A 288,358-nucleotide genomic window follows, 5' to 3' on the forward strand; every position below is an offset into this window, starting at 1 on the left:
ACAACAAGAAAAAGTTCAAAGGTTATACTATAATAGACTTCCTCTCTGACTCTGGCCAATCTGAGCGGGCTTTTGACAGTGTAGATTCGGGTCCAGAACATTGTCTAATTTGCATGCATAAAAAGCCTGCTTGGATTGGTTGAGTTAGAGAGGTGGTCCTAGCAACCTGGCAGTGATTGGTGCAGGATCAAGTTGGAAAATTCGTTTTGTGGCAATATTCAGACAATTTTCGTTTAGCAGAATATTGAAACATTTTTCAAGATATACTCGGCGTATAAGATGACCCCCGATTTTCGGTTGACTTTTTTTTGTTTCAAAAGTCATCTTATACGCCGGAAAATACAGTACTTTGCAATAACACACTCTTCAGTATTCATACAGCTGTATTTGTTTAAACTTATCTAAATTTCAGTCTATGAGATAGTTCCTAGTGTGTCGAATGCCGAAATAGTTTTTTATTTTCAAAATATTCCTAGTAAGCATACCAGCAATTCCTGTTTTGGCAGATATGCTTTGCTCATTTAATATTTATATATATGCATTTCACCTCTGATATGTGTAATGGTTCCACATGTCTGTGTATGGTAATATGCACAACCTAGATAATACAGACATTGAGCTTAATATTGAGAGTCTTGCACATTGTGGGTGTTTAAAGAAATGAATGAATCTTTAATGACCACACAAATGACTGACTCAAATTTTCCCTTGAGCATAAAACTCTTTTACTAAGCACTGCTTATTACAGAAAGCAATTCTCTGAAATTATTGTATTTTCAAAAAAAAAAAAAAAGCTGAGATTTGTTTGCTCTGAACAAAATGAATTGCTTCCCTCTGATTTGAGCATCTATTGGCAGGGTAATATTTACAAGGCCTTATAATAACCACTGAAAAAGATGATATTGATCTCTGAAATTGGCAGATACATGTTTTACAGATAGAATATTCGTTTAAGAAAATTACAAGGATCAATATCTCAAAGGTCATCCAGAGAAATGATAAGTTGTTATTTCAATATACAACCTGTCACCAACTAATGAAAAGAAAGAAACTCATTTGAGTGGTCTCACATTTGAATAATGAATCTTTTCTGTGTCTCTGTAGTGAGAGGAAAGCCAGACAAGCTGTAAGCAGCTGGGTCCTGGGTATCTTAGTTGGAGCAATGGGGAAGGCTTACCTAGTTTATTGAATAAGCTGTCCAAAAGGAAGTATGTGAAAGCAGAATTTGTGAAAAGCTTGAAACTCATGCCAATTATTTTTTTTTCCACAAACTTCACTTTCTCAAAAGCCACCAAATATACTCCCCATAACCTCCCAAGGCAAATAGTGCTATTGGCACTTTCCATATAGAACAGCTAAAATTCCCAGGAACTGTGGAACTTCATATTGATATGGGAGTAAAATTTGCCTTTGAAAATAGCTACTATATAAACTTAGTGGGCATAATATTAAGCCCAAAGTTTCTTACATTAACATACCTTAGAAAAGCAGTGGAATATCCCCAAAAAGATGACCTCAATTTCCACTTGACTCATCACTTACCTTCTTTATGACATTCAGCTTCTGGGCCTCAGTTACCTCATCTATGCAGTGGGAATGATTTAATTCAAAGGAAATAAATTCTGGGCCTCACTTGCCTTGTCTATGAATTGGGAATGAGATTATTAGAAAATAACAATTTATTAGAAGAAAATAAATTCTAGAGGATTCATGAAGCTTTTGCACATCATATTTTCAAATACTAGAGCATGTTACTTTTTCAGATAATAAATGCTTTCTTTTTTTACAAAGATGAGAATCAGGCCACATATTGGCAAGAGAGATTGTTTTTGGTTATTTATATATATAATTAATTTATTATACGATCAGTTCATTTACTTTAACACTAGTACTGGGAATATAATCCTTCCTCCATCTCACAAAAGCAACAAAATTCATTTTGAGTTGTCTAAAAAAAAATCAAGTTTCAAGGGTCCCTTACTTTCACTTACTATGAAACAATACCAGCAAACTGTTCATCATGACTCCTTTCCACCACACACACTTTTTAAGTTTTCCTAGAGGAAGAAAAGAATAAAGATTAGACTCAAGCAGAGCTAAACTCAAGCTCTCTCCTTCTAAAGACTTTGTGAAATAAAAATTATCAAGTTACTTCTTCTTTATGAGACTTTATGACCTCATCTCTTAAATGCCGACATAAAATTTCACAAGTTTGTTCTAAGTATTACTGGGTATGATGTATGTATAATCTCAGCTTTTAGCATGCAGTGATTACTGAATAAGTAGTTCTTAGGCAATTCACACAGGTCCTTAGGTATCTGAATGTACACAGGAAAAACACCTGGCTAATGTAGCATTGGGAGCCATCCAGAACATTTTAATCAGTACAGATACTGACTTCATCTAACCTAACCACTATCCAAAGAGCAGACATGAAGAATCCACAGAGCTGGCACATGCCATTTGGTGATAGAAATAGATCTTAATGTGTTCCTTTCTGGGCAGCGGGATAATTTTAAAAATGATGGAAGGATCACAGAAGTAGGAAGAATCATCTTATAAGCATGCAAATTGCACTGCACATTATAGCATTCCTTGCAAACACTGTTCTCTCCCTCGTGTTCTTTTCTTTAGTAAATAAGTTAGATCAGATCATCACGCCATTTAACTGTAATCAACCAAAGCAATTGAGAAATGCACTTTCTCCATACTAGTAGGCGAGATGACATTGATAATAACTAATGGCCCTACTCACTATAAGAAGAACAGGAACAGATGAGGGTTTGAAGGGTATTCGACCAGAAAACCCTTTCATAAAAGATGCCAGTATTGTTCCTGTTTTTTAGTCAAAGAAATAATATCACAGAGCCCCCTTGCACACAGATGCACAGCTGATTAGTGACCTCCCTGGGGCCAAACACAGTTCTGTCTTACAGCTGTGGAATCTGACTATGCCAAAAAAAATATTGAGGATAATAAATTTTAAAAAAGAAGTAAGTCTCCAAGGAAAATGTATGCAATAAAGACATGAGAGCCAGAAAGCTAGTACAGCTGGTAGTCACTTGCCTTGTACACGACTGACCAGGTTCAGTCTAAAGCACTCCATATGACCACTCCCCTGAGGTGTCATCAGGAATGATACCTGAGTAGAAAACTAGGAATGAGACATGATATCCACTGGCTGTGGCCCCAAAACAAAAGATAATTAAATACATACATGAAAAGGAATACTCTTCATCTCTCATTTAGTCAAAACTACAATGCAATGTCACTCACATCATTAGGATGGCTACAAAAAGGGATGAGACAGAGAGATACATGTATTAGTAATGATAGTGAATAACTGGAGCTCTTGCACACTGATTGTGGAAATTAAAAATGGTACATAGTTCAATAGGAAGTAATATGGCATTTCTCAAAAAATCAATTACCATAATATAATTATCCTGTGGTCCAGAAAATTTACTTTTGGTATCTACTAAAAAATTGAAAGCAGTGTTTTGAGGTACTTATATATCCAGATTCCTGTTACTATCTAAAGGCAACTCAAAATCTCATCAACAGTTGAATTGAGGAGAAAACTGATCTCTTCATACCATAGACTATTATCTCATATTTAAAAATAATAGTTCTGGGGGGCAGAGCCATAGCACAGCAGTAGGTTGCTATTTTCCTTGAATGAGGACAAGTCAGTACAGATTCCGGTTCAATCACTAACATCCCATATGATCCCCTGAGCCTGACAGGGGTGATATCTGAGTGCAGAGCCAGGAAAAACCCGAGTGTTGTGCCACAGGGTGTGACATAAAAACGAGAGAGAGAGAGAGAGAGAGAGAGAGAGAGAGAGAGAGAGAGAGAGATACAGAGAGAGACAGAGACAGAGACAGACAGAGAGACAGAGAGAGAAGTTCTAGCACCTGCTAAAACATGAATAAAACTTAAGGACATGATACTAAGTGAAATCATCCAATGACAGGACAAATGCAATATGATTACACTGATATGAAGAACCTATTGTAGTAGCAAGCAAGTTTATAGAGAAAGAAAGTACAGTAATCATTTCTGAGACAAGGGAAAAAACAGGCATGAAGTGTAAATGCTGAGTGAACACAGTGGTTCAATTCTCCTATAGGACAATAGTTATATGACACCACCATGTGAATGTGCTTAATGACACTGGTTTATGTATTAAAGTGATAAAAACTGATAGGACTGATGAAAAATTACAGGAGATAGGGTATTTACTTGGCACACTGCCAACCCAGATTCAATCCCTGAAATCTTATATGGTGCCCTGAGCTCTCTAGGAATAATTTCTGAGTTCAGAACTAGGAGTAACCCCTAACTGATGCCAGATGTGGCCTAATAAACAAACCAATATATACATATACAATATATATAAAGATGTTCAATTTTGTAAATAATATATTTTATTTTGACCAAATGCGAATAACGAATCTTTCACAGTAATATTGAAGAAACATAGTGACAATGAATCAGGGCCATTTCCATCACCAGGGTTGTCCTCCCTCCCCCTCTTTTCCCAGCATGTGTCCCATATCTCCCTTCTTTGCCCCCACCCCCAAGGAGTGCTAGTGTAACTGTTTCCCTCTGTGTATAGCTTGTTGTAGATAGGGTATCGATTCTGTTGTTGTTGACTTTGGGTTTGGTGTTTAAGTCTGTTCAAATACTCAAATACAGCTATTTGGTCCTGGTACAGTTCATTTTTATTTTTCCCCTCAATTTATGAGGCAGAAGATGTTCAATATTTTATTATATGTATTTATCACGATAAAATACATGGAACTAAAGGGAAGACTTGACTTTGATGACTTCTATTCTTTTCTCTCCATGAGAAGAGAGAGAACAAGTAATCTCACTGAAGATATATAATTTTTAAGAGGCTAAGCTGAGAGATTTTACTGGATGGCATATCTGTGTTGAGGAAAAGTAATATTCCAGATCAGTATCTCTCAAATCATCTGTGGGCTCTCCAAGATAATCTGAGGGGGCCTCAAATGAATATTGCATACATTTTGGAATATAACACCAGATTAGAGAGCAAAGCAATAGAATATTTTGTGGGGAAGCACTATTAGAAAAGGATCATAGTCTGGAAAACAGTCAAGGAACATTCTTCTAGAAGCTCAGGAGAAATGTATGCCATGGCCATAGTGTCTTTGTTGTCAACACAGCCATGATGCCGGTTGGGAGAAAGAGAGATTCTAAGTGCATGAAAAAGAAGGACATTGCTAAATTTAGAAGAAATATGAAGGAGATTTGAGAAAAGTATCAGTCTAACTGGAAGAGGCTAATAACCAGGTAAAATTGAAGAGAAGGAAACTGCCTCTGTGAATGAAGGTGATTAATCAATACATGGGCAAACAACTTGCAGTCAAGAAGCAATTCTTGGCACATCACAGTCATGTCAAGGGTTCCACTGTAGGTAATTTCAGTGTAGGCAACTTCAGTGGAGGATCCTATTGGCTAGGTAAGGCCAATAGTAATCGTGCTTCATAGAAAATAATAAACAGAAAGAGATACCTGCTTCCTTAGTACAAGACTGTTTTGATGCTACAGAAGCTGCAGAATAATCTAAAGGAGGAAAACCAAAAAGTACCTAGAGACTTATTGGAGAGAAAAACGAAAAGGAACATGTTGGGTGACTCCCCAGGATGGAAGGTCTGGTAGGAGTCACACTATTGCTGTGTCCAAACATCATTAGGCTAGATCTGATCATTATTGAGGATGCCAGTCAAGCAGAGAGAATAGGTGCTTCCCTGAGAGAGGGGCACCCTGAGAAGATGGCAACTCAAGATGTTTCCTGTCATGTATTTAATTATTGAGGCTTCCCCCTTTATGCCCTTCCCTACATTAGTGATGCCCTGCTCTCCAGATCTTGGTCAAAGCTCACTGTGTTATATTTTAGTTCTTTGGAGATTTGAAAAAGGGTTGAGATAACCCCCCCACCTTCACATTCTGCCTGATTAAATGAGAAGTAAATATGGATATGACTGATGTTATCAGGGATGCATTTCTGGGGTGCAAGCCAGGGAAGAGGTGGTTCAGCTAGAAACTAATGCTTTCATTGTTGACATCCTAACTGGTCTCTTGATCAGACTTTGTCCTGCTTTCCTGCTTCCTGGGACCTCTGCCTCAGACATTGCCCAGAGAGCAGGATGATGTGGAAAATAAAAGGCCTTCTCTTCTGATCTTCTCTGTTATTTCTGGATCCTTTACCACTTTTGATCTCTCTGGCCACGCTGGGAGGACCAGCTCCAGTAACAACTGATGAAGGTTATTACTCATCTTCCCTTGCCGACTCTGCCCTCTGTGCTAGCCCTCCTGCCTTTCCAAGATACTAAAATATTGTATGTCACAGCATTTTCTTTAAATAATAAATTTATGGTAGCGAAATTGGAACAGCCTTCGAAGCACATTTTTTTGAGATGAACCTTGACTTGATGTATTACAACATTTAAAGCCGAAATCCTGCACACAAAGGACTCATCGGGACCTGAAATGATTAGATACATATGAAAAAGAGAGGGAAGAGGAAAGGCAGCCCTTGCTCTGACCTTTGCTTGCCACCCTCAATACCAATTTGTTCTTCTTTTTTTTTTTCAAGAACACTCACAGTCCATGCCTAATGAAAAAAATCTCCTACTATAAGCTTCTCTCAGAAGTGAGCACCAGAATAATGCACAGAGACACATCTGGAACTAGATTGTGTTAGCAAAATATACCTCTAAGTTGGTAGATCGCCTGTCCTAGAGAAAGAACTATTGGGTCCAGAGAGATAGTACAGTGGGCAAGACAATTGCTTTGCATGTGGCTAATCTGTGTTCAATCCCAGGCACCCCTTGTAGTCCCTTGAGCACCGCTAGAATTGATTCCTGAGCACAGAGCTAGGAGATTTATCAAAACAAATAAGCAAAAAGAAAGAAAAAAATACTGATTGCCAGGGTTGACCATTGACTAATATTTGCATTCCTGTGAATGCTCTCCTTCCCTTTTAAAACTCTACCCAGCTACCCAGACCCACGCTCCAACCTATTCTGAGTTCAGGATGGCAGAAAGACCTCATTTACTGAAATGTGACAACCTCACATTTCAAGGGCTCCCATATAAACACACATTTAAATGTGTTTTTCTTCTGTTAATCTGATTTATGTCAATTTAATCAAATTAAAGAACCTAGAAAGAAGAAATGTTTTCCTTTCTGACACTGTGCACAAGTCACTATCTAAAATAAACTCTATCCAAACGACAATATTTTTGAAACAGCAGCTGAGTAAATGAATGAATAAAATTCAATGGAAAATGAAGACTAGGGTTAAAAATTAAAAACCCTAGTCACTTTTTCCTGGACTGACATATAATTCTATAAGAAGTCCATATTTAGACTTTGTGTAACTACATGGGCACCAGATCTTCACCTTAGGTCCCGAAATAGCACATAGCCATAATTTTGGGCAAATCATTTCAATACTTATTATTCATTTATTTAGTATTTTCTGTGTGTTTACAGCATCTTAGCGACTGAGCTGTTGCCTGTGGAACAGCTAATTAAAATAGCTTTTAGATGTTATATTTTTCAATTAAGATGTAATTCACTAAACCAATCAATTCTAACTTATTATAAAAATCCAAAGGTGACTTAAAATGCAACAGTGCAACATAAAGAAACCATAATTTGCTCAACAGGGCCACTTCTATTTTGAAGTATCAACCTGAACTGTGTTTCAGCTCCAAAAATGTGTGATAATTAAGTCCACTTCTTCCCAGGCCTGCCTCATCTATGAAAAATCAATTAAAAGGGCAATTTAGAAAGAAGCCACTGAAGTTACCCCACATTATTAAGTTAGGGATGAAGGATGATATTCTTTATGCCAACTGTCTTAATGTATACTGCCCTTGAGATAAACACAATTTGGAAAAAGCTAACATCAGCATTTGGGAAAGACAAGTGGGGCAACAGGAAGGTTCCTCCTTTTTTTTCAGTTTTGCTAAGTATTAACAGAGCTTGCTTCAAGGAGAAGTTTTCTATAGGATTTTGGAAGGAGAGTTTTGAAAATCTATAATATAGTGCTTCCAAAATCTACTTTTATAAACTAGGATTTTTGTGGTAATGATTTGAATAGTGGACACATTTTCCAGAAGTCCCTCAGACTACTTTCATATTTTGAGGTTATTATATGTAAATTATATTCAATTATGAATTATATTGCATGGCAGGGGAGAGATTAGTTTTATAGAATTCTGGACTGAAAATCTTTTTAAAAATGATATATTAAAAGAAAATAATTGCTGGCAACAAAGAAAACATAAAGTTGGCTGGCTTTTTGTTTTGCCTTATTTTGGTACTTTAAAAAATCATTTATACTCATGGCATTCGTTTTTAAATGAAGCAACAAAAAATTCTTAAAATTATCAATCAAGTCTTTTCAAAAGACCTAGCTCAGAGGAATGCCACAGAATTGCACAATTTTTAAGTCTGGAAGGAACAAGAAAGAAAGAAAAGATAGGGGTGGGTGCATAGAGTTGAGACTGTTTATAGTATATTTAACCAACCAATTACACTGTTAGCCCACAATGACAAATTTCTCTCTGAATACCGCTTAGCTGTTCCTTGTTCATGGCACTAATTTTCTTCCAATTTGCCACTGTTTCATAAAGTTTTGTCAATCATAAGCATTTTTAGAAGATTGAAATGGCAAGTTAATGGTTTACTCTACAAGAGACAAACACGGGGGAAAAACAGCTGCAGCATTTAAACATTGATGGAGAATGTCGACATAAGGAAGGAGCAAGCGGGCAATTAAAGGGAAGGAAATGCTCACGAATGAAGCTCTAATGTGGGGAGTTCTCTAATTTGTAAATCTATTGAGGATTGTTTAAACATGTTCCTTTTGATCAATAAAAAATCCCAGTGGCTATTTGCATTCCTTCTGAATGTCACCAACTGGCATCTGCAAGCTTAGCAAAGTTGAACACAATGAATGAAAATAGAGACAAACCTAGGCTGTGTCATGTGTGTGTCTGAGTGTGTGTGCGTGCATGCGCACCCGCTGTTCTGTTCCAAACTGAAAAGACAAACGGTATGAGTATTTAGTAGAGTGAACTGAGATTAGAGCAAAAAAAATAAAAAACCATCTTTGAAGAATTCCACTCTGGAATTTTCCTGCCCCATATTATCCCACCCTTATTGAATCTGCTGTAGAATATGGTGCAATATAAAAGTCAAACATCAATATCCAAGTATTTGCATTTTTAAGTTTGATATTTTATTGAGGAAGAAAGGAATGCCTAATGAAAAGCATTTGTCAAAAGAGCTCTAGGAGCTTCTTGTTTAGGAGCTCTTCTTGTTTAATCTGAATCCCTGAAGTGATCAAATTCGTTTCTGAGAGAATCAAACTTCCTCGAGGCACCTGCACACTTTCTTTTAAATTATTTCTTTGGGTTTAAAAAACATACATCATTTCCAAATATTCCATTTTGTCACATCAATTAGTGGTGTGTGTTTTGTGCAGGAGTGCCTGTATGCGTGTGAATGCATAGTCTCTGATTAACAGAGAGAATACATTTGTTTAATGATATTTTTAAACGTAGGAGGAAAGTAAATGCAGGGCTTTCTGTCCAAGGAACTAAAGTAGTAGAACTGAGTGGAACTCAAGCTTCAATACAAGTATTTATTGTAAAAAAACAGCAAGATGAAGAAAATTAAGCAAATTTAAGACTATGCATTCACATGCACATAGGCAATACTGCATGTATGTCCTTCTTGGCCATTCATAGGTAGTGTTAGATAAGTGATGTCCTTCTTGACCATTTGTATATCTTTGGTGGAAAAGTCTCTTCATCTCATTTCCCATTTTTTAAATAAAGTTGGTTGATTTTCTCCCCATTTTAATCTTTAACCATGCTTCAAATATCTTGAATAATAACACTGTTAGATAAGTGGTATGATAATATTTTCTCTCAATCTATGAAGTATATTTTAATTATAGTCATTAATTTTTTGTTGTGCAGAAGCATTATCGTTTAATGTAATATATATCAATGCTTCTATATAAAGCATATATCAATGCTTGGTTGATGACACTGAATCATCAAAAGATACCTCTGGATTCTATCTTACTAATTGTTATGCCTATGTTACTTCAATATAATTTATTAATCGGTGTCTGATATCAAGGATTTTTAAATTGACTTTTGTGAATGATGTAAGAAAGTGTCTGAGTTTAATTTTTGTACAAATGACCAAATGGTCTTTCCAACAATGTTACTCTACATTACTCTACTTTATACTCTGCTCAATTGTTAAAGATTAAATTCCATATTCCTGAGGATCTTTCTCTGGAACCTCAATTCTATTCCATTTGTCTGACAATTTGTCCTTAATTCCAGCACTATACTGCTTTGATTACTTTAATTTAATAGTTTTGTTTGAAGTTGGGAAAGAAGTTTTATATTCTTTTTCCTAGGATTATTTTGTAAATTCTGGATTATTTTTCTAGATCTATGTTTTTTAATTGTATTATGGGTAATCTGGAGCATTAGTACAGTGGATGGACACTTGCCTTGCCTTGCATGCAGCCAACCCAAGACTGATCCCAGCATTACTATGCCATACTTTAAGCACCAACAGAGAAGATATTTGAGAGTTAAGCCAGGAGTAAGCCCTGAGTCCTGCTTATAGAGGCCCTATACTCCCCAAATATTTTTATATTTTATATATTTATATTTTATATATTAAATATATTTATAGGGAATGAATTGAATCTATGGTGTGCTTTGGGCTGGATTGTCATTTTGACAGTATTAATCCTTTAGTTCATGAATAGTTGATGTTTTTATTTTCTTGTGTTTTCTTTTTATTTCTTTCAGTAGTGATTTATAGTTTTATTTACACCTGTCTAGTACCTCTTTGGTTAAGCTGATACTAGGTTTTTGATTTTTCTGAAGCACAAATGTGAATTGTTTAAATTTCTCACTCTTCTATTCTATTATTTACATATAAAAATGCCATGGACTTGGGTGCCCTGATTTATGGTCTGTTACTTTGCTGGGCATAATTATTGTTTATAGAGCTTTCTGGTAGTCTTTAAAATTTCTGCTTGTCTTTTATTCATATCATATCATCTTCAAATAGTGACAGTTTTATTTCTTTTTTAATCTGGATACTTCTAATATCTCTTTCTTGCCTAATTGCTATGGTGGGCCCTTCCAATACTATATTAAATAGTAGTAGTGAGAAGGATAACCTTGTCTTGTGTTTGATCTTAAAAGGAAAGTTTTTAGTTTTTCACAGTTGAATACAACACTGTGGGAACTATGCTTGTCTTAAAAGAAATGCAAAGCATTCACCTTTTCACCTAGTTAAGAAGAAAAGAAAATGGTTTACCAACTTTCCCAGGTTTTCTACTTCAGGAGAACACATATCTCAGCCTCCAAGTTATTCTAATGAATTTGATCAGAATTCTCTACTGAAATTTCCTCTCATATTCTTGGAAAAAACTAAGCACTGTAACAGTAGCACTAGACCACTGCTCTGGGATCTCACAGGTTAGTAGGAGAGACAGTCACTAACTGACTAACACAGGAGTTATTTTTTATTTGTTTTGGCCATATAAAACAAGGAATTTGACTTTCCAGATTAATAAAAATATTATTTTTCTGATTTGGGGAGCAATGTATGTTCATTAATAAGCATAACATTGCAACATACATGTTTCTCCATAAATTATTCCTTGCCCTCAGCAACACATGTGGTACATATTTTTCCAGTATCAAAAATCAGTCTTCCAATTGTATTTAAATGATTGTGTGGTGCATCACTGCACGAATAAGTCATTTTCTCAGGTTTTTCTGTTCTCTCTCTTTAAATCATATTATTTCTGTTTACAGCTGACTTGAATTATTCTTCTTTGTGACTTTACTATATCATTTGGAAGCACATTAGGCAAAATGCTTGAAAGTAACATAAGCTATAAAGGCAAGACAAGCCATTATATTTTCAGGTATTTTTTTCTGTTTCAAAAATAAACTGGTAATTTTACTTCAGTTAAACCATGATCAAATCCTAGCTCTTCCAATCAAAATTAATTTGTTTTATTTTGTCCTTATCTTTCTGAAATTTGGTCTCTTATTTTTCAGTACAGGAAGGCTTAGATCTCAGCATCCTCTCAAGGACAATGCAGGTGACATGCTATTCCTGATATGTGACCTACTAATATACATGAAGTGTTCTTATGCCTGTTATTGTTTTCATTTATATTCTCACAATATCTATGATATTTTACTCCTATTATAGCTACAATAATAACTTCTATTTGGAGTCCCACTATGTCCAGTTCTTTGTCACTGGAGATAGACGTAAATGTTGAGGAGCAAGGCATGCATCACATGCATTCAACCTGGGTTCATTCCAGGCTTAGAAAATGGTGTCCCAAGCTTGACCAGGAGTGATCCTTAAGCACAGAGACAGAAGTAAGTTCTAAGTATAGTTGGATGTTGTCCAAAAGAAAAACAACAACAACAACAACAAAGTGGTGCCAGAGCAGTGGTGCAGAGCAGTAAGGTGTCTGTCTTGCAGGTGCTAGCCTCGGATGGACCACGGTTTGATTCCCCCATTGTCCCATATGGTCCCCCAACCCAGGAGTGACTTCTGAGCACATAGCTAGGAGTAACCTCTGAGCGTCACTGGGTGTGTCCCCCAAAAAGCAAACAAAAAAAAAACCCATCAGTAAAGTAACAAAAATGCCCATCAACATTTTTCATGTATGAATTCAAAAAGTTTTCCAATAACCTTTATATTGAATATTGATGTTTAACATTCTAGAAGAATTGAGGAAGTTAATATAAGATTCTTTGTCTTTGTGTCCAAATTAGAAGGAAAAATTCATTGACTAAAGAGGTGGACAAGGACCACATAACATAAATCAATTTTGGTATTGCAACATGGAACATTTGTCAAAAAGCCAACTGCAATAGCAAATAACAGAATCCAAGTAGAAGAAATCATCAAATAGAGGCAAGTATATGAGTCAGGCTGCATATGAAATGGCTGAGATTCATGGTCATGTCACCAAGCCCTGTCATGACCTGACAACAGTGATAATATTGCTGATGATTTATTGAACATATTATAATCCTGTCACTGTTAGGACTGACAATAAAGTCAAGATTAAAAATCGGGATTGATCAGTATTGCAAAATTCTCAACTCTGAATAAATTCTATATAAATGCACCCACATTTGTGATTCTCAAGCAGAAAACTTCAATGTAGTCTTTTCTTAATTGAAAATTACAACAAAAGAAGCAAAGTTTTTATTGGCATTGGTTACCTATATTGCTCTTTGAAGTCGTAGATTTCTTATAATATAGAGGAAAAATAATGTTTTTCAAGTTATAGTTTATTTTAAAACTTTTTAAAAAGACAAGTGCTGATATATTGCAAATATATACATATATAAATAACTTGATATGTATAAGAGAAAGATTATATATTATGACAGATGGGAGCATTAAAAGGAAAATTCTTTGCCACATGATAAATTATGCTTTGATAATACATTAAAATCTAATGAGAAATCTCCAAGGGACATTGTCTGATGGGTTTGGTGAGAGGAAAGCCCATTATAAATAGTCTTTTGTATATGAGCTCATACACCAAAGAATTATTTTTTACTAAGATTGAAAAGGCTAACCACTAGCCTATCTGACAGCAGAATGGAGTAGATGCCTCATAATGCATCTACTTTGTATGTATGTGAATAGATAGAGGTCAATGTCCCAAGGGGATGCTCAAGAAAATGTTGATATAGTTTCCGAGAAAGACGATGCCACTTTATTCTGGAGAGAGTCTGATTTACAGAAACTCACTTGGTCCACCTTGCCCATACTCCTTATTATCAAGAAATGCTTTCCTCTTTGATTATGTTAAAAATGACTGGTGAGAGCCAAAATGAAAAATATTTTAAATATTCTGATTTCTTTTATGGTGTATGCAAGTTGGCTGAGAAGTATTTCATTGATTTAAAACAGTTTCCTGAAAAGATTCTACAAAAATAAATAAGTATATCAATAAATAAAAAGAACCATTGCACACACACTACTGTAGAAAGGTCAACCTATAATCCTGTTTTTGTTAACCAATATCATCCATATCTGGCACTAAAGAAGAGTCAAAGAGAAAGTCAACATTGATTTAGAAATCTATTCATTCATCAATTTGAATGCATCTCTTTGCAACCACTGTGGTAAGATGTGGAGGTACAAAGACCTTCTGTGCACTCTCAAGTAGTTAAACAATATGTGAACCAACAGATGATGCAAAATGATTAGGTCTACTATATATGTGTGTTCACTAATCTAATAAAAATAGTAGAGTTTATCATAAAAGTCAAATGATAAAATAACAGACTATGAAGTCACTAATGTTTTAGCTATAATGAACTAGAATCGAGTACATCAAAACAGAAAATTCTCAATGGAAATATAGTTGGACAAATCAAGGGAAGGCAAATGTTACAAACAACTAACAATTTTGATAAAATACTTTGTTCTAAAAATATAATGATTCTTGAAAAAATAAAAAGATTTTCAAAAAATAACTTTTACTTTGGTGTTGTAAAAAGGTAGAATGCATATAGAAGACCCAATAAAATGCCCAAATACATTTAAGGGCTTTTTCTTGTTCAGGACACCTCAAATTATTTGACCACTGGCTATATACTGAAATTAAACCTATTGATGGTTCTTAATCAAAAGAGCTTAGTTCTTCAGTGTCTTACAATGAATCTGACACTAAAATATTAAAAACTCAAATTTTATATCAAGAAATATATATATATATCAAGAAATATATCAAGAATACATAGAGAGGACTCCTCTATGAGAGCCAAACTTAAATTGTAAACAATCTATGCCTATAAACTATCCCTCCTTCCCACCTTCAGAAATCCTACTATCCCTTCACATTTCCAATATGACAACCCACCTTATTAATGCTTTTTACCCTCAGTTCCTAACCATTAGATATCAAGACCGACCTCCTGCCTCAATAAGCTATCACCGAGCTCCCAAGCGAATGGACACCTACCTCCACATCTCATTCCCCAGTGAGAATCTGCAGCCAACACCCCTGCTGACTTATGCTCTGTGACCCTCCTTCTCATGCCCCCAAAATGTGGACACTTTCTTGATACTGAATTCAGCTCCAGAAGGTTACCTAGTGCAAGAACTCTACCTGAGCCCTTTCTGCCACAAATCATTTCTCAATCTCAACAAGACCAGATGTGTGATGAAAATGTGAAAATGTGCTCTGATTTCCACCCCTCACAAGAAAATCTCAATAGACAATTGGGAAGCCTGTATTTCCTTTATAAGTTTAAAACCTATATAATACTACCTCTTAACCTGTTTATCACCAAATGTAAGATAGTCTCCTGCATCAGTTTGTTCCCTTAATATTTTTTAAACTTAATTTTATTTATTTTTTTCTTTATATATGTAGTATATATATACATAGTCTCATTTCTGTTTTCTCTTCTTCCTTAACTCTACCTGTTTTGATTCTACTTGATACAAAAACCTACAAGAAAAAGTCTTGCCGAGGTTATTAGGTCAGGTCAAAACCAGAGCACAGAGATGATGGAGCCTGACACTAAATACACCAGCAATATAATATACCACCATTTCTTCTTGCAAAGGCATACTAAAAAAGGGGGAAATTTTAAGTATAATATAATATCTACTATTTAATATATATACTATAATATATATAAATATATATAAAATATATAAATATAATAAATATATAATTTATTATATATAAATATATATATAATATATATTATATAATTATATATATTATATATTATATATAATTAAATATATAATTTATATATAATAAAAATAAAAATAAATATAATAAATATAAATATAAAATTATATATATTATATATAATATATATTGTATATAATTAAATATATAATTTATATATAATAAAAATAAAAATAATAAATATAAATATAAAATAAAAAATATATAAAATATATACTATTTAAGTATAATATAATATCTACTATGGATAGGAACTCATATACTTTACAATACAGGGGCACCTCCTACTTTGAACATATGTCATGTGGTCCTAATTTAGACTCCATGTGATTAGACAGTGACCGTTCAACCCTGAACCCTAGATCTCAGACATAGAACTGACACAGTTCTCCAAAAGAGCTCCAGGAACCAAACTCCCTCTGGGACATTCTTAATACTGCTTTGACACCAAAATGTGCCAGTTTTGATATGACATCCTCATAATGAGGAAATGACAACAACTTGGTCTAAGAATTCAGAAGACATGTCATTCTTTGATTGGTACAAAATCCAACTTCAATATCTACAGAAGACTGACTGTGATAACCATGAATAAGCAGAACTTATCCTGGAACCAATAAAAAAAAGACCCTAGTCTAGGCCTTGGCCTATGATCTGTACAACAACCAAGATCTCTAACTCCAGAGGTCTGACTGAGACAAGTGCAACTGAGCAGATCTTCTGGAAAAATGAGGAAAGACACTATCCTATGCTTCATCCTATGATCGAGGCAAAAAACAAGACCACCAACCAAGGAAAACTGATTAAAACAACAATGATGGAACAGAACTCCTAAAACCGTAAAGACTCCATCCTAGGCTCCATTATTTGACCTGTGCAAATACCAAGATCTCTAGCTACAGGGGAAGAATTTTATCATCCACAATGGAGTGGAAAGTTTCCAGACACCACTAAAGTACCAAGGGGAGAGTAAAAGGATATGTATGGAGCCTGTAGTTATTCCAAAGACAGTATACTTCAAGGGCAGAAAAACCCTGTATCTCTCAGGCCAAGGGAATTTCCTTTCTAATTTCCCCAATATTTATTGTACCTATGCAAGAAAAAAAAGAGAGAAACACAAATTAACTTTTTTTGATTTTGCTGTTGTTGTTTTGTTGCTTTTTTTTTCTGTTGGTTTTCTTTTTTTTGTGTGTGTGCTTTTTTTATTATTATTTTTACTTCAGGACTGTGGTTATTGTGTCATTGGTGTCTTTATTGCTGTGGTGCTTTTCGAGTTTTTTGTTTTATATTTTTTAAGTTTTTTTTTTTAGTATTGTTATGTTTCTCCCTTTTTACCTTTCTTCTCTTAAACTGATATTTCTAGCCTCTAGAAGGATTCCTTCAAGTTTTTGCTTGTTTGATTTTTGTCCCATTTTATTTTATTTTTTTTCTTTCCTTCAAACAAAACCACATAATTTGAACCATCTTATTTTGCTTCACAAATTGAGAGGAAAATAATGGAAGGTACCAAGACCAGACAGTCATATGAACATTGAGTAGAAATAAAAAAAAAAAAAAGATCAGACTTAAACACTAAATTCAAAGCCAACGACAACAGAATTGACACCCAATCTACAACATACTAGACACAGAGGGGATCACTTATACAAACTGGGTGGTAAAGCAGAGGGAAATGGGATGCATGCTTGGAACAGGGGTGGAGGAAGGACAACATTGGTGGTGGGAATGCCCCTGATTCAATGTCACTAAGTACCTAAAAAAAAAACTACTGTGAAATGTTTGTAATTTACTTTGGTCAAAATAAAAATTAAAAAAAATTTGAAGAAAGAAAAAAAAACATAGTTATGAGAACTGACAAAAAAATTTCTTTTGATCTTGCAATCTAGCCCCAATTATGTCACTAGTTCACCTCTGGCAATACTAAGACCCAAATCCTCTTTCTGAAAATGTGAGCCAATTCTACTTTTTTTATTTATGTCATTCCTTAAATTCACCTTGATGAAATAGTTCACTTCTTTATTTTACCATTAAAATAGTTTCAGTGATTTTTTTCTTTTTATGAGACATCTTAATCATCACAACCTACCTTATCTAAAGAATCTATTGTGATTACTGTAGGGACTATGATTAACCATTTGTTATCTGTAGAGGTAATGGCCATAATTATTTTTTTCTTACTAAGAAGATACTAGAAACATATTTATGAAAATTAAACCAAGAAACAAAATTTATCTTCAACAGATCTCAAAGCCTTTTTACTCTGTATAATGTTGCTTCTTTGGTTCTGAATCAAAATGTTTTACAAATAACTCGACTATTTTTTGCCTCTGATGAATTTTACCACCATCTTCTGTACTTTGTAAGACACTTAGGCCATCTCATTTGTATTGCATATTAGGATAAAAATCCAGTTTAATAGAACTAGAGTAAGAGAGATTACAGATGAAAATAAACTGTGAAATTAAGGTAAGAAGGGGAAGTTACCCTCCTATATTGGGATATTGGGCATCCTATCCTTTCTCTATATCAAACAACAACATTAATCAGAAAAAAGTTAGAGATCCACATAGTTTTATGAGAGGTTTATTGAACCTTGAAATGCATGATTTAGCAAGAAGAAAGGTTCTGAAGGAGTTGATACCAAAATGGAAAGTTTTTATTCTTGGAAAGAGGGTAGAAACTAAGAAAGGTTATTCCAGGCAAAGCCACCTTCCTTTAGGGGAAGACAGGAAATATTATCATACTGATTGCTTTACTAGTGCTGACCAGAACTCTCCAGATGATTAACTTAAATGTTCATTTAAAGAAATGTTAAAAGTGCAGCTAATTTAAGGATTTAGATTTAGTGAGGCTTGACATGAAGGACTCCATTTTTTAATATCCTTTACTCATTCCTTCCCTTTTTCCCTCCTTTCTTCTCTTCTTCCTTTTTTCTTTCTTCTCTTCTCCCATCATCCCTTCCTTCTTTCCTTCTCTCTTCCTGCTTTCCTTCCTTTTCTCTCTTCTATCAATCCTTCCTTCATTCCTTCCTTTTTTTCTTCTTCCATCATTCCTTCCTTCCTTTTTCTCTTATTTCATCATTACTTCTTTCCTTCCTTCCTTCACCCTTCCTTCCTTCCTTCCTTCCTTCTCTTTTCTTTCCTTTCTTCCTTTCCTTCTTTCTTTTTGTAAACACTCATTCTCTAAACAATTTTACCTCTCTGCTTAGAACAATAAAGAAACTAGTTTTCAAGTAACTTCTTAAATCCATTTAGAAACTGCGGAGATTAGGCATTTTAATGAGATATCTTGTTTCTACTTTTACACTTCATTACCATAAAGGAAAAAGAAAAAAATTCTACATTATTCTCACAATCCCTAAAAAAATCCTAATCAAGATTCTGTGATGAAACCATCTGCCATCTGTGTATGTTGGGGTGCAGAGGAAACTCCATCACCAAGTCCATCAAAGTTATTCTTTGACTGGATAATATACATATTAACATCAAACAGATAAGTAAGAAAAAAGAATGTAGTCACATGAGTATAGGGAACTTATAAAGCTGTAAATTCTAAAGCAAAATGTAGTATTCCCATGGAATTTCTTAACATCTAGAGTGCTGAGCAGATAAGAAGTACTATGTAAGGGTCAAATTGTAATTTTTGGTCTACCCATTGAATGAAGAAAAGTCTTATCTGGTGTATTGTTTTAATAGTGGGAAAGTTAGCAAAAGAAACAGGTTGCTAAACAAGTGGGTGAGAAGCAGAAACTCTTTGTAACCCATTCTGGAAACTAGGCAAAGATAAATTTATAAATAAATATAAATTTATTTTAATAAATAAATTGTAAGTTATGATTCAGAACAAAGCAGAAGGACCCAGACCAATGTGTTACTAGGAGGGAAGGGACACCCAAACAATTAGTAAATGAATTAATATTTATAGCGAATCTAAAACATAATGTACTAAACACAAAGAAATCCTAACAAATGAGACTCACTGCTACTCTCCTTTTATGTACCTCTCCTGTAAGGTGAATTGTGGCATAGTAACCAATTGTGAAACTCCATTCTTGTGCCTTTCTTTTAGTCTCACCAGTGCTATGATTGCCAGAACAAAAAACTCTACTAAAAAGTGTCCTAAACCACTATTTAGGGCCACAGTTTCTGATGACTGTCTAATTGAAGTCTGTAGTTGTACAGTAATTAATTAAATGCATTGCCTTCCCACCTAAGATATTCTCTGTGTGGTTGATTAGGTGAATTCTGTTACAACAAAGAGAGTAGACTCCAGAAGTTACATAGCTATAAGTTGACTGCATCTCTTACTCAGAATATAAAGATGGGTTTCTCTGATTGAGAGGACATGTTTACTGAATAAGACTGCACCTGGCTGATACCACTTCAAGATGCCTCTTTTTAGGTCAGAAAAAGGGAAGCAATGATTGCTTCTTTGGTTAGGAAAAAGGCAGAAAAATAAGACAAGTATGCTAGTTTCTTCGCCTCTAGGACAGAGTTCCCAAACTTACTAGACCTAGTGCCCACTTTTCAGAATAAAAAGAATTCTTCAGAGTCCTCCTGGAAATTTACTTTCCCTAAGTAAAAATATAGAACATATCCTCCCATTGCACCTAAGGCTACTATATGGCCCCTACTGGATCCTAACAGTACTCCCCTCTCCCAATACACATACAAAGAAGATCAATAATCACCTCTTTAGGAAACCCTGCTCTATGACCTTCACAGTTCTTAAAACAATCTTTGTCTTATACGTCCTGGGTACAGACTTTTTGAGGACCCTCGAGACCTTTATTAACCTTCTTTTTCCATAATACTAAGACATTTAGTGAAAAGGCTCATTCTATATAGAGCTGAGAAAAGTTTTCCTGGTTTAGTCATAAAAAATATGCAAATCTAGGAGACTTAAGTCTCAAATCCAGTGTATTAATCCTAAAGTGTTATGGAGGATTATCAAGAGACAAGAACAAACCCCTAGAAGCTACAGTTTTCAAGAGCCCTTGGTAATCACATTTTCCTTATATCCAACATATGAATTCACCATTGCTGTCAGACAAATGTCATACACTTCCTTGAAAACATGTAAAGGGTGTGGTATTAGAATTAAATGCACAAGAAACCATCATTAACAATACATAGAAACTCAATTATATTTTAAAAATCAACTGAAAAAAAAGAAAAGAATTATATTAAACTGGGGTCCAGCAGATAGCTGAAGGCTATCTCCCCTATTTTTTGTCTTTGGTTTTTGGGTCACACATGGTGGTGGTCAGGGGTTATTCCTGTCTCTGCATTCAGGTCTCACTTCTGGCAAACTCAGGGGACCATATGGGATGACCAGGATTGAACCCTGGTCAGCGACACACAAGGCATGTGCCCTGTTAGTTGTGGTATCATTCCTGAGTAAGGGCATCTCCTTTGTAGAGTATATGTATCTGTCTAGCTAGAGTACATCTAGTATACTAGTCTGTAGAAGACCCTGAGTTTACATACCCAAGCACTAAGATTTCAGGTTCATACCACTTGATAGAAAAAATATTTTTATATTTGAATATTCTAGTATTCTGTTGCATATTTTTACACTTATGTATTAAAATATTAGCCCATACTTTTCATTTTGTCTGTTTTCAGAATTAGGTTTGTGTTGATTTCATAAAATCTGTTTAGAAGATTTTTGAGAATCATTGGGGATTGTCCCTACCAAAAACAAAACCAACAAGCAAAAAATTACTACTATCATCACCACAAAACCCATATATAGGGAATCCCATTATTGAGCAAGACAATATATTGAGTTTGTTTGAACATAACAGAGTTTGAAATTTCTTGTTTCTGCAGAGATAAAGTTTTTCTCTCTAATTCCAAGCTCATCTAGAAAGAGTGTGTGGTTCTTGCTGATGGGGAAACACATTGTAGGGGAAAAGCTGGGTATTACCCCTTCTACTGGTTTTCCAATGGGAGAAGACATTCATTGGGAAATTAGGGTGAAGAAAAGTTGGGAAACAAACTAGAAAGGATAGTAGGCTCACTAATCCTAAAGATAGCAAGAAAGACCAAGTCTGTGCAATACGCAAATGTTTACTTGGAGAAACAGCTCCATTATTTCATCGGATCTGTCAACTCTTTGACTAATGTTCCTTGGAGGCTGCGTTTCCTTATAGGCTTCTAGTAATGAAAGACAGGGGTGTTGTTCAGAGGAGCCATGGTGCTGATATGGATAATGTTCCTCCAGCAAGCACATGCACTTAAACTCTTTCTTCCTGTGCCTTTCTGGCCGTCCACACATAAATGTTTAATCTCCATTTTGCCATTAATCAGCTCGTTGCTCTGGGAAGGGTCTGTGAATAAAAGCTGCCCAGTGCAGTCTGCCTAGACCTCCAGAAGCACTCAACGCTCCCAGGGAGCTTCTAAAGAGCTGATGTCAGGCGGGGGCCCTTGATTAATGATTCCCTGGGACATTCTGACACCCTGGAAAGGATGGGAGAGATAAGAGCCTGGCCAAGGCTGCCAGAAAGTCCTGCTTCAGAGGAGTGAGGCCAAGGTCAAAAACATCAGGGAAGTCCAGTGCTGCCAAGTACAGGGCTCAGTGTTTCCTGTGGGGCCGCATGTTGGCCTGCTCAGGCTAGGAGCAGGGTATAGGATTGTTCTGTCCTACTTGAAGAAAACCATGAGACAAGGCAGATGGTGCTAAAGGGGAGATTGGAGACAAGAGGAGGGACCCACTGATATTGAGACAGGGGCACTTTGGGGATGTGGTGTTGAAGGAAGCATTTTTTTTTTTGATTAAGGGAAGGGCTGTTCATTGTCACAGCCTTTAGGTCTGCACTTTGGGGACAGGGGTAAGCCAGACAGGGTGGGGAATCCCTCAAACTGCAGGGCCTTTTGAGAAAATGCAGCTGTACATTTTGAAAAGCTAGACATAATAGTCTACATGGCAGATGTCCTCACCAAGAAATGTCCCTCTGGTCTCTCACTTCCAGAGTGAGAGTCAGAAATAAATTTGCTGCCAACTCCCAAGAGTTGCTATATCTCACTTCCAGAATAGTTCCCCTCCCAGTCAGAGTCTCACTAAGACTAAAACTTGTCACTTACAGCTGGGATGACCACTATGGGACTCTGGGCAACAAAGCAAGTGATTGTGTATGTCATCGAGAGGGGGGTGGATAGAGAATGGATGTTAGGAAAACAGAAAACTAGTATCCAGTGAGAGAACCCTAAGAGGTGAGACAATTATTTGGAATTGAAAGAAATGAAAGCAAAAGATTCAAAAATGATGCCTTATTATTTTTGCCGTAATTATTTCTCCAAAACAAGAAATCATTTCTCTGGCAGTGGGAGGGTTCCAGGAGGGACAAGCACAGCTTTATTTCTCTAATCTAGAGCTCTCAGAGTCTGCTTTTGAGGCATTTGCACATTAACCTTGCATAATTTCTTTTTTCTTCCATTGGCAAAGATGTTGTTCTGCTGTTCTTTACTGAATGAATTTCCTGCCCATTTTGAAGAAGGTCACCTCTTGGGATGGGCTGTTAGTAGGTTTCTTTCTTTCATGTATTGTCTTTGGAGCATACTTCATTAAAGTTTGCTTTTTCTCTTGCTAATCTCTCTTGTGTCAATTTTTTTCTTAGCCAAACTGACCTAGAAAGATAAAATCAGAAATATCTAGAAAGCATCCCTTTCTCCCTTACATCTGTGCTCATACATACATACATACATACATACATACATACATACACACAAACATAGGTACAAACAATCATAAGTATGTATGGTTTTAGATGAATAGGGATATGCATATTGAAACTTATAAAGAAGACAGTGTTGACCTGGCTATTGTGTTAGTGTACCCTGTAATATTAGGCACTTTGCTCCATCTTCCTTCAACATCTTTAAAATAAAAGGTTCTGAAAGGTCTCTTCTTGCTGTAAACTGTTCAGCCTTTTCTTCTATTTGAGATTACATATTTGTCAAGGGAACTAAAATGTTGACATTATCCTTTAGTGTCAGAGGACTGGGACTCTAAGCAATGTCTCCTCATTCATTCATCATTTGATAGTTACTGGTTCAGAGCTGCATGAGATGCTAGAGTTACAATAATCAAAACAATTTTGTGTCTGCATGAAAGGCTCCCAGTGTATTGGAAGACAGAAACAAATACATGAGTGGATATATTTCAACACAATGATGATAATTTTTCATATATTTGCAAATAAAAACAAAACACCTGAGCATATGATCTTGCATATGCCACATGGGGTATGGAAAGATAGCAAATATTTTGAAGAGATGGTTTTGTTTAACAAAAACATGGACTTAGAAAAATAAGTTGTAGCTGCCAGTAACTTACTCAAATAACACAATGTCTCTTGATCTTGATTTTGGACAGTTTTATTATTTTATTATTTTGACAGTGTGGCCTCCATCCCACCTGAGTCTCCCTGCAAAAGACTTGTTGAAGGTTGTGAAGTTAGATACTCTTTGAGTGTTCCTGTTCAGAGACTCAAAGATCATCAGCAATTATTCTATCATAAGCTTGATTTTATAGCTTAAGTAGGACATGTGTATAAATGTACTGCTGAGTTGTCAATCCCTCCTCCCAGAGAAGGTTACTCCAGGCACAAATTATAGCCTATCACCAAAGATCATGTTTGAGTAGCATGAGAAGGATGTTGTCTCATATAGAAGAGGAAGGTACCCATGAATTGCTAGTGGATCCCTGATTCTTGAGAAGTTGAAAGGTAGGTAGCACGTTCAAGACCTGTAAGCAATTTCTGTAATGCACACCTTTGCTATTGGATATAAAGGTGAAGCAATATAAAATCAACTATAATAGACTGAAAATAAAATAGATATATGACAACATTTTTTTGCTCTCTCAGCTTTTACTCTATTCTGGCTTTTTATTTTGTTTTATTTTGGGGCCATATCCAGTACCAAGGGGTGTTCAGGGCTTGCTTCTAGATTTTGGCTCAAATATCATTCATGGCAGTACTCAGAAACCATATGTGGTACCATGGATCAAACCTGGGTCAGCCATACACAAGGCGAGGACTACTGGACTAGTGCTTCAGTGCCAGAGCTGGTGACTTTTTATAGCGTCTCTGGCTTAGCTATTCTTGAGCACTTTCTCTGAAACTTACCCGAATGAGTCCAAAGTCTTCAAATATTTGTACCAGTAATCAAGAAACTCCATACATCTTTCCATCTGAGCCTCTCCTGTGTCACAGGTGGACACTATGATTATGGGAAGAGACCTGAATTCCAAGGAGCTCTGAATAGAAGCCAAGAAATATCTAGCCACCAGGAAGCACAGCAGACAGATTTGCCTTCCCAGAGGAAGGCTGTTCTTTAGCAGTGGGAATTCCAAGACAAAAACTATAAAGGCAAAGATCAAACTCTGGGCAACTTCAAAATTCTTGACTTCCTGGCAGTGTACATAGACTGAACATTCCTAAGGGAAAAACAGAGCTTTTGTCTCTGGTTGTCATTGTGAATGCAGTGAGTGAAATTCTAGTGGCAACATAGCAATAGAAAAGAGAAATTGATGTTTCAAGAGGCAACATGGTATTTTTGGAAGAAGCACAGATACTTTGATCATTTTTATAGACTCATTGCCTCTAAGTCAGTCTTAGCTTCCCTGATAAAGAACTTCATGCAATGAAAATAAAAAATGTGAAATGACTGTTAGCTTGGTAATGAAGTATAATTATGAATGGAAGAATGAGTGAGTGAATGAAAGATTGAGTCAGGTTTGCTTGCACCAGTAAAAGGGAGATAGCTACTCTATAAAAGCCATCACCTTGCTTTCAGTGACATGTTAGCTGAGTTTAGTGTGCATCATGCCTATCCCCAACTAGGGATTTATTTATTTTATATAAAAATTGCTGGATAAATACATACTGAAGAGAGAGAAAACTTTCTGTATATTTTTCTGTTTTCCTTCAGACCACTTATGTGGCTTCAGGTCACATAATATGTGTGGGATTTCCCAAACAAAACAATTCTCAAATAGCAGCTGGGCACCCTAAAATTCTGCTTAATTCTGACTCTCTCTACTTAGGGATAGGCTCAGATCCCACAGTTCAGGGTTGCAGACTCACAAGACCTTCCCCACTACACAAACCAATTACATATGCTGGCTGTTGCTTGTTGCTGGTTGTTTCTTACTCACTGGCTCTAAATCAGAAGGCCCAGAGGGTAGATATAAAAGACCAAGCTTCTGACCATAAGAAACAAAAGCACCATGATCCCTCCCCAATTCTTGGGTTAAATATTATGCTAGCAGAGCTCAGAGAACTCAGCATATTTTTCAATAAGTGTTATATTCATAAGAAGTTATTTTATTTACACTTTAATGAGATGATTTATTTTAAGTTTAGCATTTCTCTCTATTATATACATAAATAGTATTTAAATTCTAAAATATACGAATTAACAGTTTTAAATAGCCATTATTCTCATTTTGTCATGCAGCTAAAATCTAATCCCTTAACCACTTTGAAATAGGGATTGCAATATTGTATACTATAATTAAAATACCATGCACTAGCCTGCTAAAATTTCAACATCATCTCTATCTCTTCATCTCTCCTTACCCCAAGCTTATCATTCTACTACCTTTCTGTAACTTTGATTTTTAACTATCTAAATGTAAGTGATTTCATACTGTGTTTGTCTTTCTCTGATTGTTTTTACCCCCAGAATAATGCTATGTATTCAAGGTCTATTTATGTCTCAGTTATATTTTTTTATCTTATTAGGTTAAATAATATTTCTGTATATGTGTAAATATGTGAAAATATATGTATGTTGTGTGTATACTTGAATATATAAATATATGTATGTTGTAGATGTATATATGCATGTCATGTGTGTATGTATGTATGTCATATTTGTATGCCATTTACATGTCTAAGTTTTTTATTGAATAATGTATTATTTCCATATTTTTACCATTGTGAATGATGCTAAAATAAACTTAGGAGTGAAAATATCTCTTCCAAACATTGATTTCATTGCTGTTTACCCACAAGTCAAATTGCTAGATCATGTTTTAATTTCTGTAATTTTTTGAGAAACAGCCATATTTACTTTGGTGAACAATCCAGTGTACATTGTCAGGTGGACCATTTGGTTTCTTCTCCAGTTTTTTCTGCAACCCTTATCATTATCCTCTTGACTATTGCCATTCGCATGTCTATATTTCATTGTGGTTTTATTTGTTTTTTTTTCTTGGTAGATTGTGAGTTTAGCAGCATTTCATCTATTATGACCATTTTAATGTGTTTAGAGAAGTACCCATTGAATTCTAATGCCCATTTTAATAAAATTGTTTTGTGTTTTTTTTAATTGAATTGTATGAGCTAACTATTATGAGCTTTCTGAGCATTATGAGTATTAACCCATGATCAAATATATGGATTGCTATTGAAGAAATTCTTTAATTTTCTAATAGTGATTCAAAAGGTTTGAATATTTTTATGGTCCTCAATATCTTATATGTTATTTTGTAAAATATTTCTATCAGTTTTCATTGTACATCATAATAATTTACTAATATGCCACACCAAAATACCAACTATTCTGCCTTTTGTTATACAGTAAATAAAAATTTTCCATCTTATTTCCCTTTTCTGATTGCAAAATATTCTTTGTTACATGAAAATTTGTTTTTACTAATATATTTATTATAATATTTAATAAAATTATATAAATAGTCATAATTCTTGAGGTACTTTAGAAATTATCACCTTTGCAGTTGATTTGAAGCACATTTTTATTGAAAATTTGTTTTATACACATACCCTGCTCATGGATTGGCAGGATTGACATAATTAAAATGGCAACACTCCCCACAGCATTGTACAGATTTAATGCAATCCCTCTAAAGATACCTATGACAGTCTTCAGAGAAGTGAATCAAACACTCCTGAAATTCATTTGGGACAATAAACACCCACGAATAGCTAAAGAAATCGTTAGGAAAAGGAATATGGGAGGCCTTACTTTCCCCAATTTTAAATTGTATTACAAAACAATAGTTGTCAAAACAGCATGGCATTGAAATAAAGACAGATTCTTGCCATGGCAAACAAAAACTTAGGGGAACTCAGGAGACACACAGATGTATCCCTGGATTTTCTTGGTGTGGAGAACTGAAATAACTCCCCACGGAGCTCATCAAAAGTCCTGCTGTGGACACCTTTTCCCTTTTGTGGAGAGTTGAGGAATTCCAGAAGAGATAAATCCATGGTTGGTTGAAGTGTCACGTTCTCTAGGAGATTGGTTAAGGTTTGATTCCCACTGAGCTCCCAGACAGGAAAGTCAGTTCCCATTCCCTTATCTAATTAGGACAGGGGGAACAGTTCTAGGTATAGAGATCCAGAGGAAATAATTCACACAGTGAAAAGGTACAAGAATGGGTTCAGGAAATCCAGTGCTCAAGCAAAAAATTCAAACCACAAAATCTTTCTGCTCCTAAGATGGAGTGCAGCTCAGTAGAAGAAGGTCAAAGAATGAGCCCCAGCCTTCCTCAAACCCTTGCTTTTATTGACAAGAATCAGGTACCACCCTAGGGTGGGAGTAGAATACCAAGTAAGGAACAGTCTAATATACTAACACCAGTTCACACTCTAGGGTGGGGTACAATAATTGATTAGGGTGGATCAGTAACACAACAGTTGGTATTACATTTTTCTTCACTATTTGGCTATCTCTCCTTTGTAAAATCTCAGGCAAAATTATGGCCTCAATCAAATAATTTGGCTCAGAAATTCCAGCACAAAAGATTACTAAGAGAATCACTTTTCTGGATAATATTTACCACCAAAATTAGACTCTGGAAACAACCAAGATGCTCTTCAACAGATGAATGGCTAAAGAAACTGTGGTACATATACTCAATGGAATATTATGCAGCCATCTGGAGAGATGAAGTCATAAAATTTTTCTATACATGGATGTACATGGAATATATTATGCTGAGTAAAATAAGTCAGAGGGAGATAGATAGACACAGAATAGTATCACTCATCTATGGTTTTTTTTTTTTAAAGTAAAGACATTATTTTAATAATCTATGAGACAAGAGAGTGAAGGGCTGGAAGGACTGGCCCACAATATGAAGCTCACCACAAAGAGTGGTGAATACTATTAGGGAAATAACTCCAATAACAACTATCATGACAAAGTTAGTAAATGAGATAAGTAGAATGCCTTTCTCAAATACAGATAGGGGTGGTTGAGGAGGACGATTGGGGGCATAGGTGGTGGGAATGTTGCACTGGTGAAAAGGGATGTTCTGTTTATGACTGAAACCCAACTATAATCATACTGTAATTATGGTACTTAAATAAAGATTTCATAATAAAAAAAAGAAAATTTGTTTCATTTTACTTTTGAAAAATGCTTATTTTAAGAAAGACAAGATTTGAAATGATCTTTTAAGCTCTTTTATATAAAATGTTGATTTTGCTTTATTTTTCTGTGCTTAGGTTATTAGAACATCTTCATTATTAGCAATTTTTGCTAATATAGAAATGCAAATGATTTATTGAAATCTTTTTCCCTCAAGATAAGGAAAGTTGGAAAAATATCTATATAGTTGTCTTTTCCCTCCAATTACACAACCATAGATTTTAGACACATGGATAAATGCACCTACAGTTTTGCTTTTCTGTCTCATTGATTCACTTACCTGATTTTATATAATTAACACGCTGTGTTAATTTTTGCTGCCACAGAATATATTTTTACATTTCAAAGATCTAATGCCACTTAATTCTTCAAACAATTATGGACTTCACATTTACACCTAGATATATTTTATAATAATTTTTTGTTGCCAGGTATTTGACTTTGATTTTTCTTTTTTGATTATTAGTTGAAATATATGTATTAATTTGTTGATAAAATGTGTTAAAATGAACAATAGTGAGACTGGAGTGATAGCACAATGGCAGGGAATTTGCCTTGCACACGGCTGATACAGGACAGATCTGGGGGTGGGTGAGAGGTCCATCCTCGGCATCCCATTTGGACCTCTGAAACTCTAGAAGTGTTTCTGAGTGCAGACCCAGAAGTAACCCCTAAGGGCCTCCATGTCTCGAAAAAATAATAAAATGAACAAAACTAACAGACTCTGAGAACAGGACAAGAGAAGATGGCCTTGAAGAGGAAGTGGTGTGGAGGAGGTAAGAGCATACCTTGAGGTATTGATGAAGAGACACTGACACTGGTGGTGGGTGGAGGGTTGGTACATCATATGCCTCAAGTTCTATTATTAACAGTATTGTAAATTTGTGGTGGGGAAGAGATAAAATTTTTTTCAAGTGGCCTGTTTAAATATTGAGTACTATTTCCACACAACACTTGAGGACTCAGGAAAGAATGAAGCCCCTTTATTGTAACTCAGAAGAATTTATACACTTTCTACTTTAGGAAAGAGTTTTTTTACCTGCCAGAAGTTTGGGGATGAGTGCTCTAGAGGGGGGAAAATAATCAGATGTTAAATTTTAAATTACTACTTACTGACAGTGACATTAAAACAGAAGCGAATGCAAATCAATGACTGTCATCGAATTTAGATTTGACCTGCAAACAAAGCCAGCTGTGCCATGCTGAGCTTGGGTAAAGAACCACATCTCCAGAACAAGGAAGAGGCCCGGGTGATTAAACAGGGCAATCAAGTTAGGGTGCCAGCTTTTTTCCCTTGCTTAGTTCAAATATTATTGCTTTTAAATGTCAGCACATCACCACTGTAAGCATGTGTACTTATTAAATCTACACTTTCCTGAGATATTTCAGGTGGACACCTTGAAGCACAATATATATATATTTAAATTTTAATTACAGTTCCCAGAAGAGTGCAGCTTTGGGGAGAGCTGAATTTATTTGTTAGGATAGAACTGACTTTAATTAAGGTCCTACCAACATAGTATGCTTGGTGAGACACTGCAGATTCAGTTTTGGAGAATTCAAATTCTTGTGGGCTCTGAGAGATTCAGAAAGTTTTCACATCTTCATTTCACAGGTAATCAAGTAAATTTTCTGATTCTGAAAAATCAAAAGTGTCTAAAAGGATTCCCTAGGAGATTAACTGACAAATTTCTAGCTCCCTGGTATCTTTAAGGTCTTGACAACATCACAGAGAAAACATGTTGGAATACTTGAAAGAATGAGGAAAAGAAATCAAGTCTTTCTCCATTTTTCCCATGATGGTCCAATCTCTTCTTGGATGACTCTGGTTTAACATTCCAAGACTAACCATCATCTACTCACCATGATCCAGCTCTTTACAGTTTCTGACCTTTTTTTTTTTTTTTTTTTTTTTGTTCCTATTGAGCTTCCTAAAGTGAAGAAGAGCTCAGAAACAACTCAGAGGGGCCAGTTTAGCAACTCCCACTAAGCAACAAGCTCAGCATTTCGTGAGATGGAGACATTGGCACCAGTCCCGGTATCGGCAGGAATCTGGGAGCTCAGAGTGATGTCGCCCTTCTTCAGAGAGCCTCAATCCCTCAAGCGCTGGCTTTGTCCCAAAACTCCACACTCTTGTCACCTAACAATCTATGGACCTCAGCCAGAGCCCCTGAGAGGAGGCTGTGTCCTCCACATCCTTTTGTCTCCAAGATCTATCCAAACTGCTGTGTTCCAGGACTGTCTCTCCCGCACTCTCGCTCACTCTGTCTCTCTTTTCCTGAAGGTGGGTGGAAGTCAGGATTTTAAGTCCTCATTGTTCTATTTCCTTTACACTCTCCCTGATATAGATTTTGAAATGTCATGTTTGATTCACCTTTGAGTTTCTTGGAAAATGAATGGATGATGTATCCCTTAACCAATCTTTCCAAAAGCTCATTGCTGTTGGCTCCACTTCAGAGAGGAGTGAAAGACCAGGCCATTCTGAATGCTGCCTGCTAATGAGGGTCTGGAGAACCTAGATTAGGGTAAGGGATTTGATGTCAGAAATGATCAGTATCTAATCGGTATGAAATTATTTTCAGACTCCTGCTGACCATGCTCTTTTCTTTGCACTTGCAACTTCATTAAATAGGGGAGTGAGTTCCCAACAAGAAAAGGTCAACATTTCCATGCACTCATTCAAACATCTCCAAGATGGGTTTGAGGCTTTAGTGTTCTATTGATTCAGCCATCCCCATGCTGAGCACAGAACTTTGCCCAAAATAGATGGGCTCTGTCAATCAAAGCTCACCAAAGGAGCTATTTATTTTTCCTCAGATTCACAGAGCTATCAAATACTGATGTTGAAGGGGAGTAAAATAATTCTGCTTTATTGTACATTTGCACATGAAAAAAATAGAACTCTAACAACTGATACACTACTGAAAGTGAATTTATGAGGAATGCTTTGAAATCACATGTTGTTCTTTTCTGAATTTATTGGACTTTTTGTCAAACACTCACTAAGCATAAACACACTAAATTGAGGATCATCATAAGAGACTGTGACTCCATCTAGAAGAAATTTGTAATTAGGTGACAAAGAAATATAAAACCCAGTGTTCAGGCAACAAGGCTCTTTGAGTTAAGAACAGAGATCGGTGGCATTTCCTATATGTAGAGACTAAAGAATATTTTAGGATTTGTTCTTCTAGTAGTAGTTTTTCTAAGTAATATTTGTAATGAGGGTAATTCCAATTACCATTTGTTTTTCTTTCCTAGCACTTAGTTATAGTTTAATAATATTTTGATTATATGTATTATATATATATATTTTACTCATGCAAGTTTTTTATTTCAATACTATAAGCTATTAAACAGATTATTATTTTAATTAATTTTGGGAGGCCCTATGTTTTTAGAACTCCACATTTCCTTCAGGTTTTCTTTTTCTTATCTCCACTGTGTCCACTTTTCCCTATTATGGCTCATACCTTCTTTATCAGCCCTTTTTTCTTGAAAGATCCAACATTGCTGATGGTCAGAACTATCTTTGATTCTTAAATTTGCTATGATTTTTCCATTCCAAGAGGATTTGCTTTAATTTAACATATTTAATTAGCAGTGATTTAATAAAGTTATTATTAAGTAAAATAATTCACTTACCTATCATTACAGTGTCTCAATGCAAAGGCAATTTATAAAACTTTGAATAAAATGACTTTCCTTTACTTTGATACTCTAGTTATCTCTGTTGCCCTTCCCCATCTTCTGATTCAAAATTCATAAGTTTTGTGCTTTACCTGTTGTTGTTATTTTTTGTATGCATGTATATGCACACATGGGAAAAGAAGCGCTTAAGAAGAATGAGTTTCTCCCTCTATAAGCTTTCTTATTCTTTTCTCTCCACTCTGTCTTATAAATGAACAGATTCTGACTTTTCTCTCTTAGACTTGAATATCTAAGTTTAATATAAATTATATATGTTAGACCATCACATGAAAAATGTAAGGCTATTTAGTGAATATATAAGGAAAATGTGAGAAATTACTTTTCACAAATGGACAGGCTTGTAGTAGCAAGAGGAGGAAGGAATAACTCATCTTGTCCCAGTTGTATCCCTAACAAAACATGAGTTACAGTGGAGCAGTTTCAACATTGTTTGGAAACTCACCAGACTTAACTCGATCACCAGCTATTCCTCGGAGTCCCATGCAGCCTCCTGACCTTCTCTGCAACTCTGATTGAGAGTTTGCCCTGGCCTACAGGGCAAAGCTGCATAGCTCTGGGTTACTTCACTTCTTCAAATCTGGGACAAAACTTTTCCCTCATTCTCCTGCTACCCTAGATCACAGAGGCAGAAGAGATTGAATTCACAAATTATGTGACTGTGCTAAAGATTTTGTTTTCACTGAGGTACATTCTATTTTATCTCCCCTGAACATAGGTCACACTGACTTGGCTCTATGTAAAAAAACATTTTCTCACTATGGTTCTTTTCTTTTTAAGAAGACTTCAATTTTGGGTGGTTAATAGCTATAGGACCCACTCAGTAGGAATGATTTTCTCATACTCATTTCCAGTCTTACCTATAGTACTCCATAAGACCCCAACTCAGTTCACAGATGTCAGTACATTTGCTCACCCCACATCAGTTCTCTGTAATCTTTTCTTCCTGATTTTCAGAAAATTCTGAAATTTATATATATGTATATATATATAATAAATATTATATATATAATAGTCTCCTCTCAGGGCTAAAGTGAGAGCCAGTCTTGCACAGGAAGTAGACTTAGTAGCTTCCTCTGAGTCCCCATAGTATTTCTTTACTGCTTCCTTGCCTTTCCAATCTCATGGTTTTTAGACATGCAAATTAAGTACACTAACCATTATTTAAGTACCTGTTCTGATTCAGGATTGTACCCACTTTAATAAGCAAGACCATAGATATGTTTCTACAAGGAAAAGTGTGAGTTATTGAGCTGGGTTATTTTGGGAAATTTTCATGGAGGTGTTATCATAGCAAATGGTTCTGGAATATTGTTAATTATTGAGAACAAATACCTGTAAATCACTTGGGTATTTTGCAGAAATATTACTGATTTGTGCATCATCTATGTGACTTTACTCTCCTTAATCCTTTGGGTGACGCTAAGCAGCACCTTTAATTCCTACCTAGACAATCTTTTCAAGTGTGTCTTAATATTTATCTTTCAAAAAATTCCCATACACTTCAAAGAAATGTAAATTGATGCAGAAGTCTTGCAAAGCAATTTGGCGTTAATGAATCAAGGGTATTAAAAATGTTCATATAAGGTTATTATGAGCCAGCAATTCCTCTTCCAGAAATCCATTTAAATGAAATAACTTAAGACATAGAGGAAAATAAATGTGCATAAAAACATTTGCAGAAATATGTTTATCACACCACAGCTTCCAATTCTGTTGATTCAATAAAATAACCTAACAATATAATGAAGGAGATTATTAAATGATAATACATATAGATGATGAACTGTTATGAATCCATTAAGCTTATGCAAAATTGGTAACATAAAAACACATATGACATATTGTTATGGAAAGATGAAAGGTGTAGAAAAAATATGTGTTAAATATGATCACATTCATAAAAATCTTGCTTATAAAATAGGCTAGATAAAAAATAATTATATTTAAATGTTGATAGCAGGATTGTATATGTATTTTTCTCACCATTTGTTTCTACTTTAATGAAAATTGTAGGTTTCTACTTTAATGCAAATTTTTGAATGGACAAGCATTTTTAATGTATGATATTTATTATCCATTTATCAAAGGCACCTTTAATCCATTTTTTGTCCCTTTGCCAGTATGATGCGTGTGCTTAGGCACACAGCCCAAATGTCTCTGTTTGCTTTCCTTCATTATCAGACTTGTGGCCTCAGAATTACTCACATGTTGGAAACTTCTCAGCCCACACATGCAACATCATACATAGATCCTGACTCCTCGCCATGAGGTCACTTCCACCAGCCCACCCACAGAGTGCAGTCTGGCTACTTAACATATACAATAAACATACATATTTCTGTAGCTTGTCTAGCTTTCTTAATGTTTGCATTATGCTCAAGAGCTTTACTTTGATCACTATGAATGTTCTTGGCCCAGCTGTTGTTCCTATCTGCCTCTTTCCCTGGGTATACTCCATGATTTAGATGTGCCAATATTATCTGCCTTTGAAAGATCTATACATTGTAGCCTGAACAATTTTTGTCATCCCTGCAAATTGTTGCTGCAGGAGTTTTACACAGTCTACAATCTGCTTAGCAGCACTTTTACATTCTTTCATGTTGGATGGCATATATTTAATAATGATTTGTTTGTTACCCCAGATGTCCCAGTGTCCATGTTTTTCCTGTATCCCTGATTATACTGTATGATCTTCACTCTGTATAATTGAGGTAGCCTGTTTCTCTCCTAGTGATTCACCCTGTTGTCTATTTTACTATATAAATCATGGGAAGTTGTTTTCTTTTAAAGCTGCTTTTTATCTACCTTTTCTCACCCAGAAAGGACTACATCATGGTCAGATCAACTTTGTATAATAAATTAATAGGTATATGTTGGGATCCTGTCATTATAGAATTAGCTCTAGAGATATTCAGAAAGAAAAAAGTGAGTATCTTTAGATTCAGAAATTAAATAGTTTAAACAAGAAAAGCAAGACATGAAAGGCTAATATCCACATCTAAGACATAGAAGTAATGAGTAATGCTGATAAAAAGAGAGAGGAGAGAAAGGAAAAATGGGAGGAAAGAAATAAGGAAGGAAGGAAGGAAGGAAGGAAGGAAGGAAGGAAGGAAGGAAGGAAGGAAGGAAGGAAGGAAGGAAGGAAGGAAGGAAGGAAGGAAGGATGGAAGGAAGAAAGAAAGGAAGAAAGAAAAAAGGAAGGGAAGGAGGGAGGGAGGTAACAATTATGTACCTCTTATCTTAAACATATTAAAAATGTACTTTTCAGAAATAAAGCCAAGAATTTTAAAGAATTTCATAAACACTCTCAGATCTATTTTTTATAAATAAAGAGTAGAAAGTTAACTAGAATTCAAACTAGGTCATTTTGAAGGATCAAGGATAAATTTGGAACAGAGATTCAAAATATAAGCTTAAAACATAGAAGTTTATAGAGAAAGTGTAAGAGTGAAAGGTAAACAATTTCAAATTAAGATCAAATTTGGAACAAATTCATCCCTAATTTCCCGATTTCATACACTATACTCTTGTGTTTGGAAAATATAATAATTCCAGGATTTCTAAAAACTGGAGTAGGGAGTTAGGTTAACTCTTTCTCACAGGAATATTTTATCTGGTAGAAATGACAACACATCAAAAAGGAGTCATCAAATAGATAGATTTTGTAGTAAAGACATAATCAAATGAAGAAATGCGTATCTAAAATTTTGTACACATTTTTTTTATGAAAGACAACAATAGGGGACATTGTATCAAAAGGAGCATCTACTTCCCAATCCTCCTTGCTTCGTGTTGTAAAACCATAGTCTCGCTAACAGTTGCTGCATAATACTGAGCACTACCTCATTTTCTTTTTTTTTTGGGGGGGGGGAGGTTGTGCCACACCCGGTGATGCTTAGGGGTTACTCTTGACTATGTGCTCAGAAATCACTCCTGGCTTGGGAGACCATATGGGACACCAGGGATCGAACAGCAGTCTGTCCTAGGCTAGTGGGCACAATCCCTGGGATCCTGTAGTTTGTCTTAAGGACAACCTGTTTTTTTAGGCCAAAAGTATTTCCTTCTAGTTACTCCAACGTTTGCTGTGCCTATGCAAAAAAAAAAAAAAAAGAAGAAAGAAAGAAAGAAAGAAAGAAGAAAGAAAGAAAGAAAGAAAGAAAGAAAGAAAGAAAGAAAGAAAGAAAGAAAGAAAGAAAGAAAGAAAGAAAGAAAGAAAGAAAGAAAGAAAGAGAAAGAAAGAAAGAAAGAAAGAAAGAAAGAAAGAAAGAAAGAAAGAAAGAAAGAAAGAAAGAAAGAAAGAAAGAAAGAAAGAAAGAAAGAAAGAAAGAAAGAAAGAAAGAAAGAAAGGCATAAAACAAACAAAAACCAAACTGCACCCCCACCTTTCTCATAGAACCTTGGGGCATGAATTGTCTAGGTTTTTTTTTTTGCCTCATAAATCTATATTTTCTACAAAATTGAGAAGGAAACATAAAAGAGAACGGGGCCCAGGATTAAGTGGTCTCAGGTGCATTGATGGAGATTAAAAAAAAAAAAAAAGGATTCCTCAGCACCATGAGATGAAAGTTCAGGATGACAAAGAACTCAGACAATGGGTAGTATAATCTAAGGGATTTCCCTTATCTTGATGAAAAGCAATTTAGCTAAGGCTAATAGCTCTCTAAGAGAATAAAAATGGTGGTGCAGCAGGAGTTCAGTAAAGAGAAGTAGACAGGTGAGATTGACCTGAGTTGTGAAAATCAGGATAGTTTTGCATAAGTCCTGGGTTCCACCATACTGGAGCAAGACACAATGGAGCAAGCTGTTTAGGAAGAATCACCAACTTTAAAGCATTTTCAAACCATTTTCAAACCCATCAACACAGTAAAAACTTCTGGAGCATCTCCAGAAAACTCTAGGATTTAAACACTACTTCTCAGTAGACATTCTGATGTAGAGGCAACAGGGAGGCAGCTCCACTTAGTAGTAAAATTATACTCACGGATCTCCCACTGAAAGGCTAAATATGGTACCTTCACAGGAGAAATCAGAGTTGAAACCTCTTGGCTACAAGTCAAATGAGGATGGGCAAAAAGATTAAATTCCTAAAGTATAATAATAGTCTCTAAGCCACATCTACATCCCAAGATAAAGGATAAAATTATATTTGGTCCTTGGGATTGGGGTTGAATTCAAGACTTTGTGTATGTGAGGCATTTGCTCTATATCTGACAAGCATTGCATCCCAATACTGTGCAAATATCTTTCCCTTTGTGACTGTTGGGATGACCAAGGTCATTCAATTGGTTGCAGTGTTCATGAACTGAGTAGAGTGCTCACAGGAATAGGTGGAATATTTTGTTGCTATCCTACCTTAGACTGACATACACTTTCTTGCCTTGCAAAGGAAATTGCATATTACCTGCTCTAGAAATCACATAGGGCAGTGCTACATGAATAACAATTTGCATGTGGTGGGACTGGATATCAAACTATGTGTCTTATGCTTGGAAGTTAGTTACTCTAGCACTGAGTTCTTCCTGCTGCCCCATGACATGTTATATTAAAGCATGTAACAATAACAAAAAGACACTGGGTTCCAGATCCCAAAGGAGCAGGTTTGTTATGCAGGCTCTGACTGCAGGGATGGGCCAGGCCAAAGATCCAAGCCAACATAAATATAATTTATTTATCTGGATTCAATATTTCAGTCATTTGTTTTATTAAGCAAGTGTCTGTCTTCAACCTTCTCCACTGTGCTACAGTCATTCAATATTGACAAAGCCCTAAAAGTTCTGTTGTGATCACAAAGCAAAGTTATTATCCCTACCATTGGTAAGAGAGATATAGCTAAGACATGAGTGTACAAGCCTTGATTCGAATTCTCCCTTTTCTCCCTATATCAGGACTTGTTCTTGTGATAAGTTAACTGGGGAAAAAGCATTTAGCTAGAGGTGGAAATGTACAAACATAACAGAAACTGATACCCATCAGTTGAGTTTCAGATGTACCTAATTTTCTGCATTTCCACAAAGGCCACAAGGGTGTTGACATTTCAAGAAATGGTACATCTCCCTCAGGTTGGAGAAGGCATACTTAGTCACTAGAACTTGGGCAGAACCTTCAGTGACTCTTCTTTTTTCCCTTTGAGTATTGAAGCACATCTCTCTCTGGGCAGTGCTGGCCTCTCAGCAGCTGAGACTTCAGAGCAGATGGAATAGAGTTTATAGTTCAATCAGAAATCCAAATTAAAGTCATTGGCTTGTTCTTAATGGGATTAATGGGAGTTGAAGAATATATCCTGGCAGCTTGAGGAGCTGCCTCTTGCCTTGGCGGTAAGCCCACTTTATGTTAAGTACACACAGAGCTGCGAGTGGCAAAGTCCCCACCTTCTGGGATTTCGGATCTGGACCAGGAAGCCTGCTGGGAGATTGGCACAGGACGGAAATGCTCTTGTTTTCTAAGGCCAGGAAGTTTTGTAACCTGATTTTTCCTCCAATTGTTATACTGAAGTGTGTATTACACACAATTCACAATTTCAAGAGAATATTATCAATCATCTGAACAAATATAGTTACACCATATTTGGAGCCATGGCTCCACTACTGTAATTAAGCCATTGAGTAAAATCCAGCCTCTATTTCTTGGCAGTCAACGTATCTTTACACCAAGCACCAGTCCCAAAGTTCTGTCTTCAGACGGAAGTTCTAACATTACTTATTTGCCCTCCATAACCCGATGATGCTGGCATCCTTCACCCAACACAATGGGTGTCCAAAATGCATCCGTGGATATTCCACATATATAGGTATATGTAACAGAAACTTTCTTTTCTTATTTTTTTTGGTTGTACCATAGTTGATTTATCTATTCCCAAACTGCTGAAAATTTCAGGCCACTTACACTTTCCAGTTATAGTGAATAAAACTACTCTATACATTTGCATATTGACTTTTGTATGCTTACTTTATATGATTACAATTTTTGTGGCTTAGAAAGACCACTCAGCCAGAGTTTGGGGCCATTCTTGGTGACACAGTAAACGTGACTATGTGGTTTAATGCTAAGGCCTAAATTTCTTGGACTCTGCAATTTAGGGGATCATTAACCATACTCAGTGGGACTTGGGGGCCTCCAAGTCTATATTACATGGTGCTGGGGAGCAAGTAAGTGATGTCAGGTTTCAAATTTGAGTCCCAAATTTGTATCACTGACTGTTGAACTACATTGAATATAAGGTTTTTTTTTGTGTGTGTGTTTTTCTGTTTGGTTAAATATCTGACGGGAAAAATATAACTTCATGAGATATTGCTTAGAGGTTTTTCTAAAGTTTTTATAGATTTTTTGATTGCAAATAGCAGAATATGAGCCTTCCTGCAAGCCCATTGCTTTCGCCAAATGTGTTTTTTGCCATTTATTTTTATATATGGCATATTCTATAGGTGTCTGTTATTTCCCCGTTAGATTTGTTTTGAATTTTCCTAAAGTTTCACCCTATTAAATTAATTTTAGAAATATATTTATTTGATGCCCATACATTTTTGGGGGGAGTAAGTATTATTTTTGCTTTCTTGCCCATTTTTAAAATCTTACTTGTTTTCTAACTATTGATTTTGAGGAGGAGTATAGGTTTTCATAAAACAAGTCCTTTATCAAAAAATATATGATTGTAAATATTCTCTCCTCACCTGGAATTGTCCTTTGCATCAAGAGTAGTTTATTTTATTATTTTATTTTGACTAAGTACAATATGCTAAGTTTCTTGGGCTAAAAAAATATTTTCCCCTGGGGCCGGTGAGATGGCCCTGGAGGTGAGGTGTCTGCCTTGCAAGCCCTAGCCAAGGAAGGACCACGGTTCGATCCCCTGCCGTCCCATGTAGTCCCCCCAAGCCAGGGGCAATTTCTGAGTGCTTAGCCAGGAGTAACTCCTGAGCATCAAACGGGTATGGTAGAAAAAAACAAAAAATCAAAAACAAAAAATCTTTTCCCGAGTCACATTGCAATTATCATTTCATATTTTTTATTAGGATTGTTTCAGATCTTATACACAGGTCTATTGTCATTTTGAGTTAATATTTCTATAAAAAATAAAGCTAGCTTGATTTTATTTTTATTTTTTATCTCCAAAATATGTGCTTTTTTTTCTTTTTTTGTGGTCACACCCAGTAGTGCTCAGGGGTTACTCCTGGCTCTATGCTCAGAAATCACTCCTGGCAGGTTTGGGGGATCATATGGGATGCTGGGATTTGAACCACCGTCCTTCTGCTTCTAAGGCAAACACCTTACCTCTGTGCTATCTTTCCAGCCTCCTATGTGCTTATTTTTAACAGGAAAAGATTTGATGGGATATTATTGAATTTATACTTTACTAATAAAGTTATCTTTAATTCATGGATAATATTTTTTATTCTGAACCTATGCTAAGTGTTTCCAGATAATCTGCATTTATTAATTTAGTTTTTATGATATAGCATTGGTTTATATTGAATTATAGTTATTTCCTTGATTTAGGTGTACATTTTTAACACACCACCAAGGTGTCCATATCCCTCCACCAAAGAGCACAGATTCTTTCATACCTCTTTTTCAAAATACATGTAACCTTAGGCTTGTGGTCAGAGTTAAAGGTTTAGGTTTTTCATTGGACATTTTCTCTTCCCTTGCTTTTTTTCATTATAAAACATATATCAGGAAGATCATTTAGCATTTGACTCTTTTTTTTTCACATTTTACTGATTTTGCTTAGCAGGACATCCTCCAGTGTTGTAGCAAAGGCAAGATTTTATTGTTTCTTATAGCTGAGAAATATCCCATTGTGTATCCACAAAGACTTCACTTTCTTTATCTACTAATCTGTTACGGGATAGTTTCCAAATCTTGGAGATTATAAATAGTGTAGGAATGAACATGAGTATGCATATATCTTTTCAAATTAGTGATTTGGGGTACTTTAAGTGATGGAAATCCCTGAGTGGAATTGCTGGTTCATTAGGTAATTCTATGTGAAACTTTTTGAGAAATCATAATACTGTTTTCCATGGAGTTTGAACCAAAGTTTATATTCCATCAATAAAGAAAGAATGATGATTCCTTTCCCTCCACCTCCACCAGCAATTTCTAGCCTCATTTGAAGATCACTATTCTCAGTGATATGAAATGATAGCTCATTGACAATTTTACTTTCATTTCCCTGAGAGCCAGCAGATGACAAGTATTTTTTCCATGTGTTTGTTGGCTAGGTGTGCATTTAATTTGTGGATATCTCCATTAAATATGATTTTTGATTTTACAGTTATTATTTTTATTAGTTTATATTTTAAAACATTTATGCTTGCATGTGTGAAGCTTGGGGTTTACCAAAAAATGGAGCTATCCAAAAACAATAAATTTAATTTTATAGTTATCATTATTCTCATGTTTTTCTTGTTTTCTTTTTTGTCCCTTTCCTCTTTCTCTGCTGCCTTTACTGAAAAATTCCAGTATCTTGCCATTTTGACTAATAAAACTAGAAAAATTTTCCCCAGCTCCAAAACTAGAAAACTTTAAGATAAGATTCCCTTCTATTAAAGAGAATTAGAGCATAAAAATTGTAGCTTGATTTTTTGATTTCTCTTTAAATTTTTTATTTTCTTTAGTTATATTCTAAAACAGAAAGGATTTTTGCACTTAATGAATGCTATCATTGAAAGCATGCATTTTGAAAGACTATACGAATTAGACCCATGAGAAACTATCATTAAGTTAGACTACACTATTAAATCACTGCAATCCATAAATCATTAGAAGATGAAGTCATTGAAGTCAGTCTGGCTGGGAAAAAAAACAGGTGAAATTATCTATCATTTCCCCATTCCTTCCTTTCAGCAATTTTTAGAAATTACCAATGTCTTCTGAAAATGCAAGCTTTAGTATCTAAGTATTTCTGCAAAAGAAACAAAATGATTCAATAATTTTACATATAAAATCTCATGTTTTAATTTGATATAGATCATGAAATAGACTTTCATAAAATGTGGCTATATAGCGATATATTTGTATTTACATTTATAAAATAGAGGCTTAGGAGCTGGTGAGATAGCACGGAGATAAAGTATTTGCCTTTCATGCAGAAGGATGGTGGTTCGAATTCTGGCATCCCATATGGTTCCCCGTACCTGCCAGGGGCAATTTCTGGGCATAGAGTCAGAAGTAATCCCTGAGTGCTGCGGGTGTGACCCCCACAAAAAAAATAAAATAGAGGCTTATGTCCATAATAGTCTTATCCATCCCTATTGTAGTTGAATTTTGCTGGACTCTCTCCTCTATGTATTAGAGGAGAATACATAGATTCTCCTCTTCTCCTGTAAACTGTGACAATCTGAATAGGCAGCATGCCTAACTAATGACCATGACATATCATTTAATAACATGACTAATGTAGAGCTTATGATTCCCCACATGCATAAATTCCACAGCTCTTCCTTCTACTTGAAATAATTTGGAGGGTTCTCCAGTTTTCTGGAGATAACTGATGATATTGAGATTGCTCCTAGCTTTTCTAATACATCTGGGTCATCTGTGCAATGTAAGAGCCACAAGAATATGGTTCTATTTGGGCTCTGTGGTGCTGGTTACTACCTGGGCCATACTGGCAGTTTAGTGAGTCTCCATGGCTAAACCTCTCATGCTAGGGTGTAACCAGGATTGAACATGTGTAGCAAAAATTAAACATGGAAGGCAGATCCTTTAATGCCTGTACTAGGTGTATATATCTATATATATATATATTTATATCTATCTATCTATCTATCTATCTATCTATCTATCTATCTATCTATCTATCTATCTATCTATCTATCTATCCATCCATCCATCCATCCATCCATCCATCCATCCATCCATCCATCCATCCATCTATCTATCTATCTATCTATCTATCTATCTATCTATCTATCTATCTATCTATCTATCTATCTATCTATCTATCTATCTATCTATCTATCTATCTATCTATCTATACTCCTCTCTGCTTCCTTCATCTTAAAAGACAGTCTTTGGAAATATTGTAAAACAAATCCCAAATACTATTTTCTTGTCTGAGACTCTAACTGAGGTCCATCTTTGTCTTTGTAAAATGATTTAAAAATATTTTACCACTTAGATGTTCATTTATTAGTGCTATTGGAAAACTGGGTTTGCTTATTTAGAATTAATTCTTCACTTGTGGTATGACCAGGACAAATAAAAATTTTTTACACTACCCTTCATTCTTTTAAAGAACAAGAATACTATACTTGGGGGTAAATCTTGTTTTTATTCTATTTATTTGGGGAGTTTGGGACCACACCTGGTAGTGCTTAGGGGCTCCCATGTCACTCCTGGCTCCAAAGATCATGTGGCCCTTGAGAGCAAGCTCAAGCCTCCCACATGCAAAATAATATGCTCAACTATCTCACTACTTCCCTATCCCAAGAGAAAAATATTTTTAAATAAAATATAAATATTAGATTGGAAGTTGTGCAATTAACAATGATGATGTGAAAACTGTCCAACATGCCTAGTTTTATTCTTGTTTCTCTTTTTTGTAGTTTTTTTTGTTTTTTGTGTGTTTTGTTTTTTTAGGCCATATCCGGTGACACTCAGGGTTTACTCCTGGTTATGACCTCAGAAATCGCTCCAGGCAGGCCTGGGGGACCATATTGAACTCCGGGGATGGAACCGCTGTCTGTCCTAGATCAGCCACTTGCAAGGCAAAAAGCCCTACTGCTGCACCACTGCTCTGGTCCCTGTTCTTGTTTTTCTTGATACAGGAATATTTTTATAGGAAATTCACTTCTATTTGTCATAAATTTATCCACTAGGTGGCCTCGTGCATACCCACTGGATTTGCTCATTGATTGCCATAGACACCAAACTACCTAACTTATGTTTTTGTGGGGGTTTTCCCAAGCTTAGGAGTCCTCAGGGCAGCCCTGAATGAGTTTACAAAAATGACCATTTATTCAATACAATATTGCTCCCCAACCCCAACCTATTGTTGACAGAGACATTAAGGACAGTGAGTAAGCACATCAAAATTCAATAGGTACAGGAAGCACAGAGTCTGTGATATTTTACAGAGGCAGTCAACAGACACCTTTAAAGTATAGAGGAAAGTTGGGACTCTTTCCTATTCTTATTTTTGTTTGTTTTTTGCCAGACCAGCAGTGCTCATGATTTACTCCTGGGATCATATGGGATAAAAAGGATTGAGCCAGGGCATAGGATTCCTGTAATGCAAACTTTGACCCCAAGTTCCTATTATCTTTCTGTTTATGTTTCCCATTACTTCTAAAAGATACTAAACTGTTTTTTTCTTTTCTTTCCTGAGTACACATTTGTATACCCTCAATATTCTAAAATACCTAAACTGTTTTGTCCATGGGACTATCCCAACATTGGGGTATTTTTGTTGTTGTTGTTTGTTTGTTAGGAGGAAGATTACTTATATCTAATCATAGCTCGGCTTTGCTGGTACTATTCTCTGAGTTAAGAATTTGGTACATCAGGCAAACCTGGAACTGTTATAGGCTGTTATGATTAATTCATTGGCTTTAACCTATATACTTGATAAACATTATCCTAGATATTACTATGAAAATAAATTTTAGGAATAAATTCATATTTAAAACTATAAAATTTAGATAAAAAAAGAGTAGATTTTCTTTCATAAAGTTGGTGCTCCAGAAGCAATGTGCTTAAAGCCTTTCTAGACACAGAAGACATCCTCAGAAGAAGAATATGATAGAAATATCACAGTAGTTTTCCTTGGGCATAAGACCTTCTCAGGGTCTTCTGCCTGCTGACCTACTCTATGAATTTGCTAATCTGGTACACTCAGGTCAATCAACAAGTATCTCTTTTTCTTTGTGTTAATATAAAATCCACACACATCCACATATCCTATTGATTTCTGTTTCTCTGGACAACTCTAACACATAAGCCATCATTTCCTTTTAATTGAGAAAAAAATGAAACCCATGCAGATATATGTATGCACATATCAAAAATTCAGAAACCATAATCAAGATCACATCTAGTACTCAGCATGGACTCCAGATACTCCCATTTAATAGATAACAATATTTAACATGGAGTCTTGCTACAAAATAAGTTAGGAACCACACTTTAAATAACTACCTATTAATAAATTGAAAAAAAGATGAAACAACTACTTAACATACATGGTGTGACTGAACAATAAATTAGTTTCTGATACTACTGACCTGTGTGTTTTCAAATTTTGAATGACATCCTTGAGTAGATCCTCAGGGGCAGAGTAATGCTGTCTTGATATTTTTTACTGGAAAATGTCAAATCAGGGCTAGAATGGTGGAGCAGAGCGGTAAGGCATCTGCCTTGCTGGCACTATCCTAGGACAGACCGCAGTTCAATCCCCCGACATCCCATATGGTCCCCCAAGCCAGGAGCGATTTCTGAGTGCATAGCTAGGAGTAACCCCTGAGTGTCACTGAGTGTGGACCCCCCAAAAAGAAAGAAAATGTGAAATCAATTTTCTAAAATGTATAGCAATTTATATTTCTGCTACCCAAATATCCAAATATGTTTCTCTGATGTCTTGCCAGCACTAATATTATGTTTAACTGCTTTTATTTATTTTTTATCTTGATTTCATTCAAATAGCAGTTTAATATATATTTAATATATGATATACTATTACAATAATATATATTTAACATAGTTTAATATATATTTGAGTATGGTTTTGCTGGCCATGGTTTTTCTAAGCTGCTTCTATTTTGTTTATAATCTTTGTTCCTTTAACTATTAGCATGAATTCAGCTGGGCATTTGGATGTTACAAATATTTCTTTTCATCTCTTTTTTCATTCAAATATCTTCTTTATTTTTTTTTTTTGACTTTTTGGTTCTGGTGCCTTTATGACACTGACTCTCCCACCTAAAATTTTTTGCACACATTTTTGCATTCATACTACCTTCTCATTGAAGTTTTCTCTGGTCAGACCACATAAAATGTAAGCACCTAGCTAGGGTCAGAGAAGTATATAATAGGTAAGTTGATTGTTTTGTCCGTAACCAAAACATATTTGATCTACAGCAACCTAAACGGTCTCTCAAGTATTACCAGAAGTGATACCTGCCCTCAGAACCAGGAGTAAGACCTGAGCACAGCTGGGTGTTCTCCCCAAAATAACAAAAGGACTGAAAAAATGTAAACATTTCTTTCTCAGCCTAAAAACCCTGTCCTTCCATGGATTATTTTATTTTCTCATAACAGTTTAGTACTACTCATATATGATACATTAGTTGTAATTACACACATGCAGTGACAAAGCTATATATATTTATTAATTTCTCAAACATTTATCTTACCCTATCATTGCCAAGATGATGAAACAATGATCCATATACATTATATTTTTCTTTATTAACGGAGGTTATCCTAAGTAGACCTGAGAGAACGTTGGTGTGATTCTAAATGACACTTGATCTGGCAGGACATGAGTCAGATGTTAGATGGTCAACTTCCTTGATATGGTATTGATTGGGACTGGTGACACCTCAGAGAGCTGTGGTGAATGTACATGTTTTACCAGGCTCAAACTCAGGGTATCATACATGCAGAGAATGTGCTTCATTTCTTTGAGCCGTCCCCATCCCTTCACTCTGTTTCAAAAGAGTTTTCAGAATGCTTTAAGCTTCTAGTCTCAAGGATATTTTTTTGCTAAAAAATAAAAGCAGGCACTGCCTGAAGTGAAATAGCTTTTCAAATTGTTTTATAAAATATTAAACCAATGAGGAAATGAAGCAGCAGAGAGAGGGGAGACATTTAATGCTTTGGTTCCATTCTCAACTAATACAAAAGGTGTGATATCCAACTGACTGAGCTGACCCCATGAGTTACTCTCAACAGAATCTAGACAATTAGGCAAAGTCCGAGGAGGTGGGTTTGAGAATGATAAAGGAAAGGAGACATGAGCTGTTTTATAACCCAAGACTCAGAAACTTCTCCCACACTTTGGCTGGCCAATGGCTAAATGTTTACTACAAAGGATAAAAATTAAATTGGAGTCCTGTTTCCCCTTTTCCAATAGGTTCCTAATTTCAGGTGCTTTATGACTTGGGTACAATTCTTCAGGATGTACCTCTGAATGATTAAACTCAAAAGAAATGAAATACTTTGAAAACCTTACAAATGAGCAGGGATTTGGGGGGGGGGGCGAAGAACCACTCTCAGGCTCTGATCTGTCACAGAAATCTGAATCTCCATTCTGTTCACAGTTGAGGGGCATCTCCACTAACTAGCCCCTGAGCTGACTGTTCCACAGTAGCCATGTGATGGGTGCAGGGCTTGGCTTCCACTCTGTAGCTGTGATACTCTTTCTGACAGCCCGTCCAAGGGGAACATTTTATCCCCCTGTGGCAGGCTTGACTGGGGACCTGAAAGAAATGTTTTAATGCTATGTCAAGTAAGTCAAGCTGCCAAAACCTATACCTGAGACTTCCTTCTGGCAGGGCTGATAGCAGGCCTAGGTCAGTGACTGCCAGACAAACTGTAGACAGGCAGCTGTTGGTTTTTCCACATTAAATTCACTTTCCCTCACAGGAAGTCCAGTGTGTCAAGCAGCAAGTAGTCTGGAACCATTTTGTTTCTCTGTCAATCACATCCTGGGGATAAAGATACTCAAGGACACCCCTCATATACATACCATCCACTTGGTTTTTGGGGAAGGGTGATATCTACTGTAACTACCAGTCACTAGGAGTTTCAACTCCTGCTTTTTAGACTGAAGCAAAATTTCAAGAACGTTTCATGATCAGAAATTGTCAATTTACCTGAACTCAATTTGCTTTTGTTACCTAAATGTTTTGATTCTGGGCCATAATTTCCTGTGCTCAGGCTTTCTCCTGGCTTTATATTCGTCAAGCACTTCTGGTGGGACTCAAGAGATATTATGGGAAGCTCGAAAACCTGGGTTGGTTTCATGCATATGGTCACCTTAGCTGCTGTTCTCCTTCCAGGCTCTCAGACTTCATTTCTAAACTGCCAGTGAGTTGGTTGTTCACAAGATCCCTTCTCGGATTCACTTATAGATTAAAATTATTTTTTTCTTAGTAAAACTGTGAGATACAGAGTCAAAAAGTTATTGATAGTTGAGCTTCGGTCATACAAGGTTCCAACACCTAGCCCTTCACTAATGTTTATTTCCTTCTGCCATTTTTCCCAGTTTCCCTCCAGGTTAAAATTTAAGAGAGGCTGAGAAAAAAAAGTTCTCACTTTGCATTAGAAGTGCAGATTGTTTCCTGATCCTGAGAAGAAGCTGCCACAGCCATTGCTGCTGATTTGCTCTCAGTGGGCCCCTTTTTCCCACCTCCCTTTGCTATAAACTGGTGCTCACCACCAGATTCTGTTTTTGAGAAACCCCAGCTTGAGGACATTTCCTAATATGTGACTACTGGGAGACATTTTTCAGACTTCACGAGACCGTGTCATAGGCAGAAGCTGTGCTCTGGAATTTTATATTCACCCCCATACTATTTCAAAAGACTTTAAAGGGGACATGTATATCTCCCTTGAATATTTCTTTAGATGTGTATTTCTTAATGATATAATTTATATTGTCTACTTTCTTATGTAGTGGCAGTTTTCCCCATTCTTTTTTTTAGATCTATTTAGTAGGAAATTCTAGCAGATAAGTTTCTCTTGGGTTCTGAGTTGAATCAGGTTTTCGTGGATTGTTTAGCTTGTTATTTTTACTCCCATATGCACCAGTAGTATTATATGAAATTGTTTATTTTTGTATAGGCATGTTAGAGAAATTTTCAATTGTGAAAACAAGTTCTTAACTAATAGGAATTCATAAATTTTGAATTTCACCCTTAACATTTGTCATAGTGACTTGACTTAGGCTTCAGATCAAATATTAGCCATTTACTCCCGAAACTTTGGATTCTATTTATGGAACCAGCATGGTTTTCTGCACCAGCACCAGGAATCAGACTTCTACCAGGGAAGGTCCTAATGCTGCCCCGGCAATGACTTTCTCCAGAGTGGGTTAATATAACATCCTGATGACTTGGTAATAGCAACAACTTTCTTTCAGGACAGAGTTTCCTGCATTGCTACCTATTAGTGAGATGAAACCAGAAGATGCTCAATGTCACCCTGATTTCAACATAGAATCTGTAAGAAAAAAACAAGATCTTTAACTATAGAAACCAGACTGCAACAACTGTGATTGAGAAGCACTTTTACTGGGACGACAAAGAAAGATTTTGGGGTTAGACAACTTAGTATGCCTGAGCCTGTAGTTAGGCTCATGGCAAATTTCTTTATGGGTAGGGTCTCTCTGTTTTTAAACCAAAGATTTTTCATTTCTATTTTCCCCATCTTTTGCTGTACCTATACAAAACCAAACAAACCAAATAAACAAATAAACAAAAACCAACCTGCCGCCCACAGACCCATTTTTCTTTTCTTTTCTAATTTCTCTAAGAAAAGCTGGGGGTTAGGGCCCAAGTGGTCTCAGAAGCACTAGTGGAGAAAAAAAAATAAGGACATAACTAAATATCCAAGCCAAAGTCAATGATAATAGAATCAACAGACCTAAACTTTAACAATTTAAACTTAAATGGGCCTGTTTTACTGGTAGGCAATAGGGCAAAGGGTGGTGTGTAGCATGTACTTTGGGTCCATGTACTTTGGGAGGGAGGTTGACACTTGTTGTGGGAATGGCCTTGATGCACTATATATCTAAAATTCAACTATGAAAAACTCTGTAGAACATAATTGTTTCAATACAATAAAATTAAAAGAATCTCAGCTTGTGAGGATTTGCCGCCATAGGGAAAAATTTAAGAAAACAATTCAAACTCAATGATCATACCATATAATGTATGAAAAAGGTAAAAATTAGGGGGCTAGAGAGACAGTATAAGGGTTACAGATTTTACCTTGCATGAGGCAATTCAAGTTCCACCTTGGACAGGAGTGATTTCCTAAGCACAGAGTCTGGAGTAAGCCTTGACTATCAATAAGATATACACCCCACCCTTAACTCCACCCAATAAAAGCAATAAAATATAATTAGCACAAAAATACAGACAATATTTATATTAGTGATATTTTCTCTGTTGCATGATAAAGCACTGCTTTAAAAATGCAGGTGTTGAGTTATAGAGAGATTAGTACAGATGATAGGTTACTTATCTTTCATGTAGGTCACCTGAAATACAATCCACAGAATCCCATGTGGCTTCCCAAATCCCATTGCAGTGATCCCTGAGCACAGAGCCAGAAGTAAGCCCTTAGCACTGCTAGTGTGGCCTCAAACTACAAGATATAATAAATATGCACTATAAAGATCGTTATATATTGTATTCCTACAACTCAATCATGAACAACTTTATCTGTAAAAAACATATAGTATTAACCTTGTAACCATGGTGTTTAAATAAAAAATAAAAATATATGTTTTTAAATCACACCTGTGTAAATACTATTCTTTTCTCAATCAAGAAGGAAGGCAAGACATTATCAAGAATAGTAACAACAGTAAAGTAAGACCAACATTTGATTTAATTACTTTTATTATGGAAATGTCAAATGAAAATAGAAATTATAATGAGCCCATATTTATCTATCAGACAACTTAAACAAATATCAATACAAGATCAATCTCTTTTTATCTATATCATTCACCAGAAAGAAAAAATGTATTAATAAAATAAAATAATAGCAAAATATTATTAAAAAGTATTAACTGTCGGGGCTGGAGCGACAGCGCAGCACTCGGCTGACCCAGGATGGACCTCAGTTCTCTCCCTGGCATCACATATGGTCCCCCAAGCCAAAAGCAATTTCTGAGTACATAGCCAGGAGTAACTCCTGAGCATCACCAGGTGTAACCCAGAAAACAAACAAGCAAACAGAAAAAGTATTAATTATCAGAGTAACTAATAAATGTTTGACTTTTCTTCTTTCCTACTTTAAAAATATTTTATTTGAGTGAAGATGGAAAAAAAAACTAAGTCTTTCTTTTAGATACTTTGGGTGACAGAGCCCATGTCGCTTCTAATTTCTTTTCTTTTCTTTTCTGTTTTGTTTTGTTTTGGGGCCACATCTGGTCGTTCTCAGGGGTTACTTCTGGCTCTGCACTAAGAAATCACTCTTGACAGTCTCTGGGGACCATATTGGATGCCCAGGATCCAATCTGTATCAGCTACCTGCTATCACTCTGGCCCATTTTCTAATTTCTATGTTTCTCCTAGATCACTTTTGTTGCTATTTGTTAGTTGGAGCCATAAAGTCATTTGTTTTACCCAGCTTCTTTTAAGTTATCTGCCTTAGTCAGTACCTTTCTATTATCTGAACATCCTCAGTAAAACTTAAAAGAAGACAAAAATTTGGTTTATTTTGCTGTGATTAATTTTCAAAGTGACCTGATAAATTTTGGCTTTTATAAGTTATAATATTGCTAATATATATGGGCTAATTTGGTCACTAAGTAATGATCCATTCACAGAATATGGTAATGGATAGCAACTCAAGTAAATTGGCCATTTTAAAATACTATTTATTATTCTTATTTTATTAAAATTATTTATTTTATTTTTTTAATTTATTTAGTTTTGGTTTGGAGGCCACACCTGATGATATTCAGTATTTACTTTTGGTTTTGCACTGAGGTATCACTCCTGGCTGGGCTCCACTGAATATAGGGAGGCTGGGGATCAAACTCAGGTCAGCTGAGTGCAAGAAAAATACCCTACTCCCTACAATCATTCCAGCCCCGTTCTTAATATTATATATCAACTGTTAAGTGAAACATTAAAATGCTAAAAATTGTGCCAACAATAGGAACCCAGTATTTTTCTCCACTGTATCTTAATTCTGGGGGAAAAATCTATATTTTTATTTTATGTATTTATTTTGTTTTGGACCATACCCAGCAATGCTCAGGGGTCACTCCTGGCTTTGTGCAAAGGAATTATTTCTGGCAAGTTTGGGGGAACATATGTGATATGGTAGATTTAGCTCATGTTGGCCATGTGCAAGACAAAAGCCCTTGCACTGTATTAGTTTTCTGACCACTCAGTCTATATTGTAAAAGAAGATATGTTCTAAAATGTAAGAATGCAGAGAGTGGAACTATTTGGATATGTTAGGATAGTCCTCTAAAATCAATAAGATTATGGTCTATGTCTCTTTCCCCTTCACAGAGCATCTTAATCAATTTCTATAGTAGTAGAGGAAATGTCCATGTGCCACTGAGAACCCATTACACTGGCAACACAATGTCTGATTATTCATAGGATAACAATGGAAATGACTTCTAATGGGTCCCTTTGGGAATTATAAGGAAACACTGGTGTTAAGAGTGTTATAGGTACTTCCGTGGTAGTAGGTTGCAGTAATTTTGTACATTGTTACCATAAACTTGAACACATTTGTAATCATGTTACCAAAACTATCACAAAAATATGTTTAAAATTTTGTTTTGGGTAGCAGAGAGATAATACAATGAATGTGGCACTAACTTTGCATATGTCAGGTCTGTTTTTAATCCCGACAATCCTGAGCACCACCAAGAGGGATCTTTGATTGCAAGAGCCAAGAGTAAAGAGTAGGTCCTGCATTTGGTTCCAAAGAAAACAACTGCAACAGCAATAATAATAATAATAATAATAATAATAATAATAATAATAATAACAGTACTAATAAATGACTCTAAAACCACAAACTCTGGGACTATTTCAGAGTACACTGGGACGTGTAGTCATCAAACTTACTGATAATACTGATTAAAAGTGCCCTGCTTTTATTTATTTTCATAATCTGACAAACAAATAAGTATGACAATGAGGTTTAAAAACCCACCTTTTTCATAGAACCTTGGGGCATGAATTACTTTGTTTTACCTCATATTCTTGTATTTTTTTCTATAAAATAAAGAAGAAAAACAAAAAGAAAGGATGGCCAGAAGCCAAGTGGTCTCAGGTGCATTGGTGGATAAAAAAAAAAAAGGACAGAATTAAATAGCCAAGCCAAAGTCAACAATAGTAGAATTAAAAGACTCAAATTATAACAATCTAAACTTAAAATGGGCTTATTAAATACAAGGGAGCAAAGGATGTACACTGGGGCCATTGGTGGAGAGAGATCAACAATGGTGGTAGGAATGGCCCTGATTCACTGTCCCTTTATGCCTAAAATCCAACTATGAAGGACTTTGGAAATCACAATGGTTTTAATAAAATTAAAAAAAATATTAAAGGCCTTTCAATTTCCTTCCCTTTTTGCCGTTGTGATTGAAGTGACTGGGATTTGCACACTCTAGGCTGCAGTGTTCACAATGTTGCTGCTGATGCTTTTCCACAGATGCTCGCTGAAGACTCACAACCACACTCCTAGCTGCAGTTACAGTATTGACACTCACTTGGTTATGGACAGCCTTGTTTGCTAACCCTGTGGACCCCAATATGCACTTTGTATTTGCTGGCTGACACTGTGGCTCCAATTCACAGCCTCACAGTTGCAAGTGAGGTGATTTTCCCCTGAGGTATCCGGACGTCCAGACCAATGTGACATTTGAATCTTCAGAAGTTAAATCATCTTGTAATAAAACAATGATCACATCAGCAATGGTATTTAGAAAGTATTCTTTTGTTCTTGAACAACTATTGAATTATAATGTGAATTGAACTTTCAGTGTGCAACATTATAATGGCATCTTTATTAAAATAATATTTTTCTTTTATATTTGTGTATACTCAAGGCTCACTCCTGTCTTTGCGCTCAATAATAATTCTTGATGGGAATCAGTATCTTGTAGTGGCAAAGATTAAACAATGATGGCTGCCACAAACAAAGCAAGACACTTACCCACTATACTATCTCTTCACCTTTAAAATATACTTATAAAAGTTGTATCCACTACTAGGGTTATACCCTAGCAACACAAAACACATTTAAAAAAAAAACACAATATGGGGCCGGGCGGTGGCGCTGGAGGTAAGGTGCCTGCCTTGCCTGCGCTAGCCTAGGACGGACCGCGGTTCGATCCCCTGGCGTCCCATATGGTCCCCCAAGAAGCCAGGAGCAACTTCTGAGCGCATAGCCAGGAGTAACCCCTGAGCGTCACAGGGTGTGGCCCAAAAAACAAAAAAAAAAAAAAATACAAAAATATCCTCTGCATTTCTATGTTCACTGCAGTGCTATTTACAATAGCCAGAATCTGGAAATGAACCAGGTGCCTGACAACAGGTGAGTGTCTAAAGAAACTATGGTTACATCTACACAGTAGAATACTACACATCTGTTGGGAAAAAATGAAGTCATAAAATCTGCCTATACATGAATGGACATAGAGAATATTATGTTGAGTGAAATGAGTCAGAGAGAGACACAAAATACCCTCACTCATCTGTGGGATATAAGAAAAATAAAAAAGACAATACAGTGATAGTACCCAGAGACCATAGAAATGAGGAGCTTCCCACAAAGAGTGGAGAGTGCAGTTAGAGAAATTACAGCATTAACAACTGGTATAATGATAGTAATAGAGAAAAATAGAATGTCTACACTGAAGAAAGGCAGGGGCGAGGAGGAGGGAAATGGGGACATTGTTCTCGGGAAAGTTGCACTAGTGATGGGGTGTACATTGTATGACTGAAACCCTACTATGAAAATTTTTGTAACTAAGTTTTGTAACCAAATTTTATTTGGGCCCAGTTTCTAGTACAGGACAAGCTACCTTATGAGCTTGGAGGTGAATCACGCATAGATAAGAGCTACCAGAAACAGGTACCATTTTTATCAACTATTATTTGTTTAATAATCCATTATTAAACATTATATTAATCCATTATAGTTTCAATAAAAATTGAATTCATTATCTACAAACTCACTTCAAAGTAAATTTCTCCATCTTCTGAGCCATTATAATGAAAATGTGAAGGTTTCTTTCATTTAAACTTTGAGGTTCATAACTAAATAACTTCTGCAACTCCTAGAGATGTGAATTTCCTTTAACTAGGTCTATGCTTTAGCTATGACTATACCTAGTTTCTTGGTGTTCAAGCTAATATACTGTTAACAGGAAAACACTAATAAAAGATTAACAGTTGCTAAACAATTAGGACACTTGACTATTTGAAAAAGTGTCAACTCATAAATGTAGAACCATCATATTTTTCTGATCTTCTTTTTGACCATGTCATTGCTATTAATGACTAACACAAAGAAAAAGTTGAATGAGAATTTACTCTCTAATGTACCGGTTCAAAGCACAGTTCTGATGATGCTTACTGTTATTTCATTCGTTTGTTCAATATAAGTGGAGCCCCAGGCTCCCAAATGAGGATGGTGATACACAGGTCTGGAAGAAAACATAGATACAGGGAATAATCCACACAGTGAAAGGTATAAGAACAAGTTCAGTAAATCCAGTACTCAAGCAAGGAATCCCACCACACAAGCTGTCTGCTCCTGAAAAGGAAAGCAGCTTAGTGGAGGAAGCCCAAAGGATGAGTACCTGCCTTCCTCAGGCCCCTACTTTTATTGACAAGAACCAGGCCATACCTTAGGGTGGGAGATGAATATCAAATAGTAAATAATCCAACAATCCCATCACCAGATCACACCCTAGGGTCGAGTAAGAATATTGATTAGGGTGGGATTTCATATTAGGTATTATGAAGGTTGATTAAGGTAATCCAACAGTTCAACACTTTATTTACTGAGTCTGACAAATATCAGTAACTACCAGAGACACTAAGCGTGTGGAAAGAAATAATGCAGTTCCTTTCTTTGTAGGATATTATTATGTGATGCAGGAAGATCCAGTGAACAAAAATGTAGACATCTGGGGATGGAGCTATATGGATTTTACCCTAAATACCATCTCCAACATCTCAGATAGGGATCTGGAGCATGCAAGTACCCATAGGAGTAATTCCTGATTGAATGGCCAGACATGTGAGCATTTCTGAGCATTGTCAGATATGTCCCCAAAATAAACAAATAAAAAATAGTTGACATCATGGGGCTGGAGAGCTAATACAGGATTTAAGTACTGGGTTTGCATGTATCTGACTCTGGTTTGGTCCATGGCATGACAAATGGTTTCTGGAGCATATTGCCAACTGTTTTCCACACTAGCCCCCAATATATTGATTTTATTGTTATGGGTTAGTTAGTGGAGTTTTCTAATAGGGTATTTAAGGAACTTTAGTGTACTTAAGGAACATCATCGTGAGAAAAAATAACAACTGTCATTTACCAATACTGAGAGTTCACAAACAGAAGATCCACATATATTTTTCAGAAGTTCTTCTTGATTTATTGATTCTGTAGGAAAGAGAATTTACCTTCTAGAACTATCATTCTCTTATTCTTACATGGCCGGACTGGATACCATTAATGTACAAACTCTCAGGGTGCTTTAGATCTTTATACTATCTTCCCAGATTTATTAACAGATGTTTAGTAAGAGGTACACTATATACATACTGTTACTGTCAAGGGCAATCAAAACGCCAATGAAAGAGTTTTAGAAACAGGGACCTTACAGCCAACTACCTAGGTCAAGAGAAGAAGAGAGGGCTAAGTTTGGAACCAGGGCAAGAAGTCAGCCAGGAAAAGGACCAGAGGCAGAGGCAGCAAAAGATCGCAGGAGCTGGGAGTCTGGAAAACCTTCTCCTCTGTAATTTGGCAGCAACCATCCAGTACCAGCAATCTGGCAGTGTTGGCAGAGGCAGATTCTTCTAGCGCCCCCTAGCACATCAGCGTGGGGGTGTTTTATATACACCCTGCCAACTGCCATCCTGTAGTAATTACAAGAGGTGGGTTTCTGGTAACTGCCATCTTCTCCATTAAAAAACAGTAGCAGCTCATGGCTAACCAGAAGCCATAAGAGTCTCTGTTTCCTTATACATAATATGGATTCATCTTTAAAATGTTTTTAGTTTGGGGCCAGAGCAATAGCACAGTGGTAGGCGTTTGCCTTGCAAGCGGCTGACCCAGGACAGACCTGGGTTTGATCCCCGGCGTCCCATATGGTCCCCCAAGCCAGGAGCGATTTCTGAGCACATAGACAGGAGTAACCCCTGAGCGTCACAGGGTGTGGACCAATATCACCCCCAATTAAAGTTGGAGAGATAGTACAGTAATTTCTTTGCATGCAGCTGACCAGGATTTCATCCTAGCACTGTATATAGTCCCTCAAATTTTTCCAGGAGTGATATCTGAGCAAAGATCCATAGTAATCTCTGAGCACCAGTGGGTGTCTTCCCCAAAACAAAAGCAAAAACTAACATAAACATCAAACAAAAAAATGAAAAAAATTGGAGCTCGAGAGATACCCCAACGGTAGGATGTTTGCTTTGCATGTGCCGACAAGGGAGGCACCCGGTTCAATTCCAACATCCCATATGGTCCCCCAGCCTGCCAGGGGCAATTTCTGAGTGCAGATCCAGGAGTAACCCCTGCTGGGTGTGGCCCAACAGCCAATCAATCAATCAATAAAGTTTAAAACATGAAAAATTAATGAAGTCAGAGTTTTGGGGCTAGAGAGAGAGAGAGCTCAGAAGCCTGAATGCATGTTTTGCATAATGGAGACCTCAATTTAACCCCTAATACTATATAGACCTTGGCCCAGAATGCCAAATAATAAAAATGTGTTTAACGGCTTGACTTTTTATGAGACTTCTGGTGGAAATGTGGTTATGGGCACAAAATGCTGTGGATCAAAATAAGATATTTGCATATATATGCTCAGTCATAGTCTCAGGACCAAGCTCAAATTGCTTCTTCTGTTTTGTTTTGGTTCATCTCAATTGTTTGTGAAGGTCTATGAAGCCAATAAATTGTATTCCTCCATGTATAGGAACATTTCATGACTTCATCTCTCCTGACAGCTGCATAATATTCCATTGTGTATATGTACCACAGTTTCTTTAGCCATTCATCTGTTGAAGTGCATCTTGGTTGTTTCCAGAGTCTTGCTATGGTAAATAGTGCTGCAATGAATATAGGTGTAAGGAAGGGGTTTTTATATTCTATTTTTGTGTTCCTAGGGTATATTCCTAGGAGTGGTATAGCTGGATCGTATGGGAGCTTGATTTCCAGGTTTTGGAAGTCAGAGAGAGAGAGAAAAACGCAGAATGGTCTCACTCATCTATGGGTTTTAAGAAAAATGAAAGACATTCTTGCAATAATAACTTTCAAACACAAAAGAGAAAAGAGGTGGAAGTTACAGCTCACCTCAGGAAGCTCACCACAAAGAGTGATGAGTTTAGTTAGAGAAATAACTACATTTTGAACTGTCCTAATAATGAGGATGTATGAGGGAAATGGAAAGCCTGTTTAGAGTACAGGCGGGGGTCGGGTGGGGAGGAGGGAGATTTGGGACATTGGTGATAGGAATGTTGCACTGGTGATGGGTGGTGTTCTTTACATGACTGAAACCCAAACACAATCATGCATGTAATCAAGGTGTTTAAATAAAATATAAAAAAAAAGAAAAAAAATTGTATTCCTCACTCTCCATTACTCCCTATTTACCTTACCCACCACCTTTTAGCAATTTTCAGAGAACTAGCAGGATTAAACTTAGTTCTATTCCTCCTCTGACCTGGCCAGAATAAGATTCTGCAAGGTGAAACTCAGTATTATTAGACTGATGCCCCCCTCCTATAATTTATGCTGGTGAAAACCACCATTGTCACATGTTTTTGACTGGCCAAATATAGGTGAGAGGTATCCATGACCCTCTCCTTTATTTGGTTAGTTTCTAGAAAAGCTCATAAAATTCAAATCAATACTTTATTTACTAGTTTACTAATTTTCTATATAATAATAGGACTCAAGATGGGCCAGATAAAAGTGATGTGGAAAACAAAATAAGGTAAAAGAGCACAGATTTCTGCCCCTTTTTAAAATCTAAGCACCCAACCACAATGTCCCCGCCAACAAAGTTTTAGAAACCTTTTGAACAGTTATGAAAGCCTTATCACAGTGGCACAAATTATTTAATCATTAGCCATTAGTAATAGATCCATTGTCTCATTCCTAACCCCTTCCTGGAAGCTGTCAATGGTCCTGGGGACAGCATATAATTAGAAACCTTAGTCTCTCACAACATAGAAAATTTTTTAGAAGATCTGTACCAAAAAGAGTTAGAAGAAATAAAGTATATATATACATATATATGCATAATATAAATCATCATTCATAAAGGAAACATTAGAGTACAATAAGAGTGGAAAATCACTATGGTCCTTAAATAAAGAAATTATATATATATATTAAATAATTACTATGGCATGCATGGAAGATAAATGTACAAATAAATACATAGCAACAAAGAATAAAACTATATTTTTTTGTTTTTCGGGCCACACCCATTTTGATGCTCAGGGGTTACTCCTGGCTAAGAACTTAGAAATCGCCCCTGGCTTGGGGGGACCATATGGGACGCCAGGGAATAGAATCGCAGTCCTTTCTTAGTTAGCGCTTGCAAGGCAGACACCTTACCTCTAGCGCCACCTTGCCGGCCCCAAAAATATTTTTAATAGATTCTCATCCATAAAGTTTTTGGAACACTTTAAACTCTAGAATCCATGTCTACTGCAGAGAGAAAATGAGGCCACAAAGAAAAACAAAGTTTTCAGGGCTCTTCAGTTGCACCAATTATTTAATGGCTCATCTATGATTTGCTTGATTTAATTTGATCTGAGCATATGTGGGGTGGGAAATGAACTTGCAGAATGAATATGCAGATTTGAAGTCTAAATCCAAGTCCTGACTGACTGGGTAAAAAGATTTTCAGGCAAGGCTGCATTTAAAACGAACAGCTTTACCACTGATAAGAAATGAAGATTTCTCCCTTAATTCTCCCTTCCTTCCCTTTTCCTTATCTTTCTTTTTTCTGTTGTTAGGTCACATCCAGAGGGTGCTGGTGGTTACTGCTGGCTCTGCACTTAGGAATTACCCTGGAGGACTCCAGGGAACCATTTAAGATGTCAGGGATCAAACCTCGGTCAGCCACATACAAGGCAAATTATCCTAACTGCTGTATTATGACTCCTATTAATTTCTCCTATATCTGTCTCTGGTGCTTAGTACTTATTTTATGCTAAGAATACAAAGTGAAAAACAGGTCTTGTCTGCTATATACTCCTCAGAATCATCACAGGTATTCCTCACCACCTCTTTACTACAAATTTATAAAAGAAACTAAGTTGAAAATTAAATTTCTAGAACTACCATATTTTTCATATATCAGTGTTTGAAAATAAAAAGAGGAAAATTACCTTATCATAAAATAACTTTCAATTTCTCAAATGCTAAATGAAGTAAAATCTGTGGTTAAATTAAACCGATTAGTCTTATTATTAAAAAGAATTATTCTAATAAATTATAGGTCTTTAAATCTAAATATTTTCATAGAGTTATGCCTATAAGAGATGATCACTATTGTTGAACAAATGAGCAAAACATATCAAATATGAAATTGTCTGTACTAGAAATGTCAAAGTGTGTGCTGTTCTTTTGGCAAGCTTATATAGATTTCAAATATGATTTGAGACGTGGTTTCTATAAAATTAAATGCAATTCATAATCATGTAAATTTGTCTTCTGATAAAATATTTAAAAGAGATTCTAGGGCTGGTAGATAGTAAGAAGGGTAAAGTGTTTGCCTTACATGCGGTGGATTCTGATTTAATCCTTGTACTGTGTATAGTCCTCCCACCACTGCCAGGAGTAATCCCTGACCACAGAACCTTGAGAAAGCTCTGAACACTTCTGGGCATAGCCTCCAAAACAATCCTTCCCTAGTAATATCAATTGCTGATTTGAAACATTGTGCTACATTTTTAGTCATACATAAGTGATTTAATTAAAAAAAAAAAGCTGCTAGGACTATTGATCAGTTTCTAGCATAAACTATGGTGCGCTTAATGTTTCACTGTGGGCTTAGGAGAAATGCCACAAATGATTTTGCAGACCAAAGGGGAAGCCAAGGTGGCATATTCTTCCCTTACATTGCTCTGCAACTTGAGATTATAAAAAGTGCTCATAACAATACTTGCTATCTTATATACAACACTGGTTATGGCAACAGTCATTATTGTCTCACTTTTCAAAGGGTACGTCTGTTGGCCAAAATTGGGTCTATCCTTTTCCAGTACTGACAAGCCTTTCCTTTGCTTTCAGTGAGGCAGAGGCTCCCAGGTTTGATTTCCTTCAGTAACTTTCTGAACCCATTGACTCCTCATGGGAATGAGACCAGTGAGAGCTACTTAGAATAGTGCTTCACATGACATATGCTCTAAAGTGCTCCACAAGGGGCCAGAAAGATAGCACAGCAGTTGGCCTTTTGCTTTGCACATGGCTGACTCAGGAAGACCTCTGTTAGATCCCTAGCATCCCACATGGTCCCCCAAGCCAGGAGCGATTTCTGAGCGCATAGCCAGGAGTGACTCCTGAGTATTACCAAGTGTGCCCCCCCCCCAAAAAAAAAGGTTCACAAATTGAACAAAAGCTTTAGTGAATTAACTAACATCCCCTTATTTGTCAAAGCATTGGGAATACAAGTATATGTATATGTACAAGTATATAATGCTTGCTAATTTTCTTTATTAATTAAACTAAAGTCAGCACCACTCTTCAACCCCAAAGAGACTGATCTCACCATCAGCATGCACCTATAAATTTGGGAGAGTGGAGAAATTCAGTTAGGAACACTGTCACACCTGAGATTCAACTACCAGTTGACAATTCCCCATCTTCATGTCTGGCCCTGTTCATGATGATAAGTGAAAGGTAAATCTGTCTCTTATTACTTGATACTTCCATCTAGCTGTCACACAAATACCTTCAGTGTACAAGCTCATGCCAAATCTAATTCAATTCTTTTATCCAAACACACATTTCCTTTTGAATGTACAATCCAAGTGATCAAAAATACAATTCATTTCATTTTTCAGGTAAGATTGCTGAAAGTCACACAGGCCATTTAGTCAGCCATCAAGCACTGATAACTCTGCCTATTCTGTGGTCCATCATTCTTTCAAGAAAGAGCAATTGTACATCTAAATGTTTCAAACACTAGGTGAAAGACAAGGCATATCAAAGTGTACTCAGAAAGATCTGTATCCTATTAGAACATAGATTTTGGGGGAAACCTCAGATCTACAAGCATAAAAAATTCAACAGACAAATAACTTTAAAAAGTATAATTAGAGATATAACTACATTTTGAACTATCCTAATAATGAGAATGTACGAGGGAAATAGAAAGCCTGTCTAGAGTACAGGCGGGGGTTGGGTGGGGAGGAGGGAGATTTTGGACATTGGTGATGGGAATGTTGCACTGGTGATGAGTGGTGTTCTCTACATGACTAAAACCTAAACACAATCATGTATGTAACAAAGTTGGTTAAATAAAAAAATTACAATTAAAAAATGATGATATGCAATTGGCTGCAAGCTGAATGGAAAAAAAGTATGATTAATATAAAAGGAATCAATACAGGATGACATGATTTAGAGGAAAAAGTTGCTACTTTGCTTTCTTTGAAGAATTAATAGACAGCCAATAAATTTGGAATGTAGCACAACTAAAAAGAAAATTGGGGGAGATAAAGTTGAAGTTTTGTCAAGAAGAGAGTGGTGTGTGGTGTGTTTTGAGTTTATACTAGACTCTGAGAAGTTAGGAAAGAAGTTGTGTTCGTAGAATCAATAGATCTGAGTTTTAATAGCATACAGTTTTCTTTATAGAGAAAATATAAGGTAGAAGAAAGACTTTTAGTCTTATGGGTCCAAGTTATCACAGTCTAGATTAGGCTGATGGTCTTGTAGAAGCAGCCCCTTCTCCTGGATTTCATTCCCCTTAGTGTATCTTGTTTGGTTTTTGAAAGATACTCTCTTGGTATGGACTCTTGGTTTATATCTTTTAGGTCTGTCTGGCACTCTATCTAACATAAATTTTTTGACACTTCTGCTCACATACTCCCCCCCCAAAAAAACCTTTACCTACCCATTATTTACTAAGGCTCCCCCAAAGAGATGGAGGGTGGGATTCACACATCAAGAATAACTTCAAATCCTCTTTCTAAGATTTCAAGAAACATACAGAATCACACTCTCTGGGCACCATGAATGTGTATTTTTAATGTTTCTCTAAGCAAGATAGAGAATTTGCTGTTTTATCTTCTACATCATCCCTGGGAACACACACTTATGAGGTATAATTTAGTAAATACAAGATCTCCCAGATTCCTCAACCCACATCCAATATTTCCCCCATCACTTCCATTATCTTTTATTAATTTTGTTCCATCAACTGCAAAGGACAGAAAATATTCTGTATCTTTGTGTAGGGAGGTGGGTGTGCAATAAAGTAGTGGGTGATATTAAGACAACAACACAGATATTTTGGAACATGTTTGGAGAGAATGAAAGATATTGCAGAATATAACATGATTCATTCTGTATCCTAAAGTTGCTAACTTCAACAGGGTAGAAAACATTCTAATGAATGAATGATGGGTGCATAAACAATATCTAGCATCAAGGACAAGAGCAGAGAAATGAATGTTCCTTCTTTCAACTGAATTGATGTCATAAAGCTGTGATTACTTTATGTAGAAATAAGGGAGGACCACTTAAACTAAGATTGCTTTTAAGGCAATATGTTCCAAATGAAAAGGACTCCACTATTGGGGAAAGACATTTTATTTCCAGGCTTCTAAGAAGATTCTACAAACAATAAAAGCTTAAAAAGAAAAAGAAAAAAAAAGAAACAGAGAAGATAAAAAAAAAGCCACAAGTACTTTTTTAACTATTGAAAAGTAGACAGTTAAAAAATTTAAACAGAAAAATGAAATGTCATCATCAAATCCAAATACATTCTTAGAAAAAAGGATTATCCATGGTGATGGGGTTACTTATAGCTCTATGCTTGTTTAAGTACTATTTGTGTTCCTTTTGAGTTACTTCTTCATTTCCAATTCAATTGGAGAGCTGTGCAAAACTAGCAAAATATTCTTTGGATTACAAAAACTATAAAAAAAATGAACCAAACCTGCAATTATGGAAGTATTGAGAATGTACAATCCGTCACTGAAATGAAAGATTCCAAAGTGACATTGTCCACAGAATTTATTCCATTGAAGTGTTCAGACAATTTGATTTTAAATGCAAAGTGAAATAGAAGTGAGCACTTCATAAAAACATTTCTCTTTGTATGCATTGTGACTAAGTCATAAAAATAGTCTGTAGCAGAATATTCAGAAATATTTAAAACAAACTTCACAATCAAGTAAAAATAAAAGACGATTTAACAATTCTCTGCAAGCCAGGGTGAAGCCTGTGCCCTGTGTCTATGGGGAAAGATGGGGACACTTGCAGCATGATTTTGTGTGGTCTTTCCCCGAGTATTGCTACGTTTTGACCTTTGGTCCAACTGAGCAGGTGAAATGACCTTCTAGGAAGTCCCAGTCCCCAAGCAGCTAGTCTGGACTGCAGGAGACAGGAGGCTTATTCATGGATCAAAGCACTTTGACCCTCCAAATCCACCATGGTCCCTGCCTTAATTCTGAGCTTATTGCCCAAGGCATAATTCCAAACAAAGATTTGGAAATGAATTCTCTCTCTTTCATCGAACTTTAAAAGTCATATTATATTAAGAGGAGTTAAAAGTACAGTAGGAAAAAAAAAGACTCTAACCAAGTAGTTTCAATTGTCAGAGTCATGATAGTCTGGCAAGATCAGAGTAAGGAAAATAGAAGAATAGGGGAGCTCTAATAGCCACATCTGACTAATTTATATGCTTGACAATTTGCTCCCCCCAAAAGCTTGGTAGGAGGCTTAAAATCGACATCTTTAACCTTCACGTTCTGACAGTTTCAGCGTCTCATGGAACTCTCTCTCATAACCATCAAATTGTTGATATACAAGATAAATACATATTATATAACAAATATTATAAAATCTTTGACTGACCTAGATCTTTTGCAGCCTTCTTATTTTTTTTTTAGATGTGTGTGAAGAGAAGCCAGGAAGTTAACACCAAGAATGTACAAAAAGTTTTACAGGATGTTACAGAATCTTGTCTGCAAAATAAACATTTGTAGAACATATTTGATTTTAAATAAACAATAAAAGCAGCGGACACAACAGATCATAAATAGGGTTATTAAAAGATCACAATTATCTTAAATTAGAAATATAAATGGGTCATTAGAAATAGGTAATTTTTTCAATGTTAAGAATCAAACCCAGAATTAAAAAAGAATCTTTTTTTTATTTCAAAGATTGCTTCATATATTGAAGCGCATATTAAAGCAACAGTACAATGTTCATAAAATATAAGTGTGATGCCGTAACATTTCTTACATGTCAGAATACTGATATTTGTATGTATACTAAAATAAGAACTTTAAAATTGTACAAATAGATACATTAAAAATGACATAGAAATAGGGCGCCTCTCACTGAAACAAGACAGTTATATCTGGCACGTATTAGTTTAAGATGAAAGTAGAAGCAAAAAGATTTACAAGAGTCAGCAGTAACAAGATTGATGCTCAAGAGACATAATTGTACATTGTATTGTACATACATCGTATGGGTTTAAGCTGGCTGAATAGTATATATTTCAAGTTTAAAAATGCACTACATATAGAGTGTCCATAGTTTAAGGCGAAATTACAGCTCAGAACTGTCGTCCTTTCTAATTTTGTGGAAGCTTCTTTGACAAATAAAAAAAAAAATAAGAAAAGAAAGACTTAGATGTTCATAACATATAAACAATTTCCCTTCATTGTACGTTCACCATGAGCCTTCTCCTTCTCTTAAATATTTTGTATGTCGAGTGGTTTTTGCTCTCCTGAAGTTGCTAAACAGCTTCAGCATTTGCTTTTTCTGTGTGAGAAAAGGTACTTCACAGTATTTACCACTTGGATGTCCTTGCAGTTTTATTAAATGTATCCTTTCTGTAAAACTTGGCTTGCTTTACACGAGTCTCTCCTTGATTTAAAAAAATACCTGTTTACCTATCTTCTAGATTCTTCAGCACACCAGAACACAGTTCTTAAGGCCAAATTTGTTTCGTTATTGTTAAGAGTCATCGTCAAAAGTGTCTTTGGAACCATACAAGTCTGCAAGTTTCTTAAAACGAGGCCCCCAGTTCTGTAGGTAGTCATAGTCCAAGTCTGAATCGGTAGTAGCCGACTCTAAGGAGCTCAGGGACCCGGCCACAGAGCCCCTGCCTTCGTAACCATAGATTTGGATGGAGTCGTAAGGTGGGGCGGTGGGATCATTATCCGCCTCCTGTATTCTCGTGTTGATGAAGTCGTCCACATCCACGCTGTTGGGTGCTGGCCTGAGCCCAGGTCTGGGCATGTATTGGTACTCAGGTTTTATGTCTTTGCGAGGAATAAATCCATTGATGCCATCAGGGTTCTGCAGGGTGGCTATATCAAAGGCTTCTGTGTCTTCCTCCCCACCCCCTTCATCATCATAGGTGATGATGTTCTCACGCACATCTTCCTCCTCAAAGACGATCAGCGGTTCTTTCTTTTGCCTTCTGAGTGTCACGAACAATACCACGATGACTACAGGAGAAGAAAAGCAAAGTGAGCACAGCTCAATCTCAGTACCTACTACTCCATGTTATTTTCTCAAGGGACCTCTGCTTACAATGAAACATGGCATGCCCAAGGGTGTTGTCATCTATCTGTTTGCTGGGCCACAATTGGCAGTGCTTAGGGCTTCCTCCCAGCTCTTCACTCCAGAATCATTTTTGCTTGGCTCAGGGGACCATATTGGAGAGCTAGAGATTATATCTGGTTGGCTGCATGCTAGGCAAGTGCCTTACCCATTCCAGTGCCATACCCACCCACTCCAGCCTCTTAAACAAAGACACATTTACCCAAAGCTATGTCAATATGGCCTCTAGTTGGCCTTTCTTGGGAAAATCATTGCCAGAAAACATTGTATCCCCAAACTGGCATGTGGGAACTATTTTGAACATTTTATTGGCACTTGAGGAACTACTGGGAAAACACTTAAGAATTAGAAATTTTCTATATACGTCAGACTTTAGCCTCTCCAAAGGGATTCACACCCATTTCTTTTTGTAAAGAAAACAGCTTCCAGGCCAACATTTCCTCAAAAAAGATGCCCACCAACAAGAGACCCAGCCCTTCCTCTTTATGAGAGACACTGCCTAGTTCCTTCCTAGAGCTCGTCATCGATTCTACTCAGCCTTAAAATAGAAATTTTAATGGTGATGGAGTCTTTTCAGACTGTTTTATGGACAAGGCCAAGTTTCTGGAAATCCCCAGGAAAAGGTCTTTTCCTATTTATTTGAACACAGGGAAATAAAACTCACAGGAAACTAAACTTCCTTTTCCCTGAGAGATGGGATTTTATTAAGCTCAGCCCATCCAGAACAAGTGAGCAGAGTTGGATAAGGTGATGTGTTAGATTCAGGTAAATTCTTAATTGATCCAAACTCCCACAGGACATCTTACAAAGTTCTTTTACAGTGTGCTCTTAACACTGATGGTAGAATTATGCAAGAAATCTAAGTCCTTGGGGGTCCATATCACACTGAGATGAAAAGTGGGGGTCTACACTTGGTCTATCCTTGCTCACCCAGCAGGATCCTTCCTCTGTCATTTGTTAACAACTCCCTCATCTGGAGTCCTCCTCTTGACTGGATTACTTGGCTGAGCCTGATTTCTCTTAGAAGTCATTCCTGCATTCCATTTTGACACCCATTAGGGCTACCTTCTTCTGTATATCCCCACTCTCTTCTTACATCATCTCAACACTTGTTCTACAGCCATGCCTGAGAAATCCCTCACTAGGTCAAGCATTTCTCAGAGCTGGTCTCCTGTCCCTGCTTCTTGGAATGACTATCCAGCCCAGATCCCTTTAATTAGCTGGAAAACCTTTCAGTATTAAAAAGTCTCTCACCTTCCCAATGTCAAATACTGTCTACTGTATCCCCCACCTCCACTTTAGTGTTGACATGTGGTTTGACATGTGCTTCTATTTCTGGAACATTTATATGTTTTCCATCAAGGTGAACCTTGATGGAGTCCCATTTAATCTCTATGGCTAAAACCCCTATGATGCACTACAATAGCCTTAAATCCTTGAGATGAACCCACTTGCTTTTGTTCCCTATGAAGTTATACCCTTTTAGTTTATTCTATGGAGAATTGGGTATTATAGGAAAATGCATGAATTTGGTGGGAGACACATTTGACTTAAAATCTTGATTTTGCTCACTGCTTCTGAGAGACTGGAACAACTGCTCTCATATTCCTGGTGAAGTGTGACGAGCAGTGATTAATATCCCACATTACAGTTATTAAGAAGGGAGGCATAACTGGGAAGAAATGCCCCCAAAATGTTGGGTTGGCGAGGCTAATTCTGTTGGCAAAAGCAGGAAGTCCTGCTTCAGGCAAATGTGCCCAGATATCACATATAATGATTAAACAAGGGGGCAAAAGATAGCTTCAGACTACCATGTGCTCAATAACTTGAGTCCTCTACAAACTGTTTCTCTCTCACCAGATAATATTTACTGTACAGGGGCCAGAGCAATAGCACAGTAGCAGGGCATTTGCCTTGCATGTGGCCAACCTGGGTTCAATCCCCAAAATCTCATATGGTTCCCTGAGCCTGCTAGGACAAATTTTGAGCCCAGAGCCAGGAAGAACCCCTGAGCACTGCAGGGTGTGGCCCAAAACCAAATAAATTTACTATGCACTCCTGGTACATCTGGTAACTCTCTCATTTTTTTTTAAAAATAAGTGTATAAATAGGGTCCTGGTACCACTACCAGGCTGCTTGGCCTGATGACATGGTCCTGAAAGTCTAGTGTTCCTACAGGCCATATGGTGGTGCTCAGGTTCCATAGTGCTAAGTGGGTAGTGATGCAAAAACATCAGGTCTGCACCGAGCTGTGAATGGGTATAATGTGCTACCAGACATGTGGTCCACTACCTTGGCTCTCACTGAGCTCTATTTACTTGTCTTAACCATCTCCTGACTTTGTGGTATGTTGTCATGCACCTGTAAAATCACTTTATTTTTCCTTTCACCTTTTCTGAGTTAATTAGCACAAGTATCCTTAATGCATCAATCCTGACCCGTAGGTGACTCTGGATAATAAAATTTTCAGGAAAAGCAGCAAAGAGAAAAAAAAGTACACTTCTGAAATATGCTTTTTTTCTAGTTACAGAGCTGAAACTGAAATTAAAATTTTCAATTACAGAACAAAATACTGGCCAAAATACACGTATTCCCATGACTCTGATTTCTTGTGTAAAATTGTAAGCTGACATCCCACCGTGGTAAGTGCTAGTTGAAATGCTTCTCCAACTTCTTAAGCTCTGGGGTCATCTAATTGAATGGGGGAGGGCAGGTAATGACAAAGTTGAAAAGAAGCTTCAGAATTGAATTTTAGAATCCACGCTAAATTTGGCAACAGAAAACGATTTCTGAACACACAAGGGTCAAAAATCAAAGGAAAATGAACCTCGCGGTGAATTCAGGATGTTCCTGGCTTTGTTTGGTGATGTATCTCTCTGTGCAAAGCGACAAGGCGGTGGAAAATGTTCCTAAGGCCCTGATCTGATGAGACCAGCTTAATTTCCTGTGTGCGATGGTGTGCATAGCACGGTGCCTGTCCTGAGGACACCTTGCCTTTCAATGACAGCAGTGGAGGGCCAGGGCATGCCACGGGTGAGTGGGGAACCTTACCCAGGAGAATGACGATGCAGGCGAGGATGGCAATCAGTGCCCCAGTGCTCAGGCCAGCGTTGAGGATGTAGGCCTCCGCGTTGCAGGACAGCAGCGCCCCATTTACGTCGCACCCGCAGACCTTAATAGTGAGGGTGTTGGTGCTGCTCATGGGCGGAATGCCCCCATCACTGATGACGATGGGCAGGAGGTACAAGTCCTGCTTCTGCCGGCTGAACCCTCCACGCCGGGCATACACCCCTGCGGTGTTATCTGTAGGGAAAGAGGAGAGAGATGTTCTCCTACATATGTTTCAATGACAGCTTCCCACTTCTGATTCCACCAAGGGTCATCTCCAGGTGCTCTGGAGATCACTCATCACTGTGAAAAACCCTAAGTATTTTCATTTCATTTCATTTCATTTTTCTTTAATTAAATTAAAAGGGGGAAAGTTTGGGGAGTCTCCCAAAAGTTGCTTGAAAAACCTATTCAAGACTTAAGGATATGGTGCTCTGGATCATGGTCTTGGAAACTATCCAGGCTACCTCAGTGGTGCTGAGAGGAACTCGAGGACCACTTCTAATTGTTCTATATGGCTATATCTCATGATGAACAGGGCTCATGTGGTGTTGAAGATCTACAAAATTAACAAGAGTTGGTAATATGTAAGGCATGCACCTTCATGCCTGTATTCTCTCTAACACAGTTGCCCCAAGTTCTATTTGAATGAAATTATAGAAATGGAAGTTATTTGGCAAAGGAAAATTACAGAACAAGCCCTTTGCACTTTGGAAGTCTTTTGGTACTCTGGAATTACTAGGTGGACACTAAAAGTTTTCATTTAGCAAGTGTTAAACACCCTCTTTTCTGTTTGGGTGTGGCTCTCTTTTATCAGCTACCATCAGAAAGCATGAGTCAAACATTGAATCTAGAGTCGCAAAAGAAAAAGTGAAAGAAAGTGAAAAGAAAAGTGAAAGAAAAAGAGAAAGTGAGGGAGAGAGAAAAGAAACCAAAAGCTTTTTCTGGTTTCTACTTTTCTTACTTCCTGAGCTTTGGGTCACTTTGGGAATTCTGTGTGTTCTCAGAGAAACCTAGTCCATGCTTCCAACTCTCCCAAACTATACAGTGACCCAAGTGTCTGTCCTCAGAGTAAAGATCATCTGTAAAGAGGGTGTATTTTATAAATCCAACAGCAAACATTTCATTTTACCTTTTGGGGGGGTAGGTTGACGAACATCACAAATCACCTACTTAAGCTTGCCACCCCTCCTGATGAAAACATTCCAAGTGTTCTTTCCTGTCTGCACCAAACAGCTCACTTCTGCATGGGGACATTTCCTTCCCCCAGCCTTGTTTTTAGCCAGGCTGGTCAGTAGTGTGTTTCTCAGCCCTAGCTCACTGCACACTAACATATTTCTGCCTTTTGGTGCAGTATTTGACTGCCCACCTCTTATAGCTTCATGTCACAGGTGAACTCCCTCAACACAGAATTCCAAACTCATCTTTTTTTAAACCTCTCTTTCCCCACCTCATCAGTGGTCATGCCTCAGTCTATTCCCTTATGCCAGGGTTGGTGAACAAGTTCAATACAAAGAGCCAACATTTTAAACTGTGAGAGTCAGAGAGCCACACCACCCAGTGACCTTCCAAAACAGACAACCATTCACACAAAAGCATCTAATTTTAATAATAATATATTAAACACATATTGCATTTTGCCATTTTGAGTGAGAGTAGAAACCCTGCAGTGATGGTGAGGGTGTGCTGCGTCCTCTACACTAAGAACTAACGACAAGATGTGACACAACATGTGACACACGGGTCCCCCAATCGCTGGCCCGTACAGTTGTTTCAGAGGGATGGGAGATGGGTTGATGCAGCCTGGGGGCGGGACTCTGCCCTCGAAGATCTCTCCTCGGAGGTTCCTTCTCAGAAGCAGCAGAACAAAATCCAACTTGGCAAAGAGCCACAGTATACAAAATGATGATAAGTGGCAAAGAGCCGCATTCATTTTGGCCTGGAGCCACAGGCAGCTCCAGAGCCGCCTGTTCGTGTTTGTCACTCCTGCCTTAGACCTTGGTCTTCTGTAATTCTGTCTGTTTGGCTGATATACTGACCTTGTCCCAGACTCTGAACTTGGGGATGGAGAGACACAGGACTAAGAAAATTCAGCTCAATGTCTCTAGTACTGGACATGCAGCATCAGTCACTCTGTTATTTGTTGAGCTGATGGCCTGACTGTGGTCTAGGAAAGGTAAACTTGAATTCCAGAGGTCAGCCTTTCTATATTTCTCATGTCACCTAGGTGCTCTCCACACCATGCTTCCTCATCCTTTTTTTTTTTCTGTTTAACTCAACCAGTCAAAAAAAAAAAGTGCTTCCCATCCAAAAATATATTCTCTGAGGGAAAATACTGGATTTGCAAGGGGTAAAAAGTATTCCATCAATTTACACAAACATATCCATACACTGACCTCTAGTATCTCTTGCTTCTGTCTGTGAAAGAAGGACTAAATCATGTACTATTAGAGAAATAATATAACTTTTTGATGGTCCAATAACCAATGGGCTATTAATAAAATCATGAATTGGATTTACCAGTTCAGGACCATGAATTTATTGACAGTATTATGAATTGATTTCTGTATAAAAGTAAAAACATTAGAAGAAAAAGAAAATTAAATGTATGTATTTTAGTTTAAAAACATGTACCAGTCTCTCTCTGAGAGAGACAAAATAAAAAAAAAGGAAGGAGAGAGGTCATCTATGGATATATAGCAAATCCACTACCAAACGGGATGAGCAGATATTCAAGTATTGCAGAAGGTACATTGCATATACACATTGGCTTTTGGTAAATCTTATAATTCCATTTTTTTGCCCTTCCCCAGCAATATCTCAGTCAAAACAAGGCAGAAAAGTGAGCCCTCATTTCTGTATCTTATGACTTAGTGGTGATTATCATACTTGGATATCATCACTAGAGAACATTTCCGTGTAGCCTGAAAAATTAGAAAAAACTTTTGTTTTTTTTGTTTTTGGTTTTTGGGTCACATCCGGCAGTGCTCAGAGGTTACTCCTGGCTCTGTGCTCAGAAATCACCCCTGGCAGGCACGGGGGACCATATGGGATGCCAAGGATTCGAACCACCATCCTTCTGGATGTAAGGCAAATGTTCTACCTCCAGGCTATCTCTCCGGCCCCCAGAAAACACTTTTTAAATGAAAAGTCAAAATGTTACTTGATGATTCTATTTTTACTATTTTATTCTGTTCCATGTGGTAGCTTAGTCCTGTGATTATCAATTACATCTTTATGATACATTATTTTACAATGGTATTTTTTCTCATAAATTTCTAAGTTTAAGTCTTTTACAAATTAAATGTTACAAATTAGGTATCTGCCCCCATTTTAATGATCTGAGATATCACGAGTGCTATCAGAAATAAATACCAATAGTAAACTTTAAGTAGAAATGCAAATTAAATTAACTGTGTGGTCTGATATTGGTGAGATATTGAGAGATGAATTACTAAGTTTGTCTTCAGGTTTTGCTCTGGGTTGGGTGTGAGGATTTAGTATCATTTTTATCTTTTTTTAAACCTGAGAAAGTGATGATTTAAGATTTATTCTTTAATAAACTCTTTAAGAACGACTAAACTTTCAGAGCCAGGGTGGTCGCACAGTGGTAGGGCATTTGCCTTGCATGCAGCTGACCCAGGACAGACATGGGTTTGAAAACCAGCATCCCATATGTCCCTGAGCCAGGAGCAGTTTCTGAGCAAAGAGCCAGGAGTAACACTGAGCGCCACTGGGTGTGCTTCCCCCCCCCCCCCCCGACTAAAGAAAAGAAATAAAAAGAAAGATTCAACTTCCAGATCACAGAGAGTTGATGTCTATATAAAGTTAACTGAACATCAAACACTAATGGAAAACATGGATCGGGACACATGCATATAAATTCAAGATGTTTCTTATTCTGAACCACAGAATCCTCTTAGACATACTCAAGTGCTTAGTTATAAGTACATCCAAGGACCCAGCAGAGGAAACCATGCACAAGGGGATAGATCAGCAGAATCTGGAGAACTTTTAAAAGTCTGTTTTGGAAAGCAACCTTCTTTCAGCTATATATTTTAAGAATACTTCTGGGGGTGAGAGAGGTATGGACAGAGGGTCTCTTCTTGAGCAACCCCAATTATCTTCCACTTTTAGAATGAGCAATGCTTCCCAAAGTGAGTGATACTGTGCCCTCCCCAGGATCTTTAGAAAGTTCTAGTTACCTCCTAGAACAATAGGAGGTTGGTATTTTGTGTTTATTTACTTAATGGAGGTAGATATCCAAATGGTAATGAGTAATTTTTTTAAGATAGTAAACAATAGGCCAAATTAGTTTAGGAACCTCAGATCCAGAGATTTATTTGGTCATTTTTAAAAAGAGGACACTGGCTGGTACCAAGCATTCCTCATAAGGTTGTTGCTGAAATGAAATAGCATTTATTGTAAAAGCCAAAGGTTGGCCTCTGGTATTTGGTTGTAGAGGACTCAAAGAAACCTTTTAGAAAATGTGAGTCCTAAAGATATACCCTAGGGACAGAAAAACAATGCAAATTTACCTCTGCACACCTATGTTTATTGTAGCTATATTTACAATAGCCAGACTTTGGAAACAACCCAGATGCCCAACAACAGATGAGTAGCTAAAGAAACCGGTGCATACATATACACAAAGGAATACTATGCATCTGTCAGGAAAAATGAAGTCAGAAAATTTTCCTATACATGGATTAACATGGAAACTATTATGCTGAGTGAAATGTGTCAGAGGAAGAGAGATAGAGACAGAATAGTTTCACTAATCTGTGTGTGGGTTTTAAGAAAAATAAAAGATAGTATGGTAATACCCAGAGACAATAGAGATGAGGTTTTAAAGGACCAGCCCATGATATGAAGCTTACCACAAGGCTGGTTAGTACAGTTAGAGAAATAACTACACCAACAACTATCATAATAACAATAGTGAGTGAGAGACAGACAGGGGATGGGGAAGAAGGGAGATTGGGGCATTGTTGATGGGGGAAGGTTGCACTGGTGAAGGAAGGTATACTTTTTATGATTGAAACCCAACTACAAACATGTTTGTAACCATGGTAATTAAATAAAGATAATAATAATAATAATAATAATAATAATAATAATAATAAAGAAAATATGATACTCAGGACTCAGATTTGCTAGGGCTGAGGGAAAATAGTAGTGTCTAACCAACCTGGCTTGACACTTAAATGGTAATTGTTATTTTAATGGATAAAATATTCCCTCTCAAGGCCAAGTGGCCTCAGCAAACAGGGGAGGGTGAGTTTTTTTTCTGGACAGGCATTTCAGGACACAGGCTGCAACCTGTGATGGTTTTTCTTGTAGTCTACTTTGATCACTGTATACCATCACCACCAACAAAACCTATGGACAAGGTTTTCAAAACCCCCAAATTTCAAGAAACAAATGGAAAAGAAAATAATAATAGTAAAAACTTCACACTAATCATTATTTTCATGTATTCTCAGATTCTCCTTTCTGCAGAAGAGTGCAGTGGGAAGGACATGCAGTTAAGCCATATTTGTTACTGGTACTCTTATGGTCTCCTAAGTCAACCTAAATTATTTAAACTAGTTAGTTTTTCTTTTTCTGTTCTTGAGATGATTTCCTTAATTTGCTCATATACATTCCTGATAATTATTGATAAAAAAATAAAGTTTAATTAAATAAATTTCAGTGACATGTCAAATTGGTGACAGATAATGAGGCAGAGAAACACAAGTTTTCTGTTAATTTTGAAATTCCCATCAAGAGAACTCTCAAACCTTTTCCTTTCAGAAAGCTTCCAATAAGCAATCTCTCAGAAATTTGGGTCCGATAGACCTTAGTTTCAGTCTTGAATTGTTTCCATACTAATTGCCAGTCTTTTCATATTAAGTGAATGCCATGAGTTTCAATAGTCTCATCTATGAAACTAATAATTTTTAGAGTGAAATTTGATTCTATCTTCAAAGGTACCATGGTGCCAGAATTTTGGAGATGCTCAGTAAATATTAATTATTTTCTGGAAGCTCTCCTACTGAAGTTATAAACTAATGAGGAAGAAAAATTAGCTGGCAAAGAGAGGAATTCTTGGAAATACCACTGTAGCATTGAATGCAGTTGCCTACCAGAAGAATTTAGTATCCCAAGGTAAGAAACAGTCTCGGAACCTCAGATGAGCAGCCTATTCCCATGGTCAGAAAATTCTATTTTCCTGTTTTATCCCAAGTACCTAAGTTTTTTTTTCCTGACACCCTCACCCCCACTTATGCAAAAAATGCAAACAGGGCTACTAATTACCAGTATATGTCATGAATGTTGCAGAGTTTCTATTAATGGAAAAAATAAATTCATTTCAATGTTTTATGTCTATAACCTGGATTCCTAATGATATGCCATTTTTGCCTGCACCTTGTCATTATACTAACAAAAAAATAGAGGTTTATGGTAATGACAGTCTCCACAGTACCAGTTTGCAGATGCAAAGTTAGGATTACGATGTTGCTCATTGGAAGGCTACATACACTGACATTGAGATGGAAAATTATGATGAGAATATATCCATAATGACAAGACTGCTTTAGCTGCCACTCTGACTTAGGCAAAAAGAAAACAAAACTTTAAGGACAGAGCAAACTAGGTAGTAGATGGGCAACACCCTGTGTGAGCGCATTAAGAGGAAGCACTGAGATCTGTACAAGATGCCTACACTATATTTCAGGAGATTCTGGAAATAAGTCATCACACTTGTTTTTACAAAGTTCTCATTTTCACTACTCATTTCCTCATCCTTCTCTGCTCTATAGCCAAAGACTCTCCAGATTTGGGAGTGGACAGAGACACTGTAAAGAAAGACCCTGGGTGGAAGCACCAAACAGGGTCCCCCCAGTTAAAGGGATGAAGAATCTTGGCTAAGTCTGGCTTTTCTTTTATGTTTGTGATCCAAAGTTATCCAGTGTACCTTTCCTGTTAAAATTTCTGTGACAGAGTAAATCTATTAATTGTATAATAAAATACACCCCCCACTGAATACTATGATATACCCTCACTCACAGAATTATCATTATAACTTTCTTTTTTTTTTTGTTTTTGTTTTTGTTTTTGTTTTTGGGCCACACCCAGCGTTGCTCAGGGGTTACTCCTGGCTGTCTGCTCAGAAATAGCTCCTGGCAGGCACGGGGGACCATGTGGGACACCGGGATTCGAACCAACCACCTTTGGTCCTGGATTGGCTGCTTGCAAGGCAAACACCGCTGTGCTATCTCTCCGGGCCCTCATTATAATTTTCTTTTCTTGAGGGTCCTCTCCACTTTACGAAAGGATGTGAAGTTCCATAGGGATAATGAAAAAGCATATATAAGTACAAGTATGAAATCAAGATATAGGTAAATATTATATATATTTATAAATATTTAGTATGTTTGTAGCAAAATCTTAGTAGAATTTCAGACTATGTAATATTTTAAAATTAATAATGCTATACAATAAAAAGGGACCATTTGAGTGGTTAATCATTTACAGTTGGTACTCATTTATATTTATAATTTCTTTGTTTATTTTTTCTTCTGTTTGTTTGCTTTTGGGCTACATGTGGTGGTGCTTCTGGGTTATTCCTGGCTCTGCATTCAGGAATCACACCTGGGAGACTCAGGGAACCATATGAACTACTGGAGACCAAACCAGGGTCAACTGCATACAAAACAAGTGTCCTGCACACTGTTATAGTTCTGACTCCAATATATTTATAATTTGTTTTAAATAATGCTTAATGCTATTATTTGCCATTTTCAATTTCAGAGTCTGAACTACCAGGAATGTTATATACCAAAAGCTTGTATCTATATTTCTAATATTGCTAATGTTTAAAATTTATCCTAAAATTTATATATCTTGATTTTCTTACCATTATAAATTTTATATAAACTATCTACATACCTGCAATTGTTAAACAATCAAAAACTTTACACTTGATTGTGATGACTGCCTTGAAGTCTATTCTTTCCATAAGAAAATAAATCCTTGAAGAACTGGACCCTGTCTCATATATTTTTCTTTTATCTTTTTAATTTTTTTCAGCCATATTTAGCAGTGATTAGGGATAATTCCTGGCAAAACTCAAGAGACCATCTGTGGTGCCAGAAATTGAACCTACATTGTTAGTGAGCAAGGAAAATGTCTTTTTATTTAAGGATACTTTTTCTTTGGTCCAGGATCATGTCTCTTTATCTCTGTGTATTCCAGTGTGTAGCTAATAGAGCAAAGAACTGAATACTCCTTTCCCTATCTTTCAGCATCAATCTGGCTTTGGCACACAATATATTTTCTGATTCATTATACTAAAGTCGAGTACCATTTATTCTTTTCCATGTACTGCTCCTCATATCTGAAACTAACCCAACCAACTCATCCTTTATCTATATAAATTGTTTTTGTTCAATACCTTACTTTGTACTATTATGTACTATTATGAATTAGATTTAACCAAGCAACACTTATTGTCCTGCTAATAGGTAAACAACTCATTCCTGGTTAATTTTGCTTATCTTATTTCAAAAGATTTTTAAAATTATATTTATAAAGTATAATTACCCTTATCATTTAAGAAATTAACCTGTAAAAACAGAAGCTATTGTTCATAGTAACATGGAAAATATAAACAAAACTCTCTAGGTTTCGAACTATACTTTGATTAGCACAGAGCTTACCCTTATAGACACTCTTGATACATATACATGACAGTGAATTTTTCCTTTTAACAATATAAGATCCCCCCCCCCATATAACATACAGCTTGATCCAGATGGACTGAGATCACAAAATAAAGATAGAAATGCTCATAGAAATCTAGAAATATAATGATAGAGAGACATAAAGAATTTGGGTATTTGTTTACCACCTCCCATCCCACAGCATTTCTGGAAATACACACCAAAAGTAAATCAAGATATAAAGGCAAAAATAAGGGGCCTGAGAGACAGCATGGAGGTAAGGCATTTGTCTTGCATGCAGAAGGTCTGTGGTTCAAATCCCGGCATCTTATATGGTTCCCCGAGCCTGCCAGGAGTGATTTCTGGGCATAGAGCCAGGAGTAACCCCTGAGCACTGCCAGGTGTGACCCAAAAACAAACAAAAATTTTTTTTAAAAGGCAAAAATAAATATTCTTTTTTTCAATATTTAAGAATGAAGTAAATGTGGCAAAGAAATAAATTCTAAGTGATAGAAGCCTTAAAATACTAATAATTATTGACCCAAATACCAGAAATAACTCCCAATGGGTAAAGGAGCTTGATCCATTGAGAGGCCAGTATACTAGATCTTTTAGTTCTTGGATACTAGGGAACAGAAAATAATGTGAAATTATAAATAAATAGGAATAAATGATTTACACATGTGTTTCTGATATATCTTGGTGTATATCATGTACTTGGTATTAATATGTATTTTATTGTTAAATTTATTGATCATATTATTTGGAACAAATTCTCCTTTCACCTTGGTTTAAGAATAATTTTTTTCCTTGTCAATAAGGCAATAGAAAAGAGAATACAGGCTAACTATTTCTTGGTTTAAGAGAAGAAAAACTGTAAAAGAATTCAGTGGGATATAGACATTTAGGGTCTTTAAATGAGTTGAGAAATTCCAGGAGTTAGTTAAGTTAATGACAGAGAGCATCTTGAAAGAATTATGTTGCCTTCATACTAAGAAGGTCTATTTCTTTTTTGTTTTGTTTTGTTTTGCTGGAGGATAGAGGGTTACCAGATAGAAAAACTGTGTTCTATTTTGAAAAAAAAATAAAAAAACTAAACTATAGCAATGGATTTCAGGCAGAAAAGGAACATAATTATTTACACAGTGAAAATGGCAGGGCATTAAGAGACATCTGCCATCTTGATCCGCCAACAGAGCATCTTCTGTATTGAAGCAATTAAGGAGGGGGGGAGAGTCCCACAGAAATCTGTTTGGTTACCTTTAAATTATAAAAAGTAAAAAAAACAAAAACACATTTGGATGTTTTTGATGCTACTCAGAAGGAAAGAAAGGAAAAAAATATCAGGGATGGGTAGAAGAAAGGAAAAATGTTTGAAAACTGTTCTACTGATGGTGACATACTTTCAAATATTTTTCTTTTATCAGTCAAACTTCTTTTGAAAAAATAAATTTCTTTTCTTTTTCTTTTTCTCTTAAGTTATTCCATCTTGGATTATATGAAACTGACAAAATAAACATATTTTAAGATTGTTTATTTCTTGTTGGCTATACACCCTATATTTGGATGTAACTGTGAAATAATAAATAATGAATGAATAAATGGTTTGGATGGAAGATTGAATCTTTCTGAACATTACAACAACATCAAAAGATGGGTTGTCATTTTAGCCTGAAGCTTGTCTCATAAATAAGCTTATCTCATAACATTTTCCATAATAATAAGTAATGCTTAATATTTCTGAAGCATATGTCTTTCCACTCACACTTTCCCTTTAATTCAGGCATCTAGTCAACCCACTTTTTCTTAAATGTTGGGATGTGCCCTATAGTGTTGATAGCCTCAAGGGAGACAGATGGAAAAATAAATGCTTAGAATTTAGAGTGATAAAAATTATTAGAGGTTAGAGCAGTGTTCCTGAAACATACTGGAAAAGCACAGAGATGAATTGGGATTGTCTTGCAAGACTTCGCCTAAAGTAGCATGAAAGGTAATACTTAAAAGAAATGAACTCAGTAGGAGAAGTAACATTCCTGGCAGGACAAAAACATGGAAAGTGAGAGTAGGGACTATGTAGGACATGGGAGGTACTGTGAGGCCCTAGGACTTTGATTTAATGTAGCAATAGAAAATAGATGATGCATAGCATTTATAGGAAGCCAACCCTATTTTTTTTGTTTGCCGAGTTATGAAATAATGAAATTTCATTTCATCAAAAGATGAAAAGCTAGAGAAAAATGTTAAGTGACAACATCATGTATGTTTAATAGTGAGAACTGAGTTTGAAGGTAGAACAGACATGCCGTTTAACCATGATAGTCCCAGAAATTGTGTGTATTCGTTAATACTCATAAAAATTAATTGTACTTTTATAGTAGAACTAAACTTATACTTTGAGGAATTACTGAACATCATAATCTATGTCATTCATTGTTAAAGTCCTAACCACAGGTGGTTTGTGACTGATATATATGAGTACAGCTCCTTTTTCTTGACTTTACAGATGAAGAGACAGTGGTAGTTGAATGGGGATTATCTAATTTTGGTGGATATTGTCATATAGACACAAAATTTGTATAAAACATTAAGGTCAAAGAAGGTCAAATAAAATAAGGAAGGCACCTCACGATGTCTAAAGGGCTATTCTTTACATTAGTTTATTGAAAATATTTTACAATTTTAATAAAAACTTTTAGAAACTCTCAGAATTGTAGTTTGTTGATTAGATGATTAAACTAACTTAATAACCAAGCAATTCCATGATAGGCTTCCAACTTTAGTAGAGTTGGGTCAGTGAAAAAATATGCAGCCCTAAGGCTGTTGAAGCTTGGGATATGTTCCTGTCATGCCCAGCTTTTGATGTTTCCAAGTTCTCATCTTTCAAAAATACCAGAGCAATCTACACATGGATAATGATGTAATAATATGATTTAAAAAATAAAACAATAATAAGACTGAATCACTTTGTAATAAAGGTTTAAATATTTAAAATATGAGACCAAGAACTGAACATTTCAATGAATTTAGTTTTTGAAACTATGAGTCTTAGGACAAAATCAAACTAACCTAGTAAAATATTAAATTGTGAGATGATTGCCATCTAATGAGAATAAGGGAAAGAACTAAATACATACACACATACATACAAACACACACACACACATATATATATATATATATATATATATATACTCTTCCACTACAAATATTGAAAATTTAATTTAATAACCAATATTATATTTAATGATGAACTTGAGAATATCTCTATTCAAGTAACAAGTAATCTAAGAATAAGCATTGCAATTTTCAACAATACTTTTTGTTTGTTTTTTGGGGCCACACCCAGAAATATCAGCAAGTGTTGAGTGTTTACTCCTGCCTCTGCACTCAGAAATTACTCCTAGCTGGTTTGGGGAGCTTAATGGGATATTGCATGCAAGGCAAATGCTCAACCCACTGTACTATCACTGTGGTCTCAATTTTCAACAATATTCTTATAGTATAAACCAACATATAATTAGATAAACTCACAAATATTATAACCAGATAAAATAAAATTGCCATTGTTTAATATTTATGCCATCATATCCCTAGAAAACTCTAGAACTGTCTATTCAAAATTACATCACTTTAGACTAATGTCCCATAGTAAATTTGCTAAATTAAAATGCTATTATTTATTTAAAAAAATGACTTAGAAGAGTAATGTAAATTTTAGTTTAGTTTATAAAAGCATTCAACATATAATTGTTGATAGCATATATTTAATAAGAGACACATAAAACAAAAATAAGACATTAAACAACCATAATAAATGTTAGTCAAAATGTAATATAAATACAATATAATTCAGTATTATATAAACAGTATGAAATATAAAGATATAATATAACATGGAATTCATGTAAAAAGAATCGATTTAATAGAAAGCCAGACCATAATTGAGTGGAAAAAATGTTTTCAATTTAAGTTTTTATATTAATTCATATGTTTTATGTAAGTATAGTAAAATTTAAAAATGTATTCACTAAGTACCTAGGAAACAATTCTAAGTTGTATTGGGAAGAAAAATAAACTAACATTTAAGAAATATAATAAAATGAAATTAATACAGAGAAGGTATTTGTCAGATTTTAACACACAGAAGTCAGAAACTGTTAAAGAAAAAATATAGTACTAGCAGTAGGGTAAATAGAATGAAAAAATTAAGAGTCAAAAGAATTCTAATGTTATGTAGTGTAGATTATAGTATTTAGAAAATTGACAGTAAATGGGAGTTGGGCGTTTATTTCACCTCAATAAGCAGCTGAAATGGGAAATGCATATAAGAAAGAAGATGAGATAGGTGAATATTAATATTAATTTTGCATGAAGAAAGTCTTGATAAGGAAAACATTAAACAGAAAATTGATACAAAAAGCTAGCATCTGTACTTAACAGAGCAAATCAGGATTGAAAGAATACTGAAATAGAAGAGAAGTTTTGCAATAAGTATGGTAGGTGACAGATTGATTGCATTACAAGAAGAAACTTTACAAACCAATTGTAAACTGATGAATATGCAATCCAAAAATTGGATAAAGGCACTTAAATACCTACTTATAAAGTCAAGAAATAAATGAAAAAGTATCAACACATTTAAAATAACAAGCAACTACAGTTTAACTAGTAAGAAAAAAGTAACAAAAAGGCTGTGGTTATACTTTATATATCAATTTGTCAATGCTTTAAAAGAAAAATAATGCCCATAGTTGGCTTGCATGTGAATAAAGGGGACCTCATCTAGTTTTTCTGATGGATTGTAAATTAGTATATTCTTTGATGAAAGGAATTTTTTTTAGTTAATTATCAAAACCATTTGAGTCAGAACTTTCAATCTAGTACTTAATCCTAAAAGAATATTTAGGTACTTAATAAAGATAAGGGAGATCAATGGACTTTCAGTCCAGTTATTTGACATCAAACTCCTTGGATGGAAGTCAGGAAAATATTTCAGAGAAAATGTTGGCATGAGCAAATTTATGCTAAATGTATACTACATGTATACTAAATGTTATGTAAAATAATATTATAAAAACTAGTTAAATTAATGACTGAAAGAAAAATAGATCTATATTTTGGGATTAGCTTTCTTTACAGCTCAACATTTAAACCAGGACAAAATTCTGAAAACATTTATATAGGGCCAGGGCTAAATCACAGAACCAAGAGTAAACTCTTAGCATCTCTGGATATGGTCCTAAATACTTCCTCTTCTCCACTTTGATTTAAAAAAGCATATAAAATATAGCAGTTATTATTATTATATTATAGTATTTTATAAAGACATTTCATTAACTCATTTACTCATTTTTGCAATTTTGGGTATGAAATCTAGCATCCCACTCACATATGTAACATATACACTCTACCATAAACCTCATCCCCAACAACTATTTTATCATTCTTAAATTTCTTGTTTATTTTTCTATAAGAATTGTGAATTACTTATTTATTAGAAAAAAAAATATTACTTTTCTTTGAAAATATTTTTCAATATAGTGAGTAGGACGATGATTAAAATGGAAGGTGGGGTCAGAGAGATAGCACAGGATTTGATATGCTTACCTTGCAAGTGGCAGAGCATGTTTTGATCCTTGGTATTGCCTATGGTATCCTGAGAATCACAAGGAGTGATTGATCCCTGAGCACATAGCAAGAGTACGCTCTGAATAAAACCAGATGTGGCCCCCAAAACCACAATAAATAAAAGAAAATTGGAAGTTGAAGTATATGTAGTGTGTCCCTCCAAGGGCATATTTTCTTTGTAACTCCATGATAAACTTAATTTTTTTCACATATAAGAATTCACTACAGCGTAAATATATATCATATGTCAAAATCTAAGATGATAACTGGACTTGACTAGTATAATACTAGCACCAGACTAGAATCTTCCAAATACTTTTTAGCTTAATTTTACTTATCGGCAGGTGTTCTTAGGCAAGTCTCTAAAACACCCAATTTTTACAAGTCCCATATTCCTTCTTTCTCTAGAAAATTAGGTTAAAAATAGCCACCAGGCTGACCTCATGGGGCTCCTGGAGGAATTAACTGAAACAATGACTAAGAGAAGGTTTTGTAGAGCAGACAAAGGCTAGATAGACAAGATTATTCCCAGTTTTTTCTTTTTCCTTTTTTGGCACTTTTCTCATCCATTACATGCTCCTTGTATTTTTAGAGATGCCGTAAGTCTGATATGTTCAAAGTAAATGCATCTCGAAATCTGGGAAGATTAGATCTTCCACTGCCTAAACAGCACCATTTTTGATATTAATAGCCCAAGATGGACTTAAATGTTGAAGAGTCATCCAGTGTTCTACTTTCTAGCTGCCTGCTGAGTTGTCTTTGAAGAGCCAGCTGTAGAATAGAGTAAGATAAAATGAAACAAAAGGCCTGTCAGGATTAAAATGGCCTCCCCTCTTCTAATTCTATGAGTGCCAAATGTTTATGCCAGGTTCAGGCAAACACAGTCCTGATTATTTACATGGCATCATGGAAGTAAACACTAAAGGAGAAAGAAACTTGATGCTTTTACTCAGCATGATATAAACCATTATCTCATGTTTTCTATGGAAAATAGTCTCAGCCGAGAAATTTGGTAACTCAGTAGGCTATAAATAGGATGTACAATGTGATTACTCCATTTGGATTACTTCGATATGTAATTACTTTTAGGAGCCAGTAGAAAGAAACACTATTAAATGATAATTATACGACTGTATTTGCTATAAGGTTTTGTAATAGCCCTAAACATGGGCATTTTCATTAACTGTTTGTCATAGATAATAAAGCCATTTTTCTTAAAAAGAAGCAATTCTCTGCAAAAGCAGTCGCTCCACAGAGGATTCGTTTCCACTAAGAAAGGGCAGAGGAGCCCAACTGTGCAGTAGGCTTGCTTGTCCATGAGACAAAATAGAGGCTACCACCCAAGTAGGTGAAATCCTTGAAACTCCCTAGAGAACAAACTGCCTTAGTATAATTGTTTCCTCTGAAACATACTGTTGCACCTCTAAAAAGAAAGAAGACAAGGCAAGAACTAGAGATAAAAGTGACACAGTGAGAAAAGGAAGAGGTTCTTTGTTATTCCCCAAGGGATAAATGAGGCTACAGACAGGCATTAGGACTGAAACTAAAGATGGGAATTATATGAACATATACATCAAAGCTAGGTCACAAATATTAAGGAGAACAAATAAAGAGAATGGGACAGAAAACGAAAGTGAGACCAGCAGAGTACCTCCAGTTAACAAAGGACCACCAAGTCACTACTGATAAACATACATTAAAATAGTTTGCTAAAAGTTTTTCATTAGAAAGCTGATGAAAGCTCAGGTTGCCATAGCAACCCATCAGCCCAGGGGAAGTCAGAAAATATAATTTGGGAATTAGGAAAATTCAAAATGTAGAGGCAGGGTTTCTCACAGGCTCAAAGATGAGCTAAGAAAGTGTGGTGGAAACCTCATTTAAATCAGCTAATTTAATTTAGTTTGGCCAATACTTCTTAAATGCCTACTACACACCAAGTTTTCCTTGCTTGGAAAAATTAACCTTTCCAGAAAAAAATTCTGTTATTATATCCAGGTCTCATTAGAGGTTCAATTCAGCTATGTCAGTTCTTTGCAGAACTGTTTCTGAAAGGGCTCAGAAAGTATACACACGCACACACACACACACACACACACACACACACACACACACACACCACTTCTAAAAGGCTACCAAGCAGAAGGAAAAATTTAGATTAATTATAAAACTGGAGAGCTAAGCGTCACTTTGTATTTAAAAATGATGGAAATCACCTACAAATTGAATCATGAATTGTAGGTAATTCTGTAAAGCTTATTTAAAGTACAAGTCCCTTTACACAAATTTCTTACACACCTCAAGGAGGTTCTCAAGAGCCTGTTGATTGCAAAAAGAAAACATTAGGAAAGAGTCTCACTTATAGCCTTAGGACTTTCTACCACAATGCTCATTCAATATGTGCTTGATTTATAAGGATCATAATGAACTCCTTAAATCATCCCAATAAAAAAAGTGTGTCCTATCATATTCCACCATATAAATCTTAGGGATCTAGGGAATAGTTGCCTTAGTAATTCATCAAAATGACATGGTGGCTAAGGCTATGACCTTTAGCTTTTGAGGGGCCTGAGTTCAAAACCTAAGTCCTGTGTGGTTGACTGATGTTGAAAAGTTAGTCACTTGTCTGTGCATCATTTACTCATCTTCAAAATGAGCATGATAATAATGCCCTTCTTTGGTTGAGAGAATTAAATGGATAGGACAAGGCAAGGATATTGGCATGGTGTTTGGAACACAGTTACTGGCATTTCTGATACTAGTAACAGTGACCATGGTGGTGGGCTGTGGAGGAGAGAAACTGGGAAAATGTAAGGGTAATTCTGCAAGCTGGCCTTGAATATAAAAGAAAGTCTCTGTTCAGAGACTTGTGTTCCCTGCCTAATGCTATGAGTGCAGATTAAGCCGAGAAAGAGTCATCTAGGTCAAAACATGTCCTTACGCACCATCTAAGTTAATAGTGCCATGAGCATTGTAATCACTATCCTTACACACTATCTAGGTTAATGAAACCATGAGCATTGAATTAATGATGCCAGGTACCTGTAACCGCTATCTTCACATTCCATATGGTTGCTATAATGGCTGAGCAATGTAAAAACTATTATTACCCATGTTCTGTTTCCTGCCTCAAGTTTCCTTTTAAAAACTCCATCCCTTCCTTCAATAAATGAAGTTTATTGCTAGACAACACTTCCCTGAGAGTGTATTGGACTCGCAGTCTCAGTCTTTCTTCCTCTTCCTGAGTCTGGCCTCACAGGCTACGAACTAAAAGAGACCCTCTCCCCAACCATGCATTGGCCTCGTGGCGGGAGGGGGGGCACCAGAGCCCACCAGTGGAGAAAGTAAAAAACTACTATCTATATTGGGGCCAGAAAGATAGCGGAGGTAGGGTGTTTGCATTGTATGCAGAAGGATGGTGGTTGGAATCCCGCCATCCCATATGGTCCCCCGAGCCTGCCAGGAGCGATTTCTGAGCATAGAGACAGGAGTAACCCCTGAGAGCTGCTGGGTGTGACCCAAAACAAACAAACAAAAATACTATATTGATCTCAATTCTTATAATCATGATTTTAGTAACCAGAAGGTAATAATTAATATAGCAACAGTACATTGCAAGCATGCCCAAAATGAAAACCTACATGGTCAGGAAGACTACTTTTTATTCTTATATCAAAGGATGACATTGGTCTTCTTGGTTTTTAGAGATCTGTATTGTTGTAGGTTTATACTGGAACAGTTGCAGACTAAAGTAGGTTGGCTGTGAATCAAAAACCTGAATTCATTATTCTTTTCTACCCCCTAGTTTTCTCAAAGAATTCTATCAGTTGGAATCCTACATCAGTTGAGCTTCTGTGACAAAATATCTACTTGAAATAATCTACAAATCAAGAACCTTCTTGACTGACAAAATAAGAAGCACAAATTACATTAAATGTTGCCATGGTTATAGTGGCAAAACAATGCTTTGTGCATGCCCTTTGGGAAATAATTCTCCAGCCCCATGTACGTCTTAAACTCTAACCCAAACACAATGCATTGAAGCTGTACTTGGAAAGGAAGCACAGCTGAAAATTTACATTGCCTTGAAAAAACTTGAACTAATTGCTTTTACTTGATATCAATATTCATAAAGCCATACATCCCCCCAAGGGCTCATCAACCACTTAAAAAAAAGATAAAGTTATTTGCATATTGACCCTGTAAGCTTCTCCACTTGGTTTTCCCACTGCTTTATGAGTATCAAAGCCAATAAAAACAATAAAGATAAAATTAGACTCTCTGATTCATATGCACCAAATAAGAGCATGTCTCAAAATAAAGGTGGCATTATTATTTTTTGTTTGTTCTTTAAAAAGGGGCAGTGTGAAATTAGGGAAAATGCTTTTCTCTGCATTATAAAGAAAACACCTTTTTTAATTTCTACCTCTCTTAATTCATAGGAACAGTTATACAAACCTCTGTTGTCTCTGACTGTGAAGTTTGGATTGTGAATGATTTCAGGGGGTAGACTGAAGATAAATCTTGGTCCATTGGCTGTGTCATCCTTGTCATCTGCACTAATTGTAACAATTGGCTGAAAGAGAAAGGAGACCCATAAATGAAAAATGCTGATATTGGTACATTAGTTATTCAATAAAAGAAAAGAAAAAAATAAATTTAGGCTCTTTTAAGAAGCTTGGTTTTCATTAAAGAATGTAGAGTTGCAGAGCTCATCCAGAACTCTAATTCCTTCGCAGTGAAAGGGATGTTCCAGGGGCCTATTGATCCAACTCCACTTCCAATTCTTTGCCCATATCCAAGGAAAGGTATTTTACCTGATTAGAAAGTGGCTTGGTCTGATCACTCTCACAGATGAAACCTTCATAAGGGGCAGCAAACTTGGGTGCATTATCATTGACATCAAGTACCCTAATGGCCACTGGGACCTTGGCTTCCTGATGCCGATTGTCTGGAAGAGGATAATTCGGTCAGTGTCAAGATGGAATTCCCTTGCATTTAATATTACTCTTGGGCAAAGCTCAACTCCCTTTCACTCATCTGGTAGAGCAAAAGAGCTGATATTTAGCACAAAAGGCATCTAACAACCTCAAGTCTGTGATGGCCAGTGGGTGACTCAGAAAGCCACAAATGAACTCAACCTTTGCCAGTATTGTCATCTGAAATATTAAACAGTTTAAAGGTTTCTTTTTTTTAAGTAGAATATCATCACCTGAAATAAACATCAATATGAGTCCAGTCAAAACGAAACCACTTTTCCATTTCTGCTGACTCTGGTGCTAAGGTTTAATTCTAAATGCTTATAATGGAGCTTGGATCCCCAGAGTGTCGTCTGAACCAACAGTTCTCAGAGAAGAGTCCCCTGAGCTGCATCAAGGCTGCTCTTTTTGGAAATGAAAATTCTCAGGCCCCTCACTGACCTTAATTCAGAAGCACTGAGGACAGAATCCAGAAATCTGTGTTTACCGAGCCCTTGCAAGATCAAGTTTCAAAAAACTGGTTTAGGGGTAAACACAGTCCACAAGTCTTGGATCCAACGATGCTACTGCTTTAGGTTTAAACAAAACTGAGTGGCATGATAAAGAAGGGAAAACCTTTCAGCAGTGGTTCTGAGCTTCAAGTTGCTGAGGGCTATTAGCCATTTGACAAGTGTGTCTCCAGTTATGCCAGGGAAAATGAAAACATTATCCCTTTTCCTATATATCTTTCTAGATGGAGGTTCAATAATACGTTCCAAAGATAAGTTCTAAAAGCTAGTTTAAGGCTAAAAAAAAAAAAGAAATTCTATCTTAGTTGTCATTTGAATGAATACATAAAATCTGAAGAAATAGTATTTAATAATACAGAATCAAAACCCTCAGAAGAATACATACGGATTTCTGCTGCAAACACAGATATGTTGAGCCAGGCTGTCTCCTCTCTATCCAAAGGTTTCGTAGTTTTAATAAAACCATCCTCTGGATTAATTGTGAAAAACCTGTCAAGGTCAGTATGTCGATCGATGGAATACCTAAGCAGGATGTAAAGAAAATAATTAGATAAAATAATAAGTAGATAATAATTAGATGAAAATAATAAGATGAGAACATTCTGAATAAGTTAATATTTTTTCCATGCTAAAAAAATACAAGGGAAGTTTTTCAATGAATGACTTAAGTGTTTTTTAATCAAATATATTTCTCAAACTTTGTACATGCATCTTTTATAGAAATCACTTGGCTACATTGGAATTTTTTATTCTTTACAATGAATGAAGAGCTAGTTAGCATACTTGATTGAGAAATGTAATAATATGTTGCACATTTCTCCAAATTTACTACAATCATGCACCATCTGAATATTTATAAACTGAACTTGGGAAGTGTTTGCTATACTCCCAAATGGCTCAGAAAGTCACAAATATCTCCAACCTTTGCCAGATTTTTGCATATGAAATATTAAAGAGTTTCCATTTCATTTAAATATATTAGCAAGAACCATTTATGGCTAAAAATAGCATTTTCCTCTTACTTAAAGGCAAATACTAACTTTGGGGGGGTAGATTTATTTGGTTTATTTATTTAGAGGAGAGTTTCTCAGCTATCCTGACCCTATATTGCAGAATGAAACAAATATACAAAGCAGATTTGTCTATTCATGTGTGGATATATCCTCCTATAACCACTCTTGTATCCCCAATAACATAGATAGAAAGTTTTATCAACTGCTGTCCACTAGAAGATTTTATTTGTTTCCCAACAAAGACAAAATGATTTCTAGAATATTACTTGAGTAATTTTATGGCATGTTGGATTATAGGGCTGGGGTGTAGTAACTTAAAATAACTTGCCCAGGATATTCAAGCAGTTGTAATAGACCCCGACCTCCATTAGTCTGTCAAACTCCCTTTCCTTTCAGTCCCTTATTCTAACTCCACAATGGAAGAGAGCAAAGATAGTGAAGTCAATTCAGATAGCAAGCTGGGCTTCATTATCTAGTTTCTGGGAGAGCCATTATTAGAACCTAACTTTTCCAATTCTAGATTATGTTCTTTCCAGGAATGAACTGCATGGAGCAGCACTTCACAATATAGAGCACGTGGGCTCATCTATTATATCATTTGGCTCCACAGTTCCCTGTGGTAATAGACTGATGAGCCCTCTTCCCCAGAGATGAAGCTAAAGATAAACCATCATATCCTCAAAAATACCAATAGAGGTTCAGTAACTGAGCCCTGCATTAATTGTCATGTGAATAGGAAGTAAAGACAATAGCCTTTTCAAAAATTACAACCAGAGTGTAATTCCTAGTTGATACAAGATACACACAGAAGTTTTTTCAAATATCATTCCATAAAAGTGCATCAATTTTGATTTTATAAAATACTAGGTATAATTTCATGCTACTCCATATAGTAGCTAAATTACATTTTTAAAATGAACTTAAGTTCTTCGGATTTTAGCTTATTTATTAGCATGAGGCTGACAAGTGAATGGAAACCTGTGTAGGGAAGGATGCACCAATAAGACTCGGTGGATATTTGGATATAAGTAGGAGACTAGATGAGTTATAGATTTCCTATTCAAGTATCTGAGTCAGGGAAACACAGAAACACACAAAGTTAACTCAGCAGGATAAGATTCTAATAGGTGGGGCCAGAGTGATAGCACAGCAATTGGATGTTTGCCTTGCCCCTGGCTGATCCAAAAGAGACCTGAGTCTAATCCCCAGCATCTCATATGGTCCCCCAAGCCTGCCAGGAGTGAGTCCTGAGTTCAGAACCAGAAGAAACCCCTGAATATCACTGGGTGTGGCCCAAAAACCAAAAAAAAAATATTCTAATAGGGCTATGCTGCATGTTAATAAACAAAGGCTTCACTATATTTTTCATTCAGAGCCAGGCAGTAGTCAGTTTGTTCTGTTTTTTAAAGAATGATACACTAAGTCTGACCTCAAAGATATACTTTAAATAACTGAATGCACTAGTAAAGGCAAAGTGAGTGGATATAAGTGCAGGGAAGATCACCAATTAAACATTCAATTAGAACTAGGGCAAGATATTAGCCAAGTGGCAGAAAATCTTGACTATATACTCAACTTTATGTTGTCGTGGGGTGGGAAGGATAATAGATAAGTGTGCGTACAGAAACATTAAAAGGTCAATGACAAAAGGTTGAGCTTTAGATCGTATCCAAAATCCGGTCAAAAATGAAAGACTAGTGAAGACACCACAGGTGGTGCATATGAGGCATAAAGATGTCACTTTCAAAGAAATAATTGGGGAGATTTTTCCCCAGGAAAACAACTTTGACCAAATTGTGTCTAATGGTATAGAGTCTTAAGCACATGCAAAATGCCCAAGAATCAAGAGCTTAAAAGGACTTATAAAGCTTTACATTTCTGTCTACGGAAATTAATTTTATTGTCCTTTAAGATGAAAATAAGCAACCAGGAAAGCAGGTAGTGAGAAGAGACATATGGCATAGAATGCTTTGAATGTTCTACTTGTTAGTCAACTCTAAAAGTAGAAAACTAAATGGCTCAAACAGGTTGGCTCAAATATGGTACAGAGCATCTTTGGTTAATTATAGGCATGGAAATTGCCCTCAGACACAGAACAGCTACCAATGAAAACATTACCTAAATAATCAATCACAGATGTGGGTCCTTGGGAACAATAAGGAGCAGAGGAAATGAGCAGCTGATTCATATGCTTTGATGTCATCTCCTTTCTGAAATGGTACTTGTTTTTTCACTTCTGTTTTCAAAACCTTAACCAATTCATTTAAAATTCATCCCTTGAACATTTTGAGCAGTTAAATGGTATTACAAATAATCATTGGTTACTGTGTAATGTTTCTTCCTGAACAGAAAGAACACAGTACTCAAACCTTCTCAAGAAACTCATCATGGGTTCTGAGGTGGAGTGAAAAATTTCAAAATGAATTCAAGGCAATGAAGTTGAAGCCTCATGGCCCAATCCCAGGGGATTAGGCGGATGGGTCTGGAAGCAAATGCCAATACAGGAAATAATCCACACACAGTTATGGAGATAAAACAGATTCAGGGACTTCCACTGCAAGCCTTCCACTCACTGTCCCTAGGACTAGCAAACAGAAAGTTCAGTAGTGGAAAACCAAAAGCGTAAGATGCTTCTCCTTGAGACCCCGGGGACTTTCTTGGGAACCCAAATACCACACCCACATGCTGTAAGGCACCATTTTAAAAGGTATTTCAATCCAAAGGTGCTTCCATACAATATATAAAAAGCATATTCTGAAAAGGATGAAAATCCATTAATCCAACAAGAGTATTGGGCAATGGTTGAGTTCTAAATACTAACAGGTAATAATAACTTTGAGGAATCATAGTCATACCACTGAATCTTAGCACCTCCCTCTATCAATTACAAAAAAAGTCATAACTTGAAAGAGTAGTTATTGTTAACTTAAATATGGTTGAAATATGTTGTTTCACAAAAATAAAATGTTAAGGGGCTGGAGTGGTGGCGCAGAGCAGTAAGAAGTCTGCCTTGCTGGCACTAGCCTAGGATGAACCGAGGTTCGATCCCCCAGTGTCCCATATGGTCCCCCAAGCCAGGAGCAATTTCTGAGTGCATATCCAGGAGTAACCCCTGAATGTCACTAGGTGTGGCCCAAAAATAAAAAAGTTAAAATATAAATAATTCAGTTCTGGCACAACTGAAGTCACAAGATACTGAGGCATCCTGGCTCTAATGCCCAGTCTGTTATTTAGAAGTACCATTTTGTCCCCAAATCAGGAACTTCTTTGAAGATAATTGTCATATATAGGGAGACATTTCTTCATCTATTTCAAAGAGTGTTTCATTTCTTTACTTCTCTGTATATCCCCATAAGCATAAAAGGCATCCTAACTCTAGTCACCTAGCTCAAACAATACGCAAGAAACACCTACAGACTGTAAAGTTTATAAGAAAGCAAAGCAGAACCCCAACATACTTAATGAGTGAAGAGAGTAGTCCTGAAGATTCAACCAGTAATAAACAGTTGTATTACCTTTTTGATAAATACTTTAGGAAAGAATTATGGAGAATAGTTAAGGATCTCAAAAAAGTATTAGAATGGACAACCAGTAAATTACCAAGAGTACATGAAAGCAGAAATGAGAAAACTACAAACAAAAGTGACAGTACAGGAAAACTTGGTAAACAAAATAAAAGCTTAGAGGAAGGTTTTACCAACAGAATAACAGCTGCTGAGGACAAACTTAGTGAACTGCAAGATGAACTTAAGAAGGGCCAGAGTGGCTGCACTAACCTAGGACAGACCTTGGTTCAATCCCCAGATGTCCCAAATGGTCTCCCAAGCCAGAAGCGATTTCTGAGAGCATTGCCAGGAGTAACCCCTGAGCATCACCAGATGTGGCCCAAAAACCACACATACACACACACAAAGATGAGCTTAAGAAAATCTCTATATAACAGCAAAAGGTAGAAAATTAAATTATAATAAATTAAAGAGAACCTAAGGCTACTAACTAAAAGAGATCCAAATAAAAATATTCCAAGACATATTCTAATGAGAGTGACTAGAAACAGCAAGATCACAAAACAAAATTATACACAAAGGCACATCCTTAATATTTACACAGATTTACCCAAAGAAAAGGTCTTGGCCTCAATGCTGGTGCAATATAGTGAAAATATACTCAGTGATATTAACATCTCCCCAAGAATACTTTACCCCCTCAGAATCTTTCAGGATTGAAGGAATAATACACAAACACGCAGATAAACAAATCAGGAACTCCACGGACTCAAAATCATCTTTACAAGAACTCAAGGTGCTATGTTAAGATAAAACAAATCCTACAAACATATCAAGTTCCTCCAAAAATAATGGCAAAAAATATGAGAATAATCTTTCTCAATGTCAATGACCTAAATATACCAATTAAGAGACAGAGTGGCCAGATGGAATAGATGATTAAACCCAACATTCTGATGCCTTCAAGAAACACATTTTAATAATCAGAGTAAACAGACTCAAGGTCAAAGGTTTCAAGACAATTTTTCAAGCAAACACATCTTCCCAAAAAAATACTTCAATGTTCTAGGAAAAAAATATTTGTAGATGTTTATTCTCACCTACTCCCGAGTTTTCCTACAATATTACTGACCAAAAAACAAACAAACAAAAAAAAACAAAAACAAGCAAACAAAAAAAAACCCAACACTATATTTTAAATATTTGTAACATGGAGGTTTTATTTTTTCTTTTGGAGGGGGTTTGTATCTTTCGGGTTTACTCCTGGCTCTGCATTCAGGAATTACTACTGGCAATGCTCTGGTGGATATATGGGATGTTAAAGTTTAAATATGGTTTAACTGCATGCAAGGCAAAGGACTTAGCCACTTTACTGTCTAGCGTGCTCCCAAGGAGTTTTGATAAATATGTCTTTGTAAAATAAGTATGTCTCTGTGATAACCATGGAAAAGCTAATGAAGATTTCTATCACTTCTTGTTAGAATCATATTTTATGTAAATGATTTGAATACCTAAAACCTACTCTCAGCAAATATTTGGTATACAAGACATTATTATTAAGATGTCTAGAATTAATAACTAAAATACATTACATTTGGCAACCACCAACTTATCCCACATCCTCATACTCCAGTCTCTGGAAAACTTTTCCAGCCTCTTTCTCAGAGTTTCACTGCTTTTAGAGTCTACATGTAGATGATATTTGGGCTTGGATGATTCTCAAAAAGATGTAGATCTCCTAGGTTCCCCCAGTAATATCAATAGGAGTTGTGGGGAGACAGGGAGGTAATAGCTGCAAGAAATAATGCCTTTACTCTCTTGCTTTATACACTGCCATCTCCCTGGTCTATGGTCTACCTCTACAGGAAGGAATTTTAAGAGGACAAATATCAAAGTAAAATAATTTTTTTTCTTTTCTATAATATATGAAGAAGGGAGATAGAGGAGACAGTGAAAAGAGAAATAGAGAGAAGAGAGAGTAGAAGAGAGAAGGGTGGAAAGAGAGAGAATAAATAAAACCTTCATAGAGGGAAGCCCCCTAATGTCAGTGGGTTATTGTTACCTTGGCTTGCACACATAAATGTTAATCCGGGTATTATCACAAGGATGAAACTGTCACTTTTTATGGGCCTCTTAAGTTATTATCAAAATATTTTGATTCTCTGGGTGATGCCTCAGTTCTGCATTTCCAAAGAGAATGTGGCCTTTATGCCTTTGATCTCCTTCAGGGCTGGGAACAGGATAATTTCCCTAGCACTTCAAACAAACTCATTGTCAGGAATATTCATCTTCCTATGCTAAGGATTTATTTCACTTAACATACTGTTCTCCAAATCCATCTCCACTTCAACAAATGGCAGTTACTTTTCTAAGGCTAAAAAAAAATACCACATCATATGCATAGGCTACATTTTTTCATCTGAATAATGACACAAAAGTTGTTTCCATGTCTAGTTTATCATAATTGATGCTGAATGAACATGAAACATATCTTCTTCAATATACAGCTATTATGCAAAACAACCTAGAAAATCCTCAAGATGCAGATGGCAAATGAATTTCCTCTTGAATCCAGAACTAGATGGACATAAACCTGGGTCTTTTTGGTTTGCTAAGTACAATACAGCCTAGGAATCACTGTGTGGCAGTAGAGTGCGTACTGTGGAGCAAACACTGCACCTGATTCTTTGGTGGGGAGCCCGGCAAGATTCCCTAGAAGAGGTGACAGCCAAATGGAAGTTAGCAAGAAGTACTTGTCATGTAGCAAGTTAAAAAGAAAAAGTAGAGAAAGAACATGTAAATGTCGGGAATTAAGAGAGAACAAGATCTGCTTTGGAGAAAGGGAATAATAGCACTGTCTAGATGCTACTCAGAATCTAGGATAAGAAAGAAAATTAAAGTGATAAGGAAGGCACAGCTGCTCAGAGAACAGTGATTATTTTGAAGGGGAGACATCAGAGAACAGTTTGATCACTTTTATTATTGTTCATTAGCTAAAATACAGCATGATGTTTGAATATACATGTTAACCCAGTTAGAAAAGCTGGAGAAAGTCTCGAGGAAGCAATGGGAGAAATGGGAGTGAGAAAGGAATTAGGGGAGCAGCCATGGAAGAAGAAAGACCACAGTTAAAGTCCTCCGAAGCACACTTCTTCATGTCTACTCTAAATGCTTTGAGTCTTTGGCATATGCTATCTTCTCATTCTCTCTTAATCTCTCATCTTGATCACTTTCACCATCAGCCTCATCATGATTGAACTCAAATTGGGGAGAACAGAGAATCAAGGTTCAATACCACTTTTAGCCTTTCTAAGACACACACAAATTCTGTAATAAGTGCAAGTACCCCTTACAAATATTTTGTGCTCTCTCTGAATTACTCAGATAAAACTTCTCTCTAAGCATCCTGGCTCACTGGCTTTATTCTGGGGAAAGTCACATTCCCTTGCAGCAAACACATCTCTATTTAAATAATAAAAGTTCCAATTAATAAAATTGAGGGGATCAATTGGTCTAACACTGATATGGCCAACACATTTAGTTGAGTCATTTCAGCATAGGAAAACGTTCAATAAATTGTAAGTACCATGTTTATTTAACACTTTTTAAAAAATACATAGTTCACCCAGAGTCCCTAAAGAAGGCAGCCAGAGTGTAGCATTATCTCTTCTAGTAAATACTTGGAATTGTGTTTCAAAAATAAAATATATAGTTTGAATGAACTACCCAAAAAGGAAATGGCAGAGATGTTCATGAAACTCATGCCCTCTATAACTTATTCTTGTTTACCTTGCACTGAGCTAGATCATCTTGCCCCCCCCCCCTTATAGAAATTGAAGGATGTGGTTTTTGCAGGGCCTTCCTAAATTTTTTTCTTCTACAATTCACTTTTCAGGCTTTTAAAATAAATTTGCCTGTACCTTATTGGGCTGTTGGCAGCATCAGGGTCTTTGGCATGGACTCTTCCAACCACAGTGCCAGGAGCAGCATTTTCTTGGACTTCATGAATATAACTTGGGGCCAAGAACATGGGAGGCTCATCTGCATCTTCAACTGAGATCTTGACGGTGACAGTGTCCTTGAAAGGTCCGTTGCTGATGAACTTCGGGTCAATGTGCACGTTGGCTGCCTCAACCTTCAAGCTGTATGCTCTTTTGCTTTCAAAGTCTACAGGCTGGCAAGAAGGAAGAGAAGATTGACAAAAAAATTCCTTGAAAGAAAATTTAAAGTGAAAGATCTGATGGTTTAATAAATCAGAGTGAATAGTTTCCTCTCAAAAAAATCATTGTCTATTTAATATCCAAATGCCTGATCCATTTGGTCAGAAAATCAGACAAATCAATTTCTGTCTAGATGCTAAAATGGATGTTAAAATGGGTGATTCAAAGAGCATGGCAGATGCAGAGGGTCACAATACTAACCTAACTCTGCTTAACAACACAGTCTGAATCAGTCACTAAAATTAATTAAAGGAATTAAAACACCCAAGAATGAGGCCAGAGGGATAGAATGGAGGTAGGGTGTTTGCCCTGCATGCAGAAGGACAGTGATTGGAATCCTGGCATCCCATATTATCCCCAAAGCATGCCAGGAGTGATTTCTGAGTGTAGAGACAGGAGTAACCCCTGAGCACTGCTGGGTGTGATCCAAACCAAAAACCAAAAACACCCCAAAAATAAATATTGTTCCTTCTACAAAGTACTAAGAATGTTTGTAATAAGAAAATACCTATTTAATTGCCCAAAGCAAAGATATTGTTATCGACTGCTCCACAACACATAATGCTTTGAATCCTGTTTTTAATTCAATTTTTAATTAATTAAATTTAGTTTCAATTTTATTTTATTTGGAGGCCTTTCAAGCAGTAGTCAGTAGGTCCAGGGACCCTAGTAGCTATTCTCTGCCCACCTGGCCAGTGGTTCAATAGAAAGATACCATGCTTCGACCTAAAGTGCTGATGTGCTGCTTGTGTGATGTTTATGGTTCTACAAGGCTCCTCTATGCCTGTAGTACAATGTGGTACTGGAATCAAAACTGGGCCCATCTACCCTAATCTCTGCAGTGCCTCTCAGCCCTATTTGTCTTATGTTTAAAGTTTCTGAAAATCTGGAACCCCTCTGAGTCATTAATATGGTAGCATCAGTTGGACTATGGGTAATTTTGGAGGGTGGGTTTATTTAATGACATTAATTTCCTGCTTGTTACAATAGATCCTTTTCCAGTGACTTAGAAAGACAAAGAAAACATCTTGGGATTGTGTAAATTCATTGTATCTGTTATGCTTCCCAACTTCCCTTTTCAGAAACAGTGATGCAACTTGCTAACTAGAATGCAAATACATCACTTAATGACTGGCATTCTCATTCAAGTTACCTGCTGTTTATGGCAATGAGCAAGACAATGATAATAATGATGTTTCCTAATAAAACAATGCAGATATTTTTTAAAGTATACACTAGGGCAAAGTATTCATAAACTATGAGCTTTGCATGGGTATATAAAAAAAGAAGAATCTCTGACTGGCTATAGTTATAAGGAAATGAATGGCAGAAACTCTACTTTTTAAGAGGAGCTGGTTTAGTTATCCATCAGCAAAGAGTGAAAAATAAATCTGTGGCAGAGAAACAAGTTCTCATTCTTGAAAAACAACTTTCTAATTAGCACTGTGGATGATGCTGAACTGAACTACCAAATGTTTGGAATTGGGTCTTTTAAGGCAAGCATCGAGCATCTGCTTGCCGTGTGGTTGTCATCTGACTGGCAAACACTTACTCTGAATGGGCATATAATTATAGGTTTTGGTTCTAACCTAATTTCACCAAAGTTTAATGTAAGTATGACTCCAATTTCAGGAAGGTTAATCACCTTCAATCTCTTTGACAATTTTTTTTATCATCTTCCCTCCCCATCTCCCAAGAGTTAGGGAGCACTTCCTTTTCCTGAAGCTAAATCTGCTTCCAGCTGCTCCCTCATTCTGGGAATCAGCAGTCCCTCTTTCCTTTTGCTGCAATGCTGAGCAGCAGAAAGAAATGGTATTTATAGACTAGTGGTCTGACATGACTGCAATTCCTCAAACATCTCTACAATTATTAGACAGAATAAGGAATGGTTATACAATAGCTCTGAGACCAGTCAAGGAGGACTTTTTTTATTATTATTATTCAGGTGAGTCTATTGATGATTGGAAAGCAAAAATATTTTAAAGATTCAGAGCCAGGTCTCTGCTGGAAATTCCTTTTAATCCTAAAACTAGGTAAGTCATACGGCAATTTGGTATTTTTCACAGCTCACACATATTTCCAGATCTTTGCAAACATATTAGCGTGAAATGCTTTTCCTAGTTTCAGATTTATAGTCATAAAGTGATCAGCTCAAATCTCACTCAAGTTCTCCACTCTTCCATGCTTATGTATGGGATTCTTTAAGGCTCCTTCCATAACTCCTTCTTTACCTCTCATGCTAGTTGAGAGGCATCCCATCAATGGACTTAATGATTATAGATATTTGTTGATCATCATTCTGAAAGCTCAGAATAGCTGTCATACCTAGTGATCATGAGCAAAATAATCATGATCATTTTGACTGAATGGAGCTCAGTGCTGATGAATGGGAGCATTAAAGCATGTACCTTCAATTGACTCCCTTCCTCCTTCAAAAAAAGATGTTAAAATAGTTTCCCAGGAGAGCATTTATATCCATGTTATAAGTAGTTGAAATAAAGCTAAATGAGGCAACACACCACATAAACCATAAAAATATCAATACCCTCTAGTTTGTTAATCCCACCTCTGAAAACTCACCCTCAGGGATTAATTCAACAAAAAACAGAAACAAACAATATTCAAATATGCATAATGTTTCTTAGATACAATACAGGGTTATATCTAATCAGGGGGAACATTCACCCCAAACAACAAATCCAACTGTGAGATTTTATTAAGAAAATAATGATCCATCCATAGGATGGGATGTGAGATAGTCATTAAAAATGATTATGTATATTGTATAACAGCATGTAAAGTGTTATGGTGTGGCATTAAGTTAACAAATCAGATCATCCTATGATTGTGTTAATTGTTTATATATCCACAACTATACACATGTGGACAAGGAATATAAAAAAATAATAAGACTTCACACTAGTTTTATTAAAATAGCAATATTCCACTTGTGTTCTAATGCTGCTCTCATGGGTGCTTTAAAAAGAGTTTATTTGGTTGAAAACCAAGCACTCGGAAACTGATGAATCAATCTCTCTCCACATAGAGGGCTCTTTCTTGGTTCATGGTGTTGAAATTCACTGGCTATATCTCTCCCAGGTCTATCAAGCCTATTCCCCCCAAGTCTCATCTTTATATTACCTTTGTTGTTTGATTTTTGCTTTTTTTTTTTTTTTCAGTTTTTGAGCCACACCTGGTGACGCTCAGGGGTTATTCCTGGCAATTCTCTCAGAAATCACTTCTAGCTTGGGGGAGAATATGGGGTGCTGGGGATCAAGTCCAGGTCCATCCGAGGTCAACCGTGTGCAAGGCAAAGACCCTACCACTTCGCCACTGCTGGCCCCATATTACCCTTGTTTTCTTAAGCTGATTACAGAGGAAATTATTTCAATATACTGAAAAATTGTTCTCTCTCATAATAACCATAATATTTTTGTCTGATGCTAAAGTTCATACTCAAGAATCATGTATTGTTTCCTTAACTGTTCACCTAATAAATGACTTTACTTCCTAATTGTTTATCAAATTCTTCATGCACACCACTTCTATCTTCTGTTCTTTGTCATTTTCCTTTTGAAATTTTCAACTGCTTTCATAAGTTTCAAAATAAAACTTTTTCTGACCTTTCTAAGATGCAAGTCACTCATGAGCTCTTTTGTCCTTATCTATTGGAAAATTCCTATTCATCTAAGAAGATTCCAATCAAGTACTACCCTATGTAAGATGTCATTCTTGTCCATTCTCAGAGGTGTCTTGATTAGTTGATTTGGATTTACATTCCCTGGCAATATCAAAGTACTTTTATTTTTAAAATCTTGTGTCATAAGGTAGGCTGTGTCCTTCTGACACAGTATATAGAATGATCAGGGATGCTACTAGTATGCATGGGACACCCCCTTATCACCACCAATTGCCCTTCCTAAAGTACTACTATTAGTAATAGCAGTGCTGAGGTTGAAAATAACGTCCATTTAATGCCTCTTCACTAAACTTTCTTGCTATATTGAGAGCTTACAGTCACCAGGATTTAGATGTTCCACCTCTCTCTCATCAAAAACATGCCTAACAAATAATACCTCAATTGATTTTGGTGGAAAATCGGTGAGTCAACTAAAATTAATGATAATATTATATTAATTTTTTTTGTAAATATTTTGCTTATAAACTAAAATGTGTTATACCTGATGGTGCTCATGATTGTTTCCAACAGTACTTACAGGCCATATTATACTGGGAATTGAACCTGAGTACCCCCACACACACATGCTTTGTATATGCTCAGTTCTTTTTTTTTTTTTTTTTTTAATCTGGTCTACTCAAGAATATTTTTAAAAGATTTATTTCCATGAGAAAAAAATTTATTTCCATTTCTGTAGTATTAAATAACATAAAGGGATTTTAAAATAATTCATTAATTTACTCTGTTGTTACTCCTCAATATATGTCTAGGTGAGAATTTAGAACTTCATGCTATAGGATCTTTCATAATTGTTTTTACATATTATTTTGTTGTGAATGCAAACATCAATGCTGTATAGAAGATTATTCCTTTGCTTAGTATCAACACACCAAACTGGGGAAGAATGTGCAAACTAATCATATGCAGAGAGCTCATTTACAATGTGTGAGTTCCATGTGGTGATTTAAATATTTCAGGATTTTAGAGACACAGTGTGTGTTTATGCCCTGAATACACTAAAAACAGGTGACAACCTTAGCATAACCAACTACCCAATTATTGGAACAGCAAAACATGGGAGGCAGGAATTGCTGATGTCAGTGCTCATGTGTTAGTGTCAAGCAAGAGGGACAGTAATATTAATTAATGAGGTAAGCTGACAGCTCTGGCTACATGTAATTCATACACATTCTTTTCTAGAGGAGAAATCAGTTGATATAATTACTACATCTTTTTGTGCCTTATTTTTTGTTTTGTTTTTTGGCCATATCCGGAGTTGTTTAGGGATCCTATAAGGTTCTGAGACCCAAGCCAGGGTCAATCATGTGCCAGACTGATGTACTATTGATTTAACCTCAATCTTACTTTGTTGGCATCTTTGGATTCTATAACAATTGTTCATTTCTAAGTGCCCAAAGTTTACCCCAATTTATATCCTTTTATAATAGGGTCTCCCCTTCCTTCTGCTTATTCTTTGTCCCAGTATATTTCCCCGAGCCAACAACAATGTTTTCAAATGCTGTAAAAAGTCAGCAACTGGAGAACTCTCCTGCTCCCTTGTACTGAAAGATTTCTTTAAGTCTTTTTTCACCCCACTCTGGCCTTTATTCTAGCTCCTGGCTTCTTTATTGATTCTTCAAATTAATTTTTTTTATCAGTTTTACAGTCTAATCTTTTCTATCACACCCAGAAACTTAATATTCTTGCTAGAAAACCAAGCTAAGATGTGAATGCTTGATTAAAACCAGAGTAATCTTATCATCCAATTCAGATTTAATGTTCCATACACTTTGATGATAAAGAAGTGTTGGTTTTTCAAGTGGTAAAACCTTCTCTTTGTTCTTTTCATTTAAAAAAAAACATAATTTATAAAATAATTTCTTAACCAGAAGCTGAGTCGTTTTGTTTGGTTGTTTGTTTTTGGGCCACACCTGGTGACGCTCAGGGGATACTCTTGGCTATGTGCTCAGAAAATCGCTCTTGGCTTGAAGACCATATTGGATGTCAGGGTTCAAGCCCAGGTCTGTCCTGGGTCAGCAGTGTGCAAGGCAAATGCTCTACTGCTGCGCTATTGCTCTGGCTCCTAAAATTAAGTCTTATCTGGCTTTTCTTTATAGAAAAAAATACAGGGTAGAATATTCTATGCCCTGTATAGAATATAGGGTAATCAGATATACCAAGCTGTAAGTTGTTCTAAAACCCTAGGTTTGGTGCTAGAGAGATATATAGGGGCAAAGGCATTTGCCTTGCATGTGGCTGACTGAGGTTTGATTCCTGGCACCCCTTAGAATCCCCCAATCCCCACCAGAAATGATTCCTGAGCATCATCGATGTCCTACACCCCCAAATAATATTCTAGGTTTGAATTCACATCTATAAATCGCTTGTTACTTACAGAGACAAGTCATTTCATCTGTTTAGTGCCAACCTCTGCATATGTTTGCCTATACTTTAACCATAACTTAGATATATTTAATCTATCTGAGCCTAATATCCTTATATATTGTGGCATTATGGGCTGGAGAGATGGAACAAAGTTAAGGTATTGACCTTAAATGAGGTCAATTCTACTTTAAATCCCAAGCACCATATATAGTTTCCTAAAACCATCTGTCCTGACCACAGAGCCAGAAACAGCTCCTGGGCATTGTAGAGTATAGGCCTAATTCTCACCCAAACTAGTACTATTGCACTATTGTCCACAGGCATAATGTTATCTATTTTGTGTAGTTTTATATGTGTGAAAATAAAGGAATGGCATTGAAAGGCTCATGTCAATGTGTAGCCTGAATTAGAATTTTAAATAAAATCAGAAATAAATAACTTAGTTGTGAATTAATTCCAATACAGCCTTTTTAACTATAGTCTAGCTGACATGGAGGAAAGTTCAGTATTGTCAAGTTCAATTTTAAAAGGCAGTCATGTACAGATTTGGTTAATGTTTCACAAAGATTCCAGTATAAAGTGGACTTTTGGGTGACTAAAATATGAAAATTCCTTGAGTCTGAATAAATATTTTTAATTTGGCTATGCCTACAGAGGGAGTTTCATATATCCTCAAGGCAGATTTCTGCTAGCCCTGATCTATCAAAGTTGTCTTTTCCTCCAGGAGAAAAAAAGAACCTAGTTAAATAAGAACTATCAATGTCAGGCCAGCATCATTAGCCCTTTTTTTTAATTCCTCCCAGTAATAAAATTATGTTTGAGTTCTGAGTTCAAGGCTTAATAGCAAAGCTAGGTCCAACACCAGAGGTTCATATTATTGTTTCTTCACCCATTTCTGCTTGCAGTTGTTTTGGTAAAGCAACTGCCACCATTGGTAGGTCTGATTTCTAACTAGAACTCACCTTTTTCAACTTCAATACACCCTCCTGGGTTTCATAATCTGTTGTGATTTCAAACAATTCCATGCCATCTCCATCAACTATATTGTATGAGACTAAGCCATTTTCTCCAATGTCTGGGTCTTTTGCCTTTACTCTTCCTACTTCCTCCCCAGGGACAGCTGCTTCTGACACAGACATCTGGTATACGCCTGGAAGAAGAAGATATCTATTTTTATTTTTCCTTTTATTTGGCAGCTGTATGACTTGAGATTTCATTGTAACCCAATACATTTCTCAAAGGATTTGAAATAAAACTTTGTAATGATTGGAAAGATGAACAAATGAATGGATGGGAAGGGGATCCCACATGGACTTCTTGCCAAAGAAATGTGTTCTACAAATGATGATGAAACAATATCAGGGCCCAGGAGTGTATGGTCAGGTCACCCCACATATGTGAGAAAAGAAAAATGTTCTTAGTTATATTCACCATCAAAAATGATTATCTTTATATAAACAATTTGTTAAAACATTTCAGGATGGTTCATAAATTAATTACAAGGCTTATAAATGGGACTATCAGATGAAGAGAAAAACAAAGGAAATGAGAAACTTAAAAGGATTTAGGTTCTCAATCATTCTAGTTCTGTAATTGTTTGAAAATCAAATGAAAAATTTAACCTATAGATGTCCTTGCACATATTTATACACACATTTCTTATATATTTAATTCTCTTTTTACTTCATATACTTCATGCCAAGCACTATCTTATCGAAAACATTGCCCTTAGCATAATTCTACCATTTATACCTATTTAGTATTTATTGTATAACCAATTAATACCCCATAGATTTCTGTTTCTTAGAGAATCAATTTAAATAAAACCACCAAGATTTTTCCCTTAGTAGGGTATAATAAGGTAAAAGAAGTACATGCATTTTTCTTTATGTCCAGATAGAAAGGAGATACAGAACTGAGGGAAAGGGAAGAGAGAAGGTAATAAGACAGTTGAGACAGTGCATGAGCATGTGGAAATAAATGAGTATGGGTGAATGTGATGTGGTATATACATAAAAATACATAGAGTGTGGAACTGTGTGGTAAGAACAGCATGAGCGTGTATCTAAATATATGAGATATATTGGCGTAGGAGCAATAGTGTGTGCTTATATGTATGTGTATAGATGTTTATTTGTGTTAGATAGGTGTGGGTAGGAAGGACAGAGAAAGAAAAGCAGTGGCATCTACAAGTATGGCTAGAGGATATATTCTTCAGGAAAGTGCATCCTAATGCCCCTGAAAAAACTGATCAAGAGATCACATGACTATGTGGGGATAAAAATTGTGGCAGCAGAAAATGGCCAATTCCCTGAGATAAAAAACTGGTGAATATATTCAGAAAAGTGGCAAGAGAATACTAGAAAGCAAGGGTGCAACCCTTTGTGAAATAATAAGGGACCCAACTGGGCAACAAAAGAGAGTCATAAAAGATGAAAAAGACTTTAGGCTTCAGCTCATTTTTGGAGCAGGCCATAAAAAAGGTTTTTAGTAATTAACTAATATATTACTAATTGGGATTGAAAATGATTTTGGGAGGAGCCACACCTAGAATTCTTAGGGCTTGCTTCTGTCTCTGTGCTTAGGGTGACTCCTGACCAGGCTCAAGTAACCATATAAAATTCCAGGGAATGAAATTAGATTAGTTGCATGCAAAGCAAGCACCCTATTCACTGTACTAACTCTTTAACCCCTGTTATTATTTACATTTTCACATGCCAAAACTTTGATCACTTCTCCTGCTATATTTTTAGATACCATCATTTACATTACTGTGCTTTATAGGACCTAGTCTCAGTTGTACTATTCAGTCGTACAACTCTGTTGTACTACAACAATTCTGGTTGAACTAGAGGTTATGCAGTGCCTAGTATTGTACTCAGATAGTTGTTATATACTGGCATCTGCTCTACCAATTTAACTATCACAACAATCTGCATTTTCACAGGATAATAACACTATCTATCACTGAGTGTTACTTAAGCTTTAACCAATTTTAGCTTTTTATCAATTCCAGTACTTTATTCATTTATTTTTGGTTTGGGGGGGCACGCCTAGCCCATTCTCCAAGGTTACTTTTGTCTCTGCACTCAAAACTTTTTTCTAGCAAACTCTGGGTACTATATGGAAAGTCAGGAATCGAATCCAGTTTGTTCTTGTGCAAAGCAAATACCCTCCCTACTATGCTATTACTATGGCTTCCTCCAGTATATTATTAATGGGAACTTATAGTATTTAACTAGGAATGCTTTCAGTTTGGACCCAGGGTCAAATGAATTATACCATGCTTTCTATATCAAGGACAGTGAGAAGTTGTAATCAGATATGTATCCCTTTACATGATAATTTTGGGCAAAACCCTGCTCTATTACTTGTTTTCTCCAAGTTTCAAATCAGGGCTATAGAGTTGTGTATGAGCAAAGCATTAATAGTTCTAGCTAAGAATTCAACTTGCCTTTTACTATTTTCCATATGAGACAATTTTGTAGTGTGAACAATGGAGCATGCAGTATTTTAGCATTACAGGAGCCTTAAGCAGATTTGGAGCTGTAGAGCATGTGTCTGAAGAGGAACCTTTCTTTTGGAACCTGCTAAAAATTAGTTGTGGCTTCAGTCCTCTATCTGAATGTCTCCCTGGCATAGACTCCTTTGAATGACATTGGCACCCCTTTCTAGAGCCATATTTGTTTGCCTTCTTTGATCCCTGAAGAGCAAAGTATCATCTGGAAATAAACTTGCAAGATGGACTAGTTATATTTATAACTTAAAAAAGACATGGGTATATGCAAGAAGTGCCATTAGGATCATTAAAGATCATATTTTATATTATGTCTATAATCTAATATAATCTATATGTCTAAGTAAACAAATTTGTTCAAACCTGACATTGCTACATTCTATTATTAACATATGGCTCCTTTCATAAAATCCAGTGTTAGCTATAAAATACAGGTACTTGTAAGTATTTGTAATAGTAGTATCTATCTACTCATTAAATGATAGTAGTTGTATAATAGTAATAATTAATAATCTCTCCCCATTTTTAGTTCTGGGGATTAAAGTCAGGTATCATATGCAAAACAATGCTTCTAGTACTGAGGTAAATCCAAGCCTAATGATAACCTTTGAAAATAATTTCTTGTTTATTTTCCTCATTGATCCTATAGATTTTATAGGTCATACTCTCACATATACCAGTTATTAAAATATATTGACAGATTATGACAGGTATTATTTAATTTTTTATAGTATATACTTTAGTTCTCACAACATCTTATTGATTAGGCCCTAGTGAAGACTGTGTTTTTTTTTTAATTGCCCAAATGATATCTCTCCATCCTATGTGATTTCTTTCAACATGACTTTGGATAGTTCTTCTATGGAAAGATGGGGTCTGCCAGAACTCCACTTAAATTTCAGGCAACTTAATGACTGCAAATGGAAATGATTCTGCATGATTCCTAGTACAAATCATAACAGACAATACAGTTTGGGCCTGGTATTTCTGAGGCTCTTACTTTCACAGCATAACCAATCCAGGCCAGCCCAGAGAGGAACCAATAAAAGTTCTTCATCAGGCACATGCATACGTGTCATTTTGGAAGCATCTCTAGTCTCTTTTAAGCTGTGATGCTATGAACACAGAAATGCCTTAAAATTTCCCCCAATTTGTAGACTCATGACAAAAATTTTAATGGTTATTATTGTTTCAGACCACAGAGGTACTTTATTACAAAGCTGATTCTGGTACTCTGATTTCCAGGTTATAAATGAGAAAGTTGAGACAAGGTTAATTAATTACTAGATTGTATCACTAGTATCTAGTAACAGACTCAACAAAATTGATTTTCTGCTTGCAGAACTTTTTATATCTCTTTTCTTCTTTGCCTTAAGTGTTTTTATTCTTTAAGGTAACACTGGTTTACAAGATTGTAAGTGTTTATATGTTTAAGGGTACAATGTTACCTACCACATATCTTTGCTACTGTTGTCTTATTCTGTGTGTTAGGCAAGACTATTTTTAAAACCCTCCACTTTTCTAGTTTTTTTTTTTTCTTCAAAGATGAGTAACGTGGAAATGGGTGAGAGGAAAGCTGGATGTAGTGAAAGCCATGGCCACCCTACTTACTCTGTGGAAACTTTGGTGGGTTATCATTGACATCAGTAAGTGTGATCGTCACTTTGGTTGTCCCTGAGAGTCCACCCATGTGCCCACCCATATCCTTGGCCTGAATCACGACGTGGTACTCTTCCTTGGCTTCCCTGTCCATGTTGGGAAGGGCAGTTCTGATGATGCCTAATTGGGTGAGGAAGAAATAGCATAGATATTAATTCACAACAACAAAAGCAACAATAACAATACAAATATAACTACAGAAAAGCAAAGGCTAGTAAGATTTCTTCCCAGAGCACTCCCTTAAGATAATTAATACTTAGAAGGAGTATCGTATTTTCTAGAAAATTGTTACAGGCTTTAGTGTGGTGTCAGCTGGCTCATGTTGTGCCTACTGCAGCGTAAATTCAAATAATAAACCTGCTGTTCTCAGCTATAGAACTTAAAGTTCCTTAAGATTTAAAAACATATAGTCAGGGGCTGGTGAGATGGCGCTAGAGGTAAGGCATCTGCCTTGCAAGCGCTAGACAAGGAAGGACCGTGGTTCAATCCCCCAGCATCCCATATGGTCCCCCCAAGCCAGGGGCAATTTCTGAACCCTTAGCCAGGAGTAACCTCTGAGCATCAAATGGTTTTGGCCCGAAAAACCAAACAAACAAACAAACAAGAACATAGAGGTCAAATGGATATTGCATGGACAAACTTAAGCTTTTGGACTGCCAGCAGAAATTACTGCATGTAATTCTAGAGAAACATTTGTATAGTGCACCAAAGTAGAAGGTGTTTTATACATTTCATAAAATTGCTAGTATTAATTTGGAAGCTACACCCAGAAATTCTTAGTGGTTACTCATAGTTCTGCACTCAAGAATTACTCCTTGCAGTGCTCAAAAAACCTTACAGATTGCCAGGGACTGAACCTGGGACAGTTGCATGCAAGATGAATGACCTATGAACTTTGCTATTTCTCCAGCCCCAAAAGTACTAGTATTCAATTTAAAAAGTGAGCCAAACAGATAAAAATGTATAAACAATACTAAATATGCACTATTACCATCTATCTCTGAAATTACTAAATTATTGAGCTCTATGTAGTCCCTGCATTTTAAACTGTGAATAAAAATTATGTGTACTTCAATCTCTTGGAAATATGTGCAAGTTATTTCTTTAAAAGTAGTAACATTACTACTAACAAATATGGGGAAAACCTTAAGCTCCTATTCTTCTTTATTTCTTGATACTTGAATTCTGACTGACAATACCCTTGGATAACTTGAGCCTCCTTTTCCTCTGCTAAATAACTTTGTCTGTTCAAGACAGAGGTTTCATAAACTATTGAAACTAGAGCTCTTCTATCAATTTTTGTTATCTTAAGAGTTAAGAGAAAAATCTCACTTATTCTTTGTTAATCTTGAAAGGTTATCAGGTCTTTGATCAAATCAAAGCACACAGATCTACAATAATTGTGTTTTGAAGCAAAGTGAATGCAATAAGTGATTGTACAGATAAGTGAAAATGATATTCACATATAAGTGGAAGTGATATGCACTATCTAGTCCAACTATCTCCTTGGCAGACTATGTGTAAAACTATTTAAATGGATCTATAAACATAGATTTATAAACATATATCAACATCATGCATGTGTAACTATATACATATAAAGAAAACATAAAAATATACTTCATGTTATATAAATACATAAAATATGGATACATCAATAAAATTAAGCTCCAGATCTACTGGATTATTTATAAACATTATGAAAATGGGATATAATATTGGAAATCTGGGTGTTTACAGATAAAATTGAATGTAACAGTTTAGTAGAATTTTAGTGTTTATTCTAGTGAAGGAAGGGTTTCTTGAAACAAATTTGGTTTAAAAAGAAAGAAGCATATTTTGCTTTGGGCTGTTCCTCTTGCTTCCTCTTTCTTTTACTATTTGGTTTTTATAAGAATACTGAAGCCTTCATACCGGGGGTCTTGAAGACCAGAATTAAGACCAGGCAGGACTGTTTTCCAGCCATTCCTGAACACTGGACCAACTCTCATAAACCCTCTTTGTGCTCTTCAAGGCAAGCTTCAAGAGTTGCCTGTTCTATCAGTTCTCAGGTCCTATGGATCCATACTTTAAATGTTAAGAGAAAAAAGGATAAATTCATAGGCATAGGCAGAATTATAAGACCTTTTATATTCCATATGTTATTGTGACATGACAAAATATAGGCAGAAACAATGCTATAAGCTCAGTGTTCATAGTGAAAGTTATTTGTTCATTAAAGCCCTCATTAAATTCACTGGCAAGTTGCTAGGCACTTGCATTGTGTCTAGTATTTGCAATCACTCTGTGAGGTGGTACTTCATTATATTTGAGAATATTGAGAACCGATAGAGCATAGTGAGCAGGGCTGGATGCCTTCTTTTATGTCACCATCACAATGTAATTCTGTTGTACCTGTTTGTGCTTCCACTGAAAAGTAAGGCTGTCCTTCCAGGATGCTGTATACTAATTTGGCGCTGTTTCCGTAGGTGGGATCATCTGCATCTGAGGCTGTCACCTGAATTACTGACGTCCCTTAAAAGTGAAAGAAATGCATTAGCCAAACATTTTTCAAAAAGAGATTCTAATTATGAAATTTTACCTGAAAATTAAAATTAAAGAAATGCCCCATAATTATTCTGAATGTTTTCATCTTTCTGTGGTTGAAGTGTACAATAACCTTCTTTCCTTCCTTCCTTTTCTTCCTTTCTTTTCCTTATACCGTATTTTAATATGACCTTGCTCAGGCATGGAAGATAGCCTAAAGTGCTGATCCTCAGCAATATCCGGTCCTCAAGCACTACTAGAAGTAGCCCTAGTGGTCCCTAGTATAATCAACTTAGTTTTGGTGGTTTTAGTATCAGTGGAATGACCTTGGTGACCAGTATTATCTCCAAACCCTAACACATCAATGAGCTAGCACTGACCATCCACCTACACTTCCAGCTCAAATGAGCGCCACTGGGAAAGATCCACAAGCCCTCAACACTATTGTGATACTACCCCTTGCCCCCACAAAGTGAAGTTTGTTCAATACTTCCTATTATGTTTGATTGTTAAATAATAATGTAAGATTTGTTGCCAAAGCATTCTAAGAACCATGCAATGGGATGTTTGGTATATCAAATAATTAAATAAAAATCTTCCCAAAGAGTATAATAAAGTGTAATTAATGATGAATTGCTTTTCGTGAAAGGACAGAGTGCAGTCTTCCATCTGTAGCAGAGTAATAAATACATCATTTTATTGTTGCTTTGCTTGTAATAAAATGGCTGCTAATACTACATTTTAATTAATTTATGGCTATAAATATTGTACAGAATGTTGTTCCCTACTGGCATGAAAATTGCATCTTCCCACCTCTGTCGGGACTGGTAGTCAAATTGCAGAAACTACCGGCAGGCAGCTGCTGAGCTTGAGGGCGTGCACTTGTGGGTCAGAATGCAAAGCCATCTGGGAATTGAAGGAAGATAGGATCCTAGTTTTCCTTTTTTTAAAAAAAAAGGCTCTGTACTTTGCCTGTACAATTATCTATTGCAGAATGTGATAGACTTTAGAACTGGAGGAGAGATTGCTAGATGGTGAAAAATGGTCACTAGAGAATTTTTCTGGCCAGGCATTGTTTTAGTACACATTCCCTGTGTTTGCCAGTAACCTTCTGCTTAGCTTTTGTGGTGCCAGGGACAAAAATTGGGTCAGCTTTGTGCAAGGCAAGTGCCCCACACACTGTACTATCACATTGGACATGCAAAAGAGAATAGGGTTTCTTATCTACCAGTATGCAATAGTTAAAGAATTAACTTTCTCTGCTTCAGTTACTAGTAGAACTCCATGAATTACTTCATGATATTTTATTTGCATTTAGATTTGCATTTAGCTTAATTCTTATCCTAGAAAGCTACTAAAATATTGTGTGGTTCAAGATTTGGCCTTGATTCCAATTCAGTAGCAACAGCACTGATGATAGAAAGTACAACTGTTACCCCAAACTTCTAGAAACTCCAAAAGGTGGAGAATATAGAAGTTTTCATAAAACATCGATCTTGGTAATCATCCTTTCTTCCATGGTTCAGTGTTTAACTCTGCTGTCCACTGTTTATGGATTTATTTGATATCCAATGTTTCTCATGAAAATTTTCAAATAAAATATCAAGAGATACAGAATTGGTCAGGATGGAAAGAGAAGGCAAGGAATGGTTGTGTCTGAAATACATAAAATATGAGCCAAGCTTGGCTGTATTTAAGAATATTTTTTAGCCTCACAGACTGTATAAATATGAAATTTTGAAAAAAATAGAAAATTTGTAACTTTCACATGACTTCTGCCTCTCACCTATGAATAGGTTAATTCGTAGTCTTGATACTTAACATTTTTTTGTTTTGTTTTGTTTTTGGGGGGCACAACCGTTTGATGCTCAGGGGTTACTCCTGGCTAAGTGCTCAGAAATTGCCCCTGGCTTGGGGGGACCATATGGGACGCCAGGGGATCGAACCGCAGTCCTTCCTTGGCTAGCTCTTGCAAGGCAGACACCTTACCTCTAGCCCCACCTCACCGGCCCAGATACCTAAATTCTTATCTCTAAAATGGGTATCTTGACATGGATGGGCCTTAAATTGCCTGAGTTATTTTTTATTTGTGGTGCATATTACTATATCCAGCTCCTAAGCAAAATAACCTGCTCACTATGGGAAGTGAAAACTCTCTATAAAGAGCCATATTTCTTTTTGTTTGTTTGTTTGTTTGTTTGTTTGTTTTATTTGGGGGTCCACATCAGGCAGTGCTCAGGGGTTATTTCTGGCTATTTGCTCAGAAATAGCTCCTGGCAGACATGGGGACCATGTGGGACACCAGGATTCGAACCAACCACCTTAGGTCCTGGATGGGCTGCTTGCAAGGCAAATACCGCTGTGCTATCTCTTCGTTAAAAGCCATATTTCTTAACAACAAAAAATTCCAAGTGCAGGGGCCAGAGAGATAGCACAGTGGTAAGGCATTTGCCTTGCATGGAGAAGGACAGTGGTTTGAATCCTGGCATCCCATATGATCTCCCGAGCCTGCCAGAAGTGATTTCTGAGCGTACAGCCAGGAGGAACCCTGAGCACTGCCAGGTGTGACACAAAAACCAAAAAATAAATAGAAAATTCCAAGTGAACATTTCTGCTATCTGAAGAAATTCTCCAGGTAATTATCCTTTACCAATCTAATGTGCTTCTCTGATGGCTGAAATATCATGCCTATTCCTGAATTATTCTAATAGATGGTGACATTGTACCATGTTTAAGAGTGCACACTGGATACATTTAATAGCTCAGGTGACCTTAGGTAAATTAGTTAACCTGCTTCTGGCTTGGGTTCAACATCTGAAAAACATGTCAAATAGGACTTACCTCATTGTAGAGATGAATCATTGCAAAATTAAATGCAATGGTGCATGTAAATCATTAATTAGGACAATGCCTCCTTGTACCAAATATTATCACTATTTTTACTGAATATCTACGTGGACTAGAGACTGACTGCATTTCATTTTTAAGCCCCAAAGACTAGAAATCATTGCTTCCATTTTACAGATGAGGAAATTTAGGGTAAATAACAGACTAGTTCTGAGTCAATAAGCATCAAAGCTAGGATTACTTGGATTTAGTCAATGTATTCCCACTCCTCCATCCCTCCTCATGTTTTGTAAAACAGATTTTAAATCCTCAAGTCTTTTTGAAATATTTAAGACTTCAGGTACCCATAAGAAATGTTTTTGTGGGGCCGGGCGGTGGCGCTAAAGGTAAGGTGCCTGCCTTGCCTGCGCTAGCCTTGGACGGACCGCGGTTCGATCCCCCAGTGTCCCATATGGTCCCCCAAGCCAGGAGCAACTTCTGAGCGTATAGCCAGGAGTAACCCCTGAGCGTTACCGGGTGTGGCCCAAAAACCAAAAAAAAAAAAAAAAAAAAAAAAAAGAAATGTTTTTGTTTGCTCGTTGGCCTTTGAAGATATAACATACATTCTACTTCCTAATTTGGGAGACAAGACACCAGGCCACTCCTCTCCCCAACAGACACACTGAGCATGTTGTAGGCTTCCCCAGTTATACACACCCACGTTAGACCTCTCTGGCACGTTGGCGTGATAGGTCTCATGCAGGAACTCAGGAGGGTTGTCATTAATGTCCTGGACCTTGACGATGAATTCTGATGGTGGCTCTAGTGGCCGGTTAGTGTCCCTGTCCACTGCCTGAGCCATCAGCGTGTACTGGGCTCTCTCTTCTCGGTCCAATGTCTTAGTGGCATGGATGTTCCCTGATTTGTCATCAATCACAAAAATGGTTCCGGCTCCTTCACCTGAGAGAATGTATTTAATGTTCCCATCACCAGAGTCAATATCGGAATGAAGCTATGGAAAAAGAAATCAAGATTTGTAAATTGACAAGGGATGCAATGGGGAGATAGAGATTCAATTGTATGCTGTATGCTATAAAATACTGTATGCAAATATACACACAAAAGCAATGAGAGAAGATATTCTCTTTCCATTTTACAAATAAAGAAATGAAATTTTTGAGTAGATAATTGTTTTGGTTGAGTCACATAGCAGTAGAGCCAAGAAATATTCTTTCTTAATTCTAAACTTGATGTTTTCCTTTATTTCTTCTCATATATGAGCATATGCAAAATATAGATACACAATATTGATCAATTTTTCAAAGAAATATTACATATTACAAAAATAAAGAGTTAACATGTATGCAGCCAGTAATTCTTCAGTGTGGATTTCTGTTCTTTCAAATCTCCAGTTTAGAGACAAACCTCATCATCAGTTTCTTGAAAATATTCTAAGCCAAAATCTCTACAAATGCAGAAATATTTATACAAACACACAAAAATCCCAGCTTTTGGTTAAGCAATAGAATTTTCTAAGGTCCACAATGTGCTTTGCTTCTGTTTTCCCCTAACTTCATTGTACATACAGATCTGCCTTTTCATAGTATGAGTACTACTAGAACTCCCTTTAACAGGCCTTCCTTTAAAAACTAAAATTGTTTTCCAGCTTTTGATATTAAAAATAATTCCTGGGTCTGACCTTACCAGAAGACATACTGAGTGGTATGTGAGAGATAGAATGTTCTAGAGCTATGGGCTGTCTGGAAGAAGCTTCCATTGGAAGTAATTATAAGCAAGGGGTAGATACACTTGGCTGATAAATACATAGTTGCTTAGACTATAAATAGAAACTTAAATATTTTTAGTTTTTCCCTCCTTTGACAACTTCCAAAGAAACTACGTTTCTGGACTCAATCTAGACTTTGCAAGACAAGATATTAACCCAGATTGCTGTACCTTTCTGCCCGGACAATATTCCATCTCTCCTCCTCTAGAACCACATTTTATTTCCTGCAGCAGCACTAACCCCCTCACTCTTCTTTGTTGTCAGCCTCACTTTCTGCAGATTTCATCTTAATCTGAGTTTTTCTGCCCTCAATATGCCCTTTGTGGGAAATGATAAGCATTACTTTCATCACTTTCATCCAATCTCAAGAGTTGCCAAATGGCTGAAAAGTCTTGGGCATTGCCCTCTCCATAAAAAAAAAATTCACTCAAAATCACAAAGCTTTAGCCAAATGACACTTAGAGTACTTATTCTGGCCATTGAACTTGATTCTTAGGAATGAGATATTTCATGTCATTTTACTAATTATTATTATTATTAAGAATCAGGCCTATATCTTGCCGAATCACAAAACAAGCTAAAGCACATTTCTTCTTTTATTTTTTTTTATATAGATCCTTGGCTCCAATTCCCCCCCCCCCAATTCTAATTAATTTATAGAGCCTCAGTGAAACAACAAATATTTTAGCTAAGGAGGATATGGGCAGGTACAAATTAGAAACAACAGTTTGTTTTCAGTCCAGGATTGCTTTTTAGGAAAAGACAAGGAAATAAAAAAACCACTTTCAGCGTTCTTTAGTGTAAGCCATATGTTATCACAAAAGTATTAACTTTTCTAACGAATCAGGTAATTTGTGAGTAAAATACAAAGCTATCTCCTACCCGATGAACAGAATTTCTGTAAACTTCATACAAGCTTCCCCAATGAGAACTTTTATTCCATATGAATTTTAAAAGTTCAGGAGGAATTGGATAGATTTTATTTCACTACCAATGCGATAAATGAAACATTTGAAAAGGACTACTCTGGATATTTTCTTCTTTGTTTTCAGCAAGGAAAATTGCGTAGCAAAGGCTTTGCTTTTTTCTCCCACACAGATGATCAGTGCAACTGACGACATTAATTAGTTTCCACACCAAAAGCGTCTGGGAAACTGTTCAAGGCAATCAAGGGCCCCAGGGCTAAGGAATACACAGCCCAGCCTTAACTCCATTGACTGTCCAGTCCCTCTCTGCATGACTCAGTCTGTGTTTCCTACCAGACAGCTGAAGGTCTAAGCCTTGCCAAATTCCAGTTTTTGCTTTTGTTTTTGAAACCAGAGCATCTAAGGCAATCAAACTTGAAGATTGTAAAATCAAAATTCTTAGGAAACAAGTTACATATGTTCTCTTGTCCCAATTATGTGGAACTGGATAGAAGCATTATCTCTCAAGGGAGCACCATCCATTTTCTTTCTTTAACCACTACCCCTAACAGCTCTAAATCCTTTTCAGGGGCCTAAACTTAAAAATCCATCACACTTTCTTCCCTGTTTTCCCTATTCTCTCGTTTCGTAGGCATGACAACTGCTTGTTCCACAGAGAGGCTGAATCTGTTCTCTAGTCCTGTCTCTTCTGCAATCCCCATCACTAGCACACACACTGCTCCCCATGGCTGAGAAAGTCCCCAAGGCAGAGGTTCTATTTTCTCAGAACAATTCATGCACAGCTCTCCACATTGTTGAAGCTGCAGTCCCTGCCCTGGCTGAAGTCCCTTCTTTCTTTCTGGGCACAGAGCCCATCTTCTCAATGTAGAGGATTCCACGTGCCAATTTATTTCTCTGTGTTCTATTTCCCAAGTCTACTTCTATTTTCAGTATACTCTTTCCATTTGGGGAATAATTGAAATTTCTTAGGCTCATCTCTTGAAAAAGATGTGTTCCCTATCTTGGCCAATATGAGTGAGGTATTAAGAAACCCTTCCTCTTGAGAAGTAAGTCACACACTTCTGGAATTCAATTCTCAGCTTAAGGAACAACTAAGAGAAATTTTTATCAGAACTCTGAAACTCAGAAATTATACCCCAGAACTTGACTCACCCCTTTTCCTCTTCACTGGAAACCTCTTAAATTTCAGGTCACAAGTAACTTAGGTTTGGTTTTGTGGGTCACATCTGCCAGTGCTCAGGGCTTACTCCTGGCTCTGTGCTCAGGTATCACTCCTGTTGCTACTCAGGGGACCATATGCCATGCTGAGAATTGAACCAGGTTGGTCACAGGTGAGCTCAGGTGCCTTAGCTCTTGTACTACCTCTGTGGCTTACAAGTTATTTTTCAGTTCTCCATACTCTTCCCCAATGTTGTCTCTCTCTCTCTCTCTCTCTCTCTCTCTCTCTCTCTCTCTCTCTCTCTCTCTCTCTCACACACACACACACACACACACACACACACACACACACACACACACACACACTGATGCTTTAGTGACTACTCTGTTAGTATTTGAAGTCTTGCAGCCAAGGAGACTATTTTAGCCTATTCTGCCATTTGTCTAGTTCTGCACCTGCAGAGTAGGTTTTTTACCATTCTTCATGTGACTGTGTGGTTCCTTAAGCACCTGAATACCCAATTAATATCTATTTTCTACAGTCAGGATTTCATATGTGCATTGGACTTTTCACTTTTATGACTTTTATTTGGAGGGAGTACATAGGGAATTCAGATCCTGAGTAGTGCCAGAATGCACAAGTCCTCCCAAGTACATTTTGCCATTCTTAAGTCAAAACTAATAAAAATCCCAACTTATTGTATTCTTACAACACAACTCATCGAATATTTACAGGAACCTTCCAGACAAGGGCTCATCTCAGGGCCTAGGAACATTAAGGTCACATTGCTCTTAATGACAAGTATCTTGGGGTTCTACTTAAGAACTCAGACAAATAATGTGCAATACAAATAGAAAAATGATGACTTTGAGAAGAGAGGAAAAGATGAAAGGGGACACTAGGTTAAGGTCATAGTATAGACACAGAAAATGATCCCATTGGGAAAATAGGGAAAAGGGAAACCTGAATTGGTCATATCAGAATATTATTGGGCAATAATTTGAATATTATTATATTATATAGTATAATAATATATTATTATTTGAATATCATATCAGAATATTATTGACAATCTTTAAAATGGATTTTTATATTGCAACATAAGTGGAAAATAGAAGTTTTTTCAATTAGGGTAAGCTTCCTGGATTTACTTTTTTTTTTATTTTTTTACTTTAATTATGTGAACAATGATGCAAAGAAAGAGGACAAGGTAAAGTTACAGTGGAAGGACAATCACCCAAAAACAGAATTCTCAGAAGAAATCCCCCTGCTGACATCTTAATTTTAAACTTACAATAAAAGTAAGAACAGAACCCATGTACAATTACTTTGTCCCTCAAAACCCCAGATTGCAGTACATTATAAAATTTCTTAGCGGTACACAAAGCAATCTAAAGCTATAAAATTTATGTAACTCCTGGATTTAAAAAGAAATGACAAATTTGGAAAGATACATAGGTAATGTATCTTCCAGTGGTTCTGCAGAGTTTACTGAAGGGCCAAACATGGAGTTTGAAGTGTGGAGGATCTAACCTAAGGCCTCACATGCCTCACTTATGCAAAGCCAGTGCTCTCCCTCAGAGCTATATTTCCAGTTATCCTTTTACTTGGTTTGCTTTTGTTCACCTCTGTTCCTATATGGTTGGAGAAAGGGTGAATATAGAATAGCAGTGGCTTACCCTGCCCACCAGCACGGGGTCAGGCCCGGTGTACTCCTCAATGACAAAGAACTGATTCCAGACCCAGCCTCTCTTGGAGCGCTGCAGCACTTGTCCTTCCTTGCCTTTCTCATGGTGCCCATGGAGCGAGGGTCGCAGGTGGCTTCGTCGCTCAGTGGTGAAGGCGTGGCTGTGACACAGCATGCCCAGGCATACTAGGGCGGCTTGTAAACAATAGTTCTCCTTCATTTTTGGTTACGTGGTAGGCACCGGAGTGAGAAGACAACTATACCCCAGAGGGGGAGCCTCTCAATTGGGGGCCTCCTGACAAGTCACACAGCCCTTACTCGAAGTACACCTTCTCTCTTGGATGAGCATATCACGTCTGGGCTGTCCTTCTCTCTGATTGGCTTCTGCAGGTAGAGAAAAAGGTCTGGTTAGCAGTAGGCTCTTCCCACAGTTTATTTCAAAGCCATTCTACAGAGGAGATCAGGTGACTGGGGTCCATAAGGAAAGACTGAAGGAGAGACGAATCTCCCATCTTTCCCTCACCCATATCACCCTGACAAACAAAAACACATGGCCCCTTTGGGTCTGGCAGCAGGAGAAAAGCAAGTGTTGTGATTTTCAGTGCCAGTGGGCTGAATGTCAGGTATGCCACTTCCTAGCTGTGATATTCAGTTTAGCCCACTGACTTTGTCAACTCAGATGGCTCCTTTATGATATTCTCGGGGATGAGAATCATTTGCTACCAGGTACCTGAGAAGATACATGACTCAGACCCATATCTCTAAGCATCATGCTGGCCTATGGAAACAAATTTTTGGCCATCTGTTAGTGTCACTGATCATAGCTGTGTCTGGGAATGTTTTGTTTGGGTGGAGGGTCACACCTGATGGTCATCTGATGGTGAGCACCTGATGGTGCTCAGGCCTTAATCCTGGCAGTGTTCAGGGAAGCTGATGCAGTGCTATGAATTGAACTAGAGGGGGCAGCATGAAGGCAAGCACCATAATTCCTGTATTATCTTTCTGACCTTGGGATTATTTTTTTTAAACATGGAACTTCCTTAACTTATTGTAAGAGTCCAGAAGAGTATCTAGTTTAATGGGAAGAAGGAAGGGAATGATAGATGGATACAGTTTAGAGTTACTTCCCTGAGGTCTGGATGCCTGGCATAGACACTAATGTAAGAGCCCGTGACATGGATGTAGGAGATGGAGGACACAGCACTGCAAAGCCAAAGCTGGTCACAAGTATAGCATATCCTGAGACCGCCAGTGGAACAGGTGGATATATTGAAGGAGTAAGGCAGGTTGCACTGAACCTGTTGATAAGGAAGGATGGGAAGATGCTAAAAAAACTTTTTATGATCATTAAAAACTTTTTTTTGATAAATAATGGCTCAGGTTTTTACTGGAGGATCAACACAAGAAGACTTTATTATCTATTCAATGAGCAGGTTTCGCTATTGCCAGCTCAAAGGTCTATCCAAGAAGCTTGTATTTCTGTCTTACCTTGACAGTCTTACAAAGGATATTTCATAAGTTTGTGCTAATCAGGGAAAAGCATGCCCTCCTAGCTGGTCCAGAAGTCTTCCTGAACCTGCCATGACTTAGCTGTTCATCAAAAGTGAAAATGTACCCACTAACACTTTTCCACTCCCTTAGAGCTTTCTGACTAGTAAATTTACTCCTCTTTCCAGCACTCTGGTTCTTTTCCGTCACCTGTAACACCTGCTTCAGGTTTCTGGACTTCTTTAATGGACTTAATTTTTCTGGTGCTATAAATCTAAGTCTTACCTAAGGAAAATTATAGCTTGTTCTCCACTTTTAGCATGTCACACTTTCTTCAGGACAATACCTTTTCTTCCTTTTAATTCAATTCCAACTGAAGTTATAGCTCCCAGAACTGGCAATCCTACCAACCACTAACACTAATGTGAAAGAATTTCAGAAAATTATTGAACTTGGAGAATGGTACATCAATATAAAAGATAAGACTTCACTTTAGCACCAAATGAAATTAGTCTAAACGAAATCACTGAGCTTTTTCAACATTAGAGGACTAAAAATTATCATTGAACTCTTTGCTATCTAATATGGAAGAAATGAGGAATAAAAGAGGGGAACAGAAAGAAAGAAGCAGGATCTTGGATAAAATGGAGTCTACCTATATCTAGATATTGGATAAACTATGGAATGGAATAATACATCTATATGTTATAGCCTGAGGACATTCCACCTAGGCACTCTGAATCTCTATTTTCTCATCAGAACAGTGAGTATGACAAGAATTGTGTCACTTATGTGCATGCCCAGACTGAAGAGGGTGGTGAAATGATATTTTTTCAGAGAAAAACTGAAGATGGGCCAAAACAATAGTATAGTGAATGGGGTGTTTGCATGGTCCTAAGTTCATCAGAAGTTATCCCTGAGTGCAGAGCCAGGAGTAAACCCTGAGCACAGCCAGGTTGTCAGGTTCTGGCAGGGGACTTTCTAATAATGCCGGTGCAAGGGTGGGGAGAGGATTTCTTTTAGCCACATAGCCTATGTGGCTGGAACTCAGGAAGAGGAGGAAAGACTGTGAGTCCAATACACAGACCACTTGCAAGGGAGTATTGTCAAGCAATAGGCTCCATTTATTGAAGACAGAAACAGGGTTTTTAAAGGCAAACTTTAGGCGCAAAACAGAATGTGGGTAACATAGATTTACATTACAGCTTAGCCATTACAGCAACCAGATGGTATGTGAAGATAGCAGTTATAAGACACATGACACCATTAATTCAGGTGCTATGCAAGAATAGTGGTTGCAATGTTCATGGCATCATTAATCTATATGTAAGGACATGCTGTTTTGACCTAGATGTCTTTCTTCTCAGCTCAACCTGCACTCATAAGAATTATTAACAGCAGGGAACACAAGTCTCTTAACAAAGATATTCTTTTATATTCAAGTCCAATATGCAGAATTCCCCTTATAGAATTTCCAACTTTTCTCCCTCACACCAGATTTATTCCAAACACCAAAAGAGAAGAGGCAAAGGGCTGGAGCAATAGTACAGTAGATAGGGTGTTTGCCTTGCACATGGCCAATCTGAGTTTGATTCCCAACATCCCATATGGTCTCCGAAGCTTGCCAGAAGTGATTCTTGGGTGTGGGGCCACGAGAAGCCCCTGAACACCACTAGATGGGGGCCAAAAACTAACAACAACAACAACAACAAAAATCCAAGAGAGAGAAAGAAAAACTAAGAGAAAAAAATTAAATGGTGATATCGCCAACTGGACTTAGCAGCTTCAAATTCTAAGGACAGTGTGGGTATCCTGTCTTGTAGATGCATAACCATTTCCCATCAAATGGACTTTGACTTCACTATCCAAGTTTTTTTGCTTTCTTTGGAAAGTGACAGAATGGTTTCTAGGGAGACCACAGATGTAGAATTAATTTCATATGTCCATCATTGTCTTCAATATCCCCTATTTTATAATATATCATTTCCTTAGAAGAAAAGGAAAATAATATTTGCTGTACACAGAATTTCAAGATAAAAAAAAGCTATGTGGAAGAGAGATTTACAAGGGAATGTCATGATTTAACAGCTTTACCCTCAGACTTGGACAGATTAATAAAACTTTACATGAGATTTCCTCTAAACCAAACTGACTACATGGAAAGAATACAGACAAAAACCTAGGAAGGGTTTAGAGACTAAAATGAGGTGATAGAAAAATCCTGGGCTTGGGTTTTAGGAATCAGAAGTTGTGGTTGAAAATTTCCCATTGGCTTGTTATTGGACTTCACCTGGTTCCCCATAAGTGTTTCTGTTTTATGCCAAGTAATCTAAAGGTAGGAGTTATCACAATATAAACACCTTTAGTTTCACAGTTATGGATGTAGTTCCAGTGTGATATTATGAGACATTTCACTATTTCTTACTTGGTTGGATGCATCTTATTTATTGAGTTCCTTCTTTATTCATAATTATATGTCAGGGACTTGGGTAGAGATTAAAAAGTTGAGTGTGTTACTTGAGCTCTGGTTTAAGTTCAAACTTGATATTGCCACCATAGAAGCTAAAGAAGAAAAATTGAAAGAGCATATGGTGTACCACAATCCTTCCCCATTTTACACCATGCCAAGTATTAAGTGTTCATTCACATGGTGATAAATTATTCCTGCATATAAACTGTGAAGTGTATTTGAAAGAAGGGGTTTAATTAAAGTTGATATTTCTGCACTTCTTTCTTCTGGCTGCCATTTTGCTGTAAAGCACAATTATTTCTGACACTGAAAGTGTTGAAACCAGTTGACAACTTTTTTCCCCTTTATAAACAAATTCTACTTTAATGCCATTGAATTTAAGAATTCACACATGACCAATAAACAATGAAATTCTCCCTTTGTAAAATGATGAATCTATTTCTTTTGATGAAAAGACTATCAAAAACTAAATTGCTATAAAAATAATACATTGGAGGTATATTATTTATAAATTATTGTATCATTATAAATACTATGTTAAGTCAGTTGACTAATTGACCTCAGGTACATATATCTGACATAAAATAAATCTCTTGATTTTCATATTATGTATATATAATAAATTTTAAGACATGAGTTTATTTTTATGGGCCGAAGCAATGACGCAGTGGTAGGGCATTTGCCTTGCATGTGGCTGACTCAGGATGGATCGTGGTTTGAGCCCCCTGAATCCCATGTGGTCCCCTAAGCTAGGAGTGATTTCTGAGTGCACAGCCAGGAATAACCCCTGAGCATCACCTGGGGTGGCCCAGAAAGAAAAAAAAGACATTATGAGTTTATTTTTTTATTTCACTTTCAGGATGATGACTTCTTTCACTTTTTTCCATCTATTGTTCTGAAGACTTTACAAAGAGTAACAGTATATATTTATATATCTATAATACTATCTATATCTATAACAAAGTGATGACTAGTTACTATAAATGTTTTTGTATTTGTTTTTTGTTTTTAGGTCACACCCAGCTGCACTCAGGAGTCACTCCTGGCTCTACACTCAGAAACCACTCCTGGCAGGCTCGGGGGACCATATGGGATGCCGGGAGTTGAACCACTGTCCTTCTGCATGCAAGGCAAAGTCCCTGTCTCCATGCTATCTCTCGGCCCTACTATGAATGTTTTGATTTCACATCCTGAGGAAACTGAAGCTCAGGTAAATTAAAAAGACCCATACAAAGTTTGTTCCTAATAACTAACAAAGCTGGAATCTGAACTCGCACCATTAGACTCTGACATGTTTTCTTAACCAATGCCAACAATCTTGAACAAAACCAACTCCTGCTAACTACTGTGTCTGAAGATTCATAAGGAATGTATATGATTGTTGTGATTAAAGTCACTTACAGCGCCACCTAGAGCCAATCAATTTATATTAATAATAATATTAAGAGTGAAAATATTAATGGTGAGCCCATTGCCATTTGTTTACCATTCTTATAGGACTTTCGATGAGTTTGCTTCAAAGTGATCACAATAGCAATTTCAGAAGTATTGTTGCCATTCTTCTTTTACAAGTAAATAGTCAGAGGTACAGAAAAATCAAGTTGTCCAGGCAGGCAGAACCAACCAGGGTAGGGAATGGGATATAGACCCTAAAGTTTTGGTTTCAAGACCTGCACATTTATTCCTCATAAACTTGTGATACTTCTCTCCAAGAAAAGATTGTGGACTCAATATAAATGCATTTCTCAGAACACACACAACTCTTTTAGAATGCTATTAATTTAAATTTTGGTGGCACACCATGGGGGTTAATTGTGTGATTAAAACATTGAAATCAAACCAGAAAGGGGGAGATAGGGCATTATACACCCATGGGCAGAGTAAAGATGAAAGCGAGGTGGCACACTAGGCCCATCAAGAACAGCAGAGGCTCATTTCTCTATCTTAGAGCTCCATTAGCATCTAACCTGAGATAATGCACTTTCTCTCTCACTCGCTCTTTCTCTTTCTCTCTCTTCCTCTCCCTCTCTGTCAAAAAGAACACAGTACAACCATATTCTTCCACAACCTGTTATACAAAAGCTAATCTCTGTTCTCTGCCTTTCATTTTTGAACTTGCCTTCTCATTTCAAGATTTCTAAATTTCTAAATTTCTAAGGGTGAATGGAGATTCATTTTTATTTTTTATAAGAAATGCTTCTCTAACCTAGCTGTCAGTTTATTGTATTCAGTGGTAGAGTTGCAGGAATCAAGCATGAAAATTAATGGGAGGCTGCCTTCCTAAGAAGACCTTGACGTTGGCAATAATTAGGGAAATATATCAATGTTCTAATTGGTTTGAACAAAGACCCCCCAAGGCAGTTTTTGAACAGTTCCCCCATTAAAATCTTTTTGAGCAGTGTGCCAGGATGCCGAAGCATCAGGGTTTCACTAAAACATATAGGAGGATTTTATTTTATGATGGAAGCACATTGCTTGGAAGGAAAAATAAATGTTGCTGAAAGTCACAGGAGTAATAACATGACAGGAAAATAGATTTGCAAAACCACCAGCCCTAAGTGGAAGGTTCGCCCCTCTATCTTGAGAGCAGATAGCCCGTCATAAGCTACTGCGCCTTGAGCATAAAACTCTCTCGCTGTGCCTGCTTTTGTCTCCGTAAAAGAAAATGACATATATGGGTGTTTAAGTATATTTGGACTCCTGCTGGAAATTGTTATCGGGTAGAGAAAGAAAGACGAAAGCGCTTAGCAGAAAGCCAGCGGCTTTGGTTTTTCAGCTTTCTCTTCCCTATGGAGTTGGAAGAATCAGGCAGGCTGACCCGTTCTTTTCATTTCCAGGGAGCTAATTTACAGTTAGAGACAGGTTATCATTACATTACAAATATTGCCGAAGCTCCCACCAAAACGCACGACTCCATTCTGCCTGTGTGTGCAATGTCCTCTAGTCCTGTGAGCTCAGGGGCTCTGGTCTCCCTTCAACAAACACAGCTTTGTAACCAATGGGATTCCATTATGCAAATTAATTCAAGCATATTTTATTCCCGTTCAGATCTCATCACTCAGCGCTGAGCTGGTCTCTAGTTTCAAATCACATCACAGAAATTATGCCGTGTCTGTGGAAATCATAGAGAATGGGGAGAGGCAGTATTACAAGAACTATTGAATCGCAATTCTTTTTTTTTCCCCTGATTTCTACCCATGGAGCAAAGCATAAGCTTGGATAATCATCTCTTCTCTGGTACAAAATACAGAGCAGAGACTGCAAAAGGGTCATTGTATACATTGCTCTGCTCAAATAACAAATTCAAATGTTAAAGCATGCAGCAAATAGGGCCACTTATCATAACCGTGACATTCTCCAAGGGCGAGTGGAAACTTTAAAACTACTCCAAACTAAGTCTGGTTCTCTGCGTTTAAAGAAATAAGGCACCAAGGGGATGTTCTTTAGGAAGTAAAAGGTCACCCACTGCCCAGTGCTGGCCAGATTTGATCCCAAGTCCTTTAACCATTACTCGTGAATCACATAAAATCTAAAAAGAGAAGCAGGGACTACACTTGAAGAAACATTTTTTCTGGTGCTGGGCTGTGATAACAAGCTTGGTCTGCACCATTTTGTTCTATTTTGAAAATTGTGTGTAAATACTGCCCATATTATGACTACAAAGAAATTGTGGCTGAGAGTGGTGAACACCTAAGTCATAGACAAGTTTAGAAGTTAAATACAAGATCAGGTGACTGAAAGACTCATTCACGTTTGGTTCCGAAATTCTGAAAGTCCCCATTCTTGCATATTTAAAATAAGGGGATGAGCATGATCCATCTGCAGGGAGGATCATAGTTCCAAAAAAATGTGTCTGATGCTGAAAATAACCTTCACTTGGTGAGAATTTCATTCATTTTCAAATATGGAGAACCAGCCTTTATAAGCTTCGATGGTTACAGCCACAATATCTCAGAGGATTCCTTGTATGGCCTCTCAAATGCAAACATGTAGAATCACTCAGGGACAATTTTTCTCTTTTCTTCAAGTACCTCAATCATTTTCCAATGAAAAGGTGATTAAAGACAAAGTACTTGAAAAATGTATTATCTGTTCTCAGCTTCATTTTTAAGCTACACTTTTCCTCGCTGTTATATTTTTAAATGTTAATCATTAAGATGAATAAAATATTTCAACACATACAGAAAATAGCGTTGTCAGCAGTGTCATCTCTGATTCGGAATAAACACATTCCATATGAATGTGTGGAAAGAGATAGTTTTTATGTTACATTTTTTTTTTTTTTGCATGAGTTCCAATGCCTAAGGGAAGATTAGGGCAAACATGGCAATGATAAACAGATGCTCAGCATAATGTAATGTCATTTCTGGTATCAAAGGCCTACATGTAAATTTTCCTTTGTCTCAAAGCAAAAATATCTGTAAAGTATTATTTGTTCCTTCATTCGGCTATAACTTCCCACACTCCCAGACCTGGGTATCCTCTACAGATGAATAGGCTGTAACATCTCTCTGAAGACCATACTTGAACAAAGGTGAGACACTTGATGAATGATGGTATGATGTGATCACTGCAAACAGGACTGTGCATAGGAACACAGAGAAGTTTGTGGTTGCCATCCATGCAAATGCTTTTGCAAAAGATCATTCTTGTTTTTTGATCCTTGCCTACTCCAGCCTCTTCCAAAAAAAAATCCATTGCCATCTTTGACACCTCAAACTTTTACACTCATTATGAAATCTTACTGAACTGCATTGTAGTCCAATGATAGGCAAATTACAAACATGCCTGATGATTTCAACCTATGCTATGGGTTCAAAATAACAGTAAGTTGGATAAAACTGAAGTGCTTGAGTGAAACAACTGGATTTGAATGTGAGAAAACAGAAACTATTGACCAGTCAGTGAGGGAGCTGAGACAGGAAAGTTATCAGGTACTTTTTAGCAGAGGAGCTACAAAGTCACATTCATTGGCCACTGTTTCAGAAATAGAGGTAAGAGAAATGATAAGTTAGAGCTTATCAGATGGTAAGAAAGGAACATTGGTGAAGGATGAGTGATGGAACATTGTATGACTGAAACTCAACTCACCATCAATAACTTTCTAACTTTGTATATCTCATGGTGATTCAAAAAAAAAAAAATCACCAGAAGCAAATATGGTCTCTGTCACCCAAGCCACATAATTGGTAGAACAGATGGCTCAGTTCTATGATAATTTTAACTTTCCAGGACTCTACTAAAGAGGCTCTCTCTCCATGGGGTCCAAATCTACTCAAGGTACATCCTTGAAAGTCTAAAAAATTGTTTTACCTGTCCTTTATATTGGCTAACAATTATCTCCAGTATCTGAATTTACTTGAAAACCCAATAGACTAATAGCAGGGCAAAGTTAAAAGTAATTCTTTCAATCAAGTGTAAATTACCATAGCTGTAGAGAACATTCTTCCACATAAAGAAAAAAAGTCTCCTCTCTTAATTTCCTACTGAGATAGAACAACAGCAAAAAAGGACATGTTCTAAAATAGGTTTTATCACTCAAAAAATGCTTCTCTAGAACTAAGTTTCTCCTTCTGGAAGAGGCTGAGAATAACTTGTGAAGGGCTTTCCAAATCTACAAGAGTCTGTGTTGAGACAGAATAACTTTTCCAATATAAAGCAGTCCATATCATTTAGAGAGCATGGTTAGCAGTTTCTAGAAAGGCACCCCAGAAGGCTCACTCTCTTATGTCAGATATAGTAGGAATGGTACTTCAGGCAATTGTGAGCTCTGTGAAAGTGGTCCCCACTTAGTAAAGAAAGCAAGCAAATAGGGGGTTACTGGCAATGGGTTTCAGGAAGGAAGGAAATCGAGATGTGAACTAAATAGGAGTGATATTGTTCAACTGCCATGTTGGGCTCCAGACTCCAAAATCTCAATCACTGGAATCTAATAGGAAAAAGATCTTAGAAGAATCTAAAAACTGAAGATCTCTAGGGAAAACAAAATTGTTTCTCCATGATAAGGCAAAAATACTTTCATCTGGGGTCAGAAAAAATAATGCAATGAGTAGGGCACTATCTTTGTATGAGGCCAATCTTGGTTTAAGTCCTGGTACCCATTTGATCCCCAGAGCCAGTCAGGAGTAATTCCTGAATGCAGGACTAAGAGTAACCCCTGAGCACCACCAGTGTGGTCAAACAAACAAATGAAAAATAAATGGGGTATCATCTGTATAGCCAGTCCTTAATGAGACCATGGGTAAAAACACTATCAAACTTACATTGCAAAGCAAATAACTCATTCTACTCTGTAATTGCCCAAGTTGGGGCATGCACTTTTTTTCCTTTTACTTCAAAACGTTTCCTTCTCCCTAAAAAAATGACTTCTCTCCTCAGTGGATTCTCTTTGTTCTCTTTTTATATACTCTCTCCAGAAAGTCTTTTCCAGGACATACAAACAAAAGCCTGAAGTAAGGTAGACTCTGATTCTGACTCCTTTATCAGTCTTACATTTGCCTAGCAGGCTCCACTCCCACTAGAATCTTGGGAAACAAGATATCTCCCCATATCTCCCTGATGGGAGATCCCTCAGGGCTCTGGTCAGGAGTCTGATAGAGGTCAGCCATTGAGAGAAAGTAAGAAGCGGCAATTCTTCAGAAAGCTTAGGAACACTAGGTGAGTAGAACATGCATAAACAGAGAACAGGTAATGGGAAGAGATGAGAGAATTCTGCATGTTCATGGTCTGGTAAATGAAGTGATCTTGAACCTTTTTTTTTTTTATTTGATAAGAATGTTACTCTGGAGGAAAAGGGGAAAGGAGTGGCACCAAGTAATCTAAATAAAACAATTGGTTGTTTTTAAGTTTTAAAGCTCCACTACTCAAAGGATAATCAGTCAGCTAGATAATAAAAATAGAAATGGTGACTGGGAGTAAATAAAAGCACATAAAAAGGAGATGTGAAGTTTGCAGCTTTTTTTTTTTTTGGACCCTATGTTCATACTAGGATGACTACAGATGTCAGGAAAATCAGCAGGTTCTGAAAAATGAGGAAAAGAAAAGAAAGAAGAGTAGTAAGAAGAGGGGGGATCAAAGAGCATCAACAACAGGTCAGGACAAATGTGGACTTCAAGTGACAGAACCAATAAGAGACCAATGTGGATCAAGGACAATATGCATGGGAGCCAGCAAATAAATTGTGTGAGAACTGGATATGAGACATGGAGGGATCTAAAACCATCATCTTAAAACTGTTCAATAAAAAATCATAACTTAATAAGTACAGAGTTTATTTATGCTCATTTTACATACAAAATGAACCACTCAAAGGCTAGCCAGTTTTGTAGGAATAAATATACATAAATATGTTCCTGCTAAGCCTTGGTAATATATTCTCTAGACTACAAAAAAGATAAGGCTCAGAATGAACTCTAGGAAGCAGTATATTAAGAGAGCAATGATCCAATTCATATAAGAATGACAAAACATGAAATAAATATGTTCGGGGGGGGCAGAAAATTCAGTAACTAGTGTGTGTCACATAAAATTAAAAATTTTAAGATAGTAAAACTTTTTAATTAGAAAATTGATGGATGATAGCAATTTTAAGAAAGTATTATACTTGACCTAGTATCCCCCAAATGTATTATTTAAGCATGTAATCAAAGTATGACTCATTGAACTTTTTGTGTGCATGTTTTGTATCCTAATTTTCATAACCTGGTGTACCTTTTAAACAACTGCAGACTTAGTTCAAAATTAACATAATTAGAGTTCATTAGTCAGATTAAGCTGCCTAAGGATATTATAGAGAACGACACAGAAATAGAGCCTTTTAAAGTATCTTGAAAAAAGAGAGAAAGATGGCCCAAGTAATATTACAGCAAGTAAGGTGCTTGCCTTGCATATGGTCGACCTGGATTCAATCTTTGACACATTCTATGGTCCCCTGAGCTCTACAGAATTCATCTCTGGAGCCAGAGAAATAGTACAACAGTAGGACATATGCCTAGTACGCAGCCGATTCAGGATGAACAGTGGTTCAAATCCCAGCATCCTATATGGTCCCCCGAGCCTGCCAGGAGCAATTTCTTAGTGCAGAGCCAGGAGTAACCTTTGAGCGCCGCTGCAGGATGTGACCCCCAAAAAACAAAAACAAAACAAACAAAAAAGTGATCTCAGAGTGGACTGTAAAAAGTAAGCTGGGTGTGGCTCCCCAACTCAAAATAAGTGAAAAAGGGAGTAAATCGAGAGTTCATGAGATATCTTGGATTCATTTTAATAGTTCAAGTGGAAGCAATTTGGTTCTGATCTAGTAATCGAATCCACCAGATGTAAAGGGGTCATTTTAGAAATCAGACTGCTACCAATAGCCTTGGGAATTAGCAGACTAGGGGAAAGAGAAGGAGGCATCCACCAGTCGAAAGACTAAAAAGATAGCAAAGGGGCTGATTTGGGGATGAGTGTGAAAATTAAACATAGTCAGCAGGTGAGGCCAATGGATAGGTATTTTAAGTGTCAATGTAAGAGCATAAAGATCCCAAGCTCTTCCAAAAATTCTTATTCTCAATTCTTATTCTTATTCTCAATTATTTTTGTTTCAAGATTGTTGTTTTATTCAAAGTGAAAGATCTTAATAACAGATGAAACCCTTGAGACCTACCACTCTGAAGCCTTGCTTTCCAAGGGCAATTGGGACTACACATTAATCAGAATCTGAACTCCACACTAGATGGAGAAATAATGAAGGGGGATGATGGTGGAATCTTCATGAAAACAGAATTTTTCTAATAACAAATCCCCACCCTGCCACTTCTTCACACACACAGGAAAATGAGTTGGAAAGCAAAAACAAACCTGCTTTCAAACAATGTCTATGAAAACAAGGAGTGTAGGTACTTTCAGGGAAAGACAAGAATGTCTCCCAAAAATAATGTCAGTAAAGAATTGAATGAGCAGTTCAATCTGCATATTCTTGCTGGAGCCTGACATCATGTAGAGAACCACTTTCCAGAAAATCTGTTTCTTTGAAGAGAAGGACTGATTCCAAGGTGGCCTTAATCATTGACAGGGTTTGATGGGGTTTTGTGACATAATTACTGAGTTAGGGAAGGAAGTGCTCTCAAATCACCACTAAGTTCTAAGTTGTCCAATCTATGACTTTAGTTCCCTAACACCCACATGCATGCTTCCAGCATACTGGTCAACAAGTAGAATTGAGGAATGCAGAAAATCAGGCTGCCTCCAGTGAGTAGAAACTTGGCTTTTACCCTGAGTCTGGGTGGGCTCTCCTGGAGGTCCCGGCCTAATAAGCCTTTCCCCAAACACTCTTCCATGCTAAGAGAGTAGGCTATTTTATACCATATTTTTAAATGACTTGGTGGTGGTGGGGTTTCAACCTATTCCACAGAAGATTTTTCTCCCTTTATTTTTAGGAAGTAGACATCAAATATAGCCTCATCATGATCTCATTGTGGTTTCAAATAATCCAATCTTTGAAGTCCAATTCTTTCTTTCTTTAATGTATTAATGTCATTTATCAAAAGTAATGGGTTTTAAGCATAAAAGAAAAGTAATGGGATACAGCAAACTAGGCAAGTGCCTTACCCATGTATGGAACATTTTCTAAAGTGAATGCCAAACACTCAGACAGGCAGAACTTTCAAAGGCAACCTTAAGTGTCTTTTGTGAGTCTCAGATAATATGGTTCACTTAATTAGATTTTCCATAATCCCAGGTTAATCCTATTGTGAATTACAGACAGGAGTTTTGACTTGCCTGGCAGAAACATCTAGTGCTATAAATGTATTTCTGAGAAAAATATACCTTAGTAATAACTCATTACTAGAATCGCTAACAAAAAGAGACCCCCGTTCTCACTGCCACTGTCACCCCTGGCCAGGTAGAAATTACTATTTTCACACCTTTGGTTCATATTGTCCTTGAAGGGTTAATAAGCACACTTTAAGTTCTTTCTTTGTCCTTGATCGTGTCTTCCTCTTTCCCAGGACATAAAAAACTTCCTAAAATTTGGAAACATAGCCAATTCCTCATTGTATTCCTTGTGACTAGGCACAATGATGTACACAACTGCAATGACATTTAATTTAGCTGTTGTCTGTGAACATGACTACGTATTAGAATTGACTGTGGAGGTCTTAAAAGTACCATAGTGCAGATTTGTCTCTATACCAACTAAAATGAATGTAAAGAAGGAATCAGATGTTTGAAATTTCCATGGTGACTCCAGTTCATGTCGACGGTGGAGAGCCTCTGATCTAGAACTACTCTACCCAACCAAAATGGTGGCAACTTAGACACAAAGCTACTTGGATAAAAACTAAAATAACTGAAATAAAAATAAAATAAAGACTTCTTGAAGGTACGAGTTCTATTTAACAGTTATTATAATTAATGATAAAAGTTCTAGTTGTCAGAATTGATTGTAAGTATAAAAACACCTTCATGAGACTAATAAAATCTGTTCAATGAGGAATGAATGAAGAAATAAATGAACGAATGAATGAATGAAGAAAGCTGCACAAAGAACTTTGTGCTGGGCTTTTCAAGAACAGCCATGAACTTGCTCAGCAACGTGTCATAATATAAACCAGTGTCTCTCTACCTTTCTCCATTCCTGGCTCTTGCCTGATTTTGTTTTCTTTAGGTGAACACTTGTCTTATTGGTACCCTAGTCTACCTCTATGACACCCAATTAATTATGTGATTGTTTTTACCTATAATCCCACCCCACCACCCTAGGTATATCTAGGGAACCATTTGGCACCACATGACATACTGATAAATACTTCATTATTTTAGTCTGAGAAATGAGAAACTGGAATGAAAAAAAAAAGTGTTTCTCCAAACAGGAGGAGCAGAATACCCTGCAAAATCAAGGAACAAGGGCCAACAGTGGGAGATGGTGAGTGAACAGAGTGGCAAACTGGCACTCCTCCACTCCTCAGCCCACAGCTAAAAGAACAGACTCCTGGATTCAGCACAATTGTTTCCTTGGAAAGCAGTTCAGCTGCTGTGGAAAAATAAAGAAACTGGAAAAATAAGTCACTTCTGAGTCTTGATACCTAGCAGACATGCTGTCTCAGACCAGCCTCGGGTGAGGAAATTCCTGCGTCAGTGCCCATAATCTCCTGGTTTCAGGAGGAAAGCCTGCTCAGGAAGCTGTGAACCCCTGACAATTGACAGCTCACTTCACCTTAGAGCCTGTTTTATCTTATAAAAAAAGGAGTTAAACCGAAGGTCAAATGAGATCATGGATTATGAAGGTCTTTATCAATGCACAGTGTAGACTTCCCAGGTGAGCAGAAGGATGGCGGGATAGTAAGTTATCTGTGGGTAACTTTTAAAGCTTTTGCTTTTAGCCTACAGCAGTGTGGGCTGCAGATAAATGGAAGGGATGTCATTACTGCAGGAGATATGATTCCTCACCTTTTCTTGGCTAGGGCTATAAAAGCTGCCAGAGTCAGCCAACAGGTTCCATCATATATCTAGGCATCCTTTTGGTTTATCCTAGTCTCCAAGGGAATTTGATCTACTTGATTTGTAAGGTTGCTGCCTCATATCCTAACTTCTTGGTGAGGAAATAGTGATATGATATATGTGTGTCTGTAATGCTGATTTTAGCAATCATTTTAAGGCCCCAGACTCCATAAGGCTATAGGTCCATCTCGCAGGGGTCCTCAAACTTATTAAACAGGGGACCAGTTCACTGTCCCTCACACCATTGGAGGGTCTGACTATAGTAAAAACAAAACTTATTATGAACTAATTCTTATGCATACTGCATATATCTTACTTTGCAATGAAGAAACAAAACAGATACAAATACAATATGTGGCCTGCGGGCCATAGTTTGAGGACCACTGATAGAGTCCATAGGCTTCTCAGTTCTCCTTGCTATGGGATGAGACTGGGTCATTTAGTAAATAGGAATAGGGCTGGCAAAGGCGTGTCATGTAAGATGGCATGTGTATCTCTTTCAGGATAAGTTCCAGCAGGAAATCACTCATGTTACATACAGTTTCTGTTTGAAACACCAGTATAGAAAGGGTTGTGTGGGGTTGTGTGTACCTGCCTGTTTGTGAGATATTATCTACACTAGCTTCCCCAGATTTTTAATGTAACAACAAATGTAACAACATAATTTACATGCATTGATAATTACTTTTGGTTTCTGGTGATGCAAATGGGCTACTCTTATTTGGGGGTCAGTAGTCAATCTCTAGGAGATTAGAATACCAAGTGATGTTGGGCATTGAACCCGAAGTTCCCTAATGCAAAGCATCTACTACAGACCTTTTATCCATCACTCTGACCTGTATACATAATTTTTTATAAGTGCTTTCCCTCTGGCATCTTCAGGAGTTTTGTGTCATTGCTTTCTTTATCTCGATAGAAAAAACGGGGATGCAGGACAGAGCATTCAGGTGATTTCACAGCATTGGATAGCACAGGAAAAAATATTTAAACCCATATATGTCCCATTTGGAATCACTTTTCATGCTCCCTTAGATATTAAACTTTTCTTCAAATTTCGTAAAAAGATTTTCATTTCTCCTTCTGGTGATACTCAGAGTTCAGCAAGATCTTGAGTCACATGGATGTCATGAAAGCAGTATTTGTGGAAACTAGGGTTTCTACAGAAATAAAATACTGTGAATTTAGAGAATCCAGTTCTCTTCCTTTAAGGAATTCCAAGTTATTGGAAATTTTTGAGAGGGCTCTATTGTCCTCCAAGAGTTCTGCACTTTAGGGTCAGATCAGTGGCACAGTGGTGGCACAGTAGTTGGGCGTTTGCCTTGCACATGGCTGATATAGGCTGGACAGTGGTTCAATCCCCCCAAGTCCCATATGGTCCCCCAAGCCAAAAGTGATTTCTGAGTGCAGAGCAAGGAATAACCCCTGAGAATCACCAGGTGTGGCCCCCCAAAAAACAAAAACAAAGAAACAAAAAAGAGTTCTGCACTTTAAACCTGACTGATTCCAGCATTATTTTCTAAGCAATAAGCAGAACAATATCTACCCATTCCCTCTGTTAGGCATTCTGCTCTATTTGCAAAGAGTCCTTGAATGAATGACTCATCATTTTCCAACCTCACCCTCAGAACCGCTTCCACATTAGCAAAGCATTTCACTCCACATCTTTCACTGCCTCTCGCTCTGAAGAAGGTGCTAATGAGTAAGAGAACACATGCTATGTGGGGAACTGTAGGTAGACAGCCAGACAATAAATACCTTCTAACACAAGGAACCAGCCTGATGTGAGCCAGCTCAGTGAGATCTTATGAGCTAATCATTACTGAAAAGACTGGGCATGTGCCACCTGGGAAATGGATTCATGTGGTATACAACAAGAGCCACATGTCAAGGTTTTATTCCAGAGCACTAGGGTGAGACACGAAATTATTACCTGACAGAAAGAACAACTATTGCACAACCTGGGTTCACGCTGCTGGCCACTCTATGGCCCAGGTGGCAAAGGAGAGCCAATGTTATTTTCAAATGAAAAGGAGGTGATGCTACTGTAGCTAACCACACAGAGCATACACTTACTTTTCCCCAGACTTGGCCCTAGTTTTCTCTTGCCTTCATTCACCTTTTGAGATCTAAAGACCAACTTGGCTTAATTAGAGACCCACCTAGGCTGATTATCATTGGATAGGTACTATTGTTAACTAAGTTAACTATGTTAACTATGTTAGCCCTCCCTTCCCTGTCAGATAAATTGAATCTGGTCAATAAAAATACTATGGGGAAGACAGTTGGCTTCTGTCCTCCAGGCTGGAAGACCATTGAGCCCCTGCTTTTCTCCATTATTTACTTGTTTTTTTTGTTCGTTTGTTTGTTTTTGGCCACACCCTGTGAAGCTCAGGGATTATTCCTGGCTATGTGCTCAGAAATTGCTCCTGGGAAACCATATGGGACTACCGGGAAGGCAAATGTTCTACTGCTGTGCTATCACTCTGGCCCCTTGTTTGGTTTTTTTAATCCTTGCAGAACTCCTGCTTCAGAACCATTGACCCAGGGTTTGATTACTGCAAGTTAAGGCTCTATACCATTGGCCACTCTATGGCCCATGTTGCAAAAGAAACCCAATGCTCTTTTCAACTAAAAAGAAATTGATACTATTTGGGTGGGGCCACACCTAGCTAAGCCTTAGAACCCACTTTTGGTTTTGTGCCTTCAGGTCACTCATGGCACCTGGGTGACTGACCATATGCAGTGCTGGGAAATAGTGTATGCCACATGCAAAGCAAGCACCTTTGCCCTGTACAATCTCTTTAGTCCTATGTTAAAAATTATTTTTCAACAACAACAAAACATGCATATAAACAAATATAAAACTTGACTTCATTTCTGGAGCATGTGTTTGACCATCCAAGCTGACTGTTTCCCCAGCCAAGCATGACATCTGTTTAGAAAAAGCTAGTGCCATGGGAATGGATTTTTGTCTTTGTTCTCACTGATCTTGAATCTATTAAGCAAATACTTCTTTCAACAAAGATATTAGCCAAAGAGAAAACTTGCCATCTTAACCATATTTTGGAAAGAGAGACAGGGTTTCCTAGCCCCACTCAGAAAAGGATTCAATCCCCAGAATCCCATGTGGTCCCCTGAGCACCACCAGAAAGTACTTCCAGAGTTCAGTCAGGTGTAACTCCTGAACATTGCTCAATGTGTCTCCCGGGAACAAACCAAAGAAGCCCACATCATAAATATTCAGTTATGTTCAAGGATGATTGTCATGTGGCCATAAAAACAGAGTTTGCACTCCCAGTTCTGAACTTCTACTTGTTCCTGAATCCAACCATGGTAACAGGGAACTCTCAGCATCTCCATCATTCAAATCCCCATTCACCAACTCTGCTATGTCCACATCTCTTCAAATTTAAGCCCCAGCTACATAATACCCAGCAAGCATTGGAAAAATGTGAGAGGGAAAGAAGGTAGATTCAGAATCTAGCAGCAAGTTGATTTGACAAATGTCCACACTCAGAACATAACAAGTCCTGATATATCAAGTGAGCCCTTTCATATAAAGGATGACTACAAATATGAAAAGAGATCAAAATTCACTATGAGCAGTTTAGCCACTTAAAAAGAAAATGCCATTTGTCCTACATCAAACAGGAATAGAACTCAGAAATGTAGGTTTGAAATGAAGCCCTGGAACTTCCTCCTCACACTGTCTATGAGGCCCATTCTCCAAATCATAAGCATAAACTCTGTTTCCTTGGAAACCTGCCTATCTTGTCTTCACCAACCTCCTTGCTCTATTGTAGACTGCAATGAACTTTGAAATTCCAGTTAGTGCATGCTGGAGATTTCTTGCTGGGATCTGCTCCTGCCTCTCACAGGTTGACTCATAACTTGGGATCCCACATATTCTGGACAGCAATAGTAAACAGAAATGCTTCTTTTTGGCTACTGGGGAGTGTTTTTCCCTCATAAGCACATAATTTTTACCAGTCCAGAGCAAAGGTGACTAGGAAACCAGTCTTAGACATTCTTAGAGTACTTTCTAGTTCTACTACCGCTTTCCCAATCATACTCACACAGACACACAAACCCAAATGTTCCTTTGCCTCACCTCCCTGCACTGGGTTAGTATGTCCTTAGGCTGAGTCTATGCAAGATGCTACAAGGGCCCCCTGAACCTGGAATGAAGAGAACTGGACTGAGGCTGATGCAAAATCAAATCACTGTCTTCAGTCTGTGTTTGATTAGCTTGTACATGGTCCTCACCAGATGCAAAATCTCAATGCATGGCTAACTATTTAAGCTTCTCCTGCTGTTAAGTATTTACTCTGGTAATTGTGATTTTACATGAAAGAGGGAATGGCTTTTCAAATGAAATATGAACTTAAAGAATGCTACTTAACACAAGGATGCAAAGCTAAAGTTTCTGATATGAGGAAGGGAGGGAAGAGTCCCTTTGAGAAAGCTTAGAGTGAAACATGAAGGCTATCCATACCAAGGAAAAAAGAAATTTTTCTTAGAGTCATAAGCATGAAACCTATTTTCTAACCATATTTAAATGATTTTAAGGTTAGTGGTGGCTGTACTTAGGACTTAAGGATCCTAGATCTGTGCTCAATGATCAGTGTTTCTTTCTAGCTTTGTTCTCAAGAATCACACATGAGGACCATTATGTGGTGCCATAATAAACCCATGCAGGCCACATGTACTGCCAGTGCCTTAGCTGCTATCCTATCTCTGTGGTTCCTACTGAACATACCTAAAAGAGAAAACATTCTCTTCAAATAATTACAAAGCACAAACAACCCTGAGCGTTCATCGGGTAAGTAAGAAAGGATTTTTGGAACACAAAAATCGCCTGGATACATGATGTCTGACTAAGTGTCATCAGCATCTCTCCTCTTGAAATGTGGACTTTTATACTTTTATATTGAAATGTGCACTGTGGCTCTCTTCACCTTTGAAGAAGCTGTGCTCTTTCTTAAGCATACAACTCTCTCTTTTTTCTCTCTCTTTTTTGTAATCTCTCCGTCCCCTTCCTCAAAACCTCCAAACAGGCTTGTTTTAATTTAAAAAAAAAAAGAAAATCTTCTTTCTCTGCAATGAATGATAAAGACCTTAATACCATAGTGAGATTTTTCTCTCCCAGCATAGCCATCTTGAAACAAAGAAAATCATGACAAAGAGGAAAATTTCACATGATAGCAGAGTAGTGACAATTCTTTCACTTATAACTGGCTAAAGAATTTGAAATCATTTCCTTAGTGAGCTTGGAGAAATGAAAATTTATATTGGCAATGGCAGTACATCATGTATACAGCTAAATGGATAAGCTTTAAAGTAAATTATTTGCTCATATTCTATTGTGTGGCATTGGTTACCTTCAAAAGAGCTCCCTTGTTACTTTCTCAATATCTGAAACAACAAAACTTTGCATTTTGAGGGAAAGACCTGGTTTCAATGGGAACTTTCTTGACATTTACAGTTAGGCTTATAGTGTGTACAATTGACAAAACTATATTGCCAGTTTCTTTGATCAAACTATCTTGGCTCATTGCTCTAAAATGGTACATTCATGGTAAACTAGTTCTTGTTTTTCTATGATATCTTTACAGATATCTTTACAAATAACCATTACAAACTTGTAACAGTCCTATACAATGTGGAAATAAACTTACCCTTAAACTATAAATATGTATATCTAAATATATAATTACCTTAAAAAGAAGGCCTTTACTTTTTTCTGCCAAAGAGGAGATTCATCTATTAAAATGCACTGGACTTAGTGAGCTTCCATTGATCAGGACTTTGTTTTTCACAAACCTTAAGTTCTAGCATGAAATTTTCCCATACATCAATGGACATGGAAACTGTTATGCTGAGTGAAATATTTCAGAGGGAAAGAGATAGACACAGAATAGTCTCACTCATCTATGGGTTTTAAGAAAAGTAAAAGACTTTATTGTAATAATGCCCAGAGACAATAGAGATGAGGGCCAAAAGGACTGGCTCACTATATGAAGCTTACCACAAACAGTGGTGAATGCATTTAAAGAAATAGCTACACGAACAACTGTCATGACAATGTTAATGAGTGAGATAAGTATAATGCCTATCTCAAATACAGGCAGGGAGTGGCGAGGAGGGAGGTGGGGGTATTGGTGGTGCGAATGTTGCACTGGTGAATGGGTGTGTTCTTTTTATGACTAAAACCCAACTACAACCATGTTTTTAAACATGGTGCTTAAATAAAGATATTATTAAAAAGTTCTAGTATCAACTATTTTTTGTCTTTAACTCTCTTCTCTATGACTTTAGAATGGTATTGCTTTGTCTAAACATAGAAGTAACATCTTTGGGTAGAAGAAATCACATCTAGGAAAAGATTTTTAGTTGAGAAAGTTTCCACATCAATGCGATACCAAAGCTACAGAAAACCAAGAAAAGACCTATGATTTCGTGTGAGAAGGCATTTAATGTACCTTTGGATACTGACAGGTGACCTACAATGTAAAAGGCCTAAGAATGAAAGAATTTCTACAGAACTCATTGATTGTGGAATTAAGTAATATGTTCTCTTTTATCCATTAAGTTGGCAAGAACTCTCAAATCAAGTCAGGATCATTTTATATTTGAAACATGTACCACATAAGATTAGTAGGCAACTTTCAAGTCTTTTCCATACACTATACTCAAGGTTATACTTTCACTCACATATTATAAAATCATTAGACAAATATGGGTGGAGCATGAGTTGAAAATCTGAAACTGAGATACAAAGGAAACACTGTCATTGTCCTCAGGCCAGAGGGTTGGACAAGAGAGTGATAGCAGTCCAGAAGGCCACTCAGAAATTAGGTAAATGTGATTTAAAAGGCACTTAGATGGAGTTATCCAGGAGCTGAGAGAATTCAAAGGAAGCATATTTCAGCTTGAAAATGATGATATGACTGGGTCTAGAAAGACTTACTATCAAGTTAGTGTTAATGCCTGAATTCAATTTTAAAGTAAAACAGTGAACCAGATGTTTAAGAGTAAGAACAGAAAAAAATATCTGAAGATGTTAGATTCTGTGTTCAACTCATGCCAGGGATTTAAGACTTTGAAACCTGGGGATTGCTCCAGAAATAGAAAGCCATGAGAGGGGTAGTAAATGTGTTTAGTTCTTAAGACTTACAAGGATAGAATCCCAAAGAGTCAGATTTAGGGAGTATTTGATAGCTATGGAAAAAAACATAAGAGAAAAATAAAAAACAATTTCTGTGCAGCCTAGAAGAATTGATTATTTGGGTAGGGGACAGGGAATAAAGGAAGGGGATATAGGGTACTGTATAGCATATCTACAATGTTGACCTGGTAAGAAGCATAAATAATACTTATTCTTTCCATTCTTGGGAGGTAGGGATATTTAATCCTATTTGACAAATGATATAAGGACCAGATAACTTAAGTTCTCCAAGTTCTGACATCAAGTAAGATGGTATAACCTAAATTTGACCCTGACTTTAAGAAATAAGCCCAGAGGCATGTGTCAAGGTTTCTTCAAATCTCTAACAAAATAGTTCAAGAAAAGTGGCTCATGATATAACAGAGATGGTGCCTTTGCAAAGAAGGAAATTAATTTCATTTTGATTTCCCTTGATCTGTAGTGTATATACCAAATCACAGCCCTCCTTGCAAAATTAGGGGCATTAGTTATCTCCCCATTCAGTCAGAGTAGCATTATACTTGCATGCAGACATTCCTAGCTAAGCTGAGGAATATCAAGATTTTACAAAATCATTCATCAAGAGGTGAGACCTAACCCTGATTAGCGTTTCAATAAGACGCCTGGGACTAAATAGAGAATAAGCACACGAGCACAGCAGCAATTAGGCATCCTCAAGACAGACACGCTTTCTCTTAGACCAATGGAGTTTGCGCAAACGAGACATAATTCTTCTCTCTCTCTCTTTTTTAACCCTGCTGTGAAATGAACTGCCTTAAATAACTGACGAGGTGACAGCAAGCCTGTTAAAGTAAACGCTTGCCCATTAAGGGAGGCTTAATTAAACAGAGCACAGGCTAATTGTTCTAACATCCACTAAATGGCATATTGGTTAAAATCACCATCCTGGCAGGGTTTGGTCTGGGAGGACAGAGGTGACAACCCAGTAGTACACTAGGGAGGAAAAAATGCATATAGACTTTAAGAAATCGCCTGCCACTTTGCAAAGCAATGGATGGATTAACGCTATGCATATGAAAATAGTTAATCAAATATTAATATCTGTCTCCAGTTTGTCTTTTTTGAATTACTCAGAATGAAGAAGCTTACATGAGCTTGTTCCCTTAGGTGAGCTATTGGAATTGCTGAGAAAAGGGTTGGCTACAGGACTTGAAGGTCTAGTGATTGATATTTTCCATGAATTTACCACTCCTGCTCTGTGATGATGGGGATCATGTGCTTTGCTCATCACCTCATCTGTCTCTAGTATGCTATATGATATTGAACACAGTGGAGTCTTTCAGTACATTCTCACTAAGGGAGTATGTGAGAAAAAAGCCTGTACTGGGCCATTTGTATCTAAAGTAGTCATTGTGGAAATTAGCTTACTTGGTAGTAAGTATTGGATTATGCCTCCCCAAAAGCTCCTGAAGTCTTAATGACTTTCACTTAACTGTGATGGTGACTTTAATTTGAGATTAAGGTCTCCAGACATTGTTCAAGTTACAATTAAAGTCATCAGAATTTAATCCAATATTCCTGGTGTCTTCCTATCAAAGGGGGATCTGGATGTGATATACTCTATCCATAAACACAGGGATGCTGAAACTACCAGAAAGAGAAAAAAACAAACAAAGAAAACAAGCAACAAAAAAAGGAAAAAGGAAAAAAATAAAAAAGGAAAACCAAAGATATTCCACAGCTTACCTGCTTAAGAATCCAGAGCTGCGGACACCCTGATTTTAGACTTCTGTTTTCTAACTGTGAGACAATAATGTTCCCTGGCTTAAACCACCCAGTCATATTTTGTTACTGTGACAGCCTCTGGACAGTAGCATAGCTTGGAAAGGATAGAGCATAGTCTGAACTGGACTGGAGAAGAGCCTATGATGATGTGTCAGCTCTGGCCCAGGCCACTGACCCCCTGCTGGCTGGTATGTCCTTCTGTAGCCAAGAGCTGGATCCAGAGCAACTATCACTTCCAACCGCAAAGCCTTATGGGGTAAGAGTAGAGCATGTTTCTCTTTGGGTGGTGACTGAAGGCTAAATGAGATTATTTTCAGGACATGTAGTAGGCATTCAGTAAGCACACTCTATTATTATATTCAACAGTAAAGCCAGGGACCATAGAATGTAATAGTATTGAGGCCAGTTTTACATATTTCTATGTCAAGCAACAAGGATACTCATCACTATACCTGAATGCTTCAAATGACTGAAAAGAGAATCCTCAGAGATGAGATGGGTCTGCCACCATTCAAAGCCTGGAAGTTGGATTGTTCACAGGATATTTTTATTATTATTATTATTATTATTATTATTATCATCATCATCATATTATTATTATTATTATTTTGAGGTTGTTATTGACTTCAAAGACAGTTTTTATTTGTATTTTTTTTAATTTTTATTTAGGTATTAATGTCCATAGTTATTTCCCTTCTTTACCACCATAGTTCACTCAGCATTTATAAGTAATGGCCCCTATGACGTTTTGTACTCTTTCTCTCCAGTTTCTGAACACCCAGAGTTATGGACACAAGGTCATGGATTCTGCAAAGATCTGGACATGCTGGAGTTGACTTTGGAGTCAGCAAGGAGAGAAACAAGACAGCATATGTGCTACAGAGCTGGGGATGGCAATGAGCTCAGAGAGCCAGCTAATGGTCAGGGCTGCCAGCCTGATGGGTATGTTCAGAAAGGATGAAGCTTCAGGAAGAAACATGCCCATCAGCGGAACACACAGGGCAAGGGGAAGGTTTTCAAGCCTCTTGACTGGATAAGCAAACAGGACTTTCTTTCAGTATCTTGCTTGCTCCTTTCAACAACTCAGCAAGACAAGAATGACTATTTTTATATTACAAATGAGGTAAGGGAGGTCAAGAAGCCCTTTGGATGCTCAGGGCAAAGTTACAAAACACCTGAATAGCTGCTATTCCAACCCTGTGGAACCACAGAGCTGTCCTGATGATACCTCCAGATTTCCTAAATGACATCATTTACTATATTTTTTGCCACCTGCCTCTCCACCTCCAAAGTTGCTCTCAGTGGGCTGTTACTAAGATTCAAATTGCACTAAATTATTCAACCGTTCTGGTAGTTTGAAGCCATATACCTCAAAGATAACAAATGCTCTTTGAATCCTGGTCTTCTCCGGTTTTTTTTAATATTCTTAATTTTTCTGCATTGTTTATGAAATGTCCAGAGTGGAGCAATCACAGTAATTTATACTTTACTGCACTTTGTAATTTACAAAAGTCTTTTGCAAACATTAGCTCATTTTACACATCAGTCAACAAAGTCCAGGCCATGATGAGCCTCATTTTATTAATGGAGAGTAGAGGAATAAGTCATGCTCTTTTGTGTTCACAAATTCCAGTGGGAATGAAGGCTGCCATACAAGTAGGACACAAAAAGAACCTCGGGAGATAATTTGCCTGAAATAAATGCCCTTTAAACAGGGCAGTGGCGGGCTCCTAAATCAGTCCCCATCTGCCCTCACTTAAGAGGACAGAACAGATTATTTATTGACAGTTGATGGGGACCAGGAATAAGCATCAGGTTTGAGCTCAGCCCTACTGGATTCCAGGCAGGCATAATCTATGAGCCAGCAATAGCCCTGAAGGCCCTTGGAGTACTACTGAGGTGGCCCTGATGATCAAATTAGCATCTCATTCTCAGGCCCTAGCCCTATCCACCAGCCTGGTTGGCTGAATATCACCAGAAGTGGACCGCAGGCTCTCTAACTACTGATAGGGAGCCCATCCCCTAAAATAAAATTAACAGCTGCTTTTATATGGTAAGGGTGACTTACAATCTTGGGGTGCTTATCTGAGGCTGATGCTGACAGGTTTTGTTTGGTTCAAAAGTGACAGGAAGTCCATTGGGGTTTTATCACCCCCTCTCAACTCCACATTAGAGTTGAAGAAATGGAAATTCTAAGAGGTTAAATAACTGCCTTGTCTTAAAGGTTTGACTTACTGTCAGTCCTTCAATCAAAAGTCCTAGGGACTGTCATTATCCAGGGAACTGTCCAATTCCTTTCAGTTCTTGAGCTGAAAATACACCACAGCAGTTTTATACTGTAACCTTTGTCTTCTGCCTGCCCCAGCTTCTAGACATATTTGGCTTATTGGCCCCTTTTTTTGGGAAAAAAAAAAAACACCATAGTAAGAACCCTTCTAACTTCTTGAAGCAAAGGAAACTAGAGGGGAGCCCGATTGCATGGAAAGCCAGCACTACCTCTGCCTCTATGAGAATTAGAGTGAGTTTAAAAAAGTCCCACGCACAACTCTCATTATTGTTGCTGTGAAGGATAAATGTAAGCTTGAGTGTACTTGCTTTTCCTTTCTTGGAGCACTGAGATTCCAGATCTGAGAAGGGCAAGCCAAGCCCCTTTATGCTCCCCAGAGCTGTGCATACTTGGTCTGGTACCCAATAAAAGGAAAATCCTGATTTTGTGCCAAAAATCAAACCCTGTTTCCAAATATTCTGATTTACACTCAGAGGCACTGCAGACCCACGGCAGTACTGGAGCCATGTTCAGGGCCAGGGTCTCCATTCAGTCTGCACTGAACTTGTCTGTTTAACTTTGACCAGCTTTTGACAATCCCACTGGAGAGTGCTCCTGCCATTTATAAACTGATTCAGAACACAGACTCCCACCTCCTATTCCCCAATGAGAACCAGAGATCTCCCAGGTAAAGGCAGAGTCACAGGTGATCGGTGTCAAGCTCCCATTGGAAGGTGAATAGGATTTAGAGGGAGGTGTAAATCTCAATCATGTATGAACAATGGCCGTCACCAACACTATCCATGCAACAGTTCAGGGGTAAAAAAAAAAAAGAGTTGGATAGGAATACTGGCTAGAAATAAAGCAGGAGAGACACACTTTTTGCAAGAAGCTTGCAAGAAAAATTCCATGCTGTGGCTTGCTTATTGAGAGGCAGAGAAATGAGCCATTGGAAGGGCTGAGTTGGGGTCTTTCATGTGAATCAGACCTGAGAGCACAGGCACAAGGAAGAGCCCTCTGTTAGAACTGCTCAGTTCCACTGTGGATTGGAAGTCTTAATTCAATTTCCTTTTTCTCCTGCTCACCACTTGTAAAGCATCAGACAAATGATTAATCTTTCCCAGGCTCTGTTTGCTCATTTGAAAGGGGGAGGGGGGGAAACCTCGGCTGAATTCAGCAATGTGCAGAGCACTTGTATCTCTCGCTCACACAGTAGGCTTCTTCCCTTTAGACCATTTTTCTCTTCAATTTTCCTTTTGTAAAATAAGTTTAGGGCTGGATAAATAAAACAGCAGGTAAGACATTGCATGCCCAACCAGGTTCAGTCTCTGATATTCCATATGACCTACTGTAAGTATTTTCAAGAATGATTCCTGAGTGCAGAGCGAGGAGTAACCTATGCACATCACCGGTGTGACCCTCTAAAAATTAAGACTCACACTGACAAAGTTGAGCACAATTGTCAATTGTACCCGTTTAAATGAATTAGCTCTTGTGACAAGAGCTGAAGTGATCAGTTTTGCAAATACTCTGGGGACACCAAAACCACACTCAGAGATAGTATTTGGGGGTGTGACCAATGCTGGGATGGACTCTAGCCATGTCCTTTGGCACCTGGGCACCTTAAACTTTATTAAAGTTGGAGGCCATGTCTGGAGTACAGGCCGGTGTGGGGTGGGGAGGAAGGACACTTTGGATATTGGTCGTGGGAATGTTGCACTTGTGAAGGATTATATATTAAAGAAATAAAAAAAAAAAAAAAGAAAAGAAAAGAAAAGATAAGGCCTCCCAATTCTTACTATAGGCTGTGTTCTTTACACTGACTGTATAGAAAGAGGAGATACAGTAAATGCATCCCATATACACCTCAACCCAGGCCCATTGCCTGCTCTGTATTGTGAATTGGGGGACAAAAATATATCAACATAAAAAGAATTTGGTCCATGCCTTAAGATTAGAAACCTGATCTCACAGCCTCTTTTTTCTGTTGACCCACTCTTAAAACTGAAGGATCAATGTCAGTCTCCTGATTTTGGCACACCCATAGCCAAGCATGAGCAACAGCTGCTTACAAAAAGAACCCCTTTTGAGCTTGGCTAGCTAGTGAGAGATGAGGATTGTTATTACTGTGATTTCTGTTATTTTGTCATGGGCACTTTCCTACCTAACATGCCATATTATCAACTTGCCTATTTCATTATTCACCTAGATCAACTATTATAGTGCCTAGGTTTTCTTTTTTTATTTATATTCTTTTTTCAATTTTAGGGCCACATATAGCAATACCTAAGTTTACTCCTGGCTCTGTTGCTCAAGGATCAATTCTGGAACAGTTTGGGGAACCATATAGAATACTAAGGACATCTAGTTAGATGCTTGCAATGCAAGTGGCCTTATGCACTAGACTATCTTTTCAACCCAGTGCCTAGATTTTCAATGTAAGTGCCCTCGCATCAAACCCTATCCCATCCATCTCTTTACAAACAAGGAAACTGAGACTGGGGAGTGCAATACTTAGACAAAGTCTTTGCAGTTATGGAAGTGACTGCAAAACAGGGACACTATTCTTGTCTGTGTGCAGAGCTGAGATATTACAGCTGTGCTGATTGCAATTCTCGCCCTGACAGGTAAGCAAGAGCCACTGGCAGTACAGTAGGTTATTTTGTTATAAGTTGATGAAAACAAGCAACCCCAACTGATGTTGAACAAAATGACATTATGTGAGAACTTGTTTTAGCTATATGTAAGGCTGCTCAAAGTGGCAGTTTCTGAGAACTCATCTATAATATTAGGTGGGGACATACTATAATTCTAAGAAATAGAATGGAGATTTATTGAAACAGATTTATTGAAACAGATTTTTGTGCTAGGGAGTGTGCTAGATAATTAACATGCATTATTTTATTTGATTCTTGCAATGGTTCTGAATAAGAATAATGTATCCATGGGGCCGGGAAGGTGGCGCTAGAGGTAAGGTGTCTGCCTTACAAGCGCTAGCCAAGGAACGGACCGCGGTTCGATCCCCCGGCGTCCCATATGGTCCCCCCAAGCCAGGGACAATTTCTGAGCGCATAGCCAGGAGTAACCCCTGAGCGTCAAACAGGTGTGGCCCAAAAACAAAAAAACAAAAACAAACAAACAAAAAAAAAGAATAATGTATCCCTTATTGTCCCCAAAGATGTCCACACCCAAATTCTCAGAACCTGTGATGAAATAGTTTGTATAAAGAAAGGAAGGAAGGAAGGAAGGAAGGAAGGAAGGAAGGAAGGAAGGAAGGAAGGAAGGAAGGAAGGAAGGAAGAAAGAAAGAAAGAAAGAAAGAAAGAAAGAAAGAAAGAAAGAAGAAAGAAAGAAAGAAGAAAGAAAAGAAAGAAAGAAAGAAAGAAAGAAGAAAGAAAGAGAAGAAAGAAAGAAAGAAAGAAAGAAAGAAAGAAAGAAAGAAGAAAGAAAGAAAGAAAAGAAAGAAAGAAAAAAGAAAGAAAGAAAGAAAGAAAGAAAGAAAGAAAGAAAGAAAAGAAAGAAAAAAGAAGAGAGAGAGAGAGAAAGAAAGAAGAGAGAGAAAGAAAGAAAGAAAGAAAGAAAGAAAGAAAGAAAGAAAGAAAGAAAGAAAGAAAGAAAGAAAGAAAGAAAGAAAGAAAGAAGAAAGAAAGAAAGAAAGAAAGAGGGAGGGAGGGAGAAGGAAGGAAGGAAGGAAGGAAGGAAGAGGAAGAAGAAAGAAAGAGAAGAAAGAAAGAAGAAAGAAAGAAAGAAAGAAAGAAAGAAAGAAAGAAAGAAAAGAAAGAAAGAAAGAAAGAAAGAAAGAAATAAAAAAAAAGAAATAAATAAAGAAAGAAAGAAAGAAAGAAAGAAAGAAAGAAAGAAAGAAAGAAAGAAAGAAAAAGAAAGAACCTTACATAGTCTTGGAACAAGCAAGGGGTATTGGACTATCAATTTGTGCTCACAGTCACCATCAGGGTTTGTATTGTGGACAACAGGTAGGCCAAAAGCAGGGAGAGAAAATCAGAGGATGATGTGATGAGCTTTAAAAACAAACAAAAGAGCCACAATCATGCAAGAACTCCATTGGATATAAAAAAAAAAAAGACCAAAAAAAAAATGAAGTATCCTCCTAGGGGATCTGAGCAATAATATAGTGCATAATGTTCTTACCTTGCATTTAGGCAACCCAGGTTCAATTCTGGGCACCCCACAGGTTTCCCTGAGCCAATCAGGAATAAGCCCTGAGCACCTCTGAGTGTGGTTCTAAGATAAAAACAAACACACAAAGAAATAGATTCTCTTCTAGGATGTCCAGAAGGAACATAGCTCTATCAGTAATTTGATTTTAGCCCATTAAATCCAATTTAGGCTTTTTATTTCCAAAGCTGTAAGAGAGTAAAGTTGTTTTTGCTTTAAGCCACTAGGTTAGAGGTTGTCCCAGCAGGGAGCTCATTCACCCATTTGATAGATGAGAATGCTGAAGCTTCATGGCATGAAAGCACTTCCCTGAAGTCACAAAACAGTGAAAATGAGGCACAGAGAGTTTCCAGCCTTCCTGCTCCTGTGCTCCATGAACCAGTTCACTGGGCAAAGGGGAAAACAAGCACAATGTTGTCCCAATTTCAAAGAGGACAATCCCAACTCAACTATGCGAGTCAAAGAAAATACAAAAACAAAAAAAAAATTTATCCAAAATATGAGCAAGACACAGTGAATGATTCCTTCAAAGTCCCATGGTTTGAGACTGAAAGAAAATTATAAGAGGTATCAGTCAGTTCATCCCAGTCCCCACTCTTGAACCATATAGACACACACACACACACACACACACACACACACACACACACACACACACACACAGCATGTCTTCTCTGTTCTGAGGGGCATCTGAATTCAACAAAGAGCCTCCTGAGCACAGAGCCTACGTATGTGATACTTGCAAAACCTAGGGGATGAGACGATGTCGGAAGATTGCTGACACCTTCACAAGCTAGTAATCAAACCAGCATAGGAGAAACCCTACGAACACCAGCCTTAATGCATATGCTATTAAATTCTTCCCAAAACTGAAATATCCTTCCTTCAGCTTGCATTGGGGAACATATAGATATTTAGAAGTGTGGATTCCAGCACTTTGAGTCCCTTTCCATATGACAGCCATTGATTTCAATCCCTCTGTCAACTGCCCTGATGGAAGAGACCATTGATTATTGGGTGTTTGAAATAATCACTCCGCTGGAGAATGCACTGAGCAAATAAACAAAGAGCAAAAATCTCCTTCCTAGTGAACATCCACAAGATCAGAAACCAGGCACTGCCATCCCTGAATCAGCCTCAAGTCCCAGTCATTTTTTTTTATGGGCCTCACACATCTGTGTTTTGGGCTTGCTCCTAGCTGGATTCTCAGTGATCACCCCTAGCAGACTCTGGGGACCCTAAAGGATGCTGGAGATCAAATCTGCTGTATACAAGACTAGTTCCCTCTCTGCCCTCACTCATGCCCCTAGTTTCAGCCTTTGGGGGAGGAACTATACTACAACTATCTCTAAAATAGGTAGGGACTAGCGAGCAACTTAACTTTATTAAAAATGAATAAACAATCAAAATCATTTTGACTATTCTTTTAACTTTTTGAAACCTAAGAAAATAAGAAGAAAATGATAAAGGAACAAGGATGCCTGGTCTTGAGAAAGACTTCCATTTTGGGAATTTTCAGGTCCTTTTCCCTCTGTGAAGATCTCATTTTATTGAAGTTTCCTGAATGCAGCCACACCATAGGGACTGGTGGGATTTGTGCTCTGGCGGGAGCTCACAAACAGAGCTTTTGTTTTGATCTCCCTGCTTAGGTTAATGCCTTGTGATTTCTCCATAGGCTGCTTCCCAGAATGCTGAGATGCCACAGTCTGAGGGTGGGAGGGAGTGGGGACACCACTATCAAGACCAATAAGTGAAATGCAGATAATTGTATTATCAATCTAGAGTCAGACATTCATCTTATCCAACAGGATGAGATCTGACCTAGTATTATACAGATAAGCTGAGAACTACATCTAAACTTTTCTTATTAACTACAGGGGATATAATGATTTCAGTAACTTTAATCTGGACATGTGCTTTCCAATAGAAATGTGTATCTGGTCTTCCTCCAGAGGAGAAAAGGAGCCACATTTCCTGGTCTATTTAAAAGATAGAATACTTCATTTCAAGCCACTTCTGAATATCCAAGAATCCCACATCTCTACCATTTCACCCAGAAATTTTGCTGGCAGTGAACAAATTACATGCATAGAAAAGCCCCAGGTAAAAGCGAGTCCTCCTGGGAGATTGATTGAATACATCTGAAAGGTCTGGAACAAATGATCAGGGTTTTCTTGCCTTTAGGAAAAGCAGCCACAGTCTCCTTTCACTCTGTTCCCCTTTTGCCTAAAACATACCCCACAAATTCTGCTACATGCAACCCATACTAATCGGTTCTCACATGGACACTACAAAACACAGGAAATAAAGAGACAAGAGACAAGAACACAGCAGAGGCAAGTTATGAGGCCCACTGTTTTCCTATTTATGAAGGATTTTTTCCAGGGTCCCAGTTTTCCTGAACACAGTGGGGTGGAACTCCTCTGAGGCAAGACTAGAGGAATTCCAGCTCCATAATTTGCCTGTTCTGTGGCTCCTTGCACTAGATTCGAATAGGTACATCTCTTTCTTTTCTCATCTATAAATGGGAACATGCTTTGTTCCTATCAATAGTAACCTGCTGTTTATGACTGAAACCCAACTATGAACATGCTTGTAATTATGGTGCTTAAATAAAAATTTATATTAAAAAATAGTGACCTGCCCAGCCCCTTTCTCTATTCATATTAAACTCGGTTCCTTAAAGAAAAAACAATCTGGTTCATTTCCAAATTTTTTAAAAACGTTGAGAAACAATTCATCTAACACCAAAGCCACTCTCTTTGAGTATAAAATTCCATGCCTTTGTTTTGTTTTAGTGTATCTGCAAAGCTGTGCATCAAACACAATTCTAATTCAGGGCATTTTTCATCATCCCTAAAAGCAAAATTAGATCCTGTAGCAGATTCTATCATTACAATGTAGTTTAATAGTTAATACTCTGCTATTCTTCAAGGTGTAGGAAGCCTTCTCTAAATTTCCACCAAAATTATTACAAAACTCATGACCAGTCCAACTTGTGGCAGCCATTTAATGTGAATCAGTTTTCCCACCTTACTCTCCTGCCTTCCCAAATATAAGGCATCATTTGGGAGGGACAAGACTGTGTTTCATGCACATTCTTTTCTGGAGAATCACAGCTCAGGGCCATACACACAGGTAGGTGCTTAGGAAAACCCATGGGCCTTCACTACTCAGCCAATCACCATTTCTTCTCCAGAGCAGACCATGTGTCATCTGTCGGCTTGTGTGAATGCCGAGGCCTCCACAAGCTGTCATGTTCCATGATTATCCTCCCCAAAGCATGTGCTGTTAATTTTTCATCTTAATGAACTGTCCACTTGAGTTTAGCAAGGGAAATAGTGATAGAAGCACAATAAAAATGGCCCACGCCTTGCTGTTGTCAGAAGCCTTCTTCCTAAAACACCGGCTCATAATTGAAATAAAATATCTCAATGGATACCAACAACACTTGTCAAGAATAAAGTAGAGTAAGTGCTATTTCAAAAATTCATGCTAACTGGCTTTCTAAACAGGGATGATGGGAACATTCCTCCGATTGATACCTGCTCGAGCATTTAAGTGCAGGGCTATTATTCTCTGTGTTTGCTTGAGTGAAACCACTTTGGGTACTGAGCTACATGTCAGCCCCAATTTTCCAGAGTATTACAGATGCATGCTCTTGCCTGGTGGGAGATGGGCTGGGCAAGCCAGAACAGGCCTGAAAGGTCCGTGTTAATGCACAGATACGCATGCAGGGGAGCCATTATGCAGCTGTTGGATTTCCAAATCAGGGAACTGATGCCCTGCAATCTGAATAGGAAGAGCCAAGAGAGGTAGCGGGGGATGGGAATCTACAGATTCCTCTCAATTTGATGATCTACAGAAGCCTGCACAATTTTTGAGGGAAGATACCCCAACTATCATATGCCAGTTTCTTTATGGAAGAAACAAGTAAAAGTTGGTAAATAGTTTAACTATTGCTTTGAGAATTATTTTTCAAGCTACCCCCAGAGTGAAAAATGTTTAATACTGCGGGTAAAAGATAGATAAGTTAGATTTGGTGAAATTACTGAATTTTGGAGGTTCGGGTGCAAAGGTTACTTAGAGGCTCATGAGGAAAAACAAAAAGAAAGGTAAAATGTAGAACAGGTAGATAGCTCAAAAGATTACTTTTAAACAGGAGCCCCTAATTTGATTCTCAGTATTGCATAGTCCCCCAGGTACTGCCAGGATTGTCGCCCAGTATCATGGGTAAATGGGACTCCAGAATACTGCCTGGTATGGCTCCCTAATCAAAGAAAAAATTGTTTTTAAGAAATAAACATAATTCTCACATGGCTTGGTGGAAAATGGCCAGCCCCGGAGGAGACTGAGAGAAGAGAAAGTAGCATGTCTGAGGGTCGAAGGGATAGGGCCTGCTGTGGGCAGCAATGTCTAGTGCAACTCATTGGACTGTAGCAGTGTAGGAAGGCAAACTGGGACCTCCTGAGAGAAGATGAGGGCACCTAACTAGGTATGGGTTCTATTGTCATTAAGATGGAGTGCCATGACTCGATTTATTTAAAGATTCTGGGCAACTTCAAAAAAATCCCCATTTCACTCTCTAATGCATTATGCATTTAATGAGTCCTTCTTCATTTGACCTTCTCTATCCGGCCTCTCAATATGACTATGCTTCCTACTGGCCTTCTCATCAACCAGCACCTTGATTTTCCCTCTCAATACCCACCTGGGTAACACTTCCACCATTATTTCTTTTGCTCCAGTCCTAAATCAAACTTTGCTATGGACCAAACAGGGCCCAAGCCATGGGAACATAGGCAATTTGAAATGTAGGAGATGATCACTGGCCCCAAGAAGTAGCATTGATACTACCAAGCAACCATCAGGGTTTTCAAAGGAGACTTCTCTGTCCCTGCCCACCACCTCAAAACAAAGATGCCCACAGAACTCAGGAACAAGAAGTATAAGTTAATGGCAGAAACATTCTTTGTAATGAAAAGATTTATGTTTTGTGCAACAAGAGATCTCTTTCTGGCTGGTCCCCCCAGTATACTTTTACCTAGTATGGTGCTGGCTATTAGCTATTTACTGAAAACCATGAAGAACATTATGTCTTTGACACATTCATGTGAAGATGCAAAGAATGCAAGGTTCTCTGACCTGAGGTTTTGCTTAGGAATGCTTCCTGGAACTAGTCATAGGAACTGTAAAATGGAAGCAAATGGAAGAGGAAACAGGAGTAGACATAGAGAGAAGATAAAATGAGATGGAGGAAAAACTAGCTTCAGTTTATTCTGTATAGTTCTCTGACGTAAGGAGACCCCTTCCCATGGCCTGACATAGGAGGTAAAGACTTCCCTCAGGGAGAAGAAATGAACAGACACTTTGAAAAAGAAGAAAGGCAAATGGCTAAAAGGCACATGAAAAGATGCTCAACATCACTAATCGTCAGGGAGATGCAAATCAAAACTACTATGAGGTACCACCTCACGCCACTGAGATTGGCACACATCACAAAAAAGGAAAACAAGCAGTGCTGGCAGGGATGTGGAGAGAAAGGAACTCTTTTTCACTGCTGGTGGGAATGCCGTCTAGTACAACCTTTATGGAAAACCATATGGAGATTCTTTCACAAACTGGAAATTGAGCTTCCATACGATCCAGCTATACCTCTCCTAGAAATATGCCCGAGAAACACAAAAATACAATACAAAAATCCCTTCCTTACACCTATATTCATTGCAGTGCTATTTACAATAGCCAGACTCTGGAAACAACCAAGATGCCTTTTAACAGATGAGTGGCTAAAGAAACTGTGGTACATATACACAATGGAATACTATGCAGCCATCAGGAGAGATGAAGTCATAAAATTTTCCTATACATGGATGTATATGGAATCTATTATGCTGAGTGAAGTAAGTCAGAGGGAGAGAGAAAGATGCAGTATGGTTTCATTTATCTATGGGCTTTAAGAAAAATGAAAGACATTTTTAACAGTATCTCAGAGACAAGAGAGATGAGGGCTGGTAGGTGCAGCTCATGACATGAAGCTCATCATATAGAGTGATGACTATACTGAAAACTATCATAACAATGTGAATGAATGAGGGAAGTAGAAAGCCTGTCTCGAGTACAGGTGTGGGGGTTGGGGAGGAGTGAGATCTGGGAAATTGGTATTGGAATGTTGCACTGTGAAGGGGGGTGTTCTTTACATGACTGTAATCATACAACTATAATCATATTTGTAATTATGGTGTTTAAATAAAGATAATTATAAAAAAAAGACTTCCCTCAGGAGGGCCATGACCTTGGTTGATGTGGAAAGCTGAGAACAAACTCCCCAAAGGCTGAAGGTGCTTTGCTAAGAACTTCCAAATCCCTAGACCACCCTAGAGCTCTAGTGATATGAGCCTCGGGCTGTGGATAACTGTTCATCTGTGGAGCCGTCCCTCCTATGATAGAGCCTACCATTTCTTACCTATCCTTATACTTTGCAAAACAAAATGCAAAAAGAAACCTGGTCTTGGTACTGAAAAGAGGCATGGACTAGATTCAGAGCTTAGCCATAAATAATGTGTGAACTATGCTGGAGACCATTATTTTTATTATTTGTTTGTTTTGATTCTGCATAATCTTGCTGAACCTCAGTTTACTCTTCCAGGGGATGAGATTGGCCATTTTGCTACCTCAAGGGATTTAGGTAGATAATATACAAGGAATTACATATACTTTAAAGGGCTTTAAGGGACTATAGACAAGAAGTAGGAAGGGATGGTGAGATTACTTTTAAAAATGGCTTGGGCATAAGAGGCATTGGTTTAAGGGAGAAGGCAGTCTGTACTAGCTGTCAGCAGTGAAGGAAGGAGACTAAGGTCCATTTAACAAGCACATCTGTGCCTCCTATATCCTAAAAAGAGATGCAGCTTTCAAATCTAGATTCTTTTATGGATATCTTTTAGGTAAATCCATTACATGAAGAACCCAAAAAGATGTCTACCTCAGGGGATGGAGAGATAGTAAAATAGGTAAGACTTCCACATGACTAGCCTGGGACTTGATCCAAAATACCCCATATGATCCCTGTGACTACCAGGAGTGATTCCTGAGTGCAGAGCCAAAGGTAAACTCAGAGCACGGTAGGGTGTGCCCCCCCAACTTTTTTAAGTAATATCAACCCCACATTCCCACAAGTTTTTTTTTATCTTCTTCTACAAGCATTTTCAGTTCTTTTAAAATCAAATGGAAAATTGATCTCTGAGGTTAAAAAACATTGCTCATCATTATGCAAAAGCATAATGTTAGGGTGTTTATTTTTTTATGGAAAAAGGAGCTCATGGGGGCCGGTGCAGTGGCGCTAGAAGTAAGCTGTCTGCCTTGCCAGCGCTAGCCTAGGACGGACTGCGGTTCGATCCTGGGCATCCCATATCATCCCCCAAGCCAGGAGCAACTTCTGAGCGCATAGCCAGGAGTAACCCCTGAGCGTCACAGGGTGTGGCCCAAAAACCAAAAAAAAAAAAAAAAAAAAAGGGAGCTCATGAAGGGGATGGACTCAGAAAATAGATTCCCCCAAGATAATAACACAAGAGGATAACACTCAGAGGAAAAATAGATACACCCCATCTCACTTAGGAAGGGACACTCATCTTAGACTAATGGGAACAGAGACAGAGACATAGGCAAGTCATTTTTTAGTATGATCAGGAATGACTAGCTATTTCAGAAGGAAGATGAGTTAGGGAGTGGGTAGAATGGGGGCTCTCAGAGAAGTGCTTCAGACTACTCAGTCATCAAAGGGCAGCACTAGGGTCCTCGTTGGAAGACAGGTGGGCAAGGGGTCGGCGTAACAAAAGACTCGAAGTCTTGGGTGCTGTAAAGTGGCTAAGAGCTTTGGCTTGAGCCTTTGCTACAGAGTAACTGCATTATTTCTCTAGGTTATTTATACATATAACAGCAGGATATTGGCAAAAAAATCAAAATACATCAATTTACAGGTTCCTCATTTCAATACTTATTAACAATTTACTAGGCATGCTGACCTCATCACGAATCAGATCTAATCTTACTATTTCTAAACAATGGCACTCTGGTTATTGTCTATGTTAACTATATGACCTAAGACTAGTGGTTAATGTGGTTAATCTTTGCTTGATTTTAGAAGCCTGCCCAGCCTGAGCTGGGAGCAGGATTTTTGTTATATTTTAATGTGTTATAGATTCACCATTCTATAACTATGTCTGGGAGTCCAGGTTTAGATCTCCAATCATGTACTTCCTTGGTCCAAGCCTTCCACAGCCTTCTTTATATGCTTTTTCAGTGAATTCTTTTGTTCCTGTGTAAAATAACACTAAAGAAGCATTGCTCTTTTTAATTTTTTTCTTGCTCTGGGACCACCTGCGACTGTTCCAGAAGACTAACTTCCATGAAGCTTTTGCCTCAGGTTCAAGAGCATGGCTTTTGCCATGTCATATGAACTTCACTGGAGCTGCCGTGGCATCAAAGAGATAGAATGGGAGCTGGATCATGACTTAGAAGTCAGGCAGATACCCTCTGTGTTTCGTGAGGGAAAACTCAAGCTCCAGAAGTTGGGAGGGTATTATCATTGTGTATTTAATTTTTATTTGGGGCCTTTCCCAGCAATGCTCAGAAGCTATTCCTGGCTAGGCACGTATGAATTACTTCTAGTTCTGTTCGAGGGACCATATGGGATGCTGGAGATTGAACTCAGGTCAATCACATTCATGGCAAGCTCTCTACCTCCTAGACTCACCCTCCAGTCCCACTCCCTTTAAGTTTGGGGTTTTAAAAGGAAATGGCATTCTTATGTGGCCTAGGGGAGAACTGGAATGGGCTAAGCAGTGCTATATTCCTAGACCCCGATCACTAAGCACCCTGCTCAAACCCTTAACAAGAAAGAACCAACCTGATGTTGAAGAATAGTAGTATAGATTAGGGTTGCCTTATGCATGCTGCTGATAGGTTGAACCCCTAAGAAAAATTCTGGGCACCACCAACTCGCCCATAAGCAAATACTTTAAACAAAACAAAATAACAATGTCAACAGCAACAACAAAAGCATTATATATACACAACAATAACCCCCCCCCAAAAAAAAATGTCCAGACAAATCCAAAAAACAGACCCAAGTGGCAAGTCTGGTTCTTTCTTTGCCTGCAGCATGATGTAAATGATTGAGAGACAATGAGGAGTAACCATCCTCAGGGGTCTACATTTCAAGTGAAAATTCTGATGAGACACTGGGGAGTGCTGAAAGATCCAAAATAGAATCTGTGATGGACAGAAATATGGAACTTCAGAACACTCGCTAGACTTTAATTTAAAAAAAAACATCCTTCTCACTAGCCCTTGCAAATAAGTAGCAGAATTTGAAAAAATTTTCTTGTCCTAAAAAAAAAAATTTTAAGTATAAGAATGGTTGCTATGGAAACTAACAGCATTTCAACCAGTGTAGCAATTCTAAACTTCAGAGTCTCTTGGAACGATAAACTCACTGGCCTGGCCACAATTTCTTTAAAGCCTCCCAGTGGGGACATTGGCCAGGTGTGTGGCAGCAGCCCTGTGCATCCTAGAGGCACAGCTAATTGGTGGCAGGCATACATCTGACTGTGACTTTTCCTTCTCTAGCTCTGAGATGCACTCAGCATCCTGTCCCCGACAGGGTACAGGGTAATTTAGGTTAGTAACCTCCAGAGGAAATGGTGATTCTACGACTTACACGGGGCCAAAGAGGGCTGCTGGGCAGTGGCCTGGTTTTGTCCTGAAACAAATTGGTAACAGCTGAACTTTCCTGATATATTAAACCTAAAATATAAGTAGGAAGAAAGGAAGTCAGGAGATGCTACCCATCACAACAGCCCCACAGGAAGGTGCATCAACAAAGCGATTTAACGGGTAAAATGAAAGAATCAATGAATGGTCAGGAAATCACTCAGAGGACATTCTACCCTGCTCCCCACTCTCAGGTTCCCCTGTTTTCTTTAGCTGAGATCTATAGTCTATACAATGATGCATTAGTCCTAGCTCTTAAGCAGCCAAACTACAAAGAGTCGGCACATGTTTGGGCAAGAAACATGAAAGAGCAGCACACAAACCTTCAGGAAACTCTGGGAGAGTGAATGAATGGAAACCTGGAAACAATCCTCCTAGAGATGGAGCCCACAGAGACAAAACCCCATCACAATCTTCTTGGGTTACTTCGTGTCTGTCCCAGTTTTCAAAGTCCTTCTTAGAGGAAGTATAAACTATCCTTTACCATGTCAAGCATGGAGCAAGTCCACAGATAGTGTGAGCAGTGCTCTGATACTTTGATCTTTAAAAGGCAGAAATCCTACACCTGCCTTTGAGGTGTGAGCTTGGTGCTAATAAATAGAACAGAACAGTCAGCCATCTAAATAGGCTGTTGTAGGAAGTGAAGTGATTACATTTCTGCTGGAATGTCTGTTCCTACTCTGGACCACTGAGACTTGAATGCAAGTAGAGGAAGTCTGTGAAGTCTATTGAGTAAACACCTGAGAAGAAAGCAGCATCCTTTTTCCCAGAGACAGCATAAATTTGGTTTCAAATGCCTATAAGAAGGACATCCCCTTATATCTCCATCATGGGCAGAGATTTGCTGTTGAAGGCATATCAGGGACACTGGCACTCTCAGAAATATGGGCTGGGGTTTGCACTGTGGTAAAGATGAAAGGAAGCTCACCCAGATCTCTGGGGAAACCTCCCAGAAGATTCAGTTTGTATCCTCATTGGTTAGCACAGGGTAATGATAAAAAAAATCTATCAGTGACTCTTGAAGAAAAGTTCTAAGAATAGATTTCAGGGACAAAGCAATAGTGCAGCAGATAGGGAACTTCCCTTGCATATGGTGAAAAAAGGGATTGATCCCTGGCACCCAATATGATCCCCCAAGCCCATGAGTGATCCTTGAGCACAGAACCAGAGTAAATTCTGAGTATATCCAGGTGCTTCCCAAAACAAAAACTACAAGCCAAGAATGGATGGCAATATTTCAAACTCTTTAGTAAATTGTAAATGTTGATTTTTTAAAAATTATTGTAGTCCAAAGGCTAGCAAGTAAATTTAAGAAAGGAAAATATCTAACACTTTGGTTTTGAAGTCGTTATAGAATAATGTGCAAAACAGAGGTTATAATTGGTAACTATCTGCAAAATGAAGGTGGAGAAGGCCATTATAGAAACCTATAGTTTTCTATAGAAGCACTATAGAGTGCTTGTAACTATCCAAAAGATCTACACATGGTTACACAGAAAAAAATAAAACTAGTAATTGCCATCAGAGTAAAAGAATGAAGGCTTTAAGGCCTAAAGGACACTTAAGAAAAGTAGATCTTTTCCTTCTTCTAAAACTTTATCTTATCTGTTTATTTATGTAGGAAACCTACCAAGTGGTTCCACCAGCAATTCTCAGTCAACCAGGTTGGTAGTTCAATGCAAGGGCCTGAAGGTGTGATACTGCTGAGGCCCAAAGATGCTGATATTCCCAGAGTATCCAATCCACCCAGACCACCTGAGGTGACTTCAGGAATACACTGGGACTCTGGGGGCTTCCAGGGTTATACCTAGTGATATTTGGGAGACCATGTGGTATCTTTTTTATTTTTTATTTTTTTTGGGGGGGGGGTCACACCCGGCAACACTCAGGAGTTACTCCTGGCTCTATGCTCAGAAATTGCTCCTGGCAGGCTTGGAGGACCATATGGGATGACGGGATTGGAACCACTGCCCTTCAGCGTCTAAGGCAAATGCCCTATTGCTTCTCTATCTCTCTGGCACCCCGTGGTATCTTTTCTGCATACAAACCACTGTATCTCCTGCATCCCTTCTATCTTTCTAACTTTTTAAACCTTCACCTGCTAATCTAATTTATCTATTTTAAAACAAATAATAATAATAAAAAAGACTAGGGTTCTAGTTCAGGTGCCTCTCATGTAAGAGGCCTTGGGTTTGATACCTGAACATACAAACACACACACACACACACACACATTCTCATGCACATAAATACATACACTCACACCATATACCAAAACATCAAAAAAAGCAAACAAACAAAAATCAAAACAAACAATACAGACATTTTAAAGGTGGGCTCAAGAACTACCCTGGAAAATTCTCTCAGATTTCCTGGTAGATTTCTATTCAGATTTTAAGTCTTAGTCTCTCCTTACTGATGATCCTATTATTTCTTTTATCAGAAAAGAATTTGATTTGGTGCCCCTTTTCCCCCAAGAGCAATCTTAAAGCCCTGTATCTTCCAGATTCTGTCAACCATCCTGTCACATAGGATGGCTTTTTGCCATTCAGACTATGGTGCGAAGGTTCTGTCCCAGAAGCATGGCTTTGGTTTCATTGTTTACAAAACAAGAGTGTCAAACACTAGTGATGTTACTCCAGTACCTAGTTCAAGGCCTTCCAAAGGATCAGTTCAAAAGATGGCTGATGAGTGCATTTTGTAACATTTTCTAATTCTTCTCCATAATTTTTACCTCTCAGTGTACACTGTAATCTGCCTTAGCCACAAATGCATAAATCTTTTTTATTACTGTCTATAAGAAAGATTATGAACAAGGTCATGGTAGATGAACTGCAGGAGAGCTGCCCTCTAACTTGAAGAAAACTGGAATGCAAGATACAAAGAAACTGGAGTGAAGATTCTGCCCACAAGAAATTCTGTATGAAAATTTATGTGTATATGATAAATCATGTATAACTATAATTTAATAATAATATAATAACAATGTAGAATAATAATGAATTAGGCAAATTTATCAACCTCATTGATTTTCTTGTCTTCTATCAAAGAATCATGATAAATGTTCATACCACTTAAAATGTTGATGCCAGGGGCTGGTGAGGTGGCACTAGAGGTAAGGTGTCTGCCTTGCAAGTGCTAGCCAAGGAAGAACCGCAGTCCCATATGGTCTCCCCAAGCCAGGGACAATTTCTGAGTGCTTAGCCAGGAGTAACCCCAGAGCATCAAACGGGTGTGGCCCAAAAACACAAACAAAAAAAATGTTGATGTCAAGTCAAACAAAAAATGCAAAGCATGTTGCTCCGTGTCTAAAACATGAATATGATGAATGAATAACATTTCTTGTCACCAAGATCGGCACTGGGCTCTACGTTTTCTTCATCTTTAGTTAAAATGAAACATGACTATTACCACTTAGGGTTGAAGATCCTTCCATTGATATGACTGTGGACAAATACAGCTCGTACAGGGATGAGTTGTAATTCTTAGTCTTGGTGATGACAACCCTATTGTACACAATGGAGATCTGCAGAGGAGTCAGCAACTAAACTTAGCGTCTGTTTATGATTCTAGCAATGCCAGTTAGAGACAGATACTTGGCCTCATTCTCCCATAGTGGCCTATATCCCGAAAGAGGAAATGTGCATTCACAGGCAGACCCAGCAGGTACTGGGGGCTGGAGGACAGCTGCTCACATTTCAAACTGTCAGTGGCTATGTAGAGCCCAGTGTATCCTCCAGTACAAGTGACCTGCCCCCCAGCAGTGTTGGGGGATTAATTTTTACAGAAATAAAAGGCAATTGCCTTGACTGGTGACCTGCCTGCAGGTCCTGCTGATTGTCATGCAGGAGAATCTCAATGTATGCCCACTGCTCATCAGCATAGAGGGGCAAATCTTTTCACTGTAAGAAAGATGTGTGCCCAGTCCACTGGCAAAAGCCCGACAAGGAAGCTGAGTAGCCCTATCCTATTGCTGTCCCATAATTTCTGTCCTGCTCTGAGGACATACGTAAGTAAAACAGGTGTGTAGCAAAAAAAGTTCAAGTGCATTTCTCTCTAGTCCACTAGAGAGCTGATTCTGTGAGCCCAAACCACTTCAGCACCATTTGCTAAAAGTCTTTCTATCTAGCCTAGTTCTCCTGTTTCTTCCCACTCGGATTCTGAGTGCTTTATACAGAGCTCCTTGACTATAAAGTCCTTGAGGAAAGAGAAAGTGCCCCTCTCTCTTGCCAGTGCACCAGGCTTTGACAGAGGCACCTGTTAAGAACTACCAGCAGCCTGAACTCAGTGTACAGCAAAAATCTGAGTCTGAGCCAACATTATTGGTTTGTTTTGCTTCATTCTTTCAAAATCTTGTAGTCAGCTCATGAACAAGTCCTTTCCTCCCTGGAGGCACAAAATTCCTCTCTGTACAACATGAATCTTATCTTGCAAGATCAAAGGCCGTTCCATCAGTATCATGCTGTGGGTTTTTTTTTTTTATAAGGGTGCTTCAAGCATTAGAATAGTTTACCTCTTCTTGGTATAAAAGCTATACAGAACTCTTCAAAATAAGCGGTTCTTAATTTGTAAGTGGAGAAAAAAAAATCTAGTCAAGTTCTAAGAAGAGAAATTAAATTCAAGTACTTTCTATTTAATTTGTGACTCTCCTTCAGTGATACCTCATTCTAATTGTCCCTATTATCTAGGAGAATAGGAAAGGTCCATTGCCTGTCCTATTGAAGAACTCAAAAGGCCGAGGAAATGAACAGACACATTCGGCTCGGCACAAATGAGACGATCATTATTCAAAGGCATTGCCACAGGAGGAATGAGTTTTGTCTGCTTAGCCAGTTTCAGAGAAAATGAGTACAAACGTGTGTGCAGAGAAGTCGGTCAGACTATTTCCAATCTCATTTTCCAGAAAATGTACCCCTGGTTCCCACTCAGAGTGTATTCAATTCCTGGTTTATTCCCTAAACTAGCATTGACCAGAGCATGGACAGCAGTCATGGAGGGTATGCAATTGAAATTATATCCCCAAGTAGACCACATTAAAAAAGGAGTTAAAAGAGATTGGAGTCAGGGCCAGAGCAATAGTACAGCAGATAGGGTACTTGCCTCGCATTTAGTTGAACCGAGTTCAATACCCAACATTACATATAGTCCCTGGAACCCTATCAAGAGTGATCCTTGATCTCAGAGACAAAAGTAGGCCGTGAGCACCACCATGTATAGCACGAAAATAAAACAATACGACATCAAGAAGAGTTAGAAGCCACTGGAAGATGACAAAAAATTGACTGTCACTGATCACTGTATTGATATAGAATATCTATATCTATATATCTATAGAATAATAGCAGGTGTGGATCAAGTTTCTGGCCTTAATTGAAGGAAATATTTTTTGTCCAAAGTGGCAGTCAGGGGTAAGAATAAAAGCTAGAAGTTGAAGTGAAAATCAAGTTTCTCATTGGAAATTACCACTTTTAGCTTTCTTGCTATGAAGATGTCATTTTTTAATTGTTTAATATCTTTATTTAAACATCTTGTTTACATGGGGCCGGGTAGGTGGCGCTGGAGGTAAGGTGTCTGCCTTGCAAGCGCTAGCCAAGGAAGGACCGCGGTTCGATCCCCCGGCGTCCCATATGGTTCCCCCAAGCCAGGGGCGATTTCTGAGCACATAGCCAGGAGTAACCCCTGAGCATCAAACGGGTGTGGCCCAAAAAAAAAAAAAAAAAAACATCTTGTTTACAAATATGATTCTAGTTGAGTTTCAGTCATGTAAATAAAGAAAACCCCCCTTCACCAGTGCAACATTCACATCACCAATGCTTCAAAATTCTCCCTACTTAAACACTTTAGAAAATTTTGTTTCTCCAATTCTTTTAAAAACATCATAAAAAATCAAAAGTGCATGATATAAATAAAATTAAAAAATAATTCCTGAAAAAAAAACAAAGTCAAGTTTCTCAGGGAGGAGTAATATCCCAGGCTAAAACTTAAGGTAATAACTTATCTTTAAATCTCAGTTTTCTCATTTAGAAAATCCTGGGCTGGAGAGATAGGATGGAGACAGGCATTTGCCTTACATGCAGAAGGACAGTGGTTTGAATCTCAGCATCCCAAATGGTCTCCGAGCCTGCCAGGGGCGATTTCTGAGTGTAAAGCCAGGAGTAACCCCTGAGCGCTACCAGGTGTGACCCAAAAACTAAAGGAAAAAAAAAAGAAAAATTTTCTAGATCTGAGGAAATTGATGGTAGTTTTAAAGTCCTTTTGAGCAGATATATAGTAAGCGCTCATATCTGATAGCTGTCATTAGACTGACTTTTCTCTCCGGAGAAACATTAGTACCACCTCAGCTTCCCTCACATCTTCATCTCCTATTTAAAATATGCTTAAAGACAGTGAATGAGAAAAATAGAATGCCTATCTCAAATACAGGCAGGGAGTGTTAGAGGAGAGAAATGGGGGCATTGGTAGTGGGAATGTTGCACTGTTGAAGGGGGTGTCCTTTTATATAACTAAAACTCAACTATAGACATGTTTGTAATCATGGTGCTTACATAAAGAAATTAATTTAAAAAATGCAACTCAGAAAAAAATTAATTAAATTAAATATGCTTAAAAACTATGTGCCTGGGCTGGGCGGTGGCGCTAAAGGTAAGGTGCCTGCCTTGCCTGCGCTAGCCTTGGACGGACCGCGGTTCGATCCCCCGGTGTCCCATATGGTCCCCCAAGCCAGGAGCAACTTCTGAGCACATAGCCAGGAGTAACCCCTGAGCATTACCGGGTGTGCCCCCCCCCCCAAAAAAAAAACCAAAAACTATGTGCCTATGTTTAAGCATCACTTATTGAGAACATCACTTTGGGTTAGATACAGTGCTGACAACTGGGAGTGTGGTGGTCCAATAAGTCCATCTTACTCTCAAGACCCTCCAGGTCTAGCTGGGAAGATAATGAAATTGAAAATTACCACCCATTGTAGAAACCTTAGTTAATGTGATTATAATCTCTATTATAATAGAGTTTTGAATCTCTCTAAAACATGAAGAAATAAGTCTTAGGAAATCAGACAGCTCTGGAGAGAGTAAAAGGTCTAAAAAAGATATAAAATTTATATGTGCACAAATGGAGAGAAATTCTGGGAATTTCCCAGACCAGGGGTAATGAGGGTGGTGCCATAAAATAAACAAGCAGGGTGTTGAGCATGATGAGCTCACCAGATGGTGAGCTATGTATGAAGAGAGATAGTTCTGATTCACTGAGCACAAGAGTAGTGAAACGATGAAATGGTCTTAGAAGTTTGCTACACAGTTCAGATCTCTGATATGAAAAGGGACGACCATGGGGAAGAAATGTAACACGTGGACAGAAAGATAGCTGTCAGGGTATAAAAGGAAGATGAATTTGTGCTGGAGCTTCTTAGCGAGAAGCAGACCTCAGAGTTTGGTGGTCGCTGCAGTAAACTGGAAAGGAGGGGTCTGCATTGGGAAGGTGGCAATTAGAAGAAAAAGATAGAATTGTCAGAGATAATCAGGGTAAAATCAATTGTGCTCAAGAGGAATCACTTTCCATTGGAGGTAAAGGACTAGAGTCCTTACCATTTTCTTATGCTGGGTGAATGTTAGTTTTTGTTGTTCATTTGTGTTTTGGTTTGGGGGGCCACACTCGACAATTCTTAGAGGATAATCATGCCTCTATACTCAGGAGTCATTCCTATTGGTGCTATAGGCAATGCCTGTAGGTAATGAACCTGGGTCAGTTGTGTGCAAGGTAAACACCTTAAATTGTACTATTTTCCCAATTCCTCTGGATGAATATTGATGCTACTGCTGAAATGTGACATTTGGGACAAAGTATAGTTCAGACAATTAAATATGTACTATAATTTTGCTTCTCATCAAAGGTCCCTGTTAGACATTCAGCAGGAATGGTAGAACCATTAGGATAGAGAAGTCTCAAAAGCTAACGTGTGCAGACACATTGGCTGAATTAATCTATACTTGTAAAAAATTCTATAATTCTATTTCTATACTTTGCAATTATTTAAAATTTCTTCAATAAAAGTTCTCAAATTACTATCTAGATATTTGAATATCCTTGTAGATAGATACCTATCCGAATCAGACGGAGGAGATAAACAGAGTAGGGCCCCTATGTTCTTTGTAAAGTTTCTTTCCCTTGGGCTCTTTCTTCACCCTCTGGATCTTTTATACATAAATAAAACAAGAGCAAGCATTGCTGTCCAACATATCAGAGATGTTTGATGAAGAGAACCCAACAAAGAGAATACACATATTCCTCAAAGTCTTCTCTTCCCCTCAGTTTCATTTACATGAAATGAAGTCTCAAATAACTCAAGGAAGTCAGGACAAGGGACTTTGAAAGCACACTTTCCATCTGGACATGATAGAAACATTGGAATTACTCAATGAGTCTGGCCCATCTTACCTTCTCACCCATTGGATACTTGCTGCCAATTTCTGTAACACACTCCACCCATCTGATTGACAGTCAACAACTGGTAACAGCAAAGAGCTTCACAGTGCCACAGAACAGAAAAGACAGGAATTTCTGCAACAAAGGAACGGACTGTTAGTAACCTGAAGGGCTTTTTATATTTATGAATACACTGATATAATTTTAGACTCAAGGTGTATCAAGTGGTTTACATTAAACTTTGCTCTTAGGAATTAATAATTTATAGGGGGTTGAAAAGATAAATTAGTAAGGAATTTGCAGTGTATACAGGTCACCCAGGATTGATCTCTGGTACTTCAAATAGTCACTAGAGTCCTACTAAAAGGGATCTGTGAGTGCAGAGGCAGGAGTAAGCCCTAATTTTTCTTGGGTGTGGTTTCCCAAAAAATTGAAAAAAAGGAAAAAGGAATTAATCATCCCAACACTAGCTTGCTCTTCAAGCTTGTATTCTCCCTTGAACTTATTTATTTCCATTGAACTGTGCATCTCACTTGCTTGTCTTTGTTACTTTGCTTGCTTCTTTCCATTCTGGAGAAGCCTGTGCTCTCGCTCAACTATATACTTTTCCCCTTCTCTCACTTCACATATTTATAAATAAGTTTCAATAAAAACTTTTTTTCTTATGGGGCCAGAGTGATAGCACAGCAGTGAAACATTTGCCTTGCACACGATTGACCCAGGAAGAACCTGGGTTCTATCCTCAGAGTCCCATATGGTTTCTCAAACCAGGAGAGATTTCTGAGTGCAAAGCCAGGATTAATCCCTGAGTGTCACCTGGTGAGGCCCCAAAACCAAACCAAAACAAAACAACAACAAAAAGTCTTTCTTGCTTCATCAAAAAAAATCCAGACATGGGAAGAAAAAAGAGATACTCACAAATGATCAGCATTGAGTATTTAAAAGCATAAAATTATTGTATAATTCAACATAGGTGCACCATGCACTTGGATAACAAAAATTGAAGCAATCATTTATTCAACTTCTAATTACATACAACCAATATGAACAAATTCTAACAACTGACGTGGAGAAGGAAGTTTCTGAGCCAGATCCTGATAGAACTCACACAACGACTGAATACACAGTGAGATTCCCCTCCAAGAAAAACACTGTTTGGAGTTATCATTATGAGATGACAGGCTCCAGGCAGAAAGACAGTGGAATTGCTGGTGATAGGAGGTGTCGGTAGCATACCAGTAGACCAGAGCATGATGCTGGCAGAGCGAATATTCCTTATAATGACTCCATGCCCATTCCCTCTTCCCACTCTTCCAGTCTACCACACTTAGGGGTTTCTGTATGTGTCTGGGATGGGAGGAGGTAGAGAAGTGGGGAGGTGCCGAAGTGTTCTGTCAGTTTCTGCTCTGATTCATCTTCCTAGCTCCCAAAGTGTCTGATGCATTTCCTGGCCCAGAACAGCTGGGTGCTATGTATTTATTGAATGAATGAAAAGAAGAATCTGAAGTATCTGAACAGCTGTCCTCTTTAAAAACTGAACCAAGGAAAGTGATGGCTGGCAGAGATTCATGAATATAACAGCAGAAAGGCACCCTGCACCTTCTAGGATCAACTCAGCCTGTAGCAAAGAAGTCACAGTTTCTTACTCTAACTTGATAGACGGGAATTCCTTAATTTCCAAACCCACTTTTGATGATCTCATCTTGATTCAGTTTAATAGTTCTTCAACATTAGATAGCTCCTCTAAAACATTAACCATGATAAGACATCAAAAAACTCTTCTTCACAAAGCGTGTGAAGACAAAGTGCTTATCTATTTATTTTTTTATTTAATTTATTCGTGGCAACCTCTCTTGGCAAGGGCAATCCCTAGTATTAGTTATCCCAGGAGGTCCAGAAGGAAGTCATCCCCAGAAGTGGACGAAGTCATGGAAAAAAATAACTTAGTTATTAGAACTTAAAGGATATAAAAAGGCTCACTTAGAACCAGGTTACACATGGTAGCCAGTCTCTGTAAATGAACCTTCCAATGCAAGTAGTCACATCTCCAAATAGGCCTCTTTCTAGCTTCTTTCAGTATGAATACAAGCTCTCCCTGGAGATCAACAGAATCCAGCAAATTAAAACTATACGATTCAAGGAGCTAGCATAAGAAATTAATAATCTCATCATGGCTGGAAACTTATTCTGGGAGAAGCAGATCTTAGGTCAACACTTAAATACTTAAATAGTTTCCTTGACATTTTCTTCCTGACCATATCCCATTTCTAATGTTTTTTCTTTCTGTGGGCCTTACTGGTCTTATCAGTTGGTCTTTACTCTCATACTGTGAGCTCCTACTTATGTGATATTCACATATAATCCAACTTGAATATCCTGAAATCCAAAAAGGGGGGCATAGAGTCTCTCGTTGAAAACGTTGAATAAGAACCCCAAACTTTCAGAAAGTACTAGGCAACCACATAGAAAAGATACATGGAGAGGGCCCAGTTATCTAAGTTGTGTTGGAGATGGCATGTAGTGAGTGAACATATCACTTGGACATCCATACACTCCAGACTTGGGGCAATCCTACCATCTGATTCTACTTCATTAATAGCGAAAGTTAGAGGTAGCAAGATAAAATCATCTGTTCCATTTTTAAGTGATCATAAGTAGCTACTCTGACACAGATTCCTAAGATACAATTAACAGGAATGAAGCACAAATTGCCCACAACTTTCCCAATGTATTGTCTTTAAAGATTACAATCTCCTTTGGTCTTTGTTATCCCATTTCATCCTTCAACTCTTGCTCAGAGATGACAGAGTCAGAATCCAGTACTGTAGACTATGCCACTGGTGGTCTTCAGACTTATCAATTAGTAATAAATATGTAAATAAACATAGACTTTTTAAAAGTTGGGGGAAAGGTGGGCCCAGAAAGCAAGAGCTTTATGCTTTGCACACAGGAATCTCAGGTTTGATTCCCCAATGCCACAGAGTCCACTGTTCACTGTCAAGAATGTCTCAGCTCTCACAAAATGTAATCATGATCATAATAATTTAAGAGGTGCACTTCTCAATATATATGTATATATATACATATATATAGAAAAGAATAGAACTACTTTGATCCATCATTCTTTACCTCCCGGCTATATGTTCCCTACAAAATGATTTTTACCAAATGTTTGCCGAGACAATAAAGGATTCTGAAAGAAAGAAAAACTAGATGGGTAAATCGTCTTCAAGTTCTGATTTTAGTGAAATAAATGAACTCTGAGTTCTGTGGCAAAAACTGGCAAATAAGTATACCATGTATCCATGAAAAGAAATAAAGACAAAAAAAAGAGCACATGAAATCTAAGTCATTTTCATACTTTTAACAGAGTTGAAAGAAAAAGGCATTCACCAGGGCTCAGCCGACTGGGCAGGCACACTGGTGACCTGTTTTTTCCCTGCACTGGTGATCTTAAAAGAAATGCTCATTTTCTCCCCGGCCCTATCATCATGTGTTCTCTTCTTGTCCAGGAAAATACAATCCAGCATTGCAGGGCCCCACCTCCTCCTGGCATGCTGCCCTTTATTTCTCAAGGGCGATGCTCCCTCTTAGGTTCTCCACAGAAGTGGCACCATCACCCCTGCCAGTCCCTTCCATTGCAGTGGCCAGCTGCCTACAATGCAGTCTCTGGAGGAATGGGCAACTTCACACTATGTATTCTTTCAGAGAGAAAAAGAATGAACACCATGTAGCCAACGGTGTGAAGAGGGAAGGAGAAATGGTTTGAGTAGCAAAAATCAAGGAGAAAAATCAAGAAGGATGCAGTGGTATCATGACAATCAGTTCACTGATCTCTTATTTTTTTTTTTTTTTGGTTTTTGGGTCACACCCGGCAGTGCTCAGGGGTTACTCCTGGCTTTCTGCTCAGAAATAGCTCCTGGCAGGCACGGGGGACATATGGGACACCGGGATTCGAACCAACCACCTTTGGTCCTGGATAGGCTGCTTGCAAGGCAAACGCCACTGTGCTATCTCTCCGGGCCCAGTTCACTGATCTCTAAATGCTTAGCTAGTTCTATCCTCACAGGGCTATGGCCTTCCCCATGGCCCATACATTTTGTTGTCCTCTGTTTTAAATCACCTGGTTTGAATATTGCCATGATGGCTTTCTTTTAGAATCTGTTCAGATGCATATAAGTTTATTGTCAATGGCACTACAAAATAACATGCAGTAGTGATGGGGTGGGTGCAGGAACACAGAGGAAGGAATAGTTGAAAATGTTTGACCCAAAATACTATAACAAAGTTTTGGCTGGAACAATAGTACAACACATAAGATATTTGCTTTGTATGTGGCCAACCTGGATCCAATCCCTGGCATTTCATATGGTTCCTTGAACACTTCCAAGAGTAATTTTTAAGTGTAGAGTCAGGACTAATCCCTGAGCATTCCTCAATGATACCAAAAGCACAAACAAAAATATAATGGAAGAGAGATATTGAGGCATGGGATTTAAGGGGTATCCTGTGAGACTATGGTAAAGGAAAACAGTCAGTCTGTTAGAAGTTATGGTCTTAGAATACTGTAAATATGAAACCCATTCATTAACAGCATCACAAATTATAGTGATTAAAATAAAATTCAATCATAACGAAAGAAACTACATGCTTCAAGATTGCCTGCACACAATGCCTGCATGTAACAGAGATGTGGCAGAGGTCGGGTGGCTTTCAAAAAATGAACTGCCACTGAGGGAGAGCAAAACTCAAAGAAAAAAAAAAGCTCAAAAAATGGCAAGTCCAGTTTTCAGATGAAGAACCTGAAGCTAAGGGGTCAATGTCCCTGCACATAGATCAAGGAAGACACCTAGCTAGAATAGGTGGTTGACTACCAAGTACATTTTTTTTCATTGATCCACAATAAACCCACAATAAAACCTAAAACCTACTTCTCTTAAAATAAATTGTGCCTGTGACTCTGGGTGCAAGCACACATCACTCCCACTCGTTGGTATCATAACACCCATGGGAGCTGCCAAGAGCTTGGTATAGACTTAGAGTCTATAGATTATTGTGCCATTTTCAAGTAAAGTAGCACATTTTGGAAATCTCTTGGTGACAAAGAAGCCACCCCTGGCTGTGTTAGCTGTGTGTTCCTTTTCTGCATTTTCCTTACTCTCTGGGCATAAGAAGAGGTAGCACGGGCTGTTGTGGAAACTGGACCTCTTCGTTGAATGTCACATTTTTCTCAACACCTCTGAAGAGATGAACAAACTCAATTAATATTCACTCTGGAAGATCTTTCCTGTTATTCCCTAAGTTCCAAAGCCATATGGCGATGCATGCTTTGTCATAGATTGGTAGATGAGGAATTTTTATAAAAATATAAGACCAGGCAAGGGATAAGGTACTGAATGTAAAGAAACAAGACTTAAAATATAAACTTTGTATCATCCACACTAGTCTGACTTTGGGCAAGAAAAAATTCCTGAGCCTCAGTTTCCCTTTTGTTAAGTGGGCACCATAACTTCTGTTTGCCTGGTTATTGTCAAAGGAAGAGAATATTTGTTGTGATGAATAAATTAGTAAAATATCTCACTCAGAGCAGAAACTGAAATCAGTAGCAGGAATGAGGAGAAGGTAAAGATGAGGCTTTTCTAAAATGTGAAAAAGTAAAAATATATTTACCCAGACCTGTAGTAGCTACATAAGCATTTGAATAAAACTAATGTAGTCTCTTTGTATATATTCACATATGATCATGTCACTTATAGCTGATATTCATCTAAGGGTATTTTTTTTCTCAGATGAGCAATCTGTCTTGGAGAATGGCAGGGATGCCTCCAAGTTCCAGAGTTGAGCAGACGGCTCCACTCCCGCAGGGAAGTCAAGGGCTGCCAGCTGCCTGGTGCTCAGGCCTCTCTACAAAGACTCCAAGGCCAGCTCCCCACTGCCTGTCCAGAGGCAACATCTGACTGTAATTACAAGCAAACATCCATAAAGAGATCTTGGGCTCCAAATGGATTTGACACAGTGGTCCTTTAAATCAAACTTGGAACAGGATTATCTTGATTTCTCTTTGGTGGTTTTGCTAAGTAAGCTATGCCTTTCGAAGCACCTAATACAAAGTGACAACCTTGGCGTTTTCCATAGCACCAATGCACGGGCTTAGAGAGAGGCCATTGTCACCATGGTAATTACCGCACAATACCTGCCGGCCAATGGACAGTCAGGAGGCGCAAGCAGCAGCTGAATCCGGCATTGTCTGGGGCCGATAAAAAGATTAGAAGCCCTGAAAAGCCGGGTAGCGGAATCTCACAGCTCTTTCCCTGGGCCCTGAAAGGCCCATTGTGCTGCCACCATAAATTCTGGGTTCCCCGGGCACTTGACAACTGAAGCCAGGGACAATAGAATTCCTGTGTCCAACAAAACACTCCTTGTCCAATGCCAGTCTTATCAGCCGCATTTACAAATGTCTTTCGTTGTACCCAAATAATTCCCTATTAGAAAGGCTATTGGGAGCAGAACTAAATAAATATTCACAGCCTTTGTGATATCTTTGGGAAATGAATAAACAAACAGTCATCTAGCATATGAGCAAACTTCCCGCTATTCGACATTTTATTCCTTTTTCTTGTACAAATGATGGAGTTTTGCTTTTTCTCCTTGAACATATTAACAACTGCCTGGCTGAAAGTTTCCGGGTTTTTTGAATGCCTATTACCTACACTTTCTCCCCCATATAGATTGCTTCCATGTTTCTATGTGCCTTTTTTTCTTTTAATTAACTTTTCCAATGGCACGGGGAGGGGTTTTATCCCATTCCTACTTCTTAGAAGGGAATTAAACCTCAGAGAAGTTAAATAACTCGCCCAAGTTAACAAAGCTAATTAGCAATGGAATGGGAATTCAAATCTAGACTTCCTTTGCTCCAGAGGTTCCTCTCTTCCCATTTTACCAGGATGATTTCTCTACAGAATAGAACAAAATGAGAAAAGGCATCACAATATGGGGAGTAAAATCTAAGCACATCTTCCATCATTCACATAGAGTTTATTTATATTGTTCTAGATCCTGAGAACACTAAGAAAAAAAACATTAAGTCTTTGACATAACATATTTTATTTCACCTTAAAATCTCCACAATTTTACTTTAAAAAACTCTATTTGGGGGAGGGAGGATAATAGCAAGCAGACAAAATATGAAAGTAATAATACTTTGATTTAGGAAAATGACCTAAAGCATTAAGATGACCTTTATGGTCAAATGGTAAAGTTGTAGCAGGAATGACTGGCATAAAAATAGCAAGCAATAAGCTGCTTTTTAAGTTTTCTGAGAATTGCTCTCAGAAAAGTGACACAATTCATGGGACACTGGTCCCAAGAGAACAGGGACTTCTTTTTCTGACTTCTTTTGATTGTTTTTTTGAGGGCCACACCCAACAATGTTACGGCTTACTCCTGGCTCTAGCTCAGGGGACTTTAGGGGTGCCTGGGATTGAACTAAGATTGGCCACAGGCAAGACAACTGCCCTATCTGTTGTACTATTTCTCAGGTCCTGACTTCTTTTCCTGGAGTTGATTTTATTTTGCTCTGTGTTCTTTTACTATGAATAAACTGAATCCAGCTCTCAATATTTTAAAATAATTCCCTGGGCCCAACAGACAGCCCCCTTTTATCTCTAGGATGCCAGCTCCCTGGAAAATGTCCATTTTTCAATACAAGGTCTGTCGATGTCACAACCTTCGATGTTTAGATATTTACACAGCTCATCCCTCCACCTGAATCACCTGTCCACAGCTTCATTTACCTAAGTGAGACTTTTGATTCCCTCAACCTGGCAGGTCTCAGCCATTGGTGCCCTGGTGCCTCAATGCTGGGTCCCTTGTAATGATTCCCAGACCATAAAGCTTGGATGAAACTCTCTGTCTCTCACTGCCTAGTATGGACTAAGGACTCCAAGATAACCTTGCAATCCTGAGGCAATGTTTGATATTCCCCCCAGGTAGACCTCTGTCATATGGCTTTGTCTGCTTTTTCTGGTTTAAATGCATAGAGCTTGGAGTTCCTCAAAGTCAAAAATTGCATCTTCAACTCTGTGCTCACATTTTACAGAACTGGGCTGACTTGTGATATAAAAAGCAGTTGCAAAACTAAGTTGTTTAAAATTTTAAAACATTGAAGACTGATCCCTTTTTATCTCTTGATGTCAATTGACAGGTATGATTCATATAATTTTAAAGAACTGTCGTGCTGTCCTCACTTTAGTCAAATTATTCAGGTTTGATACTAGCAATGATGAACTAATTGGTTTGTTTTCTAAAGTGGTTAAAATCAGTAAATATACTATTATGGTACAAACAATGGGCTCTTAAAAAGAAAAGCCTGAATAACCCCAAAGATACAATCTAGACTGACAGTAAATCTATGAGTTGGGCAAGTACTAAATTTGAAAACAGTGTGATCAATCTTTCCCAAATATTTTAGATGCCACGTGAAACATTTAATAACTTTAAGGATTTTAGAGCTGGATTATACTCATGTACACATGATACAAACTCTTAAAACTCTTCTGAATGCCCCAAGCATGGATTTTTTTTTATGTACACACAATATAATCCAACTAGGCAAAGATGGTTGCCAATATTTATTGGGAGTTTGCAAAGTGCCAGATACTGAACTAAGTTCTTTCCTAAATAAGTAATTAATTTGTAAACAACCTTCTAAGTTGGGTATAACGATTTTCTTTATTTCCTAAGGAAGAAATTGAGGCACTACAACTTAAATAAGCATGCCCCTATTCACCTAACCATTATGCAGGAAAGCCAGAATTTGGACACAGATTGAAAATATAGCAATTCATCCAACAGTTACATTTAATTGCTTTTTAAAGAAATAAATTAGGACACTCACTTAAGGAAGTAGTTCAATGATTTTTAAAACATGGCTAAGGACTCCATCACTTTACCAAACTACTGAACAGAGAAAGTGCACCCAAATGAAAAGAACAGCAAAGATCTTTGATCATGGCCAAAGCCAGAGAAAGTATCTCTTAACATTCTGGCAAATCTGGGAAACTTCACAGTACCAAGAAACAAACTTATTTAAAACTCAGATTTACAAAGTTAGAGAAGTGTTTTACACACAAGAACACACACACACACACACACACACACACACACACACACACACATACACATTTTGCTTTGTGCAAAACAGCCTTCCAGTTTTTATATAAATAAGGCACACTGTTCCTGGTAAATAAGACTGATGACTGAGTTAACCATTCTCTCTAGGTCCCTGATGTTCAGAGGAAGCAAAACAAGTTTTCTCAGAATTAAGTGGGACTGTCCATTTTTAATGTAAAATTAAGTTAAAAACAAAATGCCACTTTGTTATTTCACTCTTCCTACACAGGGAAAGATGCATAAATGTTTTCTTGCTCACAATATATCAGACAGTTATAGCATTTTTCTCTTTTTGGTTTGGAGAACACATGTGGCACTCCTGGTTGGTGGCTTTGCCAGCTCTATGCTGGGAGTTGCTTTCTGTGGTACCAGAGGACCATATAGTGCCAAGCACTGAATGGACCTCCTGCATATAAAGTATGTGCTAATCCTCTGGCCATCAAAATAGTTTTTGAATAAGATCATAGATTGAAAGTTGAGTCCTTAATTATGAACCTTTCTGTATGCAAACATTAGGAGGGCCAGCAGTGGGCATACCATTGCAGGCAATGACTGACAAGAAATGGTCTGTAGGCACAAAGGTGAATTTGGCTTTGGAGGGGCTGACAGGTGCCAGCCCCTGTGAAAAGGATCACTAAACATGTTTATATCCTCACTGTGCCTCACTAAGTCCAGTGTGTTCATATTGAGGGGACAAGAAAAGTAAAATGTTTCCCTGACAGTATGGTTCCCTGTTTTGAGCGAATTGCATTTCTTTGCTTCAGAAAAAGTGTTTGCCCATATTAATTTCAAAGAAATTTTCTTTGTATGCTTCCCCAGGATTCATTCTTTCTCTCTTTCTCTCTCTCTCTATCTCTATCTCTCTCTTTCTCTCTCTCTCTCCTTCTTTCACCTTTCAAAAGATCTTGAAATGGTACATGTAAAGCACACTTCCTCAATGCCATTAATGTAAGCTGAGGGTGAAAAGAGGAAACAACATTGTGGGCAATTGTGGATTCAGGTCATCATATAAAGCTGAACTTTAATTATGAGTAGGACCGGGCAGAAAAATGGCCCTATTTAAAATATAATTAGAGGTCTAGAAGGGTTTCTGCTGTTAGATTTATCAAGTCTCACTCATCAAATCTTTTTTATGGTGTCAGAAAAAAACAGTCATAGTCGGTACCTAAGTAGATTTTCTTTCTTTTCTTTTTTCAACTTTTCAACCATATTTGGCAGTGCTCAGGGCTTAATCTTGGCTCTGTGCTCAGGGATCATACTAAAGGTCGATGTATGGTGCTGGGGATTGACCACAGGTTGGCCACATGCAAGACAAGCTCAGACCTTAGGCAGGTTTTCATTGTGCATTCTTGACTCTGAGATCTAGGTCCCTCTGATATAAAAATATTTTCAATAGAGCTAATGAATTTCTACCACTCATATTTTGAACACCCTCTATAAAAATAAACAAACTACATATCTAAGCCATCAAATTAGAAAGTGATTGTTGGGGGCAAGAGAGAGACAATGAGAGAGAGTGAGAAAAAGAGTAGAGGAAAAGGCCTTGCATGTGAGCATTGCTAATTTTTTTTTTTTTTTGGTTTTTGGGCCACACCCGGTGACGCTCAGGGGTTACTCCTGGCTATGTGCTCAGAAGTCGCTCCTGGCTTGGGGGACCATATGGGACGCCGGGGGATCGAACCGCAGTCCGTCCTAGGCTAGCGCAGGCAAGGCAGGCACCTTACCTCTAGCGCCACCGCCCGGCCCCAGCATTGCTAATTTGATCCCTGGTATATATAGGGTCCTGGCCACCTGTAGAGGTCACATTGAGCATAAAATCAGGAGTATCCTGACCATACTTAGTGTATAACCAAACTTTTCCCCCCAAAAAATTGAAAAAATAAAACATAATTTTACAATGGGTGATGAATTGGATTGTGATGATCATAAAGTTCTTCAATATTTTGGTTCACAGAATTTGGTCATTGGCATAGTAGTTCCTGATCTCCTCCCTAAACTTCTGCAGCTCTCTTGGCACTGGAGAGAGTTTGAAGGATAGATACATGTTTAGAGCTTCCATCCTCTTATTCAATTGGAACCTGGGATAGGATGGACCAGCTTGGTACCTGACACATTAATCACCTCACAGAGAGCTGAGAACCTTGACCAGGCCACAAACCAAGGGGAGATCTCTCCCAGAACTCTCAGAGAGATTAAGAGGCAGAGATCAAAATGGAGAATCAAGGTCAAGTAGTAAAGATACCAGATCTTGCCAGGAAACTCAGCCATTGTAGGAATGGCATGGAAGGAAAATTGGGGTTTCCAGCACCATGCATGGAAGGCTCTGTTTATTGCCTGAAGAGTTCCCTGTCAAATTCACAGCTCAATACCTCACAGAACCTGGAGGGGCTGAGGACAAGGTCAGATCACAAGATCCACTAATCATTGTTGTGACTGTGCACATTACAGATTCCTAAATCCTGGGACATGCCAATAGTTAGGAAATTCATCATCGAAAACTTACATGTTTTCTGTGTTAAGAATTCAGTCAACTCTGAGGACTTCAAGGGAAACTGCTCCTGTGCCTGTCTGCCTGTGTTTCTGAATCCCTGAAGGTCTCCACAGAGGCCTAGGGAGCGCACCCCCAAAAAACTGTAAACTAGAGGCAGCAGAAGAACGTGGCTTCTTTCTAACCAATAAACCCCACCACAATACACAGGAAAAACCACGCTGCAAGCATGACAATGGGGAAACCTCGAAGGCAAACACCATGCACAGAGAGTGAAGATGAAAACTCAGATGACCTAATAAATTCCAACCACCTGATTAACCTCTTGGATAAGGAGCTTAAAATAGCAATATAAAAGATGTTTGAAGAACTCAAAGAAAGCATAGATTGATATGAACAGAACACAAAGAAAGAAATCAGAAAACTCCAAACTGAAATAACAGATCTGAAAAACACGGTAGCTCAACTGAAAACCTCAATGGATGGCCTCGACAGCAGGGTATCAGTAGCTGAGGAGAGAATCCGAGTACTGGAAGATGTGATGCAGAAAAACTCAACACAACAGAAGAAATTGGAAAAGAACCTTAAGACAAACAAACAAAATGGAAAAAGTACTCAAGGAATGAAAATAGAAGTCTTTGATAAACTCAACAGAAACAACATAAGAATCATTGGAGTCACAGAGACCCAGGTAGGAGATGTCCAGGAAGAATCAACTGTCAAAGACATCATCAAAGAAATACTCCCAGAGTTAAAGACTACATGCAATCAAATCCTGCATGCCTGAAGAGTACCAGCTAAAAGAGACCCAAAGAAAAACACCCTAAGACACATCCTCTTTACAATGACAAATCCCACAGATAGAGATGGAATACTGAAAGCAGCAAGATCACAATGGAAAATTACATTTAAAGGAGTGTCCCTAAGACTTACAGCAGACATATCACAAGAAACTCTCAAGGCCAGAAGACAGTGGTGGGATATTGTGACAAGACTAAATGAAATGAATGCCTCACCGAGAATACTGAATGCAGCCTGACTCACATTGAAGTTTGAAGGAAAATATATATAGCTTCATGGATAAACAACTCAGAAACTTCACACATGATAAAACAGCCTTAAAGGAAAAACTGACAGGTCTACTCTAAGACAAGAGACCAACAAACACAGCAAACTTATCTACAAAGATGACATTAAATCCTATGACAATCATCTCCCTCAATGTCAATGGACTAAATTCACCAATTAAAAGACACAGAGTGGCAAAATGGGTCAAAAAGATGAATCCAACCTTCTGCTGCCTACAAGAAACACATCTGAATAGTCAAAACAAACATAAACTCAAAATCAAAGTCTGAAGGAAATTCATCCAACCAAACAACACCCATAAAAAAGCTGGAGTGGCCATATTAATATCTGATGACACCAACGTCATACTCAGAAAAGTGGTAAGGGACAAAGATGGACACTATGTACTAATCAAGGGATATGTGCAACAGGAAGAAATCAGACTATTAAACATATATGCACCCAATGAGAGACCAGAAAATTATCTAATACAATTACTGACAAATCTGAAAGAAGAAATCAATAATAACACAATAATTGTGGGAGACCTCAACACGGCCCTATCAACACTTGATAGGTCAACCAGCCAGAACCCAACAAAAACATACTAGCCCTGAAAAGAGTAATGGAAGAAAGAGGACTAGTGGATATATATAGGACACTCCATCCCAAAAAACATGGAAACACATTCTTCTCAAATGTACATGGGTCATTCTCCAGGATAGACTACATGCTGATACATAAAACATACCTCCATAAAATCAAGAGGATAGAAATCTTGCAGGCTACCTTTGCTGACCACAAGGCTCTGAAATTAGATGTGAACTACAAAGCCACACAGAAGAAAAACTTTAACAATTGGAAATTAAACACCCTGCTACTGAACAACCAGTGGGTCCAAGATGAAATCAACAAGGAAATCCAAACTTTCCTGGAAACAAATAAGAATGAAGACACAAACTGCCAGAATCCATGGGACACAGCAAAACTGGTCCCGAGAGGAAAATTTATAGATCTACAAGCACACATCAGGAAGGAAGAAGGGGCATACCTGAATAACTTAATGACGCAGTTCAAAAAAAATTAAAAAATGACCATCAAAAGGAACCAAAAATAGGGAGATAGAAGGAAATAACAAATCTGAAAGCAGAAATCAATGAAGTGGAAAATCAAAAAACAATCTGAAAGATCAATGAAAGCAGAAGTTGGTTCTTTGAAAAAATAAACAAGATTGATAGACCATTGGCAAAACTCACAAAGAAACAGAGAAAGAGAAATCTGATAACCTGTATTAGAAATGAAAAGGGGAGGGCCCGGAGAGATAGCACAGCGGCATTTGCCTTGCAAGCAGCCGATCCAGGACCAAAGGTGGTTGGTTCGAATCCCGGTGTCCCAGATGGTCCCCCGTGCCTGCTAGGAGCTATTTCTGAGCAGACAGCCAGGAGTAACCCCTGAGCATCGCCGGGTGTGGCCCAAAAACTAAAAAAAAAAAAAATGAAAAGGGGAAGATCATGACAGATATCGCAGAGATCCAAAGGGTAATCAGAGATGACTTTGAGAAACTTTATGCTACTAAACATGAAAACGTAGAAGAAATGGAAAAATTCTTGGACATTTATAACCTTCCACATTTAAGTAAGGAGGATGTAGCATATCTAAACAACCCCATCACTACTGAGGAAATTGAAACTGTAATCAAACATCTGCCCAAAGAGAAAAGCCCAGCCCAGATAAATTTCCTAATGAATTTTTTCAAATCTTTCAAGAGGAATTACTACAATACTAGCCAGGCTCTTCCATGAAATTGAAAAATCAGGAACACTCCCAAACAGCGTTTATGAAGCCTACATCACCTTGATACCAAAACCAGACAAAGATGCTGCCGAAAAAGAAAATTACAGACCAATATCCCTGATGAATGTTGATGCAAAGATCATCAACAAAATCCTGGAAAATAGGATCCATTGCATCATCAAGAAGATCATACACTATGACCAAGTAGGTTTCATCCCAGGAATGCAAGGATGGTTTAACATCCATAAGTCTATCAACATCATACACAACAACAACAACAAGAAAAATAAAGATCACATGATCATATCAATAGACGCAGAGAAAGCATTTGATAAGGTCCAACACCCATTCTTGATCAAAACTCTCAGCAAGATGGGAATGGAAGGAACCTTTCTCAATCTAGTTGAAGCTATCTACAACAAGCCAATGGCAAATATTATCCTCAATGGAGAAAAACTAAAAGCCTTTCCTCTAAATTCTGGTACAAGACAAGGCTGTCCAATCTCACCACTCCTCTTCAACATAGCACTTGAAGTTCTTGCTATAGCGATCAGGCAAGAAAAAGATATCAAGGGAATCCAGATAGGAAAGGAAGAAGTCAAGCTCTCATTTTTTGCAGACAACATGATACTCTACTTAGAAAACCCTAAAAACTCTACCAAAAAGCTTTTAGAAACAATAGACTCATATATCAAGGTGACAGGCTACAAAATTAACACACAGAAATCAATGGTCTTCTATACACCAATAATGATAGGGAAGAGAAGGAAGTCAAGAAAGCAATCACATTCACAATAGTGCCACACAAACTCAAATATCTTGGAGTCAACTTGACCAAAGATGTGAAGGAAGGACCTATACAAAGAAAACTATAAAGCCCTGCTCCAAGAAATAAGAGAGGACACACGGAAATGGAAACACCCTGCTCAGGGATTGACAGGAACAACATCATTAAAATGGCAATATTCCCCCAAAGCATTCTACAGATTTAATGTGATCCCCTTAGAAATACTTATGACATTCTTCAAAGAAGTGGATCAAACACTTATGAAGTTCATCTGGAACAATAAACACCCTCAAATAGCTAAAGCACTCCTAGGGAAAAGGAAAATGGGAGCCATTACTTTCCCCAACTTTAAACTGTACTACAAAGCAATAGTTATCAAAACAGCATGGTATTGGAATAAAGACAGACCCTCAGTTCAGTGGAATAGGCTTGAGTTCTCAGACAATGTTCCCCAGACATAAAATTACCTAATTTTTGACAAAAGAGCAAGAAATCCTAAGTGGAGCAGGGAAAACCTCTTCAACATGTGGTGCTGGCAGAACTGGTTAGCCTCTTGCAAAAAAAGGGAACATAGACCCCCAGTTAACATCAGTACGAAGGTAAAATCCAAATGGATTAATGACCTTGATATCAGACCTGATACCATAAGGTATATAGAACAACATGTCGGTTAAACACTCCATGACATTGAGACTAAAGGCATCTTCAAAGAGGAAACTGCACTTTCCAAACAAGTGGAAGCAGAGATCAACAGATGAGAATACATTAAACTGAGAAGCTTCTGCACCTCAAAAGAAATAGTGCCAAGGATACAAGAGTCACCCACCATGTGGAAGAAACTATTCACCCAACACCCATCAGATAAGAATCTAATATCTAAAATATACAGGGCACTGACAGAACTTTACAAGAAAAAAGCATCTAATCCCATAAAAAAAATGGGGAGAAGAAATGAACAGACGCTTTGATAAAAAAGAAATACAAATGGCCTAAAGGCACATAAAAAAATGCTCCACATCAGTAATCATCAGGGAGATGCAAATCAAAACAATGATGAGATACCATCTCACACCACAGAGACTGGCACACATCACAAAGAATGAGAACAATCAGTGCTGGCGGGGATATGGAGAGAAAGGAACTCTTATCCACTGCTGGTGGGAATGCCGTCTAGTCCAAACTCTATGGAAAGCAATATGGAGATTCCTCCAAAATCTGGAAATTGAGCTCCCATTCGACCCAGCTATTCCACTCCTAGGGATATACCCTAAGAACACAAGAACACAATACAAAAACCCCTTCCTCACACCTATATTTATTGCAGCACTATTCACAATAGCCAGGCTCTGAAAACAACCAAGATGCCCTTCAACAGATGAATGGCTAAAGAAACTATGATACATATACACAATGGAATATTATGCAGCTGTCAGGAGAGATGAAGTCATAAGATTTTCCTATCCATGGATGTACATGGAATCTATCATGCTAAGTGAAATAAGTCATAGGGAGAGAGAGATACAGAATAGTCTCACTCATCTAAGGGTTTTAAGGAAAATAAAAGTCATTTTTGCAACAATCGTCAGAGACAATGAGAGGAGGGCTGGAACTTCCAGCTCACTTCATGAAGCTCACCACAAAGAGTGGTCAGTGCAGTTATAGAAATAACTACACAGAGAACTACCATAATCATGTGAATGAATGAGGGAACTGGAAAGCCTGTCTAGAGTACAGGTGGGGGTGGTTGGAATGGAGGGAGATTTGGGACATTGGTGGTGAGAATGTTGCACTGGTGAAGGGGGTGCTCTTTACATGACTGAAACCTAATCACAATCATATATGTAATCATGATGTTTAAAGAAAGAAAAAAAGTTTCAAATAAACTAAAAAAATAACTCAGTCAATAACTTTAAGAAAATCTGCTCAATGTTTGAGTAGAAGAAACCCTATACTTTATCATTATTATGACTATCATCATTATTATTATTATTATTACTGGGTCTAAAGAAATCAGAAAGTCGAGAAATACCTTTTCAATTCTCTTTCAATTCCATTGTCAGCAAAGAGAAAGTTATTCATGGCAGTTCCTAGAAAATTGCCTTGAGTCTCCCACTCAGAAAGAATTTGGTCAAGTGGTTTCTATTTTCACTAGGTGTATTCTGGAGTCGCACTGTTCTGCCATCCATGAGAGCAGTATAATTTCCATCAAAATATTTCAGAAAGGCAGAATAAGATAAATATGAAAGAGTGGAAAGGGGAAGCTGATCTTTGCACTGAGATGTATTAGAGGGATGGGGGCTCTGAGCTAGATGGTCAAGAACCCCCAGCTTGGTTTTATTCTTTTATTTTGTTTCTTTGTTTTGTTTTGGTTTTTGGGCCACGCCCAGAAGTGCTCAGGGGTTACTTCTGGCTATCTGCTCAGAAATAACTCCTGGCAGGCACAGGGGACCATATGGGATGCTGGGATTCAAACCAACCACCTTAGGTCCTGGATCAGCTGCTTGCAAGGCAAATGCCACTGTGCTATCTCTCCGGCCCCTTGGTTGGATTCTTATAAGCACTAAGTCACAAGCAGGTGTGAGGGACTATCAGAACTGACATTGATGGCCTTCCAGGATGGACATGAAAGAAAGATGTGGACAGTGATGTAAGAATACAATCATCCTTCAAGGAACTATATCTTCATGGAAAAGGAATAAGCTGGAAGTTCTTTGTGCCCCAGAATCTACCTTGTCTCTCTTTAAAACAAGTGACATGTATTTCTATTTAGGAGAGTCAGTGAGTATTGGGGTCACCTCTGACAGCATTTGGGCATTACTTTTTTTATATGCTTAGAATTGACCCACTCCTGGTGGTGCGCTGATGACTATATGTAGTGTCAGGAATCAAAATGCATCAATTACATTGAATGGAGGCCACTGCTTAAACCCTGTGCTAGCTCTCTGCCTCTTTCCCTACCCTGTATGTATTACATGCATGGTTGCACTCCATAAACCTTGAAGTCTCCCTGCAAAGAAACAGATGGTTCTGGATTATCTAACATCACTTTTCCCAATAAAAGTAAGAAGAGGAGAAGAGACACATGCAGAATGCAATACTGTGGAGCAAGATGCATAGGCTAAATTCTGGCTCAGAAGCTATGGACTCAGCTTGGCTGTATCACATACAGAGATTGAGAACATGAAGCTAGAGACAGAGTCATAGAGCCCCCAAAAAGGGTTCCTCTGAGAGGTCACAGCCATGCTACATACTGAAGTCAGATGGTTTCTCCTACTGGTTCTTACAGAGATATCCTTGGTTTAAGGCAACGAATAACTTCATAAGAGAAAATGTATTTTGCTTTTGCTTGGGGGTCAATACTCAGCATTTCTCAAGGCTTATTCCTGGCTTTGCACTCAGGGATCATTCCTGGAAGGCTCAGGGTTAGTGCTGGAAACCGAAGCTCGGTCAACCACATGTAAGACAAGTAGACTATTAGCAGTACTATTGCTCTGGTCCCTGAGGGCAGATGTAAAAGTTCTAGATTTTCTGAGCATAACCAACCAGTTCTGGGCCAGGATGGAAACTCAGTCCCCAGTGAGGGAAGGGTCAGGATAAAGGAGGAGTTAGGGCAGCATCTTTCTCCCAGCACTCCTGGAGAAATGCTCCATTCATCTCATGCTGCCTGCCTGCTTCTTCTAAACCATAAGTCTGCTCAGATCTCTTCTGATTTCAAAGCTTTGGTCTCCTGGTTTCAAGGTCAATCTCCTGGGTGGCCCTACTTTGTTTGAGGAACCTGTACTGATCCTTACATCAACTGTCCACTCTTTAAAAATCAAGGGGTCTGAGAAGAGAGGATGACTAATGTAACCTCAGCAGCAGATCTAGCAAGCATCAAATTCGAGTAATCTGCCTCCAGGAATATCAGACTTACCACCTCTGCTTGCCTTCCCCCAGGAAGGCCCTTTTTATAAGAGACTGGGTGAGCCCCCAGGACTTTTCATGGAGATGACACATTCACAGTTCTTTCTAAACTGCCCCTGTAGGGTAAAGCCATGACTACATCTGAATTATCTTCCCCCCCCTTTCCCAACTTGATATGTACAATTCAACATGGCACATTCTCTAACGACAATAAAAATATATAAACAATAAACAGTAACAACAATAAACAGCAAACAATGAGTGGTAAACAACCCAGCAAAATTGGAAAGGCTGAGAAGACAGAACAAGTTCCTGTTATTATTTTTATGAGCCCTGGATATCAGCAACCATATGCTTAAAAGAGCTGATGCTCAGCATTAGTTGGAATGAGAGGCAAAATTTGCTGTTTAACCAACTTTATCTATCATTTGGCACTAAATCCCAGACCTCTTTGGTGTTCAGAAAATCGTTTCCCAGTCATTAACCTGCCCCTCATCCCTATGAGTTTATGAAGAGTTAGTTTTCTGTGGGGTGTATTGATTTAATGGTCTTCCTGTGTGATTGCCTACTTTGGCCATGATGCTTAATATAGGGGCCCAGTCCTGGCATGCAGGGGCATCATAAATCACAGCACAGTGGAGCCAAGAGAAACTCAGGTGATCTAAACCAGTGATTTCAGTCAGAGATTGGCTGTTTTATGTATATTTCAAGACATACTCAAGGGAAAGAGTAAAAGAAGATGATGTGGAAGAGACTAGGAAACCTATCTTCTTTTGTTCTTTAATCTTAACTGCTGCTTTACAAATATGAAGGTTTTGAGGATTTTATTCGCTTGTTTATTTGTTTGGGAGCCACAGTCAGCTGGCTCAGAGCTATTTCCTGGGTCTGAGCTCAGGGATTACTCTTAGTAGTGCTCAGAAAACCATATATGGTGCTGGGGAATCCAATCTGGGTCAACTGCATGCACAATAAGCACCTTAACAATTACTATATTTCCTCTCCAGTCCCATATGAAGATTTGAAGTGAGTTTTACTTATAAAATTCACAGTGAAAATCATGGAATGTAAAGGAAAATATTGACATTATCCAGAAGTGAATTGATTCTTTGAAATGGTCATAGCCTTCATTCTGAACAGCTATGCATGGTAGATGAATATGTACCACAACAAATAGAGGGCAAGGCAGTTATAGAACATGTAGCGAAAGAGTTTGGTTACATAGGAAGAAGTGGGGGAAGGTACAAGTTGTGGAATGAGAGGACATTGCAAGAATAATGGGATATATTTCTTAGGGAGATGGGGCTTTCTGGCCCCAGGATTTCCTTATGAAACAGCATCTTCTTTACAACTCCAACCATTAATTATTCTTTCTCTAACCAGTAATTATGCATTAAGCATTTATGTATGCGAGTCTCCTTGAGAGATAAACAGAAGAGCACTCCTGTTCAGCAAGTAAGAAGACTAGTGGAGGTGGAGGGGAGGAAGGAAAAAACACAGAAAAGAGGGAAAAGTGGAAAGGAAGGGTAGGAAGGAAGGGAAGGAAGGAAGGAGGGAGGGAGGAAAGAAGGAAGGAAGGAAGGAAGGAAGGAAGGAAGGAAGGAAGGAAGGAAGGAAGGAAGGGAGGAAGGGAGGAAGGAAGGGAAGGAAGGAAGGAAGGAAGGAAGGAAGGAAGGAAGGAAGGGAGGGAGGAAGGAAGCAAGGAAGGAAGGAAGGAAGGAAGGAAGGAAGGAAGGAAGGAAGGAAGGAAGGAAGGGAGGGAGGAAGGAAGCAAGGAAGGAAGGAATGGAAGGAAGGAATGGAATGGAATGGAAAGTGGTGATTACAAGGGGAAGCAGCTAGGTGAACCTAGAAATTTCTATCTTCATTCTCCCAAGCAGACAGGCAGCTCTTGCTTAACCAGAGCAATGCAGAATTATAGAGGGGGCAGCTATGGAGTAGAATGGAGAAAACTCCCAAAGTAAGATCCAGATAAAGAAAGGGAAAGAAGAAACGACGACTGGATTGGTTCTAGGAGGCTGCTATTTTTAGTGGCCTGAAGAAGACTCCTGTGACCTTGCCAAATTATGATGCAAACAGAGTTAATAAAAACTCTCTCAACCCTCAGTTCCAAGTCAGCTCATTACCACACTGCTTCAGCAAAAGCATCACCTAAAACCCCATAACCTCATTAAAGGATTAATCCTAACAGGTTTGACCTGAAATTGAGCAGCTGGATTTGCCTTAACAGCTTCCTGCCTTACTAGTTGTTTTTCCTGAAGACATTTAAAGAGTGGGTTAGCTCCGCTAAGCAGTGAGTTTTAAAATTGTATCACTTATGATGTTTTGTCTTCCAGTTAAAGAGACATTTTCAGAAATGAGGAATATGCTCCTTTCCCTAGCCATTCCCTAGACAAGAAAAGATGCTTGCTTTCAAAGTCATCTTGATTTTTTTTTTTTTTTGGTTTTTCGAGCCACACCATTTGATGCTCAGGGGTTACTCCTGACTAAGTGCTCAGAAATTGCCCCTGGCTTGGGAGACCATATGGGACGCCAGGGGATCGAACCGCGGTCCTTCCTTGGCTAGCGCTTGCAAGGCCTTACCTCTAGCGCCACCCCCATCTTGATTATTTAAAGGACAAAAAATAAAGGCCTAGAAGAAAAAAAATATCCTTCCTCTTTACTAATCTGATGTCAATTAATTCTAGATTTCTCCATGCAAGGTTTAAGTATTCTTTTGCATCAGGGAAATAAGGTATTTGGATTTAAGCAAGTTGATTCATATAGAATATCTGATTTAAAGCACAGGAATTTCTACATATTTCAAATCTTTTATAATCCCATTCTATTTTTACCCAGACTTCAAATAAGAATTATATCCTTCTATTCATCTCAAGTAAAAGCTGCCTGTTGGAATTGGAGCTTCAGTAGGACACACAGTGAGATCTGCCTGCAAGAATGGAGCTTCCCAACCTTGGCTGTTGTGTGAATCATAAAACAGTGTGGAAAATAAGCTGGAAATTTTGAGCATAGTTCATTATGAAATAAAATCTTTACTCTAATGACTATAATGCAAAATACTTTTCAGTAAGTTAAACACTGGAAGGGAGAAGAAAAATTAAAGACGATTAGTGAGTCAGAGTGAATGTGTAGGTAGGTGATTTCCCTCTGGGTCCCACATATTCCTCTTAGATTTAAATTTCTTAGATTGAGAAACATTGTCTGTGAGGCAGGGGAAATGGTCCAGTGTATTTATTAGGTGTTAGCCTCAGACACAAGCAACCCAGGTTTGATTCAAGGCACTCCATATGGCCTTCTGTGCCTGCCTGGAGTAATCCCAGAGTTCAGAGCTAGGAGTGAGCCCTGAGCATCACTTGGTGTGGTTCAAAGAAACAAACAAAAGTAAATAAAATAGTCTGTCCAAAACACAAAATTTTAGACTTTATAAGTAACTTTTTTCTTTTCATAAATCTTATTAGCAACTAACTGCCTTGCTGTTTCCTTTGAACCGGACACAGACAGCATGAAGGAGTGACTAGTAAGTGAGGGCTCTCTGTGGCTTTCCTGCACACACCCCAAATATATGCTGGGTTCAGAGAGGCCAAAGGAACCTGCCAACTTATTCCAAAATAGAAACAAAAAAAAAGTTTCCAATACTAAAGGACTGAATCATCCAAGTGTCAAATTAAATATTGATATCATTAGTTGAATTCTGAATTATTCTCTGGGGTGGAGAATCTCAGAACAGAAGTCAGCAGAATAGGAGGTGATCCCCAGAGATCCCCTTACTTCTACCTAGTTCACTCAAGCAAGCTACTGGCCCCTGTAGTGTACCAGGGACTGTGCTAGGAACTAGTGCACAGAGATGAACCATTGAACCCTGTTCCTTGTCAACTTGCATTTTAATCTAATTTTCACAGTTCTAATGTCAAGACTGACTAGAATTATCTGGACAATCTCTAAAGATTTACTGCCGAGTAGAAAAAAAAGGAGCTGATGACAATGAACTGTGCTGGGATCAACACCATAGGGGTGTTAGGTTCCAACTCAGACCCCACCCTGTGTGACCATGAGCAAATATCTTTGACAGTCAATTCTCTGTTTTGCCAACTGAAATAATCAGGAGCTGAGGAAGTTACACATCTTAGAATGGTCTATGATCCATTATTCTACAGAGAAATGCACCATTTTCTTTGTCTTTTATTTATGGCCCACACCCAGCTAAGCTCATGTATTACTACTAGTTCTGTACTCAGGGATCCTTCCTGATGGTGCTCTGGCAACCACATGCCATGCCAGAGACTGAATTATATGCAAGGCAAGTGCCTTTTCTTCTGTATTATCTCTTTGGTCCTACAATATTTTTTCAGATTTAGTTATTTTGAGATTGCAAACTAAATCATGAATAGAGGTTACAAACTTTAATAAAACATATATTTGAAGTTAGAAAAGTAGATCTAAAAAGTTTTCATCACCAGAATGAAAAAAAGAACAGTGACCCTATGACTCTGAAATAATATTTGCTAACAAAGTTAAATATCACTCATTTTACCTTCTATACAAATGTCTAATGATCACTGTAAGCCTTCTGCTCAAATACTATATTATAGGTTAGTTACATCTCAATAAAACTGGAAAGAAAACAAAACAAGCAGGCACAAAACATGGAGGAGTCAATAAATAAGCCTGTGAAAAATGAAGGGGAAAAAGAGTACACATAAGGATTTCGTTATTAAAATATTCAAGGGAATACTGAGGTCAACAGGCCTCATTCAAGTAATGCTCCACATTGTCATGACTGTGTGGTTCTGAGCAAGAACTCAACTCTCATTCTCAGCTTCCTCACTGCATTAAGCGGTAGCTCTAAGACGAACTGATGCTGGGAAATGTGCACCCCACAAACACAGTGGTATCAGTAAACTTTTTACCCCAGGGGAAATGATACACTAATAAAGACTATTATATATAGGGAATTCCTGCTAAGACTGAAATAGTATTCACTTTTCTACTCCCAACACCTGGCATAGGTCACTCTGTTGACACCTTCCTTTGAAGTCTCAATAAATAAATAAATGTTGACTCTGATAAACTCACACTGATGAGAACTCTGATTGACAATTATGTACAAATGGTTGATTAAAGATGATAAGATAGAGCGGTTATTACTTAATAAATGCAGTTTTATGGGAGAGAGCTGCTTTTAAAATGCAAGGGGAAAGTGGAGATGAAAAGGTCACAGATATTGGGCGACACCCACAAACCCAGCCTCCCACATGGCTTATGAGATCAGAAGCAGCAAAGACAAATATGTGAGTCACAGTTCAGGGCTGGTGCAGGGGGGGCCATTGGAAGTATGTTCCTTCCAAGTGATGGTCCTAACAAACCTGTTCACTCAATGAATAAACAGTTCCAAAGGTCCTTTTAGTAACTGTGCAGTGTCCTTAGGCAGGAAAGTGGTAAACAGAGCCAACACTGAGGCTAGGAAATGTGAGAATCCAGACACCAGAAAAAGTGTTTCAAGTTGAAAATGAAAGGAGATGAACGTAGTAGATATGAACAAATCTATCAAGTGTTCCGGACAAAGCCACAAGACTATTTCCCAGAAGTAGAGTTTAACATATCAACGGGAAATGTTGGCCTTCATTTAGGTAGCTGGATAGTACACACATATATGCATTTATACATGCACATGCTTATATGCCTATGTTCAGGCAGGCATCAATATGAAACTGCACATAGACACACACACTTGTACCACATTCCAGGGAGTTAGAAATGACTCTAAAATAACAGAGTCCACTGTGAATTGCAGTGAACAAACGCTTAGGAACCATTTCTTAAGAAATAGCAAAGGGTAACAGAGTGTCTCTGTAACTAGGTCAGGCACCAATTGGTAGTCAACTCAACAGACCCAGGAAGATTTAATGAGGAGGAGACCAGACAAAGACAGAAGATGAAAATACTGCTCCAAGCGCGTGTCCCCAGACATCACCATCTGGCCGGGGCTCCCCTCAGACAGCACCATTTCTCCCAGAGAGCTCAGAATAAACTTTTCCAAAATCCCAATAGGACTGCAAGCAAGCCTGGGAGAGCAGCAAGAAAACTTGTATAAAAACCAAAAGAAATGAAGAGATTCTGATCCACTTGGAGCTCATGCCTGGAGCAGAAAGGAGCAAACTAAGAAATACATAGAGCAGTCAGCAGGAGCTGAAGGTACAAGATGCATTTAAAGCCACACGGTTCACCTTCACCTGCTGGTCTTCACAAAAGCCAGTCCTTTATGTCAGATCTCTGGGCCACCATTCCTGCCGGAGCTAGGCGGAATGTGCTGGCACCTGCCTGAGGTTGGCAGAGGGAATAGTCAGGCTCATTCGAAGCAGCGCCTACTCACGCCACTGTCAAGAAGGTCATCGAGCAGCAGGTGGCCAACGCAAGTGTCCCTCGATGGACAGATTCTGCTGCGACACTGCCATCTCCAAAAAGCAGCTTCTGGCTGGGCTCTCAGCACATCTCTTGTGGGGACCCTGGGGCAGTGGGGCTGTGAGAGGATGCTGGGAGGCTCTGTTGTGATGGAACACAGCAGTGCCCTCCGGGACAGCCGAGAGGCGGGCCCCACTCCCTGGCACTGCTGGCAGCCTTGTGAATGGGGCACTGTGATGAGACACACACCCACTGCTAATGAGTCCCACATAGTCATTAGCCAGAGAGGACAGTACTGAGGCTGCAGCTCCAAAGATAGAGTCCATGGGCAACCCTGGGCTGAGAGGGGCCCTACTCCAGCAGCAAATATGATCGTTTGCACTTACAGCACTTTCTCTTCCCTTCGTAGAAAAAAGAAAAAGCAGCCAAAATGCCATAGACCTTTAAAAAGGCCACACAAGCCAGGAGATAGATTAGAAGGCTATAGCAGAAGACTGGCATGGCTGAGCCACCAGGGTTCAATTCTCCCCACACCACATGCCCCCCCTCCTGAAATGGCTGGGTAAAAAATGGGCAGTCTGAGTCCCCAAATGTCAGGCAAGTGCTATAAGGCCAAGTAGCTCTAGCAGTGGCTTCCAAGGCCCAAGAACCCACTGGACAGGAGCCCCTCCCCTGCCAAGTAAATACAATCATACAAATTTCCAAAGAGCATTTTAACATAATGCAATAAATAGTGACAGATATGTCAGACTAGAACACCACTTGGTAATCTAATACACAGGAAAGGGAAGAAGTTGCATAAATCTGCTATAGAACTTTGAACATCAAAATGTCTCAGAGCTTCCTCCTGGCTCTGAATTCAAAGTTCACTCCTGTCAGCTGCATACAAGTCAAGTGCTCTACCTGCTGTCGTACTAATGTTTCCATCTCGCAAATTTGTTTTATGCGATTTTACAACCATTATGTGAGATTCTACGTAGAGAAGAGCCTGGAGCCCATTGTACAGACTGATTTTCTACCTTCCCTGATTACAAACTCCTTCCTCTCTGCCAACCTCATGTTTCAAGTAGAGAGTTAAAGGGCACCTTCCTCGTACCTACTTTGTAAAAATTAAGTAAATGGATTCATGCATCATCCTTAGCATACAGTAAGAGCTCAATAACTGTCTTTGTTTAGATAATTCTCATCATTAGTATGACCTCCATTTGGCAGATAAACTTGGAGCTTGAATATTCAGGTTGTAAAGTCATATTCCTTGAGGCTTGAGAACTACTAAAGGTTAAGGCACTTTTCTTGCATGCAATCAACCCTGGTTGAAATGTCCAGCATTATATATGGCCCTTACAAGCCCCACCAGAAGTGATCTCTAAGCAAAAGCCAGGAGTAAGCCCTGAGCACAACCAGATGTGTCCCCCCCAAACAAATGAATCTTGTCTCATTCCTGTGGATAGACTATTGCCATCATTAAAAATCCACTAACAGAGAGGAATGCAGACCAACATGGAAATATTAGTAATGATGTAACTATGCTGGCTGAAAATAATTATAATAATTACATTATTATATATAATAATTATATATAAGAATAATTATAAAAGAAACCAGATCTTCCAGACCTTCATTAGTTTATCCTCTTCCCTCTCCCAAGGATTCTGGGGTCTCTCCTAGCAATACTCGGTCAGCCTGGCAGTCATTCAATGCAAAGGCTCAAGCATGTGGTGTTGTGTAAGTCCTGCAGTGCTGGGAATGAAGTGTTTGGCCCCTAACAGTGCTTGGGGGAACACGAGGTACCAAGAATTGAATTGGGATAGGTCTTAACCCCTATTTTACCTCTCTTACCCCTTCGTAACCCCTTGTAAACATTTTAAATATATATATATATATATATATATATATATATATATATATATATATATATATATATATAAAGAATGCTTTAACTATTGCCTATGTTGGTTGATTTGGGGGCATTTGAGGGCATCTTCTTAAAGTTTGGAGGCTGAGTGGTTGACTTGTTCATCCTTGGCTCACATGGTCTTGGGTGGGAATAAATCCATCTCTTTCCCAGCATTCCTTGGGGCACATTTTCTCCCAGTATGCCCTGCAAGTTTCTCAAGGCCTTTGAAAAAATATAGCTTCTGCACTTGCAAATTTGGGAAGGGGGCTAAGGTTTTGCTTATCCAGTAAATTCCCATGTGGTGGCTAGAAGCATGCTGAGGCAGGGAAAGGAAATAAACACCTAAGTTGCATTTTGGTCTCTGTGATGCTGTGTTGAGTTTTCAGAAAACTTAAGCTCTTTCATTATTCATGCAAACTCCTAGGTCCCAGAGGCAGGGAACACTTGTAGTTTTGTTTTGTTCCAGATCAAACAAATAGAATAAAGCAAATGCCCATTGACTCCAGGTAACTGCTGTGGGGAAGATCATTTAACTTTGTTCCTCTCGTTCCTCTGCTTTTCTGTGGGAATGGGCAAGAAGGAGCTGAACACTGTAAAAAGCACCAGGCTCTGAGTGGAGCAAGATGCCTCATGAGATTATGAAATAGACCCAAATGACAGTTCTTGCTTTTCTTTTATAAACTCCATAAGGAGCAAAATTACTAAGCTCTGAATTAGGATCCCTGTCTAGTTGAGGAATCAATTGAAGTGTCCCTCATTCAGAAGCTATGTGGACTGAGGCAAGTGATTTAACATCTCTGAACTTTCATTTCTCTGTCTGGAATGTAACCTGGATGATGTCCAACTTATAAGACTATTGCTATGAGATAATTAATAAATAAGAATGATCATGAAGAACCTTTCCCAATTTAATTTTAAAAAGGCAACTAAGCAGTTGAACATTAATAAGAACTCCCATGATTATACCCTCACCTGTAATATTGCTTCTATTTTCTTTGCCAAAATAGGGTACATTTGCATTCCAATACACACATTTTATACTCTTCTTTATAATAATCCTTTCCTAATGCTTATTTATAACAATGGAGAAAAGATTAGAATAAACTTAAATAGTATTCCACCTTGAGAGGAAGAAATGATTATTTATATTTTTTTACATCTGGGAATTGCTTTTATTTTTCACTCCCCAAAGTCCCTCTACACACACACACACACACACACACACACACACACACACACAAACACACACACACAACACAATTTCCAACTATCCTCCTCCATCATATTTCACACCCTCTACAATTCAAAGCCAGGTTGCAAATATGGTATAACTTGACAAAAATTTAAAAAAAATGAATCCACAGGAGAAAGAGCAGGCTGGTTGATCCTTTAAATTTTCTCTCCATCCTATGGGATGAGCCTCACCATACTGTTCTACCAAGGTGACTAGATAGCTGAGATGGAGAAAAGAGGGTGGGAAGGAATGGTTCTCCACTTCTCTTTCATTTCTGTGGTCAGAGAATCAGAGAGGATTTTCTCTGCATAGAAAGACACTTTAGCAAATTCAGCATAAAGGATAACAAGAGTTCACATGTGATTTCTCATACTAAAATTCTCAAGATTTTTTTTTCCTGCTCTCCACATGGAGATTAGAAAATTCTTCATCAAATCCTACTTGGGGAAATCCTTGCTGCCCTACCCCTGGATGGCAGTTTTGCAAATGCACCTCAATCTGGACTGTATAGGCCACTGCAAAGAATCATTCTTCCCAGAGGAATTTCTCTGTCTCAGCAGGATTTATGATGAGTTCTTGGCAAGGATCTCTGAATCATTGGCTTTTGCAGGAGAGCCAGAAGAGAATTCTAGGAGAATCTACCTCACATGGGAAACATTGCCCAAAAGATCTATCTATCTCTTACGATGACACAGATAAAGCTGGATACAGTGGGACAGAGCTACTGCATAACCAGCATGCAAAGCCTGAACAGGAAGGGCATTAACCAACTGTCTGACTTAACTGGAAAACTTAACTGGAAAACTAAAATGAGTGGGTCTTCTTAGGTCTGTCAGTTACATTAGTGATTGCTCCAGTACCTATACTCTACATCTGATTGTCTAGTGGGCTCCATAAATAGTGCTAGTTATTTTCAGTCAACGGGGTGTGATGAGAGAGAGAAAAGGTCTTAAGGATCTAGACCTCCATTGTTGAAAGGGACTGTGAGTCCCAGATTCTGGGCACAATGAGATGAGCCCTCACTACCGCAGAGAGTTTGCAAAGGAGCTGCCTCGAGAAGCAGTGATTTGTGTTCCAGGTAGGAGACCACATAGCAAGCCTCCCCACCCCAGCACTTGTTAAGCTCGAATTCCATTTGTACCAATTCTCGACAATTTTCTTTGATTTATCTCCTGCAAGCCCCACTTCCAATTCCTGCAGCCCAGCTTGAAAGGCATCGCTGTCTATGCTTGTTCTTTTCTTTTGCGCAGGGCGAGGCTGACAGACCCCAAAAGAAAGCCCGGCCTCTCTGAGGCTCAATGAGCTGTTTCTCCACTGGCAAAGAAGCCATCAATAACTTCCATCAATGGCTCACAGCCTGCAAAAAAATGGAGGATGGTTGGAGAAAAAGATGGAGACAAGAATAGCTCCCTCTGATCCAGTCTACGCTGGGAGTATGTGGTGTTTCTCATCCTGCAGACACTCGAAAAGAAAGCTCTGTTCAGCAAGCTTTTTTGGGGGGGTGGGGGCAGGGAAGAAGGCGGGTGGGGGGGGAAACTAAAACTCAAGAGTGGCTCGTCAACTTCCCTATAGCTTTCTGGGTGGGGAGTCTTCTGGAAGTATAAATGGAGCTAAGGTCTAGTGACTGTATATTTTGTATGTATACTTTCCACTGTTCCATGTTATTTCTAAGTGGAAAAATAACAAAACACGCTGATTCCTTAGCCAGCACTTGTTGCAAAGGCCACGAAGTACAGACACAGGCACATTTAATCTCTGAATGGTTATATATAGGCACATTTGACTATAACAGAATCTTTCTGTCACTTCTGTGATATGAGGGGAATAAAAATATGGGCACAGTGGGTTCTATGTCTGCGTATACAAGACCCAAGCCCAAGTGTGAGCGCACAATTTTAATAATCTCAGCAACAACAAGGGAAGAAAAATGAGAAGCATCATTCTTGATGATTATGTAGGTATCAAATGTGATAATGCAGCACAGATCCTGTCATGATGCAGAGGTGATGATGATTACTATTACTACAGGTATATACCTTCCTTTTTTGGTCTAGAAAAATGTGTATGTGTGATTTGTGAGGATCACAAGGCAAAAAAATTTGTAATGTAAAGAAAATGATTAATAACAAGGAAAGAGCATATGTTACGTAGTCTAATTGTGAATGTGGTAAAGTACCCAAAAAAAAGGCAACTGAGAAAAAGAACAGGAAAACAAAATTAGCAAATGTTATCTCTCACTCACTTCGTACTCTTGAATATATCTTGTTCTCAAGACAATGTGCATGTGAAATAGAAGATATCTTTAAAGGGTCTGTTCTGATTTTGCAACCAAAACAATATGCTTAAAGGAAGAAATTCTTTTAAATTAAATATTAAATCATTACTCAACAAAAGAATACGTCAGTAGCATTTCACAAATGTTTGATGGGATCTTTAAATAGCATTCACATCATATAGTCCACCAGTCCATTTATCTTTCAGAGACTAGCATCTTATATCTTCCTAGCAAGGACAAAGCAGACACTTCTCAAATATTTCCTCTTAATCTATGTTAGACTACAATGTACCTGTACCTTCTCCGTGTACTCAGCACCTGTTCATATCGTTCACAGATATGGAAAACAAGAGATGTCTAGTTTTAGTATGTTTGAAGCTTAAGTAGCAATACTAATGATCATCTGTTTCAATCACTCATCTACTCTCGTCTTCCCCAAATACCCTAGTTGACACATCATAAGTGAAAGAAAATGTTGGCTTTTTCTGTTCATTTTACTGAAACTTTCTATATCTAGCCATTAATCTATTTATCTAGCCATTAATCTATTTATCTAGCCATTAATCTATTTATCTATCTTTTGATAATGTATTCAACTGTGTATTTAACATAGAAATTTCTGGCACTGACAAGGAATTTGGAGTTATTTCGATGATAAATCTTGTTACAGTATGACTTTTGTTTCTTAGCTTCTCTTTTTTCTTTACATGTGTAGAAAAACAATTCATAGATCCCTACAAGTAAATAAACATGTGTGCTTTTATTGAGCTTGAAAGCTTCTGCCTTCCACTTGGAAAAGTAACACATTAATATTAAAGCTGTATCAAGAATCTTTAATATACCAGTGTAATAAACTATCTTTTGTATTTACATTTGTATATATGCTGCTTTGTATTATGTTACTTACTTAAACAAGGCATGGATAGTTGTCAATGGAAATTATGAACTCATATATTTAAAAATCAGTTGGTCATGGTGCTTACATGAAGATATTATAAAATAGATAAAATAAAGTACAGTTGTGGGGGGCTAGAGAGACATAATAGTGGGTAAGACACTTGTCTAGCTTGTGGCCAACTTGGTTTGATCCTTGGCACCCCATATTGGTCTGTTAGCCTGCCACAGGCGTAACCCAAATTCCACCTCCTCAAAAAATTATTTGGAAGACAACTATCACACCAAAACAAAACAAACAAAACTCAACAACCTATTTTCTCCCTCAGAACTTTCCAGAAACTTTTCATAAAAATATAATAAATTTCAAAATACTTTTTTTAAAAAATCCCAGTCTCATCACAGATTTTATCAGGTGTTGCTTTGTACTGAACATGAGGCATCATATGGCAGATCACAAGTAGAAAACTAGAAGTTTTTATTATTCTGAGGCAGAAGCCCAGAATTAATAACAACTCAGAGTTCAGATTCACTGAGAACTGAGATTCACTGAACACTAAAGAGAAATTGGCACCATCTGGGAAATCTGAACCCTAGACTGCTCACTACTCAACCTTAAGCAGTGAGTCCTCCAACTGTTGATTGTGTTGAAGTTCAGTAATATTTTAAAAGAAGAACAACTAGTGTGTGAAAAGGAGCATCGCCCAATAAGACTGGGTTTATACCAGACTAGGAGGGCCTTCAGTATGAGAAGTTGGAACCAGTACAATTTACTGTATTTGATAAATGTTAGGAGTTGCTGAAATCCATTCAGGTAGCAACTATTAGCACCATGGGACTCAATAGTATAGGTAACAAATGTCAGTTTGAATGAAGAATATTTATAAAATAAGAATTTGTAATGTGGGGCTGGAGAAATGGTAAAGTGGTAGTAGGGTGTTTGCCTTACACACAGTCAATCCAGGAAGAATGGTGGTTTGAATTCCGGCATCCCATATAGTACCCCCTGCCTGCCAGGAGCAATTTCTGAGCATAGAACCAGGAGTAACCCCTGGGTGCCACTGTGTGTGTCCCAAAAATAAAAATAAATTAAAAAAAAAAGAATTTGCAATGCATATTAGGTAGGGAGGAATTCTACTGTAAGAAAGTTGATCAGAAAATGCCCCCCTCTTAATGACATTTAATGGGAGGGGACTTGGGGGACAGAAAGAATTAGCTATGATGGCAAAAGAAATATCATGCTTAATGCAACATGAAAAATTCTTACTTCCCTCGAAGATTTTAGTTTTACAAGTATATATACATAGGGGCCGGAGCAATGGCGCAAGCGGTAAGGCGTTTGCCTTGCACATGCTAACCTAGGACAAACTGAGGTTTGATCTTCTGGCATTCCATATGGTTCTCCAAGCCAGGAGAGATTTCTGAGCACATAGCCAGGAGTAACCCCTGAGCATCACAGGGTGTGGCCCAAAAACAAACAAAAAAAAAGTATATGTACATATATTTCAGGGTATTCTTTTTCTTTAATTTTATAATGTAATTTATCTCACAATGTGTATATGCATGTATGTGTGTGTTTTCTCCAATTAGTTTTAGCTGCAAGTCTCTCCACTCTGTCATTAGGTTTTGATGCAGAAACTATTAGCATGATATGAAAATGGAAAGTATTTCCCTGTTCCTCCTCTGTGGAGCCATCATACCTACAAATCAAACCTATCTTGCTCACACTAGATTTGTTTAAACATGCCACATATGGTTTTGCTTCAGTTGCTATGAAGCAAGTCCTAAAGGTCCTGAAACAAACAACTTCCCTTAATCCATAGTGAAGATTATGGCTTGGCCCTTAAAATCCAGAAGGAAGATGACAAGAAAGGGAAGTAAGAAGGGACAAAGGAGGGGCCTGGGGTCTTGGATATATTGATAATGTGGGGAAGTGGTAGAGTTATAACTACAAATCCACACTCAACATTGAAAACCTGAGAGCCAAACTACAACCACCAAACTTTATGATGTGCCTGTCAAGGTGGCAGGTTGAGTTGGAGCTTGAGGGGTAGGCAAGAGACAACATCAGAATACTGGTGGAGGGAAGTTGACACTGTCAGTAGGATTGATGCTAGGACTTTAAATGTCTAAGATTTAACTGTCAATAATGGTTAAGTAAATAACAGTTCTTTAAATATGAAATTTTAAAAGATCCTCTTTTCTTCAGTTTTTTTTCTGCCTTTCCCTTCCAGTGGGTGTGAATGAATAATGTCCTTTGTATAATGCCCATCTCACAATGTGTTTTTAAGATAATTCATACTTTATTTATTCAAGTCTTTTAAGATCATTTGTTAAAAATAATTCTAAATTGTATTTTTAAGTTATCATAAATGAACATTTAAAATTTAATACTTAGTAGTATATACAAATATATAAATTCATACTCCCATTACTCTAAGATAACAGAGTTTAGAATTAAAATTTTTCAAAATAAAAGGCATTAATGAGAAAAATGTCCTTCTATTTTTCCCTCTGCTTTTGAAAAAAATTAAAATATTTCTCTATACATAGCAAAAAAGAGTTCTTTAAATATTCTATAAAAATTTTAAAAATATAGCATGATTTCATTCTGTATAATATTGGACTCTTTAAAGCATTTCTTTAAACATATGGCTTGAACATTTTTACTCATTAGTATTGAATATTCCTTTGGACCCCTGCTTCTAATGGTAGCATAATTGCTTGTCAGAATATACAACAAATAATATAACTATTCAGCCCCTTCTATTGTAATAGTTGGTAGCTTTAAATTTCTCTCTTACAAATAACAATGCAGCAAATTTAATAGTGCATTAATCCCTGTCCACATACCTACTTTTTCTCCAACAATAGAGGCTTAAAAGTAAAATTGCTGTATGGGTCAGAAGAGGTGAGATTTTAAACCTCTATGTACATATTACATATTATTTTCTGGATATGATGTTTTAATTAACCCACTCACATTATAATGAAATGCTCAGCTCACTTACCCTGTCCCATCATAATAACAATCGCTTGAACCAAAAATTATTTTAAAGGAGACTATATATTGTTGGTAGAATTTCTCCATCATTGACTCATAAGACTGTTGAAATTTTTGTGGAGGGAAGTACATATGTATGAGGGTATATAGAGAGATATAAAATTCTAGATATTATATGAATAAGTCTTTTCCCTCTTCTCTACTAGAATGATATTTTTCTTATCCATTTACAAGAACTCTTTATTAAAAAATCAAAAACACTCCTATAGGTCATATTTATTTTGAGTATTTTCCAGACTTGCTCATCAATTTCACTTGTGGCATTTTTGATATACCAACATGGGCAGTTTTATTTGTCTGTTCTCTACTCTACTCTGTGATTTTGTCCTTTATGTCCATTTCTTTACAAGCCTGACTCCCCAGTTACCATGAACTCTGCCAAGAAAGGAATACTGCTATACTCATCATTGTGTCTCCAATGTTTTATGGTCTGGCAATGCCTAGAATATAGTCAATAGTTAATAAATCCTTGCAAGACTGTATTACATTATTATCTTAGTAAAAACAGTCTCTCTCAAACTATACTAGAATGCACATATTTATAGTTTATATGTTAACTATTTTATACTAATTTATGTGGTTTTCTATATTCAATATTTTGATATTTCTGTTAAATATTAATGAAAATATCAAAACCGGGCCACTGCAAAGAGAACTTGAGGATTTTGGGGGGTTGGTTTCTTTAAACTATGAAAAAAAGTATGTTTTTTTAAAAAACATGTCACTTTTAAAATATTCTGAAGTGAAATATCAATTTCAAATAGTTATGTGAGACAGCACAAGAGTTAACACATAGCCTTGCGTGTAGCTGAACCCCATTCAATGTCTGCACTGATTATGGTCTCTAAGCATTGCCAGGGGAATCCTCTTGAGCACAATGTGTGTTTTTGATAGTCAAGCAAAGCAACAAATATAACAACAAATCCAAATAGTTACATAAGATATTGATGTCTTTTAAAATCAATTTTGTGTCAAAAACAGAAAATTTCTGTGGTGTGAATACAGAATAGGATACAGAACGAGTACAAAAAAATGAGGCAGTAACAAACATTCTTAATCCATATTTTAGCATTTCTTATGCCTACTGGATGTTCCTCTCCCACAATTAGACCTCAACTTGTCTCTCATCTTCCCATCATGCCCAGACTCAATCATCAACTGTTTGCTTTCCAACTCATTTTCCATGAAGTTCAGCTTGGGCTATGCCAGATTAAATTCCTCCCCTAGCACTTCACCTCTTCCCATTGGTAGGACTCAAATGTACTCCATCAGCCTAGAGGAAGGCCAAGAAAAAATGGGCAACAGGATCATCATACTTTACCAGAAAATAGCTATTTAAAAAGGAAGGATCAGGGGCTCTGGCTTCCACAGCAGGTCTAGCCTTAGGTTGAGGGAGCTCCATCAGCCCCTGATCATGAAATGAGAAGAAAGAATGGTCAGTTTCTGTTCAGCCAAGCAATATCTGAGCAGAGCTGAGGAAGACAGAGAGTACACTTTCATTCATCACAGAAGCCAAACTAGAACCCTGATGTGACACAATCCTCCTAAGTCCCACTAAATTCTCAGTGTGCTTTGTTGCATGCATCAACTCAAATGTGAAATCCAAAATTCAGATTCACCTGGTTTCCAAGACATATAAACCATCCTGGGAGGAAATAATTACTAAAGGGCTTTTAGGTGACTCATCTTTTTATATTCTTTCATTCACTAAAACTCAATACCCAATTAAGAGCTGAATGTAGGGGATAATCAAATAGTATCAGGAAGGTTTGCGTTCAGTTCAGAGTCAGCCTAAATCAACTTGAAAACATGGAACAGGCCCTTGAACCTCTAAAAACACCTTCTTTTCTGTATCTGCAGCACAGGAGAGTTGAATAAAAAAAGAGCAGGGAAATTGAAGAAAAGGCAATATAGGAACGCCATGTGGTGGAACATGGCATGCAGTAAGTGTTTCTCAAATAGAGGTGACTTGCAATAGAAAAGAACACTGAATGTGTATTGACTGAATCTCCCATAGACACTATTTCAAAATGACTTGATCTCTAAAAATAGCTCCGTATGATCTTTTCTTTCTGTCTTGACAATGAAGACACTTTAAGAGCCTTGCTTGAATTGTCCTTCAGTTACTTTTTCACATTGAGGGGTTGGGTTTGGGTCTACATCCTTATAAAGTATATGGGTCTTTCCAAGATATCAAACATCCTGGTTCAAAACTAGACCAATAGCTAGAGAAAGAACAAAATAATTCTCATTTTTTACCATCATTTTAATTCATTTGACAAATTCTGTCTTAAAAACTGAGGAGATTGTGTCTGAATAGGAAAAATGAAAAGGCCTGGTTGCTGGGAAGAAAGACATGCCAGGAAAAATGGAAAACTTACATTCACACTTTTCTCACTGAAACCATAATGGTAACCACATTCTATCTATGATTTTAACAGATATTTTCACAAATTTGTGTCAAAGAAATGGCATAATTGATGTGTTAACAATTTCAACCCCTAATAATGGAACAAAGTCATTGTGAATCAATCAATGATGGCCAACATCACACAAAAATTACCAACACTGTGCACTTCCAGATAGAAATATGTACCAACAATTAAGGAAGCAATCTTAGCTATGAATATATCAACTAAATACCAAAACTGAGTTTGATTCAACTTCCATCCTGCATCTAATTTTCAGGAACTTGGTCGGAGAAAGGTAGACTCCCCAGCAATAGTTCTCAATTGGAGATAATTTTAATGTCACTAGCACACTGAAGCATCTGGAGATAATCCATGGTGAGTTGTCAAAATTGGAATAAGGAGGCTACAGAAACTGGTGAATAGAGATAAGGACTGCAGCTAATATCCCAGAATGCCTCCCCAAGTATCACCCTGCTCAGAATGTCAATCGTGCTGAGACTGTGAAACAGTCTATTTATGGGATAAATGATTCCATCTTCAGTGAGAGGGGATCCCAGGGGTTCTTATGGATTAAGTTAAACTACAAAGATCTACTCAAAGACAAGAAAGAATGAGGGGGAAAAAAGAGTCACAACCAAACTATAGTGATGGGGAATGCAGGCAGTGCCAATACGGAAAAGATCCTGGTCTGACTCAGGTTATGATCATGGATACTTCCTATAGGTGTGAGCAAAGCCAGTTCTTAAACCTTACAGGGATGAAATTTAAGGGCCTTTAGTCTAAAGCATGCAACTGCATAGTTATTTGGATGTATTTACATGGTTTAAAATAAATTAACAAAATAGCCTCTCCTGATGTTTGCAAGGAATTAAGTGGCTTATAGGTACTGAATTTTAAAGAAAATATGACTTCATCCAAATGCAACAGTCAGTTCTTTTGTCCTTCCCATGGGTTCTTAAAATTTTAGCCTTGTCCATCCCTGCTGCTGATTGCTAGAGGCTCACAGCAATAGATGTACACAGGTTAAAGCAGCAGGGCAGAATGATTCAAAGACCTCTAAAGTCAGGTAATCTGAATTGTCACACTCTTCCACCTTAGTCAATTCACCCAGCTCTTTAAACTTGAGTTTTTTTTTTTCTCTAGAAAATTCTTCTCTAGTAACTTCCTCATGGGACTATTAAAGTATTAGCCAAAGAATGCCAATAACTGGCTTTTGAAAAGTTTCTTTGGCAAGTTCAAATAACTGATCAGTTTTTCACATGGATATTCCTCACGGGTGGGTCATGTCTGTGCTAAGTCATTCGTCCTAGGGAGTACTTCATGGATTTCCTTCTTTCCTCCTTTTCAGGAAGAACTTCAGGTCTATGCTATGGAGACTTATTTGATTCACTTGTATTGCAGCTCACTATTTTTAGATACTTCCACCTCATCACGTCCCCTTTAGAATAAAAGAAACATTTGGTAAACAGCAATGCTTATCCATGGTAACCTGTCCTTTAACATTCTCGAGACATTTGCTGATGACCAGAGGCTCAGGAAAAATCACCTTTCCACCTATTGCCTCATTTAATGCTTAAATTTGCCATGTGAAAGGAAGAAGGTATGATCCATCTATTCCTTTTTCAAATATAAAATGTAAGGCTCCTAGGTTGTCCAAAGTCATGCATTTGTTGTCTGTCAAAAATATGATTTAACAGAACTAGTGATAACTCGGGAAGAGCCTGATACTCCATTTAAAACCCAGAAACTCTTGTCGCACTATTTGATGTCACTTTTATGAGACCAAACTCCTTCCTGACCATTACCTGTAGGAAAGGCATCCTTTGCAGGTGACATTGATTCTGAAAATTTGTCAAGTATGAACATTTTTTGTGGAGACAGGGAGACTATATGCTAGAAACAGCCCACAAAGAATGCTCATTCTTGACAAATTAACAGCATCACCCCTTAGGGCTTCTTAAATCCTGGCAAGAGTTTCTGATACAGAAATTCTGAGAATGGGCTCCCTGATGCATTTCTCACCTAACCCCATATGCCATGGTGCGATGGTCACTGGAATCTCTGCAAAAAGTCAAATCTAGGTCTTTTAATGTTGGTTTTGGGACACTCCAATTTTGATTCACCATTTCAGTGTTATTTGTGATCTTGGCAAAGTTAAAGTCATTATGAAAATAAAGGATGAAACAGCAGGAGTGATAACTATAGGAGGGCTGGCAGCACTTCTCAAATGAAAGGGAGACTCACAAAAATCCAGGCAGTTGTTATGGTTTCTAAACCCATCTCTAGACACATAAGACCTGGAGTATGAGCCTAGAAGCTCCCTTTGCAAGAAGAGGCCTAAGTCACATGGAAGTAGAAAATGTACTATCTCTTATTAAAAAAAAACACTTTGAAAATCAAATAACTTCCTAAGCAAGCAAGGCAATAGATCACCTCCACAACCTTTGGCTCTGTAGTTGGGAATTTATTTGAGACATTGGGTATCGCAGACACACACACACACACACACACACACACACACACACACACACACACACATACACACAGCGACTCTTAGATATTCCATAATAGAGAGTAAGAGAAAGTGCATTTAAAACAAAACATTTTTTTTTGATGTCAAATATCCAACTTTATAAACTTGGGAGTAAACTTTAAATGAGAAAAAATATATATGATTTTAATTGACATACTGGAAATCTTAAATTAGTGCACACTTTCAATCTAGTGCAGACTTCAGAGTATGGTGTGAATTGGAAATATCCCAGAAAATAGACACTGAGTAATCAGAGCCATTGTAATGTTCACCTGACACAGTATCACTTCTTCCAACAATGACAGTACTGTAGTCTGAGTAATTTCAGTGTCTTAATCACTTCTCTTCCTTTCACAATCCAGGGACTTTAGACTAATTCTTCAAACCTTCCCATAGGAATTATGAAGTGTCAGCTACCATAGTGAATAGGCAAGTGGCTTTATACAAGGAATGTTTGCTGCAATTCAAAGGACTTGTGAAATAAGTTAACAAGTTTCAGGGAACATAATAACATTCTGTACTGGAACTCAGGGCTAGAACATGAGAAAAGATTGGCTTATTAATGTCAGTTTCCACATATTGCAATAGTGAGTAAATTTCATACATCTAACACTATAATTACAGCTGGCAGAAATTAAAAAAAGAAAGCTCCAGTTTGACAAAATGGAAAGAGGGAGGACTTATGCAAATAGATTGCATCAGGTGTTTAGCTCATAGTGGAACCTGGTACACAAGACTTCTCACAGGGGCTTATAATTTTATGATTGAAAAGTAAAATGTTATGGGGGGCAGAGCAATAGCACAGTGGCAGGGCATTTGCCTTGCACAGGCCAACCCGGAACGGACTCAGCTTCGATTCCTGCCATCCCATATGGTCCCCCCGAGTCTTCCAGAAGTGATTTCTGAGCACAAAGTCAGGAGTAACTCCTGGGCACCATCGGTGTGGCCAAAAACAGAAAACAAAAAAAAAAAAAAAGAAAGAAAGAAAAGTAAAGTAAAAATAAAATGTTAATAAGGTTCATCAATCCTCTCATTTAATTTTTTCCTTCACCCAGGTACAAATGATCTTGGACAATGTTTTATCAAATAAAAATTATTATTATAAAAAAAGAAATAAACAGATAATTATAATTTCGATATAATTATAAATTCAAGTATTGTATTAATTAGATTAATCATTGCATTATATTTACTAGTAAGATTATATTAAATATTGAAATTTCATTTAATAATAATTTAAATCATATGGATAGGAAGTACTTATATAATATAAAAGGAGACTATTCTCATTATAGGGAACTCAAGTTAATAAAATATTAAATATCTACTAAAAAAAAGTTTTGTGGTATGTGAAGTCATCCTTTGACATAGCCAAGATGTCTGTGTAGGGCAAGATTGTGGTTTAAATGGTAGAAACATGCATTATGAGATCTTGAGTTAAATCTTTAACTCCACAGACCCTCCTGGCCTCACCAGAAACACCTGGTGTGGCCTCAAGCACAGAGCACAACTAAGTGTGGCTTCAAAAACAACTGGGGAGGGGGGAGGGAGATGCCTATATATAAAGATTTTATATTGACTTTTATTAATGAATTTTCCATGATTTTAATAGCACCTAACTTCCATGGAAGAACATTTTGAAAATGCATGAGTTTTCAAAATAAAGTTGACTTAATGAATAAATGATTGGATAATGAATGGAAAGCCTTATCCCCCAAAGACAGCTTCATTAATTACCATGTTAGTTTATTAAAACTGTCTAGTTATTGTAACTAACTTTTTTCAAGGCAGAGATTGTAAATTGCACACAATTCAATATTGCTCGTGCGCATTCTGATAAATAATATACCTCAAGTATTTACCACACTATTATAATTATTTTCATAATTATACATATAACAAATGACTTCACAAATGGAAGGTATATGAATGAACAATGATTACTTAAAGATTCCTTTAAGAGTAGTCATTTAGCGTGTTTGTAATTTTGTTGCTTATAAGAGATGTGATGATCAATTGTTAATAGCTTTACTAAGGTAGTTTATATGCCACGGGGAATCAGCTGGTATAACTTTTGTGTGTGTGTTTGTGTGTGGGCACATGTTTGAAATTTCAATCTGAGTGTTTTCTAAGACAGCATAAATCCACTAAGACAGAGGGTGTAAAGTACAAAATTTTTTTGCCAAATGCTCCTCACTAACAAACTATTTCTATTTCATTTCTATTCCATTAACAAAGTATTGGAGCACCTTGTAGTAGTATTATTTATTATCATTAGTATTATTATTAATATTATTAAAAGTTCTGACACTTTTAATGAAAAACTCAAATTGTCAGTCTGAAGTGAAAACTGCATTTAGGAAATCACTTTCTCACTTCATAACTTTGTCTTTTTGCTTTCTTCCTTTTTAGTTATGGTAAAAAAAAAAAAGTCTTCCAATCTAACTCTCACCCATTCACATTTCTTGAATTAAAAATTAAGATACAGAAAGATAGTATATTGGGTAAGGCACTTGTATTACCTGCAGCAGACCTAGATGTAATCTCTGACAACACGAATGTCCCCTAAACACAGTCAAGAATATTACTTCAACAGAAAGCTTTGAGCACCACAAGAGCACAGATGGATGTGGACCAGGCCCAGCCCTCAAACTAAAATGACAATCTGCATAGATTGTAGGAAGCCCAAATAATTATTTGGCCTCAGTCAAGAGACTTGGACTCATGCGCCAGTCCATGAACTCTATTACCTTTTGCTAAGGATTTAACTTTACTGGGCATGATTGTTCATCCCAAATGTAGCTGAAACCAAATAACCAACAAAGGCTGCAAACATTTAACTGGACAATTAACATCACTAGGTCACTGTTGGAGATATAGGCTTTTCGATTTTTAAAAGAAGAGTCACATTTATTGAATAGACATCTAAAAATCAAATTCTTTACAAAAGTCAGAGTTTGCTTTCAAAGAAGTATCTGTCTAGGCATCCCAAACAATTGAATGCTGCTCTGTGTTTGAATAATACAGAATGATTTTTAAATGCTCTTCTTCCCACTAGTTCCAATAGACCTTTGAAGAAACTTATTCTTAAACCTATAAAAGAATGGTTAAATAAGTAATTATGCATGAATTACTCTCATGACTTATTCCATTCTCATGAGGCATGCTGTGACTCAAAAAAAAGGGGGGGGAAATGGATTTGTAACTGTTAGTTATCAGTACTTCATGTAACTTTTGATTCAAGAAACAAATAGCATTTCAGCTCTATGTATTCATTATGCCACTAAATTGCAAAGGAAAGAAGCCAATTCTAATGAATTGTAACCATAGTTTCTTTTGCGTATTACATATTAGAAGTGGGTAGCACTCTAAATTATGGTACACAAAACAGCATATAATTAATTCTGAATAAAAGATAATGTATTCTTGCTAAATACGAGTTATTTTAAAAATCTCTTAATGAAGAACTAAGCATATGCTGTGTTGCACTGTGAAAATGTTTAGCATATGTCGTTAGAGCCAACATTTTGCATTTATTATTATATTTATTTTCAATAATAATATATTATTTTAAGTGAACACCAAAAAAACCTTAATCTCTAACATTCTGAATGTGGAAAATATATGCAAATTACAGGAAACTTTTTGGCTCCCCATAAGTTGTCACTAAATAACTTTTTGATGACATGGTGCGATTGCAATTTGCAGTAGAATGAGAAAAATGGAAAAGACTGTTACTTTTAAATCACAGAACATATGCACAATGAATTTTAAAACTCAGATATGGAGATAAACATTTCTATTCTGAAACTGACATATTCAGAGTTTTCATGGAATAGCAAAACTTAAATCTAGACTTTTAACTTCCAGCTGCTTTTGTATTGGTTCCTAAATCTCTTTCTGACAAAATGTTCCTGCTTTGAGAAGAATCTAAGTTACTACACTCATTCTACCTTCCAGCTTCAACAACCTTCCAGCTTCAAACAAACATAAGCTTTATATTTCTCATTCTTATTTCTTTTGTTGGGGCCACTCACCGAGGTGCTCAGGATCTATTCCTAACTTTATGCTTAGGAGTAATCTCCGGGGGTGGGAAGAGAAACATATGATGCTGGGAATCAAACTTGGGTTAGCTGCCATCAATGCAAATCTCTTAATCCCTGTATTATCTCTCATTCTGGTAGCAAATACCATCTTCACAGTTTCCACCAAACTGGTACAGGACCACTTCCACCAAAACACCTCTAGGGCCAGTTTTATCAGTCCCATCGTCATCAAGTCATAAGAAAGCATGGCCAAACCATGCCTCAACTTTATGAGTTAGTGCTCCCAGCTATTAAAAGGCTGTTAAAAAGCCAGCTCCATTTTCAGTAGGTCTGTTGGCCTATCACCATAGCATTTCTTGAGTGCCGATGGAAGATGGAATACACAATAAAACCAGGTATTCTAAATGTACAAATGCTCTCTATTCTTGCTTCACTTAAATTTGGAAAGAAAAAAAAGTGTGGACCACAATAGTGAATCACAATGCTGAAAATGCGTAGATGGGAAAATAAAATGTAAAGTTTATTTTTAAATTCAAGGTTCAACTTCTGTTCTAGAGGAATACTGATGAATTCTTTAGCAATTGTCTGAACTAGAAACAACCATCATTTCAGTCCTTCCAAAATAGCCAAGCCTGGGTATCTTATATATATATTAAAACAAAATTGAATAAAACATTTAGAAATAACAATTAACAATGCCATCTTTACATAAATGCTGCTGGTATTTCAGAATGATTCTTTCTATCCTCCAATGTGTAAGTACAGAGTTGAAATCACACTGAATGGATAATTCAATGGCCTACTTTGCACCTCCTGGCATTTTATTCTAAGCATATGTCCATGTTGCTACAGTAACATTTTTGTTAATAGTCTTGGTGAAAATTAGACTTCATCACAAAAATATACCATAACTTGTTTAACAAATCTCTGGTTAGGTTTATATTACCTTTTCTTATTTTTCCTTTTTGTAATGATGAAAATTTCGTGCACCCAATTTAATTCCAAAATATGTGTGATGAGTATCATAAACTATCAACAGAAATGATAGTATTTTATAATAATTTGGGTGATTTTTTTTTACCTGAATGCTCTTCTTTAGTATTGTTTTCACATGAGTTGTTTCCATCAGACCTCAGTGAACCAGCTTATTCTGTCTGTTTATAATGGCAGATATTTATCTGCTTGGCTCTTCTCCATCTAAAGTGTGTTTCCTTTCTTTTTATTTTGTTAAAATTAACTATGCATGTTTGTAGGTTTTGGCTAAGTATTTCTTCAGGAGGTTCTGGACAATAAATACTTTAGTATTTATTAAAATTTATTTATTAAAATATTTATTTTTATTAATTATTATTAATATTATTTATTAAAGTATTTATTAAAATCAATCACATTGTAGATTCTCAATAAACACTCACTAAATTGACTAATACATCTTGAAAATTATTAAGTCTCAGCCCTGACCAGAGCTGTAAATGCATTTCTTAGATTGCAAAGATCTTCCTTTCTTTGCTTTTCTTTATTTATACCCCGGTAACACAAATAATTTAGGACAGAACTGTTTCTTATGAATGCTGAGGTGAATTTTTAAAGGAAAAAATTATTATCATTTTTGTATAGTATTTTAAATATTATTTTTATGAGGTAGTGAAGTTTACATGAGTGTAAATGTTTCTACATTTACAATGGAGTACCATGTGTCTATTCCCTGTCCACCACTGAATATCAATGTCCTTCAACCATCATCCACTGAACTATTTGGTTCAACTTCCCTCTACCTTTGGCTACCCCTGTTTTGTCATATGTGTCCCAGGGTGTGCTCTCACTGGATAGTTTTCAGATGCCATTTTAATGCAGCTGTAAAAAATAAGAGGACTATTAAGTATTGGTGCCTTCTTAAGAAGTCTTCCTGGATCAGCCTCCCCACTAATGACTCCTTTTACATTCACCCTATTCTATGACTCTTTAAGAATATGGAGCCGGGGCTGGAGAGATAACATGGAGGTAAGGCTTTTGCCTTTCATGCAGGAGGTCGGTGGTTTGAATCCCGGCATCCCATATGGTCCCCTGAGCCTGCCAGGAGTGATTTCTGAGCATAGAGCCAGGAGTAACACCTGAGCACTGCTGGGTGTGACCCAAAAACCAAAATCCAAAAAAAAAAAAAAAAAAAAAAGGATATGGAGCCACTCTGACATTGTCTTTAAAAAAATTTTGCAGAGGCATTTCTGACTTAAACACTTTAGATTGTATTGTCTTTCAGAACTCGGAACCTTCTGAGCCAACCACCAAGCTTGGCTCCATTTGTTAATAGATGTATGTAGACAGGTGTCCAAGGTACTGCTCCTATCTTGAATCACTGAAAATAGAGAATTCAGCTATAGTACAGTAAAGGCATATGCCATGCACCAGACTGGGTTCAGTTTTTGGCACCCCATATGGTCCTCTGAATACCATCTGGAGTGATCCCTGAATGCAGAGCAGAGCCAACGGTCATCTCTGAGCTTCTGTGTGTAGACACCAAAATAAAAAAAATACTAGAAATAACAGATCTGGATCAAAATTCAGAATTCCTAATTTCTAGCCCATGGCAGAGAGAGAAAGAGAAAGAGAGAGAGAGAGAGAGAGAGAGAGAGAGAGAGAGAAAGAGAGAACACGCTTTTAACTACTCACTTGTCCTCATCTCATGAAATGTTAACTTTAGATCAGACTGATGAAAACTTACCTTAGCCAATTTTGTCACTTTCCAAGTCATAAATATTAAGCTATCTTTATTTAGTCATTCATACATCTATTAATTAAACACAAGGCAGCTTGTCTGCATATTGAATACAGGTAGGAATTCTCATAACACTACAAGAAAGGACTATGGTTATATGCAGTTCACAAGCTCATTGTTCCATTTACTCATAGATCTCTTGGTCATAAGTCTAAAGTGGTTTCTGTAAAATTATGAATCCTCTATGATTCTTCCTCTCTGAATATATATATATATGGCTATAAAGGAAAATACACAAAGGTTGCAAAGGCCAAGAGAGCCACGTTGATATCACTTATGCACCGGAAATATTTACATTTAAAAATCTTAAAAGATCATCTCTAAAGTTCAGGGGGCACCAGGGTCATACCCACTAATTCTGGAAAGCATCCAGTTCTGGGGATCAAACTCAGAATCTTAAACATTCTACACCTGGCTTTACCACTTCAGCTATCTCCCCAGCCCAGATGCACCTTGTAATAGATTTAAATTCTAACAGTGACAAGAACAAATTGTTTTTTTATTCTTAGTTTATTGGAAGTCAAGTGAGATTGCATCTACTCAGTGTCTGAAACTGAAGACTCTTGAGTTGAATGATCCTTCTCACAACTAAACCTCCACACACCCCTAATTCTAAGTATGCAAATACAAAGGCCCAAATGGAAAATATCTAGTCCTGTTTTGAAGTTTCTGCAGTAGATGAATCTGTCCAATCTAGGGGTCTCATTTGCTCTGTGTTCATTACTGAGGAATGTCATGCTTCTGGAACCAACTGCAATTCTACTTAGTAGGTTCCTTTCTTTCTAATTCATATTATCTTGGCTTCTTACGAGAAGAGGTCTGGGAGCAGTGTGCTAAAGAAATTCAATGAACAAAACAGAGTAGAGGTAGGTACATGATCTAATAAATTGCACTAAATACATTTATCTAAAAATCTTTACTATGAAAATAGACTAGAATAGTTGGAACATACTTGAATTAGGCAACCTTAGAAATGTATCTTTTCCACCCATCATTTATTAACATGCATATGTTGTATGTGCATAGTTTCGTTTACTCTTAAGTGATTACAAAAGTCTCTGGCCTCTTTAGAAGATTCTGGTAAAAATTCTACTACCATCAGTGTCAATGTTTTGTCTTATCTGGATGCAAACGCAATTTGTATGTGTGGGGTAGGTGTAGGACGAGTGTGTGTTGGTAGTTGTATAACACTTGGTGATTCTCCAGCTGCTGTGGTTACTAGGATACAGAGCTCTGTGTCATAAATTATGGTGTGTGTTTTACTGAAGTCCTTTGCTCCAGCTTACAGCCATACTGTCCATTCCTCTCACTGGAATTTCTTTAAAACTTTACGTACACCTAGCTAGTATTTTTGAAGGCTATTTCAACTCCTCTGAAGAATAGCAAAGCCATAAATAAGTGGACAAAGAATTAGGGCATACTGTTTTGAGTTCTTCAAACAGCCAATCCCTGAGAATCCTATCGCCTTTCTCCTGGAAGCCTGCCCAGTGCTTTAGTTAAATCCCAACAGTAATTCCTTATGAAGACATGTCCTCCCTTCCACACATGGGCCATCTACTCAAAGAACAGATACTTTTAGCTAATTAATTTTGCTTTCAACTACTCAACATTCCGTCTTTTTTATGACTCGAAATGTGTGTTGCAGTGTGCCAGAACATATTGGAATTATCACTTTAATTACATTTTCCACCTCCAGACTATTAGCATATTGAGGGTAGAGACTCTAAGTGCTTCACTGCTGTATATCCAGCACTTCACACTGTGCCTAATACACAGATATTTCACTGGATGAGAGGATGATGGGTAATAATTATGTAAACCTATGTTCATGTCTGTACAGAGATGTACCTATTTCTATATATGCGTGTAATCAATATTGCCAGCTGCAAAGCCAGCTCTTGAGCAACTCTCACCAGAATTAAGACAATATGTTATCATTTGCAGTGTAGTTAAATCATGGTCACATAGCAGGTTCTTTCTGAGCCTCGATCTATTCTTTTCAGCCTGCTACATAGCTTCTCAATGTGATATGAATGCGAGCCTTAAAATGGACTCATAAGTAAACTGTTGTGTGTAAGGATTACCCAAATATGGAGGGCAGATAATATGGTAGCTAGTACAGCCAAAGAGATTTTCATACTGGCAAGGCAAATATACAACTTGAAATTCATCATACTTTTGGTACACTTCATCTGAAATCACTTCTGCCTCAGGACAACTATGTAATTACTCTGTGAGAAGGTTCATTTTTGTGTCAACTTGACCAGGTAAGAGGCCCCAGCTACACAATCAAACACTAAATGAGGTGTCTCTCTGAAAGTATTTTGTAGATGTAATTAAAGTCAATAATCAGTTTTCTTTAAAGAGTAGCCTAGATTATATTGGTGGTCCTAAGTTAGCCAGCTGAATGCTTTTGAAAGCAGAACTAAACTTTTTCCATAATAAAAAGGAAATGCCACCTGTGAGTACAGCATCTATTCACACTCAATGTGTGTGTCCACCTGCCCTGTGGATTGTAGACTTGCCTCATCCACCCCGCCATTGCTTAGTCAAATCTTCTCCATAAGTGTCTTACTTTATGCTCTTCCCACTGGCTCTGTTTCTTTTATAGAATCCTGACTGAAAAATTCTGATACACGGTGTGTGTATCAATATTTACAAATGGGAATCTTCAGATGCTTTCAGCCTTCAGGAAAGAAAAAAGCTTTGCAATCCTTTGACAGCAGCCCAGAGCACATTTTGATTCCCCTGAATGACAGTTGTCTTCTTACCTGATTCCAAAGGTCAAATATCAACCTGTTCAATAAAGAGAATGCTATGCATCCTCAGTGTGACAATTTCTTGACAGGTTCTTGGAAAAAGTAATTCACAGTAGTCTATTATTATGGCTCAATAAAGGAATTGTTGCAAGAAGACCAGGTGGATAATATCTTTGTAAAACCTCTTCTTTTTAATACCTTCATCTGACTTCCTTACACAAAAAGCATTTCAATTATTGGGAAAATAAGTATGTTTTTCAATTATTAATTTTGGTAATGAAGAAGTGAACAGACAAAAAAAGAGATCTGTTAATATAAGCAAGTAGTTGATCTTTTGGTTACTAACTGGGTGACCTTCAACAAGTTACCATCAATTTGTCTTAGTCTCTTCAACTATGAAAGGCACATATAGCTACTTTATGAGTTCTCTGTGAGTAGAAATTGCTGTGGACACTCAGTGATGAATATTTCAGATTGACCTGCATTCTATAGGCCAGGTCTTCTTAATGCTATGCTTCTTTGAGGGTTAATATTTTGTATGATAATATCAGCTTCTCTTCCCACACCACCCACAAGATGCCATGAGCAACACTGTCTACTGTTGACAAGCAAACATATTTTTAAGATTTTGTCATTATCCCTAGGTTGGCAAGCTATTAAAGGGGAACACTCACTGCTAGAGATAACCTATTCTAGGCATACTTTGGGATACTATAATTATTGCTGTTGTTTTAGCTTTTCCTAAATATTTTAAGTACAACATAGATATAGAAATGCAGAACTCTGTGGATTTTGACTCAGGGGATTCACCCATGTAACATTTTAACAAATCAACTATGTTAACCTTGTAAGAAAGAACAGAACACTACCAGCTTCCTCTCTCTCAACTGCTTGTTTCTGACAGACTCTCCTTGCAGTCTCCACTGGGACCTTTGCGTTACTGATATTGAGTCATGCATTATAAAGCCTGAGGAAAGTCATAATAAGACTATAAATTCATTTCCCATGTTTCCTTCCACAAGCAAGATAGTCTGTTTTAAAGATTATCTAACCAGAATCTATCACAAGAGAGCAGGTAAACTACCTGGAATTCTGAGGGACACAAGAAGGGTAATTCTTGGTCTATATTTCCTTCCAATCTGAAGATGTGATTTGTTTAACTCAATGAAGAAAATCGAATGTAGAAGAGCCATTGTTGTTCCAATTGCAACAATGAGAAAAAGGATGCACAGAGGATAAATAATCTATATAATAGTCACACAATTAAAATCTGATGGAAACAGAATCTGTACACATTTAATCTCAACCCTTTTAGTACTTGAGTGTCAATCACCACTCTCCATTCAGATCAAATTCCCACTGCTATCATGAAAAAGGAACAAGAAACTACCCTTAAAACATACACCATGGGAAATATGGAACTTTCCTGGATGAACTTGATGTATGTTTTTTTTTCCTTTTTTTTTTTTTGTTTTTGGTTTTGGGGCCACACCAAGTGATGCTCAGGGGTTACTCCTGGCTATGCATTCAGAAATCACTCCTAGCTTGGGGGACTATATGAACATTAGGGGATAGAACTGTGGTCCATCCTTGGTTAGAGTATGCAAGGCAAATGCCCTACAACTTGTGACACCACTCTGGCCCCAAAGTTGCACATTTCTATCACTCTGTAACGTGGCAGGAGAGCATGGAGAGGCCACTGGACAGAAGTCACTCGGTATCCTATTAACTCAAATAAAAGATTCCCAAGTATGGGGAGAAACCTCTAAGTTGACCTTGGAAATTCTGTATGTTAGTACTGTCTTGGATCCTGTAAGAACTGAGTTTTCGGTGGGGGGGGGGGGGTACAGAGCTTCCAGAGCTAGTCTATGAAATATAAAACCAAACTAAGTCTGACCTCACAGATAATCTAATAGGATTAAAAGCAATTTCTATACTGACTATAATGAATGGCTGAAATCTTCCCAATTCTTCCTCAAAGGTAGCTGAATTTCTAGACCTATTATCAAGTCATGGTCTCTCTCATTTAATTGAAAGCATAAATTTCATAGGGCGAACTACTTTTTTTAGGGTGAACTATTTACATAAAGGTAGAGTCTATTTTTTCCTTCCAATTTTGTTTAGTTTGTAAGGAACCCAGAAGAATCTTGGAAATGAGGAGGAGACTGAGCCAAATATAGTGGGAAACAAGGGAATATTCCCAGCTGGATGGATCACTGCTTGGAATAGCTCCCAAAACTTCTCCAGGGGGTGTAATTGGGTCCACCTGATGGATGACCTCCATCATCACAGACCCACACTGCAAGGTCACCTCACAGAGAAGCAGTCACATCTCAGTAACTCTCCACCCTGGCTCTTCTTCAATAGACATGATTATTTCCGACAAACTCATTTCTTGTTCAATTTGATACGAAAATTAAAGTTGTATTAGTACAATTTCTCACATTTGAAAGGATGTGAATGACATTCTCAATGCTGCCTTATAGAAAACCCAACCCCAAGGAAACTAGAAAGGAGGCGATACAATGCAGGTCGAGTCACCATTTCCAGTGTGCTCTGCCTCGCATCCAAATCAGCCTGCCTAGGAAGGTTCTCTCAGAGGGCCAATCAGATACAATCAATGTAACTTTCTAAAAGAAAATCATCTTCAGAAAGCAATGTGAATCGAAACGTTTCCCATGTAAATGCAAAAACAGGGGAAACAATATTGGAGATAATATCAATATGTTTAACATTAAGCAAAGACAGGCAAGCCTTCAAGAGTGATGCTAGTTCTATGAATTTAATCAATTCACATTTGTACCCAGGAAACTTGATTTCTTAGCTTTGTTTTTACAACTGTTCATTTAAATGAGGTGTGGGAGGATCTCTCTCTGCTCTCTCTGCTGTAAGAACTGAGAACTAGTTCTGAGTTCCCAAGAGCCGACCATCAATTTGCTTTTCATTGTCCAAATAAAAATCTGAGTGACAGGAACTGGGTTAAGAGGCAAATACTACATGTGCTTGCTCGATCAAGGAGGATGACTGGAAGTTCTTTTTAAATTTCTTTTATCAGAGCTCAAAGGTTCTTCCAGGTCCTTCCCAAGGGAATGCTATTTTCCAATTTACTCCTCTTATTCTTTAAAAAAGACAAAACATGAGCCCAGACATATAAAGTGATTTCCTTCTTCTTGCTCACAGTTAACCAAAAAAGGAGTGGAAGATAATAGGTGGGGAAGGGAGCATAAAAATGAAATTGTTCTAAGAATGTCAGTATAGACTGCCAGAGCAATAGTAGAGTGAGGATGATGTTTGCCTTGCACATGACTGACCCAGATTTAATCAATGGCATCCCCATGTAATTATACCACTAGGAGTAATTCCTGAGTCCAGAGCCTGGAGTAAGCTCTGAGCACTGTCAAGTGTGCACCTCCAAAAAAGAATATCTCTTCAGATAAAGAAATGGAAAATACAGGGAGCATGTGGGCTTTGTCTCTATGAAAAAGACTTTGCTGTATTGGTCTTGGCAATTATCTTTAGTTTTAGGTCCTAGCCTGCATGTTCCACCATTAGATGCCTGTTAAAATCCAGCACACACAAGATTCACTTAGTTCCCAGAATAGAAATTGAAGCATCTTTACTGATGGCCAAAGACTTGGTTGGCATGTCCTCTTTCAATACACGCTAGAAGTAAGTTGCACATCCTGAAAGCAAAGAACATGTTCTGATAGTTGTGTGGTGGTATCTTCCTTCATCTGTGCCAAACTGGACAAGAACCAGCATTTCAAAAGAGAGCAGAGATTTGGGATATACAACTTGTTTTCTGCCTCACACGTCTTTTCAAATGTTTAAGTTGTATGATGAGCACATTACAGAAAACATAAAATTCAGTGTCATCTTTAAATTATCCTCAGTGTGAAGAAAGCCAAGAATCCATCAATCCTGCATGTACTACAAGAATCATGGGAAAATTTTTCTGCATATTACAGGGTTCTGAGTTCAAAGGCTTTGCAACTGTCTCTTGGCAGGTTGTCTGGGGTTGGGAAGATACAATGAGGTCAAGACCCTGACCTTCACTTTCACAAGACAATCATTCCCAGTCATCATTGACAGTAGCCAATCTCATGAGCCTGCTCTTGAATCTTTTAAATCTGTCTCCCTGGAACCAAGCAGCGAGGAACATGGAATTTCCCTGTTCAAATCTCCACTTGTCTACTTATTAACTGCAAAACACTGGAGAAAGTTGTTTAATGACCCTCCTATGGGTTTCCACAGTTTATAAATGGGGATAATTATAGCTTCTACCTCATTGAGGTTGTAGTGAGGATGGATTGAGATAATTTATGGAAAGTGCTGAGCAGTGTACATATATAGTAAATGCTCAGTATACATCAGCTATTATGATAATGCCACCACCTTTGCCCTAGCTTCATCATCTCTGCCTTAATACCCTCCCTTCCAGCAACCCTGCTTGAAGTCACTACTCCTTTTTATTAGTTCTTCTCAGGGCTGCTCCAGAAATTATTTAATAAAGTCTCGGCTCCAGGCATCACTTCCCTGCTCTAAATTCTGCAAAGATTCCCTTATATCTAGAAGAGCAGAATCCCAAACCTTGGCTTTTGCATTCAGTTACTCTTCACCGACTTCCAAACTTAGCACCCCACAGAGATAGATGCCCACAACTGTCAGCCGGGGACATGAGCTGCTACCAAAAAGCAAACATGTGCCTTCACATCTGGGAATTTGGTCGACTTCACTTCTCTCAGCCACAGGGATTGGAACAGTCAGAAAGTACCAAGCCAAGTGATTTGTGGAAGATCTGAGAGGCAGACCATTTTAGAACTGGAAAGGACCCAAAAGGCCACTTTACAGATGAGGAAACTGAGGTTAATTGGCTTGCCCAAGGCCACACAGCTATTTATCAGCAAAGCCAGGGCTGTGCTAGGCTGGGCTGCCCAGAGGGAAGGAACCCCAGGGCAGCCTATTAAGGAAAATTTGTCAGCAATTGGCCACAAACTTGCTGACAGGTGATCTTTCTCCATTTGTGAGAATTGAGACAGAAGTTAGACATCCAATAAGTAAAGAACACAGAGCCGGCTTCTCTGTGAGGGAAAAGTGCTACCTTTCTGGTTGGCAACAGAGGGCCTGGCAAGAATGGGGTGGATGGGAAACGGGCAACAGAAATGATACTACAGTCTCCATCCCTCAGCTCTACGACATGTCCGCTCAAGCTGCATTAGCCTCCTGACTAATGCTCCCCAATGCACTGCTGAGATATGCTGAAGTTGAGGATTCTCTGCAATGTTTGCAGTGAGAAGGAAGATGAATAAAACACAAGAATCCACGATGCATTACTGCAGAGGCAAGCGAGGATGTCCGGCTCGAACTGCTACATTGCAATTTTTCCTCCAAGATGATAATACTAATGGTGACACTTCATTCATACCGAGCTTCTCAGGTTTCTTAACAATAGTAATAAAAATGAAAACATCCACCATAACCAGCTATGTCTCTATAGGAAGCATACAAGAAAGTGAGACTGTTCCCTTTACTACTGGGCTACTTTATTTTCATGCCAAACGTGAAAGGAAAGAATCCTGTCTATCCATTTGGCTTTGGAATTGTTAGACAGTTGTGCTTTATTAAATCTTTAAATAAGGTGATAGATGTTTAAAGCCTTGAAATATGCATCCCTAATCAATAGACAAAGGACAGCAGCACTGATCACTACTGACCTGGCAACTGCCTAGCCATTTACACAGTCACTCTTTATCTTTGATCTGGATTTAAATGTAGGTGACAAATAAGAAAGGATCACAGATAAATCAAAAGGCATTGACTTCCAAAAGTTCACTGAGAGAAACTATAGTGGGTAAGACATTTGCCTTGCATGCATCTGACCCAGGTTTGATCCCTAGCACCTAATATGGACCATTCAGTCTCCCCAGGAATGATCCCTAGTAAAGCCTAAGCAAAGAAAGTAAAGCAAAGGAGTAAACCCTGAACATAGAGCCAGAAGTAAGCCCTCAGCAGAGCCAGGTGTGGTCCCAAACAAAACCAAGACTTCTGTGTTGCTTGAAGTTGAGAGAGGACTGAGCTCTGGCTCCAGCAGCCCAAAGGCAAAGCCATTGGGTGGTTCGATTCCTGGGCTCATGAGGCAGGCTAGAGTCTTGGAAGTTTTGAGCATCCCCTGCTGGCATCATCTCAGGAAGGTGCTAACTGCTCTCAGGGCTTCTAGAAAATGAGGCTGAGTTGGCAGAAGACTGCAGGAAAGGATTTATACCATCTGTCCCTGTCACTCAATTCATCCACCTGTGAACATGATACTTTCACCTTGCCTTAAGCTAACACAGCTCCTGCTGCCAGAAGGGAGCCAGGGATTTCTCCATCCCTAGAAGATAAGGTAGGACTTGGGGCCACTTGTCCTAATTAGTGGTGAGCAGCTTTCTTGATCCTGTCCATATCCAAAGTATCTTTGTAGATTCTGTCCTGGCTTCTTCAAAATGATTTCCTCTGAATTCTGAGTACTCATCTGCAAGCACACCCATGAATTGGGGTTTTCGTGCATCTGGCTACACCTTCTAAGTAATATTTGGGGGTTTGCACTGGTTATTTCTCAGTGTCCATGAGCCACTTTCCCTCCCAGCCTGTGATGTCCCATCCAGGATATCATTGGCCCCTCACTGGTGTGCTTGATATTCCTTTAGAGCTGTATGGCTAGATTTCCCTAGCCACTTCCATTGTCTATAGTCTGCATGAATCTTGCTCAATTCAGATCAGAAAATACAAGGTCTCATCACTGCTCAACTCTGCTCCACTGTCACACCTTAATACCTAACTTAGGCCTTGATCCCAGGCATTTTATTCTGCACTGAAGAGGATTTCAAATGCCAGACAGACCACACAGATCCAGAATGGAGAAGGATGCACAAGGAATGGACACCTGCTATGGTTCTTTACTTTAAAAAAAAACTAACAAACAAACAAAAATAACAACAAAGAATAGTGAGCTGAATGTACAGTTCTTGCATGAGACTAGAGAAACATTTTCAGGAAATGGTCAGAGCAGTGAGAGCCATGGAGCAGATTGGCCACAGAATCAGGGAGTTGAAAGCAGTTCCTTATAGACAGGGGACATACAACTTCCTCTGAACTCTAATGGGTCCTGCTGCACCCATAGTCACTTGCTCTATGTATGCACTGACAATGAGTAAGATGCTGAATCCATATTTATATTTATTTCCATTTTGAAGTTGGCTGTGCTCAGGACTTACTCTAGGCTCTTTGCTCAGGGATCCTTCCTAGTGGGGCTCAGGGGACCATATTCTGTACCAAGGATAGAACCAGGGTTGGCCACATGCAAGGCAAGCATGTGACCTGCCATATTTGAGTCTGGATCTACATTGAAAACACACACTGGAAAGTGGATGTGTGTTGTTCATGTTCTGGTTTAGAGGAGAGCCAGGAGAGCAGCTCTGGACCTTTTTTGAATAGAGAAATCTCCTTCTGGATTGTTTTCAACACAGAGGGAAGGGAGAATGTTTGTTCTAAACAATAAACAAGCAAACAATGACAACTGTAAATTGCAAGGACTAAGAAGCACATCTAACAAGATTTCCCAGACTGTAGAATCCTCACAAGAGATGTGTGTGGTTTTACCACATTCTATTCCTCCTTCCATTCCAGGCACTGCTGTTATTTCTGCGCTGCTTTAACCAAGCAAAAAATTTGGTAACTGAGCAAACCAATTCATAATGCCAAGAAGGCCAATATACTTGGAGCCTAGAGAGAGAGATTACATTGAGCAAGGTGCTTGCCTTGGACAAGGCCAACCCATGTTTGATCCTCAGCAACTCATATGTTCCCCCAGAGCCCTGCCAGGATGCATCCACAAGATCAGAGTCAGGATAAAAATGTACATTTAAAATTGGGGAAGGTGATAATTTCACCAAATTTAACCACACAAAATAGAACAGATAATCACAGCAGCTCCTGGGCTGCCAAAGTGACTCATTGGTGGAGCTCACACCTTGCATGTGTAAGACTCTGGGTTTTATCCACCACACCACATGGTCCCCAAACACTGCTAGGCTGAACATGACTCTGCCCCCTCATTACTAGTGTATCTCAGTGCCAGGAGTTGCCCTGTCTCCAGACCACAACAAGTTTCTCCCACACAACAATTAAAATAACAACAACTCCATTTCTATGCCACCTTTAAGCATTTCTTTCAATCAATCCCACTTGACATTAGAGTTAACCCACAGGGCAGAACTCATTCACCCAAGGTTATGTGTGGGGACATAGAGAATGAGCTAAGTGCCCTGAAGATCTGTGAAAAGGCAGAGCTATTCCTTGGAGCAGGAATATCCTAGGCTCAGTTTGTGCTCCGTTTGTGCTAACACCAGCACCAAAAATGCCTCATCATGCCTCCCATGCACAAAGACAGGTGGGATGTGATTCAACACAGCACATAAGAAAACAACAAATAAACAAATAAATGTGGCGCATAAGTCCTCTGGGCAATGTGGCTGGCAATAAAAGCTAATATAATGTACCTCGAGTAGCAATAAGAGTCTAGAGAAGGAGCTGCAAGTCTGGAGTCGAGCTGCCTCAATTTCTGCCTTCAGTCCTTGTCAGGCTGACTGGAGAAAAAAAATGAATGGGGCGCTCCCTCTTGAGATGGTCCCTGGGGAAAAGGTACCATGAAAAACCACAGCTTCAATACTGAAAGAGCCAATCCTTCGATGAGGAACATCAGCCTTCCACTTCCTGCTGGTTCTGCCAATCTTGTGGTGGGGTAGAGGGCAGTGGGCTAGATTTAAATGTAGCACGTGGAAGGAGACAATGTTTCTCACCTCCAAAATGTTGGTGACAGGATGGTGTATGTGTGGTTATGGTGTGATATGGTGTGGTGTGGTGTGGTGTGGTGTGTGTGTGTGTGTGCGTGTGTGTGACATGAGAGCAGGGTGTGGGATCTATGTCTCATCAGGTGAGAGGAAGCTTGAAAATGCAGAGCATTATGACCTGGAATATAGTGAACCTTGGCACAGAAGCCTGGCCTTGGCATTCAGTAAAATCAGTGACCAGTCCCCATCTTAGTAGGCTTCAGGGTCACTGTGTCTAAGTTTGAAAATATAGCATGATCTTGGAACTCCAGCCTTCCACTTCCTGCTGGTTCTGTCAGTTTTGTGTGGGGTAGGGGGCAGTGGGCTTGATTTAAATGTGGCACATGAAAGGAGACAATGATTCTCACCTCCAAAATGTTGGTGATAGGATGATATGACAGGATGATGGTGTGTGTGTGTATGAAACAGAGAGAGAGAAAGAGAGAGAGAGAAGAGAGAGGAGAGAGAGAGAGAGAGAGAGAGAGAGAGAGAGAGAGAGAGAGAGAGAGAGAGAGAGAGAGAGAGAGAGAGAGAGAGAAAGGGAATCTATGCCTCATCAGATGAGAGGAAGCTTGGAAATGCAGAGCATCCTGACCTGGAGTACAGTGAACCTTGGCACAGGAGCCTGGCTTTGACATTCAGTAAAACCAGTAACCAGTCCCCGTCTTAGTAGCTTCAGGGTCACTGTGGCTAAGTTTGAATACACAGCATGGTTTTAACAGAGCAGCTGGAACAGGGAACTTGATTGATTATGCTAATTTTAATGTCTTATTCTTCTAATAACATTTGATTTTTTGAGGTCTGTCAGCAGGGAAAGGGGATGTAGAGCAAAGGCAGAGGAGGGTATTGGGAGAGTCATTCCCAAGAGGGTTCTGTCAGCTCTGATCAGGTGGGGCCTGCAAAGAGTCATGTGAAGGCATCATCTCTGTGTCATATCAGTCAGCCCAGGGGTCCCATAGGGCCTTAGCATACATCGAAGAAGCTGCAGGCTTTGTGGCCAACAGAAAAGAGAATTAGACTCGAACAAAACATAAATTTCTTATGAAAGAACACATGAAATGTAGGTGTGTATGAGTGTGTATGTGAGGTGTGTGTCTGTGTGTGTGTGTCTGTGTGTGTGTGCATGGAGGCTCTTCTGTCTAGCATCTCTTGTCTAGAAAGAGCAGCAGATCCCAACTCATGGCTACTAACACTTAAGAGAGCACTGAGCCTTGGGAATAATACTCCAAACCTCTTCTCCTAGAAGCAGAAATAGGATCCTGCAGCCTCTTCAATTGTCCCTGTTGGCAATAGGACAGGTGCCAGCAATACCCCACTGAGGAGAATATAGGGGAGTCTGGGCACAAAGGCCAGCACCCAGGAGAACCTCAAAAAAATTCCACCTCTTTCCTTCCCTTTGGCAAAGCAAAAAGCAGCTATTTCCTTTTCTCTTCTGCTGCTGCATCCTCAGGAGGGAATACGGGGCCTGGGATAGGGCCAGATGACAGAAGTAAGCCGCAGATGGGACCCAGCAGGAAAACCTGGAAGGGCAGGAATCTTGGAAAGCCCAGCGCAACTGTGATGTCGGGTGTGAAAACAGTAGGAAAACCATTAAGGGCTGCATAAGGGTGCAGGTTTCTGCTATTTTTAACACTGAACCAAATCACTGTACTTTTGCGGGGGGGGGGGGGCAGTTGGATGGGTTGGATGCACATAGGGTCACAGCATTTGGTTAATGGCAGCCATTTTATCTTCTTTTCAATTGGGGGCTGTAAGCAGCTCTGCTCAGGGCTTATTCCTAGCTCTGTACTCAGGGATCACCCCTGGCAATGTTCAGGAAACCCTATGTGGACTGACTGCGGAATCGAACCTAGGTAGGCTGCATGCATGGTAAGCACCATACCACTGTACTGTCTCTCTGGCCTGATTGCAGTCTGTTCGTGAGTGAAACTGTCACTATTCAACCCTGTGAAATCTCAAACTACATTTACCTGAAAAACAAACAGGAATCTCCTTGAAATGGAGATGATGTATCAAGAGACTAATTATCATTTAAGTTAGTCTGGAATAGTAAATGCATCCCCTTTTAAAAAGGAAAGCAAACTGGTAATGAATATCTCAGTATCATCGCTGGCTTAGCAAAGTTCCCTCCGAAGATTATGACTTCAGGGTAACTCAACGCAGCAAGGCACGTGCAAAAAGAAGACGGAGCAAAAGCAAAGGTAGGAAGGAGACAGGCACTTTTCAAAAGCCATAATTATCTCTAAAATCTCAGCTGCTTCTTGAATATTTTAAATGGAAGAGGGATGGATCACTTAAACTTAAGAAATGGTTCTTTTTCTAAAAAGGCACTAATACACAATTCATCACTAATTGGAAGAAGTTTCCATTCTAAAATGAATGTTTGGTGTCGCATTTGAGTCTAATAATTAATTATAAGGATGAAATGATACTAGCAACCATCAGCCTGGAAATTTCACTCCAGCATGGCACCAGTTAAAATAAATCCCCATTTATTTTGACAGGAATCCTAGGGTATGTACATTATTATTAGCTCCCGTTTTTAAAATGTATTTGAGTCTCAGAAAATTTCTGTAGCTTATTCTTGGGCAGACACTTGGGAAGCAGGCAAGCTCATTTTAAGAAGGATGGAATTGATAGGCCAAGAAAAATGCAGGTTATAGATAATAGCCCCCCAATACCAGTATTCAAGATAAATCATATTTAAAGTGTTAGTTTTTAAAAGTCAGAAAGACTGGAGAGAATACAGGATTAAGATCTTGCACATAAATGAGCTGGGTTTGATCCCTGGCACTAACCAATGATCAGCTGTGAATCTATAGGAATGATCCCTGATCACAGAGCTAGGAGTAAGTACTGAGGATTGCTGGGTAAAGCCCCAAAGAAAATAAAAGAAAAGAAAAATTAAGATGAATGGGAATAAAAATGTGATAAGCTAAACATAAACCTTTCAATTATGACAGGATGAAACTCTACCTGTATTCTCTGCCTCACTCTGTCTCCATTGAGTGAACTCTCTAAGTCTAAAGTTGCTCCAGTGCTCCAGGTGAGAGGCCAGTGCACTGTAGCATGTAGTCAGGGGTGGAATGTGCCCAGAGATCCAGGGGCAGGGACTCCTGCAGCGAAATTCACCTACTCTGTCTCTCTCTCTCTGCTATCAACTCTGCCTATGCAGTGAAATATAACATCTTGGATGTCAGGGCCTTGCCTCCAAGTTCCCACAGACAACTCTCACTTGACAGACTCCACAAGGGTTGAAAAGACAGAGACTCACATCTTTAAATCAAGCCAGGAAGGAGCCACCAAGCTCTACTAGGGACAAAGGTGGGCAGAAAGACATTTTCTCCAAGAAAGACCAACAGGGAGAATCCACTTACAGTGGTGACACATGCCACCACCAGGGAAGTTCTAAAAAAAAAAAAAAAAAGGCAGTGCTTATTTTCCATATCCTCTGAGTGAATTCAGTGCCACAAAGCAACAAAATAAGCCTCCAAATCCTTTATACTGTGTCCTGGAAAGCTATTTGGGCCAACTTTCTGGGTTCAGTAGCTCCCAAAGTCTAAAGGAGAGAGAGAAATGAAGAGGAGAGAGAGGAGAGTGAATCATGCCAATATTTGTTGGGCCATGAGAAAAGTCACTGAGTTTCTCACACACTCTGATGTCTGTCTTTGTTGCTTGATGTCCCCTTTGTCCTTCTCCCTCCTCTTATCTTAATACCCTAACCAACCTTCCAGTCTCTAGGCTGAAGCAGAACCCTTAACTACATGTAATAAGAACCTAACACCCAGGATCTCAGTAAGAATCCTGGCACTTTGCAAGTGTCCAAGATTAATGAAACTAACCAACAAGGTAAGTTCACCCCTCAGTTCTAACCAATGTGCATTATTCATAAGACCCAGAGTCTTAAAGAGCCTCCTTTTTCAAAGTTAAACAAACTGTCAGTGGTAAATGAGACTGGATTTACAAAACACTTTGTCTTACTTTTACACTGAATTACTTAATTCTCCCCACCCCAATCCATTTGCTTTGATTCCTTCTTCATCAATTGCCCCTGCATCCTTCATTCCAGCACAGTCAAGGCTGCAAAGACTGCTGATTCACCAAGGAGATAACTGGACTTCGTTAAAAAAAAAAAAGCAAGAAAAGAAATACAAATAAATATCCACTTAAGCCAGTCCTTATTTTTTTTAAAATAGCACTCTCCTCTTAATTATAATACAGCATTAGAGTTTCCCCCATTCTTCTTTTGAACTTTCATAATGAGACTATCAAACAGTAACAAATACAAATTTGTGCAGTCTGAAATATGCAATTTAATCATAAGCAGTAATTTCCATATCACTGAAGATAAAAAAAAATGTCAAATGATTAAACTCCAGTGCATGAGGGCCAATCTTGAATTAAATTTTTCTCTCTGCTAAAGCTGGGTCTGGCATAACAATATTAAGATGGTTTAAAGGTAATAGTAAGCCATTTACTCTTCTATGAAAACTCCATTTCCTACCTAACTTGTTTACCAAAACTCATACTGTTATCCTTTTGTCTCCCCCTTTTTTTTTTTTTTTTTGCAAATGAGAATCATCTTCAAATCCTCTTGAAAGGCAGAGCTATATCACAGCAGTCTCACTAATATTTCTTCTCTTTATTCATTCCCTTTCCCTGGGAATCTGAAATGATGCTTTTTCTGCCAGAAAATCCTCCCAGATCACTGCCTTGGTGAGAGCTGATCGTGTTTATCACGCACCCCAGCCCCCAAGCTCACCCTCTCATGTCTTATTCCACAAACATTGGCTTCCAAGATTTTCTAACTTTCGAGTAAACTCCACGGTGGGAAGAAGAGACTGAAGGTAACGTGATCCACGAACTAGAAAGATGTTAATCCTGACAAACTGCTGGAGCAGTAGCCTGAACCACAGCTAGATTGAATTCAGTCTCTCCTGAGAGGGCCAGACAAGGCTGGTGGTAACAAAACAGCTTTTCATGGTGCCCTCAAAAGCAGATGGGCCCCATGCAAAAAGTTGGAGAAGGACGCTATTGCCCTCTAGTGGTCAGAAGTGCAATCTTCCGCTGAGGAGTTCATTTCATTGAGAGCCGCACAAGGTTCTCAATGTCAGGGTAAAATTATAGCAGAAAGATGTCTAATTATTCTCAAGTGTTTCTTTAGTCCTTCCAGCTCAGAAGGGAGACGAGATATCTATCCCAGAAATCTTCATAAAAAAGCTGATTTTTTTTACTACTAACCGATGCACCCAAATTTGTCTGACTTCATCCAATTTTAGTGACTTTTTTTTTTTCTTTTCACCAGACCTGTTGATGTTTTCTGTCAGTCAATGAAAACCATACTTATAGAGACCAAAGCTCTCGGCATATTCCAGAGCCAATGACTTCAAAGTGGAAACACTCAATGTCTGGTAAAATCAGAACAACTGTTTTTTGGATTTTTTTTGTTGTTAAATTAGGCAACTTTTTAATGGATCTGTGGCCAGTTTTATGAAAGGAGAGGAATGTGCAATGCAAATGCATTTTAATCCCTTATATCACTGAAGATTGACTTGGAAAAACTCTAGAATTTTCCTATGAGGGAGGTGAAGCTGGCAACTTAGCATTCATGACAATTCAGGGATGAGGCAAGGTTTTCTACAAACATTTAAATTCTTGGGACCAACTTAAAGATCATTATGATCAGGTATGCCTATGACCGAGGTAAAAAAATAATACCCTAGATTGAAAATATCTATATCTATCTATAGAAATGCATTGATTATGATTCCTGATTAATTGTCTAGGCCAGTTATTGTAAACGAGGGAAGACTACAATCATATTTTCAGATCGCAGTGAGAGGGTTCTGGAAATGGATTTGAATATTACAGATCCAAGTTTATGGGAAGTGTCAACTGCAGAAGTCACAGCTGCTCGGGGCAAAGTTCTTTAGTACACTAAGCTCAGGGGAGTGTAGTTTTTTAATTGTAAATGGCGCCTGGAGGCTAAAGTCAAGGCATTTCCCATCCAAGGGTCCCCAAACCAGAATCTTTACAAAGCAGCCATGTAATTCTATTCAGAGTGGAAGAAAAACCATGAATTATGAGGACAAGTGCAGTAAAGAAGCATGAAATTGATCTGTATTCCCCCAAATCATACCATGCTCTCTAACGCTGTCCCCCCCTCTGTGAACAAATAAACTAACAATTAAACAGTCTTCAACATCACTGCAAATAGAAGGCCTGAGTTCTGTGTCATAAAAAAAAAAAAAGCCGTAACTTTCTCTTTTTTTTTTTTTAATTCTCAAATTAACAAAAGATTGCATCTTAATTGAAAACAGAATTTAGGTTTCTAACCATTTTATTCTCTGGTGTTCTGATAAGAATGCTGAAATAATGGAACTTCTGAAGTGCTATCAAGATGGTCCGTTGCTTCAATTAGGATTCTTTTTAAAGTCTATTTTTCTAGTAAGCACTGAAGTCTGGTCCATCTAAATCTGCCTGCCTGGGCCTCCATAGATGATGCTACCTCCAATCTTTCCAAATCTCTCTTCATGTCCTCCCTTCTCTGGGGTGGAAGTCAGGTTCCTTTCTTTTTTCTAAGACTATAATAGCGTGACCATCTTGCGCAGACTCCGAAATAGCAAAGAAAATGACTATCTTAATAAGGTTTCGGTCAGGGAGTGCAGCCTGATACATTTTTCATGTATTATTTTGCTGGATTTCAAAAACAAGAGGTAAAGCTCAAGCATGCCAAGTTCCCTGGGCTCTCAGAAGCCATTCCCTGGTTTATTCTGAACAACACTTGCTGCCTTTGTCCGAGGCAGGATTTCAGCTGTGCACAGAGCCGAGAATTCTGGGCCCCAATGGCCCATTCCAACACCTGAATTCCAAGCTCTCAAGGAACAAACTTTGGTGACCAGAAGCTTTTAGGGTCCCTCTGGAAATGGTCACAGTTCTGTCCCCGGGTTTTAGTTTTGGAAAGTTTTATTTCTTTGTTTCACATTGCTACATAGAAGAGGAGGCTGCCTCAGCTGGAGTTGGGTTACTGACTACTTTGGGGTTTTGGTGTCAGCCTCTCCATATGCAATGAGTGCGGTGGGAGAAGGAAACAGGCGGGGGTGGGGTGGGAGGAATGGATTCCAGGATTCATGAAATCAAGACCAGCCCCTTCTCTGCTCTCCACTCCCTTAGGCGCCGCGCTGAGTTCAGCCTATCCAAGGCAATGTGTTGACGGGTGCTGGCAGAACCTCTGGCTCTAGCCACATCTCCAGCCGCCCCCCAAAACTAAACACCCCACAAAACCATACATGCCAGCAAACACAAGTCGCATTCCTTGATGATCAAGGAATTCTCTTTGCCGGAATTAAATTGAAAACTTAACTGCTACCTCCTATTAAACCTAGAGGAAACCAGGGTACAGAAAGCAGAGGAAGATTTCTGAGTGAGAGGAAGGAGATTTTTAGAGGGGAAGGTGGGGGGCAGAATGGGCAAGAGGACTCTAGTCTAGAGAGATCTCTCTCTGCCTGCATGAAGCTAGGGAGAGAGAGGTTGGGCAGTCAACCTTCGCCCCCAGCTCCCCACCCAGCTCCTCCAGAGGGAGAACCCTTTGCCAGGCAGGAATGACATTATTAAATAATTAAAAGATGCGATTTCTTAATAGCGGCGCGATGGCCCGTGAAATTCCTGCTGCATTATCAGCAAGAGCAACAGGGTTTCTGCTGTGTGTGTGTTTGTGTGTGTATGTGTGTGTGTGAACGCGCGCGCGCGCATGTTGTGTGTTCTCTCCTAGCATCTAAAAAGCCTTTCACTAAGGAAGGGGGTACGTGAGAGCCCCCCCCCAAGCTCCCACCACCCGGGGTCTGAGAAGAGGGGGGTAAGCAGGGCCTGTTTCAGAAAGCTGTGAGGACACACGCCCCGGGGCCTCCCCACCACACTGGTTCTGGAGACTCAGTTTCAACCGTGCCGGCAGGGCGCCCTGACCGCTCCGCACGGGTAAAGGGGCCCGGGGGTGCCCTCCCCATCCAGCAGCTGCTCTGCGATTTCGGGGCCCAGCGGAGGGCGGGCGCGTGCGGAAAGCCACGGCGGCGGGGTGCGCTCGGGGAAGCGGCGCCGGCTTCGGGGAAAGGCTGAGCGGCTCCCAAAGTTAACGCGGCCCCTGGCCGGCTGCGCCCGCGTCCAGCCCGCGCGTGGGGCCACCCCGAGGTTGGCGGGGAGCTGACCCACAGCCGGTTCCCGGAGCTCTGGTAGAGATTCAGGCAGGAGCTAGCACCGCAGCCGCCGGCCGGGGAGCGGGGAGCCGCAGTCAGCAGCCGACTCAAAGCCAAAACCAAGCCATCAAAGTGAGGGGCAATCACCCAGCGAACCAGGGGGGTGCTGTCCCCCGGGTTTCCCCACCCAGCAGGCGCGATGGCAGGGACTCGGAGCCGGGGCCGGAGACCGTTAGGAGGGATCCGGTGCAAGGGGTAGGAACCCTGCAGAGCGCGGTCACGTCGCCGCTTTGGGGAAAGAGGCGCAGCGCGCCGGGGGCCACTTTTCCCCGCACCCCGCACCCCCAGAGACCCGGCCAGGCATGGGGGGCGGCGAGTCCGAGTCCGGAGTGCAGCTACCTCCACGTCGCGGTCCCAGCCCAGCTCGAAGCCCCTTTCCCAGGGGATCGGGGAGGCTGAACCTAAACCCGGGGAGGCCAAAACCGGGGAGCGAGGTAGAGCGCACGTCTGGCGCCGCTGGCCCCCCTTGCGCTGCTGGTGTCCACAGCTGGTTCCTTGCTCCCTTTTGGATTTTTTTTTCCCAACAAATCTCTTACCTCCGCCCTCCCCCCACAACGCTTCTGCTTTGCATTAGTCCAAGCTCCTTCGCCGCCACCCCCCCAATGCAGACCCAACATTTCTCAGCCAGAAGGTGCGCTCCCCCCACAGATACCCCAGCCAAAAAAAAAAAAAAAACTCAAGAAGCTGCATCCATCCAGGCAAAGGAGTCGGGCGGGATCGGCGGGTGCGCTCACCTGGAGGGGCCCTGGAGGGTGGGTGGCGCGGGCTCGGGGCCGTCGGTCGCTAGAGCTCGGGCGAGCGCGGCGGTGTCAGCCCGGTCCCCAGCCCGGGTCCCGTTCACAAGTCGGTGGCGGCGGCTGCGAGCGAGCGGCCCCCGCGGCATCTGCTCGCGACGCTCCCCTCGGCTAGCGGCTGGCCGCGGAATGAGCCGCCGAGCGCGCTAGTGGCAGGAATGAGAAACCGGGGGGAGGTGGCGGGCGGGCGGGCGGGCGGGGAGCGGGGGGCGGGGGGAGGCCGCCGCTGGGAGGGAGGGAGAGAGGGAAGGAGGGAGGGAAGGAGAGATGGAAGGAAGGACAGGGGGGGGGGGCGGAGAGGAGCCGCGGCCGCCAGACGAGCCGTGCTGACACCCGAGCCCCGAGGTGACACGCTTAGGGGCGTCGCAGCCTTTGCCCCCCGCCCCGGGTCGCTACCCTCGGGCTCTCGGGACTGGGGAGGCGTAGAGCGAGCCCGGCGCGACTTAAGTTGGGCTCCTGGGACCTGCATCTGATCCCAGAGGGGTGGAGGAGGGAAAGTGGGGAGCACAGAAATCTCCCCTTTTTACTCCTTCGTTGCAACCGCTCTTGCCAATCAGGCTCTGCCCTGGCTCTGGAGATCGGGACAGAGGGAGAAATGGGGAGCCTCACCCTAATCTGGGAGGCCACGGGGAAGCGTTCTTCCCCCTGCTTCCAGATCCCCGGGCCCCCGGTATCAGTCTCCACGTCGGCGCCTCCAACCCTGAACCTTCCCCCATTCCTGGCAAACTCTTTTGGGGGATCGGAGGGCGGAGGAGGGAGGTGTGGGATTCGCCTCTCATCTCACCTAGTTCTCCCCTCTCTGATGCCTCCAGGAATTAGGGGAGGCGGGGAGCGCTTTGCCGGTCTGGGTCGGCGCCCCCCGCACCCCCAAACGTGGCCAAGGCCCTCTGCCCAGACGGAGGGGACCCTGGCACCGAACGTGACTTGTTGCCTTAGGGGCCCCTTCGCTGCATAGGCTTCCCCGAGGAAGAATGGAGAGTGCGGGTTCCATGGACTGACAGTGTCGGGGCGCAGATCCTGCACCGGTTCCCCACTGTCCCCATCCTGTCCTCCTGGAAAGCCCCTCACGAAAGGGAGTCCCGGGCCCACGTCCTGTGCTCTCTTGGTCGGCAGGAGACCGACCTGATTGAATTGCAGGATTTCCGAATCACAGCCGGGAGTGGATGCGTGAGACTCGGGGTGCTGGGAAACGGGGTCGAGACCAGCACACTCACACACACACACTCGGCAGCCCAAGGCTGCCGGGGAGCAGTCGAGACCCCCGTGGTGGTGGTTCTGGGAGGGGGTTCGCTCCAACAACTTTCCCCAGGTGGAAGGTGACGGAAGAAGAGAAGGGAAGGTGAAGAAGCCCAAGGAGGAAAGGATGCAGGCAAAGGGTACACGGATTCTCGGGGAGTGGTGGGGACCGGGCTCAGAAAGGCTGGCCAGGCTGAGCCCCCACGAAGCAAAATTGCAAAAAGGCACCGGGCTACCCGGAGTTGGGCGGTGCACCGAGCCCGCAGCCGGCGACCCCAGCTCCTTGGCGCAGAGACGCCGCCAGACGTGCGGGGGCGGCGATCCGGGCGCCCCACCCTCCCGCACCCGCCGGTCCCTGCCGCTCCCTGGCACGCCTGTCCCGGCCAGCTCCGGAGATGGAGAAGGGGGCGTTTAGTTTCCTGTTGGTTCTCCTCTGGTCCTTGGCCTCCCCTAATCTTCTCCCACGGCCTCAGGATGCCCGATCTCTGGGCTCCATATGTTCCGCACCACCGTCACCGCTAGCGCTCCCCGTACGAGGGGATCCTAGGGCCGAAAGGCCTAGCCCGTTTCCCGGGAGCGCGGGTAAGCACCCCGCGGGCTGCCTCTGGGACTTAGCAGTTAGGTACCCCATATTCTTAGCCCCATACCGCCTCGGTCCTATTAGTGTCAGACACCACTATCCTCTCTCTAAATCCCCAAATCTTGAGTCCCAGGCCCTTGCTTCAAGCCCCCCGAAGTCCTAGGGAGGCGCAGAGGATCGGAAGGCCGCAGTGAGCACAGCCTCTTCTCTCCTAGTCATCCCAGAACTTTTTTTCCCCTTCTTCTCTTGACTGTTGTGGGAATTTTAGCAGGTTTCCCCCAACCCCATTGTGAAAATCATTTTCCCATTCAGTAGTCTGATTGTATCCGAGAGGTTCAGGATACAGGAGGATGTTTCTAGGTTAGTAAGTAAAGATTTCTTCTTTTCATGTTGGAGACCCATCCATGGAGGCGCCTCCAAAGCTAATAATAATGTGGAATCACGCACACTGTTCGGTATCCATCGAAGGACGCCACCTGTTTGCTTGTTTGTTGTTGGAGAGGCCTTTTCGAGCACGGTAGCAGCTGCGGATTTTAGAAAGGCTGCTCAAAAGGTCTTGGTACCTGGCAGTGACATTGTTTCTCTGAACTTTGTGAGATCCACTAGAACTCCAGGTCTATCTTCCTTTGCACAACCCAGTACAGTCAAGACCCCCAAAGCTGCCATTTATACTAAGGCAAATGTCACTGTCACAGTACTGTTTAGGTATGATCACCTATATCTGGTACTGTCCATCCATTAGGGAGTGGATCTACAAACCCACCCAGATGACCAGAGCAAGGAGTAGCATTCAGCATAGCAATGAAGAGACACTGGTTGAACTATTAAAGGAAGAAGCCTTCCCATAAAATCCTAAAGCCAGATATAAAACCACATCTTGAATGACATCATTTGTATGTATGGAAAAGGAAGTTGAGAGAGAGACAGAGCAATGCTGAGATGATGACTAGGAATCGATTGCATAAGGGGCCTGTAGAACATTGGTTACATTGGTCCAGATATTTAAAATTTGCTCGTTGATTTCATAACTTATATTTTTATGAAAAACCACTCCACTATAGCTAAAAAATTAATAAATGAGTAAATAAAAGCCTCCCGTGCTTTTCTTATGACCTGTGGGGTAGGTGATACAATGCGGGAAAGGGCATGACATTTTTGCAAGGGTATTTCAGAGAGAAAAATGTAAAAGGAGTTCGAGTTTTTAATGGAAAGATAACCATACTTCTATTCAGCAAGTTCTATTTCGGCGACTGCTTCTAAGTGTTAAAGCAAGTTAATTCCCCCCTTTCACTCTTCTAAGTGATTAATTCCTGGGAACCAGAGTTAGGCATTCCAGTTCGTGACATTTTAAACACACCTACACAGAGACGCAGTACAAAGTGCATATTGCAGAGGGAATTTTTTTTTTATGACTATGTTAGGATCTGCCTTAGAAATCCATATCAAGCACTTGGGTGGAGTATTGTGTGATTACAGTTTAGATTAAAAAAAGAAAATGGAAAAAAAAATGAACCCACTGACAGCTTAAATTTAAAGATTCAGTTCACCCAGGCAGCCAAAAGTTTGGGTGTTTATTTTAACTTGCCTCACCTTCCCTTCACCTTATTCTTCAGGGGAGGAAGCCTGGGTTCACAGCAGCTATGGAGTCAGTATAAACAGCCTCCTCATCTGCTTTCTGCCTGCTTCATACAGCCCAGACAGAGATGAGGCCCAAATGGTCCTTTTCTTGGTTTCTGTCCTTATCAGCACAAGGCTATTAATATTTTATTGGTTTCTTCATCAAAACTCCCAGGCCCTCATTCCTTTGAATGGCCTTTCTTCAGACTAAAGATAGCCAGACCCTGGTGAGTGGTTCCTTGTTCCTAGCTCCAGACTATCCCAGAGCTTCCTGTTCCAGAGGCAAAATCTTTGGAGAAAAATGAGGCAGGACTCAAGCAAGGAAATAGTTTGAGTATCATTGCTATTGGGCTCCAGTGCAGGTATCTTGACAAAGATGGAGCAAAGCACGTGCTCTTTTTGAATCTGTTGTTCCAGATGTGGATTCCTGTACCTGGGTCCATAGAGAAAAGGCGTAAAATAGAGGCTACCTGTTTTCATTTTGCCATTTTCCACCTATATGAGCAAAGACTTTCACTCTGTCAGTTCAGTTTCCAATGTTATAAGATGGATCTTATGATGTGTGTCTACATTGTTGCAGGGATTAAATTGCACACATCCCTAAAGCCAAGTTCATTGTACTTAGAGAAGAAGTTTGATAACTAAAGGTGTTAATTACTATTATTGATTATGAGGTCAGATTTTAGCATGCTTTAATTGACCTGAGCAAATAAAGGACTCATGTAACATCATGAATTAGGATAAGGATGGTGATCAATCTCATCTTCAATGGTATTAGTAGTAAAATTTTCAGCCAAAGATATTCTGGTAGTGCAAAATCTGACAAACCTGTTCAGAGTCATATTGACTTAGATGTGAGTCTTGGAGCACAAGGGGTCCTGCCTGGACTATTGCCTTATATCTGACAAAAATTCATTGCATCACCCTTAGGTAAATCATTCCTTTTCTCTGAGTCTTGGTTTCCCTAGTTGTAAGTGAGAGCTCACCCAAAAAAAAAAAAAAAAAAAAAAGAAGTCTGGAGATTTTTTTTCTTTTTTTTAATATATTTTTATTTAAGTAACATGATCATATTTTGGTTACAGTAATAACCAGAACATCCCCCTTCACCAGTGTAACATTACCCCCTCCCCTTTCCCATCCCCTGCCTGTATTTGAGACAGGCATTCTACTACAGTTATTTGTTTTTAAGTTCAGTAAGTTGCATTTCTTTTTCCTTACAGGATAAGAGTAAAAAAATATAGTAAAGGTGTGATAGTGGGAATTGCCAGTGTTTGCATAGATCCAGAAAAATGGGAAAATGGAGAAAAACTCCTTGACCTGATTACAAAAAAGCCTCACCCTAGAAGTTTATTGGCATAAGACAGACTCTGAGTTCCAGGCATACCAGTTCATCCAAATCCAGTCATTCTCAAGGTCCCGGTGAAACTTTTTCACACTTTAGCTATTGTTGGTATCAGATTCTTATATTTAAAGACTCTGAATTCTGTGCATTTCTTTCATCGATGTCAGGCTGATGTGGAGCATCCTCTACTTAGCAACAGTTTGGAGATTTTCTGTTTCAGTCTTCATTAAAATGAAAGCATTTTATGGATGCGATTCCCCCTTCGACCACTAGGTGCAATCAGACCTTCATCTCACCTAAACCCTACTCCCGGTAGCCAAACCTTTGAATTCTCTGCACAAGTTTCTGCCTTTCCTTCTCATCCAGACAGACCCTAATTTTCCCAAGGACATATATGATACTTTACTGGTTAAAGTTTATCTCCATAGTATCTGGAACATTGCATATAGAAGTTCAATTACTAGATTTAATTGATAATGTTACATAATATGTTACAATTCAAGCTAGTGTATCAGTCAAGTATCCCCACTGACCTCAGCACTGGTTTAAATTAAGATTCGGTACTCTCAGACATCTGTGGGTTGGCTGGGTTGGCTGATTGAAATTGGTTGGGCTGGGGCAATTCAGCTCATTTCCTTGCATTTGCATCTTCCCCTGGGACTAGCTGGGCATAGACTTTCAGTAATAGCAGTCACAGAAAACATCAGCAGAGATATGCATGGCTTCTTGATGTATATGATTAGAACTGAATACTAGCTCTTCTATCTCATTGTGTTGGTCAAAGAATGAATACCCAATAGTCAGATGAAACTTGAGGGATGGAGAAATTGTGTGGCACAGGTGTGAATCCAAGGAGAGTGGAAACTATGAATATAGTACAGACTTCCTTCCACCTTCTCTCGTTTAACCTGTCTTAGATTCTTAGATTCTCTGGGTTATATCCTCCAATAATGAATATAATACATTAGAGATAATATAAGGAAAGTTTAGCCTCAGAGTCAACGGTAAATATGGCCTTCCTTTACTTTGAGGTTCAAGTTGGAAGAAAGCCAGAAGAAATGAAAATATTGCTTATCAGCTTATATGTATAAAACTAGTGTTGTATATGAAGACATACAAGAAATAAATAAACTTAGCTAGAGAGTTCATAGTCTGTGGAGAGATGCAGAAAGAGTTGATTTGGGGCCAGAGAGATAGCATGGAGGTAAGGCGTTTGCCTTTCATGAAGGAGGTCATCAGTGGTGTCCTATACGGTCCCCCGTGCCTGCCAGGAGCAATTTCTAAGCCTGGAGCCAGGAATAACCCTTGAGCACTGCCGGGTGTGACCTAAAAACCACAAAAAAAAATAAAAAAAAAACAGAGTGATTTAAGTACTTTTAATATGAATTACCGGAAAGAAGGCATCAGCAAAGAATGCTTTGCTGACATGGGTCCAGTATTCACTATTGTCTGCCATCTCTCCTGGAGGAAGACAATCCAAAGAGACTTTGCCCAAGCTTCCTCTTCCCTTTACAGACCCCTTTTGAGATGTAAAGAGCCACTTAGGTTAGCTTTAGATAGGTACTTTTGTCTGTTAATAACATCCACTCATGCTTTTCTATATTAGGTCTGTCATTATTAGGTCATTATTAGGTCTGTCATCATTAGGTCTATTTTCTTGATCCTTGGGGTCCCCTCATCCAGGCCTGTTCATCTGGGCTAGACTTTGGCAAACTAGCAATTCACACATTTCTTCAATGTTGTTCTCCTGTTTTACATATTTAAAAAAATGAGACAATAGAAAACTGATTTGAACTGCCTAGTACCATACAACTGGTAAATATTGGAACTGAGATTGCATTCTTTGCAGGTTTGATCATGACTTGACCCACTAAGTGGCTTTTCTGTTGAGTAAAGTTCATGAAACATATTTTAAGATTCCAGCTCCTGTTGCGATCCTGGCTCTATTATCAGGAATCACTCCTGGCTGGACTGGGAGCACCTTATGTGATGCCAGATTTGAACCCAGGCCAGTTGCAGACAAGTCAAGGACCCTAGCTGCTGTAGCCAAGATCTCCAACCCCCAAGATTTTAGTCTTGATTGAAAAGGCATGAAGTGAAGGAAGAAAGGGTAAACCTCCCCTTTTTTTAATATGTGCAAAGGAATTCATCAGATAATTAGACTCAGTGCAGGGATTCCAACAGGTATACAATACATGTGTATATAAATATGAAGAAGTGACAGAGCAAATGGATGAGAAAAGGGAGGGAAAGACAATAGAAACAGAAAATATAAGTGGAAGAAGGAGGATATAAAAGAGAGAAGTATAAGGATCAATTTGGGGAGCTATCCCTTTCCATGATGTACAGAAACCTGGGCTTGAACAGTCATCCATCTTCCACCTCATAGTGTAGTTGGTGCAAGCTAGGTCCTAGGCTGCTCCCTGACACCCATACTCACCTTCCAGTTCCTCCCTTTACTTATGTAAGTCATGCTTACCTTCCTGATACCCAACAGTATATCATATTCAGACATTTGCATTTGTTGCCACTGCCTGATGCATCTTGCTTCCTCGTCTTTTACATGGCTTATTCCCTGCTTTTGCCTATATAACCAGGACCTTCCTGGATAGGCCATCAGCCAAAGCACCCACATATCACTTTATTCCTCTTTAGCCTACAACTCTGTCTCCTTAGGTTCTCTTTTTCTCATGCAAAGCACATAGACCTATTTGAAAGTGCATAGCGTCTTTCTACTTACCTGTTTCTACTGGTCATCTCACTCCCTCAAAAGACTACAAGTTTCAAAAGGGCACCATCTCTCTTGCTAATTCCTGTATCTTGAGCATCTAATACAGTGTCGTACATATGACAAGCATTCAGTAAATATTTGAGAATGAATACATGAATAATCAGTCCATGAATAAATGTTAACTGAATAAATGAATCCTCATACCAAGAGCAGATGGATCATCCGCTCAAATCTAAACAGGCCACAAGTGTCCTGTGTTTATAGAGTAAATGTAAAGATACCAGTTACTCAAATTACAAAACTGTGAAAATGTTTCTTTAGTTTACCAAAGTTTCACATGAAAGCAGTAAAAAATGATAAACTTCTTAGAGCTTTTAGAAAATAAATCAATCCACTTTCGAAATGGTGATATGCAGACAACTTTTCTAGACTGTATTAATTTCTTGGAAATGAGTTACAGGTATGCATAAAGGCAGTTCTGCTTCTGATTTCTAATTCTAGTTTGTTTGCTGTATAGGCTAGGAGAGACTGGCTTATTAAAGCGCCTCGCAGAAGGCTATTTCAATGTGCTTATGTGCATACATTTACATTCTCTTTTAAACTTGTGAATAGATGCGTTTAAATGTGTTTGCGCTCCAGGAGAACCATTGGAAATGTTATTCAAGCTTGGTACTGACTTGCTCTGCAAATAGTCTACAATTTGGACAACAGGATTTAAGAAATCTGTGTTTCAACTTTTATGAGCATTGAAATGTTGATGATCGATGCTGAGGAGGCAGAAATCATCCTTACTCCATAGAGAAAGCTTTTTCTATAAAAGAAAAAAAAATTTCTTGAATGTTTCCAGCTTAAGATGACTGGACTTACACAGCCAGGGGGTATCTCAGTGCTTTATTCAGTTGGTTGTCAATGTTCCCATTTCCCTACTCAGTTGCTTCTTTAGTGCCAAAGAGCTTGTTTCTTTTAGAGCACAAGTAGGTCAAAAGGAATGCATTTATACTTATTGGTATCTCTGAGCTTTTTCTTGTTAGGAATATTCCAGAAAACTCCCTTTATTCTGATTGGCTGTTCCTTTAACCTCGGTCTAAATCCATGTCTGATTCCCTGCTATATAAAATATTGTTTGGGAAGAATATGGGAAGAAATGCAATGGGAAGAAATTAAATGTAACAACTGCAACGGACGCCCACCAAATACCCTTTAAATGTTTACATCTCAATCCTTGCAGCTGTTCTACAGACTAAGCATTGTTATGCCCATTTTATAGGTGAAGGCAAGAAAGCTCAGAATTAGTCAGTTTACTCAATGTCAAATATTTTGCTAATAAATGAATAATTATATGCAATTTAATTGCTCAGACTCTACAAGGGTTTATAATTAGGGAACTAATTTATATGAGGGGTGGTAAGGAGAGGTGAATGACAGCTTCCTTAAAGGTGTTCTTTTTTAAACTTATTCTTTCAGAATCATGAAGGGGTTTCATGTATTCACTTAACATTCTTGTTAAGCACAATTGAAATACATGCAGAGGAGTTAGGAAAAAATGGAGTAAGAGAATGTTCCATAGAAGAATTAAACCAATGCAAAAGGGATTTTGAGCATTTGGGGACCTAAAAAGGATCCTAAGACTGATGCTCAGTGAACTTTAGGGAAGGAAATGAACAGGTAACCCAGGGATTTGTTGAACAAAGAAGGAATTCTGACTTGTACTTCTGGCTCTGCACTCCAAAATTACTCCTGATGGTACTTGGGGGATGTACTCCTTTGCTGTATGCTGGGGATAATTTTTTTCCTGTAAGCACTGGTGATCTGACTGTGTTTGTGGACAGAGAACATTTTGGCTGGAATAAATAAGAAGAGTGGCCCCATGGAAATATTGGCAGTTAACTAGGAGAGAGGGGCTGATGGTTTGGGATAAGGCATAGATAGCAAAGAAAAAAATACATCTAAGTGTGTTTGGTAAATTGAACAAGACTTTATATTTTTATATAAAAAAGGTGGATGAAACAGGTGACAGAAAAGAATAGACAGGATCATTCTAAAGTGGCTGATTTACTTACTCAGTTGTACAGAATTGATGCTTATTATTGCCTAGAAGACAGGAGAATGACCTGGTATGTAAGTTTTAAAGCAGGTCGACTTGCTGTGAAAGATTTGACTGCCAGACTACTTGCAGTCCCTGTGCCCCTTCCTCTGATAGTCTGCTGAGTCACAAAGTTGAGTTGGCTGATATTTAGTTTAATAAAGAAAACACTCAACACTGAGCAGAAGAGCAGGGTCCTGGACCCTGCTGGCTTTGGACAGATATTTCCCTTTCTCCAACTACTTTGTGTCTAAGTTGAAAAGGTTTGTCCATAGACTTTTATCTCCCTTCTTCCCTCTAAAAGCTCATCATTATTACTGATTAAGATCACTATAGACAGATTTATTTTATTTTTCAAAATTATGTCTAAAGAGCACACTTTTATCAATCTGCTGTCAGTTGGAATCTCATCCTGAAATATAGGTGAAATAAGACATAGGGCAATAACAATAGCCAGAAAGCATAAGAAGGCATTCACATTGCCCTTTGTAAAGTTGGCCAGGTCCCCAAAGGTTGCCACACAGGACCTGTTTGTTTGTGGCATCTGGAGATTTTCTCCAGCTTATTTTTAGCTCCAGTACCCTACACCATAGCTCATGTCCATTGTGTTTTCTGCTCCTACTAGGGAAAGGCACAAAATTTCATAGCCAGGCAATGAGCTTGGAAATTGAGCTACCCATGTTTGAATTCTAATTATGGCACTTACTGTGGGCAAATCCTTTACCTCTGTGAAACCTTGGTTTCCATATCTATAAGAGGATAATCACACCTGTGCCTGCTGGAGAGAATTATTGTGAGCCATCATTCACCATGCCGGAAATATAGTAAATACTTGGTAAATGTTTTTCTTCTTCTTGTCCTCCTAGCCTCTCCCTCATACACATTATCATTCATTTTTTTTTAAACTGAAGAACCAAACATTTCAGAAACTATATCCCCTGACCTTTCCCTTCCCATGGAGCATCTTGTCTATAATTTGATCTTGCCACAGTATATTATTTCTTATGCTTGTTTGTCTCACTGCATTTCTCTGCAAAAGATATTTGGAAGCCAATAATTATTGATACTTCATCACTGTAGCTCACACTTCCAGAATTATGGTAGATGTTCAATAACATGTTAGTACAGTGCTAACCGGTACTGCTCCAAAGGATGTTTGAAGATGGAATCCCTCCAAAATTAATGAAGACAGAGGGGGAAAAAGCAGCTATCTCATGCCAATTTTTTTAAAAAGGGATTTTAGTATAGACTATGAAGGTAAAATAGAATAATTGTAGAATCCATTAAGTAACCCCAATTGCATTCATAGTACTCTGCAATGTGACATAGACTCATCACTGTATCTTTAATACAAACCACTCTTGATGGACTAAGACATGTTTATCAAAAGAAACATTTCCCATACGGATTTGCTGTCTGCAGCTCTCTCCTCTTTTAGTTTTGCTTACATCAGTGAAGGGGTGGAGGGTGCATCCCTACAGTCTAATTTCTTTAAGTCAGATGAGTCACAGAAACAAACATTGAATGCTGTGCTACAAAACAATCAATTGGAGAAAACCCTTTTGGATGTGGCAGATGCATCAAATAAAGAGCTCTCCTCCCACCACCCCTGGCTGGAAGTTTCTATGTTTACAAAATATTCTGGTCAAAGAAACAGAAATTTAACCAGACCATCACTTAAAAGGAGGTACAGTTTCAAAGCAGAAAGGCAGTTGGAAATAGCAGCATGTTCATTCCATCCCCTTCCTCTTACCCTTATTTCTCACACATATGCCCAATGTCCAGTAATTGCTTTTTATTGATACATATCTTTTACTTTCTTTTTGTTAGCAATGTAACTTCTAGAATACTTAGTTTATTTTATTTGGTCAGTGTCTGTCTTAAATAGCTTGTCAAGCATAGAAAACACCAGAAGCAGTAGTAGTAGCAGTATCCTAATCTGTTACTAGAAGGAAACTGTCTTCCTCATAGTATTGCTCCTTATCCTTACACTGATTATGTTAAAGAAGCTCCAATGCCTTGTTTATATAGCTAAGACATTGGGGAGTATTCCCATTCTGATATATCTTGGTGATTCTCAGGGGTTCAAATCCAGGCAGGTAGTCCGATGAGTTGATAACTGTGTAAACAGGACATTAAACATTTTATAATGCATCCATGTCTCGAAACCAAATAGTTGGAATCACATTCAACTCTGCCATGACTATCTTTGCATCTACGTTTTCCCCAAATTGACATAAGCTTTTCTCTTTAAAAATCCAGGAATTTTGAAGTCTTGGAAAATTTTCTGCTCCAGTGTCCTAACCACCAAAATAGTTTTCTGATGCTTCTTGCCTCTCAGTCTATATGTCCTGCCACCAGAGAAACACTATTTTTCCTCTATGTTCCTTGTACCATGTGCCAAATTCGGTACAGTATTTGACGTGTCACTTAAAACATTGTTTATTCCTCCTAAGCCTACATTTTTTTAAAGATAGAGCTGTTCTTCAGACATTTTTCTTCCCAGAATTTTTCACAGACCTTGTAAAATGGACCATATAAATGTCTTTGGGGTCATCCATGGAATGCTTATCCCCGTCAGGTACCAATTTAAGCAACTCACATGTGGACTCACTGAATTATCTTAATATACAATCAAATTCAGAATGCGTGTCACAGATCTTTTATGGCAGCAAAGAAAGAGACAGAGAGCTAGATAGAGAGAGAGAGTAGAGTGAGAACGAGGGATGAAATGAGACAGAAATATATAAACGCATATACACACATATATATGTACACACATATATAATTTCCCTTATAAATTCATGTCTGCCACACATCATAGATCAGGAGGTTTTACTTAAACAAATAGTAAATTTCAACAAAGAAAATTGCATTCTGTGTTAGATTCTTTAATCCTGGGCATAGCATTGATAGATCCTAGAAGACAAGTTGTATGGAGAGAGGACTTGAGGGTATCTAGATTGAAGAAGAGATGGAAGCTTCGGGGAAGGAAAGAGAACGATTAGTCTAAAGAAAAAGTTTTGGACATAAAATCTGCCACTAGATATTGTTCTCCTTAGGGGAGAGCACTTTGTTTCAGTACCATGTGTTTTGGACAAATATTTCTTTCAACAATTGTTCAAATTACTACTGCTACCTTTATAACTATGGCTGCTATTAATAGTTATATTAAGGATTCTCTTGGCAGGGTAGGTACTATTTAAAGCTACATATTTCCACTATTAGATGTTTTATAGTTTATATATAACCTGTCATTCAGCCTGTATAGCAGTGACGAAGGGTTGATATTAACTCCATATTTTAGTTAGAAGAAGCTGAGCTTTTAGCAAGTAAGCAATCTGTTCATGACTAGCTGGATAGTCATTCTCCAGCATTCACATTGTCTATAAACTGAAATTTTTATTGCATAGAGAATTGGGGAGCATAAAAGAGAAGAAATAAGTGAAGAGTAGAAGGGGAAAGAAGAAAACAGGAGAAGAAGAAATCATTAATAATCCTAGGCGAGGGACCGGAGAGATAGTATGGAGGTAAGGCGTTTGCCTTTCATGCAGAAGGACGGTGGTTTGAATCCTGGTATCCCAGTGCCTGCCAGAAGCGATTTCTGAGCATAGAGCCAGAAATAACCCCTGAGCGCTGCCGGGTTTGACCTCTCCCCTCCCCCCCCCAAAAAAAGATAATCCTAGGCTAAACCAGAGCAATAAAACAGTGGGTAGGGTGCTTGCCTTGAATGTACCACATAAGGTCTCCTTTGCATGTCAGGAATAATCCTTGAGTACAGAGCCAGATGTAAACCCCTGAATGTGACCCCAAAACCACCGAATGTGACCCCAAAACAATAATAACAACCTAAGGCTTAAGTCAGGTTTATTTCGGGGGGAAATGATACTCAGCTTCTGAAATGCTGTAAACTATATATAACTGACTGTTTATATTGTAACCATAAATGGCAGATTTGTTATTTTTTTTTCTTCCTCTGATCATTCCTTTTACTGGTTACTCAGCCTTCATTGGAGGGCTTAGATATAACACTTGCATGAGTACAGACTAATTTGTAAGTAGCTTTTGCACATATTTTCATAAAGGGAAATCAAGAATCAGTTAGGTTCAGTCATACAAACTGAACAGAAATTTGTTGATTAAAGATGGGGTGATGATTTGTGGCTTTCATCAGAACATTGAGAGTAAAAAAATTAAATCATTTTTCAAAACTTACCACAAAGCTCATACTCACATCTTTGATTTCTGAGATTTCTTCTCAAACTTCTGTAGATATTGTTCTGCATATCAAAATATTAGATTCTACATGATGTGATTTATTGTGCTACTATTATATATTTTTTCTCATCTGCTTTCCTTTCTCATGTATGGGCCACAAGGAGGTTATTACAGTGATTTTTACAGGGTAAACTAACTTTGAAAAACACACAAAGTCCTTCTAAGTTAGTGACATTTGACCTAAGCTTTACAAATTTGTTAATTCAGTCTTGTCTGAGTCTCAAAAATGATGAGAACATACTTTGTGTTTTTCTGAACACTTGAGTTATCTCACTATCAAATAAAGATATTCTGGATAAAGCAGATGCTTCTGAACTTAATGACTTGTAAGGCAGTGAAGGCAACTCTATTCAACAGAATAAACCCCTAAGAGTACTTTTGTATGTGTTTCAAAGAAATAAATAATATGGGCAATGGAGAGTGAGCAGCTAGAAATGTTCAAGTGGAGAAAAATTATTCGTAAATTTCCTGTTCAAAGACACCATAGTTTCAAGAGAGCTTTTTTTGCTTTAACTGAGCACATTGGTTTAGGAAAGAAAAATTAAGAATGAGCCTGCAAAGTAGTTCTAATTGTATCTTACTGGTGCATCACACAAACTCGAATGGTAGCACTGACTCAAAACCGGAAGGTGATTATGGAGAATAATGTTTCACAGGTTTTTATATATATAGATGCTACCTTTGTTTTTTCAAAAATGCCTTTAGTGAGGAGGTTTTCTGTTTGTTTGTTTGTTTGTTTGTTTTGGTACCATACCTGGTAGTGCTTAGGAATTACTCCAAGTTTAGTACTTAGAAATCATGCCTGGTAATGCTTAGGGGAGCAATTGAGATATCCAAAATCAAAGCTCGGTTGGCTGTCTGCAAGATAAGTGCCTTACCCACTTTACTATCTCTCCAACTCCAGCAAATTTTATTAAGTTTTCAAATCTCTTTAAGAAACTGGAGTTCTGGGGTGATGGTAGGCTATTTAAACGAGACTCAGCTAAGAATCTGAGTTGCTATTGGTGAAATGGAATATTTTCCTTCTAACTTATAAATTGAAAGGGCCTGATTAGTTATTGATCCAAAAACATTTGGGTTGCATACAATAGAATCATTATATCTTGGTTTTGAAATTGGGCACTGAATTAAACAAAAATTAAATACAAGCTAAATGGCAATAGTAGACTCTTGACATGTGTTTTCTATCTTTTGATGTAAAAATCCAACTTCTATCTACTAATTATAATAAACTAGACATGTTGAAGTTAGTAATGTTGAGAATTCTTCAACGTGGGGCCAGAGATATAGCACAGAGGTAAGGAGTTTGTCTTGCATGCAGCCGATCCAGGACGGACAGTGGTTTGAATCCTGGCATTCCATATGGTCCCCTGTGCCTGCCAGGAGTGATTTCTTTGAGCACAGAGCCAGGAGTAAATCCTGAGCACCATAGGATGTGAACACCCCAAAGACAAAACAAACAAAAAAAGAATTATTCAATGTAGGCTTACCTGAATATGTGTGCATATGTCTATGATGGAAATTACATGAAATAAATTCATTATAATTTAAGATTGAAGGATATTAACAGATGAGGAAGAGCTCAGGTTTACCCTCAAGGGGTAGTAGCCTCAGACTCATAGTCAGTATTCAGCTTGCTTAAAATGAGGAATAGGGGGCTGGAACATTAGCACAACTGTAGGGTGTTTGCCTTGCATGTGGCCAACCTATGATGGACCGGGTTTAGATTCCAGGCATCCCATATGGTCCCCAAGCCTGCCAGGAGCAATTCTGAGCACAGAGCCAGGAGTAACCCCTAAGCACTGCTGGGTGTGCCCCCCACCAAAAAAAAGAGGCATAAAATTTTTGGAAAAGAAATTATATTCTATTCTTGAAAAGAAATTTCTCACTGTCTGTGTTCTCAGAATTTTGGATTTTATAAGGTAGGGAATATAAGCCAAAGAAATATATATATATTCCAGATCTCCTTAATACAAGATATGATTTAATATATTTCTTGTAAGAAATCTATAGCTATTAAACTCTCTCCACACATTTCTAATGCTTGGTATTCTTTATCCTGTTGTTTTCCATGTGTCATTTATCACTATATTGTGTTGCATTCTTAAAGAGACACCTAAAGTTATTTTTTTTCAACTACTCTTTTATTATGACCTATAGCAATTAAAGCTTGAAATTAGAATTAAGGATTGTGCAATTTTGATGCAGGAGACCATATAGATGTATTAACATTGTGCTAAGGATTTTCTTTCCAGGCACAAAGTTGTCATTAGGAAATATAATACTCATTTTTTGCTTGATTAATTATAGCAAAAGCATAACAAAATATATATTGTGTGTTGGAGCATGCATCATTTGCAAAATTAAAGTCATGAATAAGCTGAGGTATGAATCCAAAACATTCTGTAAGAAACTTACAGAGTATGAAATTTATTTTTAAAATACTTCTGGTAAAGAGAATAATACACATAAAATATGAAGAAAAATATACCTGTGAAAATAGTTTATAATCTAAAATTAGCCAAGTTCCTCTCCCAGTTGCAAAAGTCTTTTGGTTTGTGTAGTTTCAGCTTAAGGTGTTTATAACTTTGAAAGATATTCTGATAGTCCCATTATGTACTAGACTAAATTACATATAATTTACAGTATAAACACAATAATCGTTATTTTTATTAGTTGCTAAGCTTCCAAATATGCTAAGAATTCATCATATTGATGTGATTTAACCATTTTTCCTCCAAATAGACAGTTCAATTTTTATGATTTTTTTCTTGGTGTGCAATATATATTCAGTGAGACACATAACTAAAAATTGCATGTTTTGGCAGAATTGTGCATTTATATTTAATCATAAAAGAAAGGATATTTTCATCACCCCAGAAGTAGATGTATTTTAGCTATAATATCTATCTGATGAAAATTTTTACTCAAAAATTAAATCATTTGTCCAGTGCCACATAGTAATAAATAACAAATCTGATAGTCAAACCCATTGTTCATGTTTTTGCCAAGGCACCCATAGCTTAGTTTCAACATCTGTGGATTTTCTTTTCTTTAGTTATATGTAATGATAGCTGATGGAGAAGATACAGATTGGAGGTTGAGTGCTGTAGCCTTGCAGAGTTTCTCCCCATGGCTTATCAAAGGTCTGATCATTAGAATAGTTTTGTAAAGACAAATATTGAAGTGTGAGTCTTTTAGTTTTATTTTTGGTCTATATTTCCAGAATTGCCAGGAGATGCTATGTAATACTGTGTGCTATTTAATAAACTAAGCAATTAATCAACTAAACACATATATGTGTATATTCAATAGCATACCACCTTCTTGTTTATCTTTACAAAATATATGTCATATTTTAAAATTCTATTTCTCCAGCTTTATTAAGATATATTGTCATATAACACTATGTAAGCTTGAAACAATTATATATTACAATGTTATTATCCCACTGTCAAGCCTCATGATTGCAATTGTGAGTGGTGAGAGCATATTTTTTACTCTCTAAATTTCAAGGGAATAATGGAATATTATTGACTATAATCAGCATGCCATACATTAAAGACCCAGAACTAATTCAGCTTAAAATAAGTTTTTATCATTTAACTACTTTTCTTTCACTTCCTCCTGGTAACTACAGTAAGTTCTGTGTTTTTTTCAGATCCCAAATGAAGGCACAGACAGAGAACCCTGTGCACTATTTATAGGAATGTAAATTGGTGCAGTCAATATGGAAACTGTGGGGAGATGCTTCAAAATTTTTTAAATAAAACTACCATATGATTCAATAATATAACTTCTAAGTATATATATATATATACATATACATATATATGTATTACACATACACAAAGGAAATGACAGTAAGATACTGAAAAGATATTTTCTTCCTATGTTCCCTGAAGCATTATTCATGTCAGACACAATATGCAGACTATGTTCTAAGATGTTTTGCCCTTGTCTCTGCCATTGAAACAATTTTGTCCTTAGGTTCTTGCAAGAGACAAAGGAATTACTGAAAAGTGATGCACTGGCTCTTAAATATTTTCTAAATCTATTTGCCAGAGTGCAGCAGATGCCTTCTTGGAAGGGAGCTGAGAAATATGAGGGAGACATAGGTAGAGAGAGCAGAGTGAATGTCTTTGCATACATTATGAGTCAAGAATCTTTTTTCTTTCTAAGTTTCTTTCTCAGGGAGTTTGGTGGGTATGGAGTGACGTACATTTAACCTCCTGTTTTTCCCAGCAAGCAATACCCTTCTCTGGACAGCACCACTACAACATAGATAATTTTTCCTTGTATTTTCTTTGTTAAGTTCATGAAAAATATGAAGTTATTATATTGATGATGGCCCTCCTATTGCCTTTGGTGGCTGCCCTTGTATTATATTTTAGTTAGTTTTACTTAACTTGGCTCTATCCGGAATAAAGAATAACATTGGTTTGCATTTGATCTTAAACTTGTATATGGATGCCAATTTAATACCAGCAGATACTTGGCAGACAAAAGCATCAGGTTTGAGTCAGTAGTGGCTATGGAATCAGATCAAAGGGTTGTGATTCCTAATCCAATTGTCTTAATTTATTAGTTAGATGGGTTTTGTAAGAATCTTGACCTCTCTAACCTAATTTCCTCCTAAGTAAAGGGGCATAGTTATAGTTTCTACCTCATGGGACTTTCATAAGTATCAAAACTGGTAATCCACCTAAGTGCTTAGCACAAGGTCTGACATATGAAGAATAGCCATATTATAATCAACTCTTATAATGGGGGTATCTTTAAGGCTGCTGATATGCCAATATCTAATATAAAAAAATTCCTCTGTACTGTCTCACCTAGAGAAATGGATTTCACTATTATAGTGCTGACAGAGAAACCTTTTTCCCAACTCCAGAATTAATCAATTTCCATTCATTTTCCCCATGTTCTTGTAAAGCTGTCGCCAACCATATCTTTCAGTTTTAAATGATGGTTTTATAAAGTTAAAATGAAATTAGCAAAATAGTATTCCACTGTCAACAGAAGTTTATTAGTTTATTCGCTATTAAAGGGTGTTGAACAATAAAACACATTTCTCCTACTTGAGACCACATAAAACTGCACGTTATCTAACAACAGGAGGATGGTAAATCATACAATGTAAACTTTCTTCCCCGGAATGGCAAATGAGCTATTTTCAACATTCTGTTGTGACACCGTTTTTTTAGATTGTGTCAGCACACCTCTTATCAATTTACCTTCTCACAAGCTGCCTGTGTCTCCTCTAAGAAAGCGTATTGAGATCTTTTCCCCAGGATTGTCTAAATACATCTCTGAATGTCCAGGTTTAATTGTCCTTTAAAAGGTGCTTTCTTGCTAAAACACAAAAATCCGCAGACCCTACCACACTCAGATATTCACAATATATAGGCTCATCAGTAAAAATGACCATACCCGGCAGACATTCCTAGACTTTAGCCAGGAAGATCTGTTTATCTCTGTTCAACTGATGACTTACAAAACTAATTCTATGATGAAAAATTTATTTTCACCAAAAAGGGGTGTTTCAACGGATGATCTATTTGGCAAACTCTCAGGCAGGATTGATGACAGTTGAAGCCATGAGACTTGGTCTGCTTCTCTGTTTCAGAAAGAAAATAATAAAGGAACTATTTCTTGGTCTGATCTGATTTCAGGAAGCTGATAGGGACTATAAGCACTAACTATAATCTATTTGACATGGTTGAGACCAGAGAGAGGATTGTGAGGTTTCTGTCACAGGTACCACACCATTGAAATTGCCACAAACATTCTCAGTTAATCAAGATACAGAAAGTTTTGATGCAGTAGTTTCAACATAAAAAAATAAATGCAAACAAGACAAACAGCGGCACATTTTAAATAGAAATAGGATCACTATTGCTGTTTGTTCTTTTGCTCTGACTCTAATTTTGTTCTCTACAATATGGTGACTGCTGCATTTCTTAAAATTGTGACATTTTTTTCCACCCAGAATTTTTGCATCAATTTAAAGATAATATTTGCAAGGTAATATCTAAACAGTTTGGGCGTTGATTTCTGGTTTTGCTTGAGGCTCTTAAATTTTGTGTCCAAGGCAAGTGCCTCTCACCTCTTGCTTCCAACTCTGCTCCTTCTTACTTGCCCCCAAAATGAGGAGGATGGAAGTTAAAGTTGATATTTGGCATCTTCTAACATTCTTCACAAAGTCAAAATGAATAAGTGAGGGCTCTTCCTTATATACTTGACATTATTCACATAAGCCAAAAGGTGGGAGCAACCCATGTATTCATCTACTAGTAAGTGAACAAGAAAATTTAATACAGAAATACAAGGGAAAATTAATCAGTCATAAAATAAAGGAAATGCTGAGATGTGCTATAATATGCTGTAATATGCCTGCATCTGAGGACACTTAACTAAACAAAATACATCAAACACAAAAGGATAATCACTGAGTGGTTTCATTGGCGAGCAATAAGGAGTATGTATGGTCAATCTCAGAAATAGGAAGTTAGAACAGTATTTCTAGACAGAGGCAAATGGAATTGATTGCTATTTGGGGGGATTTGGTTCATGCCCAGCTGTGCTCAAGACTTGTTCCTGACTCTGTTCTCAGGGATCAACTCTGGCAAGGTTCAGGATACCATAAGCTGTGCTGGGGATTAAACCTAAGTTGTCTGTGTGCAAGCTAAGCAATCACTTTGCCCACTCTACCACTGGTTTAATTTCTTAATGGGCAGAGAGTTTCAATTTTGCAAGACATTAGGAGTTCAGGAGACTGATTACAAAAGATGTTGCATATATGTAACATTAACGATCTGCATACTTAAAAATAATCAAGACAACACATTTTAATATACTGTGTCTGAACATTTAAAAAAAACTGAAAATCTTCTCTATTAGTCCTTGGGCAAAACCCAGTGGTTCTAGTGGACTTAATGCTGTGAGAGTTCTCACTTGGCTACATGCTTGCAGAACATGGGTTCTTGCCCTCTGTGCATCTGGCCATTGACAAGGGTAGAGGGGACTTTCTTTCTGTCAGACATGCCAGAATTCAACCAGAACCTTATACACAGAAGAAAAGTCCTCTACCTCCTGAGATACATAGATGATTAAAGCAAACATTTAAAAAAATTTAGCTTTGGGTCCCACCCAGAAATATTTAAGGATTACTCCTGGTTCTGCACTCAGGGATCACTTGTGGTGTGCTTGGGGCATCATATGGGATGATGGGGATCAAACCTGTGTGCAAAGCAAGCTATATCTTCTCTCCATACCCCTGAATTGAACATTGTTTCAAGAAGAAATGATCACAATTTTGATAAGAAAAATGGCAAAAATTAAAAACCCAAAAATACAAGAACAAAAGTAGAACTTAAGAGTTAGAGATAAGACATGTGGGATACATGTTCCTAGAGACAAGTCTCAGGAACAAAAGCACTTGCCTTGTAAATTTGAGGTTGCAATTTCAATCCCTATTGATATTTGCATGCCTCATGTGTGATTGTTCCAATGATCTCTGATCTCTGTACCACATGATACTGATCTCCAGCACTGTGAGCATTTTCTAGCCCCATCAGATGTGTGTAAACCCCACACATAAACCCTCAAAATAACCCCCTGATGTATACTACAACCAGAATTTGCTTAAGCTGCACAGGCAAGTAGTGTGTGACTTGCAGTCATCCGACAACCATGACACTAAAGGACAGTGGCTACAATCAGAGTGTCAGAAATGAGAGGAGAGAGAAAACAGAGCTTGGGCAAATAGTTCTATGGCTTTTGCCATTCAAAATGAAGCTGAAAAATAATGATACAGGAGTATGTCTATTCAAGTTCAGATGTCTTTTCTGATTCCTCTTTGGCTACTTTCTAAGGTAAAAAAGTCTCTAAATGTAAGATATATTTTGATTAGTGATCCTGTCTGTTAATGGACACCTTCACGGCACTGACGGACTGGCCAGACTGTACAGCACATTTTGGATGCTTTTATAGAAAAGCTAAGACTTATTTTTCTAATAACTCTTTCATCTGTAGCATCTAGTTTTTCCATTAGGAAAACTAAAATAGCTTGTGGAATTGCTTTTTGTCCTTCTACAATAACAGACTCTGCAGTGAGCTAGTCTCTTTGGGATATATGTAGAATACAATATGGATACTGTGAGAAAATATCCTTTCTCTTCACACCCTTTGACAAAATGACACTTTTTTTTTGACATCTCCATGTTTCCAGGTCAGTACCTATTTTCCTGTGTGTGAAAAGAAAAGATATCATTTCTTTGAGAGCAAATACATCTGTAAATAATTTCAATATGTATTGGAGAGCCTGATTGTCGTAAGAGCCTAAGAAAGTATGATATTTGGTTTGATGGTTTGTTTTGTACTTTGATTCTCCTGGTAATACCAGATTCTCTGATTTTGTAGTTGGTTGATGTGACTCACCTACATGGGTTAGATGAAGCTGTGTTAAATGTTCTCCACATGCTAGTATCTTCCAAATAGAGATTCTTTGTTTTCTTAGAAGCTTCATATCTTTGGATGGTTGGTTTGAGCTCTATCCTCTGTCCATTTTGACTGTGGGACTCATATTAATAAAGTATTTGTTATTTTGACAATGAGGACAGAAAAAAAGGTACAATGGTCTAAGGTTCTGCTCAGAGGTGGCAAGTTACTTAGCATAATAACATGACTACTCCATTTTAACATGCTTATAACCTTCATTTAGGGAATGTTCCTGCAAGTATAGTAACAACAAATAAAAGTAGTTGGCAAACACTAGAGTAATCTACAGCTATTTGAAGAATGAGAAAGAGATTTCATACCTCTACAATTTTTCAGAACTTTCTATACTATTTTTATTTATTCTTGATTATAATCTTTTGAGATTCATGTTGTTTATCATACATTGGGACTGTGGGTATGGGCGTGTTGGAAGAGTATATATGATGATTTGGTGGGTAGATGAAGGCATTGGACCATACCTGGCTATGCCCAGGACTTACTTCTGGCAGTGCTTAGAGAACCAAGTGTGATTCTGGTCATCAAACCAGTGTCAGTCATTTGCAAGGTCATAACCTCTGTACTGTCTCTCCTGACCCATTTTTCTGTTGTTTTCTTATAGGTGAAGAAGCTGTATCCAGGTTGACTAATGTCACAGAATTCGTTTGTGCTTGGCCTATTATTTTCACCTATATTAAACTAGCTAAAAGTTTGTACATCCCAAGATTACATATTGACTTTCACATTTATGTATGGACAATGTAAGTTCTATTACCCTAGTACAGACCAGTTTACCAACAATGCAACTCCATGTGAATATTTGTATTAATTGCTAGACAGGTAGAAAGCACAGCATATATAAATAGAAATTATTAAACATTGGAAGAAAAATCCTTTAAAATGTCAAATATATGGGGCCAAAATGATAGCTCAGTAGTAGGGTGTTTGTCTTGCACAGGACTGACCCAAGATGAACCTGGGCTTGATTTTCAGCATCCCATATGTCCCCCCAAGTCAGGAGCAATTTCTGAGCACATAACCAGAGTATCCCTTGACTGTCACTGGGTGTGGATCCAAAACAAACCAAAAAAAAAGTCAGATTTATTGTAGCTCACACATTTTTATATTTAAAAATGTCATCTGATCCTCCAGGATTACCAAAATAATAATAAACATATCTCCTTATGAAAAATACTCTAAATACAATATGTATTTTGAGCACTGGTAATACTGTATTTTTGCTTTGGTTTTGAACACCTGATGGTGTTCAGGGCTTACTTCTGGCTCTGGAATCAGGGAACAATATGTATTAATAGGGATCAAACCCATATCAGCAGTGTGCAAAACAAGTGGCCTATCTATTGTACTTTATCTCAGACCCTTGGAATACTATTTAAGCATGTATTTCTACACCTGGCTAGGAATGGAGAATTAGTAAAAATAAGTTCATAATTTATGAGGAAAAGACATGGCATTAGCTATTAACATAAAATGTTAAACATAATGTCACAGACTACCAAGGCAATCCAGTTTCTACTTTGGGGAAAAACTTTGTTGACTGTATTTAAAATTTCATTAAGAGAGCTTATTACCTAAATCCCCTATTTTTGTGATCTCAAGGTCATTATTTGAAATGTTAAAAAGTAGTTGTTACACATTTTTATCATCTTGTTAATGATAGAACTGCAGACAAAATTAAAAATAATCTAAATGTCCAGTAAGGGGCATAAGGATCAATAAGATCTGATTTATCTATTTGTGTAAAGTTCATCCTACTATCAACAATTTTCATTTGTTTAAAGTTTAAAATAATATGTGAAAATGATATGACTTTCATGTTCAGTGAAACAATTTACACAAAGAATGAAATATATCTGTACTCTAAAAAATGGATAAAAAAAAAACAAAAGTATGTATACATGTAGAAAAAACTAAAAGAACATATACCCAAATACTATGTTCTTGAATGTTGTTAGTTTTTGTATGACTCTAGAGATTTTTCCAAAAACTATACATTATAGGGGGCTGGAGAGATATCCCACCAGAAGAGGGTTTGCCTTGCATGCAGCTGATTCAAACAGACGGTGGTTCAAATCTCAGCATCCCATATGGTCCCCCAAGCCTGCCAGGAGCGATTTCTGAAAGCAGAGCCAGGAGTAACCTCTGAGCGCTGCTGGGTGTGACCCAGAAAAACAAAACAAAAAAATTTTTTTAAAACTATACATTATAAACATTATAAACTACACATTATAAACATAATTGTGGACTTTGTGGTGAATATAATTAATAAGACTGCACAAGGAACTGATGAGCAGCTAAGAAGAAAATATATAATGTTAGGTAATAAAAATAATTTTTGAGGAAAAAACTGTAAAAGATATGGGATTCTGTATTACATGTGGTCATGAAAGGCTTCTTTCAAAAGATGAGTTATGAAACTGGAGATTATCATTCAGACACAGAGATGCAAAGGCAGTGATGGTATTTGGAGTCTTCAGAAAAAAGCAAGAAATCTGACTTGAAAGAAGAGAAAAGGAGAAAAAAGATAGGCAAGGAAGCCAAACAGAAGTGATTGATGAAAAGAAAAATCTTGTGTGTCAGTTTGGTAGACAAATTTTAGGATTCTTGATTTTTGTTTTTTTTTTTTCCTTGTTGTTTTGTCTGTTTTATTTTTTTTTTTTTTTTTTTTTGTGGTTTTTGGGTCACACCCGGCAGTGCTCAGGGGTTATTCCTGGCTCCAGGCTCAGAAATTGCTCCTGGCAGGCACGGGAGGACCATATATGGGACGCCGGGATTCAAACCGATGACCTCCTGCATGAGAGGCAAACGCCTTACCTCCATGCTATCTCTCCGGCCCCTGTCTGTTTTATTTTTAACTGAGATAAAAAGCTACTCAAAGATGCCAAGTCAAAGTGTGGCACAATCTGTATGGTCATTCTGGCAGTGGTGAGGAGAGCATTGTGTGCAGGAAAGACAAGCTGAGTTGAAAAAGGTAAAATATCCTATTAATAACACAGATTTTTGGACAGCAGAAGGAAAACAGAAATGTTTGGGTTTGAAAAATTTCAGAGACACTGTGATAAGGTTTTCTTAGAGTTGGAAAGAGATGCAGAAGAGAAGACTGTATCAGAAAACTAGGGTGTTTGTTGAGAAAATGGAAAAACTGGTCCAAAAAAAGCTGTCATTTACTGGGAAGAGATTATAGAGATTATTTAACTATGTTTTGGGGAAGAAATCAGGAATTTGTTTTTGTTTTTTGATAGGTTTGTTTTGATGAAATCAGATGCACTCCAAAGCTTTTAGAGATCACAGAGATGAATTGGGGTACAGTGATAGCTTTTGATGAAATAAGAAATATTACAATGTTTTATATGATGATGAGAATGATATACTATATAGGGGAGCTTGATGATGCCTGAATGAAAGAAGGTATCCAAGAGATATGCCCAAGAGACATAGGTAGGCTATGAGGTAGGTTAGAGAAGGTCCAGCACACACCAGAGAAGTTGGCCTTGAAAGCAAGGTGAACTGACTCATTGTAACAGGAGCAGAAACATACCTTTATGGATAATTGCAAAAATTTTGGTATACTTAGTAGATGACACAGGTGAATTTTCTGATGCAGCTTCTATTTTTCTCAGTGAATCAAGAAAAATGGTGTATTCTTCCCCCTAGTCACATAGTTATAAATCTTAGATTCTTTGAATCCCAGATTCCAGCTTGCATGTCTTCTATGACCCCAGATTGGTGCCATGTAAGTTTCTTCAATGTGAAAACTAAAACTTATCTATGTTTCCCAAATACTTAATTAATATTGATATTCTGAAGAAGGGTCATAGTTTAATATCCAAATCTGTATTAGGCTCCATTTTCTTGACCAAAGGCATGTACTGAATTTTTCTACATATACAGTAGTAATCCCTTAGCTGATCTCTTGAGCCTCAAGATCTATAATTTAAAAATAATAAAGTAACTAATAAAAATAATAAATACAAATAACTAAATAGTATAGAAAGATGACAAGATTAGAATTAGTAGCCCATGTATGTAAATTAGTAAATTAAAGTTCAGCAAGAAGGGGCCAGAGCGATGGAGCAAGGGGTAAGGCATCTGCCTTGCACACGCTGGACCGTGGTTTGATCCCCAGCGTCCCATATGGCCCCCCAAGTCAGGAGGATTTCTGAGTGCATAGCCAGGAGTAACCCCTGAGCATTACCGGGTGTGGGCCCCTCCAAAAAATAACAAAAATATAAAGTCCAGCAAAAAACGTAATTGACATTGCACACCAAGAGTGGCTCAGAGGGCAGACAAGTAGGTGAAAGGAAGTCATCAATCATGTAAATTATTGCTTAGTAAGATGTTGATTGCAAATTTTCTAAAACTGGTTTAATGATACTACTGCTATGTTGGATCCATGTACATTAATTCAGTGAGTCAACATCTTTCCTTCACTTGTGCTTCTCTAAATAGGCTGCTGTGAGGTACATCATTTAGAGTTTGTCAACCATTCCATTGACAAGATAAATTAACCTACCTTATACCAAGAAGCTCTAGTGGGTTAGTATTACTAGAAACGTAGCCATTTAGATGAAAATATAAACAGCTTCATGGTGAGCAAAGAAAAAGAGGGATTATTTCTCATGACCAAATGGAATGACTGGAAATTTAACAAATTTGACTATTCCAAAGTCTTGTGCAATTGTGTTTGAAAACATTGCATTTATAGTTTTCTCCTCTCCCTTCTTTTTCTCCTCTTTTATGTCATTTTTTCCCCTGACCTTTTTTTCCCTTCCCTTATCTCTTGCTTTTCTTTCCCTCTCTATTATAGACATTTTCTTTAAGTGTTCCAACAGATTATGGCAACCAAACTTAATTTCTTATATAATTCCTTAAATTGTCCCATAAAACTCATTATAAAAAACTGAAGTCCATTAGCCTGGGACTTAGCTCAAGGTTATGTATGTATGCATGCACAAGGTCCTAGGTTTGATCTCTGTACACAGCCAGGTGTAGCCCTAGAGGTTTCTAAACACCTCATAGTGGTCCTGCTACATTCCCTAGCATCACTAGACCAGAGTATTGCCATATCATTAGGTCTGAGCATTAAATTATCCAGCTTTGTTGTCTGATTACCACTAAAAAAAGCCCCCCACAGTCTCTTGAGCACTGATTTGAAGACCTCTTTTCTCTCAAAAGCAGTCCTGAGTGGGCCAGAGCAGTGGTGCAAGCTGTAAGGCATCTGCTTTGCCTGTGCTAGCATAGGACAGATCAAAGTTTGATTCCCCTGGGGTCACATATGTTCCACCAAGCCAAGAGTGATTTCTGAGCTCACAACCAGGAGTTACCTCTTGATAGTCACCGAGTATGGCCCCTAAAACAAACAAACAAAAAAAACCTGTTCTGAGCACATTAAAAGAACAACTCTTTCTCAGAATTTCATGGATTTTGGTTGAAACTAGTTTATCAAATTATTAAAGTATTTAACAACAGAAAAGAAAAGTTCCTGACATCACAAAAAAAGAAAGAAAGAAAAAAAAAAAACCCCTGGGATATGGCAATGAGCCAGTGGTTGTTCCCATGACAATATGCTTCAAGAGTGGAGAAACCCTGAATCTCTTAGAGCACGGGAATTTCCTTCCTTCCCCAATACTTGCTGTGCCTATACAAAAAAAAAAAAAAAAAAAAAAGGTGGGGTAACACAAACCCTGCCACTGCAGCACTATTTCTGGTGTTGTTTTGTTTTATTTTTTGTTTGTTTTTGATATTATTTTCCTTCTCCTTTTTCTTCCACTTTTTTCTTTCTTTTCCACTTTTGTGGATATTATTCGTTAATTTTTTTTTTAGTAGTTGATACCAAATTTTTTCTCCTCTTTTCCTTAACCTTTTTACCTCCAATACAATAGCATAATTTGAATCATTCAGCCTCATAAATTGAGGGTGGAAAAGAATGTACCAGGACCAGTCATATGAACATGTAGTGTAAGTAAAAAAATGACCTTGGGGCCGGGGAGATAGCATGGAGGTAAAGCATTTGCCTTTCATGCAGGAGGTCATTGGTTCAAATCCTGGTGTCCCATATGGTCCCCTGTGCCTGCCAGGAGCAATTTCTGAGCCTGGAGCCAGGAATAACCTCTGAGCACTGCCGGGTGTGACCCAAAAACCACAAAAAAAAAAAAATGACCAGACTGGAACACCAAACAAAATAGATACCCAACCTATAACAAGCTGTAAAGCGTAGACCATTTGCACTAGGATTCTGAGGGGTAAATGAGGAAGATGTGGGAGACATGCTGGGAACAAGAGTGGAGGGAGGATAACATTGGTGGTGGGAATGCCTTTCATTCATTGTCACTATGTATCATAAATAATTCTGTGTAATGAACTTCAGTCACAATAAAAAATTATTAAAGGAATTAATGTACTACTATGAATTTATAAAATTTAATCAATTTTGTAGAGATCAGAGATTTTATCAACTCTGTTTATCTAATGATGATCTTACATCAGTGAGATAAAGACATTAAAATTTAAGACCAAGTAACAACTAAGTAACTATTGAGGGATAATCACAATAGGTGTCATTTGTATAAACCATTGTCTTATTGTCTTAAAATACACATTAAACTCTATCTAATGGGAAATTCCTCACCCTGCAACTTCTTAACACTGATAATGTATTTATGTATTTGCAATAGCAAACCCTTTGAGTCACTTTATTTTGAAGCCTTCCTAGACTGCCATCTATAAAACAGCTCTCCTAACTTTTTAACCACCTAAACTTATTGCACTTATTGGTTTATTTTTCTCAATAGCACACTACGGCACCAGGCAAACAATCTATATATGTGTAGATTTATCACCCTACCCAATAGAAAGAAATTACGCTGTATTTTTTCTATTTTGTGCTTTAGTATATTTTAAATATATAAACCAGAATTTCTCAGGAGCTAGATGGCCCCTAGTGGTCCCCATGAATATTCCAAGAGTGTCACAAATAAAATCCTATCAGTGGGGGATACAATATGAAATTAAGCTACTATTTGGTAGGGTAGTGGGGCTATAGGGAGGAAACAAGGTCAGAAGAAGGTCTCAGTGAGTAGATGCTTTAAAATTTTGAATCTAGACTATTATAGAGTTAGTAGTAGACAGTATGTTCAAAACAAATGAATAAATTGCAGCATCATATTTCAAGATGCTCTCCTTCTTTAGAGAGTGGCATGCAAATCAACCAACAACCAGCCCATAAGCTATCCACTCATTCTACATGTGGGTTTCACCAACTAATATCATGAGACTTAAGAACAGCATACAGATGTCCCTTGAAAATCTGTTCCTGCTCTCCTACCTCAGCCTGGTATCTTTAGGAGTGCTTCTTAAACTCTCTGATCCCATTTTTCCATCATTGAAATGAAAATACTTAGATTGCCTCAATGAGTTTTAAAAAGAAAGTAGATGATTTTTGTAAAACTCTTCTGATAGTTCATGACATAGATAAGTGTTCTATTAATGTAGATAGATATAGAGGAGCACGGAGAGGTAGAGAGAAGGAAAAGACAGAGATTCAAGGGGAACACCAATGAGTTCTGCATAATAAGCTCAGGAAAAGTAAGAGGAAATGCATATTTATCATTTCCAAAAATGTGAGTGTACGAAAGTCTTTAGTTGCTTAAAAATCTTAAATATAGAGAGACATTTCATGTTTTTGCCTTACCACTAATCATTGAGTGATGTTAAAATTGTAGTTATTGGTGTAGGAACAGAAATACTTCTGAAGTGTCAAAGTCCTGGATAGAAGGATGTACCATAAGTACATTTTGGTTTATTTTCTACTACAGTATAACTCTGCTATTATAGGCTAGAGGGCAAAGGGAAAAAAGGAGAGAAGTTTCAATGTTTTTAATCTAATCTTAAATATAGCCTAAGTAAAAATACTTAAGTTACCTGTGTCATCATATATGAAGACAATTTTTATATTAACATCTAATCTCCTTTGAAGGCTTCTCTTTTGCTTTCAGGGTAGAGAATATGATTTCTATAGCTAAAGTGTATATGTATAATATATAGACTATAAGATTATAATTACACCAAAAAGTGCCAAAAGCTATTAGAGTTTAAAACTATAAATGTCCATGGTAATTTGTTTTTTGCAAATAATACACAACTTGTGTCAGGGGAAGAAAAAAAAACACGCTCATTATTTCACTTAATAGCAATTATCTAGAAAATGTCGCCATTCTTATTATTCTGTATTAGTTCTACTTGTGTTCCTGTTAAATGGATGAAAGCTGATTTTAAAGGTGACATTTGGGCTATATCCTTAAAAAAAATCTGACTTACCAGTCTGTAAAGACATTCCTTGGCTCATGTTTTCATTTAGGCAACTTTGCAACTTTAATATTATTTAAAATTAAATTTGTTCTTTGGTTCGTTACAATTCTTAGCAAGTTAATAAGTTTATAAATCATATTTAACTACTACTTTCTGTTCTATTGCCCTTTCAAATTGCTTTCTTCTTGACTTTTTTTTCCCCTTATCTGCGACATTTGCCACATATGTACTTTATTTGAAAGGTGGGTAAGTCTTTTTTTTTTAAGGTTTGGTTGTCAGCTTCACAGAAAACGTACAACTAATTTACAATTGATGCGTTTAATGTGTGTGGGTGCACATGACTGCACATGAGTGAATACACATGTGCATGTGCATGAATGCTGAACTGATTTCTAGGGGGCAATATTTTTGGTTTTTTGTTTTTTTATAAAGGATTCCTCTGCTTGTCTAATACAGTTCCTGAAACATTTTTATTCCAGAATTCCATCAGGGGCTTCTTATATCAGTACAATAAAAGGAAGTCAAATAAAGTCTAATGAATTTTCAAACACTTCAGCAAAGCTTGAAAATGTTCAAAGAGAGTCAAAAGGCTTCAATCATTAGGATTCTACTTAGGGAATATGGGTGAAACTTCATTAGAATGCCAGAAGCCACAGGGGGCAGGAATGATTCTTGCAAATTCTTCTTACTTCATTGTATCTCCCCACACAGGACTTCCCTGGTGGTTTACTTAGAAAGAACCGTGAGCCTTTAGCAAGAAGGGCTGAAGAGGCAAATGCTTATAATATCAGATCATAAACTAACTTCACTTCAACATTTGCAGGTCTGTTCCTCCTCCTCTGGTAAGCCCCACCCTCATAACCATTTTCAGTTACACACACAGGCCTATGCATTAAATCTGAGACATCTATATTAATTCTATTTTCCTTTCTATTCTTGCTGATATAACTTAAGTTTCATGTAGATTCAAAAAAATTCAACAGTGATTTATGTAATACAACTTATGTAGATGATCTCGGACACTTTTGTACAGTTCAGGGATTCATTCTTGTTTTTCACAAGTATGTTTTTGCTTACATAGGACATGATGAGTACAACTGTCCTTCATTGTCTCCTTCCTTTCCCATTCTCAACTCTACAGTGATGACAGTTGATCCATTTTACAATCACATATTGGTTTATTTTGTATCAGTCTCTAAGCATTTCCATCACCTGAGACCATTTTCTCTAGTCACCTTTTATTAGATGACTCTACAGACTTAAAGCCTCTAAAAACTTGTCCTTCTCCCTGACATATGTTGACAGGTGGGCATATGTTCACCAGGGATGAGTAAGATTGGATGGCATCAGGAAAAACTCCCTTAGTGCCCACATTTACAATTAATACCTTTACAGATATCTATACTATGATCGTTCTCTTGGTCTTTAGGAAGCACCACCAGATCCTACTTTTTATATTTGATCTGGTCTTCTGTACTTGGTTGCCATGATTATAATTCTTTGTGCAGAGATGTAGCTTTACAGATACCCTCTTAAATTAAAATTAATTTACTGAAATTAAGTCCCAATTAGTTCACCAACTTCACTTTTTCCATAAGATGTTAGATGCTACTTATAAAAAACATGACTATAAATATTTCAGAATTAAATGTTGGTGCTAGCTAATTGTGAGCTCTTCGACATTTTAGACCTCAAAATACCATCCATAAAGATCATTTCACAGAAGAGGGAAACATAAAACAACTTAATGATTCCTTAAAAAAATTTTTTTCTGGATAATCAACTATGTTGACACTGATAAGGGATCCTTTAGTTCATAGACATTACGTGAGGAATATTGAGTCATTGCCTTTTATTTGAACTTTGTTTTAGTGTTTATGCAGGTACAGGAGAGCAAAACTAAACTTTTTATATTGAATTTTCACATTTTGAATAAAAAGTATTTATTTTTAAATGTATTTTCTTACTCTTGAATTACATAGGAAACTTGCTACATTATGTAGGAAAGGTATGTAAAAGATTTATCAGCATTTCTGTAATCCACACTATACATCTTAGAGTTCCTATGAGGAAATTAAGAAAATTAAATTTGAAATGATTATAAACATATTATATGCTTAATAAGATTTGAGTCTTATCACATTCAAGTTTAAGTGCCTTCATGCCAACACTTTAGAGAACACCATATATTTCAAATTACAAATACATTCTAGATCAATTTTTTGAAAAGCAATAAAGCTTTTTCTTCCAGAACTGGAAACACATTTAATCCTTGCCAAATTATACATGAAATATTTGAAACTCCCATACAAAAGGAAGCAAACCACTTACATAGTCAAGGAAAAAGTTAAAATGACAGCAGACATCTAATAAAGGAAAACCATTCAACATAAAATACTAGTACACAGATCACAGATCGTTACTTCAACATTAATTTGTTGCATAATCATAGCAGTGCATTTGATCTTTCTACAAAGCAGAAATGTATTCATTTAAAGTAGAAGGACTAGCCTTCCTTCTTGCTTACTTTCTGGATTCAATAATAGAATGCGTAAGGTATAATAGATTAATAGAATAGTAAGGTATCAAAAGCCTTTTTTGTGTGTGTCTTAAGCACAATCTAAACAAAAGTCCTATAGGATCAGGATGTCAGATAATTCTGTGTTTATATCTTTCACAGATTATAGATTGTTCTATACAGGGAGACCCATAATATAGCTTGGCAGTATCTGCAGCATTGAACAAGAAAGTAAAGATTTGCTGTATCCTTTGTATCTGAGAAGAGGTCTAATTTAAAAAGTTGTTTTGAAATAAAAGTCTAAATAGAAAGATATCTATCATTATAGTGGAAAAGAAAATCTGCTTTTCTTTATTAGTCTTCTGAATTGAAGTAACAAGACTTTTCTTTAACCTCTGAAGTAGTGCTCAAGGAACCCAGAGAAAACTCCCAGTAGTCAGCCAACTGGACTGGCAATTCAGTACTACGACCCAAAGATAGGATAGTGCTCAGACCCTGCAATGAGAACAAGACCCAGGGTCTCACTGATAGTGTTCAGGGGACTTCAGACCATTTCTGATTAGTCTGTGGCCCTACAAGGCTACACCAGGCAATTCTCTGGAGGCCATGTGCTTGGCATTTAACCAGAAGTATAACCCTTATACTGAATTCTGACTTTGTATTTTAAATGTGTTATCTAGACTCTCATCTGAATATTGTGTTTAACAAGGTATTGATCAGGCTTCGTACCTCTGAATGTGCTTTAGAAACTTCTTTTCCAAAACTGTCTCCTATATCCCAGTAGTTCCTTGACTTATGGAAAGATAATTTCAGTTTTCTTATTATGTTCTTCATGTGACTTTTTATTATTGTTCATGTTTTTCCTCACAAGAAGGATACCAGTGATAGTAAGCTGGTGGTAATATTAAATATTAATTGAGTGTGTGTATAATAGTCTACTTCCAAACAATGTCACATCTTGGAAATAGTCAGGACTAGCACTTCAACATATGACTTGAAAGGGATGCAATCCCATCCTTAACAAGACTTAACTTGATTTTCATGTAATTTTAATTAAATAATGTTCCTTCTGTTTTTTCAGCACTACTTTATCTAACTTGACATCACTTTACCAAATGATATCTAGAGATCTCCTCAGCTTCAAAATTCTAAGACATTGAAATAAGAGACTAACTCATAAAAGATAAGACCTACATAGATATGGAAAAAAATTACCTCTTGGGGATTTGGGGGGAAAATTACCTCTTGATTAAAAAATCCACAAGTTTAATGTTTTTTATTAGAAACATTTGACCTTAGAAGAGAATCATAAAATGACCAATTGCAAAGGAACTTTTATGATTAGATAGGGGAAAAAATGCTTTCCCTATTAAGGTTTATCTGCCTTTGCATAAATACTTTCAATAGTGGGAAACTCATTACCTCTAAATATGTATTTTTTCAGTTGGCGTATTTTGGACTGGTAAAACTTTATAATTTTGAATTAGTATCACTTATTCATAGGTTCACATTTAATCTGTGACTAGACTGAGCTGATATAATGTGCTTAATATCAGTCCCCTTTTCTACTAAACATCTCTCTTATTTTTCTTTTGACACTCATACAATTATCTTTTGAAATATCTAGGGAGAAAAGACACCTTGGATGTCACTTGTTCTTTTATTTTTTTTATTCTTCAATCTAAATGATTCCAGGTTATTCAGCTCTTAATCTGTGTCATATGAAAACAAAAATAATGACCTAAACCAGCCAGTATTTGAACCAAGAAGAAAATCAGAGTTCGTCTATTCTTGCAGCTAAACTTAAGCTATACCACTTTTACTGTAGTGGTTAAAGTATTTCTTTAAAAAAAAATCTCTTCTACCATTTAGAAGGACAGATTAATTATGACATGTTCAGAAACCGTTAATATGTGTGGATGTCTATCAAGTAATTATACAAACCCACACATTTACAAGAAAAATAGAAAGAATCTTGCTAGAAATTTACATATACAAATTTGAAAAGTTCATTTCTAAACTGCTGTGATTTATACACCCACATTTTGATAGTTTGAATTATGTATTAAAAACACGCTTTAAAAATACCTATTATAATATTCTTTACACCACATTGTATTATATTTCTTGTTGAAAATTCATTATTAATATATATTTATAGGACACTTTCAAATGTATTAAGAAATTTAGATACATTTATTGGTAACACGCTAAATGAATGATGAATCTTTGAATGTGAATGAGATTTTAATTTATTGTTACCTGAAACTTAATAACATGTTAAAGCCCAATTTATAAATTCATCAAGATGAAAACATTAGCTCTTTTCTTAGGAGAGGGAAAAGGAAAATGAATGCATTTTTACTTTTTTCCTAGCATAGACCGCAGTTTACTAGACTTCAAGAAGAATATGACATTGCAGTGACCTACAAAATAAAAACAGGCAGAATCTAACCCAAACAACCTAACAGTAATATATGTATAGATTTTTTTGTATGAAATTGACTATGATAACTTCAAGACAGCACGTGGAGATGAGACAAAAGAGAGATTACCAAAGAATAAAAATGCAGAGCACAAAGAATGTTAATTGCGGTATTATTTAAAACACCATATTATAAAATCTCAATGAATCCTAATGAATCAGAGGATTTATTTGAGCCTAACAATGGCTAAGTACTTCTTAAAATGAAATCAAGAGAGATTAGAAGAAAGAAAAAATCTTAAAGGGTCTATCTTGAGCTTAAAAGTCAGGAAATAAAGAGGCATTGCATGTAAGGTCACTGGGTAATTTAAAAATGCATTCTGATTTCACCAATATATTTAAATCTCTTCAAAGCTAGGTCTTTATTTCATATCAACTCATTAGACTCCACCCTTGGAGCAATATTTTTTTTAGCCCCAAGCTTGCATTCTGTTATTTATTTCCCTTCCTGCCATGTAGAAATGGAGACTTAATAAAAGCATATTTTATTTCCGATCTGCTATTTCATGGTTCTTGCCCTGATAATCATTACTTCTCTTTATTGCAAAACAATTTCTTTTTTTAAAAAGCATGCATCTTGAGTGATCATATTTTTGTGCCGGCCATTCCCTGAATAATAGCAAACCTCCCCTCAGCTACTTGAGCTCTTCTCAGTGAGGGTGAGTTGGAGATGAGGATGAAATGAGTGATTGATGAGCATCATTGATGAGCCAGGTTTCTGATTTGACTCCCTTAGGCCAGAGCTCAAGAGCCTAAGCAAAGTAGAGGATTGATAAATTGCTCAAATACTTTTGCCCAAGTTGCTCTTGAAGCCCCACAACCCTAAAGTGATCTGAAAAGAGGAAAATGCTGATGTGATTCCAAAGACCCAAATCAAGTTCTCAGTCCCAGTCCTATCAGAAGTAGAATTATGTTTCCTTTATCATCTTCTATGGAAAACAGAGTGAGTCGGGGACCTTGGTATCATGAGCCCGTGGATTCTCTCTATGCGCCTTAGTTTCTTTAACTGTAAAACAGTAATTCGTTTTTTTTATTGAATGACAAATAAGTGACAATTTTATTTTCTTTCCTACATGAAAATGCAAATTGAATTATCATGAGAGAGATTAACAATTCATATCCAGATTTTATAAGTCCAGGAGACTAAACCAGTGTGCTGGTACACTTTAGGGACCCCAGTACATGAAACTGCCTCTCTGGAGATTGTTTGAAAAATGGTCTCAAACTTTTTCCTATCATGACCTCTTTCTGACCTTCTCTACAAGTTTTTCCTTTAGCCTCATGGCTAGATTTCATTGTAATATTCTGAAGTCTCACAGGGGGCCATATGGATCCTGGTTGTACAATGTTGTTCTAAGGGATGTTGTACCAGAAGGTTGGTAGTTAAAAAAAAAAAAAGGTATGTGCTTCTCCAGGGCTTCATATTCCTTTCTCTAAACTTTTGCTTCATATTCCTTGCTCTAAACTTTTGCTTTTATGAAACTCTGGAACAATCCATAATTCAGAAATTTAGTCATTAAAAGCTAAATCTGTTTTGAGGGCCAGAGAGATAGTACAGAACGTAGGTAGGAGCTTGTCTGTATGCTAGTAACCTGGGTTGTCTCCCTGGCTTCCCAAATGGTCTCCTGTGCACTTCCCGGTGTGCAGGGCCAGAAATAATTTCTGAGCACTGCTGACATGGTGCAAAAAACCCCAAAAAGCAAAAAACAAACAAACACAAAAAACCCAGTTAAACCTGTTTTCAGTTTATTTGTCCTGGTCTTCACTTAGCTGGCATTCAGTGCCATCCTTTCTCACTTATCAATGCTGCTTTCATAGACTCTAAAAGCAAGAATTTTAGTATAGGTGGAAAAAGAGAGATAAAGAAAAAAATACAAGTACCATCACATCTAAAGTAATACAGATAGAAAAAGGTAGGAGTACCACTAAGTCACCTTGGAGTTAGATTGAATTCTTCTAGAATTTGTACTCCAATATACTTGAACAGAAACATAGATGTGGAGTCTAATTCTTAAGAATTTACAAGTTGGCATGGTTTTCAATATCTCTGGCCATTTTTTTGATACCCATACCTTGTGTATCAAGAAGGAGTCTTTCTCCCATTCTTACAAATGTGATGGATTCCAGAGCAAAATGAACCACCGTAATAATGTCTGTGACTCATTTTACACCCTTTGCAAGGTTAAAGCATAAAGTGCTTAATATTATTTAGAGTAACAGAGTTGAGTGAGTCAGGGTTCCTTCTTCGATATTCAAGACTTTTCTATGTCAAATATTTTCTCACCTAGTTATGAATATATCTCTAATGAATAAAATCACTGCCATTCAGATCACTGATTATTGGGAGTGGGGGAAAATCTAGCCCATCAAGCCTGTTTTTCCCTCTGAATTCTTTATCACTGTTAATGATGGCTTTTCTTACCCCCAAACCTCATAGTCAGAAACTTAGGAATTTTACTGCATCCTGCTGCCATTTTGCATCCCAGCATTGTATGTTTATCCACATTACAACTGAATAACTCCAAGCCAAGAGTTCTAGTAATCTCAAGGACCTCAAGAAGCCCAAGAAGTCTATTTAAATGAACTGATTTGTTAATTGTTTTTAAGTGTAATGTTAATTCTAAATATAATTTTGTAATTTTAATTATAATCATTTCTTATTGTTGTCTTGGGTCCACACCTGGCAATGTTCAGGGATTACTCCTGGTGCTGTGAGCAGAAGTCACTTTTGCTGATGCTCTAGGAGTCTAGAGAATCACCTGGGGTGCCTATATGGGATCAAACCCAGGTTGACTGCATGCAAGGTAAGCTCTCTGGGTGCTGTATTATCTCTCCAGTAATCTGAAATATCATTTCTTTTTCTGTTATTATTAATTTCTTTTATTTAAAGGATCATAATTTACAAAGCATTGTGATTCATAGTGAAGTTTTAGACATACAATGTTGCAGCACCAACACACCACCACTAGTGTCATGTTCCCTCCACTGGTTGTGCAGAGTCTGACCTATACCTCACCCTTCATCCCCCAGCCTACCATCATAATATATACCATTTTAAGTTTAGTTGTTAAAGTTTGGATCCCATGATTTCATTAATGTTGACTCTGTAGTTTGGATATTTCGTTCTATCCTTCCTTAACATCACTAATGCACTCAAGTCCTCTTGACCTCTGTCCCCATTACTAAACTTTCTTTTTTTTTTTTCGAATGTTTGCAAATCTCCAGTGATCTGACAGTTTATCTCCTTTGCCTCATCTTTGCCATGATCCAAGGTCCTGAAAGAGGCATTTCAGCTTACATCTGCCTTTGCTGCTACTTTAAGCAATATAGCATATCTTCATTGGCCCTGGGTACCCCACAAAGGACCCCCATCCTTATCTTCTAATTTTGACTAATGTGTCTTGTCTAGAAGTGGTGTTTGTTTGTTTAGCTCAGCAGATCACATTGCTCAGTTGAGATCACTTTGTGATTCTCTCATGGTTCCTCTCTGCCTATATTCCATTTATTTGTGTGATTTGGTTTTCTTCATAATGCTGTGATCTTCCTTTGCAGGAATCATGCCTCGACTATCTTATAGCTCCAGTGTCCAACATAGGGTTTGATATTTAAAAAGTATCAGGAAAATATTTGTGAAATAAACAAACAAGCATAATTCATTTCCCAAGTTCCTGTCACTTATCTCAGAACAACCTTTTCAGAAATTCTGGAGAATTATTTTCATTGTTCTCAATCTTGCAATAACTCAGACATCCTGTCTTTAACACTTATTAATCATAATAACTTTGAAATAATTCCTCTGTGCAAATATTCAGGGTTTCATCCATAACTAAGTGAAAATCAGTCTAAAACAATCAATCATTATTTTCTAAACCAAAGACCCTGTAATTAAGGAGTCTATCAATGTGCCAACAACTTGTGGGTCTAGAAATTAATTTTTGTTTGTTAAAGGACCTTAAAGATAATGTAATATGGGTCCATTGTGAAATGGATTAATAAATTGCTTGTCTCATTTCACTTGTTCTTTTCTATTTAAATTCTTTGGGAAAATAAGAAATTTGCAGTTATACTCCTTAAGTCATTTGACATGCTGCATGCATTTTTTTCAAGTTGAAGGAATTTTCATTTCCACTATTATATTATTTACTTGTACTTGATTGTAAAGTATGTGGAAAATAGAACTGAAGTCCTGAATGCTTATGCCAGGTGATAGATAGGTTATTCCATTTGGTTTCCTGTTGAGTTGAATTCAGTGTTGATTCAACACACATACATTGAATTTTTTCCCTATATCTATGTATTTTTCTGTTTCTCTTTTGGAGATGCTAATAGATGAGTCCTCAAATAATGGGTCTGAATTGTTCCTGGGCTTTACAATTAGTAATCAGAAGCTTCAGGATCAGAACTCAGATCTGTCTGACTTGAGGACCCACATCCATTCTGTTACAGCTGTGTTTCATACTAAGTTTTTGATGCTAAGCCTCTGTATTAACTGTTTGATGTCTCTTCTTTGAAACTTTTCGTTGTTGATGACAAGTTGAAGGTAAGTCTGTAGAAGCTAACTTTCTTCTGAAAGATCTGCTTTATATGACTAAAGAATTTCTGAGCTAAAATAAAACGTACTGAGTATCTCTTCCAGCTTCTTTCCTATGAGGTGACTAAACATTGATTATGTTATAATCTTAATCATTTATTTAATTTTTTGCACCCGCCTCCGCTTCTGCCCTTTAATGGGAGAGATCTCCGGCTAGCAGCTTTCTCTCAACCAGGACAAAAGGTAGAAGGAGAATACAAATAATTCGCAAGTGTTAAGCTCTTTTGTGAACACCTAGAAAATTAAGCCGTAGAAGTTAGTAAAACGCTCAAGCTGAGTTCCTGTCAAGAGGTTTATTGAGGGAGCAAGCAGAGTTTTTATGCCCTGCTTCAGTGGGAGGAGCAAAAACATAGGATTGAAACTTAAACCAATCAGATTTGTACAGGTACAACGATTTTAACCAATGGGAGCAGACACATTTTGATGGCGGGAAGGATAAGGAGAAACCTGGCAGGATGGGGGGAGGGGAAGCAAATCCTTAATAGATCTTACAGTGTAAACCTTACAAAAACCTATCTATAATTGCGTGTATGAGAGCAGTTACAAAAACAGGTTCCATGGAAAGATTTAAGGAATCTAGTTAAGCCAGATTCTCTGTGGTGAGCTAAATTTATTTGCAGGGTTCTTTTGGCTCAGGGCTATGCAAACTTTTGTGGCTTGAATCAGACGGTGGAAAATCCATTCAGAGTTCCATTAAACATGTGGGTGCTCGGTCGCTCACAATTTTTCATTAAATGCTCATGTAATATGCACCTACTATGTGGCAAAGAGTACTATCCCTTTTATTTTTCATTATAGAACTTAATATTTTGCTCAGAGTAACTGTATGAGAAAAAGTTGAACAGTAGAACCCAATTATTATAAATGACACTTTTTTAATGATGCTAAGATCATGTTTGATGATAATTATTCTTTAGGTTAGTGGAAAATATATTTGTAACTCAGATACACATCAGGAAAATATGATAATCCCAGAAAAAGTAGAGATCTATAATATAGTACCTGTTGGGGAAAAACAAAAAAATACTTTTAGGGGCCCAGAGAGATAGCACAGTGGTGTTTGCCTTGCAAGCAGCCAATCCAGGACCAAAGGTGGTTGGTTCGAATCCCCGTGTCCCATATGGTCCTCCGTGCCTGCCAGGAGCTATTTCTGAGCAGATAGCCAGGAGTAACCCCTGAGCAATGCTGGGTGTGGCCCAAAAACAAAAAAAAACAAACAAACAAACAAAAAAAAACTTTTAAGAAGGTGGAACAGATGTTTTTCTCCTCTAAAATGTTCACACTGGTGGGCAAGATAAACTGCTTCCTGACATAAAGCTTATTATTATCCTGCATTTATATTTTTGTGTGCTTGTTTTGGGGCACACCTAGAGGCTCTCAGTGATTACTCCTGGCTCGCACTCAAAAATTACTCCTGGCAGATTTGTGGGACCATATGGGGTGCTGAGAATCCAAGGCAAATGCCCTACCCGCTGTGCTATCCTTTGGCCCCTGCATTTATCTTTGATGAGGCATATATCTATTCCTTTGTGGTTGTGAAACAAAAGGTCTAATGACCTTTACAGACTTCAAGTATCCTGAGATCAGAAACTGTTGCTCATGAAAACACATCGAGTAATTTGTATATTCTTAGTACTTATATGTTGATGAAATTAAGAAAGCAAGGAATATCCTCTATTATGTTTTTACATAAAAATGTTAATTTCATATAAGCAAAATTCAGGGATCTTATATAGTCCATATAAGAGAGATCTATAAAGGAAGTTCTATAAATGACTCCCTGAAAGAAGATCAATGTCAGAAGAAACAAAGTAGATTGAATTAAAGCAAATCTGCAGAACTTGGACAGACCAGGCCATTATGAATAGGAATTAAAAGTTTCTCTCAGGAGTACAATTGACAACTCTTTCGGACTGTTTTATATAATTACACTTGAGATAATGATATAGTGATATCTACCTAAGTCTCATCCTTGAGTCTTTAAATGTTTATTGATAAATAATTATTTTAAATTTTGTATTACCTGTTAAATAGTAATACATAACAGTGCTTATCATAGATTAGTAAGGTGATTTATAAAAGAACATTTTATCAGTAATGCCTGCACAGGAATAGAATATTTAACATTTAGATATTGATGGAATATATGTGTTGCTAGAACCCCAGATCACAAGAAGCGCTCAGATTAGACAAAAATCAGTTAAGTTACTTTCCTTCCAGAACATTTTTTTTTTTGTGTGTGTGAAGAAATCCATGAACTTGTCTGGTCATGCCAGATGTTACCATTTCTCATTTAATCTTCACATCATTTCTCTCTCTGACAGCCAGATTTATCTTCCAAAACTAATTTACATTATAAAACCATAGCTTAATTTCTAGTTACATGAGTGAGATATGTTCAACTATAGAAATATTTGAAATTACACAAAACTTCACAACTTAGAGTAAAACATTGTTTATGTGGTGGTATAATCAAGTATTTTTTATATTTTATTTATTTTTTTAATTTACGATGATTTTTTATTTTTTTTAATTTTTATTTTGATCATAGTGGCTTACATAACTTTCACATTAGTATTTTAGGTACATATTGACATTGAATCAGGGGAATACCCACCGCCAAATTTGTCCTCCCCCCACCCCATTCTTTTTCTGCAACCTATATCCCTCACCATTACCCCTCAGGCTGCTAGAGTACGAGGTCCCCTCTTTGTCTAGCTTACTATCAGTAATCATACATCTGTTTGGTCCTGGTGCCCTCCCTTGTTTCTCCCTCTATTTGAGAGGCTAACCTAGATAAATCGAATTATGTGGTTTTGTTTGAGGGAGAGAAAGGCAATAGAATGGGGTAAAGATTAAGCAAAAAATATTTAAAAAATTAATTAATAAAAAATATGCTGAAAATGAGTGGAGTCCTTTTAGTGGTTATCAGCATCAGTTTGAGAGAGGACATGAAAAAGGTAATTGAAACACCATAACAATACAAAAATAAATGTCAAATTAAATATCCAGTGAGCCCTACAGCAATAAAGAGAAGCACCACACAATAGTCTCGGTTCTGAATTCAAATCGTGCCAGAATGCAAAATGAAAGAGAAAGATAAGATAAAATAATATAAAATAAAAAGGAGACATCAAATTCAATATCTATACCAAAATAAAGACGTCAAAAAAAAAACAATATATATATATGTGTGTGTGTGTGTGTGTGTGTGTGTGTGTGTGTGTGTAAAAATGATTATTTTGTGCTTTTTTTTTCTTTTCACCCTGCATTGGCACAGTAATTATTGGGGATATTGTAAAGGGAATTTCCTTGGCCTAGGAGATATAGGGTTTCTCCATCCCTGAAGTATACTGTCATGGGATTAACTATAGACTCCTTGCATGATCATTTACTCTCCCCTCGGTGCTTTTGTGGTGTATGTAAGAATTCTGCTTCGTCATGGATGGTAAAATCAGTCCTCTCTATCTAGAGATCTTGATGACTGTGCAGCTCAAGGAATGGAGCTTATGATGAAGGCTTTCTTTGTGGTTCTAGCAGTTCTACTTCTTCAGTGTCGTTTTAATTCATCTTCTGTAGTTGGTGTTCTTGGTCATTATGTTGCTCCTAGGATAGAACCTGGGACAGAGTCTTTCGTTATGTTTCTGGAAGTCTCGTTCACTTGTGGTTTTCTCAGTCAGACTTCGGGAACTGGAGATCTCGTTTGTTGAACAGACTGTGGCTTAATACCGGATTAGCTCCAAAAGGACTCCCATTGCAAGAACTCTACCCAACACCTCCCTGCATGGAGCCCACACCTCACGAAGAAATCTCAAAAGACAATGGGGAAGCCTATACTATCATCATAAGTATAGACCTATATAACACTACCTCTTACACTGTTTCTCTCCAAATATAATCTCCTGTATCACTTTTTCCCTTTTACTTTGTTTTTCCCCCCCTTGTTCGTTTTTTTTTTTGTTGTTGTTGTTTTGTTTTCTTTTGTTGTTGTTCTACTTTTTGATTTGATTTGTTTTGTGCTTTTTTGGGTCACAGCTGGCGGCGCTCGGAGGGTGCTCCTGGCTCTGTTGGGTTGCCTCTGGTGGGCTTGGGGGACCATGTAGGATGCCGGGGTGTGAGCCACCGTCCTTCTGCAGGAAGGACAGACGCCTTGCCTCCATGCTATCCCTCCCGGCCCCACTTTATTCCTTTAATTATGTCTTTTATTTAATCCTTTTTTTTTTCTCTTAAGAAACTCTTTTTTTCTTTAGATATGTCTGAGCATATATATTTTTAGTTTTTGTCATGGGTCTGTTTTCTTCTCTCTTCACCCCCAAATCCATCAGCAATATAAAGTAGCACCACTTCTTCCTGCAAAGGCATATTAAAAATAGGGGAAATTTTACCTGTAAAAACAAGCTCTTATCTACTAGGGATAAGAACTTATACATTTTTAACAACACAGGGACATCTCCCACCCTGAATGTATGTCATGGGGAAACAGCTTAGACTCCAGGGAAATAGGCACCTACCGCCCAGCCTTGACTCCTGGATCCCAGACATAGAAACGACAGAGTTTTCCACAACAGCTCCAGGAACCAAGTCCCCTCCAGGGCATTTATAATATTGCTCTGACGCCAACGTAGGCCAGTTCTAATTTGATAACCTGACAACGAGGAAATGGGAACAACTAGATCTAAGAGCAAGTTATCCTTCCTCACCAGCCAACAAGAAGACAAAATTAGAAGACATGTCACCCTTTGATCTGTGCAAAAACCAAGATTGCTATATACAGATGACTGGTTGTTACAAGCAGGACTGGACAGTACGCATCCCGGGACCAACAACAACAACAACAACAACAAAAAGCTCTAACCTAGCTTTTGGTATATTTTTTATTTTTAAAAATGCAAACTGTATAATACAGATCTTAGCATGCTCATTACTTTCCATACAGTCTTAAAGATAAACATTCTAGTTTATTATGAAGTAAAATGTTAACGTAATACAATTAATGCTAGAGCACTAGTACTTTGGGTAGGGTGCTTTCTTTGCTGTGACAAATTTGGTTCTAATCCCCAGACTGCATATGTTCCCTGGAGCCCCACCAGGAGGGATCCTTGAGCACAGAGCTAAGTGCCCTGAGCACAACTGACTATAGCCTTAAACCAAATGAACAAAAACCAATTAAATAACTTAGATTAAAAAAAATAAGTGAGATAATAAAAGTTAGAAGTTCTTTGTCCAACCTTCTCAATATTGTACCTTCTATCTAGAAATAACTGGTTTCATATCTCTTAGTTGTTTTCACCAAGATTCATTTTCATCTTTCTAAAATATGTTCTCAGACTTATCTATTTTTTTTATTTTTAGATGCTATCTATTAGCTTCTAGCATAAAAATGTCTTTAGACTATTTTATATCCTATTTTGTATCCACTTTTCCTTGTCAAATATTGACTTCATTGTTTCTAACTTTGTATTCCTAAAAAATCTTAGATAATTATCTATCTATACATCCATCAATCCATCTTTTTATCTACTTATTTGTGTCATTAATTCACTACCCACTCATCAACCCATCCCTGCTTCCATATATCTTCCTTAATGCTCCTTTGTTATCTTTGATCTGTCCTGTTACTCCAGAAAGGAGTCTAGCTCATATCTACAACTCTAAGGCTGATCACTACAATAACAGAAGTCAAGCAGGACAGAAGATTTCGGTGGTCTTACCAATAGGTGTGTAGGTATGCATAAATCTCTTGCCATAATAGTATTTAGACATGCTTTCTGGGATACAATTTTTGCTTGGTCCCACCTGGAGGAAGAGTTGATTTGAGGACCTGACCAATCTTATATTTACAAACTTGAGCCCAGTCTCTTATGACTGAAACAACAGAGGGGTCCAGTTTCAGAAAGTTTCTTAAGTTCTCGGACACAATGTCCTGGCTTTATTGTTCCTTGCATCTGCTTCCATTCTGCTGCCTATTTTCACTCTCCCATCTGCTGTCTCCAAAACTTCTGTTTCAACTTCTTTCCTACTTTAATTTTCTCCTTTGTTCTCCTCCTTTTTTTAGACTCTTGCCTTTAACTCTTTTACTGTCATCTTAGTGAAGCTTTGGGAGAGGTCAGAGAGAAGTCTGTATATTCAGTTGGTCAGGCTCTGCAAAATGTCTGTAACTGATTCTGGCAGAGCTGTTATCCCCTTTACAGATGAGGCATAAACAATGAAATGTGTATCATATTTGAGGTTAAAAGACAAGTGAATAGAATGGGATCAGGTGTTCTTCCTAAAAGACAATTACTTTAACCTTAAGACTAAATCCTCATTGCCACAGAGTTTTTTCTGACTTTCTTAAATCTAATTAATCAAACCCAACCCTATATATTTTTTTTTTATTTTATTTTTTTGGTTTTTGGGCCACACCCGCATTGCTCAGGGGTTACTCCTGGCTGTCTGCTCAGAAATAGCTCCTGGCAGGCACGGGGGACCATATGGGACACCGGGATTTGAACCAACCACCTTTGGTCTTGGATAGGCTGCTTGCAAGGCAAACGCCATTGTGCTATCTCTCCGGGCCCAACCCTATATTTTTTAATATAATTTTTATTTTAATTATAGTGGCTTACATATCTTTCTCAGTATTATTCCAGTTACATATTTACATTAAGTCAGGGGAATTCCTACCACCAAATTGTCCTCCCACATCCGCTCTCATCCAGCTTCCCATATCCTCTACTCTCCCCCCAGGGGCTGCAGAATGCGTGGTCCCTTCTGTGTCTAGTTTATTACTTAGTGGTCTTATAACTGTTTGGTCTTGGTGCCTTCATTACTGCCCCCTCTAATTGGGAGGCAGGACTAGAAAGTCCAAGTTATGTGGTTTTGTTTGAGGAAGAGAAAAGTAATATAATGGGATAAAAATTGACTACGCCGACTATGAGCAGAGTCATTCTAGAGGCTCTCATCCTTGGTTTGAGGGACAAAGGGGAAAAGAAGATGAAATACCACAACAGTTCAAAAAGAGGAATCAAATAAGATATCCAGTGAGCACTGCAGCAATAAAAATATGCACCACATAGTTGCCATGGTCGTGAGATAGGAAATATGACAAGGCGCAAAAAGAAAGAAGAGAAAAGAAGAAAGAAAAAGTAAATATATAAATAAAAAAATGGACAACTACTTCAATATCCACCCCAAAACAAAGAAATCGACAAAAACTAGATAAAAAAAAAAGAATCATTTAGTGTTTTTTTGTCTCTTCCCTGCATAGGTACAGTAAATATTGGGGTCATTCGAAACGGGAATCCCCTTGGCCTAGGAGATACAGGGTTTCTCTACCCTTGGCATATATTGTCATGGGATTATCTATAGACTATATCTATATCCTTTCACGTTCATTTACTCTCCCCTTGGTGTTTTTGTGCCATATGGAAGACTTCTGCTCCAATCTGGATGATAAAACCAGACCTCTAAATCTAGAGGTCTCAGTCTGCACAGGTCAAGGAGTGGAACTTACAATGAAGACTTTCTTTGTGATTTTAGAAGTTCTGTTTCCTCAATCTCACTTTAATCTGTCTTCTGTGGTTAGTGATCTTGGCCCTTGTGCTGAAACTCAGATGGAGCCAGGGATATCGTCTTTCGTTATGTTTCCAGAAGACCCATTCAGTTGCAAATGCCTCAGTCAGGTCTCTGGAATTAGAGGTCATGATTGTTGTGCAGGACATAGACCAAACCCTAGACTAGAGCTTTCTTGTTGGTCCCAGAATACATACTGCCCAGTCATGGTTCTATCAGCCAGTCATCTGTAGATCACGTTCTTGGCTTTTGCATGGCCCATAGTGTGATAAGTTTTCTGATTTTATTTTATCATTGGTTGGTAAGGTAGGATAACCTGTTTTTATGTCCATTTGTTCCCAATTTCCTCATTGTCAGGATATCATATTAGAACTGGCACATAAATCTAACCCTATATTTATTAGTCGTCTTTAAACACAAATGTGGGCAGCAAGATATAGGTGCTCTCCAGAACTTTATTTTTTTCATCCCTAAAAATGTAACCTTGGTTTATTTTCTTAAATACAAATAAATAAAATACTATTGATGACTGATGTAATCACTTCAAACTAGAGCTTACTATGATCCTGCTACAAACTTTGGCTTGGTTTTTTTTTTTTTTATAAAAGGTTTCTGATAAGACTTTAGAACCATACATAGACCATGATTACAGACCTCTGTGTCTGTGTGAACTGACCATTTCAGATTTATGTTTGCATATCTGCTAACTTTGAAAAAAGAGAGCGGACAAATGCCTGATTTTTAGTGGTTTCCGTCTCACATGAAAAATTTTTACAAAGTTTTTTTTTAATCTATCTTGAAGGATAAACTAGATATAGGAACCATAATGAACGTTTGAGAAGTTAATGAGAAAAAATTTGAAATAATAATAATTATCAGAGTTAACAAGAGTTAATAAACTGGTTGCTTGGTATTTATACATTGTTGGTTAATATTTCTTTTCACTTTGTTTTCTTTTATTTTCATACTTTTTGTCATAAAAATTCCCAAATACATAGCAAAGCTGAAATAGTCCTACAGGAAGCATGTTCTTTAGTTTTTGTTTCTTCCACATTTTCACAAAAGTTATTTTATAAAGTTCAGATATGTCCATATCATTAATTCATTTATTTTTGCATTTGTCCCAGTAAGTAATAGGCATACTTGACACTAGTGCAAACTACTCGATAGGCTCACTGCTATCTAGAGTTTAATGTTTGTCATTTTTATATAAAATTTAGAAATAAGATGCAAGAGTCTGAAGTGTGTATTAATTAAAATTTACAAATTCATTTTTTTCTGTTCTTTTGTTTTCCCTTTTCTATACACTATCTAATTCAATAGATGTTTATCAAAAACAATTATTCCATGTTAATATGATGTATGCTAGTTAAAGAAAAGAGCAGCTAATTTCTACAGTAGAAATCTGGAAAGTTAAGTAACAGGTAGAAACATTTATCATAAAAATTCATGAACAAGGGGCCGGGCGGTGGCGCTCGAGGTAAGGTGCCTGCCTTACCTGCGCTAGCCTAGGAGACGGACCGCGGTTCGATCCCCCGGCGTCCCATATGGTCCCCCAAGCCAGGAGCGACTTCTGAGCGCATAGCCAGGAGTAACCCCTGAGCGTCACCGGGTGTGGCCCAAAAACCAAAAAAAAAAAAAAAAAAAAAAAAAAAAAAAAAAAAAATTCATGAACAAAACAGAAAGAAATAAAATAAAATAAAATAGTAATTTGGGAGCAAAGTTAGTTATCTTTTATAACTTGAGTCTAGTAAGAGCATGTAAATGTGGCAGCAGCATCGGTAAGAGCTGTATTATTTTTCATTCAAAATTTAAAGCCACATATATTGAATACATTTTCAATAAGTGAACTGCCTAATGTTACAGTACTGAGCTTAGAAGAAAGCTTGCTTGTGCTCACTTGGTCATTGCTGAACCCAAACTGACAGTTTCAAAATTCAGATTTCAGACTATTTCATTTCTTTGCTAAACTACTACAATTATATATCTATCTATACCTATGTATATTATATATATGGATGAATACAAATTCATTCCCCTAAATGTCTTTACATAAATATGTCTAGAGAAAACAACTGTGTGGTTATTCTAAATATAAATTACTGTGTAAAATGCTTAGTTGCTTAAGTAAAACTACGAATGTGTTTACCTCAAATTGGGGAAAAAGAAAAACGTGAAGATTCAAGATGAAAGAACATTCACAATATAAGACTGAAAATAAAATCTTGAAAATTATAGATCAACTACTTAGGGTGATACCTCATGCAAATCTAGACCTGATTCATTAATTGACTCAACAAGCTGATGGCAAATCCATGGAAGTGACTATGTGTGTATATGGGGAGGGAGTATTCCTAAGTCATTCCTTGTATCTTCAACTCTCTAGTCAACTCTATCCTACTGGAAGAAATGGCTCATATTAAATCTCATATTAATCTCATATTAGGCAACCCCTTACCTCATTTGTACATCATGACTTCTTCCTTCCAGCTAATTATTCATTCAATATATATTAAAAATATCTTAAGGGCATATTTAACTTATGAGTTCAACAGTTCTTATACATAGTATGGTATA

At 37.9% G+C, this 288,358-nt stretch overlaps 1 protein-coding gene and 1 non-coding gene across 2 annotated transcripts; one reads left to right on the top strand and one right to left on the bottom strand.

Moving 5' to 3' along the window:
- Positions 1-66,243: 66,243 nt before the first annotated feature.
- CDH11 (cadherin 11) lies at positions 66,244-196,271 on the bottom strand. Its single transcript, XM_049786353.1, has 13 exons — positions 195,969-196,271; positions 170,549-170,671; positions 121,501-121,892; positions 116,668-116,962; positions 112,993-113,112; positions 110,551-110,718; positions 106,385-106,572; positions 99,059-99,312; positions 91,005-91,141; positions 89,949-90,082; positions 89,590-89,707; positions 70,742-70,993; positions 66,244-67,575 (listed from the first exon to the last, which is right to left on the bottom strand). The coding sequence occupies exons 3-13, from the start codon at positions 121,726-121,728 to the stop codon at positions 67,079-67,081; spliced, it is 2,391 nt and encodes a 796-aa protein (XP_049642310.1). The 5' UTR covers positions 121,729-121,892; positions 170,549-170,671; positions 195,969-196,271; the 3' UTR covers positions 66,244-67,078.
- Positions 149,949-150,081, top strand: LOC126028767 (small nucleolar RNA SNORA51). The gene has a single exon (XR_007502482.1). It is a non-coding gene; the product is annotated as a small nucleolar RNA SNORA51 (small nucleolar RNA).
- Positions 196,272-288,358: the final 92,087 nt, after the last annotated feature.

This window comes from Suncus etruscus, chromosome 14 (genome assembly GCF_024139225.1).
Source record: "Suncus etruscus isolate mSunEtr1 chromosome 14, mSunEtr1.pri.cur, whole genome shotgun sequence".
NCBI classification, from domain to species: Eukaryota; Metazoa; Chordata; class Mammalia; order Eulipotyphla; family Soricidae; genus Suncus; species Suncus etruscus.

What these genes read in the sequence shown, in the direction of transcription:
- CDH11 (XM_049786353.1), bottom strand. Translation starts at nt 121,728, where the DNA reads ATGAAGGAGAACTATTGTTTACAAGCCGCCCTAGTATGCCTGGGCATG. An exon ending in GCCAGAGAGGTCTAACGTGG is followed by an intron (nt 113,113 to 116,667) that starts GTGTGTATAACT and finishes TTCACTTTTAAG; the next exon opens with GGACGTCAGTAATTCAGGTG. An exon ending in TTCAGTGGAAGCACAAACAG is followed by an intron (nt 110,719 to 112,992) that starts GTACAACAGAAT and finishes TCACCCAATTAG; the next exon opens with GCATCATCAGAACTGCCCTT.